General features: G+C 39.5%; 12 protein-coding genes and 1 non-coding gene across 26 annotated transcripts; 10 read left to right on the top strand and 3 right to left on the bottom strand.

Annotated features, from left to right (window-relative positions):
* Positions 1–2,978: 2,978 nt before the first annotated feature.
* Positions 2,979–8,280, top strand: LOC113021690 (uncharacterized). Of its 3 annotated transcripts, none has more exons than XM_026166392.1 (11): positions 2,979–3,054; positions 3,250–3,276; positions 3,368–3,664; positions 3,772–4,053; positions 4,162–4,446; positions 4,564–4,854; positions 4,952–5,017; positions 5,165–5,203; positions 5,323–5,367; positions 5,772–5,870; positions 8,159–8,280. In XM_026166392.1, the coding sequence occupies exons 1-11, from the start codon at positions 3,021–3,023 to the stop codon at positions 8,170–8,172; spliced, it is 1,479 nt and encodes a 492-aa protein (XP_026022177.1). In that variant the 5' UTR covers positions 2,979–3,020; the 3' UTR covers positions 8,173–8,280. The 3 variants fall into 3 exon arrangements, with proteins under 3 accessions (XP_026022177.1, XP_026022175.1, XP_026022176.1); XM_026166390.1 differs by having other exon boundaries at positions 5,290–5,367; XM_026166391.1 differs by lacking the exon at positions 8,159–8,280 and adding an exon at positions 6,427–6,607 and having other exon boundaries at positions 5,290–5,367.
* Positions 8,281–41,040: 32,760 nt separating this feature from the next.
* LOC113022433 (uncharacterized) lies at positions 41,041–53,839 on the top strand. Of its 2 annotated transcripts, none has more exons than XM_026167836.1 (11): positions 41,041–41,843; positions 41,973–42,263; positions 42,855–42,938; positions 43,255–43,338; positions 44,926–45,024; positions 45,546–45,570; positions 45,662–45,681; positions 45,782–45,816; positions 50,635–50,695; positions 50,821–50,861; positions 53,615–53,839. In XM_026167836.1, the coding sequence occupies exons 1-11, from the start codon at positions 41,531–41,533 to the stop codon at positions 53,726–53,728; spliced, it is 1,167 nt and encodes a 388-aa protein (XP_026023621.1). In that variant the 5' UTR covers positions 41,041–41,530; the 3' UTR covers positions 53,729–53,839. The 2 variants fall into 2 exon arrangements, with proteins under 2 accessions (XP_026023621.1, XP_026023620.1); XM_026167835.1 differs by having other exon boundaries at positions 50,815–50,861.
* A 168-nt stretch (positions 53,840–54,007) lies between these two features.
* On the bottom strand, positions 54,008–90,714 carry cacna2d3 (calcium channel, voltage dependent, alpha2/delta subunit 3). Its single transcript, XM_026167834.1, has 40 exons — positions 90,683–90,714; positions 90,296–90,544; positions 88,765–88,846; positions 87,016–87,234; positions 85,411–85,527; positions 83,589–83,648; positions 78,156–78,318; positions 77,465–77,596; positions 75,923–75,983; positions 75,242–75,392; positions 74,952–75,026; positions 74,759–74,848; positions 72,829–72,942; positions 71,746–71,824; positions 69,005–69,138; positions 68,563–68,580; positions 66,957–67,028; positions 66,119–66,199; positions 65,960–66,034; positions 64,947–65,030; positions 64,588–64,659; positions 64,428–64,489; positions 64,270–64,337; positions 63,903–63,948; positions 63,694–63,791; positions 63,447–63,540; positions 61,996–62,091; positions 61,757–61,878; positions 61,118–61,195; positions 60,972–61,033; positions 60,837–60,881; positions 60,684–60,746; positions 58,444–58,514; positions 56,933–57,008; positions 56,640–56,680; positions 56,482–56,537; positions 56,209–56,326; positions 55,980–56,092; positions 55,617–55,699; positions 54,008–54,872 (listed from the first exon to the last, which is right to left on the bottom strand). The coding sequence occupies exons 2-40, from the start codon at positions 90,418–90,420 to the stop codon at positions 54,780–54,782; spliced, it is 3,489 nt and encodes a 1,162-aa protein (XP_026023619.1). The 5' UTR covers positions 90,421–90,544; positions 90,683–90,714; the 3' UTR covers positions 54,008–54,779.
* Positions 90,715–96,049: 5,335 nt separating this feature from the next.
* On the top strand, positions 96,050–100,081 carry LOC113022431 (parapinopsin-like). The gene is made up of 4 exons (XM_026167833.1): positions 96,050–96,427; positions 96,539–96,867; positions 98,990–99,232; positions 99,923–100,081. The coding sequence occupies exons 1-4, from the start codon at positions 96,097–96,099 to the stop codon at positions 100,031–100,033; spliced, it is 1,014 nt and encodes a 337-aa protein (XP_026023618.1). The 5' UTR covers positions 96,050–96,096; the 3' UTR covers positions 100,034–100,081.
* Positions 100,082–100,201: 120 nt separating this feature from the next.
* On the bottom strand, positions 100,202–161,847 carry cacna1da (calcium channel, voltage-dependent, L type, alpha 1D subunit, a). Of its 10 annotated transcripts, XM_026167822.1 has the most exons (50): positions 161,317–161,847; positions 158,952–159,417; positions 157,064–157,169; positions 143,125–143,264; positions 138,215–138,384; positions 137,444–137,596; positions 135,529–135,725; positions 135,068–135,171; positions 133,236–133,405; positions 131,592–131,666; positions 130,283–130,370; positions 130,009–130,035; positions 129,397–129,557; positions 128,623–128,848; positions 128,302–128,509; positions 126,605–126,725; positions 126,368–126,455; positions 126,229–126,259; positions 125,979–126,133; positions 125,758–125,887; positions 124,204–124,263; positions 124,066–124,125; positions 122,563–122,669; positions 122,161–122,248; positions 121,964–122,071; positions 121,810–121,862; positions 121,569–121,715; positions 121,256–121,457; positions 120,855–121,013; positions 120,098–120,208; positions 117,794–117,877; positions 117,287–117,298; positions 114,150–114,182; positions 113,028–113,156; positions 112,865–112,930; positions 112,679–112,770; positions 112,428–112,587; positions 111,881–112,008; positions 111,696–111,792; positions 111,449–111,551; positions 111,173–111,274; positions 109,508–109,641; positions 107,971–108,087; positions 107,167–107,558; positions 106,096–106,122; positions 105,314–105,442; positions 105,060–105,199; positions 104,135–104,241; positions 103,571–103,888; positions 100,202–103,404 (listed from the first exon to the last, which is right to left on the bottom strand). In XM_026167822.1, the coding sequence occupies exons 2-50, from the start codon at positions 159,269–159,271 to the stop codon at positions 103,099–103,101; spliced, it is 6,441 nt and encodes a 2,146-aa protein (XP_026023607.1). In that variant the 5' UTR covers positions 159,272–159,417; positions 161,317–161,847; the 3' UTR covers positions 100,202–103,098. The 10 variants fall into 10 exon arrangements, with proteins under 10 accessions (XP_026023607.1, XP_026023609.1, XP_026023608.1 ...); XM_026167824.1 differs by lacking the exon at positions 106,096–106,122; XM_026167823.1 differs by lacking the exon at positions 117,287–117,298.
* A 13,866-nt stretch (positions 161,848–175,713) lies between these two features.
* tkta (transketolase a) lies at positions 175,714–186,451 on the top strand. The gene is made up of 14 exons (XM_026167821.1): positions 175,714–176,203; positions 177,582–177,699; positions 177,791–177,904; positions 178,004–178,101; positions 178,835–179,026; positions 179,218–179,336; positions 179,495–179,691; positions 181,251–181,415; positions 182,776–182,932; positions 183,422–183,552; positions 183,639–183,722; positions 183,856–183,949; positions 184,269–184,391; positions 185,312–186,451. The coding sequence occupies exons 1-14, from the start codon at positions 176,097–176,099 to the stop codon at positions 185,497–185,499; spliced, it is 1,887 nt and encodes a 628-aa protein (XP_026023606.1). The 5' UTR covers positions 175,714–176,096; the 3' UTR covers positions 185,500–186,451.
* Positions 186,452–189,778: 3,327 nt separating this feature from the next.
* bicd2 (bicaudal D homolog 2 (Drosophila)) lies at positions 189,779–199,271 on the top strand. Its single transcript, XM_026167820.1, has 8 exons — positions 189,779–190,626; positions 193,277–193,489; positions 194,064–194,216; positions 194,531–194,995; positions 195,647–196,648; positions 196,785–196,936; positions 197,457–197,688; positions 198,042–199,271. Exons 1-8 carry the CDS (start codon positions 190,387–190,389, stop codon positions 198,042–198,044), a joined length of 2,460 nt encoding a protein of 819 aa, XP_026023605.1. The 5' UTR covers positions 189,779–190,386; the 3' UTR covers positions 198,045–199,271.
* A 758-nt stretch (positions 199,272–200,029) lies between these two features.
* card19 (caspase recruitment domain family, member 19) lies at positions 200,030–204,156 on the top strand. The gene is made up of 6 exons (XM_026167819.1): positions 200,030–200,126; positions 200,509–200,648; positions 201,557–201,713; positions 201,844–201,906; positions 202,164–202,229; positions 202,365–204,156. Exons 1-6 carry the CDS (start codon positions 200,120–200,122, stop codon positions 202,472–202,474), a joined length of 543 nt encoding a protein of 180 aa, XP_026023604.1. The 5' UTR covers positions 200,030–200,119; the 3' UTR covers positions 202,475–204,156.
* LOC113023123 (U6atac minor spliceosomal RNA) lies at positions 203,345–203,472 on the top strand. Its single transcript, XR_003272516.1, has one exon. It is a non-coding gene; the product is annotated as a U6atac minor spliceosomal RNA (small nuclear RNA).
* A 2,306-nt stretch (positions 204,157–206,462) lies between the features above and the next one.
* Positions 206,463–213,480, bottom strand: ninj1 (ninjurin 1). Its single transcript, XM_026166389.1, has 3 exons — positions 213,127–213,480; positions 209,013–209,250; positions 206,463–206,896 (listed from the first exon to the last, which is right to left on the bottom strand). The coding sequence occupies exons 1-3, from the start codon at positions 213,181–213,183 to the stop codon at positions 206,754–206,756; spliced, it is 438 nt and encodes a 145-aa protein (XP_026022174.1). The 5' UTR covers positions 213,184–213,480; the 3' UTR covers positions 206,463–206,753.
* A 2,580-nt stretch (positions 213,481–216,060) lies between these two features.
* On the top strand, positions 216,061–241,018 carry wnk2 (WNK lysine deficient protein kinase 2). The gene is given in 30 exon segments (XM_026167817.1): positions 216,061–217,893; positions 222,690–222,746; positions 222,748–222,863; positions 223,346–223,566; positions 224,295–224,452; positions 225,063–225,151; positions 225,363–225,582; positions 226,432–226,702; positions 227,547–227,827; positions 229,234–229,347; positions 229,768–229,800; positions 229,995–230,111; positions 230,263–230,673; positions 230,845–231,537; positions 232,678–232,727; positions 232,866–233,028; positions 233,121–233,237; positions 233,331–233,501; positions 233,581–233,623; positions 233,725–233,880; positions 234,084–234,940; positions 235,144–235,201; positions 235,312–235,376; positions 235,496–236,079; positions 236,190–236,416; positions 236,513–236,743; positions 236,891–236,989; positions 237,693–237,737; positions 237,853–238,175; positions 238,559–241,018. Coding segments are annotated over 30 exon segments (6,939 nt in total). The 5' UTR covers positions 216,061–217,227; the 3' UTR covers positions 238,862–241,018.
* Positions 241,019–243,068: 2,050 nt separating this feature from the next.
* LOC113022422 (inter-alpha-trypsin inhibitor heavy chain H3-like) lies at positions 243,069–255,400 on the top strand. Of its 2 annotated transcripts, none has more exons than XM_026167815.1 (21): positions 243,069–243,241; positions 244,056–244,216; positions 244,346–244,450; positions 244,706–244,868; positions 244,964–245,074; positions 246,881–247,009; positions 247,126–247,242; positions 247,337–247,505; positions 247,599–247,709; positions 247,864–248,045; positions 248,149–248,328; positions 248,416–248,537; positions 249,111–249,259; positions 249,614–249,658; positions 249,870–249,956; positions 252,529–252,585; positions 252,962–253,069; positions 253,225–253,393; positions 254,710–254,858; positions 255,053–255,137; positions 255,227–255,400. In XM_026167815.1, the coding sequence occupies exons 1-21, from the start codon at positions 243,170–243,172 to the stop codon at positions 255,339–255,341; spliced, it is 2,586 nt and encodes an 861-aa protein (XP_026023600.1). In that variant the 5' UTR covers positions 243,069–243,169; the 3' UTR covers positions 255,342–255,400. The 2 variants fall into 2 exon arrangements, with proteins under 2 accessions (XP_026023600.1, XP_026023599.1); XM_026167814.1 differs by having other exon boundaries at positions 249,111–249,292.
* A 6,113-nt stretch (positions 255,401–261,513) lies between these two features.
* LOC113022424 (inter-alpha-trypsin inhibitor heavy chain H3-like) lies at positions 261,514–277,516 on the top strand. The gene is made up of 20 exons (XM_026167816.1): positions 261,514–261,708; positions 262,072–262,232; positions 262,362–262,466; positions 264,398–264,560; positions 264,655–264,765; positions 265,854–265,982; positions 266,099–266,215; positions 266,310–266,478; positions 266,572–266,682; positions 266,837–267,018; positions 267,123–267,302; positions 267,394–267,515; positions 268,438–268,682; positions 269,187–269,243; positions 269,373–269,414; positions 269,896–270,006; positions 270,086–270,263; positions 276,754–276,902; positions 277,102–277,186; positions 277,278–277,516. The coding sequence occupies exons 1-20, from the start codon at positions 261,637–261,639 to the stop codon at positions 277,390–277,392; spliced, it is 2,604 nt and encodes an 867-aa protein (XP_026023601.1). The 5' UTR covers positions 261,514–261,636; the 3' UTR covers positions 277,393–277,516.
* Positions 277,517–288,358: the final 10,842 nt, after the last annotated feature.

Genomic DNA, 288,358 nt, shown 5'->3' with positions numbered 1-288,358 from the left:
GACAGACAAACAAAACAAAACTGTAAATTAAGAAGTATTTTTCTTAAAGATCATTGGCTTTAAAACAAGAACAAATAAAGCCATGTTACACTGTGTCACGGTTCTGGGTCAGTTTCGAACCAGTATTTTGAGTTTTGATTGTTAGTTTATTTTTTGAATGATTATTGTGGTTTTGGGTGGGATGATTATTATTATTATTATTAGAGTTCCGTGTTTCTGTTTATTTGGGTTTAAGATTTGTGTTCTCATGTTTTGTGTGGGTTTAGTTTCATGTGTCATTTTCTGTCTGTCTCTCTATGTCGAGTCTGCGTCTTAGTGTGATGGTTTCTTGTTCCTGTTTTATTGTGAAGGTCTGCGTCTCATGTGAGTGTGTTCAGTTTTACCTCTGTCTCGTCTTGTTGATTATTCCCAGCTGCGTATCCACCATGTTTCTTCCGTGTGTTCCCTGCCGTCATCATCATGTACCATCGTCTTCCTTCCTTTATGTTCAGGTTCGTGTTCATGTTCGTGCTCAGTAGTTTAGTTGTCCCAGTATAGTTTAGTTCTCCATTTTGCCGTTTGCCTCTCTTTTTTGTGTTCTATAAATCACCTTCACGCCTTCACGACTGCCTGCGTTTGGATCCTCCTTTTCCTTTTCCACACGGCTCTTCTCACTCGCCGTGACACACTGTCTTTCTGGTAATTTATGTGATTTCAGTAAAGTAAAGTAAAAAAAAAAAATGGATGGACTTCAATACTAAAAAGGGAAACCGTCTCATTGTGCAAATTTATTTCTGTTCATGTTCTCTAAAAGTGTGACCGTGAAAAAAATTTGTTTAAAATTTTATTGTACACATATTGATGAAGTAAATTCTCTAGCCTCTATTTCTATACTTCATATATTTACATCAGCCCCAGCATGTTTGTTTTTTTGTGACAGATTCATTCTTTTTAAGGTTGTGCACAGAGATCGTTTTTTATTTGTTTTTTGAAAGTAAGGTTATAGCTTAGAAATTTTGATTCTTACAAGTGTCGTGTGTATGGTCAGCATATAGAAAGTACCGTATAAAGACTTAAATTGTCATGTCAGATTTGACCTCTGACCTCTCATTCAAGATCAATAGACTGATTCGAAGGTCAACGTGATATTAATGCAATAAAGAGCTATTAAGAACTATGTCCCTTACTGCAATGTTGTACTGAAAACATAAAGGGACTGATAACCCTTTTTCAAGGTCAAGCAAGATCAAACTATAAAGATAAAGACGCGTCAAAATCACATGACCAATTTAAGACTGAACATAAACTATTTTTTTGGACTGGCACAAATAATTTGTGTGACTTCTTATTTCATGCAGCACACCTGATTGTTCTGTAAATAGATTTAAATGGCTATATAAAAAACGCCTGAGGCCTTGGCTGCATTTTTAGGTAAATAGTACCATATAACTTTGTTGTTTGCAAAACTTGTGCATAATTTTTAGAAATATACAATTTCTATTTGAATTTCAAGTTATGAAAATGATTCGTTAAACATGTTTGTGGGTTTTACAGTAAAAAAATATATAACTTTTCTATTCGGATTTTGATTTTTTGTCTAAATTTAGATCAATTGTGCTAATATTGTATGAAAAAATGAAAAAATAACTCAAATTTCAGATATTTGAGGTTTTGCTGAAAATAATAATACCAAACAAGGCAAGATAAACAGTTTTTAAAGGTAAAATCAAAAGTAGTTAAAAACGGCCAATTATACCCTGGACCCCAGAGGGTTAAAACTATGTTCCTTACTGCAATGTTGTACTGAAAACATAAAGGGAATGATATGAGAATTCTAAATATCACCTTCTTTGACATCTGACCTCTTCTTCAAGGTCAAGCAAAGTCAAACTTTAATGAAATGTCTTTTATCTCTAAAACTATGCTTTAAATTCTGCTGCCTTTGTGTGTGTTGGCCACTTTTAGGAAATAATACTGGTATATTGGGATTCTAAATATCACATTATAGTTTGCATTTAAATATCATGTCAAATTTGACCTCTGACCTCACTTTCACATTTGACAGCTGCCTTTCTTTTACACTGACCCCCAAATGTGTTATATCTTTATAAAAGACAGTTTTGTTAAGAGAAAGAGGATAACTGTTAAGTATAATAAAATAAGTTTCAACAGGGCACTTGGCAAAAGTGTGGATTTTACACTTGATTTTATTCCAGTACAAAAAATTTCAAGTACGTTAAAAAAGAACAAAAAAAACAAAATGATTATGATAATGCCCAGAGAGGGGTCTGTCCGTCTTCTTGTTCTACATCACATCTATGGGATGAATAATAAACATAGGTCCAATATGTTTATTGTCTTCATCTTTTTCCTGAAGTCAACAGGCGCAGGATGTGAGTGGGCGTTAAGCCGTCTAGGAAAGGATCTCAAAACTGGATTATAGATGGCAGACAGCTGATGTCGTAAACCACCGCCTCTGTTCACTGCCACTGTGAACGATCATCTTTGAACAGAGGAAATCAAATGATAGGGTGGGGCTAGGTTTCACAGCGGGTTCACGCAAAACCTTGGCTAATTGTGACCTACACCCGTTTTCACAACTTGGCACGTGTGATTAGGCAGAAAATCAACAGGGGGTTCATGACCCCCTTGGGGGACACTCTCCTAGGACTTAAATCTGGGACTCTCCACCATTTGACCTTAGAACTCAAGAAGCTTCTCAGATAAGAGGTGAAATGTCCTCAAGGAACTTAAAGAAGTCCAGATGCTTTTCTTTCCAAGCTCTTTAGACTACACCATGACCTGGATGACTGAGAACCTTCACAGACTTATTTCACACAAACACCACATGAGGCCACAACATGAAGTTGCTATTGGCAATGGAAACAGTGCCTATATGTATTTTTGTAGACTTTTGAATATGATATATTCTGATGCTGCCTGTGGTTTCCTGACAGTAAATATAACAAGTATGAAAACTACATTTACATATAACTCAGATAGGTGTAGTTTTCACAGTCACAGTATTCAGGTTCTTCATCATGGCTGGACATCTGCTGTTTGTCATCCTCATCTGTAAGTTCAACGTTTTATCATTTCTTTGTATTTGAAATGGTTTTGTATTTAACCCGATACCTTTTTAATGTCTGCTTTTAAACAATATTAAATGTTTATGTAATTACAGTATATTATATTAGACTGACAGAAATACACTTAGTGGGAGAAGCAATCTTTTAACATTTTGTTTTTAATCAGTTCTTTCTCCAACAGATTTCTTTGATGATATCAAAGCACAAGGTCAGTCACTGAGTCTAGTATTATGTTTCTTGGTCACCATCATGGATATTATTTGTATTTCATTCACTTATGTTCGCCTCTAACTTTTCAGCCTTTAATCTGCCAAAAGTGATTCTGAGTAAATCCCTGATCACAGAGACAGACTCAGTCACACTGAGCTGTGAAGCTCCATCATCTATTTCTGTGTCTCAGTGTAATTTCTACATTGCAAGTCAAACAGTGTCTACAGGCTCCTCCTGTGTGCAGACACTAACAGGGACTATGCTGCTGAGGATGGCTCGAAAGACTTTACCTGCTGCGGTTGAAGTTAGATGTGCTTATGTTGCAAAGCGTGATGGGTCTTATTTAACATCTCTTGACAGTGAACCATCTACCATCGCCATAAATGGTACGTAACTTTTCTGACATATATATTGCAATTACAGTATATACATGAACCTGAATCATTTACATCTTGGTGCTGACTCTGATAATTACCTAACTTCAATTTTTCAGCCCTTCTTCCTCCTAAACTGAAAGTGAGACCACAGGTGATCACAGAGACAGACTCAGTCATACTGGACTGTGAGACTCCACCATCTGTTTCTATATCTGATTGTTATTTTCGCACTTCAGGACAACAACTTGCCAAGAAATTTTCTTGTTTGCAGAAACTGAATGGATCTGAAATGCTATCACTTGCACATCAAAGTGCACCTGTTACATTAAAAGTGACCTGTTTTTACCTTTTTATATATCAGTCTCCAATGAGTAATGTGTCTCCACTCACCATAAGATGTGAGTAAATATGACTGTAAAATATTACTTTTAGTTGCAGTATTACAATAAGCAGCAAAACCACCCTATACCTATTCCAGGCACATATGTTATAATCTGTCTCTGCAGCTTTTCTCCAACCTACACTGACAGTGAGTAGATCAGCTATCACAGAGATGGATTCAGTCACACTGAACTGTGAGGCTCCATCTTCGGTTTCAGAGTGTTATTTCTACACTTCGAGTAAAGGAACTGTTAGAAAGTTGTCCTGTCTGACACAACAGACAGCAACTGAACTTCTGGAGATGGCCGGTGTCAGACCACCTGCAGAGATTAAAGTGAGTTGTTCTTACACGCCCCAGACGGGAGGGTCAAACTCTTTTTACAGTGACTCTTCCTCCATCATCATCAAAAGTGAGTGAGCGGCTTTACCACAAAGTACTGATGTTATCTTAATGTGTGAAAGCAAAGAATGCATGATGGTCAGGCACAGATGTGATCCTAACTGTATTCAATGTTTCAACTTTTCAGCTCCCCTTCCACCTAAACTCATTATTAATCCACTGGTGATCACAGAGACAGAGTCAGTCACACTGAACTGTGAGACTCCTTCATCTGTTTCTGTGCCTGAATGTTATTTCTACACTTTGAGTGGAGGGACGGTGAAAGGGTTTTCCTGTCTAACAACACTGACAGCAACCACGCTGCTGGAGATGGCAAATCTCAGGACACCTGCTGAAATTAAAGTGATCTGTTTTTACACTGCACAACCTGGAGAGTTAAAGTCTCGGAACAGTAGCACTTCGACCATTACAGTACAAAGTAAGTGACCTTCTTTTTCATCACATTATATACTGATACAGCATCCTAACAACAGAAATTTTGTGCTGTAATATTTCAGCTTTAAATGTGTTTTTAGGGGGAAATATAAAGAATGGAAAAAGAACCATGGATTTAGTAACCATCTTTCCGGGTGACAAAACTGGTATTCCTTATGTTTTTTTATGACACAACCTGGAGGGTCAGGCTCTCCATACAGTAACCTAACCTCCATTACTGTACAAAGTAAGTGTTTGCCACTCTTGTCCCATTATCATTTTGTACTACTTTTGTGTATTTACTACCGTTGCAGGAATGCCCATAACGCCAACTTCAGAGAAACATGTATCAGGTGATGAAACTGTAAACTGATTCTGAGACACTTTACGTAAAGCGATGACACATATGTAGATTTCAGTATGTTTTTTTGCATTTCAGACAGACAGCATGTGTATATACCCATTTCTTCAGATAACATACATCCAATGGATCCATCACCACAAGATGAAAAAACAGGTAGACTGGCTATGTTAACAAGCACAATCGGTCATATATTATACCTGCTGACACACATATCTCCCATTCTACTTTTAAATACTACATATTGTCAATCCTACTTATTTGTTTAATATGTGCATTGAAGGACATATCCTGATCAAAAATGACTCCAAGATTTCTCACAGTGTTACTAGAGGCCAAGGTAATGCTATCTAGAGTAAGAGTCTGGTTAGATACTATATTTCTAAGATTTTCAGGGCTGAGTACAATAACCTCAGTTTAATCTCAATTTAGAAGGAGAAAGTTAGAGGCCATCCAGATTTTTATGTCTTCAAGACCTTCCTGCAGTTTAACTGAATGGTGTGTGTTAACAAAAACTTTCATATGATAGCGTTCTTTGCTAATAAATGTTTCCATTGCAGGGACGCTGCTGATAACTGTAATTGTTGTGAATTGTTCCGGAGTAGCTGTGGCCTTCATCGTCATGGGATTTTTACTTCTCTACACTCAAAGAAGAGCTGGTGAGAATCTGAGCTTTTTAGTTTTTTGGAGATACTGGATCTCTAGTGGATTTTTAATTAAAAATCAAGATATAATTTCTGCAGATTTTTAAGCTTAGTGAAAGAAGATTAACAAAAGTACTACATTATCTGTTAACATTTACATTCATTTTTATATCTAGGCCATCATTTGCAGACAAATCAAAGTTGGATTCTGATTTATTTTATTTACTAGTAATATTTTTTTCCAAATTATGATAATTATAAATTTATGGCTCTGGAATAACATTACAGAAAATTATAGAATATAAAATTCTATTTATATGTGTAAACTGGGCACATATAACTAAGCTTCAATTATTTAAGGCAAATTACCTTCATATTTTATATACAGTAGGGAACAAAAGGGAACAAAAGTATATTAAAGTATAATATAAAAAGTTTCCTCATGAGCAACAAGTTTTTCCATGAACAAGATTTAAAGTACTTCAGCTTGGACATGACGGGATTTATCTGCTAGCAAACTGTATATTTCCCAAAATGTTCAAAAAGTGCTGTCTGTTTTTTCTGTTCATAGAGTGAAGAATACCAACAGAGGCACCTCAGAGAAATTATGGGTGTCATTTCAAAAGAATACAGTGTTGACAATGGGATTAATTATGAAGTTAAACATTTTAATACTGTTAGCTTTTGTGTGTGTTTTTTATAATTTACATTTCATTTAAAGTTTGATCCCCAAATGGTTTCATAGTGTTGACACAGAGATGCAAATTAACTATAAAGAAATAAATAGTGTGTTCAAACAAGATGATAAAACCAATAAAAAGTAAATTATCTATAAATAATAAAATAATAACTATTTTAGAGCTCACTGATGTTGGTTTTGTCCTTAAAAACAAAATAAACATATTGTAAGAACTCCAGCAAGAGAGAGAGAGTGTAAATTATTGGTCAGATTGTCTGTATACTTCTCTCATTATGTTTTTTTCCTTTGTTTTTGTTTCGTTTGTGGCTGCTATGGACTGGATTGCACAGCCACATCTTTAATTTCAGTTAATATCATCAGTGTAGCATTTGCAGTTGTTTTAAGGTTTCTAATAACAAATAGTTTTTAGATGGTATTTTTGATGTTCTTATGTAGACTCACTCTTTCTCTCTGTAGGCATAAGAAATGAAACAGGAAGGGTAATGTGACATGTACTGTTGCACTAACTTTGAAGCCCTAGCCTAAAAATGACTCCCACAGACCCTAAAACACATTTAATGCAGTTCTTTTCAGCATTTGATGCTAATCTGAATAAACACACATACAGAATTAGACTGCTTAACTGGTAAGACAGAAATGAAACTGATATTGACGTCTGTCTTTTTAGTTTATTTCACTGGTTCTGAATCTGCACCAGTTGGTCTGTACTAAAATGAATAAATCTAAATATACAACATGATGGGGGGTTTACAGAGGAAGACTAAATGTGTTTTTGTGGTTATTGTATTTTGATGCTGTTCTGGTTTCCTGGCATGTATAAAGTGTCGACAAAATGTGTTTGTTAAAGTCAGGTAGATGTAGTGTTTGGAGGTATTCCTCTCAGTTGTAGTAATCTGCTGTTTGCCATCTTCCTCTCTATGCTGAACTCTTCTGTCATATACATTGTTTAATTGTTCATTCTGCTACTTAACCTCAATTAAAACACGATGCCTTAATTAATTAACCTTCTAGCAATCGATATTATTATTAGGGGATTTATTTAATTTGTTGACTATTTGTTTCTCCGACAGATTCTTTTTGTGAGAAGTTACATTTGATGAATCTAATATGTGTTTTAATGGTTTTAATGGTTTTCTTTATTGACAACTGACATTGTTGGACACCAGCATCTGCCTCAGTATTTCAGTGCTATTTTGATACTGGAGAGAAATAAACTACTAAAGGCTGGCATTAAAGTGTTTTGATGTACATGATATGAAAATGTAAAAGAAAAAGAAATAGCAAACAAACATGTAAACTGTTTTGTACAATTGACAAAGAGTTCATCTAAATATATTTGTCACGTTCCCCCGTGTGCTGTTTGGATGAGTGTGTTTTTTATATTCTAGAGTCTGAGTGTGTCAGAGGTCTCCGCCCGATTGGCCACATGTCAAATCTTTCACCTGAGCCGTTGGATTAGTTCCCATTGGGGTTTAAAAGCTTGGATCTTCTCAGACACTGCCAGATTGTTGCACTGCATGTTGTGAAGGAAGCCTGGATCCAAACTATTGCTTCTCTGTTGTTGCCTTGTTATCATTGTTCGCTTTACTTTTTCTTTGTCCAGAAACCCACCCCTGAGGAGAAACTGTGCGAGAGGATTTTGTCTGGAAACACACGAGGGAGAGTCAACCACTGAATTATTGATAATTCACCTTTTACCAACATGTTTCTGAGGAAAAGCCTGTTGCCAGCCTATTGAATAATTCCTTCTTTTTAATCTTACCACTGTGCTCTGTGCATGTGTCCAGGTTTCCATACAGCTTGACAATATTATAGTTTTATGAGTTGAGGGTTAAAAACAGTGTGCCAGAACAGGTCTATTTGAAGAGTGTCTTTCTGTGGCCACCTAATGTTTACATCAGAATAGTCAGAGTAGTTTTAGTTTGTACATTCACATCATTCATTTTAATATGGCTGCTGCTAGTGGTCTTTATGTGTCTCATCTTTTTATTGCCCACTAGTCTCTGTGTTTCTCTGAGTTTTGATTAAAGAAAATTATCCAGCGTTCAGAAAACAGACAAAGAAAAAAAGTTAGTGCATTGTTGTTTATCTTTTGTCTTTTTCCTGTTTTACTTGTGAGGTTAGTTTTGTTGCTTTGCTTTGATTTCCAGCTTTTATCTGTAATTATCTTCTCTGCTCTGCTCTCATTGGTTTCACCTCAGTTTATTTTTACCCGAGTTCACTGGGCCTATTTGTGTATCTAGTGTTGTCTTGTCTTGTGTTGTCTTCTACAAGAGCCTTGCTTCACCCACAATCTGTTCTAGCTTTCTTTAAAAACAAGTTTTTTCTGAATGGCTGAACATAGCAATGATGAGATTTGAACAGCAGGTAGGAGGAGCGTCTGTCTTTTAAGGCAAAACTCTTTTACTTTATATGGTCTCATTTTAGACAAGTTATTTATAATTCTATTGGTCCATTTATTCTCATGTATTGAGGTTGTTGCTATGCCTTGCAAGAAAAAAATATGGCATAGGTGTAGTGTTCTGTTGCAGAGTGTAGCAACTCTGATCAAACACCAAGCTAAACCTCTGTCAATGAATACACGAGTCCGAGTAGAGTTGACTTTTTACTCAGAATCTTCATTTGACAAGCGGTGAAAACTGTAGTTGAAAAGAAATACAGAATAGAAAAAATTATCGTTTACATAAATATTGCATCACGAAATAACTCAAAATGTGACCTTACACCTTCGTGTTAGCTTTAGCAACAGTAATGATAATCAAAACTGCCTTTTTTAACATGTACAAATCAACCTCCATGAATCACAAATAAAATAAAATTTTTCACAAATACCACTATTTATGCCTTTTTAACACCTTCATCGTGAAATATATACACTTACGGCGTTGCCTGAACAATGTTCCCAAGTGGATGGCTGTGGATAAGCCTCAGAGCAAGACCACATGTCACTCTCCCTCTTAGAGAACCAGGAAGAGGAATTAAACAGGAAATGAAGCAATACAGGTAACCCACCAGGAAGTGAGGTTATTAGCAAGTTCACCTTCAAAATTAAAGCTTCTTAACATTTTTAACTCTTTTTACTGTTCTTTCTAACTTAAATACATACAAAAGAATTACTTTAAGCAAACATTAAAGATAAATGAAATAAATGCCTTTGAGGCATCACACTCCCCGCCTGGCCTGTGTGAGGCCACTATGAACTTGAATGAGTCCAAACAACAGTCCTTAAATCAGTCCTTAGGCAGAAGAAGAACTACTTCTGCAACTGGCCTAAGGAAGGTTCTTGTGTCACCTTGGTTGGTCGTTTTTACTTCAACCTTTCTCACATGTCCATCCTTCCCAGGAAAGGTTGCTGTGACTATGGCCATGGGCCAGTAGTTGCGGATGGTCTGCTTGTCCCTGAGGAGGACCAGATCCCCAACTTGAAGGTTTCTGCGTGTCACTGTCCATTTTTGTCTTTGTTGTAAGGATGGTAAGTATTCTTTGCTCCAACGGGCCCAAAACTGGTTTGCGAGCGCTTGAACTTGCCTCCATTGTTTTGTGAAGAGGTCCTTGTCTGTGAAATCTCCTGGAGGAGGTGGAACTCCTGATTTCTGTGTGAGGAGCATGGCTGGTGAAAGAATGAAAGGTTGGTTTGGGTCTGTAGACACAGGTAGGAGTGGACGTGCATTGATGATAGCTGTAATTTCTGCCATTAGTGTTGACAGCACTTCATGGGTCAGGTGACTCTTTTGCTGCAAGAGCATTGAATCAAGGATTCTCCTGGCAACACCAATCATCCGTTCCCATGAGCCTCCCATGTGGGAAGCATGTGGAGGTCTGAAGTTCCAGCTACATCCTTGCTTGCGAGGTACCCCTGTACAGTATTACCCATCTCCAACTCCTTGCTAGCTCCAATGAAGTTGGTCCCACAATCAGACTGAAGTTCCTTTGCAGGGCCTCTGAGAGCGAAGAACCGCCTGAGAGCATTTATACAGCTAGATGTGTCCATAGACTCAATCAGCTCAATGTGGACGGCCCTTGAATTCAAACAACTAAACATCATGGCCCACCATTTGCTCTCTGCCACAGATGAGACTACTCTCCAAGGTTGGACTGAGTTTATGTAACGGGCTGTTTGTGGGCACCGCTTTGTTTGCTTGGAGGGCTGACAGTTCCTTGGCAAAGGCTGGCCTCTGTGCTGCTTGCAGAATGACATGTTTCGCTTGAGCTATTTCGTCCACAGTACGAGGTAAGCGGCATGTGTGCAATCCTATACACCTGCTGTTTTGGTTTGAATGTTTGTGAGATCTTGCCACATGGATAAGGAAAGCCACAGCTCGCAGTAGAGAGGTAAAGGTGGAGAAACGGCGAAAGCGATCAGGGGTAAGTACAGGTTCCTTCAGATGAGTAGTGTAGGTGCGTACCTGTGGTCGAATCTCTGAGTCATTTCCCGGGTCGATGAGCTCAAACGTCTCACTGGTTTGTGTTGTTTCTGCAGATAACTGATGCAGGAATGAAGGTCCGGTGAACCAAGAACTCTGTGCCAGATGGGATGCAGGCAGAGATCTAGATGCATGGTCCGCAGGGTTTGCTTCCGTGCACACATAATGCCATTGTTCTGGTCTGGTAGATTGTCGGATACGTTGGACTCTGTTATGGACATATGTGTAGAAGCGTTTTGTCGTATTGCAAATGTACCCGAGTACCACCTTACTGTCCGTGTAGAACCTGACAGCATCCAATTTCAGATCCAGCTCCTCTCGGATGAGATCTGCCATTTCTACTGCAAGGACAGCAGCGCAGAGTTCGAGCCTCGGGATTGTTGGTTCAGACTGGGGTGCTAATTTGGCTTTGCCCATAACAAATCCTACTTCCACTTTTCCATCCTCCTGGATGGCTCTCAAGTAAGCGATAGCCCCAATGGCCATAGTTGAGGCATCTGAGAATACAAACAACTCTGTGCGCACAGCTTTGGTGAGCGAGGTTGATGTGTATGCACGTGGCACATGAAGCTCCTTTAGGACTTGAAGAGAATCTCTCCAGGTTTCCCATTTCTTCAGCTTGTCTTCTGTGAGAGGTGCATCCCAGTCAGTCAGTTCCGAACGAAGTTCCCTAAGAAGAGCTCGTCCCTGGATTGTGACAGGTGCCAGCATACCCATCGGATCAAAAATACTATTGACGGTGGAGAGGACTCCACGTCGAGTGAAAGGTTTGATAATAGTTGATGCAGAGAATGTAAATGTGTCTTTTCTGATCTCCCAAAGCAAACCCAGGCTGTGCTGCATGGGTGCTGTCTCCCCACTCAAATCCAGATCCTTGATGAGCGGGACACAATCTTCTGGCGGGAAAGCTCCAGTGACTGCTGGACTGTTCGACACAAACTTGTGCAAGCGGAGGTTTGATTCAGCAAGTGAAGCCTGAGTCTGTTGGAGAAGGTTGATTGCTTCTGCTTCAGATGGGAGAGACACCAAGCCATCATCCACATAAAAGTGCCTTTCCACAAATTTCATTGTGTCGGCACTGTACTTCTGGGCACCTTCAGCAATGGCTCTTCGCAGACCATAGATGGCCACAGCCGGAGATGGTGAGTTGCCAAAGACATGAACCCTCATGCGGTAGTCGATAACTGCCTTGGTGAGGTCGTTGTCCTCATACCACAAAAACCGGCGGTAGTTGCGGTGCCTTTCATGAACCAAAAAGCAGTGAAACATTTGTTGGATGTCGGCGAGGATAGCTACTCTCTCCCTCCGAAAGCGTAGAAGGACGCCCAAGAGAGAATTGTTGAGGTCGGGACCAGTCAGAAGTACGTCATTGAGGGAGACCCAGCAGTAATGAGCCCTGGAATCAAAAACCACCCTGATTTGGTTGGGCTTTTGTGGGTGGTATACCCCAAATGATGGAAGAAACCAGCACTCTTCATCTTCCCTCAAGGGTGGTGCCACCTCTGCGTGACCGTTGGCAATGATCTTCTCCATGAATGCCACATATTGCTTCTGCATCTCAGGTTTCTTCCTGAATTGGCGTTGCAAGGATTCAAACCTCTTAACCGCATGATCTTTATTATTTGGCAAACGTTGCCGTGGCTCCTTGAACGGCAATGGAGCAACCCAACTACCAGTGTCATCTCTGTGGACATTTGTATCCATGATCTCTAGGAAGAGGATGTCTTCTATTGATGGAGCAGGTTTGTTATTATGTTCAGATTGGTTAAACACTGTGTGTCCTAGCATCCTCTCTGGCATTTTGTTAGACTTGCTGAAGCTTGGCTGTGTTTCTTTGACATGCATGAAACTTGCACAGGGCTGAAATATGGAATGGCGACCGCTGTCTACCACATGGGTCTTGAATGTGTCCACCGTTGGCTTATGCACATTACCTAGGCACACCTCCCCTATCACCACCCAGCCTAGATCGAGATGTTGTGCAAAGGGAGCGTTGTGTGGCCCGTTAACTTGCTGCCTGACCTTGTGTGCTCTAAGCACGTCTCTCCCGAGCAGCAGGAGTATCTCTGCTTCTGGGTCTAGATCGGGGATGTGTTTGGCTATATGGTGGAGATGAGGATGATGCAAAACAGCACCTGGTGTTGGGATTTCAGCTCGATTGTTAGGGATTTCAGGGCACTCAAGGAGTGGTGGAAGAGGTACGAGCACGTTGCCGTTCAACGACTCTATCTGGAATCCTTCTGCCTTTCTGCCATACGTTTCGATGACACCGGAACATGTTCTGAGATGGTATAAGAGTGGTTCGTTCTCCACACCAAACAGCTCAAAGAACTCTGGCCTGGCTAAAGAGCGATTGCTCTGGTCGTCCAGAATTACATAAGCTTTAATGGCTTTGTGTTTTGAATGTTTGGGGTAGACCTTTGCAAGGCAGATCTTAGAGCAAGAACGACCCCACTGGCTGGGGCCACAAACCTCTGTGCAGCTGGTTCTAACATCAGTTACATTAGAGTCATCTTCTCCCTCCCCGCCGTTCTCTTGTGGTGGTGGAGGAGCCTTGGTGAGTTGAGGTTGTGGGCCAGGGTGCATAGCTGCATCATGATAGATGCTTTCACACTCTAAGCATTTCACGGAAGATTTGCAGTCTTTGGCAACATGTGAAGTTGAAGAACAACACTTGAAGCATATTCCTTTCTGTTTTAGAAAGGCCTTCCTGTCATCGATGGACTTGTTTCTGAATGTCCTGCATTTTTTAAGTGGGTGAGGTTTATTGTGCAATGGGCAGTTCTTGTTAGGGTCGTTGTTGATTGTAGAGACATCTGTTTTGTGAACTGCGATAGACTTGTTGGTGTTAAAGCTCTTCATAGGTAATCTTTCTGATTTTGTGGGGTTTGCGTCGTTGCTTTGACGAATAAAGCTGGGGTCATTTCGCTTCTTTGCCTCATGACAGACAAAGTTACAAAAGTAAATAAAGGGAGGGAAGCAGCCGTTATTCTCTTCTTTGTACCACGACCCAGATGACACCCACTTCTCCTGGAGCCCATATGGGAGCTTGTCTACTATGGGTCCAATACCTCTGGAGGTGTCTAGATATGACAGCCCAGTGAGGTATCCATCCTCATTGGCGCCTTGTATCTCCATAAGCAAATCCCCAAGTTCACGTAATCTGATGTGATCTTTGGCTGCAATTTTTGGAAAACTGTCAAGTCTCTGAAACAGTGACTGCTCGATCATCTCAGGGGCACCATAGCAGTCATTCAGCCTCTCCCATGCCTTGCGCAGAGCCAAACCAGCATTATTCACATGCACTGAGCGTATGCATCTTATTTGCTGTCCAGACTCTTTTCCTAACCATTTGGTCATGAGGTCTAATTCTTGTGTTTCTGTAAGTTGAACCTCAGCCACAGCATTAGTGAATGAGGACCGCCATGCACGGAAATTCTCTGGCTTATCATCAAATTGGTACAGTCCTGACGTAACGAGATCACGTCGCGCCAAATATTGTGCCAGAGGGTCTGGGGGTTGTGACACGCTCACTGGACGCATATGCCGGGGTGTTTGTGATTGAGCACCTATATACGTGCGAGGGTTTGTTCTTTCGACGTCGGTCTTCAATTCAGCTCTGGTCAGTTTAGACAGGTTTGTTGTGGGTGGATACGTCCCATTATCCACTTCAGGCTTGGGCTATGTTGGAATGTTGGAATTCCGCTAAGCTTACAGGTGGATGCCATGTTCTGAAACTGTCTTGTGATTCTGCATGGTCTACAGATTTAACAGGTGGGACAGATACTGGTGCGAAGGTAGACTGATTCTGATCATTTTGAGAGCAAACATATTCACTGGTACGTTGCAATCTAAGCCTGTCTTCTGACTCAGATTTCACATTTTCTACATTTCCATGCATTTCTGCTACATCTTCTAACACCTGTGCTTCAGCGATGGCTGCGTCTGCTTCACGATTTAATGTTAGCACTTCCAGCTCTGTATCAATTCTAGCGGCTTCCAACTGATTTTGAGCTTCTCTAGTTTTCCTTTCTACTTCTCTAGCAGCCTTTTCCAATTTTAATTTAGCCTCCTGGCTAGCATATGATGCTCGTACCTTAGCAGCTTCTGCTTTAGCTCTGGCACGAGCCGCACTTACAGATGATGCTGATGCAGGGCTCTAGAGTGCGACCAATTTGGTCGCAAATGCGACCAAATTTTTCAGTGGTGCGACTAAAAATAAATATTTGGTCGCACAGGTGCGACCAACTGTTCCGGTAAGGCTAAATTGAATCAAATCAGGACTTTGAGAACCGGAATTGAATGGATTATAGAAATCAGTGATGATACTCAGCCCTAGTGAGCAGCCTAGGCCTGAGAGAAGTGGATGTACTGTAGCTGTGGGTAATAAGAAAAGATGAAAAGAACTATTGATAACTTTTTTGTTAAGTTAAGGCCTGATCTGTCTGAAATTCATAGCCAGTGCTCTGACACGGTGCCATCAATATTTGAATGCTGAAAAAGCACAGTGTATCCAGAAAACACATTATATGCTGCAGTAAATGCACTGCCCAAGTGTCCCCTCTCCCCACGGCCTTTCAGCAGCAGACAGCAGCAAACAGGTTGTCAGAGGAGGCCAAGATGATGATTACGTTTTTAACATTTTCTACAATATTGACAAAGCACTTTAAGCACAAGTTTGTTAGTTAATAATTTAGAAATTAATATTGTCTGTATGGACTTCCCCCCCCAAAGAAAGTGCACATGTAAAACTGCGGTGTTAAGCGATGCGGTTGAAAAATTTGAGTGCGCCTAACTTTTGTGCCGGTACGCCTAAATTTTTAAAGTTAGGCGTACCGGTGCGCCCATGTCAAAAAGTTAGTCTAGAGCCCTGTGATGTCACGTTGCTCCTGGTATTTAATACCGATGACTTGTTGCTTGCTGCCATCACGAACACGTAGGACCATCAAGTGCCGCCTTTTCACTGTAGTGTTTATATTGTGTTCTCAGTTTTGTCATTTAAGTGAATAAGAACCTCTTACATGTAAAACATCAAAACAAAATAAATAATGAAGGAACATGTATATTATTCTGTGTCAGTTACCCAACACTGTATCAGAGTTTATTTAAATTCATTAGAATTTAATGTTCAGCAAATGTTTACACATTTTAGCTTTTTGGCGTGAACTCACAGTGAATCTATGGGTGATCACTGAAAAAAACTGTAAACTGTCAGACTCCATTATTTGTTTCTGTGTCTGAATGCATTTTGTTTTCTATCATCGTCTCTTTTATCCAGATTGTTTCAAAGCTTTTACTTGTAGTATTAGTAAGCCAATACTACAAAAAAGAGGGGAACAAAGTAGTCTCTTGATATAGTGCAGTATGTCGATATATTTAGGTGTTATAAACTAACTAAAGAACTAATTTAACAAAATCTCAAAAATATGACGTGTATTGAGAGCTAATATGAAACTAATTTAGATAATACTTAATGTGCTTATTTTAAGTGACACAGTTGCAGGTTAAATGTAATAAAAAAATAAGAATTAGATGATTTAGTAGCCACACCTTTGTGAATTTCAGAGATATGGGCAGATCTAGAATGATCTCTTGCCACCCCTAGTGCCACCCTAGTTTTGCATATGACAGTGTTGTATATTAAAATAAGATAGAATAAACACTTTGAGCCTAGGTACAGTTCACACTGAAAATAAATTCTAAAACCAAATATATTGCATGGTGTTACCCCCTTCCACCATTAACAAATGGTTCAGCCCATAGCAGAGACAGGCTTTATTTCTTGTTTTCAGTAGCAACTGTTGTGGCAGATTTCTTTTCTGATGTATTGATCATATATTTTTAATCATATCATGTCTGTTAAATTCACACTATTTTAACACTGATGAGAGATAACAAGCTGATCTTCATTGCATGTGTGTTTGTGTTATTAGGCAGGTTTAATCAATGTCTGTGGAGCTGCATCTCCAGCAGAGCATGTTCTTAAAGCTGCCTTTCCTACACACTTCATTTTTTAACTAATGTGCTATGAATCCACTGGTCTTTGCATCACTTTTCATCACACAAAGTGACTTGGACAAGATGATAAACAGACTCACATGCTCAAGATGCTGTCTAATCTTCATAAGCTCTCTTGTGTTAGTAGGGTTAATACATGTTCTGCTTGTGTGTGTGATTTTATATGTTTCTTTTTGCAGTGTTTCAGACTCCTTCACAATTTTCCAACTTAAGCAGTCAGTTTTCTTTTTCCCAGGTTTGCTAACCCAAATTTTGATTTCCCACATTAAACAACAGCATTCTCACCTACTCTCAGAGGCGGTCCTAGCCTGTTTGGCGCCCTGGGCGAACACTCCCTCTGGCGCCCCCCCCCCCCTCCCCCCTCACAAACACACACACACACACACACACACACACACACACAAAAAAAACATATTAAGGATTGTACATTAACATAAAACTGTTGTACACACACATATGAAGAGAGAGTATGCATAGTATGCAAATAGCCACCAAACAGCCATCATAATTCGTCATACAATGAGAACAGGACAAATCAACAATTAACAAGGACTAATTAATATTAAAATCTGTAACATAATGTATTGTTTGGAGTTTAGTCTGTTACTGTTGCTATTTTTACCATTTCTTCTTGGAGCAACTGTAACCCACATACCGTATTTCCCGGACTACAAAGCGCACCTGAATATTAGCCGCACAAGCTAAAATCAGGGTAAAATCCTGTTTTGTACATACATTAGCCGCACCTGACTAAAGGCCGCAGGTGTTTCAATGTTGACTTATCATATGTAAGAGAATATGCACAAAGCGAATTGTCAGGAAAGAGATGGCTGTTTGGAGACACACCCCTTTTATTAATATTTTGAAAAACAAGTTATGGGTACATATTTGCATAACTTTTTAGGTATATGTACAAGTAGCGGTAATTACAAGTAGGAAACATGTACTGTGCTTCATAAATGAGTAACAAATGTAGTACATAACAATAACCTACAGCACACCAGAAAAATAGATTCAGACTACCTTTTAGGCTCAGGTGCAGTGACACGGCTTTAACAAGAAGAAAAGTCAGTCATTCACCACCATCTTCCTGCGCACTAAAACCACCAAAGTCCTCTTCTCCAGTGTCGGAAACGAACAGGCTCAGAGTGGCTTCGTCATCCACTCTCAGCTTCTTTCCTTCGTTGTCACTTACAAAACCAAAGAAATCCTCGTTGTCAGTGTCAGAGTCGAACACCCTCTGAAGGGCCGTGGCGGTGTCCTCCTCTCCATCATGCAGCAGTCCAGCCCTTCGAAATCCGTTGGTGATCATGGATATTTTCACACTTTTCCACGCTGTCAGATTCCACCGGTGGAGTTGAGCATAACTTGCTTTTCGCCGCACATCATCCACGACTCCCGCTGAACGTGTAGCGCTACTTTGAAGTTTGTTTTTCGCGCTACTTGTACGGCACTATGTTGCCTTGCGGATGGACACGTGACCAACATACCACTCTTGAACCCCGATACTGTGTGTCTGATCACATGCCCTTCCGCCAGGCAACGTAGTGCCGTACAACAGCGGAACAAACAAAACAAATCGTCTTACGATATCACAAAAATCATGTACAATCCACAGAAAAGCCGCACCTGACTAAAAGCCGCAGGGTTCAAAGCTTGTGGAAAAAGTAGCGGCTTATAGCCCGACAATTACGGTAATTTCCTTAGGGATTAATAAAGTATTCTGATTCTGATTGTTTCAGGATGACCTGCCATTATCCAATGACACATCTGCATACCTGCATCTTTTGCTCGTTTCTCCTCTTCTTTTCTCTTTTTTCTAAACTGAGCACCTGATGGCATTGAACTTTTCTTGTCCATCTTCCATTGGTTTTAATTTTGCACTCCAGTATGAACACCCATCCCTCAACCCGAGGATCACCACAACATAACCTAATAGACCAACACCTTAGTTCACAGATTCGCTTTGTCTAGGGTGCATTTCTGAGATTTCACACAACCCAGGATTCATATCATGAATACATAATGGGCTTGGATTTACAACATTATAATTGAAATGTGCTCTATTTGGAAGCAGCCGGGCCCCCTCCCCTTTCGACGGGTTGTGTGTGAGACTTTAAATCATCAAACTGTAAATTTTAAATTTTAAATTGTTATTGATCCCTTTACCACGAGTCCTAAAGTGTATATTTATTTTCTTACTCTTCTTATATATATTGTTTGTTTACTTGCACTGCTGTAACTGGAGCCTTGTCGTCTCTCTATATACTGGACTGTATGTAGCGGAGATGACAATAAAGTTTACTTTGACTTCAGCAGCGAGCAGGCGCACCGAGGGCTCTCGCGCTCACTTTTCGTGTATAGAATTTCGAAAAAACATTGGTGCAAATTATACGTCTGTATTATAATGTCTGGGTTGTCGTGTTTGTTGGTTTGTTTTTATTTTGTTTTACTTTGCGAGTTGGTCATTAGACGCTGCTCCAGCCAGTCAGAAAATCCCCCACCGCCCCGCCCTCTCCTCCCTGTGTCACAAGCAGCAGGGCGCAAACGAAGTACCAGTGGGTTAGAATCCCATTTGGACTCAGCTCCGCCCCAGCAGAGTTCCAGAGGAGCATGGAGGAGTGTCTTTGGGGTCTGCGTGATGATATCTGTCTACCGTACCTTGATGACAATTTGGTCCACAGTAAATCTTTTGAGGACCATGTTGAGCATGTAAGAGCCGTGCTACAAAGGTATCAGAGACATGGGGTCAAACTTACTGCTAAGAAATGTGAACTGTTCAAGCCTAAGGTCAGGTTTTTGGGTAGAGTGGTGTCAAAAGATGGCCATAGTATGGATCCAGCAGAGGTCACCTCCGTGATGTCACTTAAAGAGAAACACCCTAGTACAGTGGGGGAAGTGAGACAGATTTTGGGCTTCCTATCTTATTATAGAGCCTATATACAGGACTTTTCACGTATCGCCAAACCTTTGTATGAACTGCTAGCAGCCCAAACAAATGCTAAAAGTAGCCCACAGGACTTAAAAACACAGAACAAGAGAAGGAAGGATGAAAAACAAACAGGCTAAAGGACAGTTGCCTTCATCAGCCCCTGTGAAATGGACAGAGTCACACCATCAGGTTTTGTCTTACTTAGTCAATAAACTGGCCAGTCCTCCGATCCTAGGCTACCCTGATCTAAACCAACCATTTGTGCTTCATACTGATGCTTCTCAAGCAGGGTTAGGAGCAGTGCTCTACCAGCGCAGTAATGGCAAGGTAAGAGTCATAGCTTATGGATCTAGAACGTTAACGCCGCCAGAAAAAAATTACCATATGCATGCTGGCAAACTAGAGTTTTTAGCTCTCAAATGGGCTGTCTGTGAGCGCTTCAGAAATTATTTGCTGCATGCGCCATCTTTTTTATTATTTATACAGATAATAATCCACTCACCTATGTGTTAACGACAGCAAAGTTGAATGCATCAGGTCAGCGTTGGGTGGCTGAGCTCGCAGATTTCAACTTTACGATAAAATACAGGCCAGGAAAAACAAATGCAGATGCAGATTTTTTATCCAGGATGCCCCTCGATTTTGGGGACTATATGAACTGCTGTATACAGACGGTTAGCCAGGACGTGGTTGCAGCCTCACAGCAGGGCATATTAGTGCAGCAAACAGAAGCTCTAATGTTTAACGCTGTCTCCTTCCACACCCTTCAGCATCAAACACGAGCAGAGGAACTGCTGGACATGAGTCAGCCCGTACCGAGAGAGGAAATCTGTGCAGCACAGCGGCAAGACCCCGTGATAGGTAAAATGTACGAGTCTGTAGTGCAAAACAAAAGGCCCACCACACAGGAAATTAAAACTGAGAGCACTGAGTTTAAAGCATTGGCTAGAGAGTGGAGCAAACTAAAAATCAGAGAGGATGGAACTATGTTCAGAGAGACTCGACACAAAAAACAACTAGTCCTCCCCTCAGTTTACCACCCACTAGTGCTCAATGAACTACACAAACAGATGGGTCACTTGGAATCAGAAAGGACCCTAAATTTAATTAGGGATCGTTTCTTCTGGCCTGAGATGCAAAGAGACATTGAACACTTTGTCAGTAATGTTTGTGAGTGTCTCAAACAGAGGAAGCCAAACAGACAGGCACGGGCACCTATGTTGAGCATAGAGACCACTCATCCATTTCAGTTGGTTTCAGTTGACTTTTTGCACCTGGAGCAATGCAAGGGGGGGGGTGTGAATACATACTTGTAGTTATGGACCACTACACCCGCTTCGCTCAGACAGTTCAGGCTCCTACTAGGACTATGTGGACAGATGGAGAAGGAGAATGGCTGAAGCTTACACTGTCGCCTCCAAAAATGCAGCTAAGTCAGCTGACCGAGGTAAAAGGCAGTACAACAAAAGTGTGCATGGTCCACCACTTCAAATAGGGAGTCGTGTCCTTGTTAGAAATGTTGTGGAGAGGGGTGGGCCAGGTAAAATCCGCTCCTATTGGGAAGACAACATCTACATTATTAAAAGACAAAAGGGAGAGGACAGTCCTGTGTTTGAGTTAGAGCCAGAGAATGGTAAAGGCGGGACAAGGATTTTGCATAGGAATATGTTGTTGCCTTGCGATTTTCTTCCGCTCCTAGCAGATAAGGAGGCAACTGTAACTAGTACTAAAACAAGGAAAAGACATTATAACAAACGGAAACAAACATGCATGACTCCAACACAAGTGGGGAGTGAGGAGGAGGAGGACACAGATGAGTTTTCTGATGCGGTTTTCACCTGGCCTTATCCTGAGCCTCAGTGTTCACCCACATTGGACCCCACAGCAGCAGACTTTATGCCACTAAGGGACAGGGGTGAGCCAGATGAGTTTCCTCACATGTCAGGAGATGGCCAGGGGGCCCCCAGCCAAACTGATGAGGGGAAGATGGACAATATGGAACCAGAGGATGTGGCTATTGTGGGTGCGGGGGAGGTGGACAGCAGCTCTGATGTCGAAGAGGCTTTGGAAACAGACCAGCCAAGTCCATACCCAAAGAGAGAAAGGAGGAGACCACAGACTTTGTGTGTGACTTCCCTAAACCTGCTGGTCTGGAAGTCCAGCAGTTCATCTAAACAAAAGGCACTTAGACTAAAACTGACATAGATATGTTTATCCTGCCATAAAACAAGAAAACAAGGTACGACCTCTCCCATGCTCCCAGGATGTGGGTGTGAATGCCAGAACACTCTGGGAGGCACAGAGTCTCCACAGACTACTATGGATCAAACCTCTATCAATCTACAACTAATTATAAAACTCTAAGCATATATGAGTATATATTTCTAAGCATAAATGACAATCAACAATACAAATCTAACACTAGTGAATAAGGGCCTCTAAGAACACAATAGCAAAGCCACACAAATGACCAAAAAACACTTTAACTGTTCTGTACTAATACTGTGGTTGACTAAATATATTCTAGTTATATGTGTGAGGGTTTGAAAAGTGTATCATTGCAGTTTTACAGTATGTGACGTGTGTCTTACTGTGGCCAGTTAATGTGACACTTTGAAAACTGTGGTTTTCCTGAAAACAAGTTCTAAAGTTAACATTTAATGTAGATGAGAGTCAGAGCAGTCAGACAGACTGTTGTAGTCTGTTCTGCACATTCACATCATCTTTTAATCATGGCTGATCTCCTGCTGCTAGTGTACCTGCTTCTCATGTGCAGTAGCAGTTTTTGATACGGGCGACACAGGCAGTTGCCCGGGGCGGCATTGTGGTGGGGGCGCCATCATGGGCATCAGCAAAAAAAAAAAAATTTGCTCGTACTCATGCTGCCCCAACATCATGCCAGCGCATAGTGGGAATGGCACAGGCACCGATCGGTTTTCTATCGCCCATTTGCTGGGAGTAAGGGGCGGGGCGGCGGGGGATTATCTGGCTGGCTGGAGCAGCATCTAATAACCAACTCTCAAAATAAAACAAAATAAAAACAAAACAAAAAACACGAAAACACCAGACATCATGATACAGACAGGAGTAAAGGGATCAATAACAATTTAAAATTTACAGTTTGATGATTTAAAGTCTCACACACAACCCGTCGAAAGGGGAGGGGGGCGGCTGCTTCCAAATAGAGCACATTTCATTCATAATGTTGTAAATCCAAGCCCATTATGTATTCATGATTTGAATCCTGGGTTGTGTGAAATCCCAGAAACAAACGCCAGAGGGAGTGCTCGCCCAGGGCGCCAAACGGGCTAGGACCGACACTGCTCATGTGTAAGTTAAACTTCTTATCAGGTTCATTCGATGTTCACGTCAGCTATTACTTAACATAGCCTCACTTATAATGACTGTTAGCATGTTTCTCTTGTTTACATCAGAATTTTAATAGTTTATATTTTTTTTGTTGAATTTATTTTGTTTTTTCTCCTTTTCTTCTTCAGATTCTTTTCATGAAATCAAAGCACAAGGTCAGTCTTATTTTTCATGTTTTAATCAATGTGTGGCATGTTTTTATTTTTATTTTTTGTAGCTTCTCTACAGTAACTCAGCTTTGCTCATCATGAATACTTTTTGTGCAACTATTAACTATTTAAAACCACAACTGTATGAAATTTCAGCCAGTGTTCCACCTGTACTGAGTGTGAATCCACCTCTGATCACAGAGACAGACTCAGTCACACTGAGCTGTCAGACTCCATCATCTGTTTCTGTGTCTCAGTGTGATTTCTACATTGCAAGCCAAAAACTGCTGACGATTGCACAGAAAAGTTTACCTGCTGAAGTTGAAGTGAGATGTTCTTACACTTTACAGGTTTATACTTTTAAACATGCATCTCCTGACAGCAAGTCATCCACCGTCACCATAAAGAGTGAGTGACGAAAGTACCATGAACAGTTTATAATATGTTTCACTAATGCTTATGAGGTTCATTTCACAGCTTATGCTTCCATTATAAAAATAAATTTAAAATTAATAATATAGATATAAATCTATTTAAATAATATAACATATACTCTATTTTTTCAGATCTTCATCCACCTAAACCGACAGTGAGCCTGCTGATGATCACAGACACAGACTCAGTCACAGTGAACTGTCAGACTCCATCATCTGTTCCTGTGTCTCAGTGTTATTTCATCATTTCAGGAGATAAAACTGTCAAATCAGCTCCTTGTCTGCAGACTCTGACAGGGTCTGAATTTCTGTCATGGACACGTCAAAGTTTACCTGCTACAGTTGAGATGACCTGTTATTACATTTTTAAACATAAATCTCCAGTGAGCAACATGTCAGGTTTCACCATACAAAGTGAGTAAATACTGCTGAAGTGCACTAATACAAGGATGTTTAGCTATGGTATCAATACAAAAAAAAAAAACAGGTTTCTATCAATTTGGGTTTTGAGGGAGGTATAAGAAAAAAATATTTGATCATTTAAAAACTAAAACTCTGAGAGAGGTTTCTATTATTAGATTGAAAGAAAGAAATTAAACATTTGTTCATTTAACTTGAGAAATGTTTACATTTTTAGCTCCTCGGCCTGAACTGACAGTGAATCCACTGATGATCATAGAAACAGACTCAGTCACAGTGAACTGTCAGACACCTCACAGTAACATATCCTTCATCAGTATACAAACTAAGTGATCATTCTGCTTTTCTTGTTGTTTATTCTTTCAGGATCATATATTATGTTCCAAGTTCTGCCATTTTAGTGAATAAGAGCCTCTTACACACACAAAAAATCAAAGGGATTATGGGATTATGAAGGAACATGTGTGTGTCAGAGTTTATTTAAATGCATTATATTTTAATATTTTTGTGTTTTCAAAGGTGTGTCATGGCACATCCCTATGAATTGTGTTACTGCAGCTAGTTTGTTTGATTCACACAAAATTAATGTGACATTCACTTATTTAGTTAAACAAATGTTTTACCTTTTTGCTGTGAACTGGCAGTGAATCTATGGGTGATCACCAAAAAGACTCAGTCACAGTCAACTGTCACACTCCTTCATTTGTTTCTGTGTCTGAATGCTTTTTGTTTTCTATCATCAGCTCTTTCATCCAGGTTGTTTGAAGTTTTTATTTATTTTTTAGATCCATCAAGTCTGACTATCTGTACATCGATTCTGAAAGGATCTGAAAGTACTTTGACCTCTGTTGCTTGTATCCTGATGAATTTAAGCAGAGATGCTACTACAGATGAGAGTTTTGCAAGTGAATAAAAGGGTCAATTGTTAATTGAAACAAGCATTTACCTGAATACACTTATCTTACCACTCATGTAGTTGCTTTTACATTATCAGCTTACACAGTAAGCAAGGTAAGCTGATACTACAAAAAAAAAAGAGTGGAACAAATAATTCTCTTGTTATACTATTGTGTATTTAGGTGTTATAAACAAACTGATTTAACTAATTTAACACAATCTCAAAAATATACCTGTATTGGGAGCTGATACGAAACTAATTTAGAAAATACTTAATGTGCTTATTTTAAGTGACAGTTAAAAGCCAAATGTAAAAAAGGATGATTTTGTAGTCACAGCTTTGTGAATTTCAGAGATTCTGGTGAGTAAATGCAGATCTGTGTTTATGACCCAGCATTTTGTGTCACAACATCCTCACAATTTTCATTTGCCTTGTTGATAATTTGAACCTGTGACTTGACCTCTCTTGAAGCAGAAAAAAGGATGTGGATGATCGGCGCAGTGCTGATAGTGGATGCCTTTCTGCTTGTGTTGCCTTTTCTGCTTAATCAGTGCTGGACTGGTAAGCATTTAAAAAGTCCAGTTAATACATTTTCACCTTTCATTTCAATTTGATTTCATATTCAGGTTTTATTATTTTATGGTAGTAAAACATGAACAAATGACTGCCTATCCAGCTTCCCTCATTTGTCTTGGACTTCTGAGGCTTCATGAATAATTACTTGTTATTGTTTTTTTAACATTCTGCAGAGAAATGCAGTTTTGGGAGGTAAGAAATGTTATTCTCACATATTAGCATATGTCTTGTGTATCAGTCTACACCTTAACATTGAAGTTCATTCTGTTTTTCTTGTTTTCCATTCAGACAAAAAAGCTAAGTCAATGGTAAATCAAAATGTATGTTACTAATTTTATTTTACTGCAATAATAATTCAGATGCTATCTCAGTAGTTTATATTTAGTCATTAAACACATTTTGTTGCGGTTTCAGTTTTAGATGATTGGAAATCTTTGGTGAGTCTCAACAATTGAAGACTTTTATTTTCAAAACTTCATCTACTCTAGAGATATTCCTTCCTGCAGTGATTATTCTGTGTTGAATAAAGCTGCCGTAATACCTGAAGTAAATTCTTATTAAATGATTTTACAGGGTGGTAATAGTGACACGTACAGTACTGTCACCTATGACTGCAACACTGGTGAGTTTCATTTTCCTTTATTCCTGTTGTTAAATACTCTGATTTTCAAATTTCACTGAAATTGCCACTGCCTTTATCTGATGTCAGTTTGTCTGTTTCCACTCTTTCTCTAGTTTGAAAAAGAAAACAGATCTCCTGTATTTGGGTCGTGTTTCCAGTTGTCCTATAAGAAACATAGAAAAAAAAAACACAAATAGAATAAAGAATACATGAGAATGTGTCAGCTTTGACTTAATAACGTTTAATTTAAAGATGATATTTTTACCTCTCTTTAATCTCCATCTTTTCATTGTTGGAAGTTATTTAAAACAGGCCTTGGTTAAACTCCTCAGTTCAGCCACAGCCTATTTTAGCACATTTAAGACAAACTTTCTTCTGAACATCACAATAACACGGTTTGAACAGCAGTTAGGAGGAGCTACTGTGCACATAGTCAAAGCTTTTTGAGTTTCACAGGTGATCTCTCTTTAGCTTTGCTACCTGTCAGTCTGTTTGTATACTTATACTAATAATATACTTGACAAAAGCACAAATAAAAGTTGGAACTTTTAACATGGAGGTAAGTGTATTAAATCATTATATAATATCCACAAAAAGATTACCAATCATGCAAAAGTAGGGTCCATTCCATACTAAGATCTGTGGGTACAAAATGTATGAAGGAACTTAAACCGAGCTTTGACAAATGTCATATGAGATCACATCTCAGACTGATCAGCATGAAATGCTTACTTGTCACTTTAGTAAAAATGCTTAGTTACACTCCTGATAAGTGGTTTGAACAATTCTGTGTGGTGACATCCAGGGGCGGAGCATGGGGGTGGCTTACTGGGCTTAAGCCCGGGTCTTTTTGTCAGAAGCCCGGGGTCTTTTGGAGTGTAATTTTTTCATAGTTAGATGCCTGGCTGACAACTGTATAAAACAAAAAGTGCAAGCAATATTCGAAGCACATAGTGCACACTGTGGGAATTTACGACTGTGCGTGAATCCCCCCTGATATTGGTATGATCCGAGCTCAGGCACTAAGCGACTGAGCGAGAGGGCGGGGCAGCTGCTGCCTGTGAGTGCGTTGTTGGAGAAACGGAGCCAGCCATACTAAGGAGAGCTTAAGTTTGACCAGGTACCAAAGCAAATCATTCGTACCATACAAATAATGTAAATATGACGGTGTATCATGAAAGATTGATATCAAACTGATCACTTGACCAATATTACGTTACTTGCTCTTCAAGTGAATCAACAAATGGCGAAATGAAAAGCCGAACAAATGCTATTTTTTTTAGAGAGTCTTAGCTTACGTGTGTTTATTTCATATTTTCAGTTCTTACCCTCCCCGACTAAATCGGTTTCAGTTATGTACTGAAACATAAGAATGGACATTAGAGGGTTCTTTCAAAGAAAAAACTCAGGTAAATGTTATTTTATATATTATGCTTTGTATGTTGTTCAGTATATTTCTATGCAAAACAAGAGGGATTTCAGTACACAGCAGGATATTCACATTTGTAACCAGATATTTACATACACTTTAGGGAGAAAACATTTTTACTGTACAACATCAATTTAGAGTAAACTTTTGTTTTAGATAAATATTGAAACATCTTTTGAATTAGTTAAATGTCAGAATAAAGAGTGATACTGTTTACCAAAAGTATCACCGTATCATAGGTACTCATGTATCTCGTACCTAGTGTTTCTTTTTAGGTTTGCTATTTTTCAAATTCTACATTTAAGTTATGCAGGCTTTTTTGCACAACAAGGCTAAATAATTATATAAACTTTTCTCAATCTAAATAGTGTACTTTGCTTAGAATTAAAAAAAAAACAAGTGTAGTGCAGGTATATGATGATTTTTAGTGCTACTATCATCTAGTTCTGATTCTGGTTCTGTCTTGGTTAAGTCCTCAGTAGTCCTGATTTTGAACTGTTGTAGTCCTGTTTTAATTCAGGATCAGTTCTGGGTCTGGTTGAATTGGGGTTTAGTCCTCGTGTCTTGATACAGCCCCGACTTTGTTCTGCCTTGCTGCTTAATTAAAAAACTAGTTTAAGGTGTCCTGCACATGTGATATATATTTTTCCCTATATGAAGTCATTCTTTTTTGAACAAAACTCAAAACAGAGCCAATTAATCTTTCAGTCATTTCTAACTCCCCCCCCCAAAAAAAAAGAATCCCACATGCATGCATACTACCCTTTAGGGCTAAGCCCCGGGTGTTTCAAATGTCTGGCTCCGCCTCTGGTGGCATCTACAGAAAGACAAGCAGACCCCTAAAAATAAAATAAGATAAAATAAAATAAAGCTTTAACAAAACAAACAGGACAGATTAAAGCATACTCAGCTCAGAAACACATGGCTACATCCTGATTTCAAAAAGTTAAAAGCATTTCTTTTAAAAAATCTGAGCTGATTTAAAAGCCTTGAGCACTGTGGAATTTGGTTAAATGCCAACATATACAGCAGGATGAAAAATGAAAGTGAATCAGCTGGTTAAAATTTGTCAATTAAGTGATTTCTCAGACATTAATCTGAATGTGTTGTAAGGACTGCATCTGGTCCACTTACCTGTAATCTACCTATAGCACTCTACCCAAATCCCAACCCAGAGGCTTAGCTACAGTGTGCATGCACAATGAATCTGCTAACACCTGCATCCATCTCACATGACAAACTCCAGCCCATGAGGTTCTCAGAAGTTTTTTCTCTTCAGCACCCTCTGCAGCACAGTTCTACCGATGTCCCCAAAGGACTGAGTATCATATATTTGGTGATGGTGAACATTGTGTTCAGATATAATCTGTAAAATCTTGTAGTCCATGATGTTTCAGTTGATTTATAGTGGTATTTTCCAATACCACACATGGAGTGTTATGACATGCATAGGTTCTTTCTCTTCAGCACCCTCTGCTGGTCATAGTGGGATTACTCAAAAGCATATATTTTAGTGGAGTTTTTTTATGTTCCTGTTGGTGGACGAAACAGGAAGCTGGCTGCTTGTTAGCCTGCAGATATGTTGTGCGTTGGCTTAGATGCCTTTTAAAACCTTTAAGCCTTGGAAAGTTATTGCTTGTGAGTATTAGTGAGACAACATGTTTACAAGTTTAGTTAGTGCATTTCTATCACAGATTTGTTTAGAAACAAGTTATTTCATCTGTTATGTTCATTCTTGGGAAGCTAAACTTGCTAAGTTGTATTGTCATCACTACTGAGTCTCTGTTGTTATGCATACTATATAACAGTATAGTTTGAAGTGTAAGTTAAGGGGAAGACATCTGGTAAGTGATGAGCCAGTGGGTACCAGTCTGCTTTCAATACTCTATTTTATAATACATATTGCATAATACATACAGTAGATCCCCCAAATTATGTGAATCATTTGGGATGTTACAAACCAAAACAGTGAGCTAATTTTTAAAATAATCAACTTCTAGGTTTTTGTTTTAGTTAAATTTAAATGTAACTTGAATGTGTTTCACACTTTAAAAAATGCTGAACTGATTAAAGGCCAAAATTGTTTAGTCCTTCTACTCATGGTGTTTGCAGTGCGTTAAATGTCACACACTGACATTGAGAGTTTCAAAAAGTGTGTCACAGCAGGTCTATCATTTGACATGTGTCTTACTGTGGCCACTTAATGTTTACTTCTGTCTTTCTGAGAATAAAGTTCTGAAAATGACATTTTGGCTACATTCCACACATACTCAGGTGTTTTTGAAAACTGAGATTTTCCGTTTTCGTTTTTTAAAAAACTCCCGTCCACACATAAAAGCCAAAAATGAAGGGAAAAGGAACATGCCAAAGCAACAGGTGGCAATATATTCCTAACCGTGTAGAAATGTTGGCCAATCAGAAGTCTAGAAGCCTGAGTGGGAAAGCGTGAACAAAGATGGCGCATAGAAACAGAACTGAGTCCTATGTTTGGAGGGACAATAACTGTGTGTGTATATGTAAGCATTTAAACACTGCAGAGAGTAAAATTAACAGCAACGGTATTTGGTCTAACGGTGTGTTCACACCGAACGCGACCAGAGCGTCAGGTTTACATGTAAAGTCAAATCGGAAGCAGATTTGCAGCAGTTTTTGTGTTGCATTTTGTGCAACTCCAGCGTCAATTCGCGCCGCGACAACCAATCACGGTGTGTTCACACCGAACGCGATAGATGTGAACAAAGCGTCAGGTTTACATGTAAAGTCAATGGTAAAGCACGATGACACGCGATTGCATTCCCGTGAAAATTCGGAAGCAGATTTGCGTCGCAAAAACGCGAGAAACGCGCGTCAGTGTACCGCGTCTGGCGCGTTTGACTCGCGAATAAAACCACGCACGTCAGTTTTTGTATCGCGTCAACCGCTCGAGTTGGAAAAATCTGAACTCCAGCGTCAAATCGCACCGTGACAACCAATCAGGAGCCTGGTGACGTGGCTCTCAAAGGGGCAGATCCAGCCAAAGCCCTTCATACTTCATTCAATATGGAGGAAAGGCTAATCAACGCCGTAGCAGCTGTATGACACCAGCTGCTTTCTGTACCGAGACAGGAATATAAAGGACCGAGCTTGGAGGAAGATATGTGAAGAGATTGGGCAACCTGGTAAGTTCATTCATTTCTCTTGTGAAATTTGTCACTGACCTGGGGAAGTCGCACAAAAGCTAGCAAGCCATCGCTATTTTCCCACTGATGTACAAATACCGTTCTGCTTTTATGCTTGTTGTCATATAGGAATATATTTTATTGTTTATTAATAAACAGCACACAGTGGTCCCGTTGTTCATCCGTCACTGCCTCGCTTTTTCGCAGATTTTTTATTGCAGTACAGCATTGCATTCTGCAGCCTGATTGACAAATCTCCTCCATGTCGTGTCTCCTGCACAAATTTATCATTTTTTATAATATGGTTTTTTATAACCATCACGTCCAATAGAAAAACAGCACAAAAACACCCATAACTATGACCTTCATTCAGAAATAGACACCTGCACCGCGAGGGAAAAAGGCACACGAAAGTGGCAGGCAGATGAAGACAAAACGCTGCATAATAATACTTTTACGTTTTGCAATCTACAAAGGTTTGTACTTTCAGAATCAACTTGTGAGAACTGTGAGTAATGTTCATGTGTGTGGGGAAAAAAAGTGTATGAAGTGTGTGGCGAGGGGCTAGTTATTCTGAGAACCCCTGCTGCAATAAATGAGGGACCACTGTATATAATTTCACTATGATTATTGTATTCAACCTGTTAACATTTAATATCATCTCGATAGAACCAACTGATTCTGCAGCAGAGCATCCCCTGTTGCTTCTCCTGGCTCCCCAGTCCCTGAGCTCCTGCTGCTGCACCCACAGGTGTGCAATTGTAGCATCAGATGTACAGCAAGCACTGATAGCTTTGTACTCGGTGGGATTCCCTTGTGATCACCTTTACTAAATATCTACAACCAATCTGATTATATCCTGTTTTGTTTTTTTCAATGTTGAAAATGAAAATCTAGTAGCAGCCTTCTCATTTCTTTGTGTTTTGTGCTGTTTTACAGGCCCACAGAGGAGGACAGCTCCGAGGCAGATGAGGGACGGGTCCCAGGACGGTCCATCGGTGGTGGAGCTGGCCATCCTTTTTTTTTTTTTTTAATGGTCCATTTGATTCATCTTTTATTGTTTATTTTATTTTCACTTGCTGAATACAGGACAGACTTGACTGGAGGAAAGAAGGGGAGAAAGAAAGAGGGAAAGAGAAACAGCTGAGAAGAGGGACGGGGGAGAAGGGCAAAAAACAAAAACCAACAGAATGGGCAGGAAAAAAAATGCATCTATCGATCAGCTGGATCACCTGTTGAGAAAGAAAAAAGAAAACAAGCAGAAGAGAACAAGAGTAATAGAATAAACAACATCACAATGATATATGGGAATATGACAGTAAATACTAAATATTAAACATTATTGTGCAGCACATAAGATCAACAGAACACAGTGTGCTTTGAGGTAGGAGCCAAAAAGGGTGTAGGGTGAAAAAGGGTGAACGGATAATTGGAGGTGAGCTTCCCTCCCTCCAAGACATCTACAGGAAGCGGTGCCTGAGGAAAGCGGGGAGGATCATCAAGGACTCTAGTCACCCCAGCCATAAACTGTTCAGACTGCTTCCATCAGGAAGGAGGTTCTGCAGCATCCGGTCCCGTACCAGCAGACTGAGAGACAGCTTCTTCCACCAGGCCATCAGACTGCTGAACACTTCATAGACACCTCAGGTTCACTACTGGAACTTTAACATTATGCACTCCATACTGTACAGTAATGCCACTGTTTTGCACATGTCTCACTCTGTATATTTTATTTTATTTATTTTAAATATTCTACTTATTGTTTACTCTATTTAATTTGTAAAATATGTGTACACACACACACACGTAGAAAAATATTTAGTATACACATCCAGAAATGCATATACTATTATATATTGTACATATATTTATTAGTTTCAGATGTAGCCATTCTTGTATTTTGCTTGTTTACATTATTGTATTTTGCACAACTCTGTTGCTTGTGAAGCTCGCACACAAGAATTTCACTCACATGTGCTGTACCAATGTACCTGCACATGTGATGTGACAATAAAAGTGATTTGATTTGATTTGATTTGTGGGTGTGATCACCCGTGTGTACACCTGTGAGCATGGACGCGCTTGTTTTTTTAAAAGGTTCCTTCATGTAATGACCTGCTAGAGGGTGTGGGGGGGCCACAGCCCCGTCCTCCAGGGCATGAAGCAGGTATGGAGGAGATCAAAACTCCAGACATCCAGAGGCCCCCAGAACACAAGAGACCAAGGAAGACCAACAGAGGGGCAGCCGCGCCACTGTTCCAGTAAGAGCTGAGGAGAATCCCAGATGAGGGCTCACTCAGCAGCCGCGTAGCAGAAGCCAGGGGGAGTTGCAGTGGCGCGCCCGTGAGCTCCACCGGCAGTCAGCTGTGCCTGAGTGACCAAGCCCCAGGCCGAGCTGGCCATCCTGGTGTCCCTGAAGAGGCCACACCAGTCTCCAATGGAGCATTTCCTCCTCAGCCTTGTTCCTGCTCTGGAGAGCAGCTGGGTCCTTTTTATTCCTGTCTCTCTGTAAATACTTATATTTTATATATTTATGTTTAATGTTTTTGTGTGTGAGAATTTTAATATTATTTCAAATAAATGTTTATAATGACTAATGTCTCAGTTCTACTACACAGCAAATGTTGGCACACGAATTTATTTCATATTATACTAATGACAAAATATACTAATACAGTGGGATGCAAAAGTTTGGGCAACCTAATTAATAGCCATTATTTTCCTGTATAAATCGTTGGTTGTTACAATAAAAAATGTCAGTTAAATATATCATATAGGAGACACACACAATGATATTTGAGAAGTGAAAAGAAGTTTACTGGATTTACAAAAAGTGTGCAATAATTGTTTAAACAAAATGAAGCAGGTGCATAAATTTGGGCACCACAAAAAAGAAATGGAATAAATATTTAGTGTATATCAATGTGTGTGTCTCCTATATGATATATGGGTGCCTTTGTCTGGACGTGCTTCCCATCCAGAGCTCCACAGCAGAGAGGGAAGTTCCAGCGCTCCTGGAATCCCTCTGTGATGGACCGCCAGTCTCCAGGTGAAGGCACAGCCATGAAGTCGTCCACTAGACAGTCCCAGATGGCCGTCGCTACCTGGGGGTGATCTGGCACACCGTGGACACACCGACTCTGAAACTGTACGCGATGGTCCTGAAGGAGTCCCCGGTGACAAGGAACCTGGACAAAATTGTTCAAAATTAGTATTATGTGTGCTGCAGTTACAAAATACATTATTCAAAATCCAAAATTTTGTGATGTCAGATTTAAATTACAAAACATAAATCTTACCTAAAACATTTTGTAATTATAGGGATAATTACATAATATATATTAGATATAATATAAAACAGTCTGAGGGGATATATTCAACTATACCAGAAGTAAACCAGGTCTAAATAAAAAAGGAGTGAGTATCACTACAAAGATTAACCCACAGTGGTCCTCATACCACAGTTTGATATCAGCAAACACCGAGAGCATACACTGATATGACAACACAGCCATGCTATCATTGCAAACACTGATAAAAGCATAAATCAAATTAAATCGGGACTTGATGAGACCTTTTGAGTATCATTAGAAATATTATACACAGTCGTCTCCATACCACAGTTTGCTATCAGTAAACACCGACGGCATTCACTGTTAGCATACCACATCCATGTTAGCAGTCTATAAATGATAGTTTAGCATATATTAGCACAGGTATCAATAAAGGACTACCGTATTAAACACTTTTACTAACCTCAGCCAGATGGACTGGCGCTCTGCAGGTGGGCTTGAGCGCCTGTTGTTGGTTATGGGCTCAAAATGTGGTCATAAATATTTTGTACTTGTAAAAAAGATTTGTATGTGTAAAAAAGATTTGTGTGTGCGTAAAAAAGATTTGTATGTGTAAAAAAGATTTGTGTGTGCGTAAAAAAGATTTGTATGTGTAAAAAAGATTTGTATGTGTAAAAAAGATTTGTGTGTGCGTAAAAAAGATTTGTATGTGTAAAAAAGATTTGTATGTGTAAAAAAGATTTGTATGTGTAAAAAAGATTTGTGTGTGGACTTAGAAAAAAAAACCCTGCAAGTTACAAGTACGGATTTTTGACCCTATTTTTCTTCCCTTCATCTGATTGGTCAATGTCATGTCAATCACAAATGTAACAATCCAATCAGAGAGCAGATGGGTTTGGCTGTCGGAGGGGCGCTTTTTTGAACTGAAGGGTGATACCGTTTGAAGCTGGAGGATCGCTATATAAATATCCGATAGCAGCTAGGTCCCCTAACTTTCAGTAGCTGTTGAAAGGAAAAAGTTGTGGTATATCAGTGGTTAGAAATAACATTATTACTTTAGGATTAGTTTAACACAAAGTCAGGGCTGACCCAGGACCATTGCTGTGAGTCACAGTGCGCAGCATAAAAGTCCTTTCACATCAGATGCAGGATACGCTGCTAATGCTAACTGCTAACTAAAAGCAAAGGATCCAGAATTTGTTACGCTGGCTGCTGAGCTCTGTGGGTTTTTGCAGCAGCTCTACCTGTACTAGATGCACCTGCTCCTTGTCTTTTCTATCTCTGACTTTATGTCCTCTACAAGAGTTTGTTTTTTTTGCTAGTTCTTCAAATGTTCAATAAAAACATGTATGCTAATTCATAACGAAGAAAGCTTTGTAATGAAGACTGTCATTTCCAAAACACTGCCCGCCCCCACCCCGCGGTCCGCAGCGCTGTTGAAAAGGCTGTGGAAGTCCCTGTATTAAACACGTAGACCTGTGACATAAAAATCACCAAACTCGGACGACCACAGACTGCTTTCCTTCGTGGTGATGAAGGAAAACGCTGGGTTGGCATGTAAAAGGGCATTTATTCCCTTCAAAGACCTGCAGTTCAAAAAAGCGCCCCTCGACAGCCAAACCCATCTGCTCTCTGATTGGATTGTTACATTTGTGATTGACATGACATTGACCAATCAGATGAAGGGAAGAAAAATAGGGTCAAAAATCCGTACTTGTAACTTGCAGGGTTTTTTTTTCTAAGTCCACACACAAATCTTTTTTACGCACACACAAATCTTTTTTACACATACAAATCTTTTTTACGCACACACAAATTCTTTTTACACATACAAATCTTTTTTACACATACAAATCTTTTTTACGCACACACAAATTCTTTTTACACATGCAAATCTTTTTTACACATACAAATCTTTTTTACGCACACACAAATTCTTTTTACACATACAAATCTTTTTTACGCACACACAAATCTTTTTTACACATACAAATCTTTTTTACAAGTACAAAGTATTTATGACCACATTTTGAGCCCATAGTTGGTGACTAAGCGGGCGATTCTGGGACCGACGCGGGACAGCAGGTCCTCAAACTGGGTGAGTGAAAGACGGTGGTACCGCTGAAATCATCCATGCGCAACTCCTGGAGCAAGTGGTGAAACTCACCAAACTGCTGATGAACCTAGGTACGGCAAGGACGTCCTTAACGCCGCTGCTCTGCTCTCCACAGTAAATATAGAACGGAGACTCTCTCTTCAAGTGCTAGCTCGACAGCTGCCATCTTGCAAAGATACCATCTGGCACAACTTCCTCCCACATTTCCAGTTCACGCGCGTCAAAATTGCATATTTTGACGCGCGATTGATTTGTGTTGGACACGCGTTAAGGTGCGAATGTGCACGCGTCAAATTAGGGGCGTCTGGTGCGTTTTTGTTCGCGTCTATGTGAACACACCGTAAGAGTTTAGGAAACAGAGAAACATGGACCAAAAATTACTGTGAAGAAATGCAAAACAAGTCCATAGAATAACCACATAAAAGTGGAAAACAGAAACCAATGTAAAGAAATACAAAAAGGCCTGTAAACAAGTCAGCTGCTTTCAGTTTGAGTTTCCAGCTACTGCACAGAAGAGATTGAAGCCCTTTTATACAAGAGTGCATGGGGCCCACAATTTTATAAAGTCTTATGACTGTGAATGTTAAAAAGTCAGATTGGGACATTAAATATTGACCTGTATGTGTCTGTAGTTATCAGCTGTTTCAAAATATCTTGCTCAAATGCTTGCAGAAAGGACCATAATTTTTTTTTCATTTTTCACTAATAAACAGTAAGACACATTTGATTTCATGGAAATAAACAAACAGCTTAACAATGGAAGAACTTGTGTGTTATTAAACTATTGTAGCACTTTCTGTTACAGCTCAGTAATAATGAGGTAAAAGTGGGGTAAGATGGTAGAACCAAGAAGGCAATAATATAGAAATTTGGGAATTGGGAATTTGGGAATTTTCGAGTAATATAATGTTAATGGTTACAGGTGAGTAATAATATACTGATTTGACTGGATAATACTGACCAAAAATCAGCTAATAACCTCACGATAATGAGGTAATAGTGGCTGATGTTTTAGCATTATAGGATAGTATTACCATATTATAAAGCTTGAATTGATTTTATCTTAAGTTCTCAGCATTCTGCTTTGCTTAAAATAAGAAGTGATGTAATTGTGTGGTGGTTGGGATCCCCTCACAAATACCTTCACACTACTTACTTCTGTAACTACTATGCAGGAGAAAATGTCTTTATGAAGATGAAGGAGTCATGTGACCTTGTGGTGGATTTTTGTATGATATGTATAACTATGTAACTATATACACTATATGTCTATGTGCACTGAACATATATATTTTAACTTTCATGTAGAGTCTTAAGCACAAGACATTTTGCTTCACCGAGGTTTATTAAGGTGGTACAGTAACAGGGCAGTTAATGTAAGAGGAGAGTTCTCCTGAATAATTTACTCTAACTAACCTTCCCTAATACACACTCAACGTCTTTAATGCAGCACAACCAAAAACAGTAACACTGTAAACGATATAGACACACACACACACATACTATATGTGCCACTTGCTGTGTAAGATTTAGTAATTAGGATTAATGTGTGATGTTTGACCGTGTCATGACCTATTGTGATAAGCCAGAGCAAGGGGTAGTCAGAGTCCTGACTGGCCTTTGGCCAAGACCTTGGCCTCTACCTGACCCCTGCTGCTGTGTTTGGACGGGTGGGAAAGTTACCCAGCAGCAGGGGGCGTGGATACTGGTCCCTATATATTAGGGGACCAGAGGACACCCCAGCACTTTTCCCCCCTCTGCTGTTACTCTCTGTCCGACTCTGCGTTGCTCTACTCTCTGTGCTTAAGGCTGTACACTAGTGATGTGTCGGTCACGAACGAAATGGCTCTTAGAGCCGGATCTTTGACGTGAACGACGCGAGCTGCCTCCTTATCGCAAGCCGTGTTTTTCTTTTTCTTTCTTTCACCCCTCTCTCTCACACTTTTTTTCCGCTTCACTCCTCACGTGAGCCTTGTGTTTTGCGCTGGGCAGAGGGGGGAGGGGCGGTAGTTACACTTGCAGTAGCACAGGGACAGAGCGGGAGGGAGAGAGAAAGAGAGCCAGGGACAACAACGTCACATCAGAAAGGTATAGTAATCATCCACAACTATTTTCAGTTGCAGATGATAAAGGATTCAGAAAGTTTATTCATGCAGGCCCATATGACAGAGAATATGCATCTTCTTTTTGTTTTCATATTGTAATTTATATTTAATTGTGTTGTTAGTTGGTTTTTTGTATTATATGATTTATTTATTACATTTTATGTGGAGTGAATAAATAAAAGTATATTTACGGTGGACCCAAGAGACAAAACACGTAAAAACTCCAAAACACGTAAAAACTCAGAAGCACGTAAAAACTCAGAAGTATGTAAAAACACCAAAACACGTACAAAACACAACAGAAGTGCTCCAGAATGCTACGCCCAGCGTTGAGCTTTTGTTACCTAGAGGCTACACAAGCCAGCAAGTACCAACGACCGGATTTGGTGTGTGGTAGAAACAGGTAAATTAACTTTTTTTTTAAATTATTTGAATATATATGAGTGCTTGTGTAGAAATACACAAACAATTGTTTGTGTATTTATCACTTAAATTACACAATTGAAAGCATATGTGTATTAATACACATATGCTTTCAATTGTGTAATATGTTTAAACATATATAAATAAAACCACTTTTTTTACATTAGTAATTCCTTTTGTGCATAATTTTATATTATTCTTAATAATAAATTAATTAAAGCAACAAAACAACCTGAAGAGCCTGTTCGGATCCGAAAGAGTCTGCTCTTTTTAGTGAGCCAAGCCGAAAGAGCCAGTTCTCTAAAAAGAGCCGGAAATCCCATCATTACTGTACACCCCAGGGATTTGCTTTGCTTGATTTCTGCTATGTAATTCTCTTGCTAAATGTCTGTATGTATTTTTCCTGCTGTTCATATGATTCAGTGTATTAAACTCTGTTCCAAGAATTCTACTCTTTTACAGAGCATCTTTTTGACTGTCTTGATTTTAATTGGATCTAAAAGGGTTGGATCTCCACATCCTTGGTGGAAGAAGGTTATCAGGATGGCTTCAAAATTTGCGACCACAACCTGTACTGCTGTACTAACTTTGAGCCCTGAACCATACTGACCCAGCAGGAAAACACCTTTAACGGACTTGTTGTGAGTACTTTTGCTAATCTGGCTAAGAACACACAGACAATATTATATTGCAGTATCGTAACACTCATGTTGAACTGAGACTGACATTTATATTTTTAGTTTATTTCACTGGTTCTGATATTTTGCAGCAGTTGGTCTGCACTGATGAAATGCAATCTAAAAATACAACATGCTGTGGGTTTATAGAGGACTATGTGAATGTGTTTCTGTGGCCAGTCAGAAGCTGTTATTTTATATTTATGCTGCTTTGGTTTCCTGACATGTGTGTGACGTGTCAAAGACGAGTGTTTGTTAAAGTCAGGTAGATGTAGTCTCTGGAGGCATTTCTGCCAGTTCAGTTGTGACTCGATTTCATCATGACTGGACATCTATCGTTTGTCATCCTTCTCTGTAAGTTAAACTTTCTCTCATATATATTGTTTAAATGTGAATACTGCTACTTACACTTAATAGAAATGTAAAGTTGAATTTTTAATCTTTCTAATGTAATATTACTATTGGAACTATTTAATTTATTAACTAATTGTTTCTCCAACAGATTCTTTCTGTGAGATCAAAGGTCAGTCTATGAATTTGATATTGCTTTTGACAGTCACTTTTATCGATATTTAACATAATTCATACACATACAGTTCGCTCCAGAAATAGGTGCGCAGAGACAACAGGGGCTCAAAAGCAATTGGACAACAATTTAAATTAATAACTCAAAATAAGATGTTAATTTCTAATACTTGGTACTCTTTGCTGTCCATAACGGCCTGTAGTCGAACTCATGGACATCAGCAGATACTGGGTTTCCTCCTTTTTAATGCTCTGCCAGGCCTTTTTTGCAGCAGCCTTCAGTTGTTGTTCGTTTGTGGGTCTTTCTGTCCAAAGTTTAGTCTCCAGCAAGTGAAATGCATTCTCAGTTGGACAAAGGTCAGGTGACTGACTCGGCCATTCAAGAATAATCCACTTCTGTGCTTTAATAAACTCCTGGGTTGCTCTGGGTGTATGTTATTGTCCATCTGTATTATGAAATGCCGCCCAATTAATTTTACTGCATATAGCTGGATTTAAGCAGACATTATGTCTCTGAACACCCCAGAAATCATCTGCTGCTTCTGTCCTGTGTCACATCGTCAATAAACACTAGTGTCTCAGTTCCACTTGCAGCCATGCACGCCAAGCCAACCCACTGCCTCTGCCTGTCTTTTACAGATGATATGATATGCTTTGGATCATGAGCTAGCCTTCCTATTCTTGAAGCTTGTTAGCGGCTGGCGCCTTACAGTGAACTTCTCTCTATTTATTTTCATACATTCTTCTCTTTATGTTAGACTTGGACATCGATACACCTTCCTCCTGGAGAGTGTTTTTTCACTTGGTTGGCTGTTGTGAAGGGATTTCTCATCACCATGGAAATTTTTCTGTGATCATCTACCACCGTTGTCCTCCATGAATAGCCAGGTCTTTTTGTGTTGCTGAGTTTACCAGTGCTTTCTCACTTTCTCGGGATGTACTAAACTAAATTTTACAACTCACAATAATGTAGCAATTTCTCAGATGGGTTTTTTTTTCCTGCACAGCTTAAGGATGGCTTGTTTTACCCACATGGTGAGCTGCTTTAACCGCATTTTGTCTGTTCACAGCAAAATCTTCCAAATGCAAGCACCACACCTCAAATCAACTGCAGGCCTTTTATCTATTTAGTTGATAAGGACATAACGGGGGAATTACCCACACCTGCCCATGAAATAGCCTTTGAGTCAATTGTCCGGTTACTTTTAGTTTCTTTAAAAAGAGGGTGGCACATGTTAAGGAGCTGAAACTCTGAAATGCTTCATCCTTTTGGAATCTGCATATCCTCAAATACCCAACACACCTACAGATTTTGTGCAGACTCAGCTCTATGCCCATTATATAACTAAATTGGAATAAACTGGTAAAAATCAACGATTGTGTCCAAATATAAATGGGCCTAAATGTATGTTATTCTCTTACTTTACAGCTCTTCCTGAACCTAAACTGACAGTGAGCAGATCAGAGATCACAGAAACAGATTCAGTCACACTGAAATGCGAGGCTCCATCCTCTGTTCCTATGTCTCAGTGTTCTTTCTACTCTTCCACTGGAGCAACTGTTAAAGAATTGCCCTGCTTAACGACACTGACAGCAACCGAACTGCTGAAGATGGCAAATCTCAAATCACCTGCTACTGTTAAACTGAACTGTTTTTACACAACGCAGCCTGGAGCACCAAACTCTCCATACAGTAACTTTTCCAGCATCATCATTCAAAGTCAGTGGCTTTAGCACTGATTACTGATGGCATCATAATGCAGCCTCAACACAAGTAACACATACTTTTAGCATGTTGCTCATGTTCACAGATATAATCCTAATGTTAATTAATGCTTCAATTCTTCAGCTCCTCTTCCACCTAAACTCATCGTTAATCCACTGGTGATCACAGAGACAGACTCAGTCACACTCAACTGTGAGACTCCCCCATCTGTTTCTGTGCCTGAATGTGATTTCTACACTTTGAGTGGAGGAATAGTCAACAGGTTTTCCTGTCTAACGACACTGACAGCAACCAAACTGCTGGAGTTGGCACATCTCAGATCACCTGCTGAAATTAAACTGAAATGTTCTTACACTGCACGGTCTGGAGAGTTAACATCTCCATACAGTAACATGTCCACCATTAAAGTACAAAGTAAGTGATTTTCTATTCTACCCTATTATATATTGGACATATACAATAATACATTATATAATACAATATACAACACATTATATATTGTATAATTTTAGGGTCTACCTTAAAATATAAAGTGCCTTAAGGCAACTGTTTTTGTAATTTGGTGCTCTATAAATAAAATTGGAATTGAAATATTCATACAATATCATAACAGCAGATGTTGTGTATCGTAACATTTCAGTTTTAAATGTGACTTCAGTGGAAAATCCAAAGGATGCAAGCACGACAGATTTAACAACCATCATTCCTGATAAAACATCATCATCATCATCATAAAACATAATGTGTTTTAAGTTTGTCCACTATTCTAATTTAAAAAACATTAGTGTCACATACAGTAAATATTATTTAATTACACAACAGTAACTGTTCTAATTAAATCTTTGTTTTACAAAACCAAATTTACAGAAGTTCTGATTCTGTATCAAGATGTAAATAAAAAGAAAATGCAAGGATGTAGAAATGGACTTTCTATTCCACCTCATTCACAGTATGCTAATCACAGATGTTTCCTGCTGTAATATTCCAGTCTTAAATTGTGTTTAGGGACAACTTCAAAGGATGGAAGAACCACAGATTTAACCACTGTCAGACCTGGTAACAAAACATCTGGGCACAAAGTTCACACAGGTATCTATCATGAACATATGTCATTGTTACAGTGTGCCTGCAATATCATTTTCTAGTTTGTCCACTACTGTTCCACATGTTATGTAATCACATAAAATAACAGGTATAAACCTATCTGTTTTCAAATTTACAAAAAAATATAAATAAATCCAGAATGCAATGATTTTTTTAAATCTTATCCACCTGTATTTTATTCACAACCAAATGAATACAGTACAAAGTGAATGACTTTCTTTTCTTTCATTTATACATTTATGCAGTATCCTCATCACAGATATTTTGTGCTATAACATTTCACTTTTAAATGTTTATTTAGGAGCAAATCTCAAGGATAAAAGAACCACAGATTTCACAACCTTCAATCCTGGTACACTATCATCTGGGGAGACAGTTGATAAAGGTATCCTTCATTAAAATATTTTACTGGGACAGCGTGACATTTCTTTTTTCTTTTTTTTTTTTGGTATTTTTGTTATCTTTGTTGTTGTTGGTTTTTTTTTGTTTGTTTCAAGTTTGTCCACTACTCTGTTTTTAAAATACTGGTGCCACATAAATGTTATCTAATTACAAAACAGTGACAGATCTGAATTTATCTTTGTTTTATGACTCAGAATCCAAAAAAGTTATAATGCTGCGTAAGCTTTAGATAAAAACTAAATGCAAAGATTTAGTTTAGATTTAGGCCATGTAAAACCAGAGTCATGATAAACATTATATAGGCAGCGTTTTTTCCTCAATAGTTTCATCACGTTTACTGTCTAAGGACAGCGCTAGCAAGCACTCTCTGCTTATGAGCAAAACAAACAAACAAACAAACAAACAAACAGAGGGCGTTTTAGGAGTGTTTTAGGAGTGACGGCTAGAGAGAGAGAGAGAGAGAGAGAGAGCAGGAAAGAGCAGATAGAGAGAGAAAACGAGTTTTGAGATGTGAGAGATTTGTAACGTTTAGCGTGTTTGGAGTGTGTAATTAATGTGTTGTCTTGTGTAGTTAGTGTGTAGTGTTTTGTGTTGTGTGTCAGAACAATGAGGCGACTGCTGTCTCCAGGTAGAAAAAGGAGTGATACACCTGCTGCTGTCAGACCTGCAGGTATCAGGCTGTGATGTTCTCCTTTATAGTGGACAGAAATTATTGTTTTGGAGTGGTACAAATAATTTGTGTGGCATCTTATTGAATGCAGAACAGCTGATTGTTCTGTAAATAGTTTGAAATGGTTATTTAAAAAAATCAAGGTAAAAGGTAAATGGATGCAAATAACTTTATTGTTTGCAAAACTTGTGCATAGGATTTTAAAATTGACAAGTTATGAAATATGATTCATTAAACATATGTGTGGTTGCTACAGTTAAAAATATAACTTTTTCTACTCTGATTTTATGTTTTGTGTCTGATTTTAGATCAATTGTGTTAATACAGTATGTCAAAATGAAAACATGACTGTAAATTTAGACACGTGAGGTTGTGCTGAAAAGAATGAGACCAAATAGTTTTTAAAGGTGAAATGTAGAGTTCAAATCAAAAGTAGTTAAAAATGGCCAAGTATACCCTGGACCCCAGAGGGTTAAACATTTTTTTTAAAGTAAAGCAATAGTTACTTTTCAAGTAATTAATTACTTTTAGAATAGTGTAACTCAGTTACTTTTTTGAAGAAGTAACTAGTAACTATAATTAATTACTTTTCAAAGTAACTTGCCCACCACTGCATAGGATACATGTTATATAATCTCATAAAAATAACAGGTATAAGTCTATCTTTGTTTTCAAACTCCAAATTTACAAATAAAAATACATCTCTATGTGATGGTATGTTATTTTGAAAAAACAAATCTCAAAATGTAACCAACATTTTAAATTATCATCTTAGAAATGGTTACTCCATTATCTATGGTAAACAATTTGTTAATGGTTGGTTTCACTGTCTCAGTCTTAGTTTTGTGCAACTGAAAAAGTAAGATTTTCTTGTTTATGACCTCTTGTGCTGCAAAACAGATTTACTGATATGGAAACTGGTGGTTTCAACTGGTTGTGGAGTTGCTGTGGGTGTTGTCTTACTGGGATGTGTACTTGTGAGGAATCTGAAAAGAACTGGTGAGAAATGCTGTAAATTTTTATTTATCTTTTAATGATCTTCAAATACACTTTTTATTTAAATTGAGAATTAGACAAAATTATTTTAAATGCAAATTGTATCAAGGTTTTTCCACTTTTATTTTTACAAAAAAAATTCTAGTTCATTTTCAGGATTTGCATAGACATTTGCATAGAAATAATAAATAAATAAATAAATATATGTGAGCATTTTATCTGCTTCATTTATTTTCTCAATTTAATATAGCTATGATATCATGTGCAGTCGAGTCAGATGGAAAATTGGATTGGGCATGGAAGCTCATAGTTTTGCGTGTTGTAGCATTATAATTCCAAAGTAAATATCTCAAGCCTAAATTACATCTCATGTCATGTGACTTAAAACTTAAGCTTCTGTGTCTACTGATCAGAACTGGTTTGTTTAGTTTTACTTTAGTATTTCTTTTCTCCAATATTTCCTTATGGATCATGAAAGTTGTTTGATCAGCAATTACTTTTATGTTTTCTTTTTTTTTTAATAGTTCCAGTAAATTCTGTTACCAGCAGGTAAGACATGCTTTAACCTTTTCTGCAACTGTTTCCAATGGTTTCTGTATTATGTCCATGAAAATCACTGTCTGGTTGTTTTTTCTTGTAGCTCACAAGCCCACTGCACTGGTATTGTAAACGCTAAGTGACTTTGAGCTCTTTGCAATTCTTATCTATAGTATATACTATGTATATGTTTATACTATTTTTTTTTTACTTTCAATTGTAGATGGCTTAATGAACACAACGCATCTTGGAGAAGTGGTAATTAAAAACAAAAGCTCTGAGAAACATTCTGAGTTAGTGGCTCTGAAAAGTATCTGGACACTTCGAGCTGTGGCAGATGGGTACTTTTTGAAGTAATTTTTTAAAAAAAATCCTTTAACCCCTTTCAAAATACTGAAATTCACGTAGTGTCAATGGAATGACATGTTTGCACTATTAATAGGCTTTGTGGCTAGAGAAATTTTAAACTGTGAGCAGTCACATGTATTTTCAGATAACATTTATGAGTAGGGATGGGAATCACTTCTTGCAGAGACCTGGTTGTACCTTTGAATTGTTACTCTGCTTGCCTGTAAATTTGATTAAAGGTGCCACTTATACTATAATCAGCTGATTTCAGTCCATGTGTCAGAGGTGGACGATAGTGACAAAGTCTACAATTCAGATTTGGACCTTACTTTTATTTTTGCTGAACAAATGGACAAGGGTGCGATGGTAAAATGCATACTCCATCAAGAATAGAAACAACTGCATTATAGTGCAAATAGAACTTCGGCTCTTTGCAAGTATGCTAATGATAAGCTAGCCAAGAATCCATAGTGACATTAAATCTGAGTGGATGCCAAGTGCAGCAGCAGTGAGACCCTGAACTTCAACAGGTAAAAAAAGCAATGATGAACAGTAAGGCTGGACATCATTTCTACCACCTGTTCATGTTTCTAAAGGAGAATCACTGCTGAAGTCTCTTTGTGCTGGGTTTTGTGTTGTCAGCAGTGTTGCGTTCATACCGATTCATTAACCTCCTAGGACCTGGCGTCCACATATGTGGACATCACATTTTGGGTTATTTAGACCAAAATACTCAATTTTGCTCTACAAGGGCCTGATATCCACTTACAAGGACATTATACTGCTACTGTTCTATCAAAATTTGGTCTGTCCAGTGTCCTCCCTCGCCACCTGATCCAACTCACCACACAGCAAAATCTCCAGTGTTAAATTAAAACACTAGAGAGTGTCTATATGGGTCCACACCTCTGAGTGTTAAATACAACACTGTTGAGTGTTAAATTAACACTTTTGACAGTGTTATATGTTTAAAAGTAACCTAGTCAGTTTTGAAGATTAACAAAGACTAACCCTGAGCAGTGCTGATTTTCTAACACTGGAATATTTCTAACATTTTGAGTTATTTTCCAGTGTTAGAAAATCAGCACTGCTCAGGGTTAGCCATTGTTAATCTTCAAAACTGACTAGGTTACTTTTAAACATATAACACTGTCAAAAGTGTTAATTTAACACTCAACAGTATTGTATTTAACACTCAGAGGTGTGGACCCATATAGACACTCTCTAGTGTTAATTTAACACTGGAGATTTTGTTGTGCACCAGGTGGTGATCAGTCGACCGCTCAGCCCCTCTCTTTACCCGAGTGTCCAAAACATATGGCCTAAGGCCTGTTGATACGATTACAAAATCGATCATCGACCTGTGGCCTAGAGTGTCCTGGTGCCGCGTGCACTTATGGACACTCTTATGTAGGGCTGCACGATTAATCGTTAGAAAATCGCGATCTCGATTCATACTTATGTGCAATCTTATTTCCAAATGACAACGATTAAAAAAAAAAAAAAAAGACGACGACGATTGTACCGCATTTTGATTCGGGATGTAATCTGCATGAAAACAAGCACTCACTCTTCCTGCTCAACAAATGACAAGGGCGGAGCCTTATACCACGTGATACAGAAGCTGTGCCGTGTGATGCTAAAATTACCAGGGAAAAAACAACGGAGAGCACGTCAGGGATTACGAGAAAGTGACAGGAGAAAATCCGTTCCGGTCAACCACCCAAACATCAATAACGGGAACCTTATACAGCGCTTCCCTATACCCGTCGAACTCCCGCAGGCACAAAGAAATTACGGAGGCTATCACTTATCACCTGACCAAAGATATGGCTCCCATCAACACTGTGCAAAACGAGGGATTTAGGAAAATGATCAACACCCTAGACAAACGCTACACAGTGCCGTCCCGCAACTATTTTTCTATTGTTGCACTACCTGCTCTATACACGCAGTGTCGAGCAACGGTGGAGACGGAATTTCAAGCAGTACAACATTTTGCGGCAACAACAAAACGTGAGACATTTGTTGTTTTTATGTTTGTTTATTGTTTTTATGTTCAGTCTCAACTGTTACGAAGTTGATGTGCATTTAATAAGTGCAATAAATATTTATACTGGAAAAGAAAATCATGAGAGAATCGTGATCTCAATTCTAAGCAAAAAAATCGTGATTCTCATTTTATGCAAAATCGTGCAGCCCTACTCTTATGTTTTGACATGGTGTTCATTATGGCCAAACTGTTGTTTGCACAAAAGCCCAATAACAAAACACCGCTCGGGTTCAGATCCGGGAGGCCGTCCCTCCCAATCACGCCCTTCCAGGTCTCCCAGTAGGACAACAGAGTCCCCAGGAGGAGCACCCTCCAGTGCCACACCTAGGGACTCCAAGAAGGCTGGGTACTCTAAACTGCCGCTTGGCATAAATGTTACCTTCCCTGACCCGAAGGCAAAGGGAACAAACTCTCTCCTCCTCTAGGAGAAACCCCATCATACCAGCACCAAGCCAAGGGGATACCAAGATACCCACCCCAGCCCACCGCCTCTCACCAGGGGCAACTCCAGACTGAGACAGAGTCCAGCCCCTTTCCAGGAGACTGGTTCCAGAGCCCAGGCCATGCGTTGAGGTGAGCCTGACTATATCTAGCCGGTACCTCTCAACCTCACGGACTAGCTCAGGCTCCTTCCCCACCAGATAGGTGACATTCCATGTCCCAATTGCTAGTCTTGGTAGCCGGGGATCGGTGTGCCAGGTCCTTCGCCGCCGCCCGGCTCACATTGCACCCGACCCCTACGGTGCCTCCTGCGGGTGGTGGGCCTGCAGGAAGATGGGCCCATGTCCCTTTTTTGGGCTGTGCCCGGCCAGGCCCCATGGACTAAGGCCCGGCCACCAGATGCTCGCCCTCAGGCACCCTTCCCAGACCTGGCTCCAGGGCGGAGCCCCGGTAACCCTATCCCGGGCAGGGTGAACTGTTCATAGGGGTCTTCTGAATCGCTCTTTGTCTGGTCCCTCACCCAGGACCAATTTCCCATGGGAGACCCTACCAGGGGGCAAAAGCCCCCAGACAACATAGCCCCTGGGATCCCTGGGACACACAAACCCCTCCACCACGATAAGATAGCGATTCGCAGAGGGGATGTAAAGAATAGTTTAATTAATTGTTCTCTCCTTGGAGTAGTTAAAAAAGTACAGCATTGCTTTTAAGAAAACTGTTCAGTGTAATAGTTTTGTTTTGGTTTTTTGAGTCATGACCCCAGCACTAATCATAACAAGGAGGGGAAATACCTCCAGTATGCACAAACAGAGATCAGTGATGTATACTCAGTAATTATTAGAGTCAATCCATAGAAGATCATTTTTGGCATTGTTTGGGTTATTATGTTACATGTTTGATTTGTATAAGATGTTATGAGGGAAATATATTCTGCATGTCAATGTGTCAGGTAGGATGAACCTTGTACGGCACATGTGTGGTAGGACTGTTTTGGCAGTCAGATGGGCACATGTTTATTTATAATTTTGATAAACGCATCATATAATAATTTCCATACCAGCTCTACAACAGTGATGTGGAGGTGATTCTATTCCAGTTATAGTTCCATAAATCACAAGAGAAAGCTTGATCACAGAAATGGTTAAAAGTTCAGTTAAACACTGTTTGTGGTCTTGATTTTGGAGCTTCAATTGTCTAACTGCAGCTACCACACAGTGGCCACTGATATCATTTCCAAACCAGAGTCTCAGTTAAAAATAAATAATTTTCTGGGCATTTAAGATTTGGGTGAGTTTTAGCTGTAAATTAGTGTTAAGTCAAATTGTTGAATGTTGTCATTGTGTTTCTTAAATTCTTAGTTCAAACTATAGGATCAAAGGCATTCCTTTGTCTGACCCCTCCCCAGCCTCTCGAGGTTCTGGGAGGAGGCTGTAGTGTTTTATCACAGACACATCCCATGTGAAGATTCTGTCTGTTGTTTGGTAAACTTCCTGCCCTTTTATGGCTTCACCTGTGTTGTGTATGGTGTACCAATACAGGAATTGAACCATATATTGGGTGTGGGGAGATTACCCCCTTATGACCAAGGATGTTGTGATCAAGAGGACACACACACGCACGCACACACACACGCACATAGACACACATACACACACACACATATACACAGTGCCTTGTCTTAGAACCATTGGAGGGGGGGTTTTCGGTGGGAGGTGCTTGTGTTTTACCGTGTAAACTGTAACTGTCATGGGAATAAAAGGCTACGAGGAGAGCTGCTCTTGGAAGGAGTTGATCTGGAGACAGGTGAGGAGCATTTAGTTTCACAGCCTGGTTCTGACCAAGCCTTTCCTCGCTAGCGAGTAAAAGACCGGTTGAAGATGTTCTGTCTTGTTTTTCGTTCTTCATGAGGAATAAGTCTCTAAACTAGTGGGGCCTGTGGAAACACAGACTCAACAATTAGTTTTGTAGACATAGACTTAAACTCTCTGAGGAACAGAAGGCAACCAGTTAAAATCTCCAGCCGGGAGAATTTCATTAAGTTCCATATGAAACATCACAGAAGTTTGGTGTTGAAGTGTCCAAATTCTTTATGGGGCCAATTTCCAGTATGTGTATTATAAGGGTATCGGGTTAAATGTATTGTTACAAATAATTTTTTTCACGATTCCAATTTTCCCATCATCTCTTCAATAATTATCCTCTCACTTCTGCCTTATTTTGTTTTTTCAAACTAGTCCCCTCCAGGAAACGAGCAATCATACTCTATATTCACCTCAGTACCTGCTGCTGATCCAGGTGAGCTTCTTTGTATCCTTATTTGTAAGAATGTAAACGATACAATTTAATGGCAATTCTATAAAACCTCAAAAACCTTTTTCTATAACATGCTTTGCATTAAAGATTTTCCTTTTCAGTTGCAGATTCTACTCAAGAAGATGGACAGCAACTTCAAAAAAATGAAGTAAGTCTGTCACAAGCAGAGATAGCAAAAGTATGGACATTCTTAAGCAGAAGTGTTAAAGAAATTAACATTGGAGACCGTGGAGAAAAAAAAGAAAACAAGATGTACATTTGTAAAAATTTTGTGAGATCTCGTGTTACCTCTGTGAGGTCCCACAAGTCCATGCACTTCCAGGTCAGTACTGAGACCTTGGAATCAACCATAGCGATGGAAGACAAACACTTGCGGGTTCTTAGTGTAAGCAGGCAGAGTCGTCACAAGGAGTATACTGACCTGGCAGTTTTGGTTGAATTCATTAACAGTGTTGGGACTAACGCGTTATTAAGTAACGCGTTACAGTAACTACGTTATTATTGTGGTAACGAGCACGGTAACTAGTTAACATGCCAAAACCGGGAACGCGTTACTCGTTACTGGGATTTAGATAGGCTCGTTATTCGTTACTTCGTGTGGTGGCTGTCGCGGAGCTTCCACAGATTCAATAACATTAGCAAGTGGTGGAAGCCAGCAGGTGGATGAAGGAAAAGGGAGGCAAGAGGAGGAGAGACCCAAAGCGGCCGCTGGTCCGAGTGTCAGGTGAACTGAACTTCAGGTAAGAAGTTATGACCTGCAGTCCATCTGGGTCAGATATGAACCAAGTTTAGGTGGAGTTTATTTTCGTTATGCCGACTTTTTCGTACTGCATGCTAGCTAGCATGACGAAGTTTCTATACAGCTGGGTGGTGCTATGTTACTGATGTTGAACTTTATTTTGTTCATAAGGTTAATTATTAGAGCTGCCAACCGTCCTGTACAAAATGGAATCGTCTCGTATTCAGAGAAAATATTACGCGTTTCGTATTGAGATGAAAAGGAACAGTTTGTCCCGGACTTCAGCTACAATGAAAAAGGCACAAAGCTGGAGTTATTCTGTGTTTACGCTGCACAGCTGCCTCTTCTTCTCTCATCCTCTCACCCTCCCTCTCCTGTTGCTACTTCAATCATGAAACTGATCAATGATCAGCTGATCGGCTTTTCTCTCTTGCTTGTTTATCGCCCACTTTGCGCCAGAAAGAGGAAACCAGCGGATGTCGCGGTAAACAACAGCAGCACTTTTAAGCTTGATCAGCTGTTGTTAGAATTTATTTAATATTAATTTCTAGTATCAGCTGATGTTTGCTGGAGCCACAGCTGTAAAGCTGCTGGCCATGATATCGGTTTGAATATGTGGTGAGAGGGAAACATGAAGATGAAACCAGGAGATGTCCTTACTGAATCATCAGAGCTGTGATGGAGAAACAGGTTTACCTTTTAGGTGACATGAATGAGTCGAAGGGAAGTTATGAACTGTTTCTGAGCGACCAGGATCCTTTTCTAAGTAGCTGACAGCTGTGCAGGGGCGGGTCTAGCAAAGTGTTGCCAGGGGTCCATGTAGGGCAGTAAAAGGGAAAGGGGGGGCACAAGGAAACACTTTCTTTTTCTCATTTAAAATGTCTCACTTTTAAAAAAAAGAATTATCTGAGTCTTGCAACAAACAATTGATAGATTTATACATATATACCATCAGAACAGTGTACATCACTGTCACAACAGCGTTTATTTTCATTCAAAGGCTTTATGAGTTTTCCTATAATGGTGGGCCGGTCTCTAGTCAAAATGCCCAGGACGATTTTTTTGTCCCAGTCCAGCTCTGTATGCAGCTCATCTGCAGTCTGGTGTTGCCTACATCTTCCTATTCAGAAGGCAGAATTTCCAAGTTCTGAGTACAATCGAAAGCACCACGACTGCAGTTTTTGTGTTGGATGTAAAAGGCGCACATGACGCTGTGACGTAGGCTAGAATCATGGCAGCAGTCAATGACGGTCCAGGCGTGGGATTTCTCTCGTGGAAATATGCACATTATCTTTTCCTTTCTATTGGTAGGTGGCACAGTGCACTTGTGGCAAGTAAGCAAGCTAGAAGACTGGCACTCTTGCTGGGTATCCAGTTACGGAAGGAACACATTAACAAGAGAATTCTGAGTTAAACCAAAGTTACTTTCCCTAGTAACTAGTTACTCTGAAAGTAACGAGTAACTTGAAGTAACTGAGTTACTTTTGATAGAAGTAACTAGTAATGTAACTAAGTTACTAATTTAAAGTAACTTACCCAACACTGTTCATTAACTACCACCTGAAGTACTTTGAAGCTCCAATATCAAGTACAATAAATGCAGGAGGGGGAAGCATTTCTCAATCTCTCGCAAAACTTTTGCAGGATCTTGCAAAAGTACATCTTTTTCTTTTTTTCTCCCATGTCCCTTGCAAGGCTCTGTACATTTGAAATTATCTGCCTCATAAAAATATTATACCCTTATCCTCACTCCTCTTCTATAGCTAGCTAGATGCTGAAGTACCATGATCACAATTTGTGCCCATCTGCACTTGTCCCGGTGTTTTGCCATAAAAAGCACTGGCCCACTTTAATTCCTATGGCGCTATAAATAATGCAAAAATACAGTAAATGTAGTAATGTGAAATAATAACTCCCCTCAAATGTCCTAAAACAAAAGTAACAAGCCTGTTTTGAAAATGTAAGAAGCAGAAAGTGTTAGTTGTGTTAAAATGTAAGGAGTAAAAGTGAAAAGATGTTAGAAAAATAAATGCTTAAGTAAAATACAGATACCTTACAAGTATTTGTACTTTGTTACTTCCCACCTCTAGTCACAAGGGTAACATTAAATCTGCTGGTCATATAAGTTAATAGATAATACAGTTTATTTTCTCCCCCCCCAGTCTGACATATACCATTTGTACTCAACCATCCCCAAGGAGCCAGCTACATCAGCCCTGAAGAGTATGGTGTATAGCACTGTGAACCCTATGTACACCTCTGTGAACTACGTGTAAACTGCAAATGAAAATTGTTTTAACTTAACTGCATTAAGACAGTTTGATAGCCTAAATGTTAAATTCCTGATTAAATTAAAATGTTTTTAAAAAGTATTGTTTTCTAATGTGTCTATTTTATGCTTAACACATTTTTTGTAATGTTTTTTTTATATATATATATATATTTTGTTTTTCCTCCAGGACTGTATATACAGTAAATAGCATCACATTTATATTCAATGTCTGCAATTCAGCTACACAAACTCACCCACACAAAAAAGTATCTTAATGTGTAAATGATGGAAAATATTTATTTGCATTTATTCATCAGCTTTCCTAAACATGTAGTTACGAGTATGTGGTCACCTTGACAAATGGCTGAACACATCAATGCCACATTCTTCAAACACACTGCTCTTTTTCATGCACCTTGTACTTTTCTTAAATATAATTTGCTTAAAAAAACAGAATAAAGCCATTTAATATTTTCCAATGTCTCACTACTATTTTACATGATCCATTACAGACATCAAAGCAAATTTAGTAAAACAAATAAATTTTACTAAATAAATTGTTTTAACAAATCATTACTGTTTGTAATGATTTACTGCCTAAAACAAAGACCACTCTGCATTCTTTTCTCATTTCACAAAAGTGCATTTTACATTCTGCAGACAATAGCTTTCATATTTTTCCTGACACAACAAATAATCAAACATTTAATGTCTTCCTGTGCACAAAGGCTTGTCTTAGACTTTGAGTAAAGCACTCTCACTTGTTGAGAGGCATTCTACGTTTCTTTCTTCTAATAAATTCAGCACATATGTAGAGCAATTTTGCAAACTCTATTTGGTATGCTCTGCTGTGCGCTGATCAAAGTCACCAAGCACTCCTGTTATTCTCATTTTCTTTTGTTCTCTGCATTAATGGATGTGTCTCAGTGCTAAAGATTTTGTCTCTGCAGAGTACTGCCTGTATTAGAGGTATGAGCAAATTCATGTTTTTATGTGTCTATAAGCTTCTTCTCATTGAATTAGTCCTTACTGATTTCCACTGCAGCTGCTATTGGTCACCTGCTGATGGTCGCTGTTATCAGAGGCAGCAGAGCTGCTGCTAGGGGACCGGAGAAGCGTGTTGCTGAACCGCACTCCATGGCATTTTCCTGTAAGGTACACAATCAATTGTCATGTTGCAGTACACATGCTCTTTAGTAAACTTACCAGCTGTATTTGGCTATGAGAGTACTGAATATAACTTTAGATAACTTTTTTAATAATGTTAACTTGACCCATATAATGTTATTTATATGTAAAAACAAAGTGAAATAACTATTCAGTGACATGGATGAGAACGATCCCCCTTGGAATTGCAATGTACAAGTGAAAAATACAGATGTGGACAATCAGGATTAAAAAAAAACCAAAGAAACCAACCCTCTAAAATTGTGGGATGAGTTAACAATTCATAGCTGAAAATTTTAAATATAAGATTTTAAATATGTACATTTTTATTAACAGATTAGTTTTTAGACATTTAATGCTAGAAGAGGATATGCCATCATCACTCCACATTGTGTTTGGACTGGCCTTTCATATACTACTGTAACCCACATCTTAAAAGAAGCAAGCCAGTGGGTTAAAAATCAAGTACCAGCTCCCTATTACTACTACCACTTTAACTACTATCTCTAAAGATAACTTACTATTATATTATTATAACAATATTATGTTATTCTTACAGAAAGAAAACAGTTTCAGTGATGTTATATGGAATTATATTACCATTATCACATTTTCATAGAGTAGCACATAACCTTATTTGTGTTTCCTTTACTGTCAGCTTTCACTGTATCGATGTTGACCCGCATACATACAGATAGTGTGTGCAGATCAGCACTTTCACATACCTCAGGGTGGAAAGGATGACATGATTCAGGCTTTTTTCTGTCCTTCTGATACTTCAGTCTCTCACATTTTAGTGACTCGTTGTGTTCAAAGGAGTCAAGGGTGTAAGAATAAATCAACAAGATATGGTTCTAAGTTTGAAACCCAACTAGCATGCATTAAACCTCACTTACCCTAAACCACAACTTCAAATTTAACCCTAAGTGTAATCATCTCAATAGTAAACCCCTCAAGATGAAATTCATAATGATCACTTTTTCTCACAGCCAGCTAAACATATTTAGGAAACAAATTTAAAAATATAACAACTTTCAACTATTTTGTTTCAGTTCATGAAATGTCTCTGCTTCATACAGAAAGGATATATATGATCTCAATGGGATCCATTGTCACTGGAGGAGCACTGCTGCAGTCACACTTATTATCCACAACAACCATGAACAGGTTGCTGCTGGGAATCTGCTGTATGACAAAAGATCTGCAGCACAAACACAAAGTCTAATTTTAAAAAAAAGTTTAATGTTGGTTAAATGTAATCAAATGATACTATTAGATTATTATTTCATGATTAATAGACAGTTCACTTTGCAGCACCTGATGCAGCCGTCGCACTCAATGTTTCCGGTTGTTTCTTTAATGGTCCGTTCAGACACGAATGCAGGGTATTCTGTATCACATGGTACCATCATGGTTTTACCCCGAGATCTCTGAGCTGAACGTGAAACAGAGCAGGTTTAACTGAAACACAGAGGCTTTACAAAATCAGCATTAAGCAGAAGAGGTTTTCTTTCTGCCGCTCATACTTTCCAAATATTCTCCCTCTCTCAGATCTCAAATGCCTATAAATCATCACGAAGTTACGGTTACCTTTAACTGAGAGATCAATATTCCACCAGCTGTACAGGTTAAATTCTAGCAGGAAACTAAGAGAAAAGCAGAAACATAAAACATAATCAGTGTTTGTGATGAAAGTTATAAGAACAGAGTAAACCATACTAAACAAATATTTTATCAAAAATTCTTACATGACAAGTTCAGTCAGAAGCCATTTAACTACAGAAAATGGCTAAAAGACAAAGAAAAGATAAGGTCAGCTTTTTTATTTGCTTTGTTTTGTATTGATTGTTGTAAATGCTGTAGTTCATTTTCCACTTGTTCAACATGCATCAGCCGCATGCAAATGATAACCACAAACTGAAATATGTTCGATAGCCAGTGGTTTAGTTTGAGGACATATGCAGCTGTAGATGTTGTGAACCACAGATTATAAATATCCTTTGACTTCTCTTCCTCTAAACGCTGTCTGTTGCACACTTACATCTGACAAAGTGCGTGCACTGTCACTGCTCCCAGCATACTCTCTGCAAAGGGCCTGGTAGTCATAAAGAGTGATCCTGAAACACACACAGCACAGTGAAGGTCTTAATAAACATCCGATCTCATCATCATCATCATCGTTTATTTATATAGCACTTCGAAAACACACCTGGTAGACCAAAGTGCTGTACAATAAAAATATAAATATAGTAATAAAATAGCAAAAACCAAACATAGCAATAAAATTAATAAAAATGTCAGTTACCCACAGAGTTAAAAGCCAGGGAGTAAAAATAGTTTTTTTTTTATCTGGACTTAAAAACTGGCACTGATGTAGCCTGTCTAATATGGAAAGGAAGAGTTTTTCAAAGCATTGAAGCCAAAATAGAGAGTGCTCAGGCTCCTCTAAGTTTCAGCCGTGACTTAGGGACTGAAAGCAACAGCTGCTCAGCTGACCGAAGCGAACGAATGGGGACATGGGGCTTCAACAAAACAGACAACACAAAAAGTCCAGTTTGAGAGATAAGATTTTAACCACAAAAGTGCCGAACCAGAAATTCCCGCACAGTGCTGTAAGCGGGAGATCAGCAAATCGTGATCCACTGTGTCGAATGCAGCGGTCTTGTCCAACAAGACAAGCACTGCATATTTACCACGCTCTGTCGTTATCAGAATGTCATTCATAACTTTTACGAGGGCTGTCTCCATACTGTAAAAGGGCTTACAGCCGGACTGAAAGATTTCACACAATTGAGAGTCATTCAAATAGTCCATCAACTGAGTATAAGCAATCCTTTCCAGGATCTTACTCAGAAAGGGAAGCTTGGAGATGGGTCTAAAATTTGACATGACTGAGCTGTCTAACCCTGGTTTCTTAAGTAAAGGATGTATGACTGCATGCTTAAATTCGTAAGGTACTTGACCAGACAAAATACTAGTATTGTATAGTATACTAGTATGTTCAGAATGTGTGGTCCGATGGTAGGAAATACCTTTTTGAGAAAGCGGGGAGGAACAACATCATTTGGAGAGCCACACGGCTTAGATTTCAACACAGTTTCACTAAAACAGGTAAAACAATTGGTAGAAAAGTAAGAACCATGCATGCCAGATCAGCAGAGGTCTCAACCTAGCAACCTTGTCCACAAAATAATTAAGAAACTTATTGCACATAACCTGAGAAGAGTGCAAAAGAACATAGCCTTCTGTATTAAGTACACAATTTATAGTGTTATAGAATACACGAGGGTTATGCGAGCTGGCAGCAATAAGTTGAGAAAAATAGGAGTGCTTGGCAGCCTTTACTGTTCTCTGATAGACGTTCACAACAGTGAAGGAGAGGAGCCCGTTCGCACAAACAGAGTTCAAAACTGGTGTGGCGTGTTGAAGGGGATAGCTGCTTAAAGTCTTGCTTAAATGTGCCTTATTCTCATATATAACAGCATGCTTTTTAGCCTTTGAGTTTAATTTATTAGGTTAAAGCTCAACCAGTTGTTTAACTGTGTCTCAAACCTTTTGAAGGATCCCATTTGTAGCAGTTTGTTCATAACAGCACCTTCCACCTCTCCAAAGAAAAGCCCTGTCTGAGAGAGAAATGATGTCAAAGCACACCAGAAAGCATGAAAAAAAGGATTTTAATTTGTTTAATTGTGTTTTATTTAAGCAGCATTAAGCATTCACAAAGAAACATGAGATGCAAGCTGGCTTTTTAGGGCATCAGCATGTAAATGGCGTCTACCACAGTGAGGTGGTAACCACTGAGACCAGGGGCCTGTTCTTCGTACGTCGCTTACTACATCCAAGATCAAATGACACATCCAAGACCAAACCATCGCGCTAACCGTGAGCTCGCTAATCCGGTTCCCCGAACACACCTGCTGTTGACGATCAGTACAGCTGGACGCAGGAATGTGACATCACTGGGTGTCGTAAAAGGGGCTACGCATCGATAGTAGAAACATTGATCGGCAACCCGCTGATTGGTCGGCGAAAATGTCCAAGGGGCGTGCTCGGTATTTTCCGGCAGCAGAGCAAGAACTCATGAGTGAGGGATTTCAGGAGTTTCAGAGTTTAATTAAAACGCAAGAGAACACTGCAAAGGCTGCAAAAGCAAGGAGAGAGGGCTGGCAGAAAGTTGCTGACAAATCAAACTCGTAGGTAATTTAATAATAATAATAATAATGGATTGGATTTATATAGCGCTTTCCAAGGCACCCAAAGCGCTTTACGATACCACTATTCATTCACTCCCACATTCACACACTGGTGGAGGCAGCTACGGTTGTAGCCAGGCTGCCATATCGCGCCATCGGCCCCTCTGGCCAACACCAGTAGGCGGTAGGGTAGATCTATCATATGACACTATATTGTCCAATATCATATGGCATTATATTATATTATAATATGTTATATTATATCCCCTTTCACATTAGAGCCACAACAGGACCCACAAGAACATGGGAACAAGTAAAAGTGGAATACAGGAGTATTCTACAGAATGGTAATATTTATCTCTTAGATTGCTTTGCGTCTCTTGGCAAGGTAATACTGGCCTGTAATACTCTGTTAGTTTGTTCATAACAGCAACCAAGAAAAGGGCAGAGGAAAAAAAGACAGGTGGTGGTCCTGCACCCCCTCGTCAACAAGTTGGTTAAGTAAATAATACCCTCACGGGAATATCGATATCTCTCTATGAGCACACTGTCGCGCTGAGCTAAAGGATCCTGTCTATCCCGTAATATACGCTGAATTCTGAGGACTCTCCTTATCAATCTTGCACCTTCCGCAATGGGTTGGTCGCGTATACGGACAGGACATGGCTGCGACAGGCTTCCCAAATCCACCTTCGCTTTTATAGCCGTGGTCTCTCATCTTGATTACACGAAGTAATTTACAATTACTACTCTGAAATATGAATTACATCTGTAATAATCACATACATGTAATAGAATGTTAATAGTTCATTTCCCTTTTTTAGGAAATGACCTGTATGTATCTGTGTGACATCAATAAAAGGATCAAGTGCTGCATTATCTTTAGTTACATTGATAATATTTATTTATGGTGAAACAGTGGAAAAATATCGCTGTTGCTTTCGTATAAATGAAGCGGACATACCTGCGTGGCCGCGATCTAATCCTGTTTACATAAAGTAAACCTGCTCCCGAGCAGGTTTACGCTTACGGCTCTGTTGCTATGACAGCAAGTCCCGGATGAGCTTCGGGGAACCGAACGATCAAAGATCACGCGAAATCGTCAACAATCTAATCCAGCTAACTTACTTAGCGAGGTACGAAGAACAGGCCCCTGGTCAGCTAAATGTTGTGTAGCCGGAGCTATTTGTTCTTGGTCTGCAGTTGAAGGTTATGTGAATGCTCTGATGCACACAATGTAGAGCACTTATATTACCAGATGTTACTTAATGTCTTTGGGATTTTCTAAAGTGGTAAATGCATAGTTCACTCTTCCACTTTGATATTTCCTTTTGACACTAATGCATTTCAAGACTCAATGGAAAGCCATTAAAGGAAGAACTGAATGAATAAATATCATAAAGAAAATTTCTATGCCTAAATATGTAATAGAAAAATTTGCTAGTTTTTTAAATTTATATCTAAATTTGTGCTTTTCACAGAAATGTTAACCCTGGACAAAGGAAGGTCAAAATCTAAAAAGATGAGTATTTTATTAAAAATAAATACATTCTTCAAGCCAAAACTGGTCCTTTGATGTAGTTTAGTTGCACACAGTACCTGAGACTGTTCTTCTGTAACAAGAATAAATCCATTGTTGTCAATGAGATAACAGTTGATGTCCTGTTTGAAATGTGGATATAAAGATCATAGTCATATTTTCTTCTAATACCTTTCAGCACTCCTCAAGTCAGAATAAAGAAGCTTTCTTACCTCATTATCGCAGCTAATGCTACATTTTCCATCCAGAGCTGTACACTGAGCATATAAAGGACAGGTTAGTTTCATGCATAATCATGAGGCTCACTTTTGTATGAAAAACTGTTGTGACACTTGGTGTGTTGTTACCTGTCTGCAGGCAGTCCAGAACTTCTTCTGAAAGTATTCAAGCTTCATTTGGATCCCTACAGCTGAGAGCAAGACCAAGCAAAAGTGAGCTTGGACATAAGTGCAGCTAGAAACTAAAGATATGACAGAATATTCAAACTCATTACCAGCAACAATTGGAGATTTCCTGTCATCGAGGAGCTGAATTGCTGTGCTGGCCAAAACCACACTTTTATTTTCTAAAGCTGGAGGAGAAAAGGAGATAAATACAGCTCAAGTTATAGTTTCTGTTCACTAGATGGCACCCTTTACCCGGCAACCGCACAATAAACCTAGTAATGGAGTTCAGTCTGGTCTTTTTTGCAGCCAGATGACTATAATAATTTGGAAATGGGTTCTGTGACAGAACATTTCAGGTTATGATGGCAAAGCCTGGCTGGATGCAGTCATTATTAACAGGGGAAAGGGGGGAAAATGTCCCGGAGAAGGAAACTGAGATCTCTACCCTCCAGATAGTAGACAGCACGTGAGCCACATTAATGGCAGGAAAGCTGTGAGGGAGATGAGCATCCCACCAGTAAAAACCACAGTCCATAACAGAGAGAGAGACGTAGAAAGACAAGTTAATGCCTACAGCAACCAAATGAATTTGCAAAATGTACAGTGTGCAATGCTGCATTGAGATGAACTTGTATATTAGAAGATACAGGAAAATTTACCAGCATTGTGGAGATAAATTCATGTTTTGTACATTTTTGTACAGGCTCATAGAGCTGATATTTCACACTCCATAATGTTCTGCATACCTGTGCTGAAGGGGATGGAGTAGACAAATGTGCCGGGAACCTGCTCTGCTGCTCTCTTGTACCACAGAGGGAAGTGATCAGCATTAAACACACCCTCCTTGTCCTCTGCTGTCAGGAAATCTCTGAGGAAGCATGCAGAGTGAAACTGAGGTGAAGAGCAAAGGATTAGATTCATCAAGTACAATCACAGCCTCACCTCACGCTGAATGGTTAGAGAAATGTTGAGCGGTGGCACTCACCTGTTGGAGAGCTGATCAACGGGTACAAACAGGTTGGTTCTCGAAAGACCCGTACGTGTTCCCAGAAAAGCAATCTCCACTCCTTTGTCTGAGTTTCTGTTGATTGATTTTAAAGCAGTGAGTGCATGCCACAAAAATATACCTGCGCTTTGATTTTACACACTTTCCCTGAACATTTGTGATTGATTTAATGCAGCATGTAATTTAAATTTCTCTTTGAACACAGTATTTGACAAACTGGGTATTTTTACATAAGAGTTAACTTAACACGGATGTTCTTATTAAGTTCATACTTGATTGCTTTTTAGTTATCCATGTAATTATTCACATATGACTTCTGATGCACTTAGTTTGATATTTTATTGGCAAAATTATTTATTTGTGACAAAAAATATTCAGCAGCTTTATCAAAAGGAAATTATCATCAGTTGCAAACATGCATACACATCTTACACATTATTCCAGAATTCAAAGTGTTGCATCATATCCTGTAACAGTGTAATAGTTGATGAAGAATTAGCTTCAGCAATATCAGCCAAAAACTGAATTATACAGATGTATTAATTTGAGTCTTACAAGGCATATCTTTTTAAGGTATGTATAATTTGAACAAAAGATGTTATTTAGAATTAAATAATTTCATAATGTGTCAGAGATTTATAAATACTAGTAATAATTAACTTCATATTTGGGTAAATGCTTCTAAAGTATTAAAGTGATCAAACCTCAGCTACATCGAAGCACCTCTGTGCATATGGCACTAACACAAACAGCACTTCTGACTTTGCTGGTAAAAGATGGCGACTGGATAATTGCTGCACTCCTACTTGCAACATGGAAAGTTTTGCAATCCATCATATCAGCATAGTCAATTAAAACTTAATTTAGCGTCGTGTACACATGCCACCAGATGGCTGTTTTTAACTCCCTGAGGCAACCACAAATTTTCTTAAATGCACAGTAATATATACCCCTGTGACTGATTAAATGAACACTAAAATCAAATAAATCATATTGTTTTATAATTTAAAAAAATGAAACATATTGCATATCATAATTTTGAGGTTTGGGGGGGCTTTTTTTTAACTTCTACAATCTAATCTTATTTTAATGTTCTTTTATTCAACATGTGTGTTGAGCATAATCTTTATGTGTTTAAATGTATTCAATTATGTGGAATGCAATGTTTTTTTTAATCTATGTTTTTAAAAGCAGACCCCAGGAAGACAATCTGTGCCTTCCTAATAAATAAACAAAACAAAAGATGTCAGTATTTACCCAGCAAACCTGCTGGGCTTCTGTAGGAACCCTTCACCCTTCATTTACAGTGACATTTAAGAGTGCAGATGAATTACAAGCAATCTTGTGATAGTTTGGTATATAATGATAATCATATTATTAATGCTTTATTCACAACTATATCTCAGGAATAGGTACCTAAAGTTTCTTACTCTGACTTGTTGAGAGCCAATCCAGTCCAATAGGCCTCGAGCGGAGCAGTGACCACAGCATCAAATAAAACCTCCTGGATCAGCTCTCTGTCACCTGTAACATCAGAGGATAACATGGGTCTGATTAACTGTATATCCATCTCATTCAACATGTTTTTGTCTTGATCACACTTGATAGGATAATTACATTTCAGAAATTATAGGCTGCTTGTACTATGACTTGCTTATGTGTCACTTTATGTCTTACATTTGAGGTGCGGTCTGCGGCCCGTCATGAAGAGTTTAATAGCTTGAATCTGGGTCAGGTGACGATGTTCATGCTCCTCCTCTATGTTGCAGTAGGTCCTGCATCCAAAAGAGCCACACTGTCAGACCACAGGCCTCAGGATCCCTGGTGATCACAAAGGGGTAACCTACATAACGCATGAATGCCCACTCCCATAACCCCTGTGTTACCATTCGTCTGCCAGGGCGACATCTGGCTGTTCCAGATCACGGAGCCCTGAAAAACACAAGTCAGTAACGCTTCAGCAATGCCGATCTGCAATGACTGAAACACAGAGTAAATTTACATGTGCAAGGATTTTTATCATTAGAGAAATTTGGTTATGTGTTCCTGATGTAAACGTCTTACTTTGTTGTGTTGGTACAAAAACTCATGTATAAATGGATATAAATAACCAGGTTTTATATATTTCCTGTAAATGCCACATTCTCAGGATACTCACTACAGGATACTGTAGTAAGATCTTCCTCACAAGCCATTTCTTCATGTATTTGTGAAGTATTCAGACTTAAAAGTGTAAATCAAAGAGTGGAGTACCTGCTTCGAGCGACACATTTCCTCTGAAGAAGTACTTTCCGTGACCTCTTGAGAGAGCTACTCCGACACTAGAGGCACGCACCGAGAAGAACATTAGCCTGAGTCAGTCAACGTTTGAGTAGAAGTGAGACATGAATGTAATAAAACTTTTCTTCCACCTGAATGGAGTTCCTTTGATGTCAGTGTAGTAATAGTCATTGTGCATCTTTAGCACACGCCTCTGAAAGAATAACAGATTCATTCCCTCAGTTCAGAGACAACAAAGAGAACATTCTCATTTGTTATGGAGACACTAAGCGTCTTTATCTGCAGCCTCACCCCTCTATCCACAGTCTTCTTCACCTCCATAGAGAAGGTCCCTGTCCTCCTGTTCACCATAGCATTGCGTAACTAGAAGATAAAGCAGAGAGGGCAAGGCTGGGTCACTGATCATACTACCAGCCGGATTTCAATGCAATTGCACTGTGTTGCAGAAAACTGAGCAATCCCACCATGGCAATTCGTATGCTAATTTGATCTAATAGAAGCCTTTGCCATTACCGAACAAAGTAATAAATGTGTAATTACAGTGTGTAATGAAGTCACTGATTTGCTTAATATTGCAGATCCAAACACATTTAGTGGTTCATATTCTACTAAACATAAAGGCTTAAAACGATATGAATTTTGGCACATACTATGCCATCTTTGTCTTCCCATTCCACCTCCGAGAGATCCACACTGCTGTAGTTGGGCTTCCTCCTCTTCTGACCCTCCTGATACTGCATAGAGGAACACAGCATGCACAACTTAGTGACCTTTTTAGTGTAATATTATTTTATTTGAACTAATAGCTTAACTTAGGTTCAAACATGTCATCTTATCTAGCCTTATTCATCTGTTAAACATACACATAAGACATAATTTTCAAATGCATGAGCCAGATATTAAGGAAATAGATCAATTTAGAAATCATTATTTTTCACTGTAATCTGTCTTTCATGTTGCACTTTCAGAATTAAGACCTACTCTTATTTATCAAGTGCAGTTATTGAGGTTTTGCTGAGTAATTATTTAACAAATCGACTGTGAAATGAACACTGTCAGGTAAATTAAAAATAATTAATATGATTGATAGAAAATCCACGCTCAAACAACTCTACATCGATGCATTAAACTTTAACATGTCAAACTTTGCTACTGAATGTAGTCCCGATCCACATGAAACAACAAGTCAATGACTACGACCACAGCACAGTTTTAGCCACAAAGAGACACAAAGAACCAACACAGACCAACACACACACGCACACACAGTTGCACAGAGAGGAATAGCACTAACACTGGCACACACAGATCCACTAGCACAGCCATAGCTCCCGAGGAACCAACGGTGCCAGGGCGAGCGGCTGTGATCTCTGCCAGCGAGTGTTAAGTTACCTCTGGGAAATCTCAGGCCAGCCAGCCCTATGAATGGCCTTTATCCCTGCATGCATACATCAAAGGAAAAGGTGGGGATTACAGACTATACGAGCCCATGTAGCCTCCTAACCAGATAACACATTTGTCTCTGCGTACCCTCGTGGGAGGTTCATATTTTTGGTTATGCATACAATAGCATGGACAAAAGAAAAAAAGGAAAAATAGGGTCAAGTCAGGGAATGCTGTGAGAATGTTCAGGTGTAAAAATAATGCTAAGAAAGTGAGTTACCAAAGGCCTGAGGTCCGGATGTATCAGGATGTAGCCATTGTTTGTGATGGCAAATACATATCCATGGATCCCTAACTAGAGACAGAAAATGAGATACTTAAGGCAGAATGAAAATATGCATATGAATACATTAATCTAGCCCAAGACAGCTGATTGTACCATATGTTTGGGGATGAGCTTCATCAGCTCCTGCAGAGGGATGTCTGTTCCTACCACCCCCAACAGAATACCCTGGTTCTTCTGCATGAAAAGATTCAAAACACATACACAACTTTAGATAAAAACGGCGTTTAATATTCAGTCACCCAGCAGTGGGAGGATATCATTGCTCTAGTAAAAGGTGTTTAAAGTATGAAAAAGTAAGTTTAGTCTTTGCTTTGCATAATTTAAATGAAAGAGAAGGGGCATTTCACCTTGTCAGTTTGGTAATTCAGTCCACCAGGGGTGTTTTTAAGGTATATACAGAAGATAAAGTCAGAAAGAAAAATACTAAGGTCTGGTGCTCGCACTCTGATTTCAATTTCTCTTTATTGTTCATTTTTTTCAAAAGTTTAGATACAAAAGTGTCTTTTTGTCAGAATTTTTACACCAAAGAAGCCATAGTTTGACAAATTTCTTGTATTCATATAGATTTAAAGTGGACCTATTATGTTCATCAGCCCTACATTTATATGCCTGAAACCAATTAGAATAGCTTTTTCAAAATTTCCATATTAAAAACAATCTTTAGTTATCAATACCAGAGCTTTACAAAGCCTATAAGTTTATCCATGACCCTAAAACAAGCAGTTTGAGCACCCCTTGATCATTTTTAAAACAACTTTCTTCTGACTGGCTGTTCTTTAAAAAAGAAGATTTGAACATCAGGGGAGTTTTTGCGCCCACATCCACATATAGTGATTGATCTCACCCACAGAGACGCGACACACAGCCGTTATGTGAAATTTAATCATCAAAACACCTAGTAACTAGCTAATAAATGCTATAATTGACTCACAGTTTCATTCTTTGTGCTGAAGACAGGCATGGCCACTGTAGTTGTCAAAGTTGGGCCCGATTTGTCGTTCAACTGAAAAAAAAAAAGACACAGAAAAAAGCAAAAGAGGACTTTATTATTTATAATAATAAAGCAAGGGAAGAAAAATTGTATTGAAAAAAACACTCTCTCCCCTAGATAGGCTCTGATAATCAAACATAATTAAAATAACTTTTCGTTTTTTAATTAAAAGCTCTGAAACTGACAGGAGCCAACAATGCATTCATCCACAGAACATAAAACTTTCATTAAACTTTCTTCACCATCACATTTGATACATTTTAAGACAAGTTACATACAAAGCATGCTGCCTATGTTTATGTTGACACATTTTGTTTATCATCAGTACCTAAAGTCCTGCAAAATTATATTAATGATATAGATTATGTAAAAATAATAAATCTGAACCACCCAATAAAGTAGTTAATTGGTAATAACGATACAGCCTAAGTTACATATAAGTGTGTTATTAATGTATTTATTAAATGTGTAAAAATTGATCCCATAACACAAGACTGATGTGAAAGGCAGGGGCGGAATTTATTCCCTTCACATAATATATAACTGTAGCATCCAAACGGTCCTGAAGAATTACATGTAAAATGAACTGAGACTGGTTAAAGCCTTTAACTTGTCAGACCTGAACCATGTGCGGCTCATGTGCTCAGGAGGATGAAGGCTGACATCAGCGCATGAGCACCATTAAAATAGGTCTGCCTTTCCCTCACATTGTGAAATGGTACAGCTGAGCATGCCTGTGTCCGTGTTTGTGCATGAGCGTGGTTGATGTTCAGGTTGTGTGTGTGTGTGTGTGTGTGTGTGTGTGTGTGTGTGTGTGTGTGTGTGTGTGTGTGTGCGTGTGTGCGTGCGTGTATATATGAAGCCAACGAGCTGTGAACTGCTGTGTGTACAAGCTGGCTTGACAAAATGAAGAATGGAGGCTCCTTAAATTCATCACAGCACACAATGGAAGAGAAAACTGGCCTGCTTTAGTCCTTACAACCATACGCACACAGGTACAGCAATGGACACCTCCATCGCTCTCGCTCTCTACCTTCTTTCCTTCTTTCCTTCTTTCTTGGTCTCTCCTCCAGTGTCAGTTTTATTATGGGCTTTAGGAGATAAAGTGCAATGATCCACAGAATGATGAATGGTGTGTCTGAGGCTGAGATACAAGAGCACACACTGCAGAGGACAATCTCCCAACCCTTTCTGTATGTGTGTGTAAATGTATATGTGCGTGTGAGAGGGAGAGTGTGTGTGTTTTAGTGTGTGCATGCTTATTGCCTCCATATTGGAAAGAAAGACAATAAATGCTCCTCTGCTGTTTGTGCCCCTCAGAGCAACCCCCCGACTGAAGCATGATGTCGAAAGGCGAGAAACAATGGGCAGGTATTTAACCTCTCAAGTCACTTCTGCTTCATATAATATGACTTGTACTGGCTGATACTGAATAAAAAAATTTTTTATATCCTGCCCATGATGCCTTTTCTGGTCCTACTTCAGAACCAGATCCACAGCACAAGGCCAGTTCTTGCACAAGAAAACGAAAACTTTGCTGACGTACCTTGTGGGCCAGGGAAAGCTGATGGGGAAGAAGAGATACACAAGGATTGAATCATCAGTGAAATAAAATCTGCATATTCTGCATCGACTTTGTGGACACAGATGCACACTGGGGGGAAAAATCCATGCAGATTAATGAAGCTCATAATGAGGAATCATTCCAGCAGCATGAGGAGTAATGATGAGAGAGCAGACCCACACATGTGAATACTCATTGTACAGTACAAGAGATGGACAACACAGCATGAAAACCTCATATCATGTAGAACAGCAACAGGATACAGCATTTAAATGTCTCTGAAACAGACAGTTCGACAAATCTGTTGCTTTATTTCTGATGCTCAGGTATTTTATGAACAACGCTTTCACACCAGAAAACTATTGTATACTTGAATAATGAACCAGTAATATTAATTAATGTACAATACTTAAGATATACTTACAGCACTGTCCACGTAAGCCTCAGTCCACACTGTGTCGTGCTCATGATCGATAACCTTTGGGCGGCTCATGACATGAAGATATCTCATGACGTTTTCCTGAACATCAGCTAAGGTTGAGATCTGACTAAAATATCCTGCAATGACACACACACACACACACACACACACACACACACACACACACACACACACACACACATTAACCCACAATCACAGCAAACACACTTCTGCAAGAGGAAGGATGTGATCCATAAACTCATTAAAGAACAGCCCAACATGTGGAGTATTTAACACATCAAACGCAAAATTTACATCTAGTGGTTGGAACAACAGTTCCTTTACTGAGGTAAAGTTAAAAAAAAAATACAAGTGAAAACTCCAAGTTCGCCAAACGCATCAATGAACAATCATTCATAAAATGGATCTACAGGAATTTTCATCTTAAGTACAGACAACACGATGTAGAAAATCACAGCTTACTAAGCGGAGCATCTATGTGTAAACTATGCCGTTAGGGAGGGTCCTTCACACTCCCGTATCTAATGTATTCATATGTGTTATTCTTTTAAACTTAATTATTAACATTTTGCATAAGTGCATTAGAGACTTCCTGATGCTTTTTTTAATCAACTATCATGACCATAGTATTAAATTCCTGCTTATTACACAGAAACCACCACAGGTGTTTCCTGGTAGTCATTACTATTCTTTAAGTGTGTTTTAAAAGTCTATTACCTGGCTATTAATATGTTATTAAGTAGAAACAAGCTGGTTTGCATTTTACAGCTATGTTTTCTGCTTATTATGCAGAAACTACCCAAGATATTTCCAGGTAATAGCCTCACAAACACACAAGTTTGCTTTAATGGGATATTCGTATGTTATTAAATAGAAACAGGCAGTTTTGCATTTTGCAGCTCTGTTTCCTGCTTATTACACAGAAACTACCCTGGCTAATTGAGTGGTTATAACTTAGAAATGACCACCTTATCTCTTTCTTGTTACCCTACAATTACCACTTTATCACAGAGCTATATGTCCACATTGTTACCCCAGTTTTGGGGCCCTTATTATCCTGTTACATAAATTTCAGAGTACTATTACTCAACTCTAACCACTGTTGCTACCATGCTGGTACTTGGATATTATGTAGTTATTACTTTAGTAATTGCATAGTAATAACTTAGAAATTACTATATTATTACGCTCTTGTTTCCGCTTTGTTACCCTACTATTTCCCCTTTATTACCGAGCTGTGATAGAAAGTGGTACCGAGTTTCCTGATGGTTATGTGGGAGTGTTTGAGTTATATGTGCGTCCAAGCCTGAGATAAACTTTGCAGTTTTTCCCTCTGCCCCACTTCATTCACTGCAGCAGCACATTCCTCCCACACAGCGTGTTTGGCTTTGTTTGTCAACCCTTTACCATTCGTTTAATTTCTAACAATTTAGCCCTACTCTTTTAGTGTGAGGCTAAATCCAACCTTTGCTAACATGATCTAGGTAAGAGGAGAGATAAGTTTAAAAGATATTACAGATCGCTGGTGTGTAAACTCCTCAGCATCCTTAGACAAATCAAATGTAAGGACACCACTGGGGATGGTCTTCAGTCTAAGTCCATTTATGAATGCAAAAAATAATATTTTAAATTTAAACTTTACATTAAAACTTTTTAAACTATTATATGTTTTTGCATGTTTTTATTCACACAATTAATAAATTCTATTAGATTTATTAAGGTGATGTGGTGCACTAAAAAAAAAGAATTCTGAATCCTAAAGCTAATACAATTTCAACATGCTGCACATTTAAATCAGCTCATAATACCCACCGTGTGTAGTTTTTAATGACTTAACAACCCAACATATATCCATCAATCCATCCATTATTTCAATAGCTACTTATAAAATTCAGGGTCATGGGGAGGCTGAACCCAGCTGTCACATTTCAACATTTCCAGGAAAAATGACCCAGCTTTGAACTCACTGTCTTCACTGATGTCAACAGAAATGTCAGCAAAGTATAAGATTGCACAAAACAGTATCTCTCAAATATTTTGTGTATATATTCCATGTTATTTGACTATTATTGGTGTGTTTTAAAACTTCTACTGATTATATTAAAATTAAGTCTAAAATAGCTTTTAATTCAAATATGGTTCCAAACCAAAAGAAAGTACCTCAAAACTGTGTTAAAGTACACTACTGCCCTCCTGCTGATGTCTCTGCTGGATTGCACAGAGCCAGTGTTTCTGTTTAAACTGAGTGTCACCTCCTGCTGTTGCTGACAATGTTTTATATCAGACATGTTGGGTTATAACGCAGCAGTGGCCTGTATGGGAAGGAGGTTTGTGGCTTGTCATTCCACAATCCCTCTGTGATCTGTTTTCCTGGCTGTGACTTTCCCTTCCAGAGGGCACTCATCTGGAGCGTTGACGCGAGGGAGCCATCAGTAGTGAGCAGCCAAGAGGAAGACACTGACAGGAAGAGGGATTAGAGCAAATTGACCTCTGACCCTCCCGAGTGCCACTTCATTGCCTCTTGGCAGAAAGAGTCTGAGCAAGCACATGCATATGCGTGCACACACACACAAAACACACAGAGCTACACATACATGTCCAAACCACACAGACCCCAAAAATCCTTAATCTATCATATTATTGCACACAAGCGCAGCATCAGACCCTGTTTGACACTCTGATACGAAGCTGTCTTGGAAAGTGTTTATCAAAAGGTCTCCAACCTTTGTTGGCACAAGCCATCCATTTAAGGTTATCAGCAAATGCAGACTCTCGTCCAATCAGGTAAGGGAATAACCGGACCTGTTTAAAGGACACATAGATGACAAGAGTTTTTGAGAAAGAAGGATTAAAAAACATGCAAAGTGATGTATCTCCTCAGTGCTTCATCTTCCTGTCCTGATTCTATCTGGTTCTGGAGAAGGAGGAAGCTATATGTTCTTTTAAATTCTCAGGAGGAAAGTGTGTCTTTGCACTTTTCTTTTTTAGGCCAATCCTTTTTAGTTTATTTTAATTTTTTCATCTTTTTTTTGAGTTTATGTATTCAAATTAAATTAATTTTCCTTTGTTATTGTTTGGGCATGGGGGCATGTACAACTGTCCTTCTGAAGAACGCTGCGTGACACTTTGCCAGACCTGTACGGCTCATTGGCTCCAGATGCTTTGCTAAGCAGAAAGCATATAGAAAACACTGAAAAGCTGCCATATAGCAGCCCTCAGGGTGTATTTGCGGGGTGGGTGGGTAGGATGAAGGGGGGGTGCCCTGCCAAACACTGCCCGGTGCTCTGCCAAAAGCCCCACACATATGCTTCACAGGACTGAACAAAAGCCCTTTAGCTGTTGTTTTTATGGCTCTGTGAGCTGCACAGCAGTTCATTTCATTTTAACTGCATTTAGGTCTTACTGAGAAAGACCAACAAAAGATTTTAAACCCAGTATTGAATCCACGAAGAAGTGTGGGGAGAGCACAGCAGAGGGGTAAGAGTCCTTTGAGCCTGAGCTGCTTGTACATGCAGTGCCCTTGAAAATAATTAATTTCCCATGCTTTATTCCCTGAGCTGTAATTCATCAACACACTGAAAAACATCATATTGACAACGATTTTTACACGAGTGATAATGAATTAAGAAACCAATTCCTCAAAACATCAGACCGGAGCTCCGGCTGGGATAATGTAAAATGTACATTTGATGCAAGAAAACTGCAGTGCAAGCAAAAAACTGTGATGCTTACAATTTAAAATTAGACAGAAAAGACAGTGTGATGGAGACGAATAGAAGGAGAGAGAGACAGCGGTTAAGACTCACTTTTCTTTCTGGCCAGTTGTATTTTTCAAAAACATCGTCATACATCTCAGTTGCCCCATCAGTGACGAGCATTATGGCCTGACTGCACACGCTGCCACGACCAGTCTGATTGAACTAAAGTACAAGGGGGGAAATGCATGAGAGTAACATAGCATAACAGAAAAATCAAACAATATCTATGATGTTATTTACACATGAAATAAATAGAACTAGCATTATGTTGAAGTAAATAAACCTGAAAAATGTGGCTCACTTGACTCAGATGCAAGAAGATGCAGTGCAGTAATTAAGTGGCTTATTGACTTGTAGCAGTGTAAATGTGAAGAACCACAGGAGTGTGAAGAGACAAGATCACAGGACAAATCCTGCTGAGCACACCTGTTCTTAACATATAATATGCATCTTTTCATTTCTGTTGTCATTGGAGGACAACAAACAGAGACTGTGGCTGTATGTGTGAGGTCAGCATGACTCAGTGTCAGGAAAAACAAGGAAAAGGATGAAACCCTTGGCAGGTGCAGGTATTAAAAATTAGTTAGAAACATACAGCAAACTCTTCTGATTGGGTAACTTTGGGTAAGGTTTCATCTAATATTAGAAAACGGAAAGAATGAAAGCAGTGACTAATGTGATCATCCACCACATCTGAATGTTAAAAAATGGTTTTAGTTCATCGTGTGTTTTGCTGACAGGAGATCTTTTAAACTGTCAAAAGTAAAACATGAGAGTGGCGACAGTGAATCAGTATAAACATGATCAGGAACACCAATTTTTTACTTTGATTAGTTAGACCTGTGCCTTTTCTGACAAATGCCAGCAGAAAGCTCAGTTGAGATGTTGCGGGATGCCTTTCCAGCTGTGGTTGTTCCTCATTTCAGGCTGTTGACTTGCTCTTGTTTTCTGACAAGCATCCATTCTTTCTTATAAATTCTAAACTCTTGCTGTTAAAGAGTTAAATCCATATTATTTTTTTTAGAAAATATATTATAAATTAGTATTGGCAGAATGTTTTTTGTGTTTGCTGTTTTATGGTACTTTTATATCACTAGCTTTGTAAAGCAGTTTGTGTGTGTGCTTCTCAGCTTTACTCTCATCCATCTCACCAGGCCTCGGTAGAAATGCTGCAGAGCTTGTCAAGTGCAAAGTGTTTCTCTGTGATTCGGTCTATGATAGGATGCATTGTGACTTTATTCACTGTGCAGCGGTGTAACAGTGAATTTCGATGGTAAGCTACGGGCTACCTGATTACCATATTCATTGCAGAGCTTTAATTAATCTGACAAATGCAGAGGTAAAAGCTGCGCTCCCTCAGCTTCAGCAGCACTGCCAAAGCTTGCCTGAAAACAGGGAGATAAAAGCAGTGCGGCGTGGCTCCTGGCCTTATCTTCTTTGTGTTCCAATCACACGTTATTAATCATTGACGTTAATTAGAGCCATTAATCACAGTTCAGAATAGATGTGTCTGTGTTTGGAGGGTGGAACGGGGATTGCAATGGAGCATTTCGATGGGCGGCACACCTCCCAAATGCTCGAATATATTTGACTAGAGTGTGCTACTTTTTATGATTAGCTCGGTGTTGTACTTGGAGCACATTCTGACAGTGAAAACAAATGTGGCTTGTAAAATGAAAGTTTCCCTTGTGTTCGGGTCAAATGGAGCACTTGAATTAAATGAGAACGAAGAAGCATTTGTCTTATGTGGGCACGTGCAAAAATTCATTATTTTTATGTCAAATTAATCAATAAATGAATTAAACTTTTTATAATAAAATTACAAATGCTAATAATCCAACATTAAAATGCAATCAGAAAATCAGAAGCTGTTTCACCTCCTTTGTAATAAGTTAATTTATTAGAGTATAGACTGAGAGGATGTTTGAAAGATTTGTCATTAAATGTCAGTCACAGTTTTTTTTTTACTGGAACTTACATCACTCAGGATCATGAAAGCTTCAGTCAGAGCTTCACCAAGCAGTCCGATCCCTTTGGCAAACAGCTTGTCCAGATGTTCACGGAAATGCTGACACATAACCACAAAAGTGGAAGAAGAAGTTTTTCAACTTTAGCTGCGTGAATTCGACCTGCTGCGAGACATATATTCATTAGTTTTAATAGGGACTCACGTCTTTATTGGTTCTGTCGGCCCGGACCAGCGTACCATTCAAACAAGGCTCCACATAGTGGATCTCCTGATTATACTGTGGGAGTATAACAACCATTTAAACAGAAGAGATTTAAATAACCAATCTTTGTTTTTCATGGATGACTGCGCTCCAGTTATGCCGAATACAAGAACATTGTAGAAACATCTAAAAATGTGTTCATTAAAGTAACAGAGAGGGCCTGAGATTACGCAGGAATGTGAGAATCATTAATTTAAAGAAGTAAATAGTTTGTTTCGACTTTAACTTACAGCAATTATGTTGAAGAAGTCATCATCTCCCAGTGTGTCTAATATGGAGGAAACAGTCTGTCTGGCAATGGTAAGCCTCAGCCCCTTCATACTTCCACTAACATCAACTAAGATCACAACATCCTTGGGAGACGTAGCGGCCTGAATGTACCTGTGAGACAGAGTTCACTTAAAGCAGGGGCGTCAAATATTTTAATTTATGGACCTTGTCTAGTTCAATTTAATCCAAAGGGACTAGGAAAAACCATCTATTATAAACAAAGTGTCTTTTTTTTTTCTTTTTAGTGCAAAAAAAAGTAAAGGTACATTTTGGAAAAGTGTCAGTTGTGAGTGTGAGTGTCTTTAAAAATTGAATGCAATTAGTGTCTTCGATTTCCCACATCTAGTCCGTCTGCTGTAATTGCATTCATTGTGCATTACAAATAATAGCGGTTGAGCTACAAAGGCACAAAACCTTCACATGTAATTGCAGCTAAAAAAAACCTTTCAGATGATGCCAAGATCTAAAAATTAACTTTTGAAATGTCTTCCTTTGTTTATGTAATTTTGACCTCCTCACACCAGGGATAGTAGGAATATATATAAGATGACTTACACACTTCCTTGGACAAATAGACTAATGACTTCTAGAATCTAGAAGCTGTGTGATGTACAAAACTTCTCAGGTACATGCAGGCTTACCACTTCCGATTTCTGCAGTCGAAGCCAATGACGCCATGCTCATCTGGATGCCACTTAACTCCTGGGGGGCAGATTCAGACAAATCAGAATTGGCAGAATTTTAAAGTAATAAAATAACATTGCTTCACAGAGAGCAAACACAAGCACACTGACAAGATATATTAACATGTAACAGTAATCAAAATATAAGTTCTTCATCTGTCAAGCCCTTCAGTAAGACACAGCATACTACATTGTTCCAGTTACAGATCATAAAGAGTCACACTATAGTGCGCTGGGTAATAAGCTACATATTGGGAGGTTTGTTAAATACGGTGTTCACCTTGCATGAATCTACATAAAAGACTGATAATGCACTATATTTTTAAAGCCACCAGATTTGTGAGGGGAAAAAAAACAAAGCTCTCCCACTATCAAATTTAGCCTGTGGGTGAATTTCTCTGAGCCACTGAGTGCTACTGTTACCAAAAAACTATTAAAAAGACATTACAAGCCGCATTGTTGCAGTGGGCAACATGTTCCCTCGTTATGATGAACACACTCAGTGTGGCTTATCTCGAGTCAGTCCCACATTAACCATCCTGATGCAGTAGACTCACGAGGCTCATCAAATCTGGTTTAATCTAAGGATAAAAACACTCACCACAAAATAGCTGTTGAGACCTATTTATTTAAAGTTTAAAAGCTGCAGTGCTTGAAAAACCAATGACACTAAAAGACTCGACATCTCTGCAAAAACTGAAAGCTCTAAAAGGATATCTGGGTCTGAATTAATTAAATTTTAATTTGTGAAGATATGAAAAGACATGAAAAACACACAGATGTTTGGCCATGAACAACGGCCACACACAAATATATTTGTCTTCTCAGTTAGTTTCTTTAACAGAAACCAAAAACACAACAAAAAATGAACAATCAGGCTGAAAATATTAAAAGTTAATATCTGTTTATGTAAATTTCTTTCCTCATTTAATGCAACGTGTTCCCAAAACAAAGAGCAGTATTGTGGAGTGAGTAATAAAAACATGAATACATATATTAGCAAAAGACTGATGAGAAACATTTGGCCTTTAAAGATTCCCCGTTATACATTAATCACATAAAGCCTACATCTGTTAACAATCTCAAAAGCCATTTCTCATCACTGCAGCTTCTCTACAGTGAACAGGCAGCCTGTTTTACATCAGCGTAACCGTCTGAATAACATCGTCTGGATCTAAGAGATGTTACTGAGTGTGGCTGCAGACCAACTCTGGCAAATTCAGATTAATTGCAGTCTGTATATATGCATCCTCTCTGATGGTCTGTAAAATTACAACATTAGCCAAATTACCCCTTTAGTAATTCAAAATCATTTGTTCTGATCAGTTTTTTTTTCACTGACAGTTGAGAGCTCCCATGGGATGCTCTCTCTCTCTCTCTCTCTCTCTCTCTCTCTCTCTCTCTCTCTCTCTCTCTCTCACACACACACACACACACACACACACACACACACACACACACACACACATGCAGACTGACAGACAGATTGGCAGCACTCACCAGGGTACTGTCTGAAGAAACCTTTGGCACTCCCAAAGTACTGCCAGATAAGCGTTGGATCTCTTTCATAATTATCTACAAACACTTTATTCAGGGCCTCAGACCAGTAAACCCCGTTCACTATATCAGGATCTGCAAATGGCGGCCACAGGGACACACACACAGGCATGGTGAAAGAAAGGAGAAAAAGAGAGAAAAGTAAATTAAATGGTGATAATGGTAACCATTCTGGTCACCATTACCGAGTGCATGGTTGACCTTTGTCCCTTATTGACCCCCCTGAAAGAGATACAATGCCTGTGACTAAATCATCCCTCCCTTCCTCCTGCTGGGTGACTCCCCTTTTGTGCTGTAAACAGAGAGTTATGGGGAGTCCATTAATGCTGAACAAAAGCCACACAGGCAATACACGGGAAGAGGTGAGAACAAGAAGCGACAGAGCAGCTACCATATGGGCAGCATCTTTCCAGAGCAGACTGCTGCTGCTTTCTTGTTATGTCTGGGCTCATATCGATCACCTATCTCCACTTCGCCCAGCCTGTCACACTGATACAGCTTCAGCTACCATTTCTCACTTTCACCACTTACTTTCCTCCCTCCCTCTCTCCTCCCCATTCATCAGCTTCCTGTAGGTGAATATCACTCACATAATCCTGAATTTAAGGCAGCCGCAGAGAAGAGGAATACACACCTTTGTTGTACATGTTGGTGGGCACCTGGACAACACTGAGGCTGAGGTTGACTGAGAGGTTATTGAAATGGTAATTGGGCTCCAGGAGGAACTCTCCTCCTAGCTCCACATTATTGCCCTCCTCATCCACTTCATTGATCAGCACAGCATTGAAGTATTCATACTGCAAAAAGAGCAGACACAACAGATATTAGACATACAGATATGTTAACCAAAGCCCGCAAAAACAAAGACAGAACAGTTACTGCACACACACGACAATAATAACAATATTTATGTTCATATTTAAAATATGTAGTGGGGGAAATAATTATTTTATCCACTGCTGAATTTGTAAGTTTGTTCACAAAGTAATGAAAAGTCTAGAAGTTTTATGGTAGTTTCATTTTAATCATGAGAGACAGAAAATCAACCACAAATCCAGAAAAAATGCATTGTATAAAAGTTAGAATTTGATTTGCATGTCATTTAGTTAAATACGTACCTGATCCCCGTCGAGCCAATCAGAAATTTGGCTGACACCGATTAGCTATTTGCCCATGTGGCACACAGATTACAATCAACCAATTACAGATACACCTGATCTCAACTCATTATGTATATAAAGCAAACTTGTACACAGAATTTCAACCTCTTGACCACTATGGGCAAGACCAAAGAGCTGTCAAAGGATGTCAGAGACAAGCTTGTAGACCTCTACAAACTAGCTACAAGACTATCAGCAAAAAACTTGGTGAGAAGGTGACAGCAGCTGGTGTGATTATTTAGAAATGGAAAAGATCTAACATGACCATAAATCGCCTTCTGTCTTGTGCTCCATGTAAGATTTTGCCTCATGGGGTGAGGATGATCATGAGAAAGATGGTGGATCAGCCCAAACTGCAAGGAGCTCATTAATGACCTGAAGGTAAATGAGACCACATTTACCAAGAACACAATTGCTAGCACACTAGGAAGTAATGGATCAAAATCTTGCATCACCTGTAAGGTTTTCCTGCTCAAAAAAAAAAAAATGTTCAGGCCCATATTAAGTTTGCCAGTGGACACTTAATTTGTGTCAGAGAAGACTTGGGAGAAAAAGCTATGATCAGATTCGGCTTAATTCAGTTTAGTTTTATTTATACAGCGCCTAATCACAACAACAGTCACCTCAAGACACTTTATAATGTAAGGTGGAAATGCTGCAATAGAAAACAGAAAATCCCAACAATCATATAACACCCTATGAGCAAGTGCTTTGGTGACAGTAGGAAGGAAAAACTCCCTTTTAACAGGAAGAAACCTCCAGCAGAACCAGGCTCAGGGTGGGGCGGGGCCATCTGCTGCGACCGGTTGGGGGTGAGGGGAGGCAGACAGGACAAAAGACATGCTGTGGAAGAGAACCAGAGTTTAATAATAACTACTGACTAAATGCAGAAAGGTGTATATACACAGGATTCAGGATCACCTGGTCCAGCCCTAACTATATGCTTTAGCAAAAAGGAAAGTTTTAAGCCTAATCTTAAAATTAGAGAGGGTGTCTGTGTCCTGAATCCAAACTGAAAGATGATTCTATAGAAGAGAGGCCTGAAAACTGAAGGCTCTCCCTCCCATTCTACTTTTAAAAATTCTAGGAACAACAAGTAGGCCTGCAGTGTGAGAGCGAAGTGCTCTAATGGAAGAATATGGTACCATAAGGTCATTAAGATAAGATGGGGGCTGATTATTTAAGACCTTGTATGTGAGGAGCAGGATTTTGAATTCTGGATTTAACAGGGAGCCAATGAAGGGAAGCCAAAACGGGAGAAATCTGATCTCTCTTTCTAGTCCCTGTCAGCACTCTTGCTCCAGCATTTTGGATTAATTGAAGGCTTTTCCAGGGGTTTTTAGGACATCCTGATAATAATGAATTACAGTCATCCAACCTAGACGTAATAGATGCACAAAGTAGTTTTTTTAGCGTCACTCTGAGACAGAATGTTTCTAATTTTAGAGATGTTGCGCAAATGGAAGAAAGCAGTCCTACATATTTGTTTCATATGTACATTGAAGGATATATCCTGGTCAAGAACGACTCCAGGATTCCTCACAGTGTTACTGGAGGCCAGTGTTATGCCATCCAGAGTAAGAATCTGATGAAATCCAAATCTAGCTCTTTGGCATCAACTCAACCTGCCATGTTTGGAGGAAAGAGAAATGCTTTGGATCTATTTTCTGCTAAGGGTACCAAACTGACGGACCAACGGATAATATCTTGAATGAGAACTCTTTTAGCCAAAACACTGAATCACGGATGGGTCTTCCAGCATCTTATCCAGAAAAATTAGGCATCTTAGACCCTAAACCCCAACCAAAATGACCTTTACAAATGTTAACACTCATGTGTGCTCTGTCTACATCTGCAGGTTCCAAACCATGAAACCAAAAGAAAAAATAAACAATGGACACAAATGGCATCAAAAACAGACCTTTCTAAAGCAGATTACAGTTAGCACAGTTGTTGTTTTTTTCTTTATATATATTTCTCAGTTTGTCAAAAAAATTGGCACTGGATGTGCAAACAAGGACTATGAGTAGAAAGTGAAACCCAACAATTTTTCTGTCCTGTCCTTCACTGCCTGCTGCTGCAGTAGAAAGACTACCGCATCCCGTGTGAGCGGCCTCTCTGTGGCCTCTAGTCCTCATTGTCTGCACTAAGAAAGAGAGTGTGAGAGATGGGGGAGGCAGGGAGGGAGGTGAGATGGGTGATGGACTCTCAACCATCCCTCCTAGGAAGAGGGGGAGCAAGCGGGCATCGTCATCAAGCAGCCTCTGACAGCTCATACCACGCCTGAGCAGCTCTCTGACGAGCTGTGGTGGTGGTGGGGCGGGAGGAGGCGGGGCGGCTGTGGAGGAGGAGAGAAACGTGCACCCTCAGCAGAATTGAGTGCTGTAGAGAGGCACGTTAACCACCAGGGTTATTACTGTAGAGCAGGCCATGGGACACTGCAGCTCTCCGAGACGGCCCGCTGACTCTTACACCACTGCAGTTAGCTGTAGGCCTTACTGCAGAGATCTGCCCTCCATTACAAACAGCTAGGCCTTACTGTATAAGCAGGCTCGACAGCTGCAGCTATCAGGTCTCACTAAACTTTGCTGGATTTAACAGCCCTTAATCTCCACACTATCTTATCATATCGAAGTTAAAACTTGTTAGTTTCAAAGCTTTTGCTTTGTGTGATGTGATGAGTCAGATTGTTCATGGGGGAAGTGCTGCTTACAACATGAAGTCAAACAATGAAACACTGTGATAAATTCATTTATAGTAAGTATTTATAGTATAGCATCTTTAGAGATACACATCACAAAATGGTTCACAATGAAATGCCAGAACAGAAAAACAAAAGTATGACTAGAGAATTAGCATAATTGTATATGAGTGTGATTATACAAACTTAAATCTTTGTGGTGTCTATAAAGACCTTTGTTGTTGTTGTTGTTTAAATGAAGTGATTCAGATTCAAACATAGTTTTTTAAACCAGTTTTTTAAAACATCTGAAGTAGAAATAAAGGAATTCTCACAAAGCCTTAAAAGTATTTTTAAAAACATGCACAAAGTCAGACTTTATGTTGTTTTAATGTTTAGAGAAATTTAGAGCCTGTATGAAACAATTTTATTGATGTGTCTTGTTATGCATTTGTATTAGGAGACAGAATAATTCTAAAGGAATGATCTTATGAACAACAACTTTATATTGCTCATATTTTAATATTTAATACTTTCTTTTAGGCCTACTGAAAGGAACACTGACCCCCCCCCCCCCCCCCCCCCAAAAAAAAAAAAGAAACTAAATAAGGCTCTACTGTACAAATGTTTCGTTTACACCATCAGACTGGATCCACACACCCTTGAATTGCACTCAGGTCAGCACAAAACATCTGAGTGTCCTGAGACAAAGCAGCTGAGATAAGAGCAGCCAGCTTATCTCACTGTGGTCAGTGAAATGGTGCGTGAAAAATGTGTGGTGTCAGAGGAGGCGAGGTTGGCTGAATGATGCCAAGAGGAGTACTATAATGACATCACATCATTACCGCAGGTGGATATTGAATTTTCCTTATTATTTTTTATGGCCTTTAAGCTGAAATGGCTGTGTGATAGGCCTGTGTGATAACTGTCAAGGGCTTGGATGAGAACTTTTCTTATCTAAGAGTGTGCAACAATTTATGTGTACCAATGCAGCCACGGGAGGATCACGAAAAACTGAAAAATAAAAAACAAAAAAATGAAATAAGATCTTCAGATATTTCAGGAAATAATGTTTTTGACAAAAATATAAAGAATGTAATATTTGTGTTTCTTTGAAGGGACTCATAAATACATAAATGCATAAAAGATATAGTTTGGTTTGTGGATTATTGCTTTGAGTCTGATAAATCTTCACATTTCCTACAGATCTTATTTCTTAAATATAAAATAGAGGAGGTTGGGGGTATTTAAGTATAAGCCAAACCGTTTCAAATAGGTTAAAGACAAAAATACTTCTTTATTTCACTGGTCATATATTTCTTTTAAGGTAGCATCTCTCCCTCTTGTCCCTCTTGTTCTGTGGATGTGAACAGCAAAGAAATGGACAGGAGAACAAGGTGACAGAATGTATTCATATGATGTAAATGCTTCTATTAACTGTAAAGTGCTCCAGTTATTTCAGTGTTTTGTTGCTCCAGTGGTTTTCCAATCTGCAGCCATGGAAGTGAAACAATGCGCCACGCAAAAGAGTTTCATTTATCTCTGTCCAGTGGACGGAGAGAGAGCGAGGGAGAGCGGTAACAAACGCCAGAAATACTGCATTCCCTCTGCAGAGACCAGGGAAGCTCTCAGCGCGCACTGAGAGCCGCTAAATAATGTCCCCAACAAAGCCCGAGCGCATGAGCAGATCCTGTGAAGTATAATTAAATTTAGAATGACTTGTCTCCCTTCCCTTTTCTTTCTGGTTAACCTACAGACCGCCCTCTAATAGACTACCTTACCTGAGGGGGAAAATTGGTGGTTCTACAAAATATAATACCATGCACAACAACCCGAAGCCCATACTTGTGCTCGCAGAGGGTGAGATAGATCTTAATCTCCACTGTGTTCTAGTTAGTGTTAATTACAGTATGTAAAAGCTTAAAGGCTCTGCAGCCTAATTAAAAAAAAAAACATGGTTATGAGTTATGGCAGTATTGGCGCCGCAGCCTTCACTGTGTGAGGCTTGACTTATCAAAGAAACATTATGTATCAAACCGCTGGCAGGACGTCAGAGTGAAGGGCGCTGCCAACGCAATTAAAGACTTTTAGGGCCTATTACCCTTCTCTCACCTTGCAGCCGCTCCTCCCCTCACCAACTAAAAGATGATTCATCGTGATCTATGACAGTGACACGCCACTTTAAAAAAAATCACGTCTTTCCTTTCCTTTTCTTTTGCAGCCTCACCTGCAGGTCGGGATTTTCCTCATGCTGATGATGCGCTTCTTCGGCCGCCTCCACGAGTCGCTGAGAGGAGAGAAGTGTTGCTTAATAAGAGCAAAACTTTTTTAAAAAAATGCATGTTTAAAATATACAAACTCTTCCGTTCATACATGGTGACTGTACAGAAACTGTTAAGACACTGCGTAAAACTTGGCGTAGCTTCGAGACTCCCACAAATTTCCCCCGAGGCGTTAACACTCTGCTGCTTTTTTTTTCTGTTTCTCAGACTTGCTGTTTGGACATTGCTCTGCTCCTCGATAATTTCCAAAGCGCAGCGAATGACATTTCACCAAAGAGGAACGTGATCGAGGACCGTAGCACTGCTTTAAATTAAATCTTAGAATGAAATCGGCAGCATGTGAAGATTTCTGTCAGCGCTCTCCAGAACTTACGAAAATGATATGTTCTCAAAATTCAGTCGATTAATTCTTGACTGTCCTCGCAGCATTTTAAAGGGGAAAATGTACATAAAATATAGGCAACTGCTGCAGAGAGCAGGAGCGGAATGATTGATGGAGGCAGGTTGGAACGGGATTATGATGCCTTTCACCAAAGCAGAGCTAACTTCTGGAATAGATTGATTCAGAGAAATATGCTTGACTCCGGGTTTCCCGGGAAACCGCAGGTAAGCAGGTAATTAACATCTGTCACGCGTGTCAAAACAAACTGCTATATAAACACAACTGCGGCTTTTTCCGCCGACTCCTGAGGATAAATTCAATTGACCCCAAAGCGAGTTCTAGTGGTGTCAGCAGTTGTCGAATAAAAGCAGCAGGAAATAGGTTAAATCTATTTTATTTTATTATTTTATTATTTTTTTGTGGTAGGCTTGTGTATGAATGTCTTTTTTTCACCCTTAACACTTGAGAACAGCGTCGATTTTCAATTTGGAGCAAAGCGACGACGCAGTCAGACTGAGATAAACCTGAAACTGATTTTGTTTTTGCACGTGTCCGTTTATTTATATATTTAATGTGTATTATTCAGCCGCACTTCAAACTGATTCCAGCCGGGTTTTTTTTATTAAATTAAATCTGTTTATCCGGTGTCATTTGTGGCCCGAGTTGCCATGAATTATCGCGCACATGGGACAAGGCGCAGGGAGATAAACGTTATCATTTCCCAGCAGTTCGTGCGAGGCGTAGCATTAAAATGGTTACAAGCTCCTGTGCGCTGAGGTCGCAGACAGGCTGCTGCTGTGAGGCTTGACTTCACCTCAGGCCCAGACTGTAACAGACTACATTCACGACTACACTTCAGATCCACGTAATCTCTCAAAGTTTCTCAGATCGGTGACTACTCTTTTTATTTTCTTCCTGGTATTCACGAAGTTACGTATTATTGTTACCAAAAAAAAAATGCACATAAAAAAAGCAAAGCCAGCAAAAGTCATTGTGGTCACTGTTACTGAGGATAACTCCTGCAAATTTTCATACTCCCTTTATGAGAAACAAAATAAGCATAAATTGTTGACTTGATCAGACTCCAGATTGTTTCTCAAAGCTAAACTCGCACTGACACAGTTAGAGCTGCTTTTAATTGTCAGGTGCGTCAGAAAACATTAAACATTGAAGCTCAAGTTAAGTAAATGAGAAGGGAAGAATTTGAAAAAAAAAAAAAAAAACAAAAAACCCAAAAACCTTATTTCAGCAAAAAAAAAAAAGGAAAGGAAAAAGACTGATTTCACCCCTATCCCATACATGCCCTTACCCTGACAAATTGAAATGAATATATTGTACTATAAATGTATTTTTCTGATAAATAAAAATTCAGTAACACGGCCTACCCTTGTTGCTTCGGCTTTTCTCCGGAACATTTCCTCCATCTTCACAGCCAAGTTCTTGACCACTTTCATACCATCAATCTCTTCCACTCTGACTGACTTTTCGAATTCTTTATATTTCTGAAAATAACCAGAAGAATCATAAAGTGTGGTGCTGACAGGGGCAACAGCTGTGTGTCCTGTAACATGGAGAGCATAGTTTAAACGTAATGAGATCTCAAGACTGATTAACCCATTCCTTAGATCTTACTCAGCATGACAGGGAAAGAAACAGATAATTAACATCTTCTGTGTGTATATTTGTATGCATATTTAAGCCTTATTGTTTCACTGTATCCACTATAGAAATGAGTAAATTGTTAAACAAGGTTTAAAAGCTTTCACAGGTTGGCTGACGGGCTGCATGCAGCTAGTCTCAGGTGAACATAAAATCCATGCTGGGACACAAAATGACTGATGGTCTTTATCTGGTCTCAGTTACTGGCTGCACATGCCGCATCTTCCTCGCTGATTGGCTGGAGAAGGCCATGTTGGGTGGCCGGGGAGGGGGTGGAGCTGGATCTGAAGGCTATGCATGGCAAGAGGGTAATTGAAATGGAGTCAAAGCACAGAAGAAAGATAATAACGTGTCAAGCTTGGGCGACTCTGGGTAATGAACTACACCTCACATAATGCTGATTCTGCTGGATGCACAGGACCTCCAGTGATACAGAACAAAGCCCGTCACAGCTCGAAGGAATATAGCATTACATAATCCCACACCTGCCTGCCACACACACACACACACACACACACACACACACACACACACACACACACACACACACACACACACACACACACACACACACATGCCAAGTAAAAACAAAAAGCTTGATCCTCCCACACTCTCCAGTCAGCCACTTCATGCACACATCCAGCAATTGTATCTAAAAATAAACACAAGCCACTAAAGGCTCGTAGCACGTCCAATATTACATGTTACGGGGACAGGATATACAAAAAACACACACAAACCAGTACATGAGGCGACAAATTACCTACTGAAAGGAAGAGTGTGGACTTTCAGTGGAGCAGAACAGTTCATTTCACGCCTGTCCTCCTCGCCCCAGCACCCTGAGTCCCCAGTCCCACCCCAGACCCCCACCTTCCTACCTCCCACCCCTCCAAGTCATCAAGTGGAGGTTAAGCCCCATCCATCAAAAACACTCATCACTATTATTGATTAGAGTAATGACCAATGCTTGAGTGCTGGGAGCCGGAAGAGCCAGTCTTTTCCCCCTTCTTTGTGAAATCGGGTAAATCACCATAAAAAGCATCTAATGATCAGCCTTAATGACCAGCCCCTAACGACCCGTCAGTTCCCTCACAGCTCACTGCTTTGTGCTGACTGGTTCAGTACAGCTCTCTCCAGATATGCCTCCATGAACCGCAACATAAGCAAAGTGCTTACATACAGACAAAGAAAAAAAAGTATATATTTGCAGGGCATCATGAAAAAGTCTTTTTTGTTCCAATTTGATAAAAAGAAAAATAGAAGGGGAGCTTTATATACAGCTGTGTTTCACTTTCAACCACACATCTTAGCTTAAATTCAAAAGAAGTCACCTCAGAACAAGAAGATCCTAGGCTGGGACCCTGAAGACGTCTTCTAATTGCAGTTTGAACACTCTCTCCATGCTTGCGTGGACTTCCTCTGGGAAGTCCGCCTTCTTCCCACCCTCCAAGACAGGCGGGATTCTTAATCCTGCTGCTGCCCTTGACTGAGGTGGTGCCCTCAGAGCTGGAGTTGACACCTGGACGTGGCGCTGTGATTGCCCACAGCTCCTAAAATAGCAATGTGGATCAATGCATTAGTATTAGCAAGAGTCATGCACAGATTCATGTACTTAACAAGAGGAAAGTAAAGGTTATAAACAGCAGACAGGGAAGATGACAGTGTTCTGAAAGAAAAATGGAAACACTGTAATACAGTCCTCTATACCAGTTTTGTAATTAAAGCCTCACATAAATTTAAAGATTTCCCTATTTTTATTGCCACACATATGAAAGGATAACTCGAATATGACACCACCACAAAGAACAGCTTTACGATACAGTGAAAAAGAACCTGAATATTTAACTGTAGCTATACAGCACTGCCGAGCTCCTGCACTGCACCGCATTACATCACACTTAAGTGAGAAGGTCAGGAGAAGGAGTATGCACACTCAAAAACTTACTCAGTAAAAGTTGCTTTTCAGTTTAGAGACACGCGGCATGCTTACAGCATTCATCTCTTCAAGCTAAGCTGAAATTGCTTGTACAACCTTTCAACATACAAAGTTTTTTTTAAACTTTTTTCACTTCAAAATTAGATGATTCCGCAGTTTGAAGTTAGACTAAATACGTGGGAGAATCTACAAGATTTCCAGAGACACAGCCATTAAAACAGAGAATGTCCACTTTGACTTGTTAGCAGCAATAAAACATGACTGCATGTTATTTTCCCAAACGCTGGGATTCATAACTGTCATCCTAACATTCATGCAGGGTCTTTACCTAACATCATAAAGCACTTGGTGACTGTTGTAATTTGGTGCTTTATAAATACAATTGAAAAACCCTCACTTGGGTTACTGCAAATAATTTGGTGTTTTTTTCTTTTAAATCTTTTTACCTGAACCCTGTAAAAAAATAATAATTCGAAGTCTTTGCACACAGTGCTATAAGCCTGCACAGCTATTCTGTATTCATGCACAGCTCCTACAGCTGTTTGCTTTGCAGTCCCTGGTTTGGTCACTTTTGAGGGAAACCTGCAGTTTACCATTCATCCCGAATGAACACTGACCACCTTTTTACACCTCAGGCCTGTGACTACAGCGCACACCTCTGCCATCATGTGGTCAGAAAGTTAAATCTACTGCATTGGACCGTCGCTCATTCTCCCGAGGTTTCACTTGTTCATCTTGTCACTCCCCTACACCCTCTATCAAACTCCACCACACTTATTTAATTTGTCCCCTTGTCACAATCATATCCAGAGGTTGAAACTCTTGACTCCAGAGAGTTAACTGGAGACATGAGATGAGAGAGGAATCAGAGCCATGGTTAATGGGCCGTATCATGAACAAATACACACACACACACACACAAATGTGTGCATGCGCACAAAAACACATGCACACACATATACACAGAGTGCTCTACCAAGCACACCTGAGTCTCCTCCAGAATAACGCATCAGCATTCAGCTGAGACACGGAAATGTCTCTGCAGTCATTAGATAGCACTACAGCATACAATGGATGTAACTGCATGGCATTCAGACAAAGGAAAAATCCATCCATGTTAAAAAATAACATAAAGGAAATCTACCTTTTGCAGTAGCTGGGAACCAGAATATTTAGCAGATATTGATTTAATTTCTCCCCCAAATGCAGAGGCCCAAAGCTTTACGCTAAGAAAAAAGACAGAAAACGACAAGGCAATTTATCCAACAGTTCTCTACATAAAAGAGAAGAAGCAAAATTTAACAAGACAAGACAATAGAGTAGAGAGTACTTTGAGTATTTAAAATATAAAATCCTTTTGATCTATCATTTTAAGCTTCCTTTATGAAATGATCAGTGAGATTATTGAAGAAGATTATCATAAACCTTCACTTTCCTGATAAAAGTTTATAATCTGATGATCTAAACTACAGTTATTGAACCCTCTTATATTAAACTGTAAATAACGTCTACGTGGCATCAAAATTTTGCACTGTGAATATTAAATTAACATCATTTCAGCTGACAAACTTGCCTTTTTATTCCTAAATGGGAAGTAGATTTATTTAATGATATGCTAATTTTAAAAAGCCCATGAAACACTGAATACATGTTTTCAAAAATAATGTGTTGCAGGTCAACTGTCTCCATGTGCAAAACAAACTTTGGTAAAAAGATAATCCTTCTAGCGCTTCCCAAATGGTTTCTCAAATATCCAAAGGGGGAGATTTTTTTTTCCTTTGCACAGTTTTTATTTGTTTTCAAAATCTGTCCATTTCACATTAAATTGCACCTTAAATGAACTTGCTAGGAGAAAAAAAGTATTTTTAAAATATTTTACAGATAGATGCACAGCACTAACTTCCATATAAGTGAGCGTTAACTGCAGTGGAAACTAGATTTATTTACACCTTACACATTATTTTAGATTTTACAGTCTTTCATTTAGACATTTTCAGAACAAATGAAGCTTGGTAAAAACTTATTTCATTAAATTATACAGCATTGAAATAGGTGTCTACAATCTGCTACAAATAGGCCTACAAATAGTTATAACAAAGAAAATGTAAATCACTTGCAGCTAAACAGTTATGTGGGCATTAAATTATTAGATTACACTTGTATAGGACTGGGTGGGGATTCCAGCTATAACACTTCACACTTATGTGTGTTATTATAATGAAGACTGTGTCTTCTTTATTGCAACTCTTAAAAAATAAAATGATAAAAAAATTTCCCTTTAAGAAAAAGATGCTGTAGTCCATCATATTAAAATGTCTTGTTTTATGAAAAATGAATAGGAGCGTCATGCTTACATTTATGACAGCAAATGCAGGTATAACTGTAGATAAACAGGTAGCATTCACTGCAAAGAACGTTTAGGTCTGCAGTTTAGTTTCCAGATATATCTAAATTCCTCAACCTTATTTTAATTTTTACAACGTTTTTTGACATACATCCAAGAGGCAAGCGGTATTTTATGAGATGCAAAATACGTTTGTTACTAGATACATTTATTTAAATCTAGAACATAATGCATGATTTGAAACGCGGACGTTGTGGTAGTTTAATTATCTGTAAGTCACAAATCGACACGTTCAATGCGAATCAAAGTTGCACAGCAGTTTCTCACTCACACTGACAGAGGGATCCCTTGCTGGGACCCTACCACCTCTACCACATTCAAGCCGACGAAGATCCAGAGCAGAAGAAAGCTGGTGCTGCACACGTGGGAGAACAGGATCCTCCAGTTTCCCTCCATCTCCAACTCTCTTTATAAAATGTGGGTACAGTAAAATCCAGTCCCGGCACCGTGCTGGACCGCTCGACCCCAGTGCACCTTCTCAAACCCGCGCTTCTGCCAGCACGTATCCTACTGTACACCGCTGTATGGACGAGAGAGAGAGAGAGAGAGAGAGAGAGAGAGAGAGAGAGAGAGAGAGAGAGAGAGTATTACACTCCAGCTTGTCTCTCCAACCTCTCTGCTCCATTGCCTTATCTGAAAATGGGGGGAAAGCCCTTACTCGGCTCTCCGGTGCAGGAATCGCGATTTCTGTGTGTGAGAAAGCCTGAAAAGCTCGGAGAGGCAGGAGATCACTTATATCTAGCAAGACTTCATGCGTTTTCATTTCCACCTCAGCAGAGCAGCACACAGGTGTATGAGACTCTGAGCTGCAGAAGCACAATGCTTTACTTCTGTACTTGTCTTCTGTCAGGTCGAAGGAAACTGGCACTGAATTGTCCTAAAGTTGTAGCATTAACGCTGACGCAGCAGTATAACTGTACACGGCCGCTGGACCGTGCTGCCTCCAGTGTCCAATCTTTTGCCGGTATAAAGGTAATCAGGTGGTGCAAAACGTACTTCCTCTTTTTAAACACATATAAATGGTTAAATATGAATTCTGCTTGGCGTTTGAAGGGGGCATTGTTCACATAAATTGTGGCTCTGCGGGTAATAATGAGACTGCAGATGTGATGAAAGCTTCCGCACTGGCTGCACAACAAAGGAAGAAGAAAACATTCAGTTATTTGGTTTAGCGAAGATGCGGGTAGTCAACCAGAATGAAAGAGAAGAAACACTAATGGGTAACCGTGGAGGGGGGGAAAGAAGCTCGTCTATGATTGGATGAAATCCTGCCGAATGAATCAATCATGGTCACTCAGTGCAACTTTATTTTAAAAACGTCAGTCCCGCGAATTATTTGGGGAGTTGTGAATAAGCTCCTCTCTTGTGGAAACAGTGAAGGTGCAACTAAATGGCTTGCAATAAAAGTGTTGGATTGTGCGCAGTTTTCACTCTCTGGTATTCAGTCAGGCCGAAAGATGTCCCCATCGTCCTGCACCTTAAAGGCTGATTAGGAGGCGATAATGATGTCAAGGCAGCAGGCGGGTTGATGCAGCACGCCTCCCCCCCCCCCCCCCCCTCCGTGCCACCATCACCTCACCGGGAATCCTGTTTCGACTTGAAGCTTTTATTAGTTTAGTAATTGCATCATACATCAAAGTTGTGAGGAGCCTCTGCTGCCTGCGACGTGTCGATAAGGCGCCCGCATGTTGGATGACGGACAGTATCATCCAATGTCTTCTCTCTGACCGCCCGCTCTGTTCAGCAGCTCCCAGAAAGCTTTAATTAAGTAAATAAAAGCAACTCGCTCTTATTATCCTTAAGGTCCTTTGCTTTTATCGAGCTAGTTCAAGACGCTTACTGTAGCTCAAGGTGTGCTGTCCTTGTGCAAGCAGTGGCATGGTTTGAGGTTTTCATGTATTAGGATACAGAGTTCATTGACTACATTTCTTATGATCTCCACCCACAGAATGCAGCTTGGGTATATTTCAATATATCTTGTTCTCGTCGCTGCAGTGTTTTATGTAAAGCAGCCTATAGAGAACCCGAGTTATTCCAGGGTCTCTTTTTAAGCATAAATCTGTGTTTTCAGGTAAAAATTTATTTACTGATCTGTAAATTTTACTGCCCCTATCAGCTGAAAGTAGAGTCTGATTAGCTTAAGTCATAATTCAGCTAATCAGGTGCTGAGTTTGATTTACAGCAGCATGAGATCAAATATGATCAATTGAGGTTTGTCTAAGCAACTCTGTTTATAGTGTATCAGAAAAAAACGTGATTCTAGGGGAAAGCAATCTATTTCCTTGATCATTCTCTGATCCCTGACACTTTTCCTCCTGAACTCCAGCTTGATTGCTTTTACTTCCAGTCTATATTGGTCCTCATGGACCCTCTGGTCCCACCCCAGAAAACGTTCACCAAAAGACAGACTTCCAAGCAGTAAAACGTAGTCAAGGTGTAGTCATAATAATATTGTGAGGGGGATGGATTTGGTCCATGCCCTTTGACCTCTATTGTCATGATATGGATCTATGTTGCCTGATATCTGAACAAGTTGCCTAAATGCAGGCTTGTTTTTTTGTTCTTGTTTTTTTTTAAACAGACTTAGTTTAGTTTAGAGTGGCTTGAACTTGATTCTTCTGTAGTTGAAAAGACCCTGGAGTATTTGTGCTTTGTTGACCTCTTGGACTGTCTGGGCTCTTCTGAAGTCTGTTCATTTACTGTCCAGCCTTGAGCTAAAGGTATACCTGAGACTACATGCTTGTTAGGGCAGTTGGTGTTTATATGCATTACTTTTAGGTAGGTGTGTAAATGTTGAACTGGGCTGAATGATAACCATTAAGAAAGTAATGGTTGAGACACCTTCATGAATGGGGAAAAACAGAGGGCTGCAAACACTGAATACACTCAAGAACAAAAAGGCCAGGTTAGACTCTGTAAAAAACAAACAAACAAACAAACAAACAAACAAACAAACATCTAAAATAATCCTCAAGTCCACAATTCTGTTTGGAGATATGATACCATGATTGACTGGCACCAGAAAGATGGGAAGAGAAAATTAAGGAGAAGGAGAGAATCAGCTATCTAAAGCATGCCAAATATCTGATGAACATGATGGAGACCATGTTATCACACAGGCATGTACGGCTACCAGTGGAACTAAGCTATTAGTGTTTGTTGATGATGTGACTTGAGATACAAGTACAGAGGCTGAAGTGTGCAGGCCTATACTCTGTTTAGATTCAGCCAAATAATGTTAAACAGACCAGACAGCACTTGGATAGTGAGTTTCTTAAGACAAAAAAATGGGATGTTCTTTATTAGCAAAGTAAGTCACCTGATCTCAGCTGCTTATTATCTCAGATAACAAGCAGCAACTAAACGTGGCTGCAGTAAAGATCTGGCAAAGCATCTCAAGAGAGGAAACACAGCAACTGACATCAAAGTATTAAAATTAAATATTACAAATATTATCTTTGAAATTAAGTTAGATCATCAAATTACCGTTGTGCCTCTGAAAATGAACATAGAGTAAATGGTTAACTGAAAGCAGTGTGAGTATCTGTATTTACTGTCCTCAACTAAAAATAAATATTTCCAAATTTATTTCGCAAAATTTATAATATATATATTTATTTATCGTACATTGTTTTGTTAAACACAGATCTACCCACCAAAGTCATGTTATACCATGCATAAATACAATATTACATGCAAGCTAAATAACAGCTGTTAATTTTACTGTGTGCATACTTTATTAGCAGGGTAACAATAGCATCAAGGTAAAAACAGAAAAGTCAGAAAAGTCAAACAAGGGCACTGAAGGAACATGGAGTGAGGAGTAGTGACACAGTAACACACTGTGTAGCACAAAGTGCTCTCTAGTTACACAAGTAAGATTAGTACAATAGCTTTCCTAAGAGCTGTCAACAACAAGAGCTGTCAACAACAACACGGTCTTTATGAGCAGATAGATTTACCCAGGAGATGTTCTGGATGTGTTCAAATCTGCCAAAAATATTTTGGGGAAGTAATTTGGAACAACAACATTTCAATATCAAAGTGCTTTCAGTGATCTGAAAACAGTTTTAACATTCTCATGAAGGTATGAAAAGTAAAGTTTTCCTGGATGAGACAATTTCCAAGAATTCAAGTAAATGTTAACCGACAACAGTACGGCCTCTGATAGTGGGATGGGCTTCTTTTTTTACCACTTAGGTAAGATTTTGTTTCAAAATGAAAGAGAAGTGCTATCATCTGAATTAAAAAAAGAAAAAAAAATCTTTTCATCAGTGCTCTGGAACCCACGACCCAAACAGTTGTAATCTGTGTCTTGACTTGATTGAAAATAAGCCTCTTAAAGGGTTAAACATCGGACACCTCTTGGCATGTTCTCTTGATAATCTTGAGGATTAACCTCACCTTGCAACCCCAGCAGCTGCGGATAACTTAATTCAGGCCACTTCCAATGGTCATTCAGTCTTATGTATTCAGCAAAGGCCATGACTGAGTGAACTGTTCTGGCTTGCTGTGCCATATGTTATTAAGTCTAACATATAAATACAGATCACATTTCATCATCAAAAATTGGTTGTGTTTTTTTCTTTACTTTTTAATCACTGCTGTGAATTTGTGTAACACATTAATTAGTAATCCAGCTAGCAGTGAAATAGTAATATAATAGTAATATTACACTTGTAACGCGTTGTTATAAATAAATATAGATCAAATAAAAATATTTATTTTTACTTGATGATTAGGTTCAAACCTAACCTTTGCACTTGTTAAAGTGTTTGCATCTTGTTGTTGTTTGTCTGAGTTCTGGGTTTAGGTGGAACTTTAATACAGAGTTATTAATAGCACATCACCGTAATCCTGAGTCCAAACAGCCCGTTACATGAGTTTGTAGCTAAAACGTAACCGGTTACTTCATCGCTTGTTTAATCGAATCTCTCTTTAAGAACTAGTCTTAAGCCAGCCTTCAGAATAAACTTTGTTGCACACAGAGAGACAAAATTGTTCACATCAAACTAATTCCACATAATATAATTAATGCAATGATATATTTACCATTGTCATTATCCTACACAACAACTACTTCATGGCTTTGTCACCCTGAAGTAAATATTTTATTCATATAGACTATAAAAATACTCAATATATATGTTTTGCTTTCTGACAGAAATCTGTTATTAGTAATATAGTTTCAAAATTAAGTTTGTTGAAGACATTTTTATGCCAACATTCAAGAGAAAAATATTTTAAATCCTCGGACCATTTTGTATAACCCTTCCTTCCCCAACTCACTCAAATCCTAAAGATAAAACTACTCTTGAAGAAAAAAGGATAATTTAATCACATTTGAACTAATTTGTTACACTATTACTGTCATTTTATTGATCTAAAAAATAATTTCCAAGAAAGATGATCATGTTTCTTACGCTGCTGTATTCAAAATTAGCAACTTAGAGAGTTTAATTATGCCTATGCTTTTTCTATACAGAGCAGTAGCACTAAAAGATGCATATTTGAAAAAGTTACAGTTTGATTTTTTTAAAAATATATATATGTCCTCATCTCAAGAAGTCACTAGGATGAGTGAGAAAATGTTTCTCCCACAGAAAACGCAACGTCTAGATGAACAGAATCAACTTTTTGGGGCACACAGTCCTAATTACAGTAGTTAGCACATGTTGTGAAACACCTCTCTCTAAGCATTTCACAGACAACTAAATCAGCAGTCTGATTTAGTTGTCCTCTGTGAGGGGGAGCAGTCACAAATAATCTTATATTATTGTATTTTTATTTTTGTTGTATTGTCTTGCTTTTCTTCTGTACTTGCTCAGTGGGTTGAGCGCAGCAACAAGCACTGCCTGTTTAAATCCTTTTACAATTAAGAAAAGGGTGGGGGATCAAGGACCATCATTTTGGAGGAATTACTCTTTGGTAAGTCCAGATCTGGAGGATTTATTCTTAGACTCGAGTCGTCTAATCTCCACTGTCACACTCGAGTAGTGAGATATTGAACTCTGAGCACCTCCAGGGAAGAAAAGACGACCATACCACTTTTTTTCCTATAGTTTTGCATCCATGCAGCACTCTGGATCTTTGCAAAATGCTTCTTTTTACCTGGGTCCGCAGGGGGAACCCTCTCTTCCACGGGCTGGCTACATCATTCTGTCCATCATTATGGCCATTTTTACTGGTCCGGCCATCACCCTCAACGCTACAGTGATTATTGTATCCCTCCTGTACAAGCAGCTGAGGCAGCCGCTCAACTATGCTCTAATGAACATGGCTGTGGCTGATCTGGGCACAGCCATGACCGGAGGAGTGCTTTCTGTGGTCAACAACGCCCAAGGGTACTTTTCCCTGGGCAGAACAGGCTGTGTGATGGAAGGTTTTGCTGTGTCCTTGTTTGGTAAGTTCAAAGAATACCACATGGAGTACAGTGTCATTAAAAGTACTTTCACCTCCACTAGCGTCCGTGAAAATTCAAATTTTATTTTATTTACTTATTTATTTATTTTAGGTATCACATCTCTGTGCACCGTTGCTCTGATCGCAGTGGAGAGGATGTTTGTGGTGTGTAAGCCACTGGGACAAATTACCTTCCAAAAGAAGCATGCAGTTGGAGGTGTTATATTATCTTGGCTGTGGTCCCTGACATGGAACCTGCCTCCATTGTTTGGATGGGGAAGGTATGAGTTGGAGGGTGTTGGGACATCCTGTGCGCCAGACTGGCACAACAGAGACCCTCAAAATGTCTCCTACATCGTGGTTTACTTTGCGGTGTGCTTTGCTGTTCCTTTTGCCATCATCCTGGTATCCTACACCAAGCTAATGTGGACGTTACACCGGGTGAGCTATTATAGCGTTGAAACAATAACACACATACTTTTAAGTTATGGTGTTAAAGTCATCTGCGGGATTTGTAGCGCAATGGAAGTATGTGTTTGAATTTACATTATAACTCTGATCACTAGTAAAATCTCTTATTTTTAAATTTATCATATTTAACTGACAGCTTTAGGCTACACATACTACTCACAATAAAGACAATATACTATAAGAAGCAGAGGTGTGGACTCGAGTCACATGACTTGGACTCGAGTCAGACTCGAGTCATTAATTTTATGACTTTAGACTTGACTTGAAAAAATGTTCTAAGACTTGTGACTTGACTTGGACTTTTACACCAATGACTTGGGACTTGAATTGGACTTGAACCGGTTTACTTGAAAAGACTTGATATTTTACCCCAAATACAAAATTTAACATGCATATTATATAGAGATTGAAAATGTGACGTCATTCACGGGTAGAACCGCAAAGGATTCTGGGAACTCGTGGCAAGCGGTACTAGCGCACGCAGGCTTTCAATTAAAATCAGTTATACAGCGATAAAAAGAAACAAAAATGTCAAGAAGCTGTTGTATTATTAACTGCAATAGCCGGTCGCATGACAGCCACGGGAAGCCGACGGGTAAAGAGATCGGTTGTTATCGGATTATGTCATTGAGGAGAAATTGTTCGAGCCATGTTTCCGCAGTAACAAAGACGCGACGGATGGCCTGGATTGCAGCCATTCAAAGATCAAATATAACGTCCCAGAACACTCCAGCTCACAGGTTAGTCTGCTCCAAGCATTTACACAAAGGTCAGTCTGCTGTTGTAGTTAATGCGTCATTTTTCTTAACATAATTGGTGATATAGGGTACAAGCAAGTCTGGCGCTGAACAGAAATTGTCGCGCTATGCTCCTTTATTTATTGTGCATAAATAGTGAATTGTCCTGACACAATATTGCGTTTCGCTTCTGTTATTATGGTACATTGACAAAAACACATACTTTTATTCACAGGATAAAACAGGTTTTTTGTATCACTAATTGCCCAGTACGATTACAGCATACAGTATTATTGTCACTGCTACATTTCTGTGATGCTACCAGAAATTATTTCCACTACTAATTAATTACCGTTGAGCTCAAAGGTCCTATTAATAAACGGTTAACGAATGTGTATTTATGATGACGATTTGTGAGACTGGTAAACTTATGATATGTACGATGGTCTTTCGTTCTACACGGTGCATTTCAAGGTCCTGCACCCATCCGCAGCGACCTGAAGTTACTAAACTTCATGAGTGTATGCACTCACTCCAAGAAGCGTATAATTATAAATATGCATATAAATATGCTACCATGAGATAGCTGACTTCATCTAACTAGCAAATGTTTTCCAGGCTACGTTGGTGATGCAGTTTTTTTTTTAATGATATATTTTTAAAAAATATCATTTATTTATGTATGATATTTTTGTCATGCGATTTTAAAGCCGGTCCTACAACCGCATCCAAGAATAACATGCAGCTTATCTCAGAACTGTCGGTGAAAATTATTCTTGGAGCTAGGTTTAATTGAGCTGCATTTTAAAGAGGTGCAATTTCACAATTTGTGTATATTTTCTAAGTTCACTATTTTGTCATGTGTTGAGAAAAACACAGATTTAAAAATTACATGGTCTAATATTTACATTTAGCATAAAACTGCAACATGCTTTTTTTCGTTTTTTTTAACGATTCGAAAGGACTTGAAATTCAAAATTTCAGACTTGTGACTTGACTCGGACTTTTACACCAGTGACTTGAGACTCGACTCTGACTTGCCTGACATTACTTGAGACTTGACTTGAGACTTGAGGATAAAGACATGAGACTTACTTGAGACTTGCAAAACAATGACTTGGTCCCACCTCTGATAAGAAGTGTGTAAACTTTATGATACTGTGTTTTATTTTTCTGTTTTTTAAAGGTTAAATCAGTTCTTACCAGCTTTTTTAAAATTCTAATCCTGTTCAGTAAAGTGTTTAGTGTCTAGCTGGGGCTTCTTGTCACTTTCAGTTCAGTCTTGAATCTTACTGCAGAGATGTTTCCTCTCTAAATGTCTTTAGTGACCCTATCAGTAACACACCATTTTACAGGTATCAAAGATGGCTTGTGTGGAAGGTGGCGCAGTGGCTAAAGGGGAGATGAAGGTGGCGTCCATGGTGATCCTGATGGTCCTGACATTTCTGATCAGCTGGATGCCGTATGCCACCCTGGCCATGCTTGTGGTGTACAACCCAGATGTGAAGATTCATCCTCTGGTGGGCACAGTGCCTGTTTATCTGGCCAAGAGCAGCACTGTGTACAATCCCATCATCTATATCTACCTCAATAAGCAGGTAATAATTGTATTCAGCCAGATATGGTAAACACATTGAGGGGAACTAGTGAATCAACTCTTTTTTCCGTCACATGAGCACCACCCAGTGGGGATAAAATGTATTACACAGCTATTCAGGAAATACAGGAATAAATACAACACTGTTTCTGTTGGTATTATATAACTTACAGATTTGATATATTTTACGTTGAATATTCCAGTTTTAATGAGAAAATTTTAAATTTGTCTACAGTAAATAAACCATTTCACCCCAGTTTAAAACGAGCAAAGGGTTTAGAGTCTATTTTTGTTTATTTTTAATTTTACAGTTACCTTCACATATGATCAATTCTCCCATAAAGCCAGTAAAACATATTTTCAATAGACACAATAGACACACAGGAGGGGTTGTAGTTACAGACATGTATGTTTTTTCTTAAATGCATATTTCTGTGCTTACAAAAGCCTTATTATATGTTTATACTCTCTTTTTAAAGCATATGTGTAGGGTTGGCAATGAGTTACATTTTAAAAGTTATTTTTATTTTGTCACACTTTAATATCACTGTTAGTGTTTGTTTTGTTGTATATGATATAACCTACAATCTAAAAGCCTATCTAATGTACATAGTTTCTACTGTATATGCTGATAAATCAGAAATGTTATTATTGACTTACAATAATAGACTGTGATATATGTTTCCTTTAGTTCCGTAAATACGCTGTACCCTTCCTGATGTGCGGGAAAGAGCCATGGGAGGACGATGAGGCATCGGAGGCGACAACAACTGTGGAGATAAACAAAGTGTCTCCTTCCTGAAATGTGCAAATGCAACATGCTTGTAAAAATTCATTTTGCAGACGTCTTCTGTCACATTACACAAACGTCAGTGAAGTTATGCGTTTGAATTATTTGTTTTTATTTGCGAGGCGACACTCACAGCAACTGTCTGTCTGCTAAAAAGTGTAGAATGCAAAGAGATTAGAACAGCATTTCAGCATAAGTTTATTCAATGATGATCAATAGAAAATAAAATATCAGTATCGATTCAAAGAAAATCAAGGCCAAAATAAAATAAAATAAAAAATACAAAAAATGTATTGATACAAAACCTAGAGGGTTATAGTAAAGCATTTGCTACTAAGAGAAAAGATGTTTACTCAATAAAAACATTAAGGAGCAGATATCAAGACTTTCAAGTAGAGAACATTACCATGGGTCTTTCCATATTGTACATATATTACATTATCTTCTATTTTAATACAGCTTTCTGAACATTAATAGTAGTAATAGTAATTATAATCATAACAAGATGAAGAAAACTAATAGAAACGTTCAAATCAACATGTGTTTCTCTGTAAACTGGTACTTGATCATTTTATTTTATTTTTTCTCCTACCTGCAAAACAGAGGAACAGTGCACCTTGAAAAATGTTTTTAATACTCTTTCATTCCCAGCATTATGAGGTGAGGTGTAAATGACAAATATAGATTCCACTAAACCATACACACAGTCACAAAAAGTACAAAATTGTCTCACCTTAATACACAAATCTGTTTAGAAAAGGGAGAAACAAAAAGCACTATACAGTTACTTGTGCAAAGACAAACAGCTATGTGCTAATATTTAAATACCATTGGTAGACTGAACCAAATCATTATATTCTTTTTTTCTTTTTTCAGGAATCCCTGACATGAGGTAAAAGTAAGTTCTTTTAATCTTTAGTTTAACACAACTTTTAAAAGTGTTTACAAAATAATGCATATCTTCAGTTCATCAGTACTGTAATTGCTACGAATAGTACAATGTGCCTTTTATGTGCATTGGTCCTTTTTATGACAGTTATCAACAAAAGGACTACAACACTTTTTTTTTTTTTTACTCACAAACAATTCAAAGAGCCCTTTCAATGTGCACACAAAATGGAAAACCTACATTTTCATGACAGTATTCGGTTGAATTAGAGTACAGTATGCACTCGCCTACAACAGCAGGTCACATTAACCCTTAAACGCTCTATGGTAACGCCTGAAACAGCCCACCTCAATTTATTTAGTCCAGTATCTTTATGCAAGAGAAAAACGGATGATGAATGGTTAAAAGATATTTTGTTGCCTTGTGTTTTTAAACTTGTGGGCTCCAGCTACTCCTTTATTTAAACGTACCCAGTGTGGGGTTTGCCATTCATTTTCATACAGTCACACTAAAATCCACGTTCAGCCCTAGTTAATCTCAACGAATCCACTGTGGGATACTGGGACAAACAGATAAGCTGTGACAATGATATGTCTTCACCAATGCCTAACGAGGTATACTATACGCAGGAAGCAGGGAGGCTGAGAAAGAAAGGTTGGGGGTGTGGGGGTTAGTATTGCTTTGCCTCTCTGCAGCATCCTGACACCAGGACACCCTCAGTACTTTCACCTAGAACACATGTTGGGGCTGTTTCCGGCCCTTGGATGTGTGCATGTGTCTTCTGCCACCTAAGCCCTCTCCACATACAGCATGAAGGCTAAGATGTGATAGCTAAGATTCGGTACAAAGGTCTAACGAAACCCTGCCATGACCAACAAAGAGTGAAATTCCCAGCATGAGCTTTGAAAGTGTTAATTTATCCCTGTTATTACCATCTATCAGTTTTCGTTCTTTCAGCAGCAAAAAGGCATTTCAGTAGGGGCTGACAAAAACCTAGGTTTGACTCCGAAGCCAACTGAAAAAAGCAGCATTGTTAATGCACTACGCATTTTAAAATACTGTGCACAAAATATGCAAACAAATGTGTTCGTCACATCTGTGAGAAATTTCAGCACTGGATCCTTGAGGCTTGCCTTCTAAAAATGCTCCATTGTCGGTTTGATGAAGTAACAAGTGTACTCCTATGCTAAGGAAACAAAGCATATCTTGTGCGGTAGTGTCGCCACATAAGCAGAACCTCTAAAGAATGCTGTCGTCATAGGCAAAATAAAAGGTGCATATTGGCAAAAAAAAAAAAGCAAATAAATATCCGAACAGTTTACCTAATAAAATAATGCAAGTCTGCTTTTATAGTATAACATGAGTCACAAGGGTCCATATTGCTGATCTTTTAAATGATACATAATTACAAAATATAGAATATCTCTTTACAAAGTTTCTTTTGTTATATAATACAATTTACAGCATATCAACTATGAAATATTAATCAGGCTATTCTAAAGTGTTAAAATAACCTGCCTGCTAGTGCATTTATCACAAATGCTTTAGTTGCTTGAAAAGTACATATCTCAAGTTGAATGATGCTATAAGTAGGACTGTTAGTTCCTGCATAATCTGGTGCAACTCAGCTCTCTATCTCACTATTTCACTCAGCTCTAGCGATCTTTAAACGATCTGCGCTAACGACGAAGGGGTCGAGTTATTCTAAAAACTATGTGAGGAGATATGCCTTTCTATGCTTGCATTGAAAACTTGCATGATATGCCAAACCTTAAAAAAGTGACTGAGGTAATGACATCGAACATCTGATTGTCATCACCCTTAGAGACCCACCCTCTAGAGCATCTCACACCTTTGCCAGTTGGTCCATCTCTTTCACTGGCATCAGCGTTATTGTCTTTGACTGGCTGCAGGCAGAACCTGTATATTACCATCAGGTCAAAGCCTTTGGAAGGAAGATCCAGTCTGTCCCTCTGTGCTCAACAGGAATGGTAACTGGCTCTGTGCTGTGACCTCCATGGCTGGCAGGTGGAGAACAATTAAACGAACAGGACTTGTGTGTCTCTCATCCCTATGCCTTTTCTCTTCACTTTAAAGGCACTTCTTTGGGTCAGAGCCAACAGATGCATTTCTTTTAAATTTTCGCAAATCTATAAGGGTCCTAATGTGCAGAATCCTCCAGCCTCTGCTATAAAGTTGTGATGCAGATCATCTCGTCTGCCAGGTCCTCCTCGTAAGGACCTCTGGGTTCTGTCTCTGGCTCTTCATCACTGTAGCTGGCTGCGGTGTCCGGCAGTTCATAATCCCTTGGAGTCAGAAGGGGAAACACATTTACCCCATTGATACCCGGGGACATTCCTCCATTCAGCAGGTGGCTGGCTGCACTCTCCATCTCATCTATCGTCATCTCACATGCATCTGCTATCTCGTGCTTTGTGGCAGCGACAAACTTGGGATCCTTGGCATATCTCCCAAGTCCTTCTGATATCAAAACCTGTTCGGAGGAATTTGAAGAAAAATATCTCAGTGTGGATTTTTTTAGGACTGTGTTTTGTGTTTTGTTCAGATGACACAATAAATCTGAAAATGTGCTTGTGAGATCAAAGCCCAGGTCATGCAAAATTTCCAGTAACTATTCCACCAAACAGCCTTAAACTCACCGCTTCCACAAGGCTTGTTGCACTGCCTCTTTTCTGGTGGTACTGGTTATGGTACTCCGGAGGAACCTGCAGGTGCACAGGTGAGTACGTTCTCTGGGAGAACTCGGGATCGTCTGTGTACCAGGAGCTCTTGCGCACAGACACTTGGCTACCAACAACACTCTCCCTGTGTGGGTGTTCCACACGTATGAGAGGGGTGTAGTATGGTGACTGGTCTTTACTGGCCGGTGTGGCAGGGGGTGTGGCCCAAGAACGGGTGGAGCGGGTTGGGGAGAGGCGATGGGCTCTGCTAGAGTCCAGCCCTGCTACAGCCATAACCTGATGGGTGAAGAAGGAGGATTTTGACGGTGGAACACAAAAGTGACTTGAAGTATAGTTAAACTGTGCCACCCACTTGGGAAGCAGTTCTGTTTGCTGCTATTTCATAGCTGTGTAGTATCTCGATTCAACAGTTTTCTGTGATATTTAGCAATTCATTTAAGAAAGCTGATGCAATCTGCAACTTACTAACAAATGTCACTCCACCCAAGGCCAAAAATGTAACTTAAAGAATGTCTGTGTTACCTGGTGCTGCATAAGGTGCAGTGGTAGAGCAGTACGCTGATGTGGAAGCTCATCATGGCTACTTTGTCTGCGCAGACACTCAAAGTTGAAGGATGGCCTTCTATTACCTGAATTAATCCAGAGTAGAGCAGTGAGCATTAACTTAGAAACAATGAGAGAAATTCAAACATACGAGTAATACAATACAATAAAACGAACAAAAAGCAAAGTTTGTGTACATGTACAACCTTTAAAAGAAAACTACAGCTTTGTGAGGTTTGTCCACAAGCACACAAAAAACCCCACACAGCTATTTTATGTTGCTCATCTATTAAAATCACCTTAACTGGATAGAGGATTAACATTTGCCACTTTAATAATTTCAGATATTAAGAAAATCTATGCTCTGATCAATGTACTAATGTACAATGTAATAACAAGCTATGAAGAAATGAAAAGCAAAGAGGGGTGTGCCTCACGTAAAAGCTTTCTACAATATTTAACATTGACACATGGCACCAGGTCAAGGAGGACGACAATCACAGGCTGTTTTTATAGGATGAACAATTTTAATATTTTAGCCACCTTACTTTTTTGGAACCAGAGCCCACATGAAAGGGAAGGATCTGACCAAAAACCAAGGACACTATTACTGTAGCGACAATCACACAATAAGAATACCCTAAAGCATACCCTTCTTTCCTGTCTGCTTACTCTATATCAAACCATAACTGACTAAATGAACATCAGGCCGTGTTAAATAAAGTCATTACTGAGAGTGTAGACTGATTGAGAAAGATTTTTTTGAGCATAATGCTTATTTTTCTAATTGACTCCTTTTTGCCCCCTACTGGCCATTAGAAAGAATGCATTCAAATATCAGCCTCCACTTTCAGAGAAGAAAGCCATATCTATCTTTTATATATAAATGATAGTCATAATATACCTTGAGGTGTTGCAGGAAGCAATCTTCTCTTTGGTGACCTCCGTGAGTCGCGGTAGAGAGGCTGCTCATCATCATCGTAGTAACTGTCAGGATGATGGTAGCCTTTGGGAGTCTCATACTCCGTGTCGCTGTTCTGATACCTGGTGAACATTACATTATGGGATCCATTATCCAAAACACCTTTGGAATAAATTTCTAGCCAAGTCAGAATGAAATTGCAACTGCAAACTGCAAAACTGTGAAAAGACTGTTACCTGTCCCCTGACAGCATACTGTCATCTTCATAAAACTCCTCCCCGCTGTAATACTCCCCGGAGAAATGGTCTTCATCAAACTCCTCCTCCCTTCGGATGGTGGGATGGCGACCATCCCCTCTGTGGGACCTGTGAAAGAGCCAGGGCAGAGGGGTTAGAGCGTGCACACTGTTACTGTCGTTATGGGGGTTACTGCTATACTGCCATGCACTGCCATGCAGACACAAGCCTACAGGGGGCAGCAATTCAAGAGACCACCCTTTTACAACCAAACCAAGACAAACAGAAGTCGTGGGTTATCTCTGCCATGTAAACACCCCATCCACTTTGACATTCACTACTTTAATTAAAACACATCTCTTTCTAGTAAGTCATGACGTTAACTATATGCAGTGTTGCGGGAAATGTGCACTAAACAGAAGAAGTGGACACAAGTAGTGATTTTCACTCACTTCATTTCAAACATTCTCATACACTCCCCTGTCTTCAAGCATCTGGGTAGTCCTTTAAAGCAAGCGCATCACTTTTACACATGCATTAAGCAGGGCTGCTCTCAGCACAATGCTGACCACTCACATTCATTTCTCTATTATTTATCCAACAATGCATAAACACAACTGTGCCATAACAACTAGGAAAGCAAAATGACTGGCCAGCATGTAATGTGAAACACTGACTTAGCAAGGATGCAACAATTTCCAAAACCAAGTCAAAATGAAACAAAAGTCCTTCTTTTGCTGTTGAGACACATTGCTGGAACCAAACCTAGAAAAACAACATACCTAACATAGGTCTCATAGTAGCGCCTTCTGTCCAAGAAAGCACAGGGATGGCCAAGAGAAAGAATTTAGTTAGGAAGGAGAAAGGGAGAAGGAGAGAACACAGGAAACTGGGTGAAGAAAGTGTGACATATATATCATACAGTATATGAAGCATATACAGCATTCTCATATATATGTACAAGGAGAACAGAGAGTGACGGCGATGACTCCACTGTCGGCTGACAATTCCATTATCTATCTTTAAGATAAGAAACAATCTGAGAATCATTTCTTTTTCATAAAGAGGAAGCAATGAAATTGTCCCCCAAACTTCTTGGGCACTAAGGAAAAACAGGCCCAATACTGGAGAATGTAGTTTAAACAGAAGATGGGAAATCAGAAGAAAAATGTGCTACTGGTCACAAATTAAGTGTCAGTACAAGAGTAGGCTTATGATGCATGGTGGAATGAAGTTTCCAGTAGAGGCTAATGTAATGGAAAAGTCTGATAAGAATCTGCCTGTGGAAAAACACAGTAGCAGTATTGTCCACCGATGTCTGACAACAGCAAGCACTCACACAGTGAATAACCACAGTGATGTTTTTAAAAATAAATCCTCTTATGTGTTGTTGTACACCATAAGAAGTCTCTTCGTGACTATCACTGGGCAGAAATGAAGACAAGGACACCTCTTAATATGTGTTAGTGCTATATGTTCTTCCATAATTATCAAATTCATTGTAACATACACTTGTAATTACATTCATACAAACGTGGTATCTGACTTTTCTACAAAGATTTTCTTACAGATGAGTTAGTTCAGACAGTATTGAAATTCCTGCTGCAACAGTCCATGTTGAGCACGTCTTGATGTGACGTAATATTTTACATGTTTAGTCCACATGTAATTGCAACATTTGACGCGTAATGGGAGTAAGTACACACTGCCAAATAAAATGTGCCAGAGACAAAGGATACAACAACAGGGTGTGAATGGAGCTTCAGGTTTATATAAATTTATATAAATCCACTTTCACTCTATATTGTTTGATCTAATTCTGCAACATGACATAATGATCACTGTGTGGATACCTTTGACCCTGGGGTGTCCGTGGCTTGTCGTAATCATAATAGGAGCTGCGTAGACCTGGATAGCCATTGGGAGGTGCGTGTTCGTAGTAGCGATGGTGTCCTCCGTTGGGAAGACTGGACACGTTGGCATTGTTGAGGTTTATGTTGGTAGATTTGGGAGACTTTCCGTAGGAGTTGTGGTGGCGGTGGTGATGATGGTGGTGGTGGTGATGATGGTGGTTGGGATGGGACATTGCATTGGCTCTAGACAGGCGTCCTACTGGCTGCTCCATGTGGGCGTAGTGAGGTGGAGGCTGCACTTGCAGAGGGCGCTGAGTGGCATTGGTTTGATGCCCATTGGATCGCCGATGACCACCATTCATGAGATGGTTACCAAAGAGTCCACCATTACGCTGTGAAGGAACACTCACAGTAAAACCACCAGCATTTCTCCTTCTTACAAGACAAATGCTATTGATGTTAAGTCTGAGGGCTGATATTGTTTAAGAAAAATATATGTGCAAAAGTAAGTTAGGAAGCTGGTACATGGCATGATGTGCGAGCAAAACAAAACACTGTTTAGATTGTTGGAACTGAAATGGAGAAGAAACATAATAAAGCAAAATGAACTCATTAGAAGAAAAAAAAACTTACATATTGCAGATATAAAATCTGAAGCTAATGCTTCTGCTACAGATTTAGCTGCTAAATGCTTCCTACTCCATTTCCATCTACAGCTAGCTTTTTCACACGTACCTTTCCATGAACAAGAATTAATATTTACAAGCACAAACATTTCCCTTTGTGTAAATTTGAATCAGTTACCCTATAAATTTCCTCGTCTTCCTCTGGAATAAAGTCTATTAGTTCGTCATCCTGCAGATCACATGATATCGCCCGGCGAATTTCAGGCCCAATATCATGCAGCGTACGAAGGCCAGCCTGGAACCATGACAACAACAAGGCTAAGAGCTATGGTTGTGACCTTCATCTTAAAACTCACAGTGCGAACTCTGACATCATACAGGCACAACCACCACACATACTGAACATACACGCACCTGTGCTGTACAACACCTGACACTTACAGTACTTTCAGACTGTGAGAGATGAGAACACAGAGACAGGCAGATGTGCTCTCCTGAATGTAGCCTTCGGTAGATTCCAGATATGCTTCTGTCACATACTGGGAATACTTTGAGTACTGCAGGAAGTAATTTAATATGAATAAAAAAATGTGATTCATGGCTATTTCTTGAGTTAATTATAGAAAAATGTATGTTCAATCACCCATATGTTGTGTTTAGTATTCGATTTTCACTGCAATGATTGCAATTTGTCAAATAAAACTTGACAGAAAGAGAAATCAACAACTCAAAGAATTTGATTGCTGCAGTTGCCTTCCTATCACCAAGAACGGGAGATTATGTTGACTGTGTGGTGCCTAAAATGACTGGATTCCAATTTCTTAAACATCTTATTAATTTGGAAAAAGAGAGCAATTTACATTTCAGGTGAAAGCATTGCATGTAATTATATAATTGATTCGTTTTACTTTTTTATTTATCTTCATTTTTATTCTGCTATTAACTTACCTTCCCATTTTTATGTTTTTTCTTTAAATTAAATCATTTTTGTATGTACTCATTACTGCACTACTTTACTTTACTTTTACACTTCCAAATTACTTAACATTACTCCAAAAAAGTATTTATTCGTATATTTCGCTTTTACTTTTGCTGATGTTGTTTTGTAGCCCTTTCAGTCCCTTTTTTTTCCCTCTGAAATATTTTCCACTAGTTGGATGAAAAAAATAAAATGTAAATAATGTAAAAATATAATTTTCTTCTCACTCTTTTCTTTGTAGATCTATATAATAGCAGAATACATAGAAAAAGTTAAATATAAAGAAACTAGTTGGTCATGTTTTTGTCTGACAGTGATATATGGGACTATACTGACGCCATATATCATACGATATAAGGTAACAGAAACTGCAACAAGCTTTGCATGTGAAATTCATGAGTCGTGGACTGTGATGCACAGAAAATACATGCAATGGTGGCTGAAGACAGTGATGTGCACTTAACATCAACATCTAGCTATTTTTTTGAGACACAGAAGACACAAGTACTAAATTCACACAAGAGAAACATAAATCACAGAATCATACTGTACACCAAGATCATGAACGTCCTGCTGGATCACAAACCATAACATCAGCACTCTTGATGAGTTTTGAATGAAATGCACAGAGATGTATATCAGATTTAACAAAGTTCATTCATTCATCCATTTTAACAAAGGTCTCAACAGCCCGTCTCACGTTGTCAGAAACACACTTGAGTGTCGTAAGACTCACCTGTAAAGCAATGGCTGTGTTGTTCTGGGAAGGGTGTGCACCCACCAGGCCTTCCTCTTTACGTTTCTTGAATTTCCTAAAGTAGTCCTGTATCAGGAAGGTGGCATAGAACTTCCCCACGGTTACCTCATCATCTGAGTGAACAGACCACACAAATGCTTCCTATGTCAGCAACACACAGTACCCTGGGAGAGAGAGGGAAAGACTCTTCTCTTCCCTCGTCTATGGGTGGTGGGGGTTCACCACCTTAGAACTTAAGAATAGCGAGGCACTTTTTAACCTCCACCAACCAAATGATTTCTAACCAAATGTTATAAATCCATTTTGATGGTGTGTATACTTTACCTCATTATGTACCAAATAGGATCATTTGCTGTGTATCAGAAAGGACAGAGAATGAACATATCCCAACATGTCTTCATGTGTGTATTTCTGTGAGATTACATGTATGTAAGTATGTCTGACTTGTGGATGATTTAATTGGAGGAATTTGTGTTCAAACACCTGCAACATTAAAAGGACTGATAAAACTTTAAATGATTACTATTGCTCTGCAGAAAGTCTTTTCTTCTTCAAGAGAAGATCAACAAGAGCATTTGAGCTCATTGGAAATTAATGAACAATTTTAATTCTGTTCAGTTAATCATGACAGGAAAACAGAAAGGCTTTTCAATTTTTAAATGTGTATCAAAAACAATTTTTCCATTTAGGCCACTTGATTAATTTGTTCAAATTTTTCTTAAATTTTCTTTTCTAAATCTTTCTTGGATGTCAAAGGATGCTATTGAATGTTTTTTAACTGCTTTAGCACATGCAAGCAAGCAAAACTACAGTATGCATCATACATGTCGGTGTGTAATTTCATATGCTTGTGCTCATGTATGCCCCTACATAATATTATGTATGCTTTTTTTTCTAAATACTGTACTCAAAGCTTGTGTTCTTGCATGTATATTCTGCCATTTTTTGAATTTAAAAAGCATGTACGAGTGTGTGAGAATCATTCTGAAGCAGGGGTCTGAATCACTTTGAACAAGCACGCTGGGGACAGAGATCAGAGAGAGAGGCAACACTAGTTCCATGCCACCACCCTAAAACAGAACTGCTTCAGAATATTCTGAAGTGTTTTCAAAGTTTTGGACACAGAGATACAAAAGTATGAGAAGAAAAAAAGCTCAGGCAGTAAAAAAAAAAAAAGACAGAAGAGAGAGAGTAGAGACAAGAAACAGATAAAGAAGGAAGGACAGAGATGTTGGAGAGAAAGACGAAGCATGCTCTTGCACAGTGGTCTATAAGGCCATGCAAGCCCAAAGCCCAGCAGATAGTCAGTGGCCTCCATCAGCATCCAGGGCAGGCGGGAGGGAGCAGTGTGTACTGAATACACACAGACTAAAAAAGACATACTGCTGAGGGGACAACAGGGAGAAGATGAACAAAGCAGAAACAGCACAATATAGCCTTATTTATATGTGACACTGTCTCAGTGTGAGCGTGAGTGTTAGGTTTATTTAAGGACTTGGTTACAAAATACCTGTTTGGAGTAATTATATGTGAACAGCATGGAAGCATATGGTTTGTGTGTGTGTGTTTTCTGCAGGCTGCTTTAGGCTGATTTGTGTGTCAAACAGAGGACATGAAGGTGTCTGTGATGTTAATTCCACTAACCACCAGCAGGAGGCACCACTTGATCCAGCAGCTTCATGCTGGTTCTCTTCCAAATTTTCTTGATGACAGCTCGCAGCTCTTCATTGGCCTGCTCTAGATTACCTGCACCACAGGGAAACAAGCATCCCTGAGAACCCAGCCCTCCACTTTACAGCCATTTAAACTGAAGTTGAGAACAATTAATGCAGTGTGTGCGTGAGCTGAATTTTGGGGGAATATTTTTCTTTGTTCTCTTAGCAGCAATTTAATGAAATGTCATTCATGTTTGATTTATACCTTCTGTTTTTATCTTTAGGGCTGTCCGCACCAGTGCAAACAAAGTGGCATTAAACATAACAGTACCATCACTGTTCAGAGGCATGTTCATGGCTACCAGCCTCTGAAAGAAGAGAACAAGCCTTTAATATTGTTGTAAAATAATCATCATTTCTACCTGAAATTATTAATCAAAATGACAGGAGAGAAGAGAAGAGAAGAGGAGAGAAGAGGAGAGGAGAGGAGAAGAGAGGAGAGGAGAGGAGACCTTGCAAGCCACTCTGTGAGGACACAGCTTGCCAAAACCCAGTGGAGGCTGGATGCGACGAAGAAGGGTTACAACATCCAGATGTTTAATTCTGCCTCTATATGAGAAAAATACATAGAAAGTAATGGACATAGTTAAAAAATGAACATGAACATGAATATTCAGATGAGGAATAAAGCACATACTTTGCCTCAGGGTCATACTCTGACCAAATTCTTTTGAATTCATCAAGGTGGTGAGGACCAAGAATGGACCAATCACGTGTCAGATAGTCAAAGTTGTCCATAATGACGGCCACAAACAAATTAATAATCTACGAAAATAAAAGAAAAAGGTCTTAATATATTTACAAAGTATTTTTTTCAAAATAACAGACATACAGTATACATAGGGTTCTAGGAACACATTGTATTTTATAGAAAGGACATTTTTATTTTGACACTATTGTGCTATGATGCACATAACTTGGACCTGTTGTTTTATGTTATGATGATTTTAAAGATTATTCATTTTTGCCCCATTTCATATTAGCTCTAGGTGTAAGAATGATCAAATGTTATATGTATAGTAATATGTTACACATATTAAACCTGCGATGTGAAAACTGATATCTTTAAGAAACAGAACTCCCACTACTGATGCTGCAAATGATAAGGTAGTGCAATACACACCACGCAAGTATAACTGATAAGAAATGAATCCTTAGATAAACACAGTTTCATTTTTGTGTACCAAGAAAGCACAGAGCATGTAGAAAGTGATGAAGTAAACTATTGCAAATCCACTGCCACACGTCATCTCCTCCCCGGGGTTGTAGTCAGACTCTGGGTCGCACAGTTTCCCTGGCATACAGGCCAACATGATCTCTTGCCACGCTTCACCTGTGGCACACCTGGAGAAAACGCAGGCATGGCGCACACAAATTAATCACCTAGAAAACAAATTTGATTTTCCTGATGGCCTGACATCAGTTATCCACAGACCTGAAGAGAAGCAGCACGGCCTGTGGGAAGGTCTGGAAGTTGTTGTTTCTGTTAATGTGAGTGCCATCAACCATTGCAATCTTTCCAAACACCTGTTAGAGAAACATTGCCAAATGAATACAACTGCACTCTTACTGTTGTGGTTAAAAATTTGTGGAAAAAGTATTTTCTGTCCAGTTTACCAACCTGCATGCCAATGACAGCGTAGATGAAGAACAGCATGGCTATCAGAAGAGCAACATATGGCAGAGCCTTAAGGCAAAAAACAGGGGAAAAGTAGAAAAAGATTCATATGAGCAACTTCCATTTTTCCCTTAGACATTGATTAAACATTTGTGCTGCATCTCACCTGAAAGGATTTAATAAAAGTCCAAAGCAGGGTGCGAATACCCTCTCCTCTGCTGAGAAGTTTGACCAGCCGCATGACTCGAAACAGACGAAAAAAAGTGATGGAGATTCGAGCGCTGTCCTCTGTGTTCTGTGGAGGAAACGTTCAGTGTTATGCAGCAGAAGAGCAACAGAGCACGTTTATAGTGAACACAGAGCACCCGGCTGTGCTTTATGGGATGATGAAGTCTTATCCAAGACGTCTGTACCAGCTACATATGAGCTGAGAAAGCAGCACTGCATCTTTTCATAGTGAAAAACTGAAACTGGATCTTTAAATCAAAGCAGAGTTTTGCTTTTATTTGAGCAGAGATTTTCTGGTTTGACCGCTATGCCTTTCAGATATGATTGCAGCTCTCAAAAACAAATGTAAAGACTTCAAAAAACACAATCTAGAGAAGTCTGTTAGGCAGTCTGCGGCAGCTGATATGTGTCTGTTTCTGCCTGTGTATAAAGCACTGTCAGGTTCCCTGTCACTGTAAAGACCTACAGGGAAGGAAGCAAGGAGGCAAGCATGCTGGAGAAAACCTTGCCATACTTGACAGGACACATCTGCACAAGCATGGCACCCTCAGTCCAGAGTCACTGCATGCGGAGTCACAGTGGGACCAACCCGAACGGGTCGGCCAGGAGGTTCACAGGTCAGAGCTGGGTGACCTGATCCCAGGGGTCATCCATGGGTCACTACCCCACCCAAGAATGGTGGCAGAGACCATGTAGCAGTGTCAACAATACAAACGTGAAGAGCGGCTTAAAAACCGCTCCCACCTAACAGGATACAAACGTCACGTTTGAGAGACACACTCTCCTTCGAAATAACTCCAAACAAAAGGAAAAATTAAAAGCAAATGTTTTGAGGATTTATGCGAAGGAGCTAACAAAAGCAAAATGAGGAAAAGAAGAAAAGAAATATAACGAGAAAGGAAACCTGAACGTGAAAACGTAATAGTACATAACATGGACTTGAAATAAGCAACAGATCATAGAAAGTGTAACTGACAACAGAAGACTAAACAGAGAAATGCAAATCCAAACATGGCATGGCCCTGACAGAGTTAAAGGTGTGGGGGGTGGAGCATCTTACCCCCATCTCATCCAACTGAGGAGTCTCCGTTGGCTTTAAAATCAAAGACCTGTATTAATGACTTGTACAGAGGCCACAGGTCTAACACACAATGGGCCAAAAACGTGGAACAACACATTTGATAGTTTTTGTTTTGTTTTGTTTTTAAAATCACACGACACCAGCACACGTCAGCAAAGACGCAGACAGAACACAGTCACTACTCTTCTCACTGACAGGACAAACTGTCTTATAGTTTCACTGTGACAAAGACACACATGTATTTACCATTAAATCTTATCTTAACACTTTAAAAGACTGCCAAACAACAAGTTCACATTACTTAACATTTCTATGTGGGGTTGACTGACATACAACATAAAATTACTTAAATACGAATCAACATTTAAGACTGACACACAACTTTATCACTCCCCCGGTGTAATGGTTTTTATTGATGAGACTAAATGATGATGAGATCCTCTTAGACGATGTTAATGAGTTGTTACGTCTAACTGACAAATGCAATGAATCGATGTTGCTATAAAAGCATCATGTGCTGTTCTTACAGAGTCCTGCTGTATCTCGACATATACCCTGCAGGCTTCAGATTCAGACAGGTACACATCAACATATGACTGCACAAAAATCATATATTGTGCGCTTGAAGCATTATCTATGGCACAAATAGACACAAGAGAGTACAAGTAGGATGTTCACAATCCAATAGTTTGTCATTTTAAGTGACTGAAAATTTGCTGACCAAAAGAGCTTGAGTATGATCAATTATGTACACACAGTCGCTCGCACAGATTCATACCCATACACAACTTTTGTTTGCAATTCATGTCAATTGACAAATAAATCATTTGATATCATCAGCTGTAATCAGCGAGCATTTATCCCCAAACAAAATCCAGATGCAAAACTTTTAAAAAAAGAAAAGAAACATCAGTCATAGTGATGGTGGTTAGGCTGAGCCTGTATCATGATAATGTGATTTTACAGCAAAAAAAAGCATTTAGCTCCATGTGGAAAATATCAGAAAGGCTCAGCACTGACAACATAAGATAATCAGACAGATGTGGCTTGAGTCAATATTTTGCAAACTGTCGTTATGAGGTGCAGCATGAGCAGAAATGATTAAAAAAAATAGAATTAGCCTGAGGAGGTTCTTTAGGTAATCCTGGCCACAGCGCCGATGGAGCATGCGTTCAGCATTGCCACGTTGCTGGGGAAGCACTGCACGCACACGCAAGACCTTTGAATGATGTGAACTCATAGCAATGCAGCAACTCATGCATGTCAGTAGTGCCCTGCAACAAAACTGCCATAGCAGGGCGCTCTCACAGTCCGGTGCAGAAGGATATGAATAAACATCAGAGAAGGAAAAGAGAGAGAGAGAAAGACACAGACAAAGAGGCAGGAGGAGGGAAACAGCAATAGAGACCAAGACTGGGACAGAAAAGAAAACCAGAGAGACTGAGCCATACTGAAACAGGGAGAAGAAGAAGAAAGGCAGAAAGGTAGAAAGAAGGAAAAAGTAGAGAGTTGCTGTGGGAGTGTTCATGCACCTGACTGGAGTCTACACACCTGCGCTACATATGAGCTCCATTCTGAGCTTTAAGAGCTCACTACAGGAAGACAGAACAAAACACAGAGACAATCACTCACAGAGACACAAACACAAGATCATCAAAGAACCTCAGACTCAGCTGCATTAAACCACCATCATTGTAAGTGTACAAAATCACACTAAATTCGTGCCTATTGAACTCCTGGGAAATTTTCAGACCTTACCTGAATTTTTACTTTGATGTGAACACTACAACTGAGGCCTAACTTTTAGTATCGTTTCCTTTTAGGTCACTCTGTGACTTGATCTGTTCCCTGATTGATGCATTACAGCAGCTACATGTGAAGCCACAGTGGCCTCTACACAACTTTAAGGACATTAAATGGTGACATTAGGAAACACAAGTAAACCTTTGTTAGGAATTCCCAAACACGCTGAGCTTCATAGGTTCATCGGTTTAATTCCCAACATTATTGCCCTTAATGTTGTGTAGAATTTCCAAGCTCTGAGCACCAGGGCCATTCTGTCTGGAAGTAAAGAGGAGTGTAGCAAGCGAACAAGGACAAACTGCACAAGGCTCTATGGAAAAAACTGACCGGAGGGGAATGGAGCGGGTGGCCAAGCGCCATCTGCGAGAGGCGGGACATGGAAAGGATGTTAGGGGGATGAGGTGAGTGTCTGACACCCCAGCATGCATTTGGAGAGGTCACGGTAGTCTGGTAAGAATCTGAGCAATGACACGAGTCATGACTGACACAGCAAGCAAGTAGAAAAAAAAATATTACTGACTCAAAACACATCCTCATAACAGATCTCCTGTTATGAATAAATGCAAAACTAGAATATCTGAACATTTACATGCAGTGCAAATAAGAAAGAAATGCCATGAAAAAGCATGTCATAGAACCACAATGTGAAATAAACATCACGTCTCCAACACACACACACTAACACACTCCTCTGCATACACTCGCACATACAACCGAAAGCACACGCTGAACACACATTAAACACACATGCATAACAATAAAAAACCTGAAAACACACCACTGTGTCTTATGCTTCAAACAAAGTTAATGTTTTGTTGTGCACTCATGCAGACACACATTTTGGAACACAAACTAAGAAGACATGAAAAATTACTCCAGAAAAACAGCACTGCAGCTCAGACATGAGAGCACTCAGGAGGCGGGAGGAGGGTCAGTTTGGGTGATAAGCCTTTGGTATGCTACCCCTATAGTAAGCACCATATTCACCATAGTTATTATCTGGAAATGCAACATTTGGGTGTTTGTTGGAACTTTCTTTTACTATTTTTGTCCTAGCTAAGCTCAAAGCAAAAAAAGCACAAAAACAGACGTCCAGTCTTTGTTTTTAGACGTTTCTTTTATCAAGGGAAAGCTATAAAGAGAAGCAATCATCTACTATTTTAATGAGCTTCGATATTAATTTTTTAAAGTACTGCGAAATTACAAAAATCTCTTTGTCTTTGTCATTAGTCCATAGCAAAGGGGTCCCAAAGATAAAGTTGTCATCAACAAAAGGTTACACACAAACAACATTTTTTCATTGCCATACTTGCCTCTACAAGTTTCTATGGAAACAAAATAAACAAGAGTAAGAGTTAGACAACTACATCAGAAACCATCCTGCTCTGGACCAAATTCTGGCCACAGTTCACAAAGAAATGTGAGGTTTTGACATTGCTATGTCCAAGAATAAACAGAATAATCAACACGTTCATCAACAAGTTTGTCGCGATGTCCTGTCAAAAACTGCAACAAAAGTTACAGCAGCACAGACAGAAGCAGAACTCCAACAGGAGAGATCTGAGTTAGGTCAATTTAGCATGAAAGAAAAGCTTCATGAAAATCAAACTGAAGTTTTACAAACAAAGCCAACAGCCAGCTTTAAATCATACTTTTTAAATCCTTTTATTAGGGATGCATTTTCAACATTTCTATTATATTTTATAGCGGAAGCTAGATAAGATTCACAGTAAATTTAAGCTAATAACACTAAAACTTGCCAGGTGGCTTTCTTATAAGGCTTCAGTTCAACTTACAAATCAGAAAGAAGAAGTACTTACGTTAACTTCTGTGATAGCGATATCGACGACACTACCGACAACAATTAAGGCATCAAATGTGTTCCAAGCATCAGCAAAATAGTGCTGTTAGTGCACGAAGGTACATGTAAGGGGAAATGATGGGGATGAAAGTGAGAGACCAAGGGAAGGGATAGGGGAAGACAATCAGACAAGAGTGGAAATTTAAAGGAAGTCGTTGTAATGAAATGGAAGGGTTGGAGAGAGAAAGAAAGGAGGAAAAAGTTAGACAAAGCAGCAGAAATCAGAGTCCTGCCCCTAAAACCTGCTGTGGAGGTGGTCTGAAAGGAAAGAAGTCAAAGAGCAGCGGGGTGCTTCAAGCTGAGCTTACTTACATCAATCTCACTGAGAACAATGTCTACTATGCTGCCAATCACAACCAGGGCGTCGAACACATTCCAGGCATCCCCAAAATATCCCTGAGTGAGGTTGAGCGTGTGGTGGGGCGAGTCAAATGTGATATCAGCACAAGAACAAGAAGGCTTTACTCTCACACTGAAATTTAAATCAACAAACTGCTTATTTAAGGACACACAGAAACCCCTGCTAGCTACTTAACCTGAAGGGCTCGTGATTATACAGACTGTGACTGATTGCAGAACACTAAATTTGCACAAATTCCATGCTAACAATAAAATTACACATGAACACTCTGTGACTAAAAAATTGGTTAAAAAAAAAAGATTATTTTTAGCTTAAAAATGGAAGCACGGCACCCCACACGTGTTTGTCTTACTAGCATCCTGTCCTTCTTCTCAACACAGAGCTGTCAGCAGGCAGGGACGCCAAAGGGGAAATGGAAACAAATATTTACATGTCCACATGCTGCTTCTTTAATAAACATAACTGAACATTTTACAAATCGCAGTTTTAGAAACATGCTGAAGAGATGGATACCACTCGTTGCTTTACCTAACAGTCATACTGAAATGTTATTTTCTGCAAGCTCGTACACTCAAAAAAATGAAATTGGGTGGTTGTTATATGTACAAGATTCAAACTTGTAATTGGAACTAAATTATTTCATGTTCCTATGGTGAACGTAATTAAATCATGTAGCATCTGCATGAAATTCAACAACTTAATTTGTTCTTGTTGAGATGACATCATCATGACATACAATCTAGTAAGAGTGGTTAGTTGCGTGGACTCACGAAATTCACAAGATCGCATTAAATGTCAAACTGCAGGGAAATCGCTGGAGTTTTAAGAGGCAGACAACTACACCCACACCACGTGTATGCTATAGCTATTTATTGTGGTTTAACCTGTCAAGGACAAAAACATACAGAAAATTCTGCATCAAGCCTTGTAATCATAGCTTTCCTAGTTTTGTTAAGCCTGGATTGACAGCATAGTGTGATGGTTAGTGCTGTTGCCTCACAGCAAGAAGGGCCTGGGTTCAAATCCACAATCTGGCTGGTTTGCAGTGTGTAATTAGGGTTAAGTTAATTGGTGATTCTAGATTACCCATGAATGTAAGTGCAAATGGTTGTTTGTCTCTATGAAATAATCAACCCCCATATTGGTTCATTAAGAAAGACTAGCAGTAATTGCCTTGATTAACAAAGTAGTTGTTCAAACAACAAGATTTCATTATTTTTTCCTAAAGTTTTTAACTTGTGTAAAAAGAATTAAAACAAATTTCACTTTACATACTTAAATGAATCACTTCAAGTCAATGTAAGTATACTACGTTGATCCAGAGTAATCAGATTACATTAAACCATCAAATGCCAAATGTGTTGGTTTGACATGGTCAAAAATGGGTTATTGTACTTGGTTAAATCACGTGGAAAAAGGTGCTGTGATTAAATTGTGTTCATCGAACAACAGATTTTTTTGAGTGTATAAAGAAACTGAATATAACCATAGACTGTACATAAAAGCTGGATAACCATCATTATGAACGGGTTTGTGATGTTCTGTAAAGTAATGGTTTAGTATTCTGGATGCTACCACCAAATCTCTTTCTATAGCAGGCTGCAAACATGTTTATTTCTGCTGTAAGGCTGGACATGTGAACTGAGGTGTCTAAGGGGACTGACCTACCATTCAAAGTCAGCTCTTGGGTTTGCCAGTTGTGTATGGCACATTTTGCCCCCTTCATATTTTTTATGATTAGCTAAGCTAACTGACTACTAGTTAGTGTATATACATCTGAGCGGTATTGTCCTTCTAACTCATCTCATAATGTTGAAAAGTTACTCTAATAAGCAAAAGCATTTCACAGCAAATGCATCCGTTTAATAGCTGGACTTAATTTGATGCTTCATGTCAGCTCACCCTGGGTTTGAAAGCGATGAGTTTGAGAACCATTTCCACAGTGAATACAGCAGTGAAGACCATATTGAGAATATCCATCACGTAGTTAAAGAGTGCAGACTGGCCGTAGTGCTGCAGACAGAGATGGAGATGTTCGGTTAACATAAAGATTCAATGTATTCAATATACAATGGGAAAGTAATGCGATGTGTCTGAACAAACAGTCTGTTTGCATTTTTTATGTTTTTCTGTGACTCTAGTACTTTTGTATGCACTTATGTTCACCACATTGCTTTTTATAATTCTGTCAAGAAAAAATAGCAAAACCTGAGCAACTGAAAATGACATTTTACAGGCTGACACATCCATACTAATGAAAAGACTTACAGCAACTTACGAGATACTCTAATGATTTAAGTCTGCACATTTACAGTCTTGTGGACTCCATGCAGTAGTGGGAAAAAACTAAAAACACCTTTATTGCTTCCATTAGCATTCAGAGGGTAAGGAGCAGCCATGTTCTGGGGTTGGTTAAATGATTATCAGCAAGTACCTCTATAAAATAACAGAGGCTTTGGCAGTTTGCCGGTTTGAAGCATTCAGGTGTGTGTTAACGCAATGCCACAATCTTTAACAGACGTCCCAGAAAATTCAAACCGAGGTCACTCATGTGGCACAAGTGTATGCTTCAACAAAAGTTTCTCCAAGTAGAAAAATCCATAACTTCAAAGACTCTTTGATGACTGGTTGTCTGGCAGGTAAATACTTGACTTCTTACCTGTACAGCCAGGCAGAGTGTGTTGAGCATGATGAGCACAAACATGATGTACTCAAACCCAGTGGAGTTCACCACATACCAGAACTTGTACTGGTATGGGTTCTTTGGGATGTATCTCCTCAGAGGACGGGCTTTAAGAGCGTATTCCACGCACTGACGCTGCACACAAATACACAAAATATTTAACATCATCATTTAAGAACAATCTTAACGTTCCCTTTTAAATGAGACACAATATTAAAAATGTAAAGGAGGTCATCAGCATTAGAACGTCATCTGTCTTGCTACTTTGTTGATGTTTTGTTTTTCTTGACACAAAGTGAGAGGAACCCCAGAGAAAAGCCTTCAAAACTAATCGTCATACTTTACACATAATGTTTTGTGCTTCTAATGACTCTGACCTGGTTCTTGTCGAGTTCACAGTTTTTATACTCCTTCTCTCCCTGTTCCTGAAATGTGACGATCACAAAACCTACAAAGATGTTCATCATGAAAAAGGCAATGATGATGATGTAGATGATGAAGAAGATGGAAATCTCCACGCGGTAGTTGTAAATGGGACCAAGGTTTTCCCTGTTGGAGTCAATGGCCTTGTACAATAACCTAAAGAAAGATGAGAACAAGCCAACACGTGATTCAGATTCACAAATTCAGGCTTTCTCCGTACATTATCTAAAACGTAATCAGCTCAGTGATGATATCTTTCAATCTTACGCAGGCCAGCCTTCAAAGGTGGACACAGTGAACAGAGCCATCATGGCCATGAGGACGTTGTCAAAGTTAAAGTCACTGTTGTGCCACACCCGTTTGTGGACAGTTGGCTGGTTCACGTCTCCATCTTTGTACAGGATGTAGGTGCCCCTGTGACAAAACATGTTGCATGGAGGTTTAAGTCCAACATGTGATGTTAAACCAGGACATCTGCAGTTCAGGAGCAAGATGGGATGAAACTCACTTGCACTCTTCTGGGCTGGACTTAGCTTCATCTGTGCAGCGATAGAATTTTCCCTGGAAAAAGGAAAAGGAAACGTTTTTGCTGTTATTACACATTTTGAACTTCTTTGGATTGATGTGTATTATTGATGTTTTTCAAACTCAGAGATGCTCACCTTGAACAGCTGCACGCCTATACAGGCAAACATGAACTGAAGCAGCGTGGTGACGATCATGATGTTACCGATAGTTCTGATGGCCACAAACACACACTGCACAACGTGCTGTAAGACACAGATAAAAATGTTTAAAGCTAAGGTTTCAGATAGTGGCTATTGTAGACATGCTAGAAAAGGTCTCGAGTAGCACCCACCTTCAGGCCTTTGGCTCTATTGATGGCCCTCAGGGGTCGAAGTACTCGAAGGACCCTGAGAATCTTCACCACAGAGATGGCAGAAGACCTGAGTGTAAACAAATAATAATAACAGTTTGTAAAAAAGAAGAATCAGAGAAATATGAGCTTTTTTAGGGGTCAAGAACCACTTCAGGAGGAGTAACTGCTGCACTCTGCTTGTATGGCCTGCTTCAACCAAAAGATCAAAAATGACATAAAGTGCTCAGATGATTGAACTTCTTTTCACCTCTATATTATTGCTCAAAGGGGATTTTAGTTTATTTCCTAACTTTCTTCCTTTAACTATTTTTCTTATGAATGAAACCTTTTTGTTTGTGCAAAAAGCTTAATGCAAATATGTTCTGGTTTTTCTGTACTCACTGAATGCCAAAGGAAACGAGGGAGACTCCCACCACCAGCAGGTCCAGAAGGTTGAAGTAATTCCTGCAGAATGCTCCTTTATGAAGAAAAGCTCCATATGTCGTCATCTAAGGAGAGGACAGAGGAAGTTAAAAGAGCAAATGACCAAAAAAAACAAAAAAACATGTAGCATCCAGAAACAAATACAGTGTTGCACTCCTCACACTCCAACAGAAACAAACAAACACACTGAGCTAACAGTTTAAATAGGAAAAACTCATTCTCAGCACTCATTCCCATTATCTCACAGTCAAACACACACGCCCGCACACGTCTCCACACTCTTATAGATCACTCTGATTCGGGGTGGCGAGTTCAGAGCAGTGAAACAGGAGGCTAAAATCTACCATCGCCACCCCCACGGCCCTTAGCTACATGAATGTAGTAGTAAGTCATTCATTTCGCAATCTACTATGGGAGGCAATAAAACATGCATTTTGTTGCCATGACGTCAGGGATATTTACTACCTGCAAGAGCTCTAGTTATAGAGATTGGAAAATAGAAATGGCCTTACTGTCACATTCATGTGGACCGTCGGCTTAAAGCACATTCCATTATGTTCTTTAATAGTTCAGCGTAAGGGGAAGCAGCTCCCAATTAAAACTCCAGAGATCAGCAGGCAGAGAAGAAAAACCAGCCAAAATAACTCTTCTTCAAATAATAAAAGTAAAGGATTCCTTCCAAGAGTGCATGTAAATGTGGAGACCTGCAGACAAGGACTGGATGAAGTTGCTCACTAAGAGCAGTGGATGATTTAGAGTCAAACAGCACTGGGTTGGCAAGTGTTTGCCCACTCCCACTGAAAAAAGAAAGAAAAAAGCTGCAGAGAAAACTCCACATTTCTATGCACTCAGTCGGGGAAAGCAGACTGAACCATGCTCGGCAGGAGCATGGTTGATTTTGCCCCCTCTTTTATGGGTAATCTGAGGAGCAGTCAGTACGAGAGGCATGGAGTTAGCTTTGACTGGAGTTGATTTTCGACTTTCAATCACCGCCACTCTGAAGATGACCTCAAACTCAACTTCAGCCAATGCTCTGATATGTCTGAGCAGCCCGTTAAAAAATTGTGTTGCATCGCATGGGAGGGGGTTGCATTACGTATTACATATCTGCATCATCAAAATCATTTCAGCAATGACTGCCCGAATGAAGTGACACCCATGTGAGTATAATGTAAATGTTCATGATGTTTCCTTCCCCTAACAGTTCTTTCATCAGTGCAATTTGAGCAAATCTTGTGTTTGTGTTCGTGTGTTCAAAATAGTGACTAACAATTCCAAAATTCGCTTCATCTTCTTCTTCTTTTTTTTTTTTGCTGTTTTTTTTTTTTGCTTTTTAAAAGAGGTGCCATGAAGAAAAAAGTAAATAAGAGAAAGGAAACAAACAAGCCAGGTTGTACTGAGTGGCGGGTGACACACAAGGAGAGAATGCAGCAAGGCTCTCGTTGTCATTTAAGGGGTTACCTTCAATACGATCTCAAATGTAAACATACTAGTGAAGACATAATCTGCATAGCCTAGGACCTGGAAGGCAACGAGACGTTTGGAATGTTATTGGGGTGTGGTTAGTTACAGCACGCACAGGGGACACAGGGAATTTACCTTCAAAACGATCTCAACAGTAAAGATAGCCGTGAAAGCATAGTCAAAGTAACCAAGTATCTGCAAGAAGCAACGTAGATGTTTAACAAAGACAGTTCATTGTGCAGCGTCATACATTACATGTTAACAAGATGAAAGGGGAAAAAAATGAAAGCATTTTCTGGAAAGGATTTGTTAGAGTGAAGAACTCACAGCAAAGTTACTTACTGACCTTACAGCTGTTTTTGCCTGTTTTAGCTCATAAAAAACGAGTCTGCACCTTGAAGCAGACAAGGAGCTTCAATCTGCTTTTAAATGGAAGTGCAAATCGAGGAACAGAAACCAGGAACTAGTCTGATGGACTACTGTGTTTCTTATTTTCTTGTAAAGCACATGCATGCCCAACTAATTAATCAAAAGCTCTACTAAATGTACTGCAATCACATGCAAAACAATAAAAGACAAACAATACTATAAAAGGACAATGTGAACTTGAAGTGTCTTAGATTTAAAAGGCTGCCATTAACGACTTGATCTCTATATCTTGGAAAGGACCAGAAGGAACAGAGCGATCAGATGTCCGCTTTCAATATAGACACTAGATTTTCAAGTACTTATCCCGGTGTCCTGACAGGACAATTACACTGAATATATGTTTTAGAAAATAAACTGTATCTAATGCTTTCTTGTCTAGGTTAAAGAGAGAATAAATCACATGGCTCAAGATAAAGAAATTGTGAAGTGCAGAAATAACAGACATGAATTTAATACATACCATTTTCACTGCAGTAAAAAGAGTATTGAATGTCATCCTATTACTGATTACTATGGAAAATAAGTGATTTATATTAAAAGTAAAATGCATCTTTTGTTTTGTTACTTTTTTATGTTTTTACAAAAGTGTATAAACTCATGTAGAGTATGCTTTGCAAAATCATCCATATAAAGTACAAAGATCAGCTATAGCAGGGATGCCAAGCACAAGGCTCAGGTGACAAAGACTCCAATCCAGCTCACTGGGGGACACAAATTTCGAATTTCTAACCGTATTTTCAAAGGTTTTACAGCTTTTTCTACTGATAAAAAGCTCACCTACCGCCATTCATACTGCACTTACGTCAAGTAATAGATAAACAGAAAAATTCTTGTTTTTCACTATCTATAGAATTGTGCATTTTTTATAGTGGGTCCACAGTCTTAACAAATTGGAAAAAATTACATTTTCTGGGAATGACCAAAAACCTTTTTTCATGATTGCAGAACAGGCCATGAGCTCCCAGAACTTTATCTGTACATGTCAATTTTGACTAATTTAAGCCCAAAGAGTTGTGCTGACAGACTTCCTATGTGGCCCACAATGTAAAAAGAGTCTGAGATCCCTGATTGTAGTAATTACAATAAATGGGCTAAAACATGCAAAACCAAGAGTACGGTCATTTATAGAAGCATCACAAATTGTTACGCAAAGGCAAACATGAGAAAAGTTATTTTTAAATTATTTTACTTCATTTATGTGACTTTATTAATCTGTTCATTTGAAGTTCAAAAATTTTATGACAGGGTTTATAAACTTACAATATTGCGAGCTGAGAAGTTTCGGATTGGATCCTCAGCAGCGAGGGAGACGGAGCTGAGCATGATGAACACCAGGATGAGGTTGGTGAAAATGTGATGATTAATGAGTCTGTGGCAAAACACACGAACCCTGAAGAAAAACAACAAAAAAAACACAGCAGACATCAGTGTGATATGAATAGCGACCTGTTTGTGTCTGCACAAACATAATTTCAGCTTACGGGTTTGTGTTGCTGAAGATGAAGAAGGCACTTCCCTCTGGGATAGGAGTGATCTTCTCCTTCTTTACCAGGTCGGAGATGACCGGCCGAGGCCCCGATGGGACTTCAGGATCCTCCTCCTCCGCTGCAGTGTCGTCATTGTCCTCCTCCTCCTCCTTAAACGAAAGCAGGAAATATGTAATGTGTAACACGCGTAACTTTTCAAACTGTAAACATGTTTTCTGACTTAATAAAATTAAAAAAAGAATACCTTGTCATCTTTATCATCATCTTTTTTGTCCCTGTAATGAACACAGATATTTTTATAAATGCAGACTGGAGTTTGACCAATTATCCAAGCAAATATTTGAAGTAATTCGTTGTCAGAGAGAGACATATTGGACGGTCACCCTTTTTTGTCTCCTTCATCTGTGTTGAGAGATTCTGCATCTGCCAAGTTGTCCACAGCGATAGCCAAGAAGACATTCAAGAGGATATCTGAGTAAAGTGTTAAGTCGAGAACAACTCTCCCACTACGAATAAAGTAAAATTCTAGTGACTAATCAATAACACATGTCTGCAGTGGATACAAAGAATTATTGTTTTCTTTGTAACAGCTACACCTTTGTCAGTGTGAGCGAGGATACAGTTTCCACAGATGAATAGGATGATGAAGTAAAAGCACACAATCATTCCAGAGGAGGACGGGCCACCATACGCCATGATCCCATCATACATTACAGCATTCCAGTCTTCTCCAGTCAGAATCTGAATAGTTCACAATATTTATTATGTGAGAAACACAACAACTGAAAAACATCAAGCATAATAAGTGGCAGCTGCTTTATACGATGCAGGGTGGCTACAATGAACATGTTAGAGCTGCAGTAAATTTGCAGTGATTGTGGGTATGATGTGGATGTTGAAACAAGTTTACTGGCATTCATATGCATTTTGACGTTGTGGTCTTATGCCGAATTGTTTTAGGAATTGACACTCACGGCCACTTTTTTAGGTACACCTTGGTATTTCCCTTAGCCTTCAGAACTGCTTTAATTCTTCATGACACAGGTTCAACACGGTGCCACAAATAGTCCTCAGAGATTTGGTGCCATACTGACATGACAGCATCACAGCGTTGCTGCTGATTGATCGGCTGCATGATGTAAATCTCCCATTCCACCACATCCCAGGTGTTAAACTGGATTCAGATCTGCCAAATGCCAAATTCAGACCCCATCATCTGAATTTCACAGCAGAATTCAAGACTAATGAGATCAGGCAACATTTTCCCAGTCTTCTATTATTCAATTTTGGTGACCCAGTGTGAACTGCCTCTGTTTCCTATTCTTAGCTGCTGTAGCTCATCTGCTCATTTGACCTTTGATATCAACAAGGCATTTTTGCCAGAGAACTGCTGGTGACTGGATAACTTCTTCTGTTCAGACCATTCTCTGTAAATAATAAAGATGGTTGTGTTGTAAAATCCCGGCAGATCAGCACTTTCTGAAATACTCAGAGCATCCTATCTGGAACCAACCACTATGCCACATTCAAAGTCACTTAAATCACCTTTCTTCTCCATTCTGATGGTTCAGTTTGAGTTTCAGCAGGTTGTCTTGATCACGCCTACTTACCCTAATGTCGTGAGTTGTTGCCACATGATTACATATTTGTATTAACCAGCAGTTGAACATGTATTCCTAATAGTGGCTACCTAAAAGTAGTAATAGTAGTAATATTTCAGGCTGTGCTTTTCCTGACTAAAATCCAATCTCCAGTCCAGCCCCTCCTGCATGTATGCCCTGGTTGTACATCACCTCTCTCCAGAGGTTTACTAGCAGCACTTCAATTCTGTGTTTTTGCTAACCTGTGTCTCCTCATGTGTGGTGTCTGTCTGCTCATTCATCTGTGGTACAATTCTCCCGTCTACAGTGTCTCACTTTAGTCCGCTGTGCTCAATCTGCCACAACCTTTCAGCCTGCCGCTCACAAACCATGCCATATAAAGAGATCAAAATGTTCTTTTGAAAAACTTCTCTCAAGAGTTCAGCCTTCAGGCACACTCACGATCCTTGAATGTTTAGTTGTTTTTATAAATCTGTTCTACAACTTCTTGTTACTTCTGAACTGACATATACACCAAAATCTCTAAAATGGGCAAATACTGACTCATATAATGGCTTGTTCACAGAATCTGTTTAGTCTGCCACAAATTCTTCTACATCTGTATGAAACACACCCTTCACCAATTTTATTTACATTTTCAGCCTATTTCACTTGCTGCGTATTTGTATTTAACAGTCAGATTTTACTGTATGACATTATCTGAACTCTGTTAATACCTGAAACACAGTGAGGAGGGCCTGGGGAAAGTTGTCAAAGGTGCTCCTTTTTGTCTGGGTTTCGTCAAAGTTGAATTTTCCACCAAACACCTGCATGCCGAGCAGGGAGAAGATGATGATGAAGAGGAAGAGCAGCAGAAGCAGGGAAGCAATGGACTTCATGGAGTTGAGCAGCGATGCCACCAGGTTACTCAGAGACTGCCAGTGTCTAAACAGAAGGTCGACCAAGAGAGAGGAGGACGGACGGGATTTTAATCGAACTCCACAGGCACGAGACTGTGAACACACGAGCACGAACGCACAGCATGTTGACAGTCTTACCGTGTGACCTTGAAAATCCTCAGCAGGCGCACGCAGCGGAACACAGAGATACCGAGTGGAGACATGATTTCCAGCTCCACCAGAATGGTTTCAGTGATTCCTCCGCACACAACAAAGCAGTCAAAGCGGTTGAAGAGTGACACAAAATAAGCCTGCAGCCCAAGACTGTACATCTTTACCAACATTTCACATGTGAACAGGGCCAGCAGCACCTTGTTGGCCACATCTGAAAAGCAGAGGAAAAGATATTAAATCAGATGAATAAATAGTGAAAGAGAGTGATGCATTATGTATTGGAGGGGTTTTCTGTCTTTTAATGCAACATATAGTAGATCAAACCTCTGGTTGCACAAATATTTTATATTACACCTTCTTGCAGCTTCTTGTAGCTTTTTCTTTGTGTGCACTTCATTTAATTATTACTCTTTTTTACTTCAACCTCATTTCTATTTTTTATTTCTATTTCTTTATTTTTTTATCACAGTTAGACAAAATCTTGCTATGAATCTACACAATTCACATTAATGAAACACATTATTTGCATAAAAATCATGACATTTAAAACAATTTAGCCTTAGTCATCCACAAAATACATACAGTAATAGAGAAGATGGGAAAAAAATCAAATTAGTAAAAATATTCTGATATTTCATGAGAACATCATGACAACATGTTATATTAAGTAATCCTTTAAAAAACACTAATTAATAGAAGATAACCCATTTAAACAAATTCATTCATTTTATTTCAAAATGAGACGTTTGTAATTCGTACCTTGCACCTGTGTCAGCCACAAAGGCTGGTTGTAATGTTCTGATGATATGGTCAGGGTGTTGAGGAACACAAGGATGATGACCAGCCAATAGAAAGGCACTGACTTGACAGCCAAACGGCACTTCCTGCGGCAGAATCTGTTCCATCGGCGCCAGCGCCGACTGCAATGGCAAAGGACACTTTCAGCACATAGAGGCTCAGTTTGCACATAAAGAACACAAGACGCAGTCACACAGATTATGAAGTCAAAACAATGGAACAAACTCATCACTGCAGTGTTTTTAAGAAAATCTCGAAAGTGTGTGTAATAAGAAGAACGCAGTGAAGTATGGGTGAATGCCCACAGGGGACTGCATCAATGCGTTTCTGCAAGTCATACAGTACAGTAAATGAGCTGAAAAGTACTGTGTAAGCCTATTCTCTAAAAATACCTTATAGCACATGCTGACTATATAAAAGTTGTTGATTTATCATTCCCTGTAACATCTCATTAAAAATACAGTAAAAAAGAAGCCAAGCAAAATAAAAATCAGTGTAATTGAATGCAGGCAAAAACCATATATTAACAGCTACATGCACTATGTAGACACGCCTACCTACAAATATACTGACCTGAACTTTGACTTTGAAATCTTTTGACTGAAAAGAAGAACAAGTGAAAGTTGATGAATGCATCTTGTAACAGAAATGAGTTGTTAGCATGTAGTTAACTGACATCAACCCCAAAAAAGTGCAGCTGCAATGTTTGCAGCATGAAGTTTACCAGTTTTTTTAAACACATATGACGAGATAAAGCAGGCACTGACACAGCAAAATGGCTGTGCTGACTGAAATTAGTGACACCAAAAGAAATCCTGTGTACAGGTTCATGGTGCAAAGTTCTCACCACAGAGGTCCACAGCATGGCGTCTTTTCATCCTCCCCGTTCTGATTCTCGGTGTTCACAGACTCTGTTTCACTGGCTGGAACGCTTGCTGTGGCATCAAATAAGGGAGCATATTTAAAATATATATATAAACAAAATCTATGCACTTTGCAATGGTAGAAGATTCTTCAGAAAGGCACAACGCATGCTTCCCATCAGGAGCAAGTGTAAAGAATGTTCCCATTGTATCAACAAGAACGTAGATGCACAAGAAACATATAAACAAAGAGAATTCAGAAACTCTTTTCAGGTGAACGAGAACTGTATGACAGTGATTTTAATCTCCAAAGCCACAGTGCAATCACAAAGCTACCTCAATGAAAGGAACGTGCTAAGTTCCACAGCTCTGCATCACTGTCATCATCAGTATCATTTACCAAGTGCTGAGAGTGAGCTGACGTGGGTCAGGCGAGTGGACAGCTGCTACGTGAGAGCTGTCTGATGCAGACAACGAGGAGCGGAGAGAAGACGGGAGCCGAGAGAGGAAGACAGAGCTCTTTAAACTGTCTCTGAAATGCTACACTCAAACTACTGCCAGCACTTTGGAAAGACTGTGTGTGTGCAGACTGATGATGATTAACTGTGTGAAATGTCTCGGTGCTTTAACTCATGTGAGCGAGCGTGGTGTGCTCTCCTGCTTAGCTTACGCAGACGTGCCGGCTTTGATTCCTAAGTGGTCGGACAGCTCTCAGCTCTGAAAATAGTGCTGACTGCTGGAGTAGTCATCTGGGTTTAACCCTGTTTCCTACATTCATACTGAGCTCCTGCATTTGAAGTGGAACACGGGAGGGAAACAGGGTGTGGTTGCTATCAAGCACAGCTGTACGGCTCTTCCATATCGGACTAGTTTAATAGGTAAGAGACAAGGGGTTTTTATTCAGGACGAGGACATAAGGAGAAACGTAAGAAGGCTGTGATGTTTGGACACAACAGGTAAAAAACAATTGTAAAGCACAATGTGATGGTATATTTTGTCAGGTTTCACACACACACCCACAAAGCAACAGACTTATTAATCTATCCTGGTCAGTAATATGACACTGACTGGTAATATTGCAGTAATGACAATGTACATTTCAGTCTAGTCTTAATAGTTTGAGAAAATATGAGCTAAATTTTCTGTATCAGATCAGTTTGATCTTAAAACACTAACACACACACACACACACACACACACACACACACACACACACACACACACACACACACACACACACACACACACACACACAAAAGCTAAAGAACACTGGAGGGAAACCACAGGATTTACCATGAGTGTCGGACGACTGGCTGAACCACCCAAACCTTCCTTTCTTCTTCTCAGTAAGGTCAGCCAGAGTCACCCCTTCATGTGTAATGCATGCAAGCCAATGCATTCAGACACAACGGCACAGCAGAGGGACATGGAGGGGAGGGGGGCGAGAATGGGCTGCTATCAAAATGGGTCAGAGCAGACAAGCACCACAGGACAACAACAGTTTTCAAAATATCAATATTCAACCACGACAAGAGCAGCAGGAGCCACACCGCAGACACTGAGGAGGGCAGAAGAACGACACAGAGAGCTGTTAGTCAAAGGAAGCGTCTGGAGGTGGCAGCGCCCTGTACTAACATGTGACCATGCGAATTAAAGCATTTACCTTTGAACATGTTAGTAGGGGTTCATGTTTCGTGGACACACACTATAAAGCCAGCATGGATGTTTTAGAAAAGCAGTATGGACTCCCTTCTTCTAACACGGCACAATTAACGGCGATTTTCCTGCTTTCTGGTAAACTTACAGAGCACCGCTGTTCTGAAAAATTGGAGCAATAGACTGGTGGAAGAGGCAGGAATATACACAAGGAGTACATAACAGACGTGGGGAAATCATAATGAGTTGACAAAAGGCAAAAAATAGAAAACCCAAGCTCAAACTCTAGGATGAAGCAGTTGCAGGTTTTCTTTTCTGTATCATGTGTGCCGCTTATATAAAGAGGATTTGGATCACTTTTTTTCTACTGCTTGAGTAACATGTTTCTTTTTTTTTCCTTTCCTTTCCTTCCTTTCACTGGTGCTTACAGAGTGCTCCACTTCCATCACCGACATACATGGAGGCTGGAAACAAAACTAGTCTGATCATTTCGTTTCAAACACCTTTCACATATCCACATATGGATGTCAATACTGGCCTCTGTGTCGATATTTGTGCATCTACGCATTTGTCAGTATGTGTACTCTGCTTCTCTATAACCAAAAGGTAGACTATTCAGAAGCACAGTGGATCATCACTAAATCCCAGGAGTCCTTCTGAAATCACTATAGTCCTGTTTTGTTTTGTTTTTCTTTAACTGTGGTGATCAGCTGGCACAATTGATCAACTTGCCTTGTCTAGCTCCATTATAGCATCCATTTTTGCAAATTTGCATGAGAAAACTGAATATTTCAGGGCTCAATCAGACCTAATTAAGATTTCCATGATGCTGGTTTCAAATCTCTGGTGGCTTTCTTCCTGCTTGATTCAAGCAGAATTATTGGGCTAAAAGCAAAGAGGACTTAAATGATGTGTTAGATTATTAAGATTTTTTTCTAATTAATACCCCCTCTATCTGTTCTCAATATGTCTCAGCGTAATTGACCAGTTATCTGGGGCAATATGAAAAATGGAGCACTTTAGACCCAATAAGTCAGGACACAGCACCAATTCTGATTTAAGCAATGTCACGTTCTTTCTCCAGAGTGATTTTTGGTTTGAAGATACTGCTTTTAACCAAGAAAAAAGAAACTCTCTCAAACCAGTAATGATGTACACTACTTGATATTTATCCTTGACATGGCAAGAGTAGCTTCAACCAGTTATTTGCATTGAAGCTCTCTTGTGATGGTAGCGTAGCGTTAACAGCCGGAAAAAGGAAGCGGGTCAGACGGCGCTTACGGTTACGCTTGCTCTCCTCATCTGCCTCGTCCTCATTGTCAGGGTCAATGTCCTCAGCCTGAGTGATCCAGTCCAGGTAACCCTTCAGATCCTCCTCCAGCTGTTGCTTTTCACGCAGCTTCTGGAAGTCTCCGCGAGCTTTGGCCTTTTCCCTCTCCTTGGAGAACTCTCTGTATTTGGAGAAAGAACCCCCAAAAAAAAACAAAACAAACAAAAAAAAACAAACAAACAGAAACACCAACAAATACACAGTAATGCACGAATTAAAGACAAACATGGGACGTTTCACAGCAAACAAGAAACAAATTGTTTCACACAAAATGGAAAGCAACAAACATGTTGTTCTGTTCTAGATCATTTTCCCGACAAAATAAAGACATTCTGTGTATGAGTTTCTGTATATCCTCTTTTCTACATTCTTTAGTCACAGCCTTTTAATTTCTTGTGTGTTTTTCAGAAATGTAGCCACTGGAGGGAGATGTACGCCTTTAAGAGACGACACAGAGCTATATTTAGAGCCCGGCAGTACAGTAGTGTATCTGTCAGGTGGGCATCTTCATCTTACAGAAAAGGCAATTCAGGTAGACAGATTGTTTCAAGAGAACTGCAGCATTTGCACAGTATCCAAACTTATAGTTTATATAAGACAATGAACTTGAAAACAACGAGATTCGACTGTATCTACCCACAGTGCATTGTGAGATAGTCTTATTAGAATAACCTGTATTTAAGCTGGTATACTAAAAAATTAAGCTGAATGAAAAAGTCACATGTGTGACAAAAAAGTGAAGACGTCCATTGTCAAGAAGCCAGCAACAGGTAAAGCTGTATCAAGGTAACTGGTGCTGACAGGTCATGCCAGTCTAAAGACGCCAACATGCACTGTAGGAATGCTTGACTCGATTGTCATGTTAATCTTGTTTTCTTTAAAAAAAAAAACACAGGTTTTCTTCGCTGGTCAACCAGCCAGAGTTAGTTGTACTGTAATACCCCACCCCCCACTCCACAGAGCAGGGAAAGCAAACTGGGGTTTGAGAGAGCTTAGGCGTGCAGAGGGAGTGAAGGGCGAGGAATAAGATTAATTTCTTTCACAGGAGGTTGGGTGAGCTGTCGAGGGGGTGGGGGAAGAAACGCTCACTTTGCAGTTGCCGTGGAAAGGATGTAATAGTTTGACATCAACAGAGGTCAGAGAGGAGCGCTTAAGAAACAAAATAGACTCTAATGTAGACTGGCCACTTACTGCTTTATTACTTGTAATGATTTTTGCATTTCTGGCGCACAATTTCCCAAACACACATACTAATTCAATTTCAAGTCAACTCTATTTTATTTATGTAGCGCCAAATCACAGCACCAGTTGCGTCAAGGTGCCTTATATGTTTATAGGTAATAAAGTGAAAACCCCAATAATCAACGGCCCTCTTTGAGCAAGCACTAGGTGACAGTGGGAAAGAAAAACTTCCACTTAACAGGAAGAAACCTCCAGGATCAGGGAGGAGCAGCCATCTGCTGCAATCACCTGGGGATGATGTTGTGAGTGTCAAGGAGCACAGCAAACCCAAAGTGCATGCACTTTGCACACTACAGACCAAACCCACCGCAAAAGTTGCCTCTTACCCACTTAGCACACCTAATACAAGGTTTAACACGAAAAAGGATCCCAGTATAATCAGACTGACAAAATAAATCCACGGTGTTTCCCATCCAATGGCGTCATTGACCTACAGAAGCCAAAAGTAGCCCGTCAACAAACATGGACACATACAAAGACAGAAACCTTCTGCCTCAAAGGAGCAGAAAGTCTCTGTTTTGAAAGAGAAGATGGTGCTTACCCGCTCAACACACCCAAAACCAGGTTAAGAACGAAAAAGGAGCCGAAGATCACAAGACTGACAAAGTACACCCATGGAAGTTCAAAGCCCATGGCATCGTTCATCTGCAGGAGTGGATCGGTCACCGCAGAGAAAGGAGAGCAGGGGGAAAAGGAAGGAAGGATGCACAGACAGAAAAAGGGTGTTAAACTGTTAGAAAGGAGGAAGAGAGAGCAAGTCTTAGGAGTGCTGATGACTGTCAGGACAGTATCGTTTTATTTGATGAGTTGTTGATTGAATTCAATCATTTAGCCAATCAATCATATCAGAGTGGTAAGAGCCGCCCCAGGAAATTATCAGCAGCTTCATCATCAGACTGTCAGTCGCATTGGTGTTGTGTGTTTGATTTGAGCAGACATTAAAGCTGAAAGAATGTGACAGTCACAGGTTATTGAACTGGGTGCACAGAGCGAGAGACTCACCCAGTACAGCACATCAGTCCAGCCCTCCATGGTGATACACTGAAACACCGTCAGCATGGCAAACAGAAAGTTGTCAAAGTTGGTGATGCCACCGTTGGGACCTTGCCAGCCTTCCCTGCACTCCGTGCCGTTGATGGGGCACTGGCGCCCATGCCCTGAGATCGCACATGGAGCTGGCTCCTCTTCTGCTATCATATCTACAGAAAGAGAGTTTTAAATAATCTGACACTTAACATAAGTGCTGCAAATAAAGTTGCTTTTTAGACTGCCTAGTCTTAACTGCAGGATTTCCTACTATAAACAGTGTTATGACTAAGAGCACTCTGATTCACTGCATCTTATACCAAATACTCTCTTTAGCAGCTGTCTTATTCTTCTCATTTACAGTTGTTCAGCAGTAGAAAAGTCTACTTTAGACTTTTAAATAACTTTGACAATAACATATCTATATATCTTAGAGACGAACCACTTTTCAATTTACAGTTTCACAATATACAAACATATTATACAAAACATTATTGGAACGATTAACTAACATTTGTGGTTAGGTTTTATGTTTCAGTGAGTTCCATCAAAGAGGTATTTCCATCTCTGAAGATTTAGTTCACAAACTATTAAAATGATTATATTTCTGTGAAATATTGCTCCATCTCACAACCCCTCACATGGACTTGTTCCCCTTGGGAAATTCCTGACGTTTGAAGTAAACTACTTAGAGAATAACTTCTGTCACGTAATCCAATATATCAGTCATGCAGTACATACTTTTATGTTTTTGTCTAAGAGTTATATTTCAGTTTAAGGAGAAAACAAGCCAGTCGAGATTGAGTTTGGCATGCCTGATTTGATTTGACTTGCCACATTAATTTATGAAAATTCATCATCCCTCTCAGAGCTAACTGTGTCAGTGTTCATAGAGCACTACATATTGTTTTGTTTGCCATTAGAGGTTATATGAAATAAATAACATAATTTGAGTTCTAACTGGAAAAAGCATGTCTGGGACTCATCTTTGTCTGCTTCATTTTGTCAAATATGAGGCATAATCATAAACTTCTCTAACGATACCCATAAAAACAATCAAACTAGCTTACTATATCACCTTTAATCTTGGCCAGTCTTCCCTGACCAGCGCAGGAACTGTTTGAGGAATGCTTCTATAGGTCGATTGCTACCTAAGATCCATTATAACTACTTGTACTTTGCGTCCGCAATGAATGCTGAATTTTCTCCAGTGTGTCAAAATCCTGAACTTTAAACTCGAACAGTATGAAGCAGCGCTGAGCTAAATGTGACTAAAAAACAAGCTGTGCGCTGGCACACAATGACGTGCACCACAGTTCAGGTCGTTTCAGCTGCCTCGCTCTGAGACACCTCAGGATGCTACAGTAGAACTCTGGGTTGGCAGTCTGGCCCAGGGGGGACAAATTGACAGTGCACAACCCCGTGAATGACGAACAAATGGCGCACACGTTCCTGACCAATGTGCCGCCTTGAGGCTTGGACACTGTAGACTGTTTTACTGAAAACTGCTGCGTGATGTCTGCATCATAGCAACAGACCCTGCTCTCTTCAGCATGAAAGTTGTGTCAGTTTGACACAGAGCAAGAAGGGAGGTCAGGTATGGTTTTTGATAGTCACTGACAGAGGCAAAGAAGATTATGACCACACCCAATAAGTAATTAAAGCACAGAAACTATTACTGTATCTGATAAAGCTATTACCTGTCCTGATAAAAATCCCTTGTACTCATTTGTCTGGGTAAGCAAATCACCAGACTAAGCATTATCCTGATTATACCTTTAATCTGTTGTTGTTAATGGAAAATCACAGCTGACATACAATAACCTCAACTCCTTGTTACTTTATTTAAAAAAAACAATTTGATTTTATATATAAAAGTCAAAGTGCTCACCTGTACTGGGGAAATAGCAGGTTGCATGCATTTTACCAATGAACAGCTCCAGGCCGATAATAGCATAGATGATAATGACAAACAAGACCAGGAGGGCAATGTGCAGGAGAGGGACCATGGCTTTAATGATGGAGTTCAACACCACCTGTAAACCTAAGCAAAGAAAAACAAACACTTTACACAAAGCCCGGCCGTACTTTGTAGTACCAAATGGAAAACACAAACTACAAATTCTACCAGTCTTTGTACCTGTTCTTAACACAAAAATTAGATTCCTGGCTCCAGATGGTGAAGTGGCTAATTCTGTTTGCTCTTGATCTTACTTAGCTTAAATTGCATAAATACATAAAACGTAATCACAACTGTATAATCATTTCACAGACTGCTAACATAAACAAACGGAAGTATTTATGGTTTTCAAGTATATAAATATAAATAACAATGTAAAAAGAATGTAGATACTCCTTTCAGTATATACTGTATTTCAGAACATCTTTGCCTCGTATATTTCATAAGCATGTCGTGTTTTTTTCTGTAAGTTTGTTTATTATTATGGAACTGAGAGCACATGGCCCTTGGTTGCTGATGTAGATGCTTAAAGAAAATAGTCCTCAGGGACTGCACATGGACCATCTGGACTTGCCGTGTTTAACCCTTAGCCCTGCATTTTTCTATTAAAAAAAGACTCATTTTATTGTACGACAGATGCAAAAATTATGTACATTTAATAAATATGGGTTGCCAACGTGCGGAGCTTAAAAGTTCTCTTACTGGGTACTCCTGAGACCAGCCGCAGGGGGCGCAGCACACGGAAGGCTCGAAGGGCTTTAACATCAAATCCACCTGGCTTACCCCCGTGCCCATGCATTGATGCATGGTTGTCTCCTTCAACTTCTCCCTTTTCTTCTTTGGTCAAAAACTCCAATGCAACACTAAAGAGTCTGTTGGAAAACAAAGAAAAATCCTTACATTAGTCACCTCTGCATTTGAGGTACATAATGAACAGTGCTGACAATCTTTAACAAATAGTAGATAAAGATTAAAGATCATTTTCGAGAAAAAGCATGGCAAACCTTTGACAGTTCAATAATTAATGTAGGAAATAAAGAACAGATTAAGCAGCATTAGATGTACTGATTCTTATATAGCATTTTTCTACTTGAGCACAGAGTAGCCACTTTTCATACAATTCTACTATTTTCACTCGTCAATAATTTATTGTAATTAAGAAACAAACCTTCACGAGCATGAGTAAAACTAAGATGTAACAAGTATGTTGTTGAATGTACGAGGCGCTAAAATGGGGTTAATAAACCTTCAGATTCTGACAAAATGTGAGAATATATTAAAAGTCTTACTTTCTCATAGTTCATAAGCTCCTATTCACATCAGTAATGTCACTAAGTCAATTTAAGGTCTCCAACAAACACTTTTGACATTAAAAATTTTGCCTGGCTGAAAGCTTTTCACTTTGCCGTTATTCCCTCAAAGTATCATTTAGCTGTGAAACTATTATGTAGTGGCATCAGTTTACTTTACAGCCACCCACAAGCCATACTGAAATCTCCAGGATACAATTTGATAAAAAGCAGTCTGAAACCTTTATTAACCACAATCCGCTGTAAATATCATTTTAGACTGCATCAAAATGGTTAGTAAACACCGTACTGATAATGATCCAATCAAAAACAATTTTAAGACTAGAAAAAAAAAACTCCCAGATATTTCTTGCCCTACATGCAGCGCTTCAAAAGAAAAAAAAAGAAAAGCCAGTGGATATGTTGAAAGAGCAGGATAATATGACAGCATTGTAACCTGTCAGTGCCCAGTTTGAGTGTACCAACAAAAACCTACCCACCCAGCAAAAATTTGGTGAAAAGACGACTTCGTCATACTAATTTGGATTTTGTTAAAAAGTGAAAGTAGGCTATTTACATATGTTCCCAGCATGTGTCACAGTCAAGGTCCATGGAACAAATGTGGATCTCCAAAAGATTTGGCCCCTCCTTACTGTATGCGTGGTCTGGGCAGAAATGCTCGCATCTTGCAAACAGCAAACATTACACAAGCACATATCCACAACGTCTGCAAGCTAAAAAGCCAGCATACAAAAATATGTATTTAACGTATTATTTTTTAATCTACCCGCCACCAAAGATCAAATTACAGATTTTCAGAGAAACAAAAGTTTTTCTGTCTTTGTTGAGCAACGGAACCAAATAAATATATGAACAAAGTTCTGTAACTTTCACAAATACTAAGACTTATAGAAAAATGTGCAATATTATTTACATGCAGAGGTATTTTGTTTTACTAAATAGATCAGATATCACTAGATTGAAAGATGGATATTTATAAAATACACTTTATGGACAGATGTACTGGGCCATCTGTATATGACACTTCCTGGGACATCCTAACCCATGGTATGAAGATCCCAGTACACAGTTTTTGTGCTGATGTTAATGGCAGAGGAGGTTTGGAGCTCTGCAGTTCCTGAGTCAGCAGATCATTGGTGACCTTTACACATATGCCTTCACATGCTCTCTACCATGCTTTATGTGGTCTCACACTTTGTGGCTAAGTTGCTGTGGTCCCTACTCCATTTCACAATAAAATATTAATGTCTGAACTTTCACTTTTCCCAAATTTAGGCATAAAGGGACATTTTTTTAAAGGTCATGTCTGGCCAGCCAGATTAAGCCCAGAATATAACATCCACTGACATCTGGTGCACGGTGGATCTGTATACAAGAGATAACTGTACCATAGGAAGTGGCCCCTTCCGTGGTCGTAAAGTAAAATCAGCAGTGAACAAATCCCTCCCCAAGAAAGAGGACCCTTCATTACACTCAGATAGACATTCCTCATCTAGCCAAGAGGGAAAATCATCTCAACACATTACATCAAAGCTGCGGACTAAAAGCAGGGAATAGAGCTGCCGATAGGCGCTGGAAGGAGTTCTGATGGCCTTTAAGCACAGTCTGCTCCGGCTTATGTTATACTGAGTCACAGCTGTAAGACTGACCGCCTGCCACTGGGGGTTTTATTAGTCATCCAGTCATGCTTAAAAGAAAACCCTCCTTCACATATTGACACCTTTTTGCGAAACATATTTCATAAAGTAAATCAAAAGGATTTTGAACATCAGATTATTTGAAGCAGGTGTTTTCACAGTGTCTCCAGTCAATATTCAAAGGGTCACTCCAATAGGTTTACAGGTTTAAGCCTATTTGCACCAAATCACAGTTTAACTCTTCCTCCTAGAAATGTGTTCCTTTGCAAAATAGTTTTCCAGTTATGTTTAAGTCCAGCACAATCACTGGCTAGATTATAAAAATGCTTTTAACAAATTCACTGAAACACTTATGAACTCGGTTAGAGTTGGCTCAAAGCTTCAAGCACGGCGGACCTTTTAATAAACCAGACCACAATCTTTTCAAAACCTTATCCAAGTACAGCCAGTGAAGAGAAATATCTCTAAAAATGTTTAATAATGCACATCCCAACACTGCAGTAGATATTTTACAGCAAGAATATCAGTGTAGTATATTAAATATGTTGCCAAAAATGTGTCCACTCTTTGCAACATAGTAAAAACTTTGCTTTAATGCATAATAAATCACAAGGACTTCTGTAGCTTATGCAACTTTCTGAGTTTTCTCTTTGGCTTTTAAACTGCACAAAAAATGTATTTATATTAATGTATTATTTAAGATTGACTGCATATAGTGTAAGAAATATTTACCTTATCTGAGCCAGTATGTTTATAAGACAAACCTTGGTTTAGTATGTGTAAAAAAAAGCTGTGGTACATGAAACCAAAATGGAAAAGTAAAAGAAAGACATTCATTAGCGATTAAAAACTGTCATGTGATCATTTTCTACAGCTTAGTTACCATTAATGATTCCTTCCCATCCAAGACTTTATCCAATGTAATCTAAAATTCTGATCAGTGCATCTTTAGAAATCCATTTTGTAGATTTCAAGACAGTACAATGGCTCAGTGGTTTGCACTGTTCCCTCATAGCAAGCAAGTCCTGGGTTCAAGCTTGTGTACCATAGTACACTTGCAAAAAAGTCTGACTTCCTGGTAAAATAAATGTTAAAATGTAGGTTTAAACCCAACAATATAGTTCTTCAAGTTAAAACAAAACACTATTTTTGGATTATTTTTTTCTCTATGGGGAGTGTGTTTGCCTGTCATGAAGTCCCTACACACTACTATAGAATAAATAGTGGACACACAAACATCCTGATGACTGAACTGTGACGATTTTCATCAGATCCTCGCAAAATTATTTCAAATATGTCATTTCAAATTTTAGAAGCTGCAGTCACATTTAATAGTTGGGACAGCCGTCTTTGCATTTGAGTGGATGGCAGATCAACCCTGCATGCAGCATACAGACAGCGATCTGACCCAGCTACCCACTGGACTGTGTGTATTAGAGGAGAGAAAGAGGGAGGAGAGAGGAGAAAAAAAGAGATAAGGCTGAGATAAGGATGAAGATAACACGGGGAGAGTGTGCAAGAGATAGGAATGAGGGCAGAGAGAGGTGGGGAGGTGTAAAGCATGAACCATTTGAGATATGAAAATGGAAGGGGGCAGTAATAAGAACAAGCTGCAGAGACAAAGGAGAGCAGCGTGAGAGAAAGACAGTCAGTGAGAGGAGAGGGAAAGATGGGAGGGAGTGTTGGAGAAGAGATGAAGTATGGAGAGATGGTGACTCACTCCAGTGGTGGTAAAGCTCTGATTTATTCTCTCTGTCTTTTCTGGGTCATATACTGTGGGTGTATGAGGGTCTCTGTTAGCCACTTGGAGCAGAGGCTTAAGCAACTTTAGCTTTAATACTGACTTCTCCTCTTACAAACACTGTAAACTGCAAATGTCACAAGTCAAAAAAAATCCTAAAAGGAGACTAAAAATAGCTAAACCTTGTGACCTGGCCTGCAAACCAGCACATAGAACGAGCAAATATAATACATAAATATTAACAAATTTAACAATCGCAACTAGTTGTGTCAATAAATGAAATAACAAAAAAAAAAAAAACTGAACCTAAGATTTTAGATTTCAAACCCCACCATCTGGCCAAAGTTCAGGTAGTGGGTTGCAAAATAATAATTATAGTAAACTAGAACTAACATAAATAACAGTTTTGGTATCTGGTTGACAAAAACTAAGTGGTAACATTTCTGTTAAAAACTGTCAGCCAACCAATTCTCCTGGTGTGAATTTTGGTTATGATCATTTCCCTTTCAATCAATGACTTACAAACTGAAATATTTTCATAACAACCATAGTCATACCAAACGTGAAATAGACACACATGCAGAAGCTGCATTACTGCATGCAGAAATTGCAGTACCAGCACGGGCAGATAATATATTTAAAGTTAAAAGTCGGTAGTGAGTAAAAAACATAAAGTATATTCCAGAGTTTTTAATTTCCGGAACTGATTAAACTAGTTGGCTCCCAGTCCACCCATGGACAGGGTGGACCAGCATGCCTATTACACGCTTTGTCCTGATATCCTGATGGACTGCATCAACTACATCGCTTGCAGAGGATCTCATTATGGTAGTGCCAGCATTCTGTCAAGGTTTAGCAAAGAATCCACCATTGTCCTTTTACCATTTACATACAGAGCATTTATCATTTAACTTGAAAACTTACCCAATCACCACAATGACGAAATCCAGCATGTTCCAACCGTTTCTCACATACGCATTCTGGTGCATCACCAAGCCATAAGCGATAATCTTCAGAAAGGTCTCAATTGTGAAAATGATGAGGAAGGCATACTCAACTGTTTCCTGCAGATACACAAAAAGGCAAAGAAAGAAAAAAAAAAAAACGAAAACATGAGCAAGGTATTAATACAGACAGTGTTTTGGAGATTCAACACACACAGGTACAGGAATAGGTGCAAAAGACACAGTGCCTATGAAAGGATAAATTAAGCTCTATTTTACTGGTGAGCAACAAGAAAACGACTTTTTGTCGAAGCAAAAATATTTATAAATATTTTACAATTAAATGTAAAAAATTAAGTTGTTTTAACTACTTAAAAATACAGTAAATCTATAATTTACAAGAACAATGTGCCTCCAAAGCAATATTCTCGTCAACTTTCATTGATCAGTAGGCACTGAACTGATACATCAGGACACAAAAATAACCCAGGTTTGCAGAAATGACAATACACAATACAGTTACACTATAGGAAACAATATACAAACAGACCAGATTGCTGTGCAGTTTGTCACAACCCCACATTGATTTTACTGACATTTAAAAAGCAAAAGGCCAAAAAAGGTAAACACTCATTCATAGCGTACTTCCAAAGCACTGAACAATGATGTTCCACCCTAAGATCAGAAATACTGACACGGTGCACAAGAAAAGACAGAAACGAAAGATAAGGACATCAATGTTAGTGTAAATTGTCTTTTTTCTTTTTAGATGTATCTTCTAAATTTTGATTACTGGTTTGCAAACATTTCAACGCTCGATGACAGAGTGTGTCATTGCCTGCAGGACAACCTTCCTCAACACTGCCTGAATGTCTTTGATGGACTTCCTATTAAAGGGAACTTTGTGTACAACAACAGCTATTAGAAAAATATCAGAGAGAGAAGAGTCAGAAAGCCAAGAAAAAGTGACCTCCAAAGGGAAACTGAAACTCCTGATTTGCCTGCAACATAGATATGTAGACATCAAGTTTCACAGCTTCTAAGTGTTGGTAATACTAGTCAGTGTATGAAGTGGACATTGTGTGGCTGCCTGTTCACAGCCATTCAGTGACCAAACACAGTGATTAACTTTTCTTGTAACAACTTGGACAACTTTTGTATGTGGAATCAACATAAATCCCATGGAAATGGCATCTCCTGTGTAAGCTTCACCTATAATCCTGAAAACATTTCAGTGCCTGGAATGTATCTTTGAATATGCAAAATTAAAATAAAATTGTGACCGCTGTGTACCACTAAAAAAGGGCAAATCTACAAAAGAGCCAGTAAGAGCCATGCTAAAATGGTTAAAACCAATTGACTAGTTTGGAATGAAAGGCATGAATGTATCAGAGAGCTATAGAGGTTAAAAAAAGGGACAAACACTCTCTGAACAAAATCTGTGTTTTTAGAGGGTATATACAGATTAGAACGAGTGATGTAACTCAGCAGTGCGCCTTTCTCCGGTTGTTTCAAAGGCAGAGAGAACACAGGAACATTAAGCCATCAGGTTGAGGTCAACTGGGAGTGGATCTGACAACAGAGGCGGGCAAAGGTAGTATGTGCATTTAAGACAGTGAGATGTTTGTGAAAATGGGGGTGAACACACTAAAAGGTGACACAGCACCATTTAGAAGAGTCCTCGCACCTTTTGCTAAGATGTGAAATCAGAAAGAAGCTCTTTGCATTTTTCAAGCTTGGCAGGTCAGCATAAACTGCACAAAGGCTGGCATTCAAAATATCTGCCAATCAGTACAGCAAGCACTAAATGTATCACAGGCAGGAATTTAACCTTAAACACACTGCGGAAAAATGCATGCATGCATACATACTGTAATATACATAATAACCTCGTCTGCCTGAGGGAGTCTTTAATCCCTTTTCTGTGCTCCTTTTCACGATAAATGCAGGGGTACTGTGGGCTGCAGGGCTCGTTTTCCCAACAGTTTACTGCAGATTGTGAGAAGCACTTAGCCCAGAATAAGAGACATGGGTGTCTTTGTTACTGAAGTAAAAGGTTGAGTTAAGCTTACGGCCGCTGCCTCTATGACAGAGCACGCTGAGGCCACAGGGAGCAGAGAGAACAGAACGATTCATGTGAGGATGGAAGGAAAGTGACAGAGAGACAACTGAACAATTTTAGAGGCAGCAAACAGAGAGGCGGTCTCTTGCATTTTTCTGTTGTTGGTTAGCAAAAACATATAAATAAAAGTCAAATATGCTTTAAAGCAGCCAACACACTTATGCATATGTGTGTGTGTGTATCTATATATATATATATATATATATATATATATATATGGATAGATATAGATATATCTATAGATAGATCACTAGCAATTTAGCAATGACTGTATATTAAAAACACCCATTATTAACATTATCGGAATTATTTGAGCTTTCAGGGCCACAGTAAGTGTGTGAAAATTACCACTTCCTGGTTTGTGAAAGCATGTTAAATATAATAGCAAATGATAACCGTTCCCTTTCAATTAACCAGCAATTTATTCATTCATCAGCAACGGTGGCAGAAATAGAAAGAGGGAGAGAGACAATAAGAGAAAGAGAGCAAGGAAAGAGGCCTTTGGGGATGACCATAAATATCTCTGACTCATCTTATTGTGCTGTAAAGACACTTACTGTAGCATGTTTCCTCGTCTAATACAGTTTATGAACGATATATGTAGTTAATAGTTTACATCACTGCCATCCTCTTAGGTATATCACGACACATAAAGCACATGTGCTTACACATGCTTACTTTGCATATTTAGACTCAAAAATGCACCGTAACGGCAAAAGCAATAAACTTATAGTAGGATACTACACGATATAACACAAGTTCCTCCTCAAGCCCCACAGCAACAACCCCAACTGGCCTTTCTCTGCCACAGGGTAAGTGTTCGTGTCTACAGGCACAGCTCACTTCATCTCACAGAGCTCACTTCACCATATGACATATGATGCTAACCCACTGAACCATGCATTCTTCTACATAACACGCCATATGACTGAGCCAGGCGGACAGCAGTAATGTGAACCTATTAACAGTTCAGATTGGCCTGTCCGCAATGCTCATGAGCTGCAATTTAGCTTTCTCTAGACTTCACACAGAAATGACAAAATTCTAGATTTACAAAATTAAAGACATAAAGCTTGTTGTGTAATTTTGTCTATGCTGTTAAAACACTGTGGCTTAATATTTAAATCTGAAATTGCTCTTGAATGAATACATAGTTTTAACAAAGCAGCCTAGCAACCAATCAACATGCATCATTTTGCAAGAAGATAGATAGAAATACCCCTCTAACTTCTGTCTCTGGTTTAAACAGACAGAGCTTATAGACCATTAGCTTGGTTTCGAGACTGCACAGAAGGTGAAATATTAATAACAGTAATCTTTATATACCCTAGAAACCTGCCATACTACCCCTAAAAGTAGGGCTGGGCCATATCATACCGTTCATGGTAATACCGGTATAATGTTGGCCAACGACAAGAAAATGAAATATTGCGATAGAATATGGGTAAAACGCGCGTGCGCAGTGGCTTTGTTTTCATACGCACATGGCGAAAAAGGCACGGCGGTGACGGAGAATGACAAGGGCGAAAGCGAATCGTTGAATGAAACGGATGAACCAGAATTGGTTTGTAAAAATGCTGCAACTTCAGTGGTGTAGAACTGGTTTAGCTTTCGTCCGTCAGATACACAACAAAGCACTATTTTTGGTAGAGCATGCTAGCGGGCCGTCATTATTACCGTGTTTTTTGGTAAATACGGCACACTTAAAATCAAACCTTTGATTTTTCTGAAAATCGACAGTGCCCCTTATAATCCCGTGTGCCTTATGTTTGAATTCTGGTTGTGTTTACTGACCTCGAAACGATTTTATGTACACGGCGCTCGAAAATGTTTTAGTACAACTTTGCTAAGCTACGAAGCCGCACCGCTTGATGGATTGTCGGAGCATTACGGCTATCGTAGGCAGGAGCCTCGCGGAGTGATACATACGGTGCTTCAACGTAATATTACCATACTGTGTGTGTATAAGCTCTTTTTAAGTTTTGTGGATATTATACATGGTTATGCTGAGGATATGTCGGCCAATTTCCACTGGAAATGCCTTTTGGTTAAACTGTCAGCAAGGAATTTGCATTTGCACTGTTACGTTTTTATACAACTTTGAGCTTGTTTAAGTGAAAATACATTGATGGGGTTTTTTTTTTTTTGCAATAATAAAATTGTGGAGTTGTAAAGTATTTTGTCTAGTGTCAATTATATCGTCAGTTATATCGTTATCGCAAATTTTCAAATCTATATCGTGATAAATAAAAGCCAAGTTTGTTAGCTTATCAATTTTCAACTTACATATCATGCCATGTGAGCAGTTCAGAAATGTTTTAATTTATCTTTAATATGCAGATAAGTACCAATCTCTTACTCTCATTAAAAATATAAACTTTCTCGTTCACAAAATCTTTCCTGTTGTTGATGTTTCCTGATGTTCCTTCAAAAATAGGTATAACCACCACAAAAAAGGTAATTACAGAATGTCAAGCTAAAAGATACACCAATCGCTCAGCCCTTTTTCAGCATGTCCGTTCAACTGGTCGATCTCACATAAGTCTCATTATGAGCTGGTCCGTTTCATGCATCCACAACCAGTGTTGGTCAAGTTACTTAAAAAAGTAATCAGTAACTAATTACTGATTACTTCCTACAAAAAGTAATCCCGTTACTTCACTGATTACTTATTTTCAAAAGTAATTAATTACTTAGTTACTTAGTTACATGGTTACTTTTTAAAAACATGATTTACAGCCTGAATAGGTGATAAAGCGATAGATCTTTCAGCCTAAGTCTACTTTTTCTACATAATCCATCATACAAAATGTAATCAAATGGAAAAGTCTCTTTTTAAAACTTTAAACTTTAAATCTTTTAACTTTATGCATCAAGCAAAAACTTAATTATATGCAACATTCTCTGACTGGAAGAAATTAGTTTAACATTTAAACCTATTTTCTGCACATTCCAGCACATAAAATAAAATATTTTTTTGTGTTTACACTCTTTCAAAGAGATGCAAGTAAAACACAGCAGAAAATAAATAAAGTCAAAGACTAGCCGTCCAGTTGCTCTATTTTCACCTGTAAAGCAGGAGTGGGGTAGGCGGAGGTTTACCCTGGTGCAGGTGTGCCGCAGCGGTCAGTTGAAGAATCCGCGAGTTTCTCTGTGAATTTCCCATTACGTCGTAGCTACTCGGTGCTTGCTTGGAAGTTTAGGGGGTTTTTTTGCTGTAAAAAGCAGTTTTCTTCCCACGCACAACGGACACTAATATTTTTGTCACTTTTTATGGAATCAAACTCAAAGTAAGGTCAGTACTTCCACGCTTTAAACGCTGCACGCTCATACTCTCTCCCCACTCGATATATTATCCATTGTTGATCTGCACACAGCTGTTGTCACGAACGTCGCACTCGCTTACGTCACTGTCATGAGACATTCTCGCAAAAAAATCACGGTTTTAGTAACGCAGCGTTCCTACGGGAAAGTAATGGTAATCTAATTACCATTTTTGCAATAGTAATCCCTTACATTACTCATTACTTGAAAAAGGTAATCAGATTACAGTAACGCGTTTCACGTTACTGCCCATCTCTGTCCACAACACAACACAGCGCAGCAGCACAGACAAAAAAAAAAATTGCACGCTGACTCACGCGCAGCCACACAGTAACATGTTTTGAGCTTGGAACCCTTCACCGTTAACAACACAAACTTCACTAAAGTAAAGTACACGGAGACCACCACAAAAATATTCATAACAACAAATCAGATCAGACTGTTACACTTCACCTACCTAGCTTAACATGAACATTTAAAGAAGCTAACAAAGGAGAAGCAGCTAAAGTGATCCAGAGTTCAGAGCTAGCCAGGCACAGGCCAGCAGCCTCAGTATGAGCCTTGGTATGAGCAACAGATCAAAACAATTAAAGGAAAAATTACAGAGATGACCGAAACACAGAAAACAGTTATTGTCCTGTTATCTGGTGACATTATAAACATTATGGAAAATACTTAAGTACCTATTGTCACAACCTGAGACCTCATGGTTAATCTTGGGTTTGACCAGAAGACAGTTAATTTCTTAATGCACTACATGACCACAGCAACTTCTGGTGCAGACCTAACCTACTCTGGAGCAGGTTAGAGATGAACAGGCACAAAATCTCAGCCTACTAACTGATCAGTTATTCAGATTCTTAAACTGAAAAATAAAAGCTGAAAATGTTTTACCCGCATCTAAATATTAACTAAATGAAATAAGAATCGCAATTCATCAGATTCCCCTATGTCTTAATCATAGAGCTGTTATACTAAGAAGTCTGCCCACTTACACAGTCAGCATTTTTGCCAGTTTTCTGTCCCGACTTTAAATAGACTAGATTTTTTTATTATAGTCTTTTACAGTCTTACTGACCAAAGCACTTAAAGTGCTCACACATTTATACAGAGCTTTTAATACCTTTATTCTAACGCACTGATATTCTTCAACCTCATTGGTGTTAGACTGTATTATGTGTTTAACTGCTTGATATTGTTGTAATGCTGCAGTTTTACTTTTCTTCTAAAATGTTTGCCAACACCACCCCATTGGCTTCATACTGCAGCATTCGGCAGGAGAGTCAAGACCGCTGAGGAGGAACACACAAACCACATCATCAAGACGAAGGCTAATAAGTTAGGAGTCAGGAACATAAGACTGGAATAAAAATATATCAAAAATAAATCAGGAATCTCCACAAAGATGATGACATAAACCAGGGTTAAACTTTTTTATTGCATTAAACTTTAAACCTCTAGATGTGTTGAAAATGGTCACAATTAGACTGAAAATATGTGCAGGTTCCTCTGACATAACATGTGCAGTGCACATTTAATTTGCTGTTTGCTCTGTTTTCATAAGTACCTGATTGTCTCTACTGTATACGTACCTGTAGGAATATCTGAGTATGAGACAGCGAGCCCACAGATGGAAATCAGAGTATAAATATGCATGTTTGAGTCCATGTTTGAGTGTATGTCATATGTAGAACAATATAGGGTATACACACTCCGTCCAAATATAAATTCCACAGTTACCAGCTATGGGACAGTTTGAGAGCAGATATCTCTCGAATCTTAAAGAAACATTACAGTGTCATTACGGATCTGATTCTGCACTGAGTAGACATACACTCTCACTCTCCCGCTATCGCCCTCCCCCACGCCCTCTACATCTCTCTTTCCTTCCCCTGTCTGTATAGATCAGTCAGTGCCATCCAGCCAAGCCAGGGGGGGGGGGGGGGGGGGGGGGTGAGGGCGGCCAATATTTAGTGCTTTTTCACCGCCTACTCCTGCAGGTTTTCACAGTAAATATCTGTGCTTGAGTGTGCAGTCTATATTGGGATGGCTGTTCAAGTGTTTATCAGGTACATCTTTTAATAAGACAGTAATCAGATTACCGGTTAGTCATATGTTTAGTAAACTGGAATATTTGTAATATGGTATTCATATACTTTTCTCAGATATTGTAGCATTTTCAGTAATTCTTAACTACTGATTACAAATACAAGAATAACAAAAGCAGGAATGCAACAAATTGAAATCTGGCAACTACTCTAAGAAATACCATAATGCACTGCGCATCTGCCCTGTGCTCTCTTTTGTATTTGTTCATGTGTTTGTATGTACAGCACATAAATGTGTCTTTTTGTGTAGCTTATGTGTGCGTATCTGAAGTACTGTGGGGGCGGGCAGGAGTTGCGTGTGAGATGTGGATGTCACTCAGCCAAGGAAAACACTACTGTACAGGTCATCTTACCCACACTGCTAAAATGAATGTCTCAACAAAGAAAAAAAGGAAACATAATAATATATACACATATTTGTTGCATAAGAGATAAGTGATAGCTTTTCCCTAAAGCTACATACAGTAGTCGACACACAGCTGAGCAGCGATGTAGCTGCTGAATAAAACTGTTGTCATTTCCTCATTTGAAAATGCTGCTGTTGTCAGAGATCAGGTAGTTTGTCTCGCCACAGTTACAGCTCAGTGGAGGGGAAAAAACAGGATTGAGTTTTTACACTACAGCAGTTATCTACAATACCACATGACCTGTACAGAGCAACAATGCTTCTGACAGGAAACAACACAAAACAACCTAGGAAAACATGGGAGATGCAAACTTGACAAAGAGGTACACAGATGCATATACAGTGTATACACTGCCAGAACTATAGCACTCACTGAATGAGACCCAGGTCAAAGTAATCAACAACAGGTGGACACAATCAGGGGAGGTCAGACAGGAAGCAAAACTATCACATCAGAGGAAGGAAAACTATCTTTCAAAATAAAACAGAAAAAATGCCAAAAGACATGGCACATAAACTACTGACACATAACACGTGAACACAGAGAAACCAAGACATGAACAAGGAAATAAGACAAAGGATAATGCAAATGGAAACCAGAACTAAGACTTACATTATACTATAGACAAGGCCCCAAAACAGGAATCCAACATTCACAAAAATCATCACCAAAATCTAAACTTCATATATTAGAACAACCAAATATAAAGAGTCCAAAACTGACAAACATACATGTAAAATTTTTACGACAAAATCCAGGGACGACAACATATTTTGTATGAAAATGTTGTTTTAACTGAAATAAAACCACAAACACTCATTTTCAACAGAGAGGTCATGAAGGTTTTCTTGGATCTCATGAATCTTATGAAGGGTTGGTATAAAGTTTGTCAGTGTAACATGCAAATAGAAATTCAAATACATCACATTATATTTCTAATCATCATCTATCATCAACAGCAAATCAACAAACGCTTAGGACAGCAAACAAAAAATGGCAACTTCTCTTTTTCCTCATGCAATCTTGATGAAAATATTTTTATAAGAAATGATTCCGCGTCTATAGAAAAAAAAAACAGAATTTCTTCCTAAAACAGTTTTCCCCTTTAAGAAGGCCTGTTTGATGCACAGCCTTTGCACATGCTCGGCTGTTGTACATTATCATGGCTGCACAGTCACACAGCATTTGCACAAAGCTAGCATAGCTCTGCCTCTCTCCATCTCTACCTCAATTACACACACACAAACACACACACAGACAAACACACTCTCGCACTTAGGCACATGTGCAAAACTACACATTCAAGATAACAAGCAGGGACAGAGCTAGTGTGAGCCACAAATGAGCAGCTACGTTAAGTGACTAAACACATACTTCTACAATCATCTCTATGGGAGTCCACGGTCCAGGCGTTACTGCTTGTGCCAGCCATTACACACACACACATACGCACACAAAGAGAGAAAACCAACTGCTTCATTTACATTTACACTCTTCTATAACACAACATGCCACTAAAGCACTGACATGTGAACCTTGGCAGCACTTCCTATACAATACTTGTCATCTGCTCCCTCAGCTCCCTCCAAAAGCTTAGGGATAGTGGGACCTTTTACACCTCCAAGCCCACGTTGGCACTTTTTGTGTTAAATTATAATTGTGAACAGCATATGGTCTATAAAGACACATGGTGACCATAACTTTTTTTTTTAAATTGGCCACTTCATTCTTTTGCTGAGACATACCATAAAGACCACTGCGTATATAAAGTGGAAATAGTGTATATTGTATATTTTTGCTGATAATAACAAAGGCAAGCTGTACACATCATAAACCACCAGTACTACTGAAGTGGAGTTTGAACCTAAGTGCAATGATTATGTTCAACACACTAATGAAAGTGTTGGTGTAAAATATTCAAAACATTATCTCTAAAATCTCCAGCCGTGTAAAAACATTTTTAAAAGTGAGACTGACAATAATCCAGACATGTTCAAATTATAATTAGTTGTGAAAACTTTGCTGTGCTGTGCCTCAGATTTGACAGGAAGCACTGAATGCCTCTCAGTGGTTCGTTGTCACTCTGAAAAACTTGATGATTGTGATCAGTCAGCAGGCATTTGGCTTTGGGTCACAAGTTTGGCACCTTGATAGTTGTTGGTACGTATTTACATCAGAACTGATGATGACGCTGATAGTTGCTCATTTTCTAGTACACAATAGGCACATTTCATGCCTAGGACAGAGTCCCATGCATGTTAACTTCACATGTAATAGCCTCTCTTCTTTTAGTTCCTGTAAACATGTTGCTCATTGTGTGACATATCTATGTGATTTTAGTAGAGTTGGCATTGCACTGTGTTGTAACTGACTGAATGTAAGCTTAGGGGGATACATGGTGGTGGATTTGTGTGATTAGTTATTCTGTAGTATATTTGAAGCCATATATGGCATCAGTTTATACCATTACCATTATACCATATCAAACTTATACCATTTATTTGTATTTTAAAAATTGTGGCACAGTAAATTGTAACAGCATCCAAAGGGAAACTGGTCAGAATTGATCATTCTCTGCTGGCATCCAAATGACCTCGTTGTTGGTTGAAGACTGACTCTTTACATGTTAGTGTCCTTTTGTCCCCAGTAAAATAAATAGCTCTGCAGCTCCAGAGTTACGCAATTACAGGGATATGGGCACAGACACTACCTGATACCAGACGCAATTCACTGCATGTTGCCTGACAAAGGATAAGATGTATGAATCATATTCACCGTGAAAAGGTCATTGTTTTGCTCAGCTACCTTCAGCAGGAGCTGCCTGTGGTGTTGAGACTCAGATAGATAAGTCAGAAATGACCTTAAAGCAAAGGCAGGAGGGTCACAGACTATTTGTCTGTCCCTTGGACAAGGTGGGTGTGGAGGAGACGCAGTCACGTGTAGGGTGGGTTACGTGTACATTTCTTATTACTGAAGTGAAATGACTAAACAAAGAAGAGCAGTCAGAGAGCAAACTAAGCAAGAGATTAATGAAAATATGACTATAAGGTCCTGACAAGGGTTTGTGGTCTCACGGTGCATGTGTGTATTTGTGTGCTGGCTACATCCTGTTACTCACTTGTGCCTCCTGGTGGTAGCTAGACCCCAATCTTATGCCCTCTGTTCCGCCTGAGGAGAAAATTGCTTTCTATTTATAATGAGCTGCTGCATTTAACCAAGCCTTACTAACAAGATGGGCAGACTCAGGCTATAAAGGCCTCTGTGACTTTGCAGCAATGTAATGTTCCAAGTCAAGCAGCTCTGCAGCACCTACATACTGTGCACACAGTGTAAAATGCACAGACTGAGTATTTTATCTTGTGATTTCAACAGAACATGCAGGGACTGTCCTGAATATAGTTTACACATCCACACATCTACACAGCAGCGTATTGCATGCTGGTTTTAGTGTCTCTGTGCTTTGTAAGTGAATTAAAACCTGCATGCTATCGCAGCTTTCGGATATCATTTGTTCCGTGCTTTACACATCAGCCTCTGAGCACAGCAACTCAGGTTTTATATCAGTCCACCTGTGAGGCTGCAGAGCAGAGTAGTGTGAAATGGCAATCTTCACTCCAGCCTTACCTGCTGGCTGCTACAACAAAACCAGCTCAGCGTTTTTCTCTCTAGTGCTCCTCCTGTGACTACAGCGTGAGTTCTGTAGAACAACCAAGGCCAAGCTGGCACACCTGCCCTATAAAGATTTCTATTGTTCGAGCGATGCTGAAAAGGAAAAGATTGCATTATTTGCCCTCTAGTATTTGATTATATGCTGCCTCTGCAGAATTAAACCAAAAGCCTGTGCAAGCAAGAGGAAGCTGTGTGTAGCACTGGGCAATAATCAGTGTAACCGCTGTAAGCAAAAAAAAAAACCTATATAGTGTACTAAAAAAGCCTCTGTATGAATTCAATACAGAGTAGGTTAGAGTTATACGTCTAAAAAGTTAAAGCTCTAACTGTAAAAATTACTGAAAGCACACCAATACATGATAAATCTATTCATATCTACTCATCAGCCCATCGTCTCATCTCTGCTTAATGGCCTTGTTCATGAAGCATGAGAGCCACATAAATGTACTATTCAGTCCTGGATCCTGACAGGCACTGAGGTTTTTCGTTAATTCTTAATGGGTGCATTCATAAATCCAATTTGACACTCCTATGTAAACCACTAGAAGACGGTGAGCAAGTTCAGACAACAAACATAAAGAAGTAAGACACATACAATAACTGCTATGTGGCAAATAGTATCCCTCCTAATAAGTGAAGGTATTTGGTAACCATTTAACTCAACATTTAAAAGGTTCCCAGACTTTGCTGCCAAACTAATTCATATCTGAACAGACATATATGTAAATTCAGACACTTTGAACTGATTAAAATGCCACCATGATGCTCACAGTGCATTAAGGTGCATTTGTAAAAAGATCTAAGCTATAGACACTATACAAAGTTACTGGTACAAAATAAGCAAGCAGCCACACAGTCCATTAACAGTTTGAAGCTAGACACATATTAGTAAGTGGCATCTGTCCCTGAAAGCTGTTTGGTTCAACAGCCATCTAATGCACAATGAAGCTCTCATTCATTTGCATGTAGTTTATCTCAATGCTCAAATAAAACTCAAATGTATGGTCTGTCATTAAAGCATTTTCCTACTACAGATATTCTATGATATAAAGGCAGACAAACACACACAAATTAAATCACAAAAAGCCTTTTGTATCATTATTCACAATGCAAAAGAATGACAATAGTTTTCAAATAAAATATGTTTTCATATTCAGAGAAGAGGAACTAAGTATTACTTATTTCTAGACTCTTTTTCTGTATTTTCTTTTACAACAGTTTCATCTAGTTGTCACCATTACGATTCTAATAGACCACTTTTGGATTTCACTCCAAGCTGAACTTGACAGCATATGGTAGATAATACTGTATCAGGCACTGTAACGTCCCAGATGGCCCACTTTTCTCTGATGTAGCAGTGCTGTGTAAACAAACACCCCGAGGTCACCCTCCAGGAGGTCAAACTGGGACGCAGCACACCTTTCTAAAGTAGACCAACTCACTTTTAACCAGAGCTGTAGCTTATCTTTCACAGCACGTTCAGCAACATAACAGTCAGAGGAGTCATTTAGAGCAAGCCAATAACCTTTCACTCACATGTTTCTGCTCATAAATAGAGCTTTCAAATCCTTTCATGTCTTCATACTCACTCGACACGCCACTCAAAACACACTAAACACTATCAAACTCTGTTCATGCGAGCATCGCAGATTCTATGCATCTGTTTGGCCTTTGAATAATCCACTTATCCTCAGCTGTGGAACAATGCTTACAACAACTACGCCCCCCATAATTCATCATACAGACATAAATGCACAAGGTGCAAAGAGTGGTGCAATGACGATAAAATTCTAAAAATAGAACGCTGAATAAAACCTGAAAACGATGACATGATAAAGCACCGTGAGAATGGGTGTCTAAGTATTTCTCTCCTAAGCACGGCAGATGCTAAATAATAAAGCTACTGTATACACAGAAAACACTGTCTCTATGCAGTGTCCTGCTGTTACTGCAAAACCTCTGGTATCTTCATCTCAGAAGAATGATATTATCAATCTATATACTTAAAGAGGATTATAAAGCAACAACACGTTTGATAATGTGTCGTGAAACAGCTTAATGATAATATAATCTGATGAAAGCTAACCAGACAAGAAGAGTACAGCATACACTGCACTCAACAATCTTCCTTCAGTTTCATCACAAATACAGCAAAAATAATATTTTTTATATTCCTTACTAATTATCCAATCATTAAGAAGACAGTAAGAAGTTGACATTCTTAGTTGATATTGTTACTATGTGGAGCAATGTGTATGTAGCAGACACCAACAGATACAAACTACTCACCAGGTCATGGTTAGTGGAGTTGGAATCGTCTTCAGGGAAAGGGATATAAACAGCTAAGGCCATACAGTTGGCAAAAATAGCAATTAATATAAAGATATCAAATGGCCTGAGAGATGAAGTTAAGGAAAATGATGACAGAGAGATGAAGCAATAAATTATATGGATAAAAACTGCACATTTGAACTTCTGTATTTTTTTGAAATCGTGTATCTAACAAAATACTTACTGAAATACTTCACTTATACAGTAGAATACAGAGCTTTGTTTCATGAATCTTAGCTCTCATTTATTTTTATTTGTTTTTATGTATTTGTCATTTAATGTTTTGATTTGGTTTTTATAATAATGCAAATTTTACCCCTTTTTCAAGTTTATATAATTTGCACTGATGACGCCACACATGCGTACACATGCATATAACGTGACTGAAAAAGGCAAAAAAGTTGAAAAAACTGGTAAAAATATCTATGATGGAAAATAATGGAAAAGAAAGAAAAACGCTTGCATCTAAAAAACAACTGCAATCCCAACAGAGGGTTTATGACAAGCTACACTGATCTAATGAAATGCTGAACCGTGCCAGATTTTTATGACTAAAATTTTTAAAACAGTGGGAAAAGCATTCACCTCCATTATGTCCTCCATTACAGTAAGCACTGACATATTTTACTCTAGCTTTCCATTTTCATTTTCAAATCCTGAAAGGTTAAATTTAAGCTTCTTGTCATTCAAAAATGTAATAAAAAAGGAAAAACGACCCTATTCCAACAATATTTGAGAAAGAAATGCCATTTGTGCCGTGCTGTTGCACGTAGTCCATGCAGAGCAATTTGGGACACCTGATATGGCTACAGCTGCATTTCCTAAAGTGTACTGGTAGTCAATCCCCAGAGACTTTTTTTTCAACAAACATGAAAAGAGGGCTTATGAATATATCTCTGTGATTCATGTTGAGCAATCTACTTTATAACATCTGACGGCTTTTGTGATAGAAGCATCTGTTCCAGCAAAAACACCACCACAGCTGTGCTGTGCCAGGGTTCAGTTGCTTCGTCTATAAAGCTCACCCGTAATGACATGGTAATGTTCACTCTGTCTTTATTGGAGAGACATGCTTCAAATAGCACATAAGCTACATTGCGCCTACCTAAAATACATATATATATATTTATCAGCATTTAAGATAATATAGAAACTTCTTTTCCTGTGACTTTAAGTGTATTCGTTTTCCATCAGAATCAATAAACTAGAAAAACTGAATTCAAAGCTTTACTAAACACAAAAATGCTCCAAAATAAGCAGACAATATGTAAACCATGAGAAATTTAATCTGTTTACCATTTAGTTAACCTAAGTCTACATTTAGTGGCAGTCATCAATAATCATTACTTAATTATTGTAGCTAAGATCCAAGAGTTGTAGACACCAAAAATGATCAGTTTTCATTGATCAGGAAAAAGATCAGCAGAAATTTGTTTCCCTATCAAGGGTCATAAAAAATTTAAAGCTGCCTGTCGCAGTTTCTCACACATACAAACATATTTTCAAACATTTTTGTGTTTCTGTGCTACAGTGACCCAAAATCCTGCACTATCCTGTTCATATGAAGAGAAACAAAGACTTTGCTACTTTGCAGCCATACTGCTTCTATCTGAGATGTTATTTTACAATTTCAATGATCATCAAATTATTTAGAGTTCTGAATGATACATCCAATTATTAATGGCTATTAGATAACTCGATGTAATACGTAATTACATGTGTTACATAAAGCTCTAAACACCAAAATTTCACAGTTTCCTCCTTTGCCCATATCTACTCTTTTATCAGCCTTTATCTTTTGTCCAATCTAAACACAAGCATGCACATGCACCATTTTAAAGGATACTTCCACTCCACCAGGCTGATGCAGGCCCTGCGTATAGGGTTGTTGAGGTTGAGACAGAACAGAGCCCTCGGTGGCCTACTGTTGGCGTTACTGCCCTGTTTCTTGCTTTTGGCATACTGCTGCCGCTTCTTCTGTGCCAACGCACCTACCGGGATGGTAGAGGATGTTGGGGCAGGTGGAGCGGGGGGAGCAGGTGGTGCCGTGGGAGCCGGTGCTGGGGCTGAGGCCGGGGCTGGACCCGGAGCAGGGGCGGTCGTTGAGGTGGGAGGGGCTTCTGGGGCGGTAGGGGCTGGGTCTGGGGCAGGCCCGTTGGCGCTCATGGTGCGGGCGTGGCTCTGTGAGGAGCATCCAGCAGCATGGATCTGCCAGGGTAGACCGGGAGACTATAGGAGGGCAGAGTAGTCTGACCAATGAGGTGGCAAGTCACCAGGGTGTCCGACTCTGATGCTGCTGGCATAATTTGCCTCTGAAAAAAATGTGAGAAAGACAGTTTGTTTTTTGTAACAACACAAAGCTCATTACACTGAACCTACCTCAATTGCTGCAAAGGCATCCAGTATGAACAAGTAAAGATTTTAAGGTTCTTTTTCTGGATACAAAACTGTGAATGGCTTTACTTCCTCATATCCATGTTCGCCCTGGGACCTGGAGTCCTGACAGTCTGTTCAACATACATTCAAAGCTCCATTACATTGGACCCTAGATGCTTGAATACACCCTGGACAAAGTGAATGATTTATTTCTGAATGTTGTGAATTATTTTTTTTTGTTGCTATTGTTTTAAAACATTATTGATCGATAGCATTTCCATTAATTCTACTATTTTTATGTTGTTCTCGTCTTCATTTCTCTAATTTTCCCTGCTGTGTAAATAAAACTGGCTTTGCCATGCCTTAACTTTGTTTATATTCAGTACTGACAGTTAGGAATAACCTCTAATCTTTCCGACTAATAATAGTGCTAAATCAGCATACAGTTCTTTCCCTGTCATCTGCTGTGTACTAAACATATATATATAACACAGGAGGTGCTCCCAATGGAATTGCAAACAATTGGAGTTTAATGATGTAAAAAAAAAAAGAGCATTAACCATATCGATACATGCAACGTTATAAGGTCTTATAATTTATGATAGGAATGATAATTAATCTAACAGAGATACCAAAGCACATTCTCAGTGAAACTCTAACCCATTTTTTATTTTCCTCTCTGATAAGCAATCCTGGTTCCACAGTCCTGTGAGTAACTCAAACAGAGAAATTACCTGATCACCTTCAACAAATATAGCAGGCTTTGATTGGCTTTGATGTAACGATCAAAGTCTGGGATTAGTAAATTGCCCCAAATTGTCTAAAAATAACCATATTTCACAAGGGGGGGGGGGAAATAAAAGCAACATGCCACAATTCAGAGCTGCCACTCTCAGGCATCACTTGGTCACATCAGCTGTGTAAGTCCTTGAACTGCGAGCAGGCCCGCAGAGGAAGAAACACAAAAAGGTCACACTGCAGTGATGCTCCAAGAAGAACTAATCTTCTTATTGCACACACACACACACAAAATGTGATATGTGTATTATTGTAATGCATGGCTCTACACCTCGCTGCAGCGAGACTGGCTGCTTTACGTCTCTTTTTGCACTACGCTCCTGCCATCATGTAGCCAAGGCTAGTGTGCAAGCTCAAAATGAGAACAATGCGTATTAAATGCATAATTTTTCTAGATATTAATTTCACTGCTGCATCGACGTCGTCGACCGTGCGACCGTGATGGAAACAGATACTGACATTTCCATGAGCAATTCGTGACAAAATAACCATCATCGAGCGTCCTCGTGTTTCTCCTTGGACACCACCAAGGTAAGACATGGTCACCCCCCGCCCCCCCAAAAAAAACCAAAAAAAAAAACCCAAAACACAGCGATGTGAAATGACAGGCTGGACTCCGGGCGCTCATAGTGAAAATTGAGCAGCGCACAGCCGTCAGATGGTCCCCGCTGCCCATCAGAAACAGCTGGCAACGTTATTACAACAAACCTCAATCAGCGGTGCTCTCACACTCGGGGCTAATACAGTGGACGGTCCACATGACCAGAAAAGGTATCAGCCTGGTATCAGCCCTGGAGAGCTCTATTCATGTCAATTTACCAGTGGCCGCTATTGTTTATGACAAGGCGACAGATCTGTGAATCTACAGAACAGGACAGCATCGAGAGGAAAGTGGCCTTTAATATCTGCTGTCCTCTGACAATAATAAAATATACATTAAAAAAAAAAACATCATTGCCTGCATGCAGGAAAACGCGGCTATGCTAAGAGGCTAACTTCAGTTTGTGGAGCAGAACCCGCACCACGCTGTGAGCTACCTTTTCTGAAGACTTTATAATTCAGTCGCGGTCCTCTCCGATGGATAGCCGAGTCCGGAGCTTCGGAGGGCGAAAAACGCAGGTCCCGTCTCTAACGGCGCTCTAAAATTCATCAGCTCCGGGAGTGGGAGAGACACGGAGAGGCTGTGCATTAATTAGGCTCTTCCATGGTGATTGTGGAGAGCTGGAGACAGGAGAGTGCGCACCAGACAACAGAGCATCCTCGTCTGCTGCCTGCTTATCGTCACGGAGCCAGTCAACAGTGAAACCAGTGTCCAGCTGAGAGCGAGCTCTCCTCCTCCTGCTTCCGACTCATGGTTCTGCACACTACAGATCGTTGCTGGGTCAAGCGGGCTATCCAGTGACAGCGCCTCTTTAATAAATAATAAATAAATAACAAAGCGACACCTTTCAGTTTTCCTTCCGGATATTGTTGCAGAACATAAACTTATCTTTAAACTAATTACAACCTGTTAACTCCCTCGGAAGGCTGTCTTATGAGAATGTACCACCAAATATGTCTAAAATCCATTTGAAACCCCGAAAATTAAAATGAATAAATAAATAGCAGGACATCAGTCATAAACTGGTTTAAAATGGAGCTGGTTTAAAATGGAGCACTGTAACAAAAAATAATTTCCCCCAGGGATCAATAAAGTATTCTGATTCTGATTCTGATTCTGAACTGGGTCAGTCATATAATTTACTCGATTAAAACTTGCTGGTGCTCAATAAACTCCCACCCCATGTATGTATACTCCCCTTTCAAGAGTTGAGATCCAATTGAAAAATGACTTGACTTCCGAATATTTAAGCGCTACGCTCATAAAAAAAAAAAGCATATTAAACCTGAAACTTTAAAATGCCGTCCCTAAAATATATTATAATCAAATCGGAAAGTCAGCTTTGTATAGACAAGATTCTGCAGTGAAAAGCAGTGCATGGGCTCAGGAAATTTGAAAACCACTGCCAGAAACATAGCTTACTGTTCCATCAACAATGGAAGTTTAAACTCTACCATGCTAAAAAAAAAAAAAAAAAAAAAAAAAAAAAAAAAGTGGCAAGTATAAACAACATTCATAAATTCTACCACCTTTACATTTAAGATGGACTGAGGCGAGGCGGAAAAACTTTCCTCTGAGCTGACAAACCAAAAATGTGAAATTCCTTTTTGAAAACAAGTCTCACTTGAGTTTCTATAAGCCAGTATTTAAGCAGATACATGGCTGTGTTAGTGTACATGGCAGAGAAAACTTGCACATGCTTAATGACTCTATCAATGCTGAACTACTTATACAAGTTTATGCTGCCATTTTTAGCAGGAAAGGTCTTGCCTATATCAGCAAAGCAATGCTGAACTAGATTCTGCACATACAGTATTCAAAAGTATTCGGCCCCCCATGAACTTTCCCACATTTTGTCACATTACAGCCACAAACATGAATCAATTTTATTGCAATTCCACGTGAAAGACCAATACAAAGTGGCGTACACGTGAGAAGTGGAACGAAAATCATACATGATTCCAAACATTTTTTACAAATAAATAACTGCAAAGTGGGGTGGTGCATAATTATTCAGCCCCCTGAGTCAATACTTTGTAGAACCATCTTTTGCTGCAGTTACAGCTGCCAGTCTTTCAGGGTATGTCTCTGCCAGCTTTGCACATCTAGAGACTGAACTTCTTGCCCATTCTTCTTTGCAAAACAGCTCCAGCTCAGTCAGATTAGATGGACAGCGTTTGTGAACAGCAGTTTTCAGATCTTGCCACAGATTCTCGATTGGATTTAGATCTGGACTTTGACTGGGCCAGTCTAACACATGGATATGTTTTGTTTTAAACCATTCCATTGTTGCCCTGGCTTTATGTTTAGGGTCGTTGTCCTGCTGGAAGGTGAACCTCTGCCCCAGTCTCAAGTCTTTTGCAGACTCCAAGAGGTTTTCTTCCAAGATTGCCCTGTATTTGGCTCCATCCATCAACTCTGACCAGCTTCCCTGTCCCTGCTGAAGAGAAGCACCCCCAGAGCATGATGCTGCCACCACCATATTTGACAGTGAGGATGGTGTGTTCAGAGTGATGTGCAGTGTTAGTTTTCCACACATAGCGTTTTGCATTTTGGCCAAAAAGTTCCATTTTGGTCTCATCTGACCAGAGCACCTTCTTCCACATGTTTGCTGTGTCCCCCACATGGCTTGTGGCAAACTGCAAACAGGACTTCTTATGGTTTTCTGTTAACAATGGCTTTCTTCTTGCCACGCTTCCATAAAGGCCAACTTTGTGCAGTGCACGACTAATAGTTGTCCTATGGACAGATTCCCCCACCTGAGCTGTAGATCTCTGCAGCTCGTCCAGAGTCACCATGGGCCTCTTGGCTGCATTTCTGATCAGCGCTCTCCTTGTTCAGCCTGTGAGTTTAGGTGGACGGCCTTGTCTTGGTAGGTTTACAGTTGTGCCATACTCCTTCCATTTCTGAATGATCGCTTGAACAGTGCTCTGTGGGATGTTCAAGGCTTAGGAAATCTTTTTGTAGCCTAAGCCTGCTTTAAATTTCTCAATAACTTTATCCCTGACCTGTCTGGTGTGTTCTTTGGACTTCATGGCGTTGTTGCTCCCAATATTCTCTTAGACAACCTCTGAGGCCGTCACAGAGCAGCTGTATTTGTACTGACATTAGATTACACACAGGTGCACTCTGTTTAGGCAACTGACTGCACTCAGACCAAAGGGGGCTGAATAATTACGCACACCCCACTTTGCAGTTATTTATTTGTAAAAAATGTTTGGAATCATGTATGATTTTCGTTCCACTTCTCACATGTACACCACTTTGTATTAGTCTTTCACGTGGAATTGCAATAAAATTGATTCATGTTTGTGGCTGTAATGTGACAAAATGTGGGAAAGTTCAAGGGGGCCGAATACTTTTGCAAGCCACTGTATTAGAACAGTGTGATTCCATACATAGGTTGAGAGTGAAATCTCTAGTCCATCAGTTCATTAAGATATGACAAAGGGGGTCTGAAATGATAAGAAGCAAAAATCCTATATTAATCAAGAACTGCAAAACATTTTGCTTTTAAAACTAAAGCAGCTGTTCCAACAGCTCACAGTGTGAAAGAACAGCTAATGCAACACAACATCCCCCCTTTTTTGGGAAACAAGTTGCTGGCATCAGATTTTGGGTGTTTTAATTATGTGTGTGTGTTTCAGAATAAAAAAATTAAACATATATATAAAAATAACAGTTACTGGTGGCTGAAGTTCATGCTTATCGCATCTTATTAAAAGAAGAAGTGAAGTAAAACAGTGGAAAACAACTTTTTTGTATAATGTTGCAATAATTCATTTTTTCCATCATCACTTAAATTATAATAACTATTCATTATCATAAACATTCAGGCCTTTAACCATCCTCTGTGATTTGTTTCCATAGTTATTTAAGCACAGAACTAATTAACCTGCTTGCTTTGTAACCACAAAGCACCCTATCGTGGCTTCTAAAACAATCCAGCACTAAAAGCATAGCAGTGGGACACAAAGGGGGTCAGTTCTTGCTCAGAAGTGGGTGTTAAGCAGGATCTCAATGATTTACATTCTTTGATAAAATCTGTGATCCCTTCATCTCCCAAAACCAAAAGGTTTGCATTTATCACTTCACAGATGTGATGAATGTGATATAGCTCACATGGAATAGCCTTATAACAAATGTACCTGTTGTTTTGTAAAAAAAGATATATACCTCCTATACAGGTCTACTATCATCATTAAAATCGTTAAGTAAAGACTGCATCTGGCATACACAACAGTATCACAAAACACTTGTATCTGTTATACATAGAAGACCATTTAACAACTTTTGTCTTCATTTTAATTTCAGAGACTATATACAGGTTCCTTTGCAGTAGCTATGAATAAGTAAAATGAGACATGGTAGTGGTAATGTAATATAAAAGTGTAGGTATCTCAGTTCAACCACATTCACTGTTCACCAAATTTCCTTCAGTAACATCCCACAGACAACATGAAAATGGAGTCTGAAATAATTCCTACATTCCCTTGTTGTTATTTGCACAAACAGCTCAGTATGGTATTACAAAGTCCTACCTGCTAACAGCTGAGGGAGGCCTCCGTCTCACCTACATGTTCCAGTGGACAACAAAGAGCAGAAAAGCCCCTCTTCGTCCCCGCTGGAGTAGTCAGTGAGTTAACTGCAGCAGCAGTTGGTGAGGGGTAAAATACACCTGGGTGAGGAGGCAGGGACGGGGTACTGTATCAGCTTACCTGTCTGCTAAGGATAATGGTTCCTTCTAGAATCATCTTGAATTATTTACATATAGAAGAGTAGTGTGTGTGTGTGTGTGTGTGTGTGTGTGTGTGTGTGTGCGTGCGTGCGTGTGTGTGTGTGTGTGTGTGTGTCTGTGTGTGTGTGTGTGTGTGTGTGTTGGTAATTAAATCCAAAACTGTTCTGAGGACAAATGTTTGTTTAAAAGTCACTTTATTCATCATACATTGTTGATAATGTAATCATAGTATGGACAAATATGTGACACATTAAAGGAAAAAAGTTCCATAGAAAGGACAAAGGGGATGATACAGTTGGTTTACTCCAATTTATAGACAAAAAGATCATTAACTGGTATTTAGGCATGTGAAAATTTGGAAAATATAATAATACTATGCTTTTTTTCTTCTTGCTGTGAGTTAGATAATAATATTTATACCTTTCTCTTATCTATACTTTAAAAAAGAAGTTGGAAAGAACAGCTTACCTTAGCATAAAAAACAAGACTGGCAGGGGAATTGCTTGGATAGAAGCCAACCTCTATTTGAAATGCTGACTAATCAACATTATATCTTGTTTGTTTATTACATAAATGTATCATTGTGAAGTATAGTGAAAAGACTTCAAGGAATCGCTGCATCCAGCCAAGAAATAGCAATCTGTAAAACAATGTGTCATATTTATATTTTGCTTTTTTGTACTGATTAAAAAAGTGGGGTTGTATTTGTTTCTCACGAGTTAAGTTTTTCATTTGTGAGAAATTAGTCTGTGTGCAAAGCTCACACAGACTAACTGTCACGGTCGTGGGTCGGTGACCCAGTGTTTTGAGTTTCTTGTGTCTCTGAGTTTTTGTGTTATGATCTTAGTTCTCTTTGTTGCCCCAGTTTATTCTTTAGTCTAGTGTCTTAGTTTGGCTTTCTTGTATTCTCTTTAGTTTTCTGAGTATTTAGTAGCTGCCCTCTGTGTCTCCTTGTTATTGTTCTCTGTGTTTCTTAGTTGCTCTGTCTCCCCTAGTCAAGTCTGCGTCTATGTTACATTTCCTGTTTTACTTTGAAGGTCTGTGTCCTACGTGAATGTATTGAGTTTCGCTTCCCTTGGGTCTCGTTATGTCCGATTTCTCCCAGCTCTATCAGTCCCCTCGTTATTTCCAGTGTATTTAAGCCCTGTGTTTCTCTGTGTCAGTGCCGTGATCTTCCTCATGCTGTGTGTGTTTTGTTAGATTCTTCCCAGTTTAGGTTTTGTGGAGTTTTCTGTTCAGCAATAAAAGCTGCCACTTTGAGTTCAGTCCTGTTTCCAGTGAGTTTGAGTTTGGGTCCAATTCCTGCCTGCATACAGCCGAATCATGACACTAACTGCTTCCCATGTTTTAACAAAAATAACAATCAGTGGTTTACAACATTGTATGTTAACAGCTGGCAGTGGGGGCTTTATTTGACTTTATTTGTGTAATGATTTAGTACTAACCAAACTCTACCCATACAAAGCATTCTTCTTCTTTTTCGCCTCATGTCCAGAACCTGGCTTCGCTGCAGAGACGGCCGTATGGTAGTGAAGATAGTGGAAATAATAGTTAAATGTTGTAGGGTTCACTCACCTGGAAAAGCACTGAGCATGTAACAGCACGTCCATGTTTTTAGTGAGACTGTGTTCAAATTTGTCTCCTTCAAAATCACTGAAAATGGAATAAAAACACAGACGGAGGTTGCAGTGGCCCCCATGGACCACTGCACCACCAAACTTTCCCAACCAAAATGAACTTTTAAAAGATTTTACGCCTTTAATACTTTCCATGCGTCACGCGAGAAAATTAGTTTAACTTCAACCATTTTTTATTACACTGCCAGACAAAGGGACAGTGACGTTTTAATCTCCCTGTCGATATTTTTTCAACAGGTCCCTGCTGAGATGTTTTGTCTTTAGTGTTTCATCCATGTACAGGAAAAGCAGCAAAATAAAATTACCTGCAGAACATGCCTCATGTTCTCATTGTTGCTGGACTGAATATGTAGTGTATGGGCGATCTCTGAAGGTAGTTTTTCAATTGCAATTCATGGTGTAAAAGCTCTTATTTTTCTATTTAAATTTCAATGCACTTAGCTTTTACTCTATGTCTTTTATGTCTCGCATTGAATTAGTTAAATTAGTTATACCATATATACCTTAAGGTGGCCTTTGCTAGTGCTCATAAGCTGCCTTATTGGTATTTTCTTTCTGTTCCAGTTTAATCCTGGCCGCAGTAAAAATTCCCAGTAAAAGAAAATTTGGGAATTTTGAAAGTATTTTAAATTTCACCACATACGTCTGAAAACCTGGCGATTGCTACAGCACGTTCATGTGCACTGATGCAACAATCAGTGCTTTTGTGATGTTTATGAGCGCTGTGTGCACATTTGTGTGTAAGAGAGGGAGTGTGTTGGTGGAGCTGCTTGAAGGAGAGCAGTAGTGATGGAGCCTGAAAGCCCTGCAGCGCAGCTGTTCTCCCAGTGCATCGTCAAATTCGCTGCTGAGCCCACAACACACCCTCAGCCTTAACCCCTGCTCACACACTCTCCTCTATGAATCTTCGTCCCTCTTTGTTCTTTTTTCTTCATCCACTTTGTCTGCTTAGCTAAAGCTCTTCACTCAAACCTTTATATTTCTTTAAATTGCTCACTGAATACTATTTGCTTCAGCTGTCTCAATAAACTATAGCACCAATGTGATATGGATATACTTTGACATCTCTTTGATTTCCACCTTTTTTTTTAGCATATATAATCTCAGCCCAACCCAGACCTGCACTCACAGGGTGGTCACCAAATCCTGTCCTGAGCATTTGAATGACTGAGTGCTCTGTTGATAATTCAATCACAAATGCCATGCTTTTGTATCATGCACTGTCAGTGGGTGGGACCTTTGAGTGACAGGCAGCATTCTGATAGAAGGGCAAGCACCATGTCATCATGGTGACTGCAGAATGTTTTAAGGAAATGGAGTGATAAGAGCAGAGTGGAAAAGGCTCAAGCCTGAAGGAACGATTGGTATTAAAGAGAAGCACCAACATTTTGTGTGCGCAATATGTGTACATATATATATATATATGAATGTGAGAATAATTTGTGTGCAAGTGTACTCATGTTCATATGTCAGCATGCCTGAGTACATATGCACATTATGTTGGGCTGTATACGTGTGTACATCTGTGTCTTCTGTCTATGCCATTAAGCATTCAAAGCCAACGATGATGAATCTCTTTTTTTGCTTTGTGCTCGTGCAACCACACACATGTTGTGTGTTATTTAAAGGCATTGTTTCAAAAGTGGTGGCTTTGCTCCTCTTTTTCTGCCAGAGAGATTAAAAATAGAAACATTTATGATCTCTGAATGTACTTTCCCTCCAGGAAGAGTGCAACTCTGGGTGTCAGACATTGGCTGAACATCACCACGTGGTGTTGTCTTCCCATGCCACCATTGGCTGGCACCTGTGGGGCCCTGTGAAGCAAAGCTTTTCTGACAGGACCCAGGAGCCCAGAGGAGTTGCTGGAAACTGAGAGAAGGACAACGTCGGTGGAACCAGGATAGCAGTAGGAGGCTCAACTGATGGCATCAGCTTGGCTATGAATGCACAGGTGCTGAGACCTGACTCCGAAGCTACAGAAGAGCGAAGGAATCCATGGAGATCATCTGATGACTGTAAAGATCAAGTGAAAACTGAAACAGGGACAGTCGAGGGGCTGATCAATTGTAGTAGTTACACTCTCAGCTCACACTTCAGTTTGTTTGGATCTTGTTGGAGTTACTAAATACTTGTTTGGTTTCTCTGCGAAGTGACCAAATAATTCATCTTTGAATAAATATGTTATTCTTCTAATGATTCCCCCACTATAACACCCCTGGCTGTTATAGTATAACAATAGTATAGAGGAACATTTTTTTTGGTTACATTCATACAACATTTATGGGGAGACAGTGTCCTCTGGTGTCTAATGTTTAGAATACTCTTGGCTGTGACGAAAGGACTTTCAAAATGGAGTACTGGAAAATAATGACTGTTCATATAGCATTTGTCACACTATGCCTTGCTGATGCCTACACACACATACACACACATTTTCAACTAAGAAAATTAAATAAAATTGCTCAAGATATTGTGTTAATTATAAACTTAGTTTCTGATATCTGCATATTGCATACTGTACACACGAAAACATTCAGAAATAAAGATGGACAGTCTTTCCATATTTCTATCCTTTTTGTAATACTGCATGATCCAATATACAAACTCAGTTAATGAGTAATGAAGTCTGATTGGCAGTTTAATACAAAATCCTGTCGAGTGATTTCAGCTTTTATGAGCTGCTGTCCGGTGGTTCTTTCAGCTGATGCCACAGAGACCGTTAAATGACCACATGATCCCGCATGCATGCGTCATTTTCCCGTCTCATCCCTGTGGTGCGTTCACGGTTCAGACGTGACGTTAGCCAGCGCTGCAGAGATGGGGTGAGCGTAATCTGAGTAACTTTAGAAATTACTGTATTGGCAGTTACACTGTTTCTCTTTCGAAGTTACTCAGATGCATTGGGAGCCATCATTTCTAAATCTGAGCTGTTTTTACAGATCAGCATATGACAAACTGTTTCTGTATAGTATGACCCGCACTTCCGTGCTAGCTTAGGGTACAGTGATTGCATTTCCAAGGAATTTTTAAGGTAAAGACTGCTCAGTAAGTGTCATTTGATCAAAACAGAAATTGAAAGCTTACATAGGCTGTTTATTTTGCATTTGTTTATTATATCTGTATGTGTAATGTGTTGCTGAAGTTTTCTGCTTGATAAATATTCTAAAACATTTTACAAAAGCAAATTTATGATAATGATAAATGATAATACTGGGAGAGACATAACAGAGAGACGTGGCTCTCAATTCTGAAATGACATTTATGAGAGAAAGATGGTGAAACTGTAGCTACCAGGAGAGATGCTTTTTAATCTTATTTCTGTGCAAAGCGAGCAAACATTTAGACAGTCTGTATCTGGGTCCATTTGACGTTTGAAATGAAAGTTAATTTAGAAAACGCTTCAAATTAATTATAATTTATTATAAGTGCCGACATATGTTTTGATATGGATGCTAAGTAAAATGATTTTCTTCTAGAAGGAGTCATCCTTTTGAATTTAAGCTTACCGTGTTGTTAATATCTAATAATATTAGTTATATTAAGTTCCAGTCTTAATAGCAAATGTAACATGGGCTTATATGTTGTAAAATGTTGTTGGTCTACCCCCTGCACCCTGCCCCCTACACCTGAACTTCAGGTCCCCCTACCAAAATGTCGCAGACAAAAGAGTGCACCGAGTATTGATTTGTCTCCAAGATGCTATTGGTTCATACATCAGATACAGCACGTACCCATGTAGAAATAGACCAATGTGATATCAAAGATTTTCCTCTAGATGGCAGGACAACCCTCCCCATAATTACAGGTCTGTCAGACGCTGTTCGCAAAGACTGTAGATCAGGGGCGATTTTAGCCCATTTTGGGGGGTATGAATCAAAGAATCAAAGCACCCCCAAAAATTTCTTACTCTTTTTTTTTTTTTTTTTTTTTTTTACAATATTTGCTGTTTGTGTGACACACTACTAAAAATATAAAAAAGCATTCAGTACTTGGTTGTGACGTAACATTTTAACAACAAAAGTATAGATATCCCCCCCCCCCCCTCCCAAAATGGTTTGTTCCAGCTCGCCTCTCCCCTACTCTGGCTCCAGCGCCCTTTGGTGGCTGAGACAGCGGAGCCTGGCTTAAAACAGGACATGTTAGCTGCATTTAACCTTCAGTTACTCTTTATATAGTTAGGTAGGAGTCAGACCATGTTTCTTTTTAGCTGAAAAACATTACACCAGGTACCCTGCAGTGTTGGAAACGTGTTTTCCAACAATGTTTGCTACCCTACAGTCCGTCCTGCTCTGTAGTAAAATCAGCCACATTTGACCGTCGACATGTTGCTCCCATCGAAATTTATACAGCCTATTTAAAATCTAAAACTTTAAATTGTCTGTAGCTTACTGTTGTTGATACTGTCCTGTTTGAAATGGAATGAGAGAAGTTGGTTATTTTGTCATATGTGCATGTGCCCATATTAAACCCAGGAACAACATTCAGGTAAAACTGTAAGAGCAAATGATCCGTCAATCAAGAATAATGTTGGATCAGTGTTTCAATATTTATATCTTTTATTAGATGTACATGTGGTTTGGTTATTTGCCTTTTGGTTGAAAGTACACTGAGAGAGGACTTTTTTTTTTTTTATTAGTGATCTTAATAATATATTTTTTTCATATTGATGTAATTTTTTCATCTAATTGAATACAATCTATATGTGTATGATTGTCAGTCCAAAGAAGGAGAGAGGAAAGAGGGGAACGTGAGGAGAAAGTACAAGGTCAGGAAGAACCAGGTAAGAAAACAGACCGGGAACAGTGACAGGCACAACAGAAACTGTTAAACTGCTTGAGAGAGTTGATCACCAAAAAGTGATAGACAGATTTGCCAACCTCAAGGTGAGGCGACACAGGTTAAAATAAAATAAAAAATCTGCAGAGCCATAGTAGTATCTGTAGTAAAGGTCTTTTCATACATAGTATACATTGTACCACAGGCAAAGTTGCCTCCATTTTGATAATTGTTTTTATCAATATTTTGTACATTTCAAGGACTCTATTTTCATTTATCTGTATTGTATTATACATACACATTAAAAGTGAATCTCAGGGACAGGGAGGAACAGGGGTTTAAATGCACCAAGGAGACAGTCAGAGGGAACTTGGGACAACTGGAGACATGTCAGGATGCAGGGACTGACAGAGAAGGGGAAGAAGTCTCATCGTGACGAGTAAAGTTTATCTTGCCTGTAGTACAGTTGTGGGAAACTTCCAAGTAAGTGCTACATCCTGTGGACAGGAGAACAAGGACTTGGTGGTGGAATGAAGAAGTACAGGAAAGTGTTCAAAGAAAGAGGCATAAGACCTGTTGAACAAGTTTAAGAAAGAGGACTTTTTGACCAGGTTTAGCACAGTTTTGGGGAGTGAGAGGAATGGAGAACAAGTATACTGATTTTCAAGAACGAGGGTGATGTGCAGAACGTTAGTAACTACAGGAGGATAGAGCTGATTAGGCATACCATAAATTGTGGGAAAGAGCTGTTGAAGGTAAGTTAAGAAAAGAGGTGACAATCAGCAAGCAGCAGAGTGGCTTTAAGAGCATTACATAGGTGATGTTTGCTTTGAGTGTTGATGGAGAAGTACAGAGAAGGTCTTTGTGGATCTAGAGAAAGCATTTGATAGAAGACCAAGAGAGGAACTGTGGTACTACCACCCTATCCCTAGCCTCCTCTTTTGTCACACCAACTCTATAACCCTTCTTCACCACATCCATGAATCTTCTCTTTGGTCTTCCTCTTTTCCCAAAATTAGCTTTCTGAACAACACGATAAGTCAGGTTGTTATAATAATACAAATGTTTGGTTTAATGCTTCAAGAGTTTTGATCTTGTTTTTGTTTTTTTATCACCACATGCAGCCTTTATACAGTGCACAAAGTATCAAAACCTCCAGTAAATCCTTCAGCAGGATCTTCCTCTTCAAGAAGAAAAAGGGATTTGTAGTTTTCACAATGGGTCACCACACCATGTAGCTCCACGAGAGTTTTTACACTGGATTCCCTTCTCACAACTCCAAATGAATTGGTGCCTCCTCCCAGGAACAAACTGTAAGAGAAATATGTAAATCTCTACACTGTGGAGCTACAGGGATCTTCCTCTTTTACCACAGTAAAATAAAAACGATGAAGTGGATGAGCTGGTAGATCTGTAAACAGAGGTGAGGAACCTTGACCTGAAGGTAGCTGAGAGTCCTCCATTGTATTATCAGAGTCTGGCAGAGGTGGAGAGGAATAACGGTAAGGTTAAATTGCTTTTGGGTGGATAGAGTTTGAGAATGAAGCTGTAGGGCTGGAGGGAGGTGTCAGAATTTGCAGATGAAAATTTAGCTGGCTCCCCGCAGTTCCTCCAGTGGTCTATCAGAGTTTTCCTGCAGATGATACAGTTAATCCCCATCATTCTTTTCAGCATCATTAATATCTGGATGGCTAGCTGGAAAGTGAAAAGGTGTAAGCTTCTGTCTTGATGTAACCACCTTCAAAGATGTTTCCTTATTAATGCTTTAGCAGGTGCTGAAGATGTATGATGATCAGAGATGGTAACGCGTTACTGTAATCTGATTACTTTTTTCAAGTAACGAGTAAAGTAAGGGATTACTATTGCAAAAACGGTAATTAGATTACCGTTACTTTCCCGTAGGAACGCTGCGTTACTGCGTTACTAAAACCGTGATTTTTTGCGAGAATGTTTCACGACAGTGACGTAAGCGAGTGTGCCGTTAGTGACAACAGCTGTGTGCAGATCATATCGATTGTGGGAGAGCGTATGAGCATGCAGCGTTTAAAGCGTGGAAGTACTGACCTTACTTTGAGTTTGATTCCATAAAAAGTGACAAAAACATTAGTGTCCATCGTGGGAAGAAAACTGCTTTTTACAGCGAAAAAAACCCCTAAACTTCCAAGCAAGCACCGAGTGCGCAACGACGTAATGGGAAACTCACAGAGAAAGTTGCGGATTCTTCAACTGACCGCGGCACACCTGCACCAGGGTAAACCTCCGCCTACCGCAGTCCTGCTTTACAGGTGAAAATAGAGCAACAGGACCGCTGAGTCTTTGACTTTATTTATTTTCTGCTGTGTTTTACTTGCATCTATTTGAAAGAGTGTAAACACAAAAAATATTTTATGTGCTGGAATGTGCAGAAAATAGGTTTAAATGTTAAACTAATTTATTCAAGTCAGAGAATGTTGCATATAATTACATTTTTGCTTGATGCATAAAGTTAAAAGGTTAAAACTAATAAAACAAGTTAAAAAAAGAGACTTTTCCATTTGATTACATTTTGTATGTAATTAGTTACTGATTACTTTTTTCAAGTAACTTGACCAACACTGATGATGATTCTGTAGGAAAAAAATGTTTTGTCACCATTACTGTCTAATTTCAATTGTGACATCTTTAGAAGAGTGAAGTGATATTTCCACCAACTTCCTCCACCTTCCTGACTCAAGCATCCACCAGCATGATTAACATAGTCTTGAACACCTTGCAGTCTGATGAAACACTCCAGAGCAAAGTACTCTGAGGCAGTCTCCTCGACAGACTCACATCTTTGGCTTGGATGGAAGCCATCGGCCTGGGGAAGTGTTTTTGAATATAAAATAAGAAACATTTTTAGCACTATGAATGTAATGTATACTTTATTAATCTGCGTAGGGAAATTACTTCTCTGCATTTAACCAATTCACTCAGTGAAGCAGTGGGCAGGCACCAATCCAGTGCCCGGGGAGCAGTGTGTAGGGACGGTACCTTGCTCAGGGGTACCTCAGGGTAGCCGTTCAGTGGATTCTTCTGATCACTCTACCTACTGAGCTATCCCTGCCATCTTCCTTCCAAAGAGCTCTAAGTTGCTAGTGAAGGTACACAATCTCGGATGTTAACAGACACAGTTATGTCCTCTTTTTCTTTATCCACAAATCGCTTAACCACTCCAAATGAGGTAAGTTTTAACACTACCCAATCACAAAAGACCTCTTCCCAGAGTCTCACCCACCAGGTACAGACAGAATCCCCCTTGGACATGTTTCCCCATCTTCCACTCATTGGACAAGACTCTGAGCACCACTCATCTAGAAGAGACTCTGTTGGTAGCAACTAGATATGGCAGAGAAATATCACAGCCTTCCCGAGGTAAAGTTTCTCAGTACATCATCAGTCGTGTCACAAACCAAGGACGAGGAAGGCATCATTTTGATTTTTAGGCGCTCCTCTTCCTTGTTAATGTATTTATTCACACTCTAAGACAAGAGTTTTTTGTTTTGTTTTTCTTAACCTTATCACACTGATAGACTGCATGCACTCACCCATAACTAAATAGGCAGGACATGTGGTTAAACACAGCTCTATGATTTGTAGGAGGGATAGAATTGAACTGTAACACAGACACATTTTTTTAAAATTACCCTCTGGGATCTTTCACAACCTTTTGTGACCTTAGCTGTCAAAACATAGTCTGGTAAAAGGTATATAGTTTTGGTGTATGCCGTTGTATTTTAGCAGTAACGCCCAGTGCACGTCACTGGGTTCCTCCTCCTTTGTGTCTGTCAGCGTGTGTGTGTGTGTATGTGTGTGTGTCCCTGTGCATCCATGTGTGTACATGCCTGGTAGGTTAAATCCAGTTTCTCCTCGTTTCTATCTCTCTTTCTGCCTGCCTCTATAACTCACACACTCACACTAGCTTTGCTCTTTGGCAACACACACACACACACACACGCACACACACATATTAAAACCACACAAATTCAACAGAGGATTGTAGTTGGTCCATTTTTCTGGTGCTTTAAAACTCAATATATCGCCTTCATGGAGGATTACCACAAACCTGACCAGCAGACAGTGCAAGCACTGAGGAACATCGCCAACCGCCTCCGAATCAACTCGATCAAGGCAACAACTGGAGCGGGCAGCGGGTAAGTTGCATTTACTGATTCTTGCACACGAGCTTTGCTGTAAGATTGTAAATGAACTGCACATATAAACATAAGAAATGTGTGCATAACATAATGCAAAACCTAGTTTTCCTTTGCATCGTGCACTCATCAACAGAAATAGTCACACCCAATGAACTATGCATGAACAGATTAGGATGTAAGGAACAATGTGTTCTGCTTTTGTTCTCCTCCTTTGACAAATTTAGATTTGGCTGAAATAATTTTAGCATTTTATTTCAGAAAATGTAAATATCTACATTGTGTTATTTCCGTGTAATTATACTTTATTTATAGCATATTAGAGATACACAATTGTTTAAAAAAAATTCCAAATCTTTGATGTGCAAGCAGAAATGAATGAAAAACATGAACAGATCAGGGTGACATCAACAGAATTTAGGTTATTTGATTTTTTTTTACATTTACTTTGGTTACAAGATAATAATTGTCTATAATCATCTATTTTACTAGATATACCCCTATGAACAATTCAACAGAGCAGACTACCCTGTATAGTATAATGGTGGGTGAACTGTACGTAGCAATAGACTCGAGTACTGTGTGGCCGCTGCAATCATGCGATCCTCTTCAATGGAAATTTCAATGAAAAGCTGCCTGTAATCTTTAATATAATTTCTCCTTCGAGCTCTTATTGATTATGAATGTCTAATTTTGAATAGCAAGAAAATTATTTTATTGGAGCCTAACTCCACATTGCACAATTCTGCAGTGTTAAGCCTACAGTGATATGAAAAGAAAAACACTGAGCACCGAGAAATATTACTTGACTTAAAATATTCCAAGACTTATTAGAATTAATGACTTATTGATCTCGAATGCTTGGAAAGATGGAAAGGATAGCAACGAGCTGAACACAGCAAAATACTTGCCTTCAGACTCCATGGAGCTGGAATTTGTGATTTCTTTGTGACAGAAGTTGGCGGTTTAATATAATGCATTAATGCCAATTATTTATAGATGCAACATATTTTAATGCTACAATTAATTTTGGGCAGCATATACTAACAGTTTACGGGTCTCTGTGTGATTGTCTTTGCAAAAGCAATTTGAAGTGGTGTTTTTGACTTTTTTGTGTTGCACTCTTTTGAATAGAATCTTCATTTGGCATCTCAAGCTGAAATTTTAGCTAATTAAGTGTGCTTTGTGATAGCTTTACCTAGAGTGATACTGCAGCCTTTTGGGACAGTACCATAAATGTATAGCTATAGTGGATTTTATGCAAATACAGTAGGCTACTAATAATAAACATATTAAAGTTTAACCTGTATTTTCTGTGTTTTTGAGTTTGCTGTTTATTTGGATTCATTTTAATAGCACCCTCTCATACACTGTGCAGATATCCCACGTCATGCTGCAGTGTGGCAGAAATCATGTCTGTGCTTTTCTTCCACACTATGAAGTACCGCCCTGAAGACCCAAGAAACTTCAACAACGACCGCTTTATCCTGTCTAAGGTGAGAGTCAGTAAGCTCCGCTGGTCTGAATATGAGAGCCTCTGTTCCTTTTGTAATTGTAATGCCTTGCTTCTTTTCATGTCTATCTCAGGGTCATGCTGCTCCTGCGTTGTACTCCATATGGGTTGAAACAGGTTTTCTCAAGGAGAGCGAATTGCTCAGTTTATGCCAGGTTGACTCTACCCTGGAGGGGCACCCAACCCCCGTAAGCCGCCACATACTGTACCTATAACACACCTCAGGACTCAAAGAGCACAAACTCTACTCAGAGTTTATTGATTTATTTGATCTGTGTACATTTCAGAAACAACAATTTGTGGATGTCGCCACTGGATCGCTGGGGCAGGGTCTTGGTGTGGCCTGTGGAATGGCTTACACTGGGAAATATTTTGACAAATCCAGGTAATTCCTTGTCCACACGCAATACACAAAACACCTATGGGAAAAAAAGGTGTTTTTGCAGCTTTACATGAAAATATCAACTCAGTTGTTTAAATTATTGACACAGCGTTGCATCGTATTTTTTTTGTAGTGCTTTGAATTAGGATTTTCTTTCATTCTGTGGGTGTATACTGCAGCTACATGATCTGCTCTAACAATTCTTCTGCTCTAATAATCACAGGCGCAGCAGTCACGCCTGAGATATTTTTACCACCCAAGCAGATTTCATTTTGGAGTAAAATCCAGATATTATGCCGTAGACTGTTTATTTGTTTTAAGTTGCCACAAAAGTGGAACGCTGTCATATTTTAATATTCCTTTGTATAAGCAGCTACTTTGATGACATTTGATTCATCTGCTAATATTTCAGACCGTGTGTGATTAATAGGTGAATAACAGTACAAAAAATGGTCTTAGTTAAACACTATTTGGCTCTTATGGCAAAGTAAGTTACAAAGGTAGGTGTGAAATTAAGTAGTCACATCTCAGCCCTCAGGAAGCTTAAACACGTCACAGCTGATTACCCATCCAGGTGTCAGATAATGGCGATAAAACAAGCCTGACTGGAAAGGCGTTTTCCTCAGATATGACTTTTTTTTTCTCACATCCACAACACATCACCCTCATCTACACAAACATAAAACACAAATACAGTATGCACAGTATAATCATGTAATCTTGGCTTGTTCTCCAGTTACCGTGTCTTCTGTCTGCTGGGGGATGGTGAGATGTCAGAGGGGGCTGTCTGGGAGGCCATGTCATTTGCCTCCTACTACCAGCTTGACAACCTGGTGGCCATTATGGACATCAACCGTCTTGGCCAGAGTGACCCTGCACCCTTGCAGCATCACGTAGAAAAATATCAGAAGCGTTGTGAAGCCTTTGGGTAAAATTGCATATGAGAAATCCATACTGATTTAGAGGCTGGTTAGCATCCGTTTATGGTATAAGCTCTGAAGGAAGACTGTATTTTCCTATATTTTCTGTATTTCACATATTTACGTATTTCTTATTTCCTATATTTCACATAAATATGTGTGAGACATACCGAAAGCCTTTTCATGTGTGTGTCTATAGCTGGCATGCTATCATTGTCGACGGACACAGCGTAGAGGAGCTTTGCAAGGTTCTGAGCCAGCCATGCCACCAACCCACTGCCATCATAGCCAAAACCATTAAGGGCAAAGGCATTCCAGGTAAATATTGTCTTTCATCTTTGCACCCTTTGCACTCATTTTAAAATAAATGATATTCAAAAGTACACTGCAGTTTTGCAGTTTGAATGGCACCTACCGAGTAATGTATGTGTGCATATGAATTAAATGAACATAAGAGCATTTTTTTGTGTTTTCAGCTGCAGAGGATAAGCTGGGTTGGCACGCCAAAACTCTGCCCAAAGACATGGCTGACATGGTCATGAAGGATCTGCAGAGCCGTATCATGAGTAGCAGCAAGCACCTGTACCCACCTGCTCCTATTGAGGACTCCCCACCTGTCAGCCTAAGAAACATCAGGATGCCAAGCGCACCCAGCTACAAGGCTGGAGAAAAGGTCTGTAAAGTGGACATGAATACAAATACTTTATTCTCCAGGTAGCAATGAATGAATGAATGAATCCCAAACAACCGTGTCTACAAAAAAGTTGGAATGTTGTATGAAATGTAAATAAGTTTAGATCAGACATTTGCAAATCATACAAACTCTGTGGTTAACTGAAAATATTACAAAGAAATGCACAGAAACTGTGAAGTTTGAGCCAAGTATGGGGTGGCTGTAGCTCAGGAAGTAGAGCAGGCCATCTACTAATCGGAAGATTGGTGGTTTGATCCCTGCATGCTCCAGTCTGCATGCCAAATATCCTTGGGCAAGATACTAACCGATGCATCCATCAGAGTAGGAATGTTAGATGGAAAGCACTTAAGCATAGAAAAAGGTGCTTGTATGATAGGTGTGACTAAAGCATGACTTATAAAGTGCTTTGAGGGCTCTGGGAGAGTAGTAAAGCACTATATAAGAATCAGTCCATTTAACATTTAATTATGGAAACTAATTCAGTGCAGGGACAACAAAAGGGGAGGTTAGACATGATCACCACTCTGTGGGAATCTACATAAGCAAAAGGATATGTTAGAGCATAAATTTAAGTATAAATAAAAGAATAAATATGTGTAAGATGTGTATGATCAAGACAAGAATTCAAAAGCAATCATACTTGAACTTGTGCGTCTATGAAGTAGCAATTAAAACCAATTGGTATATAAATATATCATGTTTGATTGTAGCAAATGTTTTGAATTTGCATTTACTCAAAGCAAACACAATAGATTTTTCACAAAAGCGAAAGCCTGATTCATTAAAAATGAAAGCATAGACAATGTTAACCAAACCAACTTTTGTTCATATAAGAACAGTAAAATGTGGTTTGTGTTCATCATTGAGAGTCCTGGTTTTAAACAGTGTTGCCTAAAGTCCATATTATTCACACCCCCTTCAAAAGCTTGTGGTTTCAACTGCCTCCCAATATACAAAGCACAGGTTTCCTGCAGCCCCTTCTGCAGGTGGTCTGCCCACAGGAGGGTGGACCCATGTGGCTGATCCAGGCCCCATGGACTAAGGCCTGGGAACCAGGTGTTCGGCAAGCCTGGCTTTTGGGGAACGGGGCTCATCTGTGTCTAGATTTTTCTACACAGAGGTGCTCTTGATCTGGTCCATCACCCAGAACTAAACTGCCTTGGAAGACCCAACCAGGGCAAAATTCCTCGAAAACATAGCTCCTGGGATCACTTAGGCATGCAAAACACTCCACAGAAGTAAAGAGCCAATTTGGGATATATATTAAAATAAAGGGAAAAAAAACAAATAAAACAAATTGTCACAAATTAACTATCACAATTTTCACAGTTAATACATTAACATGAATTCAGTTATTAAAAATTGTTGATCGGAATACTTTTAATTGAATTCAGTACAACAGTACAGTTCAGTACAACTAAAGAGGAGGTTAGGGTTTAAAGGATTTGTAAATCATTGTGTTCTGTTTTTCCTTTTGCAGCATCCAACCTTTGCAGGTTGTAAAAAGATTGATGAATTTGGCCTCCTTTTCTCTGCAGATTGCCACACGGAAGGCATACGGAATGGCACTGGCCAAGCTGGGACGCTACAATGAACGTGTTGTGGCCCTTGATGGAGATACCAATAACCTCACCTACTCAGAGATCTTTAAGAATGAGCATCCCAACCGTTTTGTTGAGTGCTACATTGCTCAGCAAAACATGGTATGATCTTTGGTCAAATTTACGCCTTTTTCTTGATAAAAAATATTTCTTCAAAAACAGATGTGAATCCTATCATTCTGTCACTTTTAGTTTAATGCTATCATTTCATTTTAGATGTAACAGAGTTGCTTTTTAATAGCGATTCTTCTCCGTAAACTGCTCTTCGTTTGCTGTCTGCACAACCTAGCTTGCCATAGCTGCTGAGCTGAGCTTATGTTATTAAATTATAGATGGCTTGTCTGTACCTGCCCTGTAATATAAGGATAGTCACATAAAAAACTCAAGTTCCTCCTTTTACATCAATGTGGCAGCTGCTGACACCAGTGGTTAGAAAACCCCTTTATTTTGCTTCGGTCAACATTTTATCAGATCCTAATTTGAAGAGAGACAATCGAATTCTAATTTCTTGTCTTTTCATGTCCCCAGCAGCAGCCTGCTTCAATGTAGGTCAGGCATTTCCATGATGATAAGCAGTTATGACAAGTGTATTCAGAAGTAAAATATTAATCACTACAGAGGGTGGGACCATCTGGCTGAATGCATGAGAAAAGTCAAAAGTTCAAGGGTACAATCGAGATGAAATTAAAAAAATATGCAAGACTCACCTACACTGAAAAAAAGGAAATTGGTTGGTTGTTGCATTTACAAAAGTCTAACTTGTAATTTGAGCAAAATAATTTCATGTTTCTATGGTGAATGTAATTAAAACATGTTGGATCTGTTTGAAATTCAACAACTTCATTTGTTCTTGTTGAGATGACATGTCAAGGACAAACAGAAAATTCTGTTTCAAGCCTTGTAATCATAGCTTTCCTACTTTTGTTAAGCCTGGAAGGACAGCTTTGTGGTGTGGTGGTTAGCACTGTTACTTCTTTTAACTCAGTTGTTTAATTGTCTGCCAAAGCAAAACAATTGTGTGCAACCAATGTCCACAATTGAATTAAGTAAATCCAACATGTTCTGTTTTTCAGTGTACAAAAACTTAATTAGTTACAAACAAAAACAAATGGAGTTTCGTTGAATTCATTTATGTAGCGTCAGATGTTACTTTTGAGAAAGAAGAGAAGATGTGGGACTGTGGAAAGGTTTGGAGACAGGACAAAGGAAATTATTTGTAAGAGGAGGTATGCCACTGATCCTGTCCATATGGTAAAATAAGCTTCAGAGATTTTTGCAAAACTTTCTGCTTACTGTGGTCTTTAGTTCAAAGAGGCTTTCAAATATGGTTTGCACTACAGATATTTTACCCTCTGGGTGATCTTTTTGTGGTGACGTTCTTGCAGCCTGTGTCTCTTTAGTTTGGCACATGAAGGTTTCCTCGCTCGCAAAGGTACTAAGAAATAATGATTTCATTTCCCAGGTCAGCGTTGCGATGGGATGTGCTGCCCGAGAGAGGAATGTGGTATTTGCCAGCACTCTTGCTTCCTTTTTCACTCGCGCCTATGACCAGCTTCGTATGGCAGCGATCTCAGAAAGCAACATCAATCTGTGCGGCTCTCACTGCGGTCTGTCCACCGGTCAGTAGACTGCTGCCAATGAGCAATTCACATAAAAACCCTTCTCATACATGTCACCAAACTCACACCTTCACAAATTCACCCTCATCCCCTCTTACACTGAATCCAACCACTTCAGAGCACCCAGTTCCTCAGAATATATCCACAGCCTCCTTAATAAATGCACAAGTGTATACAAAGAAGTCTGTGTCAGTTTGTGAGTTGTTTCAATCCTTTCTATTTTTCCCCTCTAATGCTGTGTTTTCCTTGCCATTTACCCTCCTTGACCTTACAGCTATTACTCAAACTTCCCCCTTTTCTCCTTTCGTGTCTGCCCTGGAAGCTGTCAACAGGGAACCAAGTGTCCCTCTGTTAGTGCAGGTACACTGCATGCAGCCGAACTTTATGCTTGTGCACCTGCATGCTTCAGCTCACCTAACAAGTAGATAACTTTTGAAGATTTCCTCAGTGTTGAATGCATAAAATCAACTATAAATGTGTATGTTGCAGGAGAGGAGGGCCCTGCCCTGATGGGTCTGGAGGACGTAGCTATGTTCAGGGCCCTTCCCACAGCAACCATTTTCTATCCCTGTGATGGTGTGTCTACAGAGAAGGCTGTGGAACTGGCTGCAACCACAAAGGTACTTAAACAAAAATGGCAGCGTTACAGCTCCCCTACATGATCATCTATTGCAGTAATGATCTTTTCATTTTCCTTTTCATTTAGGGTGTTTGCTACATCCGAACCAGCCGCCAAGACTGTGCTATCATCTACAACAGCAATGAGGACTTCCATGTTGGACAGGCAAAGGTGAGACACTATTTGTGCTTCTCTTAAGACAGTGAGAGATAAACACATGAGGCAGAAATGGCAGATTATTGTTCCAAAATAATCACTCGAAACACTACAGCTTATAGAGGGTACATTTCCTTCTCTTTGACAGGTGGTGTACCAAAGCAAGGACGACCAGGTCACTGTGGTGGCAGCTGGAGTGACTTTGCACGAGGCCCTTGCTGCAGCTGAACATCTAAAGAAAGGTCCGCAAGATATGTGCCGACACATCCAGAACAATTACAAGAAAAACATTGTAATCCGCTGCTAGCTGGTCAGATTTATATCTCTATTTTTTTTTAGAATGTATCTGTTAGACCATTGCTGTTCCTTAGAATAGGTTTTGAATGGTTCTGTGTTCAGTTTGTCATTTAAATGTTAGCCTGATCTTAGTTTTTGTGTTTCTTGCACAAACTATGCTTTCTTTATCAGGTTGGCAGAACTGCTATATTATCCTATATTCAATCGCTGTGGTTCGGTTAACCGTATGATGTATCTTTATGCATTGTATTTTTCATCTTCCAGAGAGGATCTCTGTCCGAGTGATTGACCCCTTCACACTCAAACCTTTGGATGTCAAAACGATCATCGACCACACACGTGCTACCAGGGGAAGGATCCTCACTGTCGAGGACCACTACTACGAAGGTAGGTTTATATAGAAGTTGCTTGGATTTTGCATATTGCATGCCTATCGCCAACCAAGCAGCAACAAGCTCAGTAGCATAATGCGGCTGCGCCTCGTCATTGGCGCATATCCTTGGGAGTGTTGTGGTGGCATGTTTCCATTGGTTCACTGATGTAGACGGGTTGTGCTGGCAATTGCTTATTGGCTGAGGGCTGAGACCGCCTGTCGCGTGCCTTCATTGCAGGCAAGGTATTGGTACTGTGGTGCATTTTGTAAGTGCGACAGCCATGGAGGCAGAGTGCTGTCAGATTTCCTTAGCTAAGCGGGTGCCCATGGGGCTGACTGTGACCTAGATAACACAGACAGCTCTGGCCTGTGCCTACTAAGAGAAAGGGGATGGGTGATGGCATGGATGAGGCTGGACAAAGGAAATCTAACAACTGTAATTTGTCTGATGTTGTGCATCTCATTCATTGTACATCTGGAACAGTTGTGGTGCAACGTTCAAGGGGATCATTTTTACACTTAGCTGTAATGATTTTTTTGTTATCCCTTTATGTAATGTGTGCACAGAGGCTCAGTGTTTTTGGATACTGTAATGGGAGCCAAATATGCTTGAACTTCCCGCTCCATGTTTTTATTCTTGGACACAATTGGGCAGTACTTCAAAATTACAAATACAGTACTTGCTACATTATTACATCTATAAGAAATAATGTAAAACAATATCATTCAAAGGCATAATTTTTCTATATAGCTACCTTTATTTCATTTTTTTATTTACTTCTGAATTTAGGACTTTACACACACAGCCTGAGATGACCATGTTAGAAATGTCCCATCCTTAAGACATCACATTAACCAGACAGTTAAAAATGCATTTAAGTGGATTTGTCTTTCACATTTGTCTTTTATATATTCCTTTGCTGTTTTTCCACAGGTGGTCTTGGCGAAGCAGTGTCTTCAGCAATGGTCAATGAGTCTGGCTTCAGTCTGCACCGTCTCGCTGTGTCCCACATTCCTCGCAGTGGAAAACCCCACGAGCTGCTGAAGATCTACGGTATCGACCGTGATGCTATTTCTCAGGCCATTCGCAAGATGGTCAGCAGCTCTACCAATGCCAAGTAACTTTCTCCCTGCAACCACCTACCTATCCAATTACACCCCTGAAGATAAGGCTAGTAGTCAAGTATGTTTTCGATTCACATGGCACCCAACTCTTTGATTTTGTTCACAGTGAATACCCCTAAGTGTGTAGGCTACTAAAGTAATGTGATTTTGTGCTGTACACATTAAAGTAGAGTTCCACGTTTGCCTTCCTTTTTGTGTATTTATCACCAAAAACTGAGACACACAAATTCATGCAACATGCATATCCTCACTGATAATACCAGCGTTGTTATAGACCCATTTCAATGACAGAGATGTGGACATAACTGACATTTTCATTGGTGGATGCTCACTAGTAAAAAATAATAATAATAATCCGGTATTACATGTCTGCTGTGTGATGCTCTAATGTGTTCTTAATGCTCTTGGATTCATTCAACTGACAGTGGTTTTATATTGTTTTGCTATAGCTTGTAATACTGAGTGGGGCATAGTTTTCAAGTCGGTGTTTATCATAGAGTGTGTGTGTCAGACAGAAACTTAGTGAGTTGTTGTTGTGAAAGACAATAGGAAACAAAGTGAAAGAAATGTGTACATGTCATAAAGAGCAGTCATGCAGAGCCAGAATTTAAACATTCAGATGATTTCACTTTCATTTTTGTAGTTCTTAAATTTATTTCTATTCACCATTGTCTTTTGTTATTGAAATTTCAGTTACCGTAAACCAACACACCTCAGTGTTCATTTGTGCTCTAGCACTGCTTTTGGACCTCAACAGCAGTGTAATCTTTACACAACGTCGAGCAAAGAAGAGCCACCCGGTGCTGATAGGGGGTATAGTGGGCTGTGATGTTGAATAGCTAGTTACGTCCAGCGTGTCAGCCTAAGAACACTTTCTTTGTTACTTGAAATTTTGTATGTACCATACTTTCATGTAATAAAGCCCTCTGCATTTGACTTTGACCATTTACAATAGTTTCTATTCGCCTTTGTGTTGACGTGTGTTATTTAAGCACTGCTCATAAACAGCAATCTGCAACTATAATGGGAAAGTATCTATGAAATTTATGAACAGCCATCAGCTTCAGCATGCATTGGTATGAGACAGGCCCATCTTATGAAAGTCAGATGAACTTCAGTGTATTGGTATAACATACATTCACAAGATTGCAGAGACATTTATAGTGGAAAAAAAGAGGAAACTACAGTGTTTGTTTCTACAGTGACATAAAACGTCGCCATCTCGTCATCTTAAATACCACTTAAATAGCTTCCTGTAAATCCCCCCACTGTAATTTTAAAATCACTACCACCAGGTTCTCGTTCTCTCTCTCAGCTTCCTGTTCAAAACAAACAAATGCATTTTTTGGGTCATACAAATCCCAACTTTCAGAAATATTTTAAAACATTGAATGAATTCTGAAGAAGTGCTCCTAAAACTTGTACTAGCATGCCCCCTACAGGAGCGAATAAAGAAAAAGAAATAATGACATCCACCACCACACAATTCATATCAGTCATAATCGATTAAGAAAAAGAGTTTAAAGTTTAGTTAAATGAAGATCAGTGCCATAATATAAGAAAACCCGTGTTTGCTTGTAGATCGAGCATTTTGACTGAACATATTTCCTCTCCATATTTCCCACTGGCCTTCTACACTCTTCACCCTAAACTTTGATAAGCACTGCTCTTTATACAGTCTGTGTGCTACAGGAATGTGCAAAAATAGTTTGTAAAGAGGACAAACCTCAGAGAGCTGTATTTCCGTTTTGCTCCTCTAAGAGCAAACGTTATGATTCCACATCCATACGATAGTGTGTAAACTGAAATACACAATATTTAACCACAGTTAAAACAGTATATCCCCTGAGTATCTGAATATTCCATGTATTCTATAAAGTCTTATATTTAAAGTATTGTGGTCTTACCATGATATGAGTGGAGGTGCAACAAAGCAACAAATAGTGCAACAGCAAATCCCCAGTAGGTATCTAAGGAGAGTTTGATGGTAATGTTTAGCTTTTATACAAAACCTAAATATGGATATAAAATTAGGATTCTGACTTTGATATAGCAGCAGGAAGTACCTCCTTTGTTGTAGGGCGCACCTTTACATCTTTTAGTATGGGCAGGCAGGCCTGAGCAGGGTAGAAAAGTCAACACAGACATTGTGACAAGCAAAACCTGCAGTGCATTATGTAAAATTACATTTTTCTTTTTGGAAAAAAAATTTCGCTTAAAATTTTTTTGTGAATTTTATAAAAAAATTCTACTTACCAGTAAACATGCCCAGAATCTCAAACGCTATGGTGCAAAATATACCAAGACATACTGGAACTGAGAGTGCTGAAAGTGAAAGCAAAAATAATAAATGGGTCGTTAATCAATCTTGGCTCAGCCAGGGGTTAATTACTTTGAACAGCGGCTTAAAAAGTGTAACTTACTTCGAAATGGCCTATAGAAAGCCATTCCACATCCCAGTCCAAAGCAGATTGAATAGAAATGGTAATATTTATCTGAAATGTTCAGAATAATAGGTTTCAAATGAATATTCTACATAAAGGAACATTTCTGCCAAATCTGCTGATAATAAATAAACATAATAGATATACATACAGTGTTGATAAAAGTCAAAAATTAAATTCCTTTTGTACTCCTGAAAAAGAAATGATCAGTAGCTTGATGGATAAAAAATACAACATACTGCTGCTTGATAGGAAATAAGAAAAAAAAGCATGTGAGAGAAAGTGAAAGCAGCAATAGACACACTGTGTAGACACATTGTTATATTTATAACACAATGTGTCTACACAGAGCAAGAGCTACAATCGTAGATAGAAAACCTCAGCGAAAGGCAGAAACGCAGGTGTACACACCATTTCAGCTCAGCTGCTCCTGAAGTCCCCAGGCAGGTGTAGCTGAACAAAACAAACAGCATTCAGTAGACAACTTCCTCAAACTGCTGCCAAGGACTGTCAGTACCAAGAATTACCACTGAATGGAAGTCCCGCTGACACAGTTTTTCTTTCACATTCACGTGTGTCAAAGGTTAAAAACAATAAGACAGTGCTCTGTCACCTTGTGAAGTACTAGATTTGAATCAGGTCCTCAGTTGTTTGGCATTCAAATTTTTACACAAAAAAACCGACACTCTTTGCACTCTTTGATCACATGACCACAACTTGGTGTCAGTCAACGTAGTTCATGAGCAGATTTATGACAGATACCTTTTGACCATTTAACAAGACTTCTAAAAGTACTTAATTGCCAGCTACTTTTATAATAAACGTTTTCCATTCTCTAATAAAGAAGAACATAAACAAAATATTAAATATTTTTTGTGATTTTTTAAAATATATTTATATTCATTAGCCCCCTTTTTTAGTTACAGATAGTTGCAGATTTGTCAGCTGCACATCCATGACCCAAATCTCCCATTGTATCACATCCCAAGGGTGCTCTATTGGATTGATATCTGATGACTGTGGAGGTCATTTGAGTACAGTGAACATGTACAAGAAACCAGTTTGAGATCATTTGAAGACAGTTATCCAGCTGGAAACAGTCAATAGAAGATAGCCACAGTGTAAACAGATGGACATGGCTAACAGCAGAATTCAGGTAGACTGTGGCATTTAAATGATGCTCAGTTAGTACTAAGAACCCCAAAGTGTTCCAAAGAAAATATCTCTCACACCATTGCGCCATCAGCATTAGCATGAGCAGCTGATACAAGGCAAGATGGATCCATGCTTTCATCTTATAACAAATTCTGTCCCTACCATCAGAATGTTTCAGCAGAAATTAAGACTTATCAGATCATGCAATGTTTTTTTTCCCCACAATCGTCTATTGTCCAATTTCCTGTTCTTAGCTGCCACTTGTATGGAACCCGCTGTGGTCTTCTGATACTGTAGCTAATGTTCTTCAACATTGCACGAGTTGTGCATTTAGAGATGCTGTTCTGCACATCTTAGTTGTGGTGAATTGCCATTTGAGTTACTGTTGCCTTCCTATGAGCTTGAAGCAGACATCAACCATGCTCACAGGATATTTTCTCTGTAAATCCTAAAGATGGTTGTCTGCAATAATCTCAGTCGAGCAGCAGTAAAATACTCAAACCAGCCTGCCTGACACCATCAATCATAAAACTTAAATGAAAGTCACCTAACTCACCTTTCTTCCACATTCTGATGCTCAGTTTGAACTTCAGCAGATAATATTGGCCATGTCTACATGCCTGGATGCATTAAATTGCTGCCATGTGATTGGCTGATTTGATATTTGCGCTTACGAGCAGTTGAACAGGTGTACCTAATAAATAAAGTGACTGAAGATCATATTTCTATAATTAACTAATCTAGTGTTCATTCGACAAGTGACTATAACAAAAATACCCATAAACTCTAATAAAGATCCTAATAAATATGCAATGTAATTATAGTTGCAGTTTCACAGTTGATTCTCTAGATGGCGTTTCAATAAACTGTGGGGTCATGTCTCGGCAGACGCAATGCATTCTGGTACTTGAAGTCAACGCGGCTTCAGAAGCAAGGAGTCCTTGAGGTAGCGCGCCTCACTGAAAACTACATTTCCCTTCGTAGTCACGCTGATTTGAATGCCGTGTAGGGGGAGCGTTTTTTTCTAATCGATGAGCTCAACTGAAGTTTCCTCTGTCAGCTTCAAGAAGAGGCAGAAAAATATCGAGAATGAGCAAACTGTTGTCCAGTTTGAGCTCCGTCGAGGTCCGCAGTGAGTGAAAGGCCGGGAAGCTAAACACAGTTTAAGCCCAACAATGCGCCCCAAACAAAGAAGGCAGTGATTTGCGGTCTTGGTGGTTTGCTCCGCTGCTCCCGCTAGTTAGGGCTGGGTCCCGTTACGGTTGGGAGTCGGCGGCTCGCCAAGATGTCTATGGAGGAGCAGGAATATCCTGAGGCGGTACTGGTGACAGAAGCCGGGCCGCAGTGGCTCCAAGTCGAAGTGGAGCGTCTGACCCGGGAGCTTCGCGAAACGACCCAGGAGAAGATCCAGGCGGCTGAGTATGGGCTGGCGGTGCTGGAGGAGAAACAGCAGCTCAAGCAGCGATTTGATGAGTTGGAGACGGACTACGAGACGGTCCGACAGGAACTGGATCAGCTGAAGGAGGTAACCCGAGGTCACCGCCACGCAGCCAGATATAAGTCCTGGCATCAGTCAGTATGTGAAGGCGAGGAGAGCAACTTAGTGCATGTTATAATAGCAGCACGGTGGGAATTTAGAGTGACATCGGGGATCAAACTAGAAGCAGTCGGTAGTGGGGTTTGCTTCCCCTGAGCCCCAGCCATGTCTATTTATATCCCTCCTGCCTCCTCAAATATTATATGAAGTTTGAAATATGCATAACCACCTCCAAGCAGAAATATTGCAGTGTTACCTAATGTTGCCTCGCCTTAAAGGATGAAAACTGTCATTAGTTTTGATTACTTGCCTTTACTTGCTCCAAAGGCTGAGGCCTTGAAATCAGACTGTAGCTGCAGTGGCTTATGTCACATTTAAGCCTGTTTGGCCAATTTGCTGTTAACCTGTTTAAAAATAAGTTTTTCCAGTGGTGAAATCATAAAAAAAAGTTAACAGCCCTGAATAGCTGTGTTTCTTTTCATCTCCTAATAGCTTGTCTGTTGAGACATTATTAACCCACAGTGTCAGCCAACCCCAAGGCCCTTCAGTCTCACAGTAGAGGAATAACCTCTACAGCTAAATATGACAGGTGAAGGCATCTATCAATCTAGTAAACATTAAGCTGAACAAAGATAACTTGGCAACACTTTTTCACAGCAACTCATGAGATGCACCGCCAGCCACTGAGATCCTAACATGTGGGAAAATCTGTCTGTATTTCATTAGAGAATAAAGAAGTGTGTGTGTGTTGGGGGTGGTCGGGAACTTCCCTTCAGTTCAGTCTTAAGACTGTTGTCACATCCAGTCTATCAGTCAGTAGAGGAAGTGCATCCTAAAGCATTTCCACATTGCTGTCTGTCAGCTGTATGTCTAAATGTCCAATTTCTATTATTAGTGTCCTTCAGTGGTTGTGTTCACATGAAATGGCGATAGGTCATTGTGTGTAGGCTGGGCTTAAATGGGTCGCAGTCTTATTAATACCTTTATACTGGAAATCTAGTCTAATATCATGAAATGTAAATTAAAAAGGAGGATGTGAGATTTTTGCCACTACCAGTAATTTTCTGGTTTATAGATTATAGTTGCATCACGAAGTGACTAATTGTTGGGGACATTTACTTAGTATCTCATGATTGTGACAGTTTCTCCTTACTACAGTACATCGCTGAGAGTGATGTAAGGTAAAGGAATCATCCATCCTCGTCCTCTATCAGCCTGCTATTGATTCACATCATCATGACTGACCATGACTATGATCCTAGTTACACAGATCTGTTTGTCTGACTGAGAATTGGCCAGAAAAAGACATCTAGCTCTACAGTGAGGTCCATTTGCTCTCACATCCCCACGTAGTAACTGTTGACTTAATGTGTGTTTAGCTGTTTAGTTCGTAACTGTGCAGATATGGCATCAAATTATTCATCAATTTACTGCTATTCTGAAAATTAGTTCACCTGCTTAGTAAAACCATTCAACTGACATTTTGCAAAAAGACTGTTCCTAGTAGCTGGTTAAACATTGAAAGTAAAACACATGCTGCAGCTTTGGGAATATTGCTAGCCATTTATCCAATCTGTTTTAAAGTAGATAAATATTTATTTTATAATATCAAAGCAATATCTATACAGATTTGTGTTTGATGATTATTTGAACAGTGTTTTTTTTAATTGCAGAAAAACACTGACCTGTCAAAATGTCAATAAAATTAAAATTTCTGACACATTTTGAAATTTACATTTGAGTTCTTCTGTAATCCTCAAGGGACTGAACTGTTTTACCAAGTGGGAGTCATGTATGAAGCCAGAGTATTTTATTTTATACTGGATACTTTTTTTAAGATTCTATATTTTAAAATAATATTCTATCATTTATTTATGACAGATATGCTGCAGTGCTCTATTTTTATTAGTCATGGTTTCATGTATTACTGGGCTTCAAGCATTTACAAATACACTTGAAGGCAGTTAGTTTTTTGTTTATGACCTATGTGCTTTAATTATTGTCACATCCACTTTTTTTTAGTCTATCTTTGTGATTATTATGCAGATTGTACTGTTCTGTTACAGTATAATTGTTGTCTCTGCTAGTTTCAGTATCATGTTTGATGTTTTTTGTGCTAATGAATGTCTACATCCATAAAGGCGCTGACATCATCGTCATTAAATAGAGAAATAAATTCATGTTAGGAAAAATTTTATCATTAAAAAATCAGTTTGGCCAAAATTGTTGTATGAATAAGTTTCAAATGTAATCTGTGTTTGCAGCAAAACTCTTCATAAAAACCAAAGAAATAAACGCAGTGAATGTAGCATGTAAAAATGCATCGCCAATTTAACTACAATTTTATTTAGAGTGATGACTAAGAACTGATACTCGTGTATATTTCCTTATCTGTGGTTTCATTTCCTCTCTTGAGATGGAGAATTTTACTTAGGTCATTGTTATTAGAAAGAGCTGTCCAGTACCCCATACACACACATTTGTGATATTTTCTGAAATGGTAGATCTTTATTTAACTGAAGTCTCTAACTAGTTATGTTGGCCATGCTCGTGGTTGTGTGCATGTGTCTTAAAGCAGGTTTGTAACAAATCCTTAATCAAACATGTTTGTTCTATTGTTTTTTCTGTCTGTCTTTAGGCCTTTGGACATGCTTACTCAACCCACAGAAAGGTGGCAGCAGATGGGGAGAGCAGGGAAGAGTCTTTGATACTGGAGTCTGCCAGTAAGGAGGCTCTCTACCAGCAGAAGGTCCTGGAGTTACAGAATGAGCTCCGACAGTCCAAAGCTTCCCTCGCCAGTGCACAAGCTGAAAATGACCGCCTGTCATCCATTGCCCTGGAAATGAGAGAGGTAGGTATTGAGAGTGCTGCAATATGAATTTCTTCTCACGATTTACACTCAAATGCTCACTTTAACTCCTGTTGAGCATTTTCTTATCATAGTATATGGTCGGCCAAAGTTTGAATCGGCGTCTTTTATGTGTCATCATCGGAGATCTGCTATTTGCAGCACGATTGGGAAATCAATGAAAGCTTGTAATGCTAACTGAAGTTGACTTGTAGACTACGAAAAGTTGCCAGTGTTGGTTGTGAGAGAGCTGCTTCTTATCATGCGGGAGGGCCAGTTTGCACTGAGCCCAGCAGGAAAGATGATGTAATGGTCCGCAGTGAGTGACACAAAGGATGTCCTCCACCGCGGCTCTCTGTAGAATGAATTGGTAAGTGGACCATGTCCTCCTTCCGTCATTGCACATGGCTGCCAAAGACTTGTGGCATGTGAAGCACTCTTGCCCTTATTTTAACTTATTTGCTGAACTATTGCAAGCGTGTAGTTTGTGGTTTACACTGCATTTGCTAATGGTGAACATAGGTTTAAATGAAAGGTCATCCAGTTATTCTCCCGTTGTCCCCGTTCTTGTGTGCAGAATTCAGAGCTGGCAGAGCTGCAGCGCAGTCAGCTGCGAGACGACATCAGAGAGTACAAGGTTCGGGAGGCTCGACTGCTGCAGGACTACAGTGAGTTGGAGGAGGAGAACATCTCACTTCAGAAACAAGTGTCTGTGTTGAAACAGAACCAGGTGAGACTGGCCATAAAACTCAAGTTTTGTAGTGGGTGGAAATCATTCAGAAATAGCTGTGTTGTTCATGTTTTTATGAGTCAGACTAACCATATTATCATTTTGGTTCTAATATCACTACACAGTCATTATGTCATTTCCTTACAATTTAAAAATATGAGCACGCACCAAATTTTACATTCAAAAAATGGGTCTGTGTATAATATTTTGGCCAACCACGATGCACTCATGCCTGTTTCACAAATTATAACAAATGCTGCCTACTGGTGTAAAAGTATTAGCTGTGTTATTTATATTTTTGGCTGTCTCTACAGGTGGAATTTGAAGGTCTAAAGCATGAGATCCGCCGCCTGGAGGAAGACAGCCAGTGTCTGCACAGCCAGCTGGAGGAAGCAATGCGCCTGAGAGAAATTGCCGAGCGGCAGCTGACGGAAGCTTTAGAGACCATCAAGACAGAGCGTGAGCAGAAGGCCTCGCTGCGCAAAGAGCTTTCCCACTATATGACCATCGGCGGCTCTGTGTACAGTAGCTCTTTCAATATTTCCATCGATAACCCCAAACTCCACGAGGATCCTTCGGCCATCAATGAACCGGACAATGATGATCTAATAAGAGGCTTTGAGAACGGCTTGGTTAAATTGAGTGAAAGTGATGAAGACAATAGAACTGCAGTGAACAAGAGAGGAGAGGGCTTCAAACCAGTCCCTAGCTTGGTGGACGACCTGCTGAGTGAGCTCAACATATCAGAGATACAGAAACTGAAACAACAGCTGGTGCAGGTATGAGATCCATCAGATGCACTTGGATCAAGAGCCATCATTATCTGACTGCAGCATACCTGATGCCATGATTTCACATTCAGTAAAAAGCTCAAGTTCTACTGTAGATGTCATAGAAAGGCTGCCATGCTATTTTCGCTAGATGATTATCGTGGCCAAAAGAATTTAAGATCTTATCACAGGAGTTTTGAGAAAACAGGAAATGCTGTCAGTCTAATGCATCCCTAACTTTATCTGTCGCTGTGTATTCTGTGGATCTAGAGCGTAAAAAGGGAAACTGGGCTAAACCAGCATGGACAAATGTCACCCATGTGTGCAGTAACTCAGTTTGTATACCACAGAACACCACAAACTGTGTGGGGTTTATACAAATGTACTAGAAAATTAGAGAACTAACTAAGTAGCTGAACTAAATCTGTAATGTAGTGATACTAAATTACTAGTAATCATCAGGATTGGCAGGTCACACTGAGATAGGTAATGTTGGGTACACCTTTAACTGAGTTACTCAAAAGTTCCTGAAAGGTTGTTAAGAAACTTTAATTGCACTCTGTCACCTGGCCAAAAAGGCCGTTCCTGTTTTGTTCTTTCTCTTTTTTTTCTATAAAGTTGCCTAGCTGACTAATGAACTCTTTGTCTGTATTTCTGTAGGTTGAGAGGGAAAAAGTTGCCCTGATCAACTCTCTGCAGGAGAGCCAGAAGCAGCTGGAACAGGCCTATGGGACTGTGTCCGAGCAAAAGGAAACGGTCAACAGGTTGACTGAAAATCTAAGTGCAATGAGGAAACTTCAGGCCAGTAAGGAGCGGCAGTCTGCCCTCGACAGTGAGAAAGACAGGGACAGCCATGACGACGGAGACTACTATGAACTGGACATTAACGGGCCTGAGATTCTGCAGTGTAAATACACCGTTGCAGTGTCTGAAGCTGGAGAACTGAGGCAAGAGCTGAAAACACTAAGGGCGCAATACGAGGAGTGTCGAACCCAATATGAAGATGAGCGAGCGCGGCTGGAGAGCGACGTCCAGGACTTGAGGTCAAAGCTGTCGTCCTTGGAGAAAATTAGCCAAGCAGATAAAGCAGCGATGTCACGTCTGGAGAGGGAGCTCCGTCTGGCCAGCGAAGCTGCAGGAGAGTCGCTTGGCAGCCTTAATGTGGCGCAGGATGAGCTCGTAGCCTTCAGTGAAGAGCTGGCCAATCTCTACAACCACGTGTGCATGTGCAACAATGAAACCCCTAACCGCGTCATGCTCGACTATTACAAGGAAGGTAAGGCCATCGTAAGAAAGGGGCAAGAAGCAAAGGATCACCAGTCAGTACTTCTCACTAACGGGTTAATCGGTGAGACTGAATCTGGAAAGTCAGACTCCGGCAGCGCAGCAGTTACTGCAGCTCCAGCACACGAGCACCGGCCGGAACCCATGAACATCTATAACCTTGTTGCTATTATCAGGGACCAGATCCGCCACCTGCAGCAAGCGGTGGACCGCACCACCGAGCTGTCACGCCAGAGACTTGCCAACCTGGAGCTGAGCGCAGTGGCCGACAAGGACAAGGAAGCCTGCATGGAGGAGATCCTCAAACTGAAATCCCTGCTCAGCACCAAGAGGGAACAGATTGCCACTCTCAGAGCTGTTCTCAAGGCCAACAAACAGGTGGGAGGATGGTTTGTGTATGTGTCAGGGGAACGATGTTTATTAATGCACACATAGAATAGAATAGCGATGCAAAAACCACAGAATTTAAAAACTGCAGAACTTTACATTAATCTTTTTATGTTGTTCCCTTCAGACAGCTGAGGTTGCTCTGGCCAACCTCAAGAGTAAGTATGACAGTGAGAAGACCATGGTGACCGAGACTATGATGAAGCTCCGTAATGAGCTCAAGGCTTTGAAAGAGGACGCAGCTACGTTCTCATCTCTCCGGGCCATGTTTGCTACAAGGTACGACACATACTTTCAATGTAAATCAGCCATTATGTACATAAATTGGGCAAATATAATTTAAAAATAAATAAATAAATCAGGTGGCTCAGACCAAACGAATCCTTCTCGGTTACAGGAGACATTAAAAAGAACATTGATATAGATTTGTAATATTTCTGCTTTTTCACTCGAGAGAAAATATTTTGCGTTTCTGTGTATTTCTCTGAGAAAGATGCAAAGCATTGTGGGAGCAGTCTGATGTAATACTTGTGCAGTCAGTTAGCGTGGTAATCATACTCCCATCTGGAAAATGCAGTCTGGGGAATCATGACAGCCGCAGTAGTTTGAGGCAAATTGCTCCACCTGCTGGCAGTAAAGTTTACCCCCTTCTCTCTTCTCTTCTCTTCTCTTCTCTTCTCTTCTCTCCTCTCCTCTCCTCTCCTCTCCTCTCCTCTCCTCTCCTCTCCTCTCCTCTCCTCTCCTCTCCTCTCCTCTCCTCTCCTCTCCTCTCCTCTCCTCTCCTCTCCTCTCCTCTCAGGTGTGATGAGTATGTTACACAGCTGGATGACATGCAGAGGCAGCTGGCTGCTGCTGAGGATGAAAAGAAGACGCTGAACTCTTTGTTACGTATGGCCATTCAGCAAAAACTCGCATTAACTCAGCGCCTAGAGGATTTGGAGTTTGACCACGAACAAGCACGCCGCAACAGCGCCACAACAGTGGGAGGCAAGGCCAAAACGAAGGGCAAGGGAGCCTCTTCCAGCCGCAGTGTAAGTCACGAGCTGTAATGCAGAACGACCTCTAAGGCACAAAATTTCAGTGAAGGCCAGCTCTTCTAGATGTTTTCAAAATGTAAAAAAAATAATAATTTGGGTCAGAATAACTCTTTCTTTTACTGGTAGGTCTCGATATTCAGCATTGAGTTATTTGTTTGTTTTGACGAAGTATAAGCAGGTGTAATGTGGAAAGAGGAAGAACTTGTCCCCTGTAGTAGCCTAAAAGTCTATTGGTGATTCATGTCTGAACCCTGCATGCAAAGCACACCCAACACCTTTGTTGTGCATCTCACTTAATGCAGGAGAAACTGAAATTAATTTCATTTTTTTCTCTTTTGTCTTTGCAGTAAACTCATGAAGCCAAGTGTCCTTAACGAGCTCCGTCAGGTTATGCATGTCGGTGGCCAGTTGTCTGCTCTCCTGGTTTCTCCACTCTCAATCACACGCCATATCGTGTCACTACTAAGACGAGAATATATCAAACAGTATTAGCCAAGAGCCTTGTTTTAGAGTGCCAGAACAGCTATTTAAAATGGCATCAAATTCTATGAAAACTGCAGAAAATAACACACCAGCTACCCGGTGCAGTCCATCAGTCTTCCAAAATATGAACCACTATGATTACTCAACCGGTGGAATAGTCACAATGGGTGTTTGGTTGGTTACTTAACGCCTGACTGACTTAGCACTTTTCTGTTTCACGTATTTGCTCCAAGCTTATTCCACTTTCTAAAATGATGCTAACTGTTTCAAGTATTGTGTAATGTTTGTACTCTGTGTGCATGCTTGTCTTCCAACATACCTTTAACCTTATTTATTTCATAGCAACAAAGTCACAGATTGCTTTTAAAGCCAGAAGTAAGTCTCTGATTTTGATGTCTGTTGGCTTTAGATTTAGTATTTGACACATACTGACAGCCAGAATTCTTGACAACCGTGTCTTCTGTCGTGCTGTATTGTCATAACTCTATGATCCTGGAAATATGAAGCTTCAAATACGGGATCTTAACTACATTGTGTATCACTATGTTCCTAACAGATAAAGCAGAGCGGTTACAAATTAAAAGTATGCTCGTTATGTCTGGAAAAAGGATAAAAATGCAAATCTTATTTAAGGATTTATAAGTTAAGGTCAGATGTATAGTATTCATAAACTCTATTCATGATAAAGAATTTTTAAAGTTACTGTTTTAATACAATTTTTTTTTGTAAAGCTTTTCAAATAAGTCTGCAGTGCCATTGTGTGTTTTTTCTTTATACAAGTGCCACATTCAGACATGACAACAAAAGAGAACCCTAAGTGTTTGTGCTATATAATAATATTTTACATCTTGTTGCTCACATTATTGGTCCTAATTGATTGCAGTTTTTACTATAACTGTAATTGTATTTATTTGTCTCAGTTCATTCAGACTACAGGATTTGAAATCCTTTTTATTTCATAAGGGAGTGTGCATTTTAGCTGGCAGGTTGAGGCTTAAAAAAACACAAGCAAAAATCCTAATTGTAAGATCCTGTCACTGCTTCCTGCTACAGTATGTCTGGTGAAGAAATAAATCTAACTTTTACAATTCTGATGGTTTTTTATTTTTATCTTTTTAACTCATGTCTTTATATTTTTCAAGGAAACATCTGCAAACATACATGTAAATATAAGTATATAAGGCAAAATGAGCTCTCATGCAATTGAGGCTTCAGTGAACAGCAGAAGAATAAACTGAAGGGCCAGGTGTAGCTCTCAGGTCCTGTGTCAGGTCTCTGCTGGATTTTTCCCAAATTCCTAAGGACATGACTTCAAGATACTGTTCATCTGCTGTAAATAGTTTTTCCTCACTTTGCCCAGCTTCCTCAGATTTAATAAGCTAATAGCTCTGTGGGAATCACATGTTGGTGCAAAATGGTATTTTGTGGTTGTCAAACTATGTTATCTTCTGCATTTTTCTTATATTTATTAAAAGAAATGGAAAAAAAACGTGTTTTTCCAGCTAGTAGCAAAGTACCTGAAAATACTATTTAAAATTGGTTATTTGACATGTTAGTGTAAACACAATGCTGCTTCCTCCCTTGAGTTCGGATACCCATTTTATGCTTGAATGACTCATTGGTCAGTGATGGACTATATCACATCTAACATTAGCAACATTATTTACGCTATTAACATTAAGTGAAACTAGGTGGTTTTACATAGAGCTCTCATTTTGCACTTATGTGTATAGACATAAAAAATATACATCAATTATGATACAAATAGATCCAAATAAAGTTGTTACAGTTCTAATTAGTTACAGCAAAAGCTGCATTGTATAAAGTCTTTGCGCTGAAAAAGGTTCTTTTTCCTTAATGGGAGACGTTGACGTAAGCCCATCCCTGCCGGCGGCATGACGTCAGCGGGCGTGTCCAACAGAGGGCACAGGGGGACTCTGCAATGGGAGGTTTGTGTATTTCTTTACCTAAAATAACAAATAACGCTTATTCTACATTATCTAGCCCTCAGTTTTGCTATAATATGACCCGATTAGCTTGGAGTGACCAATATTACGACAGCAGTGGCAAGCTGAAGTTTGCGCTTTGCCAAAGATAATGTAACGTCTCATTCCAAGTCATGTTCGGGACTTTGAAGTTTCTTAACTTCGCCACGCCTCATACTCCACTCTTGCTAAAGTTTCGAGAGAGAGAAAATAACTGGCTTTAACGTTTCTTTTCTATGAGTAAACCACTGCCTACTTACGTACCCTTCCAAAGAAAAATGCTAGCCTGTTGACAAACAACTGCCCATATAACGAATGGGTTTAACGCCTCCGTTTACACCGACAGACAGTTTTTGTGAGCAGCTCACAGAGGACAGCACCTTCCTCAAACATGACCCGAGACTGGACACAGAAGTCGTGGATAAACTCATCCTGCAGCTCAACAGAATCTACCCGCAGATCCTCACTGACAAGGAGGCAACCAAAGTGAGTCCTCCTCAGCAGCCTTTTACTGTCTCTGTCGCATACTGACAGTGGTGCAACGGAATAACATTCAAGTAAAACAATGTTAAAAAAATCGAAGTTGTACTGCTCTAGAAATACACTGCGGTGTTTATTAGTGTAGTTGCAAGTGCATAATAAAACCAGTCAAACAGCAACAGAATGGCCATGAGCTCACAAGCTGTATAAACTATGCTGTTATTACTAGTTTATCACTTGCATGCAGCATTTGGTTTCGCTATAGCTGTTTATGGTAGCTGCTATGGTTTATGCAGTGGTTGCTAGGGGTGTAGCAATCTAGAAACCCAGACCAAAACCACTATTGAAACATCTGCATACCTGTATCACAGTTTCATCTTTCCTTACTGTGATATATACGTGGAGGTGTTAATGTCTGGTTAAAGCTGCTGTGTTCAAAGATCATTAAAGTGTGCGCTGATTGGAAATACATCACAATAACGGATGTTTTTTGTTCATGTTCAGTAATAGGAAAGTTGTCAGGTCTGTGGTTTAAAAAGAAGAAGAAAAAGGGGGTTTGGAGAGTTGTTATAATTGTAGTGATTGCAGATTTTCAGAACCTCATTCTGAAAATGGAACCATAGTCAACAGGATAGCAGGAGTAAAGAAAGAAAAGCGTGAAGCTGCATAAAATTAAAATGCTCAAGCATCGTCAGGTGCCTTTAACATTGTATTTCAGCAGGCACGCTTACATAAACTAGTTTAAATTCCAGTAATAAATGTATTTATTTATGTCCCATCGCTTCAAGTGAAAATATTCCTATACAGACACCTGGAAAGCATTCACGGTTCTGAAAATCTTGAGGTTAAAACACCATAGTGAATGATTTCAGTGTAAGATTAACAAATAATATCTGTTGTTAACTGTTGTCCAGTTCCGAAACTTGGATGTACCCACAAGTGTTCGACTGGGTGAGCTCTTGACACACCTACAAGGGAAAGGAGAGGAAGCATGCAGGGAATTTTACAGGGCGCTTCACTTGCATGTTGAGGAGGTCTACTACAGTTTGCCTACAAGGCTTCACCTCAGAGGTTCGTCTCTGAAATGGCTTATACTCATATCATACCACTTTCATACATATCAGTTTTTTTGGAGGTTATGGGGAGTAATTGTGGTTATATATGTAGGCATATTTTACATTTTATTCCATCCTGCTTCCAGATTCCTTGGATCCGCTCAAACTTCCACAGGTCATCAAACAGAGACATGCTTTGAATGACAGAGGTAAGATTTGGAGGGAGAGTAAAGAATTAGTGCCAGCATGTGTGCCATGTAATATACAGTGTAATTTATTTATGTATATAACTAAGAAACAAAACTATAAAACATAAACAGTGATGCTGCTTTTAAGCTATGAGGGCTTTACACATGTTTAAAAAATAACTTTCAAAACTGTGACAAAACTATTCAAGGCAAAACTTGTATCTAATTATTTAGCACTGACATGATGCCTAATTTTTTATGTGCTTCCTGTTTTGCAGGTCCCCTCTTCTTTATGGGCTGTTTCACTTTTGTAGTGGGAATGGCTTTCTTCTATTACTACAGTGGTAAACTTTTTTTCTCCCAAATTTTTCACATGACTTCATTTTATATTGTCAGGATTATATAAATGCTCATTTTAATAGTGTGAAAACAATTTTCACTTTTCCAGAGGTAATTTTTATTTCTTTCTTATTGTGTAGAAGCTAAAGTGACTGGAGGAAGCCGGGCACTTGGGATGGCTGCTCTTGGACTGAAAAGAAAAGCTCAAGAAGTTCTTATATGGTACACTGAGGAAAGCCTCATAAAGTAAAGGGAGTCTTCTTCAGTTGTTCTGCTCTTGCTGCTTTTACCAAAGCACAACACACTATATATTTTCAAGGGTTTTAAGGTAATCATGTACACAGTGCAAATGATATATACGCTTATTTTGCTTGTTTGCATTTGGTACTTCGCAATTGAAAGTATCCCATTTAAATGGTTTTGAGGGATTAATACAGTTGAGGTTAAAACTGGTGTAGGGAAATGAAATGGAGGATTTGTGCTGTGGAATGCTTCCACAAAACTAGTTTTAAAACTTTTTTTCCCTAACATCCAACTTTATTACTTTTTTCAAACTGAGAAATTTGAAAACTAAATAATGGGGTGGTTCTTGACTTTAATCTATGATTTGTTAAGAACAATTTTTTTTTTTTTTTAAGAACTAGTTTTAAGCTCTTCAGTTAGGTCAAGAACAGCCCCTGGCTGCCATCTTGTGGTTAAAAGAGGAGCTACATCACTAAATTTACGTCTGTTTCATAAGAACTTCCCCAAATTCCGCCTCTCACAATACAAAAAGGATATTAAACGTGTGAACAATCCAGTGCCACATGGGGCAAGCCAAATCCATAAAAGTAATGCTTTAAATGTCTTTATAGCGAATGTTACAATCACGTGACTGCATCTACCAATGCGGGGACGGCTTCCTACCGCAGTGCAGTGTGGGTAGAGTTGCAACCAATTGAAAACATAAATATCGAATGTAACTGAAAACAGAGAAGACATAAATAGTGAACCACTCGTTTGAAGAAAACCACAAATATTCGACCTTTTCAATTAGACTAAAGTTTGGAAGTGACACCGTGAGTGAAACCAAGCTGTGTCCTCGCGGGTATATATGACGACGTCCTGCTTTAGGGAGGTTGTGTTGTATGAAAGGAGAGAAGGTTAGCACTCCCCTTGACAAGGATGGAATTGGCCCTAGTGGCCTGCAACACACATACGGTTAAGGCATTGCCACCTACTTCGTGGCATCTCTAACCATGTTTTTTTTTTAAATTGTTTTTAACCGTTCCTTGACCTTCCCCGTTACTGTTTAGCTGACTCTGTGTCACTTACCGCGCCCTGTTTTTCCACCGAGCAGCTGAAGAACGGAAATCTATCATACTCTTTGCTTCCGCTGTTTCGAGCAGGACGTTAATGTTTGTTAATGTCCTCGTTTGGCTTACCACTGAATGCACTGAAAACCCGGGGTCAAACTTCTCACTGAAGTAGTTACATTTAGTTTGCTACAGTTATAAATCCATATTGTATCATATAGTATGGATATTTTTGTCTTGTTGTTCATACTGTGCCTCTCCTGCCTATTTTAAATACTGTCTAGCAATAAATTAACTTGCACCAAATGTTGAAACAAATACAACTTCATAGTATTTTCTGTAAAAACGCACACAAGATATACTAGTAATGGTGCTTAAACCTTCTTCATGGTTTGAAGGTTAATTCTCAGGATGTCAGATGCTAATATTGTGGCAAATTGTAGTTTAAATTATTTTTGTGTTTGTGCCTTGTAATCAACAACCTCTAAACATAAAAATTTGACTTGTGGTGAAAATTAGTTAACATAAAGCCAGTTTGTCATGATTTGTGTGTCCTGTGCCTTACATGTGGGGATGCTATTTTGTAAAACTGACTTGTCTTCGCACAATAAACCAGTAACAACAAAAAAACACTCAACTTGATGGTTATGTAGTTTTATTTTGTATAACAAATTGTTTAAAAATAGGCAGTGTGTAACAGGAGATTATTAAAGGATAAAGACAGTGATCCTTAAAAATGCATTTAAAAAAGTCTAAAAGTAACCATATAATTCACAATAAACAAACAGAAAAACAAACTAATTCGTAAAGCAAGGAAAAAAGTTTAACCTGTTAACATCCACCAGGTCACTGGTAATCCATCATGAGTTAGGGTTTGGTTTTATTTCAACCACCGTTGATGAGGTGTAATACATTTCTTTTTGGTTCATTTGGGGTTTCCCATTCAGGTGAAAATTCTATAAAAATGGTAAATGGCCTGTATTTGTATAGCGCTTTACTAGTCCTTAAGGACCCCAAAGCGCTTTACACGATGGCAAGCTACATTGTAGCCACAGCCACCACTGGGGCGCACTGACAGAGGCGAGGCTGCCGGACACTGGCGCCACCGGGCCCTCTGACCACCACCAGTAGGCAACGGGTGAAGTGTCGTGCCCAAGGACACAACGACTGAGACTGTCCAAGCCGGGGCTCGAACCAGCAACCTTCCGATTGCAAGGCGACCTCCCAACTTTTGAGCCACGACCAAGAAACGTGGTGGACATTAACCAAACCAAAAACTCTTAACCATAGGTGGGTCAACAATGAGCTGGTGTATGCTAGGAGGTTGAAATTTTCTTTAGACAGATTTTGCATAGCTCTTTAAAAAATAAAGCAGTTAAGGCCCACTGTAAACATTATTAGAATGGTAAAGCTGTTACACATATAACACCTCTTACAGCAGCAAGACAGAATGAATCATGATGCACTCACCATTGTTAATTTTCTTTGGATTCTGTGGTAGTAACTGTGGCATACTAACCTGTTTAAGAACTTCAAAATAAAAGCAGGTGGTCTTCTTTAGCTGTTGTTTGGGAAACCTTCACAGTGATTGTGACTATTGCTCCTGATGTTTGTTTTCTGCATACAGACAATTACTTATTTGCATCAGTAACCTGAGCATTATAAGATCTGAGGTAACAGACTAGTTAATAGCCACATGAAATAAGAACTGATCAACACATGTAGGGGAGACTGGGGATAGTTGTAATGTGGGTCAGTTGTAACACTTCCAATTTCTCCAATCAGGGCTAAGTTTCAAATGATGTGACACATCCTGTGCATGCCCAATTCAGTTCTGCTATCACATGTGAAAAATCAGCACATTTCGTCAAACACAGACAATTTAACATGAAAAAAAGTAATTTGTATGCCAAAAAGTAAGTTTTTCTATTTTATTTCAATTTGTAATAGCATTATCTGCTTTGCAGTTAAACTCATCAAACTTAAATTATGTTATTTGTATGTCTATGGGGATATATTCTGTGTAGGTCTTTAGTGCTAATGTTTTAGCCATTGGCTGTAATGTTAGCTAGTTCATGGCTATAGGAGTCTGGGTCAGTTGTAACAGCAACAGTCTGGGTTAGTTGTAACAATAATGCAGATGTTGCAACTTACCACAGTATTACTTTAACTTATATTAAACAAGTTGGGGCAACGACATCAGCAGAGAGAGGTTCACTGGTCGCTTTAGTATATGCGGTTAATGCCATTGGCAACACAATTCCTCCACTGTTTGTGTTCCAACACATACATTATGCAGACCACTGTGTCAGAGATGGACCAGTAGGAAGTATTGATAGTGGAAATAAGTCAGGATGGGTGCAAGAAACAGATTTCCTCATCTTTCTGAAGCACTTTGCAAACCACACCAAGGTATGATAAAAAGTAATGGAATTGCGATGCTGGTGAACAACTACATTTTTTCAGCTTCATTGTTATGTTCAAAATTGGTGCAAGAGTTGTAGGTTATAATGCCCACTGAGCCAATGAGGCCAAACTCAAGGAAGACCAACCAAAATGAATGAAATATTCAGTTGCAGAAAATTCCATAATTTGTCTTTTTTGGGGGGTTGGAATATGTTCAAAAGCTAGATTTCTGCATTCTGTCACACACACACAGAGCTACATAAATGGCTCTAAGTGCATTCATGTGTTGAATAAACAAAGATTACATGTTAATGTTTTGTTAGTACCCTTATTTCATTGTGTTACATTTTACCCCAGGATATGTTACAACTAACCCAGACTATGGGGTTAATTGTAACATTTCACTCTTCGTGTTTGAAGCCATACCATGCAATGGGTAATTGTGCTGCAGAGAAAATAGCTGCACTATTTAATAGCAGAGACATGTAAATACTTTGCATTACATTTTGAATCCACTACCTTCAACGAGCTCCAATTTACAGACAGAAATGTCAAAAATGTTACAACTGTCCCCGGTCTCCCCTACATGACTGGCCATGGTCTGAGGAACTCCTTTTACTCAGAAACACACACACACAGGAGACAATATAATGTAACTTGATTCTCTGAGTTCACTGGTTCTCCTGAGACCTGATAGGTTGAATTACAGAAAAGCAAATACACCTGCATGCCAGCCAGTTTGGTGAATAAATATCTTGTCTCTCCCTGTCTGGATGTCCTGCCTTTACTAAATTGATCAGTAGGGATTGAAAACTATTTAAAACACAATCAACCGCTCGAGCTGGGCTGCTGGACACCGAAGGCCGTAATGAAGACGTTGATAACCACTATGATAAAGACGAAAGCTGTGGTCACATTCTCCAAGATGTCCAATCTGTAGTGATTTCTTTCATCATTTAGATTCCACTTAACTAAACAGAAGAAGAAAAACATAATCGTGAGTATAGAGGAATGGAAACATTAGTCATTATTACTGTTTGTGCACAGTCACTAGGAACTACCTCATTTCCTCACATGGGGGCAATACCGTTTTCTGTCACATCAATACTGAAAGATAAGATATGAATTAGCCGACAGCTGCTGCCCTCAGATGTATAATTAGTTCTTTCCTTCAGTGAGACACTACATAACAAGGCAATGTTTATGGGTCTGTTTATAATCAAGTGATACATGCTATCTAAATGCACCAAATCTTCACGTCAACCTTGGCTGAATGAAACCACCCGTGCTCTCAGACACGACGTGCAGAGAGAAAATGGAAAAAGCATCCTGCATGACCGCTTAACAAAATATCAGAAAACTGATAAAGCTGCAAAATCTGCTTTCCTATCCAGTGTAATTTCTACCAGTAGTCACAAGCCCAGATTTCTTTTTAATATTTTTATTCTGTGGTTAACCCCTGTGCCACTGTTCCTAGTGTAGCTTCCTTTGCACTGTGAAAACTTTTTGAAACATTTCACTGAAAAAATCTCTGCTTTAAGGTCCCTGCATTCACAGGCAGTGTTAGACCTAGATTCACTTTCTAAATGCTCAGCTGTTTTTCAGCAGTTTGAGCCAGTGAATTTTTCTGCGTTAGCCTCCTAGGACCTGGCGTCCACATATGGGGACATCACATTTTGGGTTATTTAGACCAAAATACTCAATTTTTCTCTACAAGGGCCTGATATCCACTTACGAGGACATTATACTGCCACTGTTCTATCGAAATTCTTCTTTAAACGAATATCCTCATATGTGGCTCTCATTTTTCTTAGAAACAAAAATCAGGTAAAAAAAAAAAATCGGGTAATTCTTTGTTTTTACATTACTGTACTGAGAGTGCGCTTTTAAGAGTTTTTAATGATCTTTTAACAGTCGACTCAGGTTGTTCTATTGTTTTTGTCCTTTTAGATTTGACTGCCACCTTTGACACAGTTGATGATAAAATTCTTTTATCAAGACTTGAACACGTTGTTGTTCTTTTTCTGTTACTATTGGGCAATACTCCTCTTCCTCTGCGTTGTGTTGTGGTGTGCCACAGGGGTCTGTTTTGGGTCCAATTCTGTTCTCCCTATACATGGGGTCTATTTTTAGGAAATACAACATCTCCTTTCATTGTTATGCTGATGACATCCAAATTTACTTTCCCTTGAATCTGGATGTCTCTGTCCCCCTGCAGGCTTTGCTAAACTGTCTACATGATGTTAAAGACTGGTTAACTCAGAATTTTCTCACACTAAATGAAAATAAGACTGAAGTTATGGTTTTTGGAAGTCATGTCCCTTTTGATAAGCTAACTGACTAAGCTAACTACCCTTGGTCCTCTTGCTTCTCATCTTTCTCAAACTGTAAGGAATCTCGGAGTGTTTTCAGGTAGCTCTTTTAAATTAGAGAAGCAAGTGTCCGCAACAGACTACTGCAATTCTCTCTATTTGGGTCTTCAACACTCATCTCTCCATCGCTTGCAGTTAGTCCAAAATGCTGCTGCCCGTCTTTTAACAGGTGTTAAAATGAATGAACACATCACTCCAGTTTTAGCAAATTTACGCTGGCTTCCTGTCAAATATCGTATTAATTTTAAAATTCTTTTACTTACTTTTAAAGTTGAGAATTTTGCTGAGAATTTTGGTTAAAAGGCTTAACAATCTTCCTTCACGTTATAGTACATGCTTTAAACTTAGACTTCACATAGCTGACAATGAATATTTGCCATTTTTGCAATCGATAAGAGAATCGATAAAGAATCGACTCGTTAAACAGAATCGAAACTGGAATCGGAATCGTGAAAATCTTATCAATACCCATCCCTAGACAGCGACTAGAAAAAAACAACTTTTAAATTGCATTTATGAACACATTTATGAATAATACCTATTTATCACTTTATAAATTAAAGTAGTAAAGATAATAACATTATGGTTTACACTGAATTAAAAAAAATTCTATAGGCTCATGTTTTGATTTTTTTAAAGGTTTCAAGCCAAAAATACCAAGAAAACTGTAACAAAGTTAAGCAAATGGAAATCTGGCAACAACCTCCAGACTTACCTATGAAAATGAGCAGAACTCCGACTAGGATTTGCAGAGTGAGAGAGATGCTAATGAGAATAATGAGGGGCACGTAAAAGGTGAAGCTTGGTCCTTGCTGCATCACTGCCTTCAGCTGGGAGGCATTAGCCATGAGCAGAGCTACATCCAACATGCTTTCTGCTGCACTCTTCTTATTGGCATAGTGGTTCATGTTCAGGGATCTCTGTAGCCGCCTCTCATGGCCCCACCGCGGGGTCTGAACACAAACACAAACCCCAACATAAGTATAACAAAGACAGTGAATATTACACACAATCACATTTAACAGCTCTACTCTCGATAAAGCTCAAAACATTAATACATTCAGGTAAGTTACCGGTTTAGTAATTATTAAATTAAATCACAATAAACACACTTGAATGTAGTACTTGTTTTGCACAATTTAACTAAAAAGCACAGCGATCTTGTTCTGTTGCATAAACTGGGGTATTTACAAGGTTACTTTAATATACAGAAGAGGGAGAAGTCCTCTGCTGCTGCCATCATAATGGAATTTATTTCAAAATGTAACTGGCTGACTTTACAGTTTTGGTTTCCCTAGAACAACATGTCATGATTAAGAATGACTTTCTTTTGTATTCAGCTTTCGTCGGCTCCGAACTATAAATGACAAAAATAATGCAGCAGAAACAGGATATTTTTTGACTAAGCTTCACGTAAGACAAACAGCCCAGAGTTTGTTTATCGCCTGCTTTAGTCAACACATGACTTCTCAAATCTCACTGAATGTCTTTAGCAATATGGTGCATTGTCCATGTCTGGGTGTTGTTTCAACATGTCACATGCTGAACCTGAGAAGCGATGTGGACGATATTAATGGAAGTGAAAGTATTTTTTTAAACTGAACAGCAACTCTCATCAAGTAGAAGGAGAAGGAGTTGGATTTGGGCCAAATGTCATAAATAACACACATCCTCTTATTTCTTTTTTTTCCCAAGTGACCAGGTCACAAAAACCCCAAAATGACCTCTATCCAAACACAGGGGAAAGTGAGTGAAGACGCTTATTAACATCTCATGAATAAGTATTTGTTAGAGCATACATTTGACATCATACAGGGTGAAATCACCACACTTATCCCACTATCAGGGTTACATGTTTGATTACTGCGAGATACTCAAGATTATTTATTCAATACTGAACAGAAAGCACTAAAAGAGAAAAAAAAGTAGTAGTTATCTTCAGTTTCTATTCCAAGTTAACTGGAACTAACAAAAAAAAAAAAATTAAAACTTTTCGTCACAGGAAACTATGGTCACTGGTGAAACCCCAGTTTCTCCTAATGAGATTCTCATACAAATTGCTCAAAGTTTCAGCTGGGTGGAAGTTTAATTGCCCAACAACACCAACCGTGTGCACCGGTTGGCAACATTATAGTCTGACTCTGACTGCAGCCATGAAAGCCTGCCAGGCCACAGAGGGAGAAAAAGATACTTATGAGGTAGAATTGAGAGTCACCAGCTTTCACTCACTATATACTTAAACTCCTAACTGGTGCTCTCTCTCTCTGAGCTACTTTTTCTTTGTTTAGTCTTTGCTATTTTTAGCTGAAGTTTTCTAGATAGTTCACCACATGTGATAATCATCTTCCTTCAAGGGATACAAGTAGGCTGGCAACTAATTACAGTCCTATTTCCAAAACGGTTAGAACACCTATCGTAAATATAAAACTGCAAAGAACTTTTGGGGATTCCATCCATTAAATATCATTAATGGATGAAACCACGGTTACGGCCGACCGTGGTTCAGGGGGTCGGGAAGCTCATCTTGTAACCAGAAGGTTACCGGTTTGATCCCTTGCTCTGTCTGTCTTGGTCGTTGTGTCCTTGGGCAAGACACTTCACCTACTGGTGTTGGCCAGATGGTGTGATTTGGCAGCCTCACTTCTGTCAGTCTGCCCCAAGGCAGCTGTGGCTACAACTGTAGCTTACCTCCACCAGTGTGTGAATGAATAGTGGAATTGTAAAGCGCTTTGAGGGTCTCGAAAAGCGCTATATAAATGCAATCCATTATTGTTATTAATATCATCAAAGCATCTGCATATTTTAGTCTCTGTTTGACACTTGCAGTACTATCTGACAAACAGTTGAATGGCCCTGATCTTCAGATGAAACTGCACTAGCAGCATTCTTGCTAATTTCAAACACATTCCAGCAGCGTGGGTTTATAGTAAAGGAATTATGTCCTGACCCCACATTACTCAAAAAAACAAAAAGAGTCAAACAACAAACTGTTGGGTAAAAAGGGCAATGGGAACATACTTTGCTTTCTAGTGCAACAACTGATTTCCTCGATTCAAACATTGTCAGAGAGTAAGGCCACACCAATTTACAATTTTTAAGATCAATACTGATATATAGTGATGTAAAAATCCAATATATGCTCGCTGGCTGGTGAGTGATGACTTCTGATTAACAACTCATTAGCCAATGAGCAACCTTTTTAACTCATTCTGACCCAACTCGAGGGACTGACCTCACAAACTCAGCAGGGAAGTCTTTACAGAGGTCAAGAGAGAGAGAGCTGTTTCTATAGGACAGGAAGTGTTTTTACAACCACAGCTTTAACCATCTTCAGATAGAATTTTTTGAGGTACTTCTGAATTGGCTTTTGGTTTTCTATCAACATCTACCAACAACTGTGCTGCAACAAGAGCTATGACAACACAGTGGTAAACAGAATGAGCAAAAAAAATTCCTCTGTTTCAATTTTTTGGACTCAGGGCTGCATTATTTATGTGATCACATCATCTATCAGCAGTATTATTTTATTTTACATATCAAAAGAAAGCCTATTACTAGTAAAGATTAGAAATCATAACACTAACATTAATGGGGCAATCTGGATGATCAGCTTGTAATACTGCGTTTAGTCTTTGACTGTTGCTCATGTGTGATGTGGTTTTCATTGTGTAGCTAACCAAAGGCCACCATAACCCAAACTACTATGGGAATGAGTGACCTTTGGCTGCCATTCCTGTTTTATATAATGTCTGTGGTTAATATTAAATCAAGCTGAATGTACTACGCAGTCTAAGGAGCACAGGAGCTCTGAGGTGAGAACTTGGTGTATGTCTCTCACACTGACTTGATCATTATTACTTTTAATTATTACTGACATATCGGGAATGCAACTAATGCGACTCAAATTATGACTAATCAAATTCATAACTAATAGCTATTTAATAGTGGTAGTAACAAACTGATTATAAGATTCACTTAATCAAGTAACCTAATAATTTTGATACAACTCAAATGAGCCTGTCAATCATTAATGACTGGGTTTCTCTGCCTTGGGTTTGGATTACCCATTGCATACTTCAGAGTCTTTCCTGTGGACTACTATCACAGAATAAGCAGTGTACCCCACAACACTTTATTGTAGCTTTCCACTGCACTCATCTGCTAAGGTCAGCATGCAGTGTATTCTCATGCAAGTGACACCTTGGACGTTTTGATAAAACACAAAATGTCATTGTTACTTTAATGTCATAGATAACTCTAAACATCTCATATAAATAAAGCTCCTACTGATCTCAGACTACGGACACAAAGGCATGTTAAAGGTGTACTATTTGAACAAACCACTTAGTTACATGTTATCACTGATTTTGGGTGAGCTGGTCCACCTGATCCACCTGATCCTCCACAGAACAATGCTTAAACTCCGTCCTCATGTATCATCTGAAGTAAACTGAGCCTTTGGACAACAGCAGATGAGCTCTCTCTCACACCACAAAACCAAGTGGAAAATGTCAGAAAATGTTCAAATTAGCCTTGGAATTTGAGGCAAATTAAAGCAAACCCCAGCTAACTGGCTACAGTTAGCTCACTACATGTCTAATACTTTGAATGACACAAGTTCAGTCACTCTGGTCTACATCAAGCGACATTATGAGGAGGAGTGAACAGATGAGAGAAATGGGGGGGAAAAAAACCCGTGTAAACCGGGAATATCCCACACTGCCACAAACTGGGAATTATTTCTGTGGGAATGTGCGCTTGGCTGAGCCTGAGCAGGATGTTAGTGGGGGCTTAATATTGCTAAACAAGAATTTGTTGGCAGTCCTTACCTCTGCCTCGCCGTTTTTGTCCGCATCGCCGGTCAGTTCGAAGTTTTCAGTAGCCATTATTGTCAATGTTTGTCGAAGAGGATGTTCATGTAGCTCCGCCGTGGGTCTCTGGGAAGCCGCGGCTGTAGTCGGTCCTTACAGGCTTGTACAATGAATATGTGAGGAAGAAGGACGAATAGCTTCAGACTACCGCCCCTAAAACATGAGGGCGGCTGTCCTCAGAAAAGCGGGGGACTGATAGCAGAACTGCGAGGAGGGCTGGGTATCACTATACTATATATATGGGGTTAGTACGACACACTTATAGTAACAAATACACATAAATGGAATTTTATTTGGATAATTGTCACACTTATTCGCTGACAGACGGTTGAAGAATGACTTTACTGCCATCTAGTGTGGTAACACTGTATTGCCCTTAAAACAAAAACCAGAATTGGAATAAATGAACTGACTCTTTTTTGCACTCACATTGTATTTATATCCAAGGCTGTCCACTGAGAGGAGCTCACTCTCTTTTGAACCAAAACAAAAGTAAAAAAGTGTAAATGATGTGCAAACTGCCAATAAAATGTAAGGATAAATAACGTAATCTGGTACAATAGTTTGAGGTGTTGGAGAGCATTGTATACCTGGGCTGTCAGTCTGTGGGGCACAGAACCTTGGTTTTTGAATGTGCTACACTGTCTTAGATATAACTTTACCTGTAGTCGACCAAAGTAAAAAAAAAAAAAATAAAATAAAAATAAAAAAAAAAAAAATATATATATATATATATATATATATATATATATATATATATATATATATATATATATATATGTATGTATGTATGTAAAACTCCAGGAATAAACAGTTCCTAAACCACCCACTACATGATGTCATAGCATCATATATTTGTCACCAGTGGATGATGATTACGTTTTACAAGATTGCTTTCTACTACAAGTCAAGTATCAAATTAAGTACGAAAAAGCAAGTCAGATCTTTCAGCTGAAATGTCGAACATACTTTAGGTGATGTGTGAGTGCTACATAAGGCACAGTGAGGATGACAGGACTGTTTAATAATTGTTTTTATGGGCCTTTAGAGCGCCTGTAACCACCCACCAACTGATTCCCATTGCTCCCTGCGTTACCCTGGTGATCTTTGTCTCACAAAGTCGACACTATATAAAAAAAGAAAATGTTAAACTCAACTTTCCTGTTGACAGGTGTGGAGAATGTAAAAATACTTTCACAGTATAGTCTTAGAAAGAAAGAAAGAAAGAAAGAAAGAAAGAAAGAAAGAAAGAAAGAAAGAAAGAAAGAAAGAAAGAAAGAAAGAAAGAAAGAAAGAAACCTTGATACTATACTGTGTGCTAGATTGTTGGGCTCTAAATGAGGGGAATGGCAGTTTCCACATTTTATGGCCAAAAGGGAGGGTAAGTGATAATATTGCAAATATTTTGATTCTGTTGCTTAAAATCAAATTGTTTTCTTCAGTTTGAGACTCCTAGCTTTAGGATTTAAGAGATGTATGTCAATTTTACCTTTTTAGTTATTTATTTATTTATTTTTTACCTCTTTACTTTTAATCAGTGTCCTTTGTAGGGACCTCGCATTTTGTGTTCAAATTATAGGAAGCAGAGGGCAGCCTGAGGCAGAAACGATTTTCCTCACAATCGTGGACAAGGAGTCAGACCTAGAGCTGTCAGGAGATGAGAAGCACAAGCATCAGCTTAAAGTTTGACAGTATTAGTATTTATAGTATTTATTCTAAAAGTGCATTACACCGTACCTTTCCTGTCTTTATCAATTCAATTTAGATGATACAGAAATTGGGTGAAAAAATGACAATGCTGCCCACATACACCAAGACAGTTGGTCCTCTGATTACATCACACAGAAAATAGGAAACCAGATTTTAGAGTAGAAAAAATGTCACAAGCCAAACGGAGGTGCTTCATCTCCGAATATGGCCTTAAAACTGCAAACATTCATCAGCATATCTGTGTTCACAGCATGACTCGGATAACATTAGATCCATATTTAGTGGTTCCTAGTTATTGCCAAACCAATAAATCAGGACAGATTCTTCAAGATTAGTCCATCACAGAAACAAATGAGGGGGAAAAGATAGCAGTTGAGAAACCAAACCTCAGAGCTCCACGTCTTCAGAGCCCTGCCTTACACAATACTTGGTATCCATAATTGATATTGGGGTCATCATTTTGCCCCAGATCAGGTGTCTCAAAAATTGGTTATGTCCTCCTCTGAGCTTCCACTTGTTTTATTTTGGTCAATTATTTCTTTGTTGTAACAATGCTTTTTGGAAATAAATCTCATAGTGTTAGAAAGCCTGTTTATTTCCCCTTAAATGGTGCCACACTTGTAAGGAAAATGCATTTGTGGATTGAGCAGCGAGTTGAGTGTGTGGGCTGGGCCCTTATAAACTTGTCAAATCTTCCCTGCCAATGCCAAACAGCTTATCCAATACTGACTTCTGTTTTGAGCTTCTGGTAAGTAAGTAAGTAAAATTTTATTTATATAGCACATTTCTAGATAAAAAGATCACAAAGTGCTTCACAAAGTATAAAACAAAAAGTCAGTACCCCAGGTGCTGACAACATTTTTTCCACTAATTTTGCTGATACCAAATGCCCTGATTAAAATTATAAATATATTATATTATTTTTAAAATAAAGATAATAACATATTTCGTACATCTTTCAGATCACCATAAAAAGTGTTTAAATACTTTAAAGATATGTGATGTAGACTGTTATCAGATCTTCGTAGTTTATTAATATAATGAAAATAATATTTGTCACAGAGATAATATGAAAATATGTTAAATATGTATTAATATATGCTACCTTTCTGACTTAATTCCAACTTAATTTTTATAATTTGTTTGTTTTTGTTTTACGATATGGATACAAAGACCCCGTTTAACCCTGTTTAATAAATGTTTAATAAATCCTGTAAGCACAAATAAAATGTCTAAGGGGACTAAAACCTATGATAGCTCTTCGAGAAATACACCAGATGTTCTCATGTGTCGGTCTGTCTGCACGTCATCCATCCGGATGAGTCTACTGTTAAGACAGGGTCCGGTGCGTGTTATCCGGTAACCCACAGCGTGCCTCTTGGTTGGTAGGCTTTCAGTCATCTTCCCATTGGAGGCTTAGCGCGTCACGATGAGGGCGGACAGCGGTGTGGACCACACAGCCTGTGTCCGGGGAGGGTAAAGGTGCCGCCTAAAAGCGTGCCGAGTTATTGGATACGTGTTGTTGCTAGGGGCGTGGGTTGTGCCGTGAAATGTTCTAGTTTCCCCAAACCTGAAAGAGATGAAATTGAAGAAGAAAACAGCATTATCATCTGGAACGACAGATGCGCTGAGAGCTGTGTGCTCCGACGACGTGGGGCAAGCTGTGCCGCAGTGAGCATAATCTGATAAGCGCTTGTGTCCATCCTGCACTCGGCTTCAGGACGACGCAGGAGAGGAAAAAGTATATGCGGAGTGTGAGGATAGATGGAATTATGCTGAGGTCACACTTCTCGGAGCTGATTCACACTTTCACCCGGAACACCTGCTGTATATTTGCATCCACCGGAGTCCGTCTCGATGACTGACGCGCACTTGCTTGTCCCGTGATGTGTCTTTGGAGGAGCCGGTGCGTGCCACGGTCTAAACATCCCCGCCTGTCCACTGTAGGCCTATAGAACAGCTATTTGTCTGCGGAACAAATCACAGTTTTATAGTAGGCGCAGGATCTTATGCAATGTGGTCGAAACGGATTTCGTGAGCTCATAGGTTAAACTGACAGCGACACCAGGCTTAGGTCGCCTTGCTCTGTGCTGTACTGCAGCAAGGTGGACCACCGGGGCGTGAGGTGGCAAGGAGCAATGCACGCATCCTCCCCGCTGGACATTTTTTGGGGGATGTTTTGTGTCCCGAACAAACAAAAAACCCAAGGCCATACACCCTAAACTGGCGAACTGCGTCACCGTGTTGGAGTGTTGCAGGTAAGCAGCGAACTCTTCCACCGCTACGAGAGAGCGGCTCATCATCCTCCAGAAACAATGTCGCCGGTGAGTGTTTAACAGCGTAACCGGGATGGATTCGGTGGATTCAAGCAAAGATCCGCCACTGGGATCCACGTTTTCCTCAGCACCTAATCTGGACTCGGACATTAATGCAAATGCTTGCAGGCCTGTGTATGAGAATGGTACAGACCACAATGTCAACATACAAAACACAGCCCTGCGTGGAGCAAGTGACCCCAGCTCATACCCCTCCACAGACTACCAGGTGCCGGTCCGCCACAGGTTTATTCGGCGGAGCCAGTGGTTGTCAGACTCCGAAGAGCCGCCGGTGGACACACCGGAGTTCGCCAACAGCAGCCCGGCACTCAACATCGACCTGCGAACCATCGTTGACAGGAGTCGGGCGCGGGTTCTGCACGCGACCCGCCTCCAGGAGACCTCGAGCACGGAGAGCCAGGTGGGCCTGAAAGACATGGCCACAGAGAGCGTGAACGCGGACGAGGAGAAGGGAGGCAGGAGCGAAAGCGAGCCCAAGGCAGAGGTCGTGCCCTCCGATGTCACAGGTAAAGCAGGAAGTGACGAAAACGAAGAGGAGCCCGGAATGAAGGCTGTGGCCACCTCGCCCGGAGGGCGCTTCCTCAAGTTTGACATCGAGCTGGGGAGAGGGTCTTTCAAAACTGTCTATAAAGGTCTCGACACCGACACCTGGGTCGAAGTGGCCTGGTGTGAGCTTCAGGTGGGTTCGCTAATCACTGAGGTCCAACATCAATCAGCCAACACAAATTAGCTGACTACAAGAGCTCTACAGCATCATTGATTGTTTTTCATTCGCTCATTTGAAGGTTAAAAATAAAAAGCAAGACAATAATAAAGATCTTTATATTACACATAAATACCCATATACATGCCAGTCATGTACCAAACTCTCAGGCAGGGTCAGTGGATGCTGTGTTACATTGTTGCCTTTGGTTCTTTCCCTCATTAGCTCAGCCAGGTCACAGCCATGGTTCTGTATATAGCTGGGATTGATTAAACAAGCTGAAGTTACAAGCATTTACAATACATATGACAGGATTTATGTGTGAACACACGCACACATATATATGTATTACAAGAAACTTCACTTTTTCACTTTTTTTAAAATTCAGCAATCAGTTTACAAGCTTTTATTTTTATAATTCTTAGCCTAGATGTTGCTATTTCCAAACCAAGTTGAAGTAACAGCACATTTCTGATTCAGTAGATTACAAAGATGTCATTTAAAGGAAATCTGCATCCTCCTTGTCCCCTGTGCACATTATTGACTCTTAAGTGAATTGAATTTCATCTGTACCTACTCAGCCATGTCAGCAGATGAACTGAAATGGCACTTTAATTAGTCAGATTTGCTTATAGGCTATATTTTAGCAAGGGGTGATGCAGTGTTTCATATGAGTGACAGCTTGCTGTATCGCTAATCTGTGTATGTGGTAATCTAATGATTAGTTTAGATGCTGCCCATGTGATATACAGATTAGTCTGCAGACAGACCTGTAGACAGTGGCTGCCCTTTAAGGGCTCAAATTGTGCTAAGCTTTTTCAGTCTGCAGATTTATGAGCAGGCATAAGAATAGAATTTTAAAAATTAAGTATTAAGACATTCTGCATCAAAACACAAGCAGAAGCGTCTTTGTTTTTCCCAGCAGATCTTTTTCATTAAACTTAAATAGCTACTACTTCTTGGTGTATGCTTAGTCACTGAATTGGCTTTCACGTTACACGCGGACTTAGACGTTGGGGCCAGTGCACAAAATGATGAGTCACCATCTCATCGTAATCTTAGAAACCTTTCGTGTGCTTTAACTGATCATAATTACAATTATTTCATATAAGATGAAAAACATTTCACCTCATACTCTTGCAGAAAGTGTAGGAAGGCATCTCAGCAAGTCTGGCCCAACAAATCACTGAATTTCTCCCTAATGAAAAAATCACAGCCTAGCTCTGTAAGGTTCATAGAATTAAGTGGTAGTTACATTGTGCTTCTATTTGCATTCAGTAGATGAAAATGAAGTTCTGATGTAGCCCATTCAGCGTGTCTTCATCTCATTTGAAGAGTGAGAACGGCGATTGTCCAAGGCTGTACCACAATGCGTCACTACTGTTTAAGATTAACTTTATTACTTTATTGCATTTGGTTTTCTGATCCTCATCAGTACACCTATCCATATCTTCAGTGCTCATTCTTGTCTGTTAGAAGAGAATCCAACCACTGGGCATATTTTTAAGCACTTAAACACATAATTAACTGGATTTCACAGCAGAGTGTGCTTTTTGAATGTGTGTCACGTTTGATGAGCTCTACAGTAAGTGTATTTGTGCATTATGCGTGTGTGTTTGCATCTGCGTGGTGTCTGAGCAGGTTCTTAGGGGAGATCTAGTGATGATTCAACCATTCTGTCCCTCGAGATGAGGCCTTGCCCTTCGGAGTGTCTCTGTCTGTGTAACTCACTCACAAAAAAAGCTGCTGTAACTCAGATGCCCTGTGTGGTTTGTACACTGTGTGCGTACGGAGGTAGAACTAAGAATGAGACAGCAGAAAACATAGATGCTCATAGAAATCAGAAATGAATTGTATTTGAAGTGGAGCTTTTTTCCTGGTGTTGAGCAAACCAGGCTGCCAGTTTTGCTACTTACTTGCCTGCAAAAATGCGATCAAACGTTTGCTGACTGAGTTGTTTACCCGAAATTAGCAAATCGCCTAACACAATTTAGTAAAATGCCAAAGCACTTTACCACACTGAGAAGTGTCTCACAGTTGTACATTTTGTCTGATGGCTTAGTAATAAATATCAAACAGCGATTTATACCCTTGTGCTGTTACCACACAGATGTGTCTGGAGAGTGAGTCTTGCTGATGCAGCCTTCTGCACCATGAGAGTAGAAACGGGAAAGGCTGGGTTCATCTAAGGACAGTTTATAGTATACGAAGTATTTGATACACAGTAAACCAAGAGTTCTGTATGTTTATATTATTTCCAGATTTGTGTCCACAACATTCTATTTTATTTCTAATATTATTTATTATTTAGTTTTTCATTGTGCACAATTATGTCTCAGTAAAGACAATCCTGGTGCCACACCCTGCTGAGATCTTATCCCTCAAAGCGTCTTCTAATAATTTGTATGAAAATTGCTTTTAAAAAAGGACAATGAAGATATGGGGATGAGGCAAACTGTAATATATTTGTACACCATAAGAATCAGAGTTATGAAAGAAAGTCGGATCTGTATCCTTCACAGTGTTGCATGTAATATAAGACACCTCAGACTGAGCACTGTATAGATCACTATGAGCTTTGCAGGAAATCTGATTCTCAGGTATTTGTCGATAATCAATAGCATGAAATGTACATCAGGTTATTGTGGACCCCCTGGCCTTTGAAACATCAACTGCACCCGAATGGTTTCTGCTGAAACGTGTCTATGGAGACGGCTCTAAAGAAACCCTGGAGGTCATGCAGTTTTTGGCGTTGTCATAGTCTTTGAGTTGGATGTGTTGTGCTGACAAGAGAGAAACTGAAATGCGGAGGGTGTTTGCTGTCAGCTGTTTTACTATTTATACAACAGTTCAGGGAAGAAAGGGGACAAAATATTGATCCATTATACACAAACCCACTCAGGCTTGTATAAGTAAAGATGTAGAATTCAAAATTTGTGCAATTTAATTCCTAAATCAAGGATTTTCATTATGCTTTGTGGCTTTGTGATTGAAAGGAAAATAAAAAGAAATCCTAGCTCGCTGTTATAAAGTCTTAATGGAATTTTTTTTTGTTCCATTATTTACCAGAGGCATGTTTGACATTTATGATTAAAAATGTGATTAAAGCTCACGTTTATCTGCCATGACAGATGTGTCTGTCTCTGTATCACAGCAACAGATTAAACAAGACTTCTACTCATCTGTCTTTTGAAAATGTGATTTCACGAATGCTGTAGTGCTTTGTGTTTTCTACACAGTGGTAATAAAGAGAGTAATTGGTTCAGACCCCCATGTATACCCACTCAAAATGCCAAAGCTGCTTTCACTATAAACATGAGCCACAGGCAGCAGAGTCCCATCATAAAGCAATGGGAATATTCAAAGGAATCATATTTGTTCCATTACCATCTCTAACTGAGAAGAATGCATATCTGTCCTAAATGAGAAACAGGTGCAGCGACTTATTGAAACATTTGCAAACAGAAGTGGAAATACATTATAGAAGGCAAACACAGAGGCTGTACAAAACTAATGAGCTTGAAAGTCAGTGTTTGGTATGTTCACCTTTATTCTGCAGCACTGTCTGAACTATATTAGGCAAGTGTTCTTGTATTTTCTTTAAGCAGTCTTCAGGTATAGCTCTCCAGGCTTCTTGAAGGACATTCAAAGCTCTTCTTTGGATGTTTCTGCCTTTTGTTCTGTTCTGTCAACACGATCCCACACTGCTTCAATATATGCATTTCTATATATGTGTTTGCTTTCAAAGAAATAGTTGTCATGTTGAAACTAAAGCTGTTTCTAATCAGATGCATTCCAGGTGATATTGCATGATGGAGAAAATCTGATGGTACAGAAATTCCATCAGTTTTGACAGGATCGCCAACCCCACTGGCTGAAATGCAGCCCCAAACCATAACAGAGCCTCCACTGTGTTTCACAGATGGCTCTCCTTCTTCATCATCATTCATCAGTTCTTGTGTAATTTGGCATACCTCAGCCTTTTCTCCTGGCCTCTCCTCTCCATTTCCTGGCCTTCCACTGAGGCCATTTTTGCTCAGGAATCTGTGAACAGTCCATGAATCAAATGAAGATGCATCTCTCAGGGCCTGTGTCAGGTCTTTGCTGCCTTTTTTCCCCATTTCTTAAAGACAGGACTTTCAGACATTGTTCATCTGTTGCAGATAGGTTTTGAGACCTGCAACTTCTTTTATTCTCCACTTGTCAGTGAAGTAAAGTAAAGAAAACACTGCACAACATGCTGAGATACGCAAAGTTTTCACCTAATAGAAAAGATACTATTTTTTGTCTGTCAAACTGTGTTACCTTTGGCAATCTTTTTAGTTATTTATTTTGTAGATTTGACTAAAGAAATGGGCCCAAAATAGGTATTTCAGTCCCAGGCTGCTAGTAAAGTGCCTAAAGACACGAGTTAAAATTGTTTTTTTGCTAAGTTGTCTTCTATGTGTAGACCCATTACCAGTTAGTCCCCTGAGTTGCCTTTTTATGATTAAATGCTTCATAGGTCAGTGTTACATGGCTTAACAAACAAACAAGCAAACATTCCTATGAAAAAAGGACTGGGCTGAAAATCCCTCAGAAAACGTGGAGAACTATTATTTGAGACCACTTTGAAAAGATAGAAATCTGGCTTGTTGGAAGCAAAATATAAAGAAATGAGGTGGGTAGAGAAACACAGAGAGACTAATACTGTTTCTTTATACTCTATAGAAGTAGATGCATAAATAATAGTAAAAAAAAAACCAAAACATTTTCTTTCTTCATTTTTCCAGGAACGGAAACTGTCCAAAGCAGAGAGACAGAGATTCAAAGAGGAAGCAGAAATGTTGAAAGGCTCTCCAGCATCCCAACATTGTCCGTTTCTACGACTTCTGGGAGTCACCCGTCAAAGGGAAAAAGTGTATTGTTCTGGTGACAGAGCTCATGACGTCAGGAACGCTAAAAACGTGAGCGGCAAAAGAAAAATATTTCCTGTCATAACCTTTGTTTGTCTTTTTTGCTATATTTTAATTTGCTCCCCAAAGCTGTTGAATGGCATAATTTTAGTCATTCTACGGCTGAAATCCAACCAAAAGCTGAAAGATATATTTATGTGAATAAGGGGGTGGATTTTCTTCGTAAAGAGTAATTAGCAAAATAAATGAATACCAAATAGAGGGTAGGACAGAATAGAAAAAGATTTTCAGGCAGTCACAATTAGGAAATTGGTTTGAGAAAAGAACAATCATTAGAGAAGGCTATAACAATTAGCAAGAGAAGAACAGCTAACTGGATATATTTTATAAATGCAGAGGTTACTTGGGGATAGATCTCTAAATGTGATTTCAGCAACTATCATTCAGCATGTTTGAAAAGCCAGTTTTTACTTGTTGTCAACTGGAAATTCTCTATCACCACAATAATATATACATTCTTTATCTTCCAACAGGTATCTGAAGCGCTTTAAGGTCATGAAACCTAAAGTTCTTAGAAGCTGGTGCAGACAAATTCTCAAAGGCCTCCACTTCCTCCACACTAGAACTCCTCCGATCATCCACAGAGACCTTAAGTGTGACAACATCTTCATCACTGGTCCTACGGGCTCTGTCAAAATCGGAGACCTGGGCCTGGCGACTCTAAAGAGAGCCTCTTTTGCTAAAAGTGTTATTGGTTAGTTACCATGCAGTTGGAAAAAATGCTGTTTTAATGATTTGGGAATTTTCACAGTGCAGAAAGAAACTAAACGCAGTGCAGACACTGTTAGACACCGTTAGAGGTCGAGATTATTTTACCTGATGCATCAAAGTCAAACATTCGCTCTAGTTTTGCTTTTAATTCTTGGCTCTGTTTTTATCTTTGGCAAAATATTTCACTGCACTCACCAATCCCACACTAAAATGTGTCAGCGGGTTATTTGTTGCTGCAGGTAGTGTTCAGTACCAAAAATGACACTGACGATCACTGTGGGAGTAAACGAAAACAGTAAATCTGTGTACTGCATAACCAAAATAAGGGAACTTGTTCCTTCTAAGTGTGGGATTTTGTGCCTGTTATGTTTTTTATGTAACAAAACAAAAAATTCTGTGAAGTGTAGAATTACATTAAAAGCTCAACATCTATGTGTCACTGGATCCGACCAGCTGTGACACAATGAGTGTTTTGAATCATTGGCCACTTTTAAAAAAACATTAACCCTACTTGGTGTAGAGTTACCGAGACTGTTTGGGCTTATTATTAGCTTTTTGACCACCTTAAAGTTGCTATATTTTACTGTCATGTTTAGAAAATTCTTCATGATTTATCAGGCCTGATCAGTTTCTGCTGTTGATGCCACTGGAGTTCAATTAAACCATCAGTAAGTTTGCAATTTATCATCTTCTCTTGCATTAATTTTCCAGGCACTCCAGAGTTCATGGCCCCAGAGATGTATGAGGAACACTATGACGAGGCTGTGGATGTCTATGCCTTTGGCATGTGTATGCTAGAAATGGCCACCTCTGAATATCCCTATTCTGAGTGTCAGAATGCTGCTCAAATCTACCGCAAAGTTACCAGTGTGAGTTCACGTTCAAATCCTGCCACTGCTATAATAACTTTCAATCTATGATTACAACAAAGCCAAGCTATATCTCAATTTTTTGGTTCTTATTTAGAATGAAGGGTTCATTATAAGCCTGCCACAATATCCGATTTGTTCTGCACATTTGCAGTGATCAAAAGACAGTCAAATTTACATGTAGGTTTGCTTATTTTGTTGGAGTTTTTTTGCCTGCACAGATGCACTGTTGTATTCTTGTGGTGTTCCAGGTCAAACTTGGAAGAAAAAAATAAAGCATCTAGCTGGTTCTGCAGCGCTTGGAACACAGGACCCTGAGAGCATGGGCAAACCTCGGACTAATTTAGTTAAATTACTGTTATAACAGACAACAGTATCTACCTAATGTAGCTAATGCTGACACTTTTAATTTGGCAGATGAGAACGGTCCTATTTCTTTTGAAAACCTTTATTCCCAGGGCTCATATGTCTGAAAGACAATGTGTTTAACAGACTCTGTATTTAATGATTTTATACAATGCAGACAGAAGTTTCTTCTGTTATTTCTCCAAGTACTTCTGTTTAAAACCTGTCATTTGGTAAGCTAAGACATGGATTACATTTTTTTTAGGGGGTGAAACCTGCCAGCTACAGCAAAGTCCGCGACCCAGAAATTAAGGAAATAATCGGGGAGTGCATCTGTCACAGATGGGAAGAAAGGTAATTGGACCAGAACCTCTATCTCTAGCTTATGACGCATTGTTGTGTGGGTAGAGATTGACTCTTATATTAGCACTGCGTTGTTTTGTTTCTCCTCCTGCAAAGAGACGTCAATACCACTATTTGACTCTGACATAGTTTGTGCTCCTCTGTGTTTTACTGTGCCAGTGACATGTAGTGCAGGTCTGTAGTGTTTGTGTATTTCTTGCAGGTACTCCATCAAGGACCTCCTGAATCACGCCTTCTTTGCAGAGGACACGGGTGTGAGGGTGGAGCTCAATGAAGAAGATGATGGGAAAAAAGCATCCATCGCTCTAAAGCTGTGGGTCGAAGATCCTAAAAAACTGAAGGGAAAATACAAAGACACTGGTGCCATTGAGTTTACCTTTGATTTGGTGCATGAGGTCCCAGAAGTTGTTGCCCAAGAAATGGTAAGGAAATTTTTTTTCAAAAAGCACTGTTTCTCAGTGCTTTGCCAGTTCATGTTTCTTATTGGTGTCTGTTAAAATGTTGCCTCGCAACAAACACCTGGGTTTGAATCCATCATCTGGCCGGAGCCTTTCTGTCTAGAGTTTGTATGTTCTCCCTGTGTCTGGGTACTCTGGCTTCTTCCTACAGCCAGTCAGTGAGATTAGGTTTATGGACTGATAGAGGGGAAATGAATTTAAACTCTAACCATAACAAAAGTAGTTTTGTTTTTTTTGTTTTTTTTGTGGTTTGCTATTTCAATTCAGTTTCTGTTATTTCCTGTTATGAGGTAGTTGGGCTATCAGCATAATGATATACAAAGTGTCTAATAATGTTATGGAAGTCATTACATTGGAACACATCTTCTGATGTAGGTCTGATGTAAGGAGTGCGTTACTGGTTTGCAGTACTGCGAAGTGCTTCAGATACCACAGGACTATGTCTACATAGACACTAGAGCAGGGGTGTCAAACATAAGGCACGGGGGAAAGAATCAGCTCGGCAAAGACAGTCGGGCCCACTAGAGAGCTTTGGGAAAAGGAGGGCATATATTTTCGATTTTCAATTGTATTTTAATCAATTTTAGAGTTTTTCCTGTTGGTAAAGAGCTCCATCTGGGCATTTATATTACATAACAGTAATTATTAATTGTTTAGTTAAAAGTCTTTACATGCACTTGGTGTAAAAAGTGAGTTTGACGCTCCTGAACTAGGGCAACTGATCACTTGACCTTTCGCCCTTCATGCAAACTTCTGTTAATGCAGGATGGGTAGTTCTGAGCTGCAGTGAGTATCTTGCCTGTGCCTCCATAGGTGGATTCAGGTTTCTTTCTGGATTGTGATGTGAAGATCGTTGGGAAGTCCATCAGAGATCGTGTAGCTCTAATCAAATGGAGGAGGGAGCGGACTGTCTCACCAAATGGAAACAGCGAGACACCCGTGAAGAAAACTCAGCAGAACCTCCTACAGGTTCCCAGTACAGGGATGCCACAGGGAGCTGCATTAGCTACTACAGATTATGAAGACCAAGAGTCAGAGCAGCAGACTCTGATCTGCACCGTCCCCGCTGCCACATCTACCACATGTAAGAAACTGGAATTAGAATATTATGTGAATGTGTGCATTAACACAAAACCTGAAGTTAAAACCAGTGTTGATTTTAAGAGCCAATTTTGACCAGTTTTAATTTTATTAAGAATTTAAACATCTAAGCTCTTTTAGTTTTAGTTGATTCAATATCGCAAGAGCATCACAAACTAAATCTGAAGTGATTCAGTTCACTAAAATATAAAGTGTAAAAGTTTGTCATGTTTTTACCAGTGAGAGTTGCTCCACGTGGTTTACAAAGCATTTTATTTTCCATGACATCAAATATGAAATGCTGCTGCTTTTCCTGCTAAGAGATATTTTGTTGTGTTATCGTGAGAAAGCATAGCTGAGCCTGCCCTCCCTGCGTGTTTTTCAGATTAAATGTGTGTATCTAACCTTACTGCACAAGGAGATTACTTCTGATTGGATCCTACCTATCTACACAACGTAATTAGCTCTGTTTGGATCTCGTATTTCCAGAACGTCTTCATCTCGCTCATATGAAATGTGCTGACAAAAGTATCAACACATGTCATGATAGTTTTTCTCCTTGTGCATTTGTTATCATCTTGGTCAACAGAATCAAACACTGGTTAAAACACACGACACAGACTGTTGCTAAAATAGTTTCAGTGAACCTAAGCGAGAATCAGACATATGGCTGCTGCAGTGTCTGAGTGATGCCAAATTACGTGACATCATTTAGCATTTGAATTTTATTAAGATTCTACTCCACTGTCTCCCACACCCCATCTCTCTTTTTGAGTGTCTGTCCTTCCTGCATATGGACAAAAAGCATCACGGTGAATCATAATCTTTTACATGCTCTCTTATTACAGCTGGCAGTGGAGTGAGCTCCACCATGCAATTAGATGAGCAAAACAATCAGCAGAATGGCCCCTACCCAACGTTTCAAGAACCTGTTACCACAACTCAGATTATCTACAGTCCTCCTGCACAGACTGACCCTCAGCTGCACCAGGGGCCTTACCAGCAGTCCACTGCACAGTCCGTGCAGTTACACCAAGGAGCGTACCAGAAAACCGCAGGCCAGCTGCACCCTGGGACCTTTCAACAACCTGCATCACAACTGCACCAGGGGCCTTATCAGCGTCAAACAGTGAGTAAAAGCATTTCATGTTATTTTCATTTTCTCTTTCTGATATCCTTAATGATATTTTTCTGAAATAACGAAAATGTTATTTTCTTTTTCGGAATGATACGTCATCAGCGTCACTACAGTGATCCCTTTGTTTGCCATGAGAACCTGCTCATCACTGAAAGTACTATGTGTCTTAGGCGTGGCAGTGCCTCAATGGTTGAGATGGTACAGTGTAGGATGCAATCGCTAACTAAGACAACTCCACTCCCCTGCTTGTGTCCGTTACAGGAAGTGTCTCCGGCAAATAGCACAGAGAGTCGAGTGCACGATACAAACTGCCTGTATGCTAACTCTGCCCAGAAGCCGTCATTGTTATCGCCTTTCTTGCTCCCCCATCAACACTCTCATCATGACTCAGCAAGTCATTTCGATTCACCTCACCTTCCCCTTAATTTACAACCTCCTGCAGAGCTGCCTCCATGTGTCCCACGCAGCCCAGGGCCTCACCATCACTGCAAAGCTTGCATGTCTCTCCTCTGCAAGGACAGGACAAAAGGAGGTGGATCACTGGGACACACACACAAACGCACTGACACCACATCCACCCAGTTTGCTCCAGTCTCCAAGCCAAGCTCGCCCACATCTCTTCATCAGCCAAGGTCTCCTCCCTCTCTGCCCACTACCACATCATCAAATTGTCAGCCCGTCGTGGCAGCTTCTCCTTCACATCTTTCTCCACCTTCACAAAATGTGTTCCCACGGAGTTTGTATGAAGGTGGAGATCTCACGCTCCTCAACTACTGTCTCCATCACATTGTCAGTCGCAGGACCAGCTCCCCCACCCTCTCTGATAGAGGTGTTAATCATCCACTACACAACCAAACTGGGGTTTGTTGTTCTTCAGTACGTGAGCATAAAGACAAGAGCCAGAGCCTGGATGCTCCGTTCTACTGTTCTCCAAATGTGGTTAGGAACCTGCAGTTATCATCACATCACAGCAAAGACAGAGCCAATTCTCTGGTGGGTTAGAGAAGAAGACTTTGCATAGCCTGAAATGCCATAGCAGCAGCCTGCTGTATCTTTCCTGATCCTGCAAGTTGCCTCTCTCCCCTGCCCAGTATGTTAGCAGCCTGTTTTTGCTCCTGCTTAATCAACATTAAGTGCTGAATTACTCGCTCAAAGTGCTTCTCTTAACATGTTGGATGGGCAATGATAGATAAATGCTGCCGCTTCCCATTTCCATTTTAACTGCCCTTGATGAACAATTCCAGCTGCTAAAAAACACCCCTCTCCATTTTCTTGCAAGTGACCACAAATGCTTTGACAAACTAAAGTGTGAGCCACATTTGTTGTATTAAATACAAGCACATATTATACAGTTCTACTATCCCTAAAGAAGGTCTCCCATTATGTGTTTCTGACAGACAGCTCCTGCTCCAGCTACGCCAGCCACTGCTGCTAACCAGAGCAGACAGTGCTTTCCAGCTGCAGGCCCAACTCTACAGACACAGAACACTGCCCAGCCCAACCAGGAGCAGGTACTGCATACATCTGACTCTAAAATACCCTGGCAACATCTGTAGTGAGACCCAAAAATCTGAATTATGAAGCGACGGTTTGAAAGTCGCTCATTGGAGCCCACCCAGCTGCCTGTCCTAGCGTGCTTGACTCGCAGGGTCTCGTCATTTGACATGTAATATAAAAAATACAATTTCAACTTTTAAATCATAAACTGAAACATGCAATATAATGGAAGTTAATCTGCCATTTGATTTAGTGGTGCTGGCCATTTTAAGTCAAGTAGGTCTAGTGCTGTGTGTGAGGTGGGTGAAAAGTGTATCTGATTTTCCCTTTAATAGCCAATGTGCACTGTACTGTATATCTGTGTTTATGTGTGTGATGTGAATAGCTGTTCATGTGGTTTGTGTCTCCTTCACATTTATCTCTCCTCACTGTAGTACCATCTCCAACCAGCTGCTATCCTGCCAAAGGTAGAGCAGCATGCAGAATAACTGAATCACAAGTCTGCCCGCCCTGCAGCTCACTTGTAATAAAGTGAAGCTGTTAAACTGTTTAATTATTAGTTTGAATTCTCAGTTTCAGATTCATACTGTAAAAAAAACTAAATAAGTAAAAAAAGAAAAGAAGAAAGACAAAACCCCAAACATGTCATTTCCTTCCTTAGCTGTTATCTGCAGAGCAGCCTGCTTCCCACCTGAGTCATCCTGACACCGCTACCAGTTTTCCACAGTTAGTCTCCAGTGCTCCTTCCCCACTTCTACCCCTGCAGATCAGCATGCAGGTGTGTTGTGTTAGAGAAGACAACAACAAATCTTCCTATAAAATGATATAATAGGTGGCAGGGTAGAGTAATAAATAAGGGGCCTGTGTGAATGTTATTTCTATTGGTTATCTTTGTTCATTTTATATCATTTTCCCTTTTTCTTTCCCAGTTTTCCTCACCATATGCAGTTATTCAAACAGGGGGCCACAAGCCTTCCCCCGTCTCGCCAGCTCCTCTGCCATCTGTCTACAGCAGCAGTGAATCCACTATGTCTAGCACCTATTACTCACGTTCACCCCACCGTCCCTCTCTGCCTCTGATTCCTCATTCTGCCATGCCATCTATGTCTACTCTTGGCACTCCTCTGTCCACACCTCAGCATGTAGCCAGTGTGGCATTCCCCCTCCCATTTTTTGCCATGGCCGTGTCCTCAGCAGTGCCACAGCAGCAGGGCAGCCCCTCCACATCTCAACCAAACCTAAGTTTCCATTCCACCCATCCCTTACCTCTCTCTCAGGTACAACCCACCCCATACCCTGCCCCCAATCCTGAGCACGGTCTGGCTGAGCAGCCTGTCCAGGTGAATATTTCACTCAGTTCTCACTGTAATGGTTGGTTGGATCATAGGAAATCTGTAATGCTAAGGTGGAATGGGTGTGATGCTTGCTGGGCATGGGTTTAGCGACTCGAAGACACAGAGTACTTGAACTAACTGATGAACAATTCTTTAAATGTGCTTGTTTTCTTTCAGATACAGTCACTCACTCCGCATGGCACTCTGGGAGACTTTCAGCATTTGGGTGCGGTTCACTCAGTTTTGCCTACTGTTCAGACTTCTCTCTGGGGAAGGGGAACAGATTCAGAAACTAGTGGAGCTGGCCTTGACTTAGCAGGAGCTTCTACAATTTCAGCCCCAGTCCCAGCCCCAGCGTCAATCCCAATCCCAGCTAATGTTGTTACTCAACCTCCAGCACAAATTCTGGCTGTGGTGGGAGCACAAAACCAACTTCAAGTCCCAGTATCAGCTCAGGCCGCAGTTATGCCTCAAACCACAACCCTTCTTAAATCCCCCACTTCAATCCCAATACAAGTTCCAACAGCAATTCAAGCTGCAGTCTCAGCCCCAGCTCAACCACTAGTATCAGCATCGGGTCGCATTTTGGAGCAAACAGAAGTCTCCTCTGTGAGCATACTTTCATCCAAACCCGAAATGTCAGTCCCAGGCTTGGTTTCAGGCCCAAACACCCTGCCAGCACCAGTTCAGTCTGCAGCTCCTGTTCCCGCTCCAGCTTCTGTCACAACTTCAGTCCCAGCTCCAGTTCTGCAGCCTCCTGGCACCCAGACAACAGTCTCAATACCCGAGTGTTCCAGCCTGCCTGCAACTCAGCAAACTGCAGACATGGCATCTGCATCCAGCACCCCTCATCAAGAGCCCTGTGCAGAGGTAGTGATGAATCCAATGTCTGTGAATATTTGAGAACAATACCAGTTTATACACTTATGTAAATTCTATAAGCTTTACCTGTGCTTGATTAAAATTGTCTCTGCAAATGACAAATAAAGTCATGTGAAAAAGAAAGTTCTTCACAGAACTCTTTGGAGATCCATGAAAAAGTAAGTACACCAGCCAGGTGCTTCTAAAGAAAACTTGATTAACTGATCATCAGCACTTGTGAAAGCAGAGGTTTAGGCAGTTAGGTGTGGGGGTAACTCAACGCCACAGTCTTACCAGTTTTTAACGTCTCTGAAAATTCAGCCCAAGATCAGACCTTACGATGCTCCAAGAAACTGTGGGGGGGAAAAAAACGCTTCTCAGACTCCAGAGGCTTTATTAACCATGTCAGGTGTTAAAGTTCATGAAAGAACATGGCTCCACAGCTTAGGTTCGTTTAGATTACAATACGCCAGCACATCAGTGCAATTCATAGCAGCTGTGTCAAGCATGGTTGAGGAGGGTGATTATTTGTGCTTGTTTTGCAGCTACAAAACCAGAGCATTCATTGAGTTGACCACGGACTCCACTGTATATTAAAGTAATCTAGAGTCACATTTGAGGCCATATGCCTGACAGCTCAAGACTGGCTGAAATTGATCCCAAATGCAGCAGCAATTCTACAACAGAATGGCTGAAAGAGACAAGATGTGTCACTGGTCCAAAGTGCAGACCTCAACCTGACTGAAATGCTGTGGCAGGACCTGAAGAGAGCCGTGCATAAATGAATGCCAGCAAACCTCAGCAAGGGATACAGAAACCAATTACTTCACATTATTACTACTTCCACAAATGATGGCTCATACTGTAGCTCTGTAAAAACTTTCTTTTTCACATGACTGTATTAAAGTATCCGCTGGTCAGAAAGAACGTTCAAACTGCAGGATTCATTTCAAATTACATTAACATAAATTTTATACATCAGTCCCATCATGACACCAGCTTCTGAATCTTAGTTTAACATGCTGAGAAGTAACAACACACATTAACCATATTACATTATACATTAACCACAGTAAGGCTTAGTCCCCCAGTGATCCATTATAGGTCCTTCATCGAGGTCCTCTTACACTCCCATTTTTCTATTTTCAGGAGGTGCTTCAGGAAAAACCAATATCTTTACCCAGTTATGAATTTGACAGGTGTGTATCTGTTATTTTTAAAAAAATATATATTTTATGTCTTTTCAGATTCTGTAGTTTTTACAATTTTGTGTGAGGAAAATGTGCCACTTGGCCGTGAATTGCTAAACTGTCTTAAAATGTTCTTTTTCGTTTTAGTCTCAAGTCTGATATACCATCTGGTAAGGAAACAAGTGATGGCTATGAAAGCTTTGCTAGTGTGGGAAAGGGAGATGGGAAACCGAGGAAACATCACCGCAAGTCTGCCCGCACCCGTTCCAGGCAGGAAAAGACCAGCAAACCAAAGCTGAGCATGCTCAATGTGAGTCTTGGTGACATTCGTGGTGTCAGAATGTACAGTTTCTTGAAATCTTTTATTTTTCAGTTTGTAAAGTGTAAGCACTGCTCCCACAGGTTTGCAACACTGGTGATAAAATGGTCGAATGCCAGCTGGAGACTCACAACCACAAAATGGTGACATTTAAATTTGATCTGGATGGAGACGCTCCCGAGGAAATCGCTACTTACATGGTTAATCCAGACTTGTACAATCTAGACTTTGTGTTTAATCATTTCTTAATATTTACATTATTGTTTAACATCTTAACAACTGCATATCTACAGGTAGAGAATGGCTTCATCTTGATGTTAGAGAAGGAAATCTTTATTGACCAGCTGAAGGATATTGTGGATAAAGCTGAAGACATGCTGAATGAAGACATGGAGGGTGAAAGGGACACAGCTTTGAGTTGCAGTCCTTTACAAGTCCAGCCATTTGAAGCATTAGTAGGAGAGGTAAGAAACAAATACACTCATTGCTTGAAATTAGCAATTAGCAGACTGACTTAGCTTTCATCTGTACATTTCTTTGTAGAGTCAGCAGCCTGGAGGATCTCAACCAGTCTATCAGCAAAATGGTATAACACTTTTCTTAGAAAAACATTTACCCATATGCATGTCTGGTAAATCCTTTTTCCTCGTCACTATAACTTTTTTTTTTTTTTTAAATTCTTCCCAGTTCTTCATACAGGAAAGAGATGGTTCATAATCTGCCCTGTAGAGGAGATACCTACATCCAGTCAGGAGACCCCCTCTGACGGGACAACTACGCAGTCACCTGGGAGCTCAGCCGCTATGCACCCTGCTGACAGCACCACTGCAAAGCCCTCCAGAGGTGACTGCAAATTTTCCAATAATATCCAGCAGCTTCAAGGAGCAAGAGCACCACCTTGTGGCAGTACAATGACAGGCATCCTGCAGCTCAGATGGGCAAAAACTGATTTCACAATAAATAAAGTAGACCTTTTTTTAAAATAAATAAATAAATATCACAATTCTGTGTAATTTTGATTCTACCTTTTTAAAAACCTTTTGCAGAAGAGGGTTCATCTTCCACAATGTCTGGGGGAAGTGGAGGTTTCTCTTACGACGTGTACGGATTCTGCAGTCCTCCAATAATGTCCAACACAGACCCGCTCCTCCTGGCCACCCTGTCACCTCCTGTGTCTGCACCTCCGACTCTCCAGTCAGTGCCATCAGTGGAGCCAGCAGGCAGTTCAATGCAACACAGCATGCAAGCCCAGACAGCCAGAACACAAACATCATCCCCGCATGCTGCTTTCCCTGTGGAAGATTCGCAGGGATCCCCTCTCGGCTCCATCTCACCAATCCATGCATCTCAGAAGTTGCCTGATATGACATGCCCGGTTTCTATTGCTGACGACGTGCCCTGCTGCCCTCTGGTCATGCCCCTCTCTCTCGATGTGAGCACTTCACAGGTTGGATCTCCGCTTACTCTTCCGCTCCAGGAGCCAGGATCAGTCAAAGAGGCACCGGCTGTCTCCTACGCCCCTGCTGCACGGAGCGAGCGACCACAGCAACCTGTGGTGCTGCATCAGCCTTTTGCCACTGTTGGAGGGACCAAAGTGTCCTCACTACCACAGAGTCCAGCACCATCCCAGCATGGTGCAGGTCCCAGTGAGTCCGATGGTGAAGGAAGACTGGCTCGTAGCGGCTTTGTGGACAGCACCATTAAAACCCTGGATGAGAAACTACGGAATTTGCTCTACCAGGAGTATGCTCCCATGTATCCATCAGGCAGCGCTGCAGAGACACCAGGGTCTGGCACAGAGTACATCCAGTCTCCTCCTGGTCCAGACAGCGCCACAGGAGGCTCAGGAAACAGCACCCCAGGGCCAATAGGGGAGGGACGCTACAGAGGAGGTGAACAGCTGGTAAGTATGTTTTGTACTGTGTTGTACTGTATCCAAATAATATTAATTTAACTGTTTAATATATTTTAGTGTTTTAATGGAGTTCAAGAAAAGGAGCACAGCTAAACTGATCTAAGAGAGAATGACAAATATTATTTAGCTGTTCCTCATCAAGTATTTTAAAGGACAACGAGTAATAGTTTGTATCCTCTGCCCTCTATAAGCCTCAAATTCCAGAGAGAATGGACAGTTTGAGCGCACTGAGTGATTCAGCTGTGTGTGGTACGTCAAACATCGCAACATAATCGGCATCATTATCTCCTAAGTAAAATGAGATGCGAGTTAATTCCTGCAGTGCTACAGTTTTAGTATTGTGGATATTTTCCTTCCAGCATCCCTGTCAAGAAGACACGTTCCTCACTCTGCTTCATGCTCTGGAGCAAGAGGTCGATTTAAGGTATGTTCTAGAGTATGTTCACACATTTAAAGTGAAGGTAGAGCTGTGTATTCAGCACCATTTTCTTCTTTCACACCATTCATGATGTCATACGAATTCTTCTTCTGTGCTTTTGGCAGATCACTCCTGTTGCCCCTGAAGTGGCCAACAGACGAGATGTGAAGCAAAGGAGCTGGAGCAGCGCTGCCTCACCGGCGCACCCTGTGGGATACATTAGGGACCATGGTCAGTTTGATGCCATGGCTACCTCCACCACAATTGGCCGTTTCTCTGTGGTGAGCACTGAAGATGACATTACACAGAGGACACGTTGTAGCCGTTACTCTGCACCGCCTGATTTCTATCTGGACACGCCTCCTTCTAACGCCAAGCGGGGCTCTTTACCTCGTGCAATGACATCCGTCCCTGTGGATGTCACGGTCCACGCTCGCTTCCTCTCCTCAGATTCAGGGGCAGAGAGCAGCCCTGCAAAGCTGACTCCTGCCACCCCGTTGCAACACTCCCGCTCTGAGCGCAGAGGAAGTGACCTCATGAAAAGGGCAGTGGCCTTTCTCCGTCGTTCTGGTCGCAGCAGCAGCGTGCAGAGCTCTGACTCACCGAGCAGGCATGGTGGGGTGCACGGCTCTGCCTATGGCAGCAGCGATAATGACTCCGAGATGGAGGATTCAGACATAAAGAGAGAACTACAAAGACTCAGGGAGAAGTAAGCATCGCTTTTGGTTTGCTTTCTGTCATGCAGCATGTTTGTATATGAAGATATTTTGTCATTTAGCTTGTAAGTCATTATTATTTTTCTCTCCTGGGTTTCCTCAGACATCTGAAGGAAATCTCTGAGCTGCAGGCCCATCAGCGAGGGGAAGTGGAGCTCCTGTATCGAAGACTTGGTAAAGTTCCTCCTCCTGGCCTGGGAGTTGCTGCACCACATGCCAGCCGTAGAAAGAGGTCCAGCAAGCACAGGCTGAAGCCAGGCAAACTTCTCAGCCCTCTGGTTCAACAGTTTAGAAATGTCACAACCAAAACTGGTGACTCTAGCAGATCCAGTGAGTGGCTTTGCAGAAATCCAAGTACTAAAAGTTAAGAATATGTACTGAAAGACTATTTATCGATGTTATCCTCTTGCATTTGTGTGTCTTTAGGTGCTGCTGCAGGTACGGGTGACAACACAGTTAGTTTAAATGGGTCTCCAGCTAAAGGGTCTTTCCCCACTCACAGCAGGGCCCGGTCATGCACCAGCCACCTTCCCAGCTCAACCTCGGAGCCTGTGCAGACTCAGCAGCCCTGCTCCCTTAAAGGCTCTTTATCTTCTGATAATATTTATGCTGGACTACACGGAGATGGAACTGGCACACAAGTGCCACCGGGGCAAGGTACCACACACCCTGATTCAACAGTATTAATAAAAGAGTATTAATAAAACCATTATTTGTGTTGTTGCTTTGTTTAATAATGTTGGCAATGGAGTGTTTATTCTTCTTACCCTGTTGTCTTTTCCCCTTGATTATGCTCCTCTACAGGCTGGTCTAATTACCCTCAACCATCTGAGAGAGTGACCTATAAATCGAGTAGCAAGCCACGAGCTAGATTTCTCAGTGGGCCTGTGTCTTTATCTATCTGTTTGTATCTCTTCTCTTCCTGCATAGCTTCATATTTTCTGGTTTCCATATTTTCAGTAAAACTCCTTTTAGTTCACAGGGTTTTTTATGTGCTATTTTTTTCCCTGCCTCATTGTTATTAGTTGGTATTTTATTGTATTATTTCATTTCAGAGATGATTTTATTTTATTCAGCAGTTTACACAAATTCCCTGAAAGAGAAGCTGAGAATTTTACCCAATAGCTATCAGTCATGTTTAAAAACTGTTTTTATTTATTTATTATTCAACGTATTTTTATAAGTATTGAGTTTTACCTCACGTTTCACGTGTCTCACTAATTCTTCTGCTCTCTGTCTGTGTGCAATAAGCACTTATCAACTTTGTATTCCTAGGAAATAGACTCTTGCATGTCTCATGCATCCCAAACTACAATAGATTTTCTCGTCATGCTTCTTTCTAACCCTGTATTACCTGTTTGTTATCTGTCACTTTGATATCCTGCACTTTGTAATGCCTTAAACATGGGTCATCTGCATGATTTGCTAACTATACGGATTGTCTCATTTAAGGGGAATGATTGCCTTGTTTATCCATTTGTTAGTGTGACTTTATTCCCTTGTTTTGCAGTGCTCTGTAGCTTTGTTTTGCACCGTTCCCCGTTATTGACCATTATAACCTGCTGATGAAAGCAGCGATTTGCATTAATCTTTTTTTGTTCTGTAGGGGCGACACTGAAGCGACTTTGTCTTGGTAAAGAGCGTGGTAGCAGTATGTAAAATTACAGTCTCATTAAGAATTTGTTTTTCTATAAGTCAAGTTGTTTGTTTCATGTTGTAATCAGGGTATTAAACCAGGTGTTTATATGTGTGTGTGTCTTTTTTAGGGTCTGGAGCTTCAGCAGGGGCTTCCAATCAGTCACAGCAGCTGCCTGGGGGTGTCACACCTCCTCCACATCAGCCGGTGATAGGATTGGCCCAAGCTCAAGCCAATAACAGCAACAACAAAACAGGCACATACAGTAGCACATCTGCGAGTGCCCATGATAGCAACCTGCCTGAAGACTTACAACGACTAATGGATGACTGGGCCCAGGAGGTTCTGATTGTCACCCACCGGCCTCGCACTAACTCTTTGAGTATAACTCGACCCCAGCTTTGGGATCAGGATCCACTTCAAACAAGTGAACAGCTTGCTAGGGCTTCAGATGTGAGTGCTATGGTTATTATCTATTCTATAAAAGAGATATTGCAAATATACAGTGTTTAGATCATGAGGCCTGAAGTGTATAAAACTACTCTAATGGCTATAACTTCAAAATGCCTTAATGTTGTAGGGACTCATTAATTAGAAGAGTTCATTACAGAATACAGTAATACGCTTTCATTTTATCATGACTTGCACTCTGACTTGATTATTGTATTTCATTTCCTAATGCATGCTGGGGCATTCGTTAAGATTACTAGAGGTTATTGCCATGCTAGTATTGCAGTACTGTATCCTGCATGTCTACATGTTAGTGTAGCTATTATTGTTTTAATATGCAAAAGAGCTATGTTTACTATTTGCTTTTAACTATGTAACCCTTTTAGTTATCGCCATGGACAGCTTCAGGACCAGAGGCCTGTAGTCTGCCACTGTCCTGGCCTGATGCCCCTGGGTCAACAATGATCGCTACCCCGCCGGCGGGGGCACATCCCTCTTATCAGCATCACTCTCCTGCTCCATTCAGGGCCTTGCCCTCACCTCTCTCTATTAGCCAGTGGCCTGGGTTTTTCTTTCCCCTTCCTCCAGGAGTCTTTGCCTTTCCTGCTGTGGCCTCAGCTCAGGATACCCACAGCTCCATTCCAGCACCATCATATCAGCCAACTGACCCCAAGGCGAGGACTCTCTAATCTCTGTAGCATTGTGTCTTCCAACTCCGTTACCAAAAATATATCTCATTGTAGTTCTAGTCAATCTGTACATAATAGTGTAAATATATATAACCAGCACGTATGTAATCATATGTACATACTCATCCTTAGTCTTTTTGTTATTTGTGTCATTTTGCATCAACATACCTCATGTCCGTATTACAATGCATAATCCTTGAGTGCAGTCCACTTGTAATTAGCTGAATCGTGCATTAAAGTGCAGATTTCTTTTTCTGTATGTGCATTGAATGTACATACTGTATTTCTCATTCATATTGTGTTTTCAGTTAAACAGCTGATGTTTGTGTTGCTCATCTCACTCATATATATATAAGCTGCCGAGTGTATATATGAATTATCGTCAGTCTGTAAATAGCTCCTGTGTTTGTACAGTTACCATTAGATAATCTGTAGGTTGGTGCTGCAGTTACGTGTCTTAATGCAACACCTTATTTGCCACCATCATGCCATCACTGTGAAGACTTGACATCCTGGTCACTAAGGCCAGTCGCTTTACTCTCTCTCAGTCCAAGGATAGGTTTCATTCTTCATCGATGAAATGCTTCCAGCACAAGCGCTTGAAACATCCTTAAGAGATTTGAATGAACTTGAACTTTATCTTCAGGTGGAAAAAAAAAACACCTGTGAGAGTGCCTTGAAATGCAGTTTCTGTTTTTTGAAGAAAAGCATTTAGATTCAAAGCATACTCTAGATATATTCTATATAAGCTTTCACCTTCACAGGTAAATTATGTGATTTGAATAATGAATGTGGATTAAAACATGTTTAATTTAGCAACAAAACACAGCTAAACACTACAATCCGGTGTTGCGGTACATTAAATATCAGAGATTGTAAAAAGATTAATGAATATCCAAAGCTGCATTAGGTTAGCATATACTTGTGTAAGTTTCCTTGTTCACTGAAGTCATGTTCTTGTGGGATTGCTTTAGCACCTGCACAGCAGCCTGCATGACCACACGGATGTTCTCTGAATCCCCACTGAGTGGTGTTCTGTGTTTAGAGTGGATGTTGTTCAGAGAAAGCGATTGAAATCATACATAAGGAGGGCTGAAGGACTCAACACACGAGTCAAAATCATAATCATCCCATACCTCTACTAATGCAATCTGTAGCTTTACATATTGTTGCCTTGTGGTTTTTAAGAGATTACTGCGTGGATGGTTTTCGTTTGATAAATGCTGTTGATGTAATAATATTAGGGGGGCATATGATGAATGTGAATTACCGAAAAGCCACAACTGTTTGATGTTTGCGTAATAGGCATAGGTTTTCAAAATTGTATATTAGATGCTGGCCTTTTAGCTCATGCTTATACGTATTAAGGCTAAAATGATTCAAGGATTTCCAAAAAATATAGTGCTTTCACTATTTTAGTCAAAAACAATACTTTAATACATCTCTTGCATAAATCATTTACTCCCTTACAAGAGTTCTGGGGTTGCATAAGTCATTTTGTGTATTTTTGAGTGCAAATGGCACAGTCATCTTAAGAAAACACTTGCTTTTATAAATGTGGTCCCTTGTTTCCCCGTGTAAAACTACACAGTCAGTATGGTAAGCCAAGCAGTTCTGTAAAGGCACAATAAACACTTTTGGGGAACCAAAACAGAAATGTTCTATATTTGCAGAATTAGAGGACGCTAGATTTCCCATAATGCAACACGCTAGCATCTTTACATCATCAGGGTTGTTATCTTTCAACATTTAAAAAAATAATTTCAAATTCACAAAACACATTACGCAGACTGAGTATAACACATCATAAACTGAACCTTAAATGTAAAATCATTGGCATGACCCTTTAAAATTGTTTCACTTTTGCACATTAGAGAGTAATTGAAAATGGATTATTTGTCTATAAGGTAGATCTTTAATAATGACCTAGATATTTTTTTTAATCTCCTATGCAGTAGTTTTCTTTGTGCTTTCCACTGTAACTTCTGTTTTTAAATCTAATGCTTGCAATGACAGCTAGATGTATGATTGCTTTTGCCTGCTATATCACCTGTTTTCCCAGCAGTTTCCTGACCTTGTCAGATTGATACCTTCTCAAAAAAAAGCTGTACATACTTGAAGACATAAATAAATTCATTTTTGCTTGACACCACACAATATTAGTCACATACTGCTTTCATTAGTAGTCACAAGCCAAATTGTCTCTGGGTCTTTACTCTTCTCCACTCTGATTCGCCAAAACAGTATTGCTTATTACAAATGAAAAGACAGTTTTGCAAATGCAGTTCTGGGAAAGTTATCACTCTATATTTCACCAGAGGCTAAAATCTATGTTAAAATCCACATTTCACCACTGGTATTTGTATTTCACTGATAATAGGAGATTTCTGAGGTGTTTACTTAAAGTTTTTGTGTATTAGTATCTTTCTGTCAGGCATAATACACTTGACACTGCAGTTTGAAGATCATCCTGATCTTGATTGTGGCTCAAAGAGTTGGCAGTTCGTCTTGTAACCGGAAGGTTGCCGGTTTGAGCCCCGGCTCGGACAGTCTCAGTCGTTGTGTCCTTGGGCAAGACACTTCACCTACCGCCTCTGTCAGTCTGCCCCAAGGCAGCTGTGGCTACAACTGTAGCTTGCCTCCACCAGTGTGTGAATGAATAATGGAATTGTAAAGCGCTTTGAGGGCCCCAAAAAGCGCTATATAAATGCAATCCATTATTGTTATTATTATTATTGTCCGAGGAAATCTAAAAAGTAGAACTCCAGAATTACACAAATTGTCAAGGTGTCTTGGAAGCATTTCTAAATAACTGGAGATTCCAAGATTGCTAGTTTAAACAGTTGTGTATATACACAAGTCAATCTGGATGTGTCACCACATTGCCAAGGTCTTAAAGAAGGCCAGCAGCCACCCTCAGATGTGAGGAAATTAGTGATGTTCAGGAACAACACTGGATCTACCAATGTTCAAGTACGCTACCAACTGGAAACTGGTTTCATCATCGACCAAGACATGTTGACCAAGAAAGAAACCCCTGCTCCAAATTCCACAGATTTAATATTGATTGAAACCTGCAGCTGCCCACATGGGCAAGCAAACTGGCTTCTAGAAAAAATGTTTTGGACAGATGGAGAAAAGATTGAGCTACTTGGCCACAATGACAAGAGGTATGTTTGGAGGAGTAAAGGTGAGGCTAAGAAACCTGAAAACTCTGTACCCGCAGTCAAGCATGGTGGTGGTAGTGTCGTGGTCTGGAGCTGTTTTGTTGCTAGTGGTACTGCAACACTGCACAAGGTGGATGAAATAATGAAGCAGGAGCAGGAGGACTCCACATATGTTGACTTGGAGGTGATTTGGACACAGCTGGGTGTTCCAACAGAATGCTAATCTGAAGCACACGCCAATTACAGTTTTGGATAAAGAAAGCAAACATCTGCAATGGCCAAAGATTCAGCCTTAATCCTATGTGGACAACACTTAAAAGCTGGCTCTATGCAAAGAAACTAATTTAAATGAACTCAGTTATGCCAATTATGCCAAGAAGAGTGGTTAAATATCCAGCCAAATTATGCCAGAAGCTTGTTAATTGCTACCAAAAACATTTGGCTTGGGTTCAATTTGCGAAACGACTTTAAACCAAATATTAATGATGGTGTATGTATAGATTTGACACTGTGTGGATTAGATAAAATTTAAAATAAATTTAAAAAATAATCCAATTCATGCTTTTTAAAGTCGTTAAAGATGAATGCTGTATTCAACCTTGGAAAAAGAACTTTTCAAGTAAATCATTAAAAGCCCCAAATAACCATGATATTCATGCCAGTGATGAATGCTTTATCTAATGCTTGCAATGAAACCTTCAAGGCTGTTTTTCCCAGCACCTTTCAGATGGTTTCAGAATGGCACAGTCTCAACTACATACTTTAAGTCATAAATATTTTTTTTGCCCTAAACAAAACATTATTAGTTACAGTCACTAGTAATGGAAAGACAAATTATTGCCAAGACAGGAAACAGAATTTCCTGTCACTAATGAAAAGACAGCCGTGGGACCAAAGTCCTGGTAAAGTGCAAAGGTTTGACCCTCAATGTAAACATGAACTCCCACAGAAACTGCTGGACTTCTGGTAAATTACTGATTTACTTATGCGAGTGGGTGTTTTTGTCACAGACAGTTGTTGAAACTGGAGATAGGGAAAACAGAGTTTGAACTTTAAAAAAATAGGTACACAATAACGCTGTCCTTGTTTGAGTTCAAAAGAGTGTTTTGGCTGTTTTGCTGGCATTTTGGTTGGAGGCGTCATGGGGAGAACCGTGGTGCAAATCACCTTCATCATATTCCTGCTGGTTTTGGCTTCCACACAGCCAAACAAGGTAAGTTCAGTACACATAAAGGGCAGCAACAGTATTTCAATGTAACAAAATCCTTAAAAAGTGCTATTTATACTTCACAGATAACAAGAGATTTATGAGGTACATTGATTTTTATCTCTCTTGGCGTCTTTCAGTCAGGTGAAATACACTGAACTTTGCAGGGTGAAGGTCCTTTTGACTTCTTCCTCCAGGGTTACTTCATGTTGGTCCTATTACATGATAATAATTTAACATAAGGACTGGAATAAGCTTAAGCCTTTAAGTAACAGATAGAAGATAATGTAATCACCTGAAGTGAAGAAATCCTGAATGTGTGCATGTTTACTGTATCCTTTGTCTAGAGTCAGAGTATAAAGTAGTCTATTAGCTCATTTTAATGTTTAAAGATATACATTTAATAACAGTGATGGTTAGTGCTAGATTAAGCGATTTATCATCATCCACAAAAACAAAACAAAACAAAACAAAACAAAAATCAACACATAGCACAGTGTAAAACTCTGTTTCCATGTATTTACTGCATCCTGGTGAACTGTTGGCATTTATCAGGTTGCAATAAATATTTGATAATTTATTGCACCCAGCAGCTGCAGTGTGTCAGCTGGTGATTCTATTAATTCATTTATTTCCATGTGTTGATGTTTTTCAGCACATAACCAGTCACATTTATGGTGTGGATGTGTATCTATTTCCCTCATGGCGATGATATCATCCAAAAACAAATTATTTTTCTGCTAAATTTGACCTTTGGTCAGCTGCTAAGCTCAGTTAACCATTATGTTTTCGGTGAAATGTGCCCCCTGTGTTTGCTCAGGATGACTGGGACATCTACAGCTTTCACATCAACTCCACAGTGACCAGTCGTTATGCCACCACTGTCATCACAAGCCGTGTGGCCAATCGTATGAACGAGTCAAAGGAAATTGAATTTCATGTTCAGATTCCCAAGAATGCCTTCATCAGTAAATTTCGAATGTGTGTGAAGTTAAAATAATGTGTAACCATCCAGAGATATTTGCAAATAATGAATTCTACAGTGAAGAATAAATGACAGGATACTCAGTAGTGTGCATTTACACAAGGGCTTTTCTTGGTCCTTTTCAGGTTTATCGATGGCCAGGTTTATGATGGTGTTGTGAAAGCTAAGGAGCAAGCTCAGCAGCAGTACACTGAAGCTGTGTCCCGTGGTGAAAGTGCTGGACTTGTCAGGTATTAACTAAATGATTAAATGATAGGTATTGTACAAATACACTGAGTGTTCCTTTGGATAAAGAAGAAGAAAAAGAAAATATTTCTGTCATTCAAAATTAGTTTGGTCTGTTCTTGTGTTTTCTCTTCTTTCTTCATTTCTCTAAAATAATGTTAATGCGAATAGGAAAATATATTTAGTTAATCTTATTCTCTGCTCAGGTCCAAACTACAGCCATAATCGCAATTTAGTGAGATCATTTTTTTCTGCTTTAGTTCTGTAGGGAGGACACTGGAGGAATTTAAGACCTCTGTAACTGTGGCTGCTCACAAAAAGGTCACTTTTGAACTCACATATGAGGAATTAATGAAACGCACACATGGCAAATACGAGCTGCAAATTCATGCTCGACCCACACAGCCTGTCAGTGACTTCAAGGTGACTGTCTTATTGGTATCTATTAGTGGAAAATGCTGAGATAACATCACACATGATGAGATCTTTTATTTTTATTATATTGTATTTATTACCAGGTGGATGTGTACATTCACGAGGAAGCTGGCATCAGTTTCATCAATGTGAAAGGAGGCCTGAGCACCAATGCCCTCGCTAATGCCATCACCAAAACACATGCAGATAAACAGGTACTGAAATCTTTTTTGTTGCAGAACAGTAAAAAAAACACGAGCTTTCTAACAAGAGACAGTTTGAGGTACTAACAGGTTGTTATTCATTTGCAGTAAGAGGGAGCTTGATCTCAGTGTAAAATGAATGACTATAAAATGAGTAAAATGCACAAATAACCATTATGGTAACAATGATATTTCTTCCAACATTATGGCTCATTTCTCATCCTTGTACACAACACAAATGCTAGCAAAGTTCTGATGTCTGGCGTAATGTAGATGGCAGCACATCGTGCTTCCAAATCGTAAAAATCCTACAGCAGTTTATTAACTAGAGATCACTTGGAAGAACTGAACATGATTTACAGAATTTACATGAGATACAGAATTGGATTAATAATTATTTGGCGATTAGATTCTGATGAACCATCATAGTATAATGAGGTCCCAGCAATGATAGGCATAAGGGCAGCATCCCCATGGATTCTAGATGCCAGTGAAGGTGAAGGTGAAGATGGAGACATGGATGCGCCTCTGAATGATCAGTCGGAGGTGGACATGGTGATGAGACAGGCTGGATGAATGAATGGCAGAAGAGAACTGAGATTTTAAAACACACCAAACAAAGTCTGATTGGCTCATAAAAGGTTTGGAAGAAAATGATTGGACTAGAAAAATGCTGTCAGCACCAGTGTTTGGGTCATTACTCAAGAAAAATCAACTATCACACAATACTTAACAAAAAAACAGTAATGTAGAACATTACTTTCTTACTTGCAGGAGAAGGTAATTTGTTACATTACTTGTTACATTACTTGTTAAATTACGTTATCATCACTCCATAAAATGACCTGAAACAGTTACATAATTACCAGAAAACAACAGAAACCTGAGGCTACAGTCCCACACACAAACACAGATCCCTATCATATTGCGGATGAAGACAGTCTTGCTTTTAGTGTTTACAGATGAACACAAAGCAGAGAAAAAACAGCCCAAAGAGACTAGAAAAGAGGCTGGTTTCTAAATCTTCTTAATATGTTTTTTTCTGTACATGGCTAAGTTTTAACCCACATTTGTCTTTGCAGCAGTGAAGTGTTTTTGGTTTTCTGAAGTATTCACGATGCAGTGGTTCAAATACATATTGTCATGGTCCGGAGTCTGTGACTCCGTGTTTAAGTTAAGTTTATTATTATTCTGTGGTTTTGGTTATCTTGGGTTTTTGTACTCTTCTGTTTCACATTTCATGTTCCTATGTCGGTGTCCTCCAGTCTGTGTTTAGTTGGTGTGTGTCGTGTTCAGTCGGTGTGTTTCCTGTTTTACTTTGAAGGTCTCTGTCTGATGTCAGTGTGTTCTGTTTACGTTTCCCCTGCCTCGTCAGCAGTTATGTCTCCCAAGTGTGTTTCCCTCCTGTTTCCCATGCCCTGATTACTGGTGTGTGTAAGTGTGTGTTCCCTCGTCCTCGTTGCTGGGTCGTCTGCTTCTCTCCGTCCGTCTTCCTGTGTATTTTCCTGTGCCTCCCTGCATATCTCTTTCCGGTTAGTTTCAGTTAGTTTTTCCAGTTTAGGTTTTCTTAGTTTCATGTTTCACCCTCGCCATCTCTGTTGTATCCACTGTTGGTAAATAAAGTCACTTGCACCACTGCTGCCGCATCTTGGGTCCTTATAATTCACAAATTCACAATTCAAAAACATAATTTCAGTAGTTTACTAATCATTTAATTCTGTTTGCATTTACATTTTCAGCAGACCATGTATACAGAAAATAAAATCACTGACATCTCTCTCTACCAAGTTCCTAAACTCTGATTCACTCTGTTTCCAGGCGTGGGTGTATTTCTATCCAACAGTCGACCAACAGAAAATGTGTGACAGCTGTGGAGATCAGGGTATGAATGGAGATCTGGTTATAGTTTACGACGTTAACAGGGATAATGGACTGGGACACATCAAGGTAAACCCTGGTCTTTTAGCAACACAAACCGTATGACTTGGGCTAAAAAGCTTCTTGAATAATCCTATAACCAATCAAGTTTTGTTTTTTGTTTTTTTTTCATAACGCCGCCTTAGAAATCTGACGGATACTTTGTTCATCATTTTGCACCATCTGATCTTCCACGGATACCAAAAAATGTCGTCTTTGTTATTGATCAAAGTGGCTCAATGGAGGGGAGAAAAATTGAGCAGGTAAAGTATTTGAAGGGTCAGTTTCTGATATTATTTTACATTTTTAATGAAAAGAAAAACAATATGTAGCCATGAATTATGTTTTCTTACCCAGACTAGGACCGCATTAATCCACATTCTGAATGATCTGGCAGAAGATGATCACTTTGGTCTGATCACTTTTGATGGCATAATTTCTTACTGGAAGCGAGAACTCGTTCAGGCCAACAGCAAAAACCTGGAAAGTGCCAAAAACTTTGCACGCAATATTCAAGACAGAGGATGTGAGAAGTTGCAGTAAATACACATTTTGGAATATCAACAGTTGGGAGGAGAATAGCAGTACTGAAAATGCATTTGTTGTTGTTGCATTTCAGCCACAAACATAAATGAAGCAGTGCTGCAAGGAGCACGTATGCTGAATGCACATAACAGAGAAGGTTCAGCATCTATCCTTATACTTCTCACAGATGGAGACCCAACCTCAGGTTGTAATAAAACACATCTGTAAACAAATGTACACAAATATTTCATGAAACTGAGATCTTTATGAGCTTATTGTGGTTAAAAGTCCTGATTTATTATGACTTATGAGACTACATTGTTTCTGAGCTGAACTGGGTATGTCTTGTCTTTTTTCAGGGGTGACAAATCTGGAGAAAATCCAGTCAAATGTAAGACAGGCTATTGCAGGCAAATTCCCACTGTACTGTCTCGGTTTCGGTTTTGATGTTGATTTTAATTTCCTTGAGAAAATGTCGCTGCAAAATAACGGTGTGGCACGGCGGATTTATGAAGACTCTGATGCTGATTTACAGCTGAAGGTATTTAAATTATGCATGCTCTTCTTTTATGTGATTTGAAACCCCTGAGAATTGAAAGAAAAAAGAGCATGATTTGTATCACTTCCACACTGTATGTCAACAGGGTTTCTATGAAGAGGTGGCCACACCTCTACTGACAGATGTGACAATGATCTATGTGGGTGCGACCAATCTAACCCAGACTAACTTCAGTCAGTATTATAATGGTTCTGAGATTGTGGTGGCCGGTGAGATCACAGATAATAACATTGAAACCTTCACCCCTCAAGTTGTGGCTATTTCAGTAAGAATCAATCCACAGGACTCATCAGCAGAACTCTTCTCAAAACCTTTTTTGTGATAGACTGACGTTACAATTAATTTATTACAGAGTAATAGAAGAATAATGTTCTCTAACCCAAATGAAACCGTGGAATCCACTGGAACAGTGTCTGATGACCGTATCCAGAGGGTTTGGGCGTACCTCACAGTTAAACAGCTTCTGGACAAAGAGTGAGTTTGACTTACAACATCTTTCCACTTTTTTTCTTTTCAGGTGATGAGCTTATTTTAAAGGGTAGTTGTTGATTGGCACAGCAAAGCTGAGATTTCGGGTAAGGCTCATCATAATTTACCTGAGCCTGAAGAAGAAATGGTTTGTTCAGTCCAAGGCCCAAAAGATTCTGTTTTACACACCTTTATATATTTGTTAGGAAAATACTGCACAGTTTCCAGTTTTAATGGTGATATGAGATGGTAACAATCTTACCACCATATTCTATTTAATTTATTTGTGTACTTTTTAACCGGTTGACTCTGGACTAAAGGCTGGTTTCCAAAGTAAATTTATTTCTTTAACTCTGGGGTGTCACAGCTGTTGCGATATAGCTGCAAATCCTTCTTGAAGGAAGTAGTATATTAATTTATCCATGTTCATAATTCAAACAGCCTTTCAGGTTTGTAACCCTATATCAATATTTTCAAAACACTGGATTATCTTTGGACATGGAAACATTTTTTTTAATTACTTAATTACATTTGATTTCTGTGTCAAACCCCTTATTCGTTTAATCCTTTGTGACACAGGCTTCAGTTATCTGAAACTGAGAAAGAGAAAGTGAAGAAGGAGGCTTTGGAGCTGTCACTGAGGTACAGTTTTGTGACCCCTCTCACATCCATGGTGGTTACAAAGCCTCCCGGAGAGAACACAGATGTGCTTCATAAACCCAAGGAAGGTGAAACACCACAGAGAAGGCATTTCACTGGAGGTTATTAAAAGATTATTAAAATTCAAGTATTTAATTTGGATCAATTCACTTAATTATTTGTTGTTTCTCTGTCACATAAAAGAGAACCATTGAGTATTTATAATTTAACTACTAGAAAATGTAGAAAAATTGAAAACTAAACAGTTATGTAATAATATAAATTATTAATTTTTATTATTACTTGTAATAATAGAAATTATTACAAGTAAAGTTTCTATTTAGTGTTTTGTTGGTGATTAAATATGAGAATAGTGATGCCTTGCCTGAAATCATACAATATTTGCCAGAACTTTGCAATATTCTTGTCTGAATTTTTTGTAGTTCCTGTTAACCGCAGGACCAGGATCCAACATGTTCCTGTTCATGGTATAAAGCGTATTTTTACATTGTATTGCATGGATGGTATATTGAAAATACAAGAAGTTTTTTTTTTTGTTCTTTTTTACACGATTTGGTTTTTATTATTATTATTTTTCCTTTTGAGCTTTTAGTGATGTATTGTCTGAAGCCATACAGTATTCACCAGACTTTTGTGATATTCTTGTATGTAACTAATGTTGTCTGAATTTTTTTGTAGGTACTGGTATGGCCAAGTTCAAACATGCTCCTGTTAACCCCCCCAGGCATCAGGCCCCTGTTCGTGTTTTAAAGAAAAACACTCGTGGTATAGTATTGCATGGATGACATACTGAAAATACAAGACGTGTCTTTCATATGAATAGGATTTGTATGACTTTTTTTCCTTTTTATGTTTTAGAGGTCCAAACTATGTCTGGCTCCTTCAATTAAAATCCACTCCTTACTTCTTTCATTTCTCTTTTTTGTGTGTGCACATCTTAATTTTCAGCTATATAGAGCAGTTACAAGATGTTATCAAATAATAGAAATCATTAGAATCACATTAAGTGTGTTTTTTGTTTGAGGTTGAATATGAAAACAGTGATGTCTGAAGTTATACAAAATTCACCAGAGCTTTACGAAATTCTTGTGCGTAACTAATGTTGTCTGAATTTTTTTGTAGTTACACTCAGGAGTGGACTTCTAGACACTTCTAGTGATTTTCCACTGGCACCTAAAGGCAGAGGTGTGGACTCAAGTCACATGACTTGGACTCGAGTCAGACTCGAGTCATTAATTTTATGACTTTAGACTTGACTTGAAAAAATGTTCTAAGACTTGTGACTTGACTTGGACTTTTACACCAATGACTTGGGACTTGAATTGGACTTGAACCGGTTTACTTGAAAAGACTTGATATTTTACCCCAAATATAAAATTTAACATGCATATTATATGGAGATTGAAAATGTGACGTCATTCACGGGTAGAACCGCAAAGGATTCTGGGAACTCGTGGCAAGCGGTACTAGCGCACGTAGGCTTTCAATTGAAATCAGTCACACAGCGATAAAAAGAAACACAAAAATGTCAAGAAGCTGTTGTATTATTAACTGCAATAGCCGGTCGCATGACAGCCACGGGAAGCCGACGGGTAAAGAGATCGGTTGTTATCGGATTACGTCGTTGAAGAGAAATTGTTCGAGCCATGTTTCCGAAGTAACAAAGAGGCGACTGGATTGCAGCCATTCAAAGATCAAATATAACGTCCCAGAACACTCCAGCTCACAGGTTAGTCTGCTCCAAGCATTTACACAAAGGTCAGTCTGCTGTTGTAGTTAATGCGTCATTTTTCTTAACATAATTGGTGATATAGGTTACAAGCAAGTCTGGCGCTGAACAGAAATTGTCGCGCTATGCTCCTTTATTTATTGTGCATAAATAGTGAATTGTCCTGACACAATATTGCGTTTCGCTTCTGTTATTATGGTACACTGACAAAAACACATACTTTTATTCACAGGATAAAACAGGTTTTTTGTATCACTAATTGTCCAGTGCGATTACAGCATACAGTATTATTGTCACTGCTACATTTCTGTGATGCTACCAGAAATTATTTCCACTACTAATTAATTACCGTTGAGCTCAAAGGTCCTATTAATAAACGGTTAACGAATGTGTATTTATGATGACGATTTGTGAGACTGGTAAACTTATGATACGTACGATGGTCTTTCGTTCGACACGGTGCATTTCAAGGTCCTGCACCCATCCGTCGGTAAACTGTACCTGGGCTTGTTGCAGTGACCGGAAGTTACTAAACTTCATGAGTGTATGCACTCACTCCAAGAACCGTATGCTTATAAATATGCATATAAATATGCTACGATGAGATAGCTGACTTCATCTAACTAGCAAATGTTGTCCAGGCTACGTTGGTGATACAGTTTTTTTTAATGTGTATGATATTTTTGTCATGCGATTTTAAAGCTGGTCCTACAACCGCATCCAAGAATAACATGCAGCTTATCTCAGAACTGTCGGTGAAAATTATTCTTGGAGCTAAGTTTAATTGAGCTGCATTTTAAAGAGGTGCAATTTCACAATTTGTGTATATTTTCTAAGTTCACTATTTTGTCATGTGTTGAGAAAAACACAGATTTTAAAATTACATGGTCTAATATTTACATTTAGCATAACTGCAACATTATTTTTTCGTTTGTTTTTTTTAAAGACTCGAAAGGACTTGAAATTCAAAGTTTCAGACTTGTGACTTGACTCGGACTTTTACACCAGTGACTTGAGACTCGACTCTGACTTGCCTGACATTACTTGAGACTTGACTTGAGACTTGAGGATAAAGACTTGAGACTTACTTGAGACTTGCAAAACAATGACTTGGTCCCACCTCTGCCTAAAGGTATAGTATTGCATGGATGGCATACTTTCTTTTTTCTTTTGATAGAATTAAAGATTTTACAGGGGATTTTATACATGGCATCTCCAGGTTAAACTCATGATACTTCCCCAACTGATGACTTAAAGCAGGCTTGGCCAACTCCAGGCTTTGAGGGCCGGTGTCCTGCAGGTTTTAGATCTCACCCTGGGTCTACACACCTGAACTTCAAGACATGTTGAGGACTTAAATCAGCTGTGTCAGATCAAGGACACATCTAAACCCTGCAAGACACCAGCCCTTGAGGCCTGGATTTGGACACCACTGACTTAAACAAAGGAAATTGTTTTTGTTAATGTAAATATTTGCCATAGAACAAAGTGTGTATTTATTGCTTGATGTTTAATATAAGAACATACATGTTTTGTCCAAAGTCATACAATATCCATCAGAGCTTTGCAATATTACTGTGCGTAACTATTGTCTAAATTTGTTTGTAGGTCCTGCTCCCCGTGTCCGTGTCCGTATAGCTGCCAATGTCCCACAGGCAACTGATGGTATTGTATTTTATTGATAGTATAAAGATAGATCCTCAGAGAGGATTTTGTAAATGGCATCTACAGGTTAAAATGTAAACAAAAACATATCATCCAGATACTTCCTCACATGATTACTTAAACAAAGAAAATGATTTGTATTTAGTCTATTTTCTAAAACTGTGTATCTGTGGCATGAGGTGTTGTTCTTTTATAGATTTATAAAAATTAATTTCCATGTTTAAAAAAACCTGAATTTGTTTTTTCAATGTTTACTACCCAAAAGAAGTAAAGTGACTAATATGTGAAAACAGTAAAGTTGGTGTTGAATGTTAAGCTTTTTATTTTGAGGAACAGAGTTTCTATATACTGACTCAGTGTGTCTATGTGTATCTAGTTCCTCTTCTTCACAGGTTTTTAATAAACACTGAGAATCAGACTGTTCCATTGTGCTTTGATGTCAGTGGCTCACTACAACTTAAACTACTTCACCATCCCAGTGAGGGTCAGTAGTGTTAACTTTTCCTAATTTAATGAACCCTGATATATTTTTTCTTTTCATGCATAATAAAATCTTACTATTCTAATTTCTCATTAGCATTTTAATATAATCCCCAATTTGTGAAGTGTGTTAAGAGCTGCATTTCTCTTTTGTTCCAGAGCTGTTTGTGAATGGTGAGCTTGATTCAGTTGTGAATGGAGGCTTCAACAGTATTTTTATACACTTCCAAACTGACCATCATGTTGAGATTGACTCCAGGGGCGTGACTGTACGAGAAGGACAGACTGTGGCACATCACACTGGACAGGATACCATCACAGCTGGGAGGTAATCTTGCAATATAATGGTACAAACTCATGTTCTCAGTATTGTATACAGATATGTAACTTCACTTTTTCCAAGAAGTATAGGAGATGACGAATCCTAAATTAGCTTACATGTTTCAGACTGAACAAGAGAATAAACACGCAACAAATGGAGTTATCACAGATTTTTATTTGTACCGATTAAACATATGAAATGTTTTTAGTGAGATCTAGTTTGGTAAGCAGACCCTTCAACAAGGTTAGTAGTTTACAAATGCAGAGCAAATTGGCTGCACAACATTATTCTTATAATGCTTTTTAAAACTCATGCTTACATTAAAGGTTCTGTACACCCACAAAAGTGGAACAATTTTTTTTGTCAGTGACAGAAACTCTTCTCATCTTCAGAATTACAAGATTCGTCTTTGTTGGTGTTCGTGTTTGTACATCTTGGTCACTTTCTCCTTAGCTTTGTTTTGGGAAACAATTTTAATCTTTCATTTCATTATAATCCATAAAATTGTGGCCCTTTGTAATGCCTTTAATAGTTTTGGAAGTGTAATCTGAACACAAGGCTGTCAGGAGCCCACTGCAGCATTTGGCAGGCATCACAGCGGTGCCTGCTAATTGCAGAAAAAAAGATTTAAAAAAGATGGTAAATTTTAAAAAATATATTACTCCTATTGCTACTTATCTAAGCAAATTACGATTTAGGACGTTATGATAAATATGAAACGATTGAGAGTAACTATTTTTTTCTTTGGCGATATAGCATCAAATTATGTCACCTGTTAATTTCTGAAATTTTGTTTTAAAGCCTGGAATTTAGTTGGAAAGACGAGATGTGATAAGGAGGGGTAGGCCTGACTGGGAAACCACACACTTACTGGCAAATGACTTTTAACTGATAACTCATTAGCCAATGATAAATGGACCAGTTTTTACACAGCGCTTTTCTACTCTAATGCAGCACACAAAACTATACAACTTGCCTCATTCAACGATATTCCAATATGAATGGAGAGCAACTTCACATTACCCGCAAAAGAGCATCTGATGTTGGATGCTGTGCATCTTTGAACGTGTTGCCTGTGGAAAAATAGGCCTATAGTATGTCTTGACTGGTGTAACTAAAGGGATCTTGTGAGACTAGCAAACCTTTCAAGTTTCAAAATGAATTTGCTCTTAGGCATGATAGTCAGCCTGTGCACCCTCTCATATTACAGAAGTTTCATTATTATTGTATTATGTGCAGAACAAAAATCTGCCAAAATATGTGAAATGCTCAGAAACTTTACAGAGCTTTAAAAAGTTCAAATAAACTCCATATCCTTGCAGTGTGACAGTGGTTGTGCACAACAAGAAAATACATGTTACAGCTGGAAAGATGCGCCTGGTGATCTTAGTTCATGAGAAGAATGGCAACAAATTCCTTTGGCCAGTTTTAAAAAAGCATCGCTCGGCCAACGACTCTGAAGGACTTTTAGGTGAGTGGAAGGTTTTTGTGTATGTGTGAATATTCACTGCATGAGCTGGAAAATTGTGTATATACAGTAGTTAAGAAAAACCCGTTTACAACCAGCAGTGGTGTTTTCTGTAAAAATATCTTGATGCTGTGTCTGTTTTAGTATCTGATTCTAAATGTCAGGTCCTATTTTATTGTTTTACTCCCTTTTTCCAGCTGTAAAGCCTGCAGTGTATGAGGTGGTGCAGCAAGTTCCTGTCACAAAACTAAAGATTAAAAACCAAGAGATAGATGTTACAAGGTACGTTTTTTGTAATGTTTTCAGTTTCTTCATTAAAAACAGAAAGCCGTTTAAGATTCCACCTATAATCTTTTTTTCTCCTTTTGTAGTGACAACGCTACTGATTACAGCGTCGACCCTCCTGTCACAAAGAACTGCTGGCTTATGTCTGCTGACTCTGCCCTGCAGAGGCCACTGGCAGATTTTTCCGTGGCACAACTTTAAGTGTGAACTGTGCTGAATTACAAACATGAAGAAATAAAAAGTATCAGTTTAAAAAAAGAGCATTTTGAAACTTATTCAGTGTTGGTCTCAGAATGTATGTCTATGTAATGGGAAAGGCTTTAGGACCCAGGGCATCAAAGGAAGGTAATAAAAGAGGAAGTAGCAGAAAGTGTCTTCTTCTGTTTAGATGTGTAGTCGTTGAAAATTGTGGTTTTGGGATGTTACAATGTTTTGAAGTCCATGCTGAGTAGATCGCGTTGTCATTCAAGCACTTTGCGATAATACTGCCCTTCAGTATGATTCAAGTAATGAGTGAAAGGACATTAATCATGTTGTGCAGCAAGCATAGTCAGTTGGAGGATGGGCTGCACATGTGATTGTGCCACTGTTTTTCTTCTCTCTAGTTTGTTTTAGAGTGAGGGTCGTATTTTAAAACTGATTCTTTTTTCCTTGGTTTTGTCTTTATGTAAACTGGACCTGCTGCAATATTAATTAAGAAATGTCCAAACACCTCACAGCAATGTGCCACCAATTATTTCCTTAGCAAAGCACTTAGTGGATGTAATAAGTGTCCCCATGGGATCGCATTTATTTAGGGTGGATTTGGTTAAAGAAAAGCACCCATAATTTTTCTGCTGGCTAGATTGAGTTATTAGGTGATGCTACATTGCTGGCAGGTTGCACCATTAAAAGTACTCTGTAAATCATTAGTGGCCTTTCACTGTGATAGTCACATTTTATTGCAAATCCTTTTTAGTCATAAAATTGTATAAAGGTTTGGTGATACTGACCTCTTATCCGGTTTATTCTGGACTCTGGTGGTCCCTGCATGATATTCTGACTGGGAGTTTGTATGACAAGGTTTACAGAAGGTCTTTAATCCTCCACAGTCTACTTACCATATCTTGTCTACACATTCCCTCAAATTGTTTTCGTTTAGTTTTGAGCCTTTGTTAAGGCCAGATCCCATCCAGGAATGTTCCAGAATTTCTTCAACCACAAACATTTGTGGCCACATGTATTCATTGGGTAAGTCCAATGAATACATGTGGCCAAATAAAATGGTAAGGGCATGTGCAATGCTAACAAGGTTGTAAAGCACTTACACCTTTGATGATGACTCCAACACTGTCCAGGTCATCTATGGTTTCTTCATGTTCACGTTTCATGGCCAAGATGGCCAGGATTAAATTCATTAAAGGCTTGCCTAATTTGTTTGAAGATGAAAGTTTGTTTCCCTCGCACCAGGATCATTTTGGTTTTTTGGGCAATGTCATTTGTCAAACTTAAATCAACCAAAGGTGGTCTGTATTTTTACACATTACAGACACCATAAAAACATTAGTGTCATGATGCTCAGTCGTTTTGTATTTTTGCAAGGTAAACACAGCAAAACCATCAGGATGAACAGTACTTACGTACTGTTATTCAAAACCTCCACATTTAATAACAGATTAATACGTTAGCTTGTTAAATATTTCCTGGACTCCAACATTTCTTCTTGGAGAGTTTTGAAGACACCACCAAAGAACCGCATGGCTATTTATTGATAGACCTCACACCAACCTGCCCAGAGTGGGGATATTGCCTGAAAAGCAGCTTTGTCTTTTTATTTTACGAGGAAAAGTAACCAAAGAAACCAAGGAAATAACCATTACTTTTTCCAAAGACACTGATAGAAAAAGTTTGGACTCTGGATTAGAGCCTGGTACTGACAGTTTTTGATGATGTCTTTTTTTTTTATCTATCTGCTCATCTCTGGTCTGGGCTGCTCCTTATTGATGCATCTCTCTCAGGCTCGTATTAATCTTGGGGGTGACAGTCAAAATCAATACTGCCCAGTCAGAGGTTGTCAAAGTGACTCTGGTTGTTAGCAGTTTAGAAACTTCACGACTTTTAACCGGTAGAGCTTCAGTTCTGGGGCAGAATTTAAAGCCCATTGTTCTTCCAGAGTTTTTTCAGCTGTTTTATGGACTCTGCAAACATATATCCAAAGCTGCACTGGTACCATTGTAAATGCCCTGTTGTTTGTGTTGGGTGTCTGGCTGAGCAGCAAAATGTTGCAGGGCCTCATGGGCACAATGGTGAAAAGTTAAATATTGTTTACACACACACACACACACACACACACACACACACACACAAAAGCAGTTATGAAAATAACGTGTGCCCAAAACTTCCTGTTAAAAGGGAGTTTTTCCTTCCCACTATGATCCCCTATCATATGATTTTTGGGGTTTTCTCAGTATCTATTATTGTAGGATCTACTGTATAATATAAAGCGCCTTGAGGCAACTGTTGTTGTGATTTGGCGCTATATAAATAAGATTGAATTGAATTAAATGTGATAACATTTATAATTGTAATAGATTTTATTACCTCCCATAGCAAATCACTTGGTAGGTGCCGGTCATAAATGACATTTTTGACAAAAATTTACATCACATCTCTCTTTTTTTCATGCTTTCCCAGACGTCTCCAGTACATACATGCCAGCCCTCCCGATTTTTCCGGGAGAATCCCGAATTTCAGTGCTCCTCCCAAAAATCTCCCGGAGCCACCATTCTCCCGAATTTCTCCCGATTTTCCACCCGGACAACAAAATTGAAAAACCATATCGCAGAATTCATAGCGTGGCCCAGCCAGTTCCAGTTTCCAACAATGGCGGCAGCTACTTAGTTTTAATATTACTCTTTCTGGGTCGCAAAATAAACTTTTATTATATTTTCAGGCAGGGCCGTCTTTAGCCCAAAATGAATCAAAGCACCCCCAAAGATTTCTTACTTTTTTGACAACATTTGCTGTTTGTGTGACACACTACCGAAAATATAAAAAACATACAGCACTTGGTTGAGACATAATAGTTTGGGGGTATATATATATATATATATATATATATATATATACAGCAGCAGTGATCAGTGAGATGCTTGGCTACAAGTTGAACAGCCACAAGGGGCAGTACCCTCCATGGAGAAGGAGGCTAGAGGACAAGATCAAAGTAGCACGGAGGGAGGTTAGCCAACTAACGGAGTTGCAGAAAGGTGCGACAAAGAAGGTGCATAAGAAATACAGCAAGCTGTCCATACCTGAGGCCTTGGAAACTGCCAAGCAAAGACTCACAGCCTTGGCCAGCCGCTTGAGGAGGTACACCAGAGAGATAGAAGGCAGGAGAATAAACCAGCTGTTCTCCACAGAACCAGCAAAGGTGTACTCTCAGTGGCAAGGGAACAATAAGAGAACAGCACCACCAAGGCTGGAGACGGAGCAATACTGGAAGGGCATATGGGAGAAGGACGCAACCCATAACGGCAATGCTCAGTGGCTAGAGGATCTGAGGGCAGACCACAGCGACCTCCCTGAACAGGGTCCAGTAACCATCACAGTGGCAGATATCCAAGAAAGGGTCTCCAGTATGAAGAGTTGGACAGCACCAGGGCCCGACATGGTTCACGCCTACTGGCTAAAGAAGCTGACTGCACTCCACGAGCGTCTGGCAGCACAAATGAACCAGCTGCTAGTTAACGAGAGACACCCGGAATGGCTAACCGAAGGTCGGACGGTCCTGATCCCCAAGGACCCCAAGAAGGGACCGGTCCCCTCCAACTACCGACCAATAACCTGCCTCAGTACTACATGGAAGCTCCTGTCAGGCATCATATCGGCTAAGATGAACAGGCACATGGATCAATACATGAGCGGGACACAGAAAGGGATTGGCAAGAATACCAGAGGCGCAAAACACCAGCTACTGGTAGACAGAACAATCAGCCGAGACTGCAAGACCAGACTGACCAACCTGTGCACTGCCTGGATTGATTACAAGAAGGCCTATGACTCAATGCCCCACAGCTGGATACTGGAATGCTTAGAATTGTACAAGATCAATGGGACCCTAAGAGCCTTCATCAGGAACTCAATGGGGATGTGGCGTACAACACTAGAGGCCAACTCCAAGCCCATAGCACAAGTCACCATCAAGTGCGGGATCTACCAAGGAGATGCTCTGTCCCCACTGCTGTTCTGCATAGGCCTGAACCCCCTCAGTGAGATCATTAACAAGACTGGCTACGGATACCGACTACGGAACGGAGCAGTTGTCAGCCACCTCCTGTACATGGATGACATCAAGCTGTATGCCAAGAGTGAACGAGACATCGATTCACTGATCCACACTACCAGGCTATACAGCAATGACATTGGAATGTCATTCGGACTGGAGAAGTGTAGTCGGATGGTAACAAAGAGAGGGAAGGTAGTCAGAACTGAGGGGATTGAACTACCAGAAGGCAACATTGCAGACATAGAGGACAGTTACAAGTACCTGGGGATCCCGCAGGCGAATGGGAACCATGAAGAGGCCGCTAGAAAAGCTGCAACCACCAAGTACCTGCAGAGGGTCAGGCAAGTCCTGAGGAGTCAGCTGAATGGTAAGAACAAGATCCGGGCCATCAACACGTACGCCCTGCCCGTGATCAGGTACCCTGCTGGGGTAATAGGCTGGCCAAAGGAGGAGATAGAAGCCACTGACATAAAGACAAGAAAGCTCCTTACCATGCATGGAGGGTTTCACCCCAAGTCCAGCACCCTGAGGCTGTACGCTAAGCGGAAGGAAGGGGGCCGGGGACTGGTGAGTGTCAGCACCACAGTCCAGGATGAGACAACGAACATCCAAGAATACATTGGGAAGATGGCCCCAACTGACCGAGTGCTCAGTGAATACCTCAGGCAGCAGAAACCCAAGAAAGAGGAGGGAGACGAGGAACCATCATGGAAGGACAGGCCCCTGCACGGTATGTATCACCAGCAGATAGAGGAGGTGGCTGATATCCAGAAATCCTACCAGTGGCTGGACAAAGCTGGACTGAAAGACAGCACAGAGGCACTAATCATGGCAGCACAAGAACAAGCACTGAGTACAAGATCCATAGAGGCTGGGGTCTATCACACCAGGCAAGACCCCAGGTGCAGGCTGTGTAAAGATGCTCCAGAGACAATCCAGCACATAACAGCAGGGTGCAAGATGCTAGCAGGCAAGGCATACATGGAACGCCATAACCAAGTGGCCGGCATAGTGTACAGGAACATCTGTGCCGAGTATAACCTGGAAGTCCCGAGGTCAAAATGGGAGATGCCCCCAAGGGTGGTGGAGAATGACCGAGCTAAGATCCTGTGGGACTTCCAGATACAGACGGACAAAATGGTGGTGGCTAACCAACCGGACATAGTGGTGGTAGACAAACAGAAGAAGACGGCCGTAGTGATCGATGTAGCGGTTCCGAATGACAGCAATATCAGGAAGAAGGAACACGAGAAGCTGGAGAAATACCAAGGGCTCAGAGAAGAGCTCGAGAGGATGTGGAGGGTGAAGGTAACGGTGGTCCCCGTGGTAATCGGAGCACTAGGTGCGGTGACTCCCAAGCTAGGCGAGTGGCTCCAGCAGATCCCGGGAATAACATCGGAGATCTCTGTCCAGAAGAGCGCAGTCCTGGGAACAGCTAAGATACTGCGCAGGACCCTCAAGCTCCCAGGCCTCTGGTAGAGGACCCGAGCTTGAAGGATAAACCGCCCGCAGGGGCGTGCTGGGTGTTTTTTTTAATATATATATATATATATATACCCCCCCAAAAGAAAAAAAAAATCTGCTCGGTTCATCAAGACATCACATATTTTAAAAAAGCTAGGCTCATTACAACCAGGGGGAACACCGCACTCCCGGCACATTGTGCCTCGACCTCCTGGTCGACGAGCCGGTGGCCTCTGAAGGGTGCGCCCAAAACATTTGCAAGATCTTGCAGAAGTTTTGTGAGCACTCGCAAAAGTTCATCTTAATTTTTTTTTCTGTCCCTTGTGTGGCTCCGTACTCCAGTCCTTGTCACATTCATACTGTTTCAAAAAAACTGTTCATACTTGCAAATAAACTTTTTTTGTTCTGAGACAATAATATTACTCAAATTCACCAATAGTGAAAAGCTAGATTGTTACTATATATCTTTCACTTTGATTTGTCAGAGTGCTATTGCTTATCACAAATGAAAAAGACAGCTGTGGGATCAAAGTTTGGCCTCGTTTGGCTCAAGTGCACAGGTTTGACCCTCAATGTAAACATTAAAGGTCTAATAAAGTGCTGGGTAAGCAGTAAATTACTGTTTACAGGGAATGTTTGTGTGAGGGGATGTTTGTGTAAGCGAGTGAGTTTGCCCTTTAAAAAAAACTTTGTGCATAATAACAGTGTCCTTGTTTAAGGTTAAAAGAGCGTATCAGCTGCTTTGCTGGTATTTTGGTTAGAGGCATCATGGGGAGAACTGTGGTGAAAATCACACTCATAGGACTCCTTTTTGCTTTGGCTTCCACGCTGCCAAACAAGGTAAGTTCAGTAGACCCAAAGGACCAAAAGAGCACTTCAAGGGAACAGAATAGAAGATAATGTAATATCCTTTGAAGTGAAGAAATACTGACTGTGTGCACATGTTTACTTTATCCTTTGTCTGAGATCAGGGTAAAAAGTGGTCTATTAATTTATTTTAATGTTTAGAGCTTGGCATTTAATAAAGGTGTTGGTCAGTGCTAGGTTAAGGATAAATTGGCCTTTCTGATTATTTGATTAAGTGATTTATTCATATATATGTGGGTTTTTTTATAACTTGTAATACTGTCATGTTATTTGGACATTGGAAAGACCTGGAGAGAGTTAGGTTTTCTGTGAAATGTGCCCCCTGTGTTTGCTCAGGATGACTGGGACATCTACAGCTTTCACTTCAACTCCACAGTGACCAGTCGTTATGCCACCACTGTCATCACAAGCCGTGTGGCCAATCGTATGAACGAGTCAAAGGAAATTGAATTCCATGTTCGGATTCCCAAGAATGCCTTCATCAGTAAATTTCGAATGTGTGTGAAGTTAAAAGGATCTGTAACCATCCAGAGATATTTGCAAATAAAGAATTCTACACTAAAGAACAAAGTACAGGATACTCAGTAGTGTGTATTCACACAAGATCTTTTCTTGGTCCTCTTCAGGTTTATTGATGGCCAGGTTTATGATGGTGTTGTGAAAGCTAAGGAGCAAGCTCAGCAGCAGTACACTGAAGCTGTGTCCCGTGGTGAAAGTGCTGGACTTGTCAGGTATTAACTAAATGATTAACTTATACATATTGTACAAATACACTGAGTGCTCTTTTGGATAAAAAAGAAGCAAAATTGTCACGGCCGAGGCCGCCTCAAAAGTGAAAGGACTCAAATGCTGGACGCCGAACAGCACGTAAGTAGTTTTAGAGACGACGTTTATTTACTCAGTAAGTGTTCATAAACTGGAAAGTGAGGTTAACAAGTGCGAAGTGCCACAACTGAATCAAAGGGGTCAATCTGGTCTTGGTCAGTGGAAACAGCCGTTCCAGGGATTGGGCTGGAGGGAGAGTCACACACTGGGTCCAGGGAAAGGGTCAGAGTCACTGTAAATAGAGTACAGACGTTCAGGTATGGTTCAGGAGAAATATGGATAAGCTGTTCGTTCTGAATCTTCCTTCGTACTGCGTACTTGCCGCGGGTGGTCGGTGGTGACGTGCAGGGGTGAGTGGTCCGGGTGTGTGGTCCGAAATTCCTGGCGTAGAGGCAGGGAGGCAGGCAGGTGGTTCGGGTGAACAGCCCATGGGACTGTCAGGTGGTCCAGCGTCTGGGTTGGAGCTCTTCGGCAGAGATTAGTGTTTGGCAGCTTGGTGTGGTAGGGTTAGCTGAGAAGTCCCCGGCTAAATTACCCACAGGTGTGAGCAATCAGCAGAACACTGAGGCCCCTCCCAGGGGTGGAGATGCCGGCTCGGAGGGAGACACAGTGGCACACACCCGGACCATGACACAAAATACCCCCAAAAGGTTGATTCTGTTCATCTGGACGTAGCATTTTCAGTGGGAGAAATATTTCGTCACTTATCCGCAATCTTATAAACAGTACATTTGCACAATAAAACTAGCCCACTGAATGAACAATGGGCTGTGAGGTCAGTTCCTTGATCATTAATATGCAAATTGTCATGACCATTGATCCACAACCACTGATCAAGGCCCATGAGTACCATTCACAGAGAGTTGGGAAATGGCTGCAATCACAGCATTGTAAGATGGCGAAAGATGTACCCTTAGGCCCTCGCCTCAATTCAGAGATGGTCTTTCCCTTTTCACGTGAATGGCCTCCTTGACTCCTCGCTCAAACCAGCTTTTCTCCTTGTCCAGAATTTTTACATCCTCACCTTCTGCTTTGTGCCATTCGCTTCGCCAGAAGTTGTTTAGTTTCCCCGATGTATAAATCATGGCAATCCTCATGGCACTTAGCAGTGTACACTATAATCACTAGGTTTGACTCTCATCATCCACTGGAGCACAAACTGGGTGTTATCGGGATGCTACAACACAGAGCAAACACTATCCCCACAGATACAGCAGCCAGGGAAGCAGAAGAGCATCACATCAAGAAGGCCCTGAGTAAATGTGGCTATCCCAGCTGGACATTTGCTAAAGCTGGGAAGGCGCCTAAAGAAAGCTCCAGCTGATCCAGGAGAGAAGGACAACTGCTGCCTAAGTGAAAACCGTTGGTGATCCCGTGTGTGTCAGGAGTATCAGAATAGTTAAAACACATTTTTTCTAAACATCCCATCTTTGTGGCTTTTAAACCCCAAAGCACGCTGCACCAAAAATTGGTCCACCCCAAGGATCAAGTTCCCTGGGGGGCTAAGGTTACATCTTTTGCCATCTTACAATGGTGTAATTGCAGCCATTCCCCAACTCTCTGTGAATGGTACTCATGGCCATTGATCAGTGGTCTTTGATCCATGGACTTTGATCAGTGGTTGTTAATCAATGGTCATGACAATTTAATATTAATGATCAAGGAACTGTCATTCAAAATTAGCTTGTTCTGTTCTGGTTTCTCTTCTTTCTTTTTTTTCTAAAATAATGTTAATTGTGAATAGGAAAACATAATTTGAGTTAATCTTATTCCCTTTTCAAGTTCAAACTACAGCCATAATTACAATTTAGTAAAATGATTATTGTTTCTGCTTTAGTTCTGTAGGGAGGACACTGGAGGAATTTAAGACCTCTGTAACTGTGGCTGCTCACAAAAAGGTCACTTTTGAACTCACATATGAGGAACTGATGAAACGCACACATGGCAAATACGAGCTGCAAATTCATGCTCGACCCATGCAGCCTGTCAGAGACTTCAAGGTGACTGTCTTTTTGGTATCTATTAGTGGAAAATGCTGAGATAACAGCACACATGATGAGATCTTTTATTTTACTTTATTGTATTTATTACCAGGTGGATGTGTACATTCATGAAGAAGCCGGCATCAGTTTCATCGATGTGAAAGGAGGCCTGAGCACCAACGCCCTCGCTAATGCCATCACCAAAACACATGCAGATAAACAGGTACTGAAATCTTTTTGTTGTAGAACAGTAAAACAATTATCAGCTTTCTAATAGACAGTGTGAGGTACTAACAGATCATTATTAATTTGCAGTAAGACGCAGCTTAATCTCAGAGTGTAAAATGTATGATTATAAAATGATCAAAATGCACAAATAACCATTACGGTAATGATGATATTTCTTCCAAAATTATAGCTCATTTCTCATCATTGTACAGAAGAATTGGGTTGAAAGCAGGGGTATTCAGCTAACATTTCTTTAAGCAAAGATCCGGATTATCATAATGTGAAATTATTTCGTTTGCGATTTTAGACTGTCAAATCAAATGAAATCAGTACAATTGCAAAACCTTTTGACAAATAATTTGAAAAATAATTCCAAAATGATTATTGGTCACACAGCATAGAACTGAACATTGCTTAAAATTCTCATACACCTGTGGAGGTGCACACTGATGATTAGTTTGATTATGTTCACTTTGGACAAAACTGCCTTGCTTTTGTGTGTGGAGCCAAACATTGTCAGGATACATAAGGCTACTTTCCTTAAACCTGAAAAAGTTGTCCCAGGAACCATTTGAATCCAGAGAGTGGAAAGATCAGTTCTTACAAACTGCTCTTTCAGGCAGTTTATAATTGCCTAAAGCGCAGGTAAAACTGCATGTGTTGTATCTTTTCTTCTTATACTATCCTTTCAACTTACTACATCTCAACTATTGGCACTGTAGAGACCAGTGTTTATCACCTGGAATCCACAGAGTTGATTGGCTGAGTAGTAATGGGATGGCTAAACTCACATCCAATGCTTTTTCAAAACCTGGACCATGGTCCACCTGTTAATGACATCTGGTTTAATGTTTTAATCCTTGAATACATTCTCATTCCATTTTCTTCTAAAGGTTGGGCTTCTCCAACACTCTTTGTATGTAAAGTCATGTTGCGTTAATTTGAGACAAATTAGTAATTCTGACAATGTTTCATTTAGGATTTTTAACAATACAAATATCAGCCCAAAAAGGAAAACAGAAAATAAAATCACTGACATCTCTCTCTACCAAGTTCCTAAACTCTGATTCACTCTGTTTCCAGGCGTGGGTGTATTTCTATCCAACAGTCGACCAACAGAAAATGTGTGACAGCTGTGGAGATCAGGGTATGAATGGAGATTTGGTTATTGTTTATGACGTTAACAGGGATAATGGACTGGGACACATCAAGGTAAACCCTGGTCTTTTAGCAACACAAACCGTATGACTTGGGCTAAAAAGCTTCTTGAATAATCCTATAACCAATCAAGTTTTGTTTTTTGTTTTTTTTTCATAACGCCGCCTTAGAAATCTGACGGGTACTTTGTTCATCATTTTGCACCATCTGATCTTCCACGGATACCAAAAAATGTCGTCTTTGTTATTGATCAAAGTGGCTCAATGGAGGGGAGAAAAATTGAGCAGGTAAAGTATTTGAAGGGTCAGTTTCTGATATGATTTTACATTTTTAATGAAAAGAAAAACAATATGTAGCCATGAATTATGTTTTCTTACCCAGACTAGGACCGCATTAATCCACATTCTGAATGATCTGGCAGAAGATGATCACTTTGGTCTGATCACTTTTGATGACAGAATTTCTTACTGGAAGCGAGAACTCGTTCAGGCCAACAGCAAAAACCTGGAAAGTGCCAAAAACTTTGCACGCAATATTCAAGACAGAGGATGTGAGAAGTTGCAGTAAATACACATTTTGGAATATCAACAGTTGGGAGGAGAATAGCAGTACTGAAAATGCATTTGTTGTTGTTGCATTTCAGCCACAGACATAAATAAAGCAGTGGTGCAAGGAGCACGTATGCTGAATGCACATAACAGAGAAGGTTCAGCATCTATCCTTATACTTCTCACAGATGGAGACCCAACCTCAGGTTGTAATAAAACACATCTGTAAACAAATGTACACAAATATTTCATGAAACCGAGATCTTTATGAGCTTATTGTGGTTAAAAGTCCTGATTTATTATGACTTATGAGACTACATTGTTTCTGAGCTGAACTGGGTATGTCTTGTCTTTTTTCAGGGGTGACAAATCTGGAGAAAATCCAGTCAAATGTAAGACAGGCTATTGCAGGCAAATTCCCACTGTACTGTCTCGGTTTCGGTTTTGATGTTAATTTCAATTTCCTTGAGAAAATGTCGCTGCAAAATAACGGTGTGGCACGACGGATTTATGAAGACTCTGATGCTGATTTACAGCTGAAGGTATTTAAATTATGCATGCTCTTCTTTTATGTGATTTGAAACCCCTGAGAATTGAAAGAAGAAAAAAGCATGATTTGTATCACTTCCACACTGTATGTCAACAGGGTTTCTATGAAGAGGTGGCCACACCTCTACTGACAGATGTGACAATGATCTATGTGGGTGCGACCAATCTAACCCAGACTAAGTTCAGTCAGTATTATAATGGTTCTGAGATTGTGGTGACCGGACAGATCACAGATAATAATATTGAAACCTTCACCCCTCAAGTTGTGGCTATTTCGGTAAGAATCAATCCACAGGACTCATCAGGAGTACTCTTCTTAAACCGTTTTCCCTGTTGACTGACATTACATTGCATTTAAATTATTACAGAGTAATAGAAGAATAATATTCTCTAATCCAAATGAAACCGTGGAATCCACTCAAACAGTGTCTGATGACCGTATCCAGAGGGTTTGGGCGTACCTCACAGTTAAACAGCTTCTGGACAAAGAGTGAGTTTGACTTACAGCATCTTTCCTTGTATGACTCTGAAATGTGTTATCAGCTGTTATGTCTTTAAAATTTCTACCTCTACATCAGTGTCTTCAAAACACTATAAAATAAAAAAAAAATATAAAACTGTATTTATTTTATACTTTTCTTTGTTTATTTTTCTGATATTTTAAGCATATATAATCATTGAATGCTGTTTAGGATCACATTATATATACATTATAAGAAAAGTCTGGATATATTGAATGGATGTCTGAATATATAGAATTAAATGTAAACATACAGACTGAAACTTGAATGTATAGAATGAAATTTGAATATACAAGGTGTCAGAAAGACAGGTGAACTGCAGTAACACAATATGTTTTAAGTTTGTTAGATCAGGGCAGCAGGTTGAAATTAAGTCCCAAAATTCCAAGTAGAAGTCTGTTAAAGGGACATCAGATAATATGCCTGCAGTAATAAACTGTGTTCTCTTCAGTGTTGAATAGTTTGACATCAACATCTCCATTTCTTACCTTTCTATTAAATAGTCATGTACATCTCCCACATAAAATTATATTAGTACAATTATGTTTGTTCATCATCACTCATCTCCTTAAATTTCAAAAACAATGTTTTTCACATCTTTTTAAAGGCAGAGTTTTTACACTTAATCATACAAGTATGTTTCTCAGAAGCTAAGGATTTGGACAATATAGACAGCAAAGCTGTCTATGGTCTGGTAATGGATCTCTATGATTTGGCAAGACTGTATTTTGCCTGTAACAAACAATAGATTGTGTGTGTTTTTTATGAACTTTGCTGAATTGACTTTCAGTGAAGAAAATCTCTTAGATACATATTTTAGGACATGGATTCAGCTTAAAACCTGTAATGTGTGAAGTTACATACAAAACCATTTTACACTTTGTCACACAGGCTTCAATTATCTGGACCTGAGAAAGAGAAAGTGAAGAAGGAAGCTATGGAGCTGTCACTGAAGTACAGTTTTGTGACCCCTCTCACATCTATGGTGGTCACAAAGCCTCCAGGAGAAAACACAGATGTGCTTCATAAACCAAAGGAAGGTGAAACATCACGGAGATGGCAGTCGCCAGGAGGTCAACCCAATTTAGCACACTTTACTCCTGCTAGTGGGGGTTCTAGTGGGCGGGTTCATTCTGGTGAGCAAATCAAACCAATACAACAACATTCATCAGTTCAGCTGAGGAGACGATTGCTTACAGTACAGAGATGTTCTGTGAATGAAAGAAAGGGAGTATGAAATAGACTGAGTCAAATAGATGTGAGTCAGACAGAAGCAGGATGTAAGATGCAAGCTGAGGCAGCTTAAATTGGGTGGTACAAGTGGCTAGGTTAGTGTACAGGAACACCTGCCGCATAGGATTAGAAATCCCCATGGGAGACACCACTAAAGGTGTGTGTGTGTGTGTGTGTGTGTGTGTGTGTGTGTGTGTGTGTGTGTGTGTGTGTGTGTGTGTGTGTGTGTGTGTGAGTGAGCTATTTAAAGATTTAGTTAAGAACTTTAGTGTCAGGGCATGGATGTTAGTAAAAGCATTAATTAAACTCAATTATAAATGAATTAGTTATCCTTATTTATTATTATGTCCCCTGCATTGCCTCTAGCAATATTAACTTTATGTAATGTGTGTAAATGTTTTTTACAGCTGCTGATTTACATTATGGGTTTAGCTCCTACGATGACGTGCTCTATGTAGATGCAGGTACTGTATTGCATACATGGAATACTTTTTTTGTTCTAAGACAGTCAAAGATTTTTTATTGTCATGCAATGTCAACCAGAGATCTGAAATTTTCTGCTATGTAACTAGTGCTGTTTAAATTATTTGCAGGTTATTTAAAGGCTACCCATGTCCCAATTGAAGTAACTGACGGTACTGTATTGCATAGATGGAATACTTTTTTTTTCTAAGAAAATCAAAGACTTTAAAGAGGGGACTTTGGAAAAAAAAATCCTCAAAAAAAAAGAAAAGGGGAAAAACAATTTTTGGATAAAATGGTCTTTAGTGCTATGCATGATAAAGTCTCTTACACTTTTATTGGAAAACTTGTATTTATAGGTGAAAATTTAAAAAAATCTATATCACCATGACACTTTCTTAACTTAAGGCAAGTTTTCTAACATTCTATGACTGCATGGGAAACTTTTTTTTTTTAATATAAAAATTGATTCATTTTCAGAATTGTGAAATAGACAAAGTATGTAAAATTAAAAAAGTGTTTTATGTTTACTTTTCCAAAACTCTGAAAAAAAAATTCAAAAATGCCCAATGCATTAAAAGAGTTGAGTAGGTGTTGATTGCACAGGTCTTTATTTTCAGATTCCAGTCTAACTTTTTGTCTCTATACCTCCAGCTCCTCTTCTCCACAGGTTTTTGCTCAACTCAACTGGGAATCAGACTGTTCCACTTTGCTTTGACTTCAGTGGAGCTATAATCCTTAAACTATTTCACCACCCCAGCAGAGGTCAGTAGTAGTCTTTCTTGTGAGTATTTTCATATTTCTCCCCTAGTGGTTAAACAGCAGCATTTCTCTTTTGTTCTAGACCTGTCTGTTAATGGTGAGCTAGATTCAATTGCAACTGGAGGTTTCAGCAAAATTTTTATACACCTCAAAACTCATCAGCATGTTGAGGTTGATGCTGAATCACAGAGAGTCACTGTACGAGATGGACAGACGGTGACATATCAAGCTGCTGGACAGGATCCCTCAACAGTTGGCAGGTGATTTTGCAATATACAGTGGGGCAAAAAAGTATTTAGTCAGCCACCGATTGTGCAAGTTCCCCCACTTAAAATGATGACAGAGGTCAGTAATTTGCACCAGAGGTACACTTCAACTGTGAGAGACAGAATGTGAAAAAAAAAATCCATGAATTCACATGGTAGGATTTGTAAAGAATTTATCCGTAAATCAGGGTGGAAAATAAGTATTTGGTCACCTCAAACAAGGAAAATCTCTGGCTCTCACAGACCTGTAACGTCTTCTGTAAGAAGCTTTTCTGTCCCCCACTCATTACCTGTATGAATGGCACCTGTTTGGACTCATCATCTGTATAAAAGACACCTGTCCACAGCCTCAAACAGTCAGACTCCAAACTCCGCCATGGCCAAGACCAAAGAGCTTTCGAAGGACACCAGGAAAAGTATTGTAGACCTGCACCAGACTGGGAAGAGTGAATCTACAATAGGCAAGCAGCTTGGTGTGAAAAAATCAACTGTGGGAGCAATCATCAGAAAATGGAAGACATACAAGACCACTGATAATCTCCCACGATCTGGGGCTCCACGCAAGATCTCATCCCGTGGGGTCAAAATGATCATGAGAACGGTGAGCAAAGATCCCAGAACCACACGGGGGGACCTGGTGAATGACCTGCAGAGAGCTGGGACCAAAGTAACAAAGGTCACCATCAGTAACACACTACAACGGCAGGGAATCAAATCCCGCAGTGCCAGACGTGTTCCACTGCTGAAGCCAGTGCATGTCCAGGCCCGTCTGAAGTTTGCCAGAGAGCACATGGATGATACAGCAGAGGATTGGGAGAATGCCATGTGGTCAGATGAAACCAAAGTAGAACTTTTTGGTATAAACTCAACTCGTCGTGTTTGGAGGACGAAGAATACCGAGTTGCATCCCAAGAACACCATACCTACTGTGAAGCATGGGGGTGGAAACATCATGCTATGGGGCTGTTTTTCTGCCAAGGGGACAGGACGACTGATCCGTGTTAAGGACAGAATGAATGGGGCCATGTATCGTGAGATTTTGAGCCAAAACCTCCTTCCATCAGTGAGAACTTTGAAGATGAAACGAGGCTGGGTCTTCCAACATGACAATGATCCAAAACACACCGCCCGGGCAACAAAGGAGTGGCTCCGTAAGAAGCATTTGAAAGTCCTGGAGTGGCCTAGCCAGTCTCCAGACCTCAACCCCATAGAAAATCTGTGGCGGGAGTTGAAAGTCCGTGTTGCTCGGCGACAGCCCCAAAACATCACTGCTCTCGAGAAGATCTGCATGGAGGAATGGGCCAAAATACCAGCTACTGTGTGTGCAAACCTGGTAAAGACCTATAGTAAACGTTTGACCTCTGTTATTGCCAACAAAGGTTATGTTACAAAGTATTGAGTTGTATTTTTGTTATTGACCAAATACTTATTTTCCACCCTGATTTACGAATAAATTCTTTACAAATCCTATCATGTGGATTCATGGATTTATTTTTCACATTCTGTCTCTCACAGTTGAAGTGTACCTCTGGTGCAAATTACTGACCTCTGTCATCATTTTAGGTGGGGGAACTTGCACAATCAGTGGCTGACTAAATACTTTTTTGCTCCACTGTAATGGTCAAAACGTATGTTCTCACAGTATTGTTTACAGATGTGTGCCCTTATTCAGTTCTTTTCCCAGGATTTACATGAGGCAATCAGTATATACATCTCTGATGTCAGTTATATATATGACAAAACATTTGCTGGGAAATGAAACCTTAAAAGGGCAGTTTGGGCCGTTTATTATTTTGATTCTACACTTTTTTGTACGGAGTATTTTGTGAGATTTGGCCAAATCTCACTAATTTAAACATGTCTGCCATAAAATTAAAATAAAAGGTTAATTTCTATCACAACTACAAACACATCAGTAGCAGTGTATAAGCTTTGTAGCACAATATTTACTTTATATTTTTTAAAAGGCTCAAATTATGTCATTTGCTTTAACCATCCAACACACAAGCTCTCAAGCTGAGATACCCAGAGAAACCAAGAACATGGTGGTGAGAGGTCTCACTCTTTAGTAACAGGAAAGAAAAAGAATCCAACAAAATAATTTCTGGATGCAACAGCAACTCTTCAATATTGGAATATTGTAAGGCAAATATACCAGGACAAAAAAGGTTTTGGATGGGAAAAGCTAGGAACACCTTGCAGAAAGGCCAAAAAATTAATTCTGTTCATCCAATTCAATTCAATTTATACAGCAATAATAGATTCTTTTCATCATCAGCGTTTTCAGTGGCAGAAATTTGTCACTCATCCAAGTGACCTTTCCAGTCTCAGTTGACTGCAAGTTTCCCAAACCTTATAAACAGTACATTTGCACAATGACTGAAACTAGCACTGAATGAACAATGGGCTGTGAGGTCAGTTTCTTGGCCATTGATATGCAAATTGTCCTGACCATTGATCAACAACCACTGATCGAAGCATCATCTTAAAATGGCCTGCGGAGACAAATGGGATAAGCTTCTTTAGCCATACAACATATGATATCCTTCCATCACCTGTCCCATCCTGTCCCCACTGTTCAGTTCCAGTCAGTCTCAAGCACGTATTAGCTGTGTCCCAATTCAGGAATCGCATCTTTCGAAGGATTCAGCCTCCGCTGTCTACGTAAGCTGGGTCCTTCGAAGGCTGAGAAGGCCAGAAGTCTGAGGCTGTTAAATGGGATTGTCTAGCCTTAGTCGCACTGCTCAGGTTGCCCAGCAACCATGCTTCTAGCCGCTAGAAACGTTTTATAGAGGATGGTTTGACAGAATGAAGGCAAAAAAAATCATCTTTTTCTTGTTTCATGAGGTTTTTTTTATTTGTTAAGTATCTGAGGCTGAGACCACAGGACTTTAAAAACATGATTGTTGGGCTTCATTTCTATACCAAACAATAATTTTAAGATTAGGTAATAAATAACAATTAGTAACAATTAGTAATAACAACTAATGTTGTTCATGAGACTTGTGCCATCTCATTTTGGTCATGTAAATATGATATGGTCAATATTAAATTTATTGTATTAAATTAAAAACATACAGCACTGAACTTGAACTGTGTTTCAAATACTGAGCTTTAATAAAGATTCAAGTTGCATTTATTTATTCCTATCACTTTATATCTTCATCTCAAACACAGTACATCTTTTATAGTGTAAATATAGATGTATTGTATATAAGAGAGATAAATATTGTTTTGTAAATATGTTGGCATTATTAAATTTGTCTGAATGCTTACATATATGGGTAAAAAGAAAATCTATGAGCTGGGATAACTGTCTGCTTGTGATAAAATGAAAAATGAAAATGTAGACTAATATATTAAATATTCCCTAATATAAACATGTTTTACTGCCTTCATAGTTTTTAACTTGAAGGCCTTGAATACTTTTTCTGACTCTAAAAACAGTTGAATGATAAACTCATTTTAACATTACCTAATAAGACTGATAATTAGGACAGACAATTGGTTATTTTAAACATTTCTAGCAGTCCTTCACAAAGAGGGAACACTCTCTCTCAGCTGGTGCTGGCTCTTCCTCCTCCTCTTTGGGGTCCTTAGGGACTAAGTAAAGAACTATACAAATACAGGCCATTTACCATTTACCTCTTCCTCAGACTCTGCTTAGTTTGTCCTGGTGGGTCATCAGGGGTGCAAAACCTCACAGATGATCTGCAGCAGCGGGTTCCTTAGTCTGTCCTCACTCTGGCGACTTGCAGTTCTCAAACATGGAAATCAAATGTGCAATAAGCTGTAGGATTCAAACACACTTGTAACTTATGCTTATTCTTTTATTTAACAATCAGAGAGAAAGAAAAAGAGAGAGAAGGGAAAAGTGCAGGACAGACAGAAAGGTGAAAGTCTCAGGTGGCAAACACTACTAAAAACAGCAACAGAGAATGAGTATTTTCTGTTTGTTATATAAGGAGTACTAAATAAGATAAGATACCTTTATTAGTCCCACAAGGGGAAATTTCATGTTAAGGCTGCCGGCCCAGTCGGTACATTGGCCACATGTTTGGCTCCTATGACTAAAGCACCTTTTTTTTAGCTTAACAAGTGAACCGTTGGCACTAACATCACTAATGTCACGTGACGTTGCCACCATGTGGCCAACAGTAATGTTTTAATGTTCTTTGTTATTAAAACTAGAGATGGACCGATCCGATATTACGTATCGGTATCGGTCCGATACTGACCTAAATTACTGGATCGGATATCGGAGAAAAATAAAAAATGTAATCCGATCCATTAAATATCACGAAAGCACCTCACAAAACTTGCAACACGCCGTAACTCGCCTCAGAACGTTAGCACGTCGGAGCAGTATGCATCACGTGATAGAGCGGCTGTGGAGCTTCGCTAGCAACCCGGCATTTCATCTCCGACAAAGTTATCCCCGAGAGAAGTAAAGAAAGTGTGTAAGTCCATCTCTGAATGTAAAGCATTCCTGCGTTAAGCTTAACAAGCGACTGCCTGTTCTTGCTGCTACTTCAATCATGAAACTGCTTAATGATCAGCTGATCGGCTTTTCTGTCGCGAGTCGGTCTCTCTTGTTTGTTTTTGGCCCACTTTGCACCAGAAAGAGGAAACCAGCGGATAAACAACAGCAGCACGTTTAAGCTTGATAAGCTGTTGTTAGAATTTATTTAATATTACTTTCTACTCGAGGATCTTTTTCTATGTAGCTGACGGCTGGTAACTGTGCAGGGGCGGATCTAGCAAAGTTTAGCCAGGGGGGCCGATAGGGCATTAACAGGGAAAAGGGGGCACAAAGACATACTTTTCTTTCTTATTCTCATTTAAAATGTCTAGCTTTTAATAAATAATTATCTGACACCCAAAGTTTTAATTTGATGCAAAATGAATAGAAGTCCATTACTGTATATAGTTACTATTAAGTCTAATATATATACCCTAGTAAGCTATAGTACTTTTTCCTTTGGGAAGGTACCATCTGTGCAGTCTGCAATTCTGTTGAAGAAAGATGCTGAATCTATTTAATATTTCTTGAAAAATAATTGATTTCTGTGCATTTTTTTTCACACTGCATCAAATTAAGGTTGATTACGTCGATTAAGCATCATGAGGTGGAGCGTGAGGGGTGGTTCCCCATTTTTTATTTATTTATTTTTGTTGTTGCTGGGAGTTGGAACCCTATTAGTTAGGTTGCTTAATATTTACGCTAAGTACTCTTTAAAATGCCAGAATAGGGAGGATGGTGTAGGTTTAAGTTTATTAGATTGATCAGTATTGCTGAACTATGAAATTTTTTTTTTTTTGCATACAGGTATAACAGAATAGCTTTAGTGTAGTTGTTGTTTTAAACTTGAGTATGAACTTATACAAAATGCAGCAAGATATTTAAAAAAACAGTTTTGTTGATTAAAAAACACTATATCGGATTCATATTGGTATCGGCAGATATCCAAATTTATGATATCGGTATCGGTATCGGACATAAAAAAAGTGTTATCGTGCCATCTCTAATTAAAACATTTGCATTGCCACATAAATAAGTGATATAAAATTCAATACTTAATTTTAAATATGTACTCTTCGGCTGCCCCCCTTCAGCCGTTGGCCATTTTTTTCAAAAAAAACAAACAAAAACTATCCACCGCTGTGCTATGAATCCTGGGATATGCTGGGCCTGACCACTTGACCCATCCTTCAAATCGGGGGAATAGGAGGACACATTTGTGGGCCGCATTTGGAGCAGCCCTCGAATTGGGACAGCCTTCGTCACCTGGCTGGGACATAATCGGCCTTCAAATGCGGCCTCCGAAGGATGCAGCCCCTGTATTGGGACACAGCTACTGATTGCTTGTAATACCAGTCTGACACATAGAAGATACAACTTGACACACCACCAGGTATCGAGATGCCTGGCAGCTGCACTAGAGCACATGCACATGCAGATTTCCCAGAGGCTTGGAGGACAGGCCTGTAGGACAGTCATCAAAACACTGTCAGGGATGCATGCATGTATGCAGATCTATACAGAAACACCCAAGTGAAGATACATAAGTGACGATTATCAATCTTCGATCGAGTAGGAGGAAATCCAAAGGTGTGTGCTGATATTTTGGGATTGTAATATTTATAAAGTTTTCATTAATTTCATGAATTTTGTTTTTTACAACCAATGCTTGAATCAAAGGCCCTGCACACTCATGGTGAACCACAAAAAGTGGCTTGACTTATTTTCAATGACACTAGCTTTTGTCAAGCTTAGAAAAGTTTCTATTACCGTATCATTGCCTTGTTGTACCTTCCAGGTAGAAGCAAGTTTGTTGGATTACATGGAGTTGTGACATTGTGAAATGTCTATTACAGCCCTCAGTCGGACAGTAGTCAGCCAAGACTAGTGAAATGATCTGTGAAGGTTTTTAAAATCTTCAAAGAGCTTTAAAATATTCATATAAAGTCCATATTTTTCCAGTGTGACAGTGATTGTGCGCGACACTGAAATTCACATTGCATCTGATGACATTCTCCTGGTCATCTCACAACATGAGAAAAATGGCCAAAGACTCCTTTGGCCTGTTTTAAGACAGCAACCCTCAACCAACGACATCGAAGGACTTTTAGGTGAGTGAAACGACATGCATGCACATACTTTGTTCATTGCTTAAGAAATAAATGAATTTGTCAGTGTCATGTTAAGAATATTAACAAAGTTTGCACTGAGCATAAGTGGTTTCTGTAAAAGTACCTTGTTGCTGTGTCTGTTTTAGTATCTGGTTTTCAGTGTCAGTTCTTGTTTCATTGTTTTACTCCCTTTTTCCAGCTGTAAAGCCAGCAGTGTATGAGGTGGTGCAGCAAGTTCCTGTCACAAAACTAAAGATTAAAAACCAAGAGATAGATGTTACAAGGTAAATTTTTTGTAATGTTTACAGTTTATTCATTCAAAACATAAAACTGTTTAAGATTCCACCAAGACATGAGCTTGTTTTGCTTTTGTAGTGACAACGCTACTGACTACAGCGTCGACCCTCCTGTCACAAAGAACTGCTGGCTTATGTCTGCTGATTCTGCCCTGCAGAGGCCACTGGCAGGTTTTTTCGTGGCACAACTTTAAGTGTGAACTATGCTGAATTACTAGAAAATATTTGGTTTAAAAGTAGAGAAAACATTTTCTTACTGTGGAAAATGTCCTTCCACCTGTTCAAATGAACAAATAAAGTATCCCAGATTGCAAAATGGCTCATGTCTACATAATTTTATTAAAGAAAGAAAGAAAATAAAGAAATATGGATTTGGAGATTGTGGTGCCAAAATAATACATCTAACCATGTGAATTCTAATGAAACGATTACACAGAAAAAATCCACTGTGTTACTTCAGTGAAGTTTCTAATCTGACCCAAATCTAATAAATGACAATAGATAGAGTAAGAGGTTAGAGATTAAGAGATTACTATTAAGAGATTAATAGGCATTTATTCTACACTTTGTTGTTAAACAGAAAGTTAAAACTAATTAGATTATTTTAGTTAAATGAAATATGCTTTGCTGGGTGATTTGTCTGAAAGAGAGTTATACTGTAGAAAAGGGTTGTGCAAACTCAGGGGCTACACTGTGCTGGAAAGTATGACAATGTGGTCGGGTTCGCCATTCATTGTTTACAAAGGAATTTCAGTGTTAATACTTACATTTACTTTTAGTGGTAACAGTGTGGTTGATCAACCTTTTTTGCCAGTGCATCAAAGTCTGGTGTTAGTTTTGTTGTGGCAATTCTCAGAACAGATCGGAGGTGTTCATCACTCAAATGGGACCTGTGGGGTTCTTTTGTTGGTGTTCATCACACTAAAAGACTGTTCACAAACACACACACGTAGCGCCAAAAACATCAGCATCCTCCGTGCCAGCTTCTGGATTTTTGTAGATTTTGTTGGTCTTAATAAAGTATAAAACTCATCCAGTTTAAGAAAGTTGAACTTCTCCTAAGGCAATGTCACATTGGAGATCAATCAGTTCCAATTGCAACTCTGCCTAATGCATCACCTGGTGGAATGTCAGTCAAATGAATGTAGTCATAATTATTATATTATTTGATTTGGGCAATTCTGTAGCAATCTTTGGCAGGCCAGACTAAAAAGACCAAAAGGCCAGATGTGTCCTGCAGGCCGTAGTTTGCCCACCTCTGCTGTAGAACGTTTGCATATCAATCACAAATTCAAATCATTTTAAATCTTGGTTAAATATCATTAACAGAGAAATCGTCTTACAACACTTATTAGCTGCTGGCCTCATATCGTTTGCCTCATACTGCAAATACAAAATATTAAAGCATACTTGATTCAAGGATGTCCAACAAGTATGACTGTTTTAGTCAAAACAGTACTTATATTTCTTGAGAAAACACCCTTAAATAAACTGATCAGTGCAGTTTGTGAACTTAAGCAAACAGTTGCATTTATATACTGTTTGTGTGTCCTCATTTCCCAATATACCACCTTTACGTTTAACAAGATTTTTTTGTCAGTTCACCAAAACTCTTTAAAACTTGTCCTTTATACACTTTAGGGATTTTTAAAAGGATTTCAGGGTCAAACACATAAAGACATGTATTTCAAACTTCAGTTTATGATATATTTCTAAAATGTGAAAGAAATACAGATGCCTACATTTCATATAATGCAACGCATGATCATCTTTGAGATTATCAGTGTTACTTTTTTCAAACGTTAAAAGCCATTTCTATAGCCACAGGATACATTACACAACAGATTTGACAGACTTTACCTGAATAAAAACAGTAAAATGACCTATCAATATTGTCAAACACTGCTGTAAATCAGTGTTTTATTTACAGTGTATCGGTAAATAGTTAAAACAATGAGGTTTAAAATTGCAGAAAAATATTGTTGTTTGTTAGGTTTTATTAATTTTGTGCTAAAAGTACATGTAATGCATTTTTACTCGAATAAAATGATACATCAGTCAAAGTCAATATAATGTTGTAAAACTATTAACTGGGCTTATAATTACAACTATCTCTTTGAAAGTTTTGACTATATCACCTGTAATATGGGTTTTTACTTTTTGATGTAAATTCACATTAAAGCTGGGAGTTCTTCATCAAAGGACCCGATCCACAAACTCCAACATGATGGAAAGCGAACTCCATCCAATGCTGTTTTTTGGTTTTTTTTACACAGCAAAAAAGCTTCAGTAAGCCTCCAGAAGTTGTATTAAAATATTCAGATGAACTGTTAACTTAGTCTGATACCAGACTGCTGAAGGGAACAGGGGTGAGTCTAAAGGAGGACACTGGGTGTACCAGATCATATTAATTCAGATATTGTGTTAATTAATGTCCTAAGACCCGAACTCTTTCGTGGCATGCATTTTAATTTCTCTTTGCTATTTGGGCTTTATCATGTTCGACAGAATACTTGTCACGGCCCGGCAGACCAGCCTGAGGAATATTCAGCAGCAAATGGGCTTTGTTGTTGTTTTGCTTTCTCTCTTGTTCTCTCTCCTTCGTTCTCTCTCTCCCACTGTCGCCTGGGCAGAACTCATTATGGGTTTCTGCCTTTGGCCTACACACCTGTAGGATGATAAACACCGGCGTGTCATTAACCTGCCACTACTTAAAGGGAAGAAGCGAGGCTACTCATTGCTGAATCATTGTTTGACTTGTGTCAGTGAAACCCCGGCTTTGAGACTGCTTGCATCACTCTCTTGGATTGTGCATTTGTTCTAATTTGCCTTCTCGTTGTGTTTAGACACCCTGGACCTGTTCCTATTCCTTGTGGATACTTGAGTGTGAATGAGAGCAGAGTGGCTCGCAAAACGTTGTGTGTGACAGAACAGAAGTGAGAGTGTTTTCCCCATTCCTGTCCCTTGGATCCCCTGGAGACCCAACTCTTGCACTATTGTACATAGCACCTTATTCATTGTTGTACATATCATCTGGCATTTGTAAATGAATTCCTCTTTCTTTCTTTAAGCAACGGAGTCCCGCGCTTGAGTCCCCTAGTTTACCGTAACAAAGATATATATAGTCACAACACAATATATATATATACATATATATTTACTTATTTGATATTATTTGATTTGGTTTGAGATTGGACTGTAATTATTTTATTTAAGAAAATGTTTTCTTTATGAAAAAAACAACAACAACAAAAAACTGTGCACATCACAAGGACTTTGTTGCCACAAAGTCCTTGTGATGTGCACTGGTTTGACCCTCAGTGTCAACAATAAAGTTTACCGAAACTGCTGGATTTCTGGTAAATAACTGCTTTGGGGGAGTATCTTGCGTGGGTGGGAGGTGAAAGAAGAGGGAGAGAAAGTTTGCCCGTTAAAAAAAATTATGTACACAATAATCTTGTCCTTGTTTGACTTCAAAATACAGTTTCATCTGTGTTTGTGCTCTGCTAGGAGGCATCATGGGGAGAACTGTGGTGCAGTTCACTCTCATTGGGCTGCAGCTGGCTTTGGCTTCCACACTGCCAAACAGGGTCAAAATACATAAATGGCCATAGCACCACTTTAAGGATCCATAATTAAAAATTAAATATAAAGAGTTAAATAAATAGTTTAAAAGCCAAAAACAAAAGAAAACAAAACAAACTTTTTATGTACCTCTGCAATTCATATTTCACAAATAATGAGATATCTGAGGTGTGTGATTGAATATTTTGCGTCTCAGCATCTTTCTGTCAGTTCAACACCAAACTCTGTGGGGGTTGAAGGTTCTCATGACTATTCTCAGGATTATATCATGTTGTTCATGTGTGGTGTTTGTGTACAAGTCAGCTGACACATTAACACTGGCAGTTGTGCATTAGTTTGGAGATAAAAAGAAGGATTGGGGTAAGATGAAGTATTCTGCTAAGCAATATGAAATAATGTAATGTCCCATGAAGTGAAGAATTTCTAACTGTATGTGTTTGTATGTCTTCATTATCCTTTCTGTGCATCCACAATCACAGATCTCATTTTAATTGTTCAGGCTTGTTATTTGATGATGGTGTTGATTGGTTAAAGTAAATTTGGCTTGTTTGGTTGTTTGAACTATGGAAACATGTGTTGGATGTTTCTAATAACTCCCCTTATGATGCATAAAAAGTTGGTCTTCAGCAAATAAATGTAAGTGAGTGTCATGCTCTTTTGCGTGTGTGCCATGAAGACTAGATGAAAAATAATTTGAAGGTTTTTGCAGTGAGACCAATGAAATTCCACTGAAACCAGTCAATGAGATTGGTTAAGCCTGTCGTTTTTTCTCAGGATGACTGGGACATCTACAGCTTTCACATAAAATCCGCAGTGACCAGTTGCTATGCCACCACTGTCATCACAAGTCGTCCCCTTCATAAATTTGTAATCTGATGGCAATCTCTGCAATCCTGGTGTTAAAGTCCACCCATATGGAAAAGAAATAGTAAAAACTTACATGTGATTACTAAATCATATAAGGCTTACATGATTTACTCATGAAAGTGGCCACTTTCTCATTACTTTCATACATTGTTTTAGTAAGTATCCAAAACATACAAGTTTCATTATATAATTTTTCAAGGGATCTTATATCTGTTTTCACTCTTATATGCTTTTCAAGTTTCACACAAGACAGATACAAACTTTACAAGATTTATATATATCTTTTCCATATGGGCACAATATCGACTTCATCCATAAGTTCCTATACATTTAATGTGTATTAGTAAGTTTTGACACTATTTTGAGTTAAAGCATATGAAGGCTGGTAGATGCTTGTATTTTTTCAGCAGATGCTTCATCTGTGGTCATGTATCTTTCACTAGAGCAATGATAGTCTCCCAGTGTAATGGAACATGTCTTCATTGTGTATTTTATATTCCTTTTCTTTGTACAGTTTTACAAAAAAGAGAGAGAGAGAGAGAGAATTTATTTTCATCATTAAATCCTGCCAAACACAACAAGCAGCCTGTTTCTTGTTCTTGTAGGATGAAGTGCTGGGAATAAAGAATGTTAAGCTAGCTGAAATTACGTTGCCTGCAACAAACTTTAGTGAGGACAGCATATTGTTCTTTTAAAGATATAAGTTTGTTTACACATCCAAGGAGGCTCCCGAGATGTCATCCCGGTTGATATGGTGCACATCAGCTGGCATAGAGCTGCCTCTAGAGAAAAGAGGTTAAAAATATTTAACCAGCTTAAAAAACTACAGGCAGATGCCATTTTATTACAAGAGACTCATAGACCTGTCACAGCTACAAATTAACTTAAAACACCTACATTTCCTAATGTGTTCTCAGCCTGCTAGAACTCTAGACATAGTAAATAGTACTCAATACAGTTATAGATCCAGAGGGTAAATTTCTAATCATTAAATTATCAATACTTAACAAAAAAAAATATGTATTTTAAGTATATATGGCCATAATGTTGATGACCCCTCATTCTTCCACACTTTTTTTTTACTGCAACATTTCAGACACTGAGATGCATCCTACAGCTGTCAGCTATCATGCTCCTGTATCTTTAATACTAATACATAAGAAGAACATTCCGCCAAGTAAAAACTGGAGATTTAATGCCTCATTGTTCAAAGACGAAGAATTTATTAATTTTTTTTTTTTTTTTTTTAAAGGGGTAGACTTTACATTTAGACTATAATGACCTGCTTCGAACATCGGCATCTGTTCTCTGGTAAGCAGGGAAAGCTGTGATGATAGATAAAAAAATTTATCTCTCATTCCATAAGAAGAAAGGAGAACACAAAAATAGTCTGGAATTTGAAAAAAACACAAAATCCTTAGAAGAAGCCTACGTGTCCGGCTAGGAACAGGAAATACGTAGCAAAATACATAAAACAAAACTAGAATTAAATGAAATTATTCATTAAAAAAAACCCACAATTCTCAGTAAAAATTTTTTGAACATGGTAATGACTTCTACCTAACCAGTTAAAAATAAAGAAAGAACTCTATGTGATGTTAAATACTTATCTGGGCACACAGTATATTAGCCTGAAAGAATAGAAAATATTTTTAGGGATTTGTATAAAACGTTCTATTCACCTTTATATTCATAAACACATCTAAAAATGAAACTGATCCACTTCTTGACAATGTAACCCTTCCAAAGTTACCAGACAGTCAGGCAATTGCACTGGATTCACCGCTAACATCTAGTGATTTCAGGAAGCGCTGAAAAGTATGCCCAATTATAAGGCTCCAGGTTCAGATGGATTTCCAGCAGAATTCTGTAAAGAATTCAGGACAATTCTGGCACCAGTATTCTACAGAATGTTGCAGAAAATGACAAACTACCACCAAATATGAATTTTGCTGACATTAGTCTCCTGCTAAGACCAGGCAAAGACCCTATATTTCATTATTAATGTAGATTTCAAAATAATCCGCAAAGTTCTCTCAAAGAGAAGACAAAAATAATACATCCTAAGCTAACTGGTTTCATGAAAGGGAGGTACTCATAAACAAAAATACGTAGATTACGTAATTTAATAGACTATTAATGTAGTAAAAGCACTGAAACCACAATATTGTCTCTAGATGTAGAAACAGCGTTTGACAGAGTTAACTGGAAATTTTGCCACTTTCCACAAATCTGGTTTTGGAAATTCTTTCATAAACTGGTAAAAAAAATATTATTATAATTGCTGCTGCTGCTGCGATTGCTTCTGTGGTTTCCCTACTGTGTAGTAGTGATGGGATTTCCGGATCTTTTTAGAGATTCGGCTCTTTCTAGTGATGGTAAATTTGATTCTTTTTTACTCAATCAAGTTTTAATGAGTCCCTCACCAAAGTGAATCGGATTTTTTTAGTCATTTGATTCACTGAATCAGTTGACCAGAGAGTGCAAAAATTTTACATTTTCACTCAAACTTAATTTGTTTCCCTTTTCATGTAAATCCCACTGCTAAGATGAATGATTTTATAGAGAAAAAAGAGCAAAAACATTTCTAAAATTAAGCAACTTCCTATCAAAATTGCTTAATAAACATTTATTTTGTTTATTTGTATTGTATTAGTATTTTCCTTAAGTGTGTCAAATATATATTTTCTCATCTAAATGTCCACTGCGCTGTGAGGCAGGGGGCGGTAATGCGCCTTAACATTGGTGGCCAACCAAGAAGAAGAAGAAGCTGTGAGCCAGGAGGGAGGGGGTGAGTGAGTGATTCGTTCGCTCGCTCTTTGATTCAGCACAGGAGGGAGGGGTGAGCGAGTCTTGAGTTATTCGCTTATGATTCAGCACAGGAAGCGAGGGGGTGAGTAGCTCAAATGTGTTGTTAGCATGTTAGCAGCGCGATGCTACTCTGAACCGAGGAGCTATTTTCTTGATGTGAGCTTCTACTCAGGGTTTTTTCTTCCAGTTCAGAGCAGAAATGCTTTTGTTACGAAACTGGCTGTTGTTTTCCCCCCACAATTTTAATTATAAGCTAGATATATTTCTACTAATGGAATTAGTTTGCTAACAGCAACAGGGATGAGTCAGTGAGTCAGTTGGGCTTGTGAATCATGATTCACGAGTCAGTAAAGTGATTCTCGAGTATTGAACGATTCGTTCACGAATCGAACATCACTAGCTCTTTCGGTTCAGCTCACTAAAAAGAGCTGGCTCTTTCGGCTCTGAACCGGCTCTTCAGGTTGTTTTGTTGCTTTAATTAATTTATTATTAACAATAATATAAAATTATGCACAAAAGGAATTACTAACGTTAAAAAAAGTGATTGTATTTATATATGTTTATATATAAATATATGCGGTGGCCCCTAGAGACAAAACACGTACAAACTCCAAAACACATTTCTAGCATGAACTGAACTTCCAAAGCAGAGCTACTAGATCACTTAAATTACACAATTGAAAGCATGTGTGTATTGTTTGTGTAATTATACACAGGCACTCATATATATTCAAATAATTTTAAAAAAAAAGTTCATTTACCTGTTACTACCACACACCAAATCCGGTCGTTGGTACTTGCTGGCTTGTGTAGCCACAAGATAACAAAACCTCAACACTGCACCTAGCATCCTGGAGCACTTCTGTTGTCTTTTGTACGTGTTTTGAGTTTTTATGTGCTTCTGAGTTTTTACGTGCTTCGGAGTTTGTACGTGTTTTGGAGTTTGTATGCTTCAGAGTTCGTACGTGATTTGAAGTTTGTATGTGCTTTGTCTCTAGGGGCCACCGTAAACAGTGAATTTTGAGATTAAACTGACTTTTAAAATGTTTTTATACAAAGAGGAAAGAGAAGGCGCATTTCCACCGAGAGGAGCAGGGTTTGCAACAGCATGTTCATCATAAAGTCTGCAACCTGGACAGAAATATTATATCAACTGTTTTTTAATAGTTATTCAACTGTATTCTAAGCACCAGCTGTCTGTTAGAATGTGATTTTTTTTTCTCTCTCTGTTGGCAGAGGTATAAAAAATGCGCAGGAAAATCTGACGTGCATGGCAAACTTCACCGACGATATTTAGGGAGGAATAAACACACATCAAACATAAATGAACCATTTGCCTGTCTCCATAATTGAGAGCATTTTCTCTTCTTATGTCAACACTCTCTCTCTCTCTCTTTTTTTTTTTGCTTTTTCGGTCATGTTATGTTTACCTGTCAAAGGCTTGTTACAAACTATGAAACACATCGTTCAGACTTCTGGATGTTAGAAGAAAACTAATACTGCTCATGAAGGAGACTAAAGGCAGGAAGGTGTCCTTTAAAACTAAACATGTTAATAGGACCTCCCTATTTATATCATAGTTTATGATATAGCACGTGTATTTCAGTAATAGCCTGCTGATTTCAGTGTGGTGAACAGTCGCACAGCTCACGTAGGCATTATCTGTGATACTCCTTAACTATAATTTATCCAAGCTAACTTCAGTTAACCATTCAGACAGTTCTTTTGCAATGACAAACATAAACACCCATGCTGCCGGTAGGTTTCCTCAGTGCCAGCTGTTAACATTATAGCTGCTTATGCAGTAACCATGGTAACCACGGACTCTGAGCGGCTGGATCGACGGAGGTCAGACAACAATTTTACATACAGTGGGGCAAAAAAGTATTTAGTCAGCCACCGATTGTGCAAGTTCCCCCACTTAAAATGATGACAGAGGTCAGTAATTTGCACCAGAGGTACACTTCAACTGTGAGAGACAGAATGTGAAAAAAAAAATCCATGAATTCACATGGTAGGATTTGTAAAGAATTTATTCGTAAATCAGGGTGGAAAATAAGTATTTGGTCACCTCAAACAAGGAAAATCTCTGGCTCTCACAGACCTGTAACGTCCTCTGTAAGAAGCTTTTCTGTCCCCCACTGGTTACCTGTATGAATGGCACCTGTTTGAACTCATCATCTGTATAAAAGACACCTGTCCACAGCCTCAAACAGTCAGACTCCAAACTCCGCCATGGCCAAGACCAAAGAGCTTTCGAAGGACACCAGGAAAAGTATTGTAGACCTGCACCAGACTGGGAAGAGTGAATCTACAATAGGCAAGCAGCTTGGTGTGAAAAAATCAACTGTGGGAGCAATCATCAGAAAATGGAAGACATACAAGACCACAGATAATCTCCCACGATCTGGGGCTCCACGCAAGATCTCATCCCGTGGGGTCAAAATGATCATGAGAACGGTGAGCAAAGATCCCAGAACCACACGGGGGGACCTGGTGAATGACCTGCAGAGAGCTGGGACCAAAGTAACAAAGGTCACCATCAGTAACACACTAAAACGGCAGGGAATCAAATCCCGCAGTGCCAGACGTGTTCCGCTGCTGAAGCCAGTGCATGTCCAGGCCCGTCTGAAGTTTGCCAGAGAGCACATGGATGATACAGCAGAGGATTGGGAGAATGTCATGTGGTCAGATGAAACCAAAGTAGAACTTTTTGGTATAAACTCAACTCGTCGTGTTTGGAGGAAGAAGAATACTGAGTTGCATCCCAAGAACACCATACCTACTGTGAAGCATGGGGGTGGAAACATCATGCTATGGGGCTGTTTTTCTGCCAAGGGGACAGGACGACTGATCCGTGTTAAGGACAGAATGAATGGGGCCATGTATCGTGAGATTTTGAGCCAAAACCTCCTTCCATCAGTGAGAACTTTGAAGATGAAACGAGGCTGGGTCTTCCAACATGACAATGATCCAAAACACACCGCCCGGGCAACAAAGGAGTGGCTCCGTAAGAAGCATTTGAAAGTCCTGGAGTGGCCTAGCCAGTCTCCAGACCTCAACCCCATAGAAAATCTGTGGCGGGAGTTGAAAGTCCGTGTTGCTCGGCGACAGCCCCAAAACATCACTGCTCTCGAGAAGATCTGCATGGAGGAATGGGCCAAAATACCAGCTACTGTGTGTGCAAACCTGGTAAAGACCTATAGTAAACGTTTGACCTCTGTTATTGCCAACAAAGGTTATGTTACAAAGTATTGAGTTGTATTTTTGTTATTGACCAAATACTTATTTTCCACCCTGATTTACGAATAAATTCTTTACAAATCCTACCATGTGGATTCATGGATTTTTTTTTCACATTCTGTCTCTCACAGTTGACGTGTACCTCTGGTGCAAATTACTGACCTCTGTCATCATTTTAAGTGGGGGAACTTGCACAATCGGTGGCTGACTAAATACTTTTTTGCCCCACTGTATGGGTGCTTGTGTATAAATACACAAACAATACACATATGCTTTCAATTGTGTAATTTAAGTGATCTAGGGTAGCTCTGTTTTGGAAGTTCAGTTAATGCTAGAAATGTGTTTTGGAGTTTGTACGTGCTTTGGCCAAAGTATATATTTATATATAAACATTAGGGGTGCAACAATATTCGTATCGATATTGAACCGTTCGATACAGTGCTTTCGGTTCGGTACGCATATGTATCGAACAATACAAAATTTGTAATTTATTTTATCAACTTTCCTTCTGACGATGCTGTCTGTGTTGAGCGCTCAGTGAATCTGCGTTCGACTACTCCGCCTAGGCTGCACTGCCGAGCGCAGATCCACTGAGCGCTCAACACAGACAGCATAGTCAGAAGGAAGAGCGCAGGGCAAGCTAGCGAGACAGAA

This window comes from Astatotilapia calliptera, chromosome 5 (genome assembly GCF_900246225.1).
Source record: "Astatotilapia calliptera chromosome 5, fAstCal1.2, whole genome shotgun sequence".
NCBI lineage: Eukaryota > Metazoa > Chordata > Actinopteri > Cichliformes > Cichlidae > Astatotilapia > Astatotilapia calliptera.
Note: the sequence above shows the minus strand (reverse complement) of the source record. Positions and strands in the feature narration are given on the sequence as shown.

Coding starts and splice junctions, on each gene's coding strand:
- cacna1da (XM_026167822.1), bottom strand. CDS start 159,271: ATGAGCGCCAACGGGCCTGCCCCAGACCCAGCCCCTACCGCCCCAGAA. Junction 130,371..131,591: donor CCAGTCGTCCGACACTCATG/GTAAATCCTGTG, acceptor TTGATGCCACAG/CAAGCGTTCCAGCCAGTGAA. Junction 122,249..122,562: donor CTCGTTTCCTTTGGCATTCA/GTGAGTACAGAA, acceptor GTTTACACTCAG/GTCTTCTGCCATCTCTGTGG.
- LOC113022433 (XM_026167835.1), top strand. CDS start 41,531: ATGTTATTCTCTTACTTTACAGCTCTTCCTGAACCTAAACTGACAGTG. Junction 42,939..43,254: donor TGGGCACAAAGTTCACACAG/GTATCTATCATG, acceptor ATGTTTATTTAG/GAGCAAATCTCAAGGATAAA. Junction 50,862..53,614: donor AGCAACTTCAAAAAAATGAA/GTAAGTCTGTCA, acceptor CTCCCCCCCCAG/TCTGACATATACCATTTGTA.
- LOC113021690 (XM_026166390.1), top strand. CDS start 3,021: ATGGCTGGACATCTGCTGTTTGTCATCCTCATCT. Junction 4,054..4,161: donor GTCTCCACTCACCATAAGAT/GTGAGTAAATAT, acceptor CTGTCTCTGCAG/CTTTTCTCCAACCTACACTG. Junction 4,855..4,951: donor TTCGACCATTACAGTACAAA/GTAAGTGACCTT, acceptor ATGTGTTTTTAG/GGGGAAATATAAAGAATGGA.
- LOC113022431 (XM_026167833.1), top strand. CDS start 96,097: ATGCAGCACTCTGGATCTTTGCAAAATGCTTCTTTTTACCTGGGTCCG. Junction 96,868..98,989: donor TAATGTGGACGTTACACCGG/GTGAGCTATTAT, acceptor ACCATTTTACAG/GTATCAAAGATGGCTTGTGT. Junction 99,233..99,922: donor ATATCTACCTCAATAAGCAG/GTAATAATTGTA, acceptor TGTTTCCTTTAG/TTCCGTAAATACGCTGTACC.
- cacna2d3 (XM_026167834.1), bottom strand. CDS start 90,420: ATGGAGGGAAACTGGAGGATCCTGTTCTCCCACGTGTGCAGCACCAGC. Junction 74,849..74,951: donor CCGACAGAACCAATAAAGAC/GTGAGTCCCTAT, acceptor GTTATGTGTCAG/CATTTCCGTGAACATCTGGA. Junction 60,882..60,971: donor TCTGGACTGCCTGCAGACAG/GTAACAACACAC, acceptor TTATATGCTCAG/TGTACAGCTCTGGATGGAAA.
- ninj1 (XM_026166389.1), bottom strand. CDS start 213,183: ATGGCTACTGAAAACTTCGAACTGACCGGCGATGCGGACAAAAACGGC. Junction 209,251..213,126: donor ACAAAAACGGCGAGGCAGAG/GTAAGGACTGCC, acceptor GTTTGTGTTCAG/ACCCCGCGGTGGGGCCATGA. Junction 206,897..209,012: donor AGTTCTGCTCATTTTCATAG/GTAAGTCTGGAG, acceptor TCTTCTGTTTAG/TTAAGTGGAATCTAAATGAT.
- card19 (XM_026167819.1), top strand. Junction 200,649..201,556: donor CTGACAAGGAGGCAACCAAA/GTGAGTCCTCCT, acceptor ACTGTTGTCCAG/TTCCGAAACTTGGATGTACC. Junction 202,230..202,364: donor TTTCTTCTATTACTACAGTG/GTAAACTTTTTT, acceptor CTTATTGTGTAG/AAGCTAAAGTGACTGGAGGA.
- LOC113022424 (XM_026167816.1), top strand. CDS start 261,637: ATGGGGAGAACTGTGGTGAAAATCACACTCATAGGACTCCTTTTTGCT. Junction 262,233..262,361: donor TTCATCAGTAAATTTCGAAT/GTGTGTGAAGTT, acceptor GGTCCTCTTCAG/GTTTATTGATGGCCAGGTTT. Junction 264,766..265,853: donor AAACACATGCAGATAAACAG/GTACTGAAATCT, acceptor CTCTGTTTCCAG/GCGTGGGTGTATTTCTATCC.
- LOC113022422 (XM_026167814.1), top strand. CDS start 243,170: ATGGGGAGAACCGTGGTGCAAATCACCTTCATCATATTCCTGCTGGTT. Junction 244,451..244,705: donor GAAAGTGCTGGACTTGTCAG/GTATTAACTAAA, acceptor TTTCTGCTTTAG/TTCTGTAGGGAGGACACTGG. Junction 247,243..247,336: donor AGGGGAGAAAAATTGAGCAG/GTAAAGTATTTG, acceptor TTTCTTACCCAG/ACTAGGACCGCATTAATCCA.
- tkta (XM_026167821.1), top strand. CDS start 176,097: ATGGAGGATTACCACAAACCTGACCAGCAGACAGTGCAAGCACTGAGG. Junction 176,204..177,581: donor ACAACTGGAGCGGGCAGCGG/GTAAGTTGCATT, acceptor TACACTGTGCAG/ATATCCCACGTCATGCTGCA. Junction 179,337..179,494: donor TAAGGGCAAAGGCATTCCAG/GTAAATATTGTC, acceptor TTGTGTTTTCAG/CTGCAGAGGATAAGCTGGGT.
- bicd2 (XM_026167820.1), top strand. CDS start 190,387: ATGTCTATGGAGGAGCAGGAATATCCTGAGGCGGTACTGGTGACAGAA. Junction 194,996..195,646: donor TGAAACAACAGCTGGTGCAG/GTATGAGATCCA, acceptor GTATTTCTGTAG/GTTGAGAGGGAAAAAGTTGC. Junction 196,937..197,456: donor CGGGCCATGTTTGCTACAAG/GTACGACACATA, acceptor CTCTCCTCTCAG/GTGTGATGAGTATGTTACAC.